Below are 288358 nucleotides of genomic sequence, written 5' to 3' on the forward strand. Positions count from 1 at the left end.
CTTTACAAAATCAACTCTCCTTTGATAATGTTGATAATGTTTTCTACAGGTTTCTAGCAACATTAGTGCCCTAGGCTTTAGGACTAGTTGAGGTGGTGAGGAAACAATTAAGAGAGCTTGGTGAGATTGCAGAGAAAGTGAATGAATGGCTGTGGATGAGAAGAGCAGTAAGGCACGTTGACCAGTGTCATCCCTGTATAGATGCTGTATGACTGAAGTGGATAGGAGAAAGAACTGAAACACCACTGTCTGCTGGGATAGGGAAGTCAATTAAGGGGGGTTATAGGGATCAATTAGAGAAATGGTTGTCATGGCTGCTTTAGAATATCAGCCAGGCTTTTAATAATAAGCAGGAAAGCAAAATAATCTTGCTTGGCAGAAAGAAGGGGGCAGTCTTGACTGTGAGATTAATATATTAGACAGTAAGCGTTGGGCATTTGCACGCCTGACGATTACACTGCCAGTCAAACAACAATGTATGACACATCAAGAGAGATATTCACCATGGAAGGATAAGAAACAAAACAAAACCAGCAAGCATGATTTCCAGCCACCAAAAATATGAATCCATTCCTCTGTAGGATAGAGCAGCTGAGTTCAGCTCAGTCTGTACCCAATTTTACAGCTGGCTGGGATTTGCTAAGAGGTCAAGTGTCGCCTTGATCTCTGTAACTCCCGAATCACTCAGGGACTTCTAGTGTTTTAATTTTAACAGTAAACAGCATATACGATGACTTCTTACTCTCCTTGTCAACACTTCCTACAGAGTGCTCAGTAATGGACAGCGAGTTAAACTGCTCTTCATTTTGCCAAAGATAGGTAGGTAATAGATTTTAAGTAGCAATATAACAAAATGCCTTTTCTCCCTTAGTTAACATTTAAACGATTAGGGTGATTAAACCACGAGCATCTGATTAATACTTTAAGCCTACCTATTTTCCTGTCAGAATGAAGGCCAATTCCATGGTGCATGGATTCTCTTGTGTTTTCTGAATCAGAGCTAGCCAGCTTATACCAGGCTTGTATAGGTCTGAAACCACACAGCAGATGAAGACAGTTACTCAACGGTAGTTGTGCTCATATCTTGTGCTTAAAAAGGAACTATGTATAAGGCATCATTAAAAAAGCTTCTAGACCACAAGATGTGGACAAATATATTTGTATCACTTAAATGTGCAAAACAATAGCATCACTAATTGAAACTAAATATACTTTCAATGTTATTTGTTTGTCAGAAAAAAAAATGCAATAAAAAAACTGGTTTAGTCAGTTCCCATAAAAACAAAGCAATCTAAAACCCTCAGTCAGACTCTGATTCAAAGCTATCATCCCTTATGAGGCAGGTTTTAAATGCATCTGGATACACAATGGAAAAAGTGGAACCCCCAATGCAGAAACATGTGGTTGCTGTACTTGATGAACAAGACAGCTTGTTCCCAATCCAACCCCACACAACATGCAAACAAGGTCTAGAATGCTCTTCGCAGCAGAGACCCCTGCAAGCCAGACCTTTTCCAGTCAGACAGTATTGAAATAAAGAGGTAGCTAATTATGTAACTGCTAACATGTAACTAAAGAATGACCCTAGGACAACCTACAGCACAGTATCTCAGAGAGACAGGGCATAGAGCTGCTAGTTCTGAGCATCAAGACAGACATGCACTATAGCTTTCCAAGCCTACTTTTAAACTGGCAGATTTGTGCTGCTACTTTAGAAGATGCCGTTCTGTTAAATTAAATGCAATTAAATGATTACCAGCATCACTGAAAGTAATTCAGTTGACGGAAAATAGTATTTAGACCATTTCTGGGAATACTTAACTAAAATTCCCATGATGCAACAGGTCTGCAGTGCGTCTACAATGATATAGTAGTTGCCTAGTAATACTACCACAATTGCCTAATCATTACAGTTTGATAAACCTGTAATTAAAGCACTGCTTCCAATCAGCTTTTCAGTCATTATTATATACCCAGGAGCTGAAAGTGTTACCCACATTTTTGCTTGATGTGGAAAGGCAACTCAGTCCTCATATTTTAAAAAGTTATCTTGAAGATAAAGCTGGACTAAATGAAAAATATCTAATTTCAATAGCTAATTCTGTAGCTATGGGTGTCTAACATCTGCTTGGCAAGTTCTTCCTGGTTTCCAATGGTAACGTGGTTAGAGGCTGCAGTGCATCACAGCATTATCAATGTGATAACTTAAATCTTGTATTTTTTCCCCAGATGTATAAATATTGTGACTATATATATATATATAAATGTGTACATTCAGATATAATTTATAAATCTAGTTACAAGATTTAACATTTAGCTAAAAATTTAACTGGCCAGCTAAATCTGGAGTTTGCATGTAAATGAGCTCCACCAGCTCTGTGCTTTCACGCGATTTGATTGGTTCTTGTAATGCTAATTGCGAAATATGCAAATTTCAACATTACAAGAGCCAATCAAATCGTGTGAAAGCACAAAGTGGGCAGAGCTCATTTGGATACAAACTCCAAATTTAGCTGGCGAGTTAAATATTCAGCTAAATGTTTTATCTTGTTAAGAGATTAATATTCAGTTAAATGGTAGCGGTGAGATGAGCTTAAATATAATTGGACATTCCAAATTGGGAGAAAAGACGGGGTAAAATTAATTGGCGACTACTACTTAAAAAAAAAAAAAAAAAAAAAAAAAAAGAAAAAACTACATTAAAGAATAAGTAGCGGGGTTTCCTAAAAATACAGCGTCATACGATTCCACGCGAAAAGAAAGATGACAGGTACGCCTTAAAACAGCGGGGACGTGTAACGCTGTATTTTTCGGAACCCTGCTACTTACTCTTAAAGTTACCAGCTTGCAATGCCAGATATGGTTAATTCGAGTAAATTATTAAAATAAAAATGATTTGCTTTTATACCACGTACCTTGGGTGCAATAGGAAAATAAATTACATTCTTAGTTGCCTGAGTTCTTTCATGCAGCCTTTTCTGAACTGTTTCCTCCTGATCTGTAATCTGCAGGTTTTAGCATACAGCCGGTCTGCCTTTCCTAAGCCTCCTTTAATTGTGTTTTCTTTTCTCTCCATACCTGCTGCCTGAATGCTCCGAGTTATTGTTGTCAGCTATGATGGAAGCTCCCATTGCTGCAATAATGTTCAATCTCCTTAGCACAGGTGCTGAATGATCAGAAAGTATTGCTGGTGGAGATGGAACATGGAGGCTTTTTATAGTGTTAAGAGAGAAAATAATTTATCAAGAAAGCAAGCTTTACTGTTACCACTCAGAACATTCCTCCAGGCAGCAACAACAACAACAACAAAAACAACAACAACAACAACAACAACAACAACAACAACAACAATAACAATAATAAAAGGCAATTGGTTAGTACAGCTATTCTGTGAAAGTCAGCCTCATTTGTTATTAAACTGACTGGGAGTCTCTTGAGACCGCATGGGAATTGTAGGTAGTTCTTTTTTTTTTAACGTTGTTACTATCACCTCACTAACAAATTGGGCACTATTTTAATAATCTAAACAGTGGTTGATTTAAATACCACCACCTTTTAGCTCTGCATTAAGCCTGCTGTTTTCTTTATTTTTTAAACGTGTTTTATCCCAAAGCTGAATTGTTGACCCACTTATTAACATGACTACAGTATATACAATAAACATGCAGTGAAATTAGGTTCTCAGAAAATATACATTTTAGGATGGCAGTATTAAGGTCCATCATTCCTTACCCAATTGCCATCATACTTAGTGGTACTCATTCACAGTATATTGTTAGCACTACAAACCCTGAGAGTGAATCTGGATGTGAAGTTGGGTCTCTGCTTTGAAACCTTGTAGTCTGTGCTGTGCTGTACCTTGTTAGATTTATTAAAAAAATAAAAAAATAAAACTTTAGCAATCTGAAATCTGAAAATTTGGTCTTGGTCTTGGAAACAAAGGGTGAAATAAATAACATGCAATCCTGAAAGAAAGAAAAAAGCATTTGTGATGTTTTTCTCTCTCTGCAGCAGTTTAAGGACACCAAAGATGCATGAAGATAAAGATTTTCTGATTCCTGTAACAGATGTGAAATTATATTACATAAATATCGCAATTAGTTTCACTCGCGCCCTGGTTAATTAGTTTGTGGAAATGTGCAACCCATTCTTCATTAGATCATTTTTCACACTCTGATTAGGAAGACGAAGCAAATTGTGACCCAGCGTGCTCAGGATCATTTCTCTCCGAAGGCTGAGCTGGGGCCACAGCTCTAGAAATGGGGGACACACCACTCTTTACCTCCAGCTCATCTTGTGCCAATGATTGAAATCAGTCCATAGTCACTCAACTGTAAACAGGGTTTTCTGTGCAGTGGAATGGGGCTTGGGTCTCTCAGATCTAGATTAGTCATGGGAACATTGACATCATGAAAGACTACACAGCGATATGTTCCTTTTGTACAACTATTATTATTATTATTATTATTACGACTTTGAACATGCATTAAAGCAGTGATTTGCACCAACTAGTAGCTGCTTTAATGGCGTGATAATCAAGGGTTATCCCCTTCAGGCCTTGGGGTGATGTAAGCACAGCGTAGGTAGGCCACTGACAAGCAAACTAATAAATAACTGTGCTGATAACAACTTACAGTAGAAAACTGGCATTTCACAAGCCTTTCCATGCCAGGTTAAACCATCTTGGTGAGCAGCATACTGAATGTTTCACACAAGTAAATTAATTATTGTCGGCGAGCAGGGTATCCGTTATTCCTTATATGATGATAAAAGATTCAAATATTACAATTCAGATAACAAAAGATTATTACTATAGGGGTTTTGGAAAGCTACAAAAGCAATCTGCCAGTAATTAGAAGCCCCTCCACCTCTTTACATCTTAGTTCTTCTGTTGCCATAGGAGAAAGTGGGGTTCCGAATCAGCTGTTTTGTCTGTTTTTGTGTGTTTGTGTGTTTATGTGTAAGTGTAAGAGCACTCAGTCTGAGGATGAGGATAGAGAGGACACACTGAGCACCCCAGAAACTGTTACCCACTGGCTGGGAATGCCGTTTCCTCACTCAATTAAATCTTAATTAGGGATGAAGAATTCTCTAATTAAATGGTGGGATTTAGACAGCCCGGAGAACATTGAAAATGAATTCAGTCCATTATGTATTATATTTGTAGCTTGCACCATGTCCAACCAGGATAAATGCTGGGCATTGATTAATCTCATCAAAGACAATCTAAAAACATTCCCTGAACAAGAGCACAATGCACACACAAAGACGTGTCTGAACGTAACACCCATTTCCTGACAACTGAAAAGATTGATTGGATTTTTTTTAACAAAATGATACATTTTCAGTCCTTGTTTTTCGATTTAAGGAATAATGTGTAATATAAAGGTCTGATCTTAGCCATGCATTGTGTTCATTTCTATGTCTATTTTCCATTTCAATGTATGTTATTTCTAGAACGCCTTTCATTTCATAGTATCTCAGAGCGCTTCACATGGCTGTAATGCTGTATTTCAATAGTCTTCGGCTACAGCTATGGTTAACGTTTTGCATCACCCAGAATTTTAGGATTGAAAAAAACGACATGAACATAATGTTGACATTTTATTGAACATCATGCAATCAAAGAAACTACAAAATGATACCGCAAAAGTCTACCAGGAAGCCATAATAGTACTACAGTATTTCACGTTAGATCTCAAAATGTCAATTTTTTCAATTTTTGTCAGTCTCGTTAAATATATGGAAAACTACAAAGCGGTATGCAATTCAATATGTTAACGTAACATTATTCAACAGGTTTCATTTGACTTTATGAAGCAAAATTAGTTAATTCTATAGGGCAATGCTAAACTTTCGGCCTTAGCTGTAAGTATTATTTGTACCAATAATTATAACATTACTACTACTACTACTACCAATAATAATAATAATAATAATAATAATAATAATAATAATAATAATAATAATAATAATAATAATACAGAAAGAAATATAGCAGCAGACAGCAGTATAATTTCATTGTTTTATTCTGGTTTTAAAGAGTTTAACTTCTTTACAGCACAATAACACTCTCTGATGAACAATTTAATGGGTCACACAATGTGCAGATGGTTGACTTGAATCTTTACAAGGCTATTTGTCTGTCACCTCTGCATGACCTGAACTAACATGCCTACCAGGTGGCAATGCCCAGCAAATCACATGACGTTGCTCAAGCATAACACTCACTTGGTTCTTGCGTGTGTAATTGACTTCTCTACATGAACCAATCCTAATGACAAAACTAAAGGGATGCAGGGAGTGACCTTGTAGAATGTGCAATATACAGTACATAAGCAAATAATAACTACAGCATAACAGGCTCCAAATGCTACTCACATTCACTCAAGTGATGTCTCCTATCTGAAAGTAACCACATCAAGAGGCATACATTTATTACCCCTTGTAAAAGTTTACCATGGTATTTTTGCACTTTTTCTCCAGGCTTATCCCATGGTTATACTGTGCAGTTCCCAGTTTACCAAGGTTTGCCATATTCATTAATATGCTGGACCACACCTCGCCGTGCGTTAAAATGCTTAACTATGCTTTAACTGTGCTTTATGACACTTTATTATGTTTTTACTATGATCATTTTTTTTTATAAGGGACTGTTTGGTGCCACGCATATCAAAATCACTGAACAATATAATAAAAAGTGTAGGTCATGGGCACACAGCTTTGTTTTAGGCAGTCAGGAACAAATTATATTGCAGTCCTCTATATTCTGACATTTAAAAAAATTGGATTGGATATTGTTTTTTTTCACAGAATAGATCGTTCATCACTGAAGCACACCTGAGACATTATAGGGTGAAGCTACTTTCTGAGGTACAGTCCAGAGTCACCAGCACATCTTCCTTGCGAACCAGCTTCTGAGTTTTTCAATGCTGTGGTTCTGCGTATGAAGGTATGCTCATTCCAGCCTGTTATTTCAGTCCTTTAATGTGTGTGGACATGGGTTTGAATCCTGAGCAGTGCAGACCTGTCCTAGGCTGGACATCCATTTTGATGATGACATAAATCTTACAAGATCATCCATTTTTAGACCTGTTGATGCCTGGTGCCACGGTCACCAGAATCAATCAACAATACAAAACAGTGTAGGTGAAGAACGTCGAGCTTTATCATTTACAGGCAGATCAGATGCATCATTGCTTATCTATTTACTCTGGGTTTGTCCCCGTATCGGAGATAGCAATTTTTGTAACTATAGCAGTACAACCCCCCCACATTTCCACAAAGTATTTAATAAAACAATCATTGTATTCATTGTTTTGAGTGACAGATAACCTCATACAATTTAGGGGAATTTTCAGCCCATCCAGTACTTAAAGATTAGATTTCAATGCTTTATTAATTTAGTTAAAGTGGAATATATCAGCAGAGCGTACATTGACACAGACTTCAATCTATTCTGATGAAACTGACTGGCATCTTTGTGTGCTCTTCATCAGTCATAATTTAAACCATTCTTAATTGCATTAAATGTAAATTAAGACATTCAATTTTAGCCATTATTTTTCATAAAACACGGTGAACTGAATTTGAGTGGGTCATGAGAGATTATGCAGAAGATAAATAGAGGAAATACTAATCATCTCATTATCGTTCAAGTTTTACCTTAACCCAACCTGTTCTGGTTTCTTCCACATGCTGGAGAGCCTCTCTCAGAAATACATATATTTTTAAATGCTTTTGTACAGGTTTTACGTGGGCTGCCAGGATTGCATGGGCATAAAAGTTATGAAGGTAGCGTCAAGCCTCTTGTATAGTGTTTCTGGTATCGTCAGGTCACTGGGCTTGTCAAGCAACAGCCACTGCTATAGTGTCACTTGTATAGTCAAGTCACTGGTATAGATGATTCACTGTCGAGACCAGCCACTGGTGTCGCCGAGTCGCTGGTACAGTTCAGCACAAACACTGTGCTCATGTTGTAGTTCTAATCTGAACACCCCTTCTGTTCTCTACTAGTCCTCTCTGAACCAGAGGCCAGCAATTACGTTAAATTTTATGGTGGTTTTGTGATGTGGGGGCTAAGCTGAGACCACCAGAGCGCATTTCATTTGAAACCTGACCCAGATTTTAACCCAACCCTCTTGAGGTAAAAGGCATGAGGCTACAGAGTGAGCCTGGTCCATCCCTCAGATCCTCAGCACTCTGCATTGTGACGTACTGACAGTAGTTAAACACATTTGGATTAGTGACCCAAAGTTGGAGATATTAATACTGGATATGTTTTATTTGATCTGTATATTTGTTACTTACCCTCCTTTTCTACCCACTTCGAAATGCCCAATTCGACTGCTGCCTCACACTGCACCCAACATCCCAGAGAGGCATTTGTTCTCACAGTCAGTGGTGGAGCAATAGCAGGTGCAGCTGGCTCGGGCCCACGCACTCAGAGGGCCCCAGAGGGGTTCTAAAGTTTGGATTTTTTTTACGATAATACCCTTTGTGCTTATATTTGCAGATGTTACACATTTGTGTCATTGTAGCTGCCAGTGTGCGGTGCCAGTAAATCAGATTGCATCCTCTCTCATTTCGTTATCACTATTGTCTTAATTATCCTAACTTTATTCCCCCCAGAGGCTGGTACGAGGCACGTCTTCCTGAACAGTTTTGGGGTATGTGGAAGGGTGGTGGGTAATTCACTGACACACGAGATAGAACAGTTGTACTTGGAACACCACCCAGGTGCCCAGTTTTATTTTTAGAACTTTTACGGTTTTACCCGCAGAGGGCACTGTTGTCCGTGGGCTGCCTATCAACAATGATAAAAACAGCAGCACGGAAATACCAAAGCTGGTAAGTGGAATAACTGTGGGTGCACTCGCAGGTGCTCAAAATAATATAGAAAACAGAAGGCGAAAAGGGGGAACAAGGGAAAATAAAACAGTAATAAAACCACAAATAAAAGGTTCTGCACTCAAACAATAGTTCGGGGTCTGCCCAAGGGTTCCCCGCTGTCACTCTCTGACTTGTTCGCTGTTCCCAGCTGGTCTCTCCGTCCTCAACCAGCACTTCCGCACACACACAGCACGTCTACAAAGGCAGACCTGAGGAAACAGCAGAGCGTTATTTTATAGGACCAACAATCCCCCAAGACTCGCCTCCCAGCCATTCAGAGAGGGGGAAAGTCCACACACCCACTTTCCCACCTCCCCGTGTCACTGTCATGACTCACAGACGGTTGTTGGACGACGGCCGCCCTCTTTCTGCAGCCCTGTGGACACGCCAGCAGAGTCAGCCCTGCTCTCTAGTTTCGGGGATTATAAATGTAGTGTTCATAACACGGAATGACACAGTTCAGAACAGCGGTTGCAGGTGCTATGAAAGCTTGAGCTGGTATCTCGGAGTTACCTCAATCTTGATCTGAACACCTGGCATTCAGCCCTAGGCCTCTCTTAAACAAAGACTGACAACTGTGTCAAACGAAGCCTGCAGAGTCACTTAGCGCCTCTGCACATTTTTGCATTGTGATGTACTGTCAGCCGATAGGTACATTTTGATCATTGTCGCACAGCTCTAGACATTACAGGTATACTATGGACCTTAGGAAAAAGTTACATGTTCTAACTTTAGCTAACTGTATATAGTGAAAGACAACCATTCCAATTTGTAACTATTTAATTTAAAGTTTAGATTTAACTTAATAAAGAAAGCTACCCTCCTTTTTAATAATAATTTTGGAGAACACAGTCTTACTGCAAGCATTAATAATATTAACCACAATTTTTCTAAACTGTGTAACAACGACCAAGGGGTTTTACTTCTCAGTAATTCAAAAGTAATAGAATAATACATTCCTAATTAAAACTAAAGTGTTTTATACTGTAGACCGGACATGGTTCCATAGATATAGTCAAATCTTACTTTTCTGTCCAGATTTCTTGAGCTCACCACTTCTCAGAGAAATGTATCAGTGCTCGACTGGACAAACCAAGCCACATTCTAGCCAATTCAGTGCAAGCGTTTTGTAATGGGACTTCGATAAATAAATACAGTGGAAAACACACATGTCAGAAACGCAGAGGAAATAAACCACTGCACATACACACAAAATGGAGACAGTTCTCGTGTTCACCAGGCAGTGTGACAGAGAGACGGACGGGTCACCGGGCAGTGTGACAGAGAGACATACTGGTGGACTGACGGACAGATCGGTGCATAAGGTTCCCCATTTTTTGAATACAAGAAAAATCAGGCAAAAAAAATGTTGTCTTTAGTAAATAAACACATGTTAGTTGCTATTCTGAGTTTAGCCTCAGTCGTCTTCTTTGTATCTTGTACCCTTGCTATTCACCACCCTGTGACTTCTCTTAATAGACTTCCTGGCTCTAACACTGGTGGTACAGGATGACAGTCATCTTCACATTCATCTTCAGTCCCATTAGTTTGTTCCCAGCAGTCTCTGGCGTAGGGGGATACGTCAATACAAGGTGATCTAGTTCCTCTTGACTAATGTTTAACCCTACCTGTACCACCTGTGAATATTATAGCCCTGACTATCAGTTAAAACAGAATGTTGAGACACCCAGCTGGATCGCAAATGAAATCTATGATACATTGCTTTATTCAAGCAACTAATAACTTCTCAGACACATCATCTTCATGAATGAAGTGTAATTTGAATTCCATCGCCATGTTCACTATGGTAACCTGGGATAGTGCAGGATGGTTCATACAAGCTTCTCTTACAGAGATGCTTAATTCTCTCTCTCTCTCTCTCTCTCTCTCTCTCTCTCTCTCTCTCTCTCTCTCTCTCTCTCTCTCTCAGAGTCTGATACCATTGACCCTGCACGATCACAAAAATAACCAAGTAGTCTGCGCCAAAGAGAAGTCGAGAGGTTGAAGATGCCATCTCATCTCATGTTGAAGATGCCAGATATACTGTACATTTACTGTATTTCTACATAAATAATCACATGTCACAAGTGAGGATTGCTTAGCAGAACGGTTTGGTATATTTCTGTAGGTTTGCTCAATGTTATGTAAACCAACGGACTTCGTAACAGAAAAAGATGAGGCTGGTGATGCAATCAGTGCGTAGTCACATCAGCTATGTTTATAACGATAAACATGCAGCCTATATAAAATCCATTTATTCAGATATTCCTATTTTTTAAAAATAATAATAATCTTTGTTAACATCCGTTGATGGTGTCATCCCACCATTGTCATTTTCCTAGATATCTCTCGATTTTGCAGGGGGAGCCCTACCTACGCTCTCTGTGTAGCTCAGTTGATAAAGCCTCATTGTCCTCATGCTGATGGTCTCTGAGCTCATTGCATCGATTCCTGCTGCCCGAATGGCTCTTTATTAAGTATCTGAAATGCAAGGTGCTACACATTTCATATGGTGGTGATAGCCTAGTATCACATATTTATCACAACGACTTAAAAAGAGGTGCAGTGCGTTTCATTGACACTATGATTGACAAAAAATACAAATACACATGCTGTTCATGCTGGTAAAGAGCACAGAACGACGCAAGTGAAAAAAGAGAAAACCAGATCTCTTTCTCGAGAGAAACACAGACTTGGTTTTGATATCAGTCAGACAATAACCAGGATTAAGAGCAATAAAGGACAAAATAAATCAACACTTGCATTAAACAAGAAGCATAATTCAACAAAACAAACTGCAGTGCAGTGCTGATCTGGAGGGGCGGACCGGTACACTCACCATAAACATGCCCCCCACTTACGCATGCTGCTGGGGAGCTGTGTTGGAGAGGCAGTATAGCCCACTCTCCTGCAGACTATTGCTTAATTCTCCTTCCATCACAGGAACTCTTTGTTTTCCTTCAAGAGCGATCAGATGCTTTTACCCCCTTGGATGTTCCTTTCCGGTACCTTTTGAACCCACTGGTCTTGCCCTCTACTTTCTTCTTAATGAGCTGACAGTTCTTTGGGTTTGTTTTAGATCCTTGTTATATTACCTGACACTGAGCCTTTATTGACTGCATACTGAAAGCCACTCATTTATTTCCCAGTCTGGAGCCATGATCTTTTTTGACTAATATGATGAATGATGTCAGGACACTCCAGCTTCTCTATCCAAGCCGGAGTGTTCAAGGGCAATTTATTAGGGTCAGCATGTTCTTCTTTTTGTTTGAAGGAACAGTAAACACTAAACAGTATAATTTAAGGTGATGTCCCGTATAGTTTCTTATAGTATCCATAAAATAAATAGTACTACTTTTGTACAAGGTGAATTTAAAGGTACAAAATTGTATCAAAAGGGAACAGGGTCTTTAATGGCATCACTGTTTTTGAAGCAGAAATAAACAGGCTCAGATTTGGCACAGTTGTTCCTAGCTGCACCTGTATTTCAAACCGGTTTGTGTTTAACCCATTAAGTGCCATTATCCTCCTTTGAGGACAGGCTACTTTGCAATTTTTGTGGGCATTTTTATTACATGTTCTCTTTAAATATATAATTCTGATAACTTGCTCTAATTATCTAACTGTTTCTAATGTAACTGTTAATTCTGCAAATACTGTTGAGCTTCATAGCAGGCGTGAAATTTCACTGGTCCGTTACACGCATGTCTAACTTGACTGTCCTCAAAAAAGGACGCAGCAGCTTTCAACCAAAACAAAGGATTTTTTTTTCTGTGAAGAAATAGTGATTTAGAATGTATCAAATGACATAAATGCAGGTCGTGTTGAGATTTTTTCAAAGTACTTTTTGGTACTTATGGGTGTGGCAAACTGCCCTGAGCGGTGATGTCAGACCAGGAAGAGAAACACACAGAGTGGTGAGTGAAACAGTGAATGCCCTGGCTCTCGCGTTTTATTGTATAACAGAAAATAAAAGGTTTAAAAAAAAAACACAAAACAAAATGGCATAGTGGCCAAAACATACAGACAAACACAGTGGACTAAACAAGCATTGTGTGAGTCCTCTCGCATAAGCAGTATTACCTTCTCTCCTGTTCTTCACTCTTGAACACACATCCCAGAGTGAGTGAAAAGTGAACCTATATATACAGTTGTGCCGGGATTCAATTACTAATTAATTATTCACTTGAATCCCAGCATGTGAACTAATTTGTGCATTCCCTGTGCTCACATATTAATAGACATTGTATCTGCACGTGAAGTGATTGTGCAATCCCCGTGCCTAAATACATATTACAACACCTGTGTTACATTACCCAATTTATATCCCGTGCACCAATACATATACACCAACATTAACACATTACACGCAACAAAAGCAAAACAGGCCTCCATAATGTATCCAATGTTTCTTTTTTGGTTGATTACATACTTTTACAACACCTTTAAAAAAATATGTTTTTAACATAATTAAGATGGCATGCTATAAATTGACTAGAAAAATGTTTACATGCACCAATAAGGTAACTAGCAGGAATAAAAAGTATATTTTACTTTAAAATAAACCATATATCTTTAGTTCATCTTTAAAAAAAAAAAAAAAAAAAAAAAAAAAAAAACCTTATAAGTAGAAGTATGTATTTTCTTGAACAAACAAAAAGAGTCTTACTTTCCAAGGCTGTAAAATTGTCAAGGAAAGGTGGAGAGATGTGTTGGGTAAGGATTATTCAACCACTTCAAACCTGCCATTGAACTGCCAGTCATTATGAGGGCACTTACTCTACTGAGTTACAGATACTGTTGTGCCTAGCAGAATAACAGCAGACAATTGTGTGACCTGAAGATAAATCTTGTGATACATTTTCAGCCAATTGTCTTTTGGATTAAATGGATTTTAGTATTGTACTAACCTACCTACCTATGATATCCAAATGAATACACATAATGGCGTCACACAAGACCAGGATAAAGATATTCTTGAAACCGAGACAGGATGTAGAATGCTTGACATGTAGGATCATTTTTTGTATTAAGTATCTTGAAAGATGTTGACAGATGATGTGAAATTCAACAAAAAACCTAAATTATTTACATTCGTCAACCAATGTCAGCCTCGTACAGTATGTGAAAAATTGCAGCATCTCAATTCTTCCCAGAGTGTTTATTCTGAATAAAGCATTCACAACCATCGTGATGGATGAGACCTCCACCCAAAGAGATTTTACTCTTTCAGCAGAAGACTGGACAGTCCTCAACAACACATGTTTCATCTGTCAACGCAGATGTTAACAGCAGTTGTAAAGATTTTCGACCAAACAACCACACACAGTTCTGAAATGCAAACCTGTCATCAAATGCCAATTCAATACAGTCATGATTAAAATGATAAAAACCATAACATTAAAAATACCTTGACACATCTATCTATCTATCTATCTATCTATCTATCTATCTATCTATCTATCTATCTATCTATCTATCTATCTATCTATCTATCTATATATCTATCTATCTATCTGATCTATTTAACAACAGCATTATCAAGCAAACCACAGAAAATAAATGACCTCATTTCCTGCCATTACACGACTGATCTGATTTTTTTTCTTTTTGTATTAGAGAAAGTCTTTAAAAATGGCCCTGTGCTTCTCAAGTCCACTTTTCTTTTTTCCTTTTGTTTTTTAACATGTACTGTAGTAATAATGAATGTGTTGATGTGTTGACCGGCTTTTAACTAAAGCAGAGGGTGGCTGTAATGAATACCTCTGATGTTTCGACAGATTTGCTTTGTACGCAAAACACACATTCCACTTCACTCCCTCCTTCTCCCTTTGTGGGTTCTAAGTGTTTTCAAGACGGACACAGAAAACGAAGCTCTCTATTGAAAGAGTGTGCTGGTAGCAGATAGACAGTTACACAGGCCCCCATCTGCCCTTGAGCTATTCTATTAGTGCATGGAAAGCACCTTGCAGCCCCTGACAAGCGCAGCAGATCGGCACTAAATCAAAAATCAGTGCCAGCCAGGGATCTAAGCCACCATGAAGGTCACAGCCATCAAATGCATGCCATCTCAATCCGAAGAAAAGGACACATGATACAACAAGGGATTTCACAACTGAGAGCAGGTTACAGATGTGTGATGTTATGGTAATCCTCAAATACTTACTGAAGAAAACCAGACAGGCCATTATTCTCTCACTGCCTCTCTATAAATATATTTAAACATCTGGTACAATGCTTTGTTTAGGTAGGTACTGGCAGGCTATCATGCATGCATATGGGACACCTGCATTGAGGTGCATTTTGAAGTTGCCTTAAACTGAAGGAAATCAACATGTGAATTGAGCGCTAAACCTTTGCTAAATTGATTCTCGTGAGTAATTATCTTGAGGCAGCATGACAATACAATAATAGCTTTTAACAAATGAAATAAATAAAGTACATCATCAATATTTATTTTATTAATAGTTTTAAAAATATATATTTTAAAGTTTATTTATAGTTTCTAATAGTATATCACCTTCTCCCACTGAAATCAATAATACTGAGCAGCTGTTCACTATTCCTGACACCAGGCAGAGTGAACACTGGATCAGTGTTGTTATTTAATTGGGAGAGTCAATGTAAATTAGGGCTATATATTACTAATTAATAGGATATAAATAGCATCTTTTAAATATTGAGAACTGAAATATCATTTTGTACAAAATAAAAATAAATATCTTGAATAAACCTACACACATGTTTATTCAAGATGCTTTTTTTTATTTTGTAAGATTTGTATTTTCACAATGATTTGGATAGTTAAGAAGCGGTATAAATTAAACAAGTGCTTAGTGCTCAATTCATGTGTTCATTGCTTTCAGTTTAAGGGCAACTTAAAAACCATGTCCCGTCCCAAAGTGTTCCGGAATTATGGGGCCAGGTGGCAACCCTAGCTGAGCGAGACCATTCGCTCAGCTTCACCAAACTCCGCCTCTCTTTGTTTATTTCCTGGTTCCTGGTTCTGGTCTGTCGTCCCCAACTCCAGCCTTCTTTGTGACAATAACATATAGGGAGCTATTCTATTCAATGAAAAAATGGGGGGTGTAAATATATCAGCACTGCTTAGTTCACTAAAATAGAACCTTTTCTGTAGCAATCTCTAACAGTGTACTGCTGTCATTTGAAAAAGTTAGTTGATTAATACATATTTATAACAACTGAAATGACAAACACACAAAAAAGAGTATTATAACCGACAAAACAAAGTTTTGACATGATATGAACAATAATATCAACAATGACATGACTACTACTACTACTACTACTACTACTACTAATAATAATAATAATAATAATAATAATAATAATAATAATAATAATAGTAATAATAATAATAATAATGAAAATGTCAGCAATTATGTTTTTTAAACAATAAAGTAGTCAATGAGTTATTATTACTCTGCTAAACATGTTATAGTCTTTAGAAGTGTTCTATTATAATTATTATAACATGCTTGATTAACTGAAAATAAACCAATTCCTACTGTTCATATGGGAAATGAAAAGGGATTTTTTTAAAACATACCAAAAAAAAAAAACCTTAATGCACTTTTGGGTATACATTTTTTAAGTGTCACATTATTTTTCAAGTAGCTATACAACATAGGTTATATTAATCAGCTGTAGATTGACGGTGACATTGTGTATCTACTTGTATAAAATAACAGAGATAATAACAGTATGTGAAGCATACACCACATATTACCTGCTGGGAAGGTGCAGAATCCTGTGATATACTGCCACCTAGTGCTAAGAGATGCACCTATTAGGTCTGGGGAAATTATTAGGAATCTGTTATATTTAATTTTTAATCGATTCATTTTCAAAACAATTCTTTGCTTTACAATATTGTATGTGATATTAAGGTGTGTGATTGTTTATTAAGGAGGTTTTGTAAGTATAGGCACAGTGCAAATAATTGTGGATGCAAATTACACAACAGTACAAATAATGATCCGCAATTATGCTAGTAAGGGTCTCAATGATTCAGCGGCCACAAGTGCAGAGCACAGAGAGCAGTGGTCGCTGTATAACATCTGTGGAGCACGAAAATACAAACCAGAAAAAAATGTCAGAGTAAGGGTAGGAAAGTCCTCTTGGCACATGGAAAAGAAAAGAAAAGAAAAGTTTTCTGAGAAGGAGCTGAGTCGTTTGAGTTATGGCAGTATCCTTAGGAAATTATATGTATTCACCTGCCCTTTCAGAAATTATCCTAGCACTCTGGAAAAGGTGGATTGGGCTATCCCTCCTGACATTCCAATTGTGGTCTGAAAGTAACCTGAGTAGTGCTGAGTAGTGCAGAGAACACAGCACTCACGTGTGCAGGGATAGCGGTCCCTGAGTTCAGCTATTAGGTCAAGGATGACCTGCAGAGTGAGATGTTAACGCTTAACACTGCATCCTATGGCATCCCAAACAAAGTTACCCTGGGACTGAATGGAACAGAGCAGGATCAGTTTCCTTATCAGATCAGAATATGATGTTCTCCCATCACCACAGAACCTAAACCTCTGGGTAGGAGAGGATCCCGCATGTTCTTTGTGTTCATCACCTGCAACATTAAGGCACATTCTGACAGGACGTAAGGTGGGTTTTAGCCAAGGACATACTCGGCACCATGACCAGGTGCTGCGATGTTTGGCCTTAGCAATGGAAGACAAGCGTAACCTGACCAATAAGTTGCATCCAGTTTCATCAGAGCATTACATACAAAAGACAATATTCCTCCACCGAGGAGAGCTACCACCAAGAAAAGGTGTTCAATCCAAGCCTCACCCAGAACAACTGGAAGCTGCTAGAAACTGGAAAATGCTGACAGATGTTGGTCCACGGCTTATTTTTCCACCTTCGACCAGATATTGTCTTGTGGTCTGGATCAGCACGCCTTGTTCACCTGGTAGAGTTAACAGTGCCATGGGAGGATGCTGTGGATGAGGAGTACGAGAGGAAGAAACTGCGGTATGCTCAACTAGCCACTGAAGAGGAACAGCGAGGATGGAGAGTCCGGGTTTACCCAGTGGAAGTGGGTTGTCAAGGATTTGTGGTACACTCTACAACCCGGTTTCTCAGAGATGTCGGATTCAGTGGCCAAGAGCTGAGTGCACAGTGAAGAACTTATCTGAAGCAGCAGAGAGGAGCAGAAACTCGTTGTGTTTAAGACAGAAAGCTTCTGGTTGGTGATCTGAAGCACAATAGAAAGAAAGAAACGCTGATGTACAGGTAAGCAAGCTGGGTTGAGCTGAGTGGGGGACGGAGGGGTGATACTGGGACACCAGAATCACCATCTAGCCCTCTTGAGGTGTTGTGGGCTAGTTGACAAAATATAGAGGATGGAAGGTGTCCACTTGAAGACCTAAGAGATGTACCCTACTTAGCTCAATCCAGACAGTTGTCATGCTGATGTCCTTTGGAGACCACACTGTGGTTGATCCCCGGAGCCAGCATCGCAGCAGTTTTGTGTGTTGATGTGCTGGGGAGGCAAAATAGGCTGATTCCTGGAGCCAGAATTACACTTCAGCCATCAACACCAGGTAGAAGGATATCTACATCATCAGAAGGAAGGAAACGCAAATGGATGGAGACGCAGATGGATCACATTAGTTTACTGTCAAGCTACTTCTTAGTTGATGCTTATCTTGGTGACAGCCAAGTTCAAATCAGCATGACGTTTTAACATATACTCTCATGTAATGGAAATCTTGTCTACAAAATGCTAGAAATTTAAATATGATAATGCAGAACCTAATTCTAGAAAAGTGTAGAAAATACTGAATTGTAGGTGAACATTCTTAGAGGGTGTAAAAGGATTAGGCATAGGAGAATTGCTGTGATTACCAATAAGTCAATATGGGAAAAAGTAAAGAGCTATTTGAGGATCGTAAGCAGAAAATTATTTATTGTCATAAAGCTGGAGAAGGCTACAAGGAGATTTACAAGCATTTGAGTATCCCATTTTCAAATATTGTTTCTATTATCAAGAAGTACAAGACTCGTGGTTCTGTCACAACGCTCCTTTGGACTGGAAGACCAAGTAGAAGAATTGTGAGGAAGGTTAATAACAATCCAAGACTGACTGCCACAGATATTCAAAGTGAATTGGCTGAAAGTGGGACTGGGGTTTCCATTTCAACCATAGGCCAGGAATTGCATGGTGAAGGTCTCAATGGTCGCAGGCCAAGATAAAAGCCACTCTTAGGAAAATTCCACAAAGACAGCCACTTAAAGTTTGAAAAACAGCATTTGAATGATGGACATGAGTTCTGGTCAAAGGTTTTGTGGAGTGATGAAACAAAAATCAAGCTATTTGGTCACGCTGATATTTGTTACTTTTGGAGAAAGTCTGGTGAGGCATACAAAGAAAAGAACACCATACATACTGTCAAGCATGCAAAACATTACATAGATAAGCCAGTGGTTATAACTTAATTAAATGCCACCTGAGATGGTAGTGGGTGGGAGTGCAGAAAGCAATGGAACACTGCTCCCTCTGTTGGTCAAAGAAGAAACTGCACAAAAGCAAGGTGACTTGTTTTATACACTGACAGGTCAAATGATTGTGTAGCTCCCAGTGTGTTGTTTGAATGTGGTTTGTGCACTGTTACTGGATAGTGTAACTGTACTGTTGTACTTTCCAGTGGTGCTTTTCTGCAGACATTGCTGCTGCAGGAACACATCCCAATAGAGGCACATTTAAAAGACATCAGTGTTATTACAGGAGTTCTAACTGTGATTGTGTTTCCTATTCTTCACCTGGAGCCCACTGTGATGGCCTATTTTGTTGTTACGTTTTCCTGTTTTGATGTAGCAAATGCATGTATTTGTATCCTGGCTCGTTCTGGTTTCTCATTCTGCTCCTGCGGTGCAGCTGTTTAAGAAATGCTTCTCTTCCTGCTGAGTGGGGTGGACAACAGGTGCATACGAGATTGAATCACCGTGTGCATCAAATTGAAGCCCGCTGATTAACCAATGGCTATGCATGACCTGGGATTTCATCATATGCTTAAGAAAAAAATCAAACGTAAGAAAACTGCACAATGGCACTGGCAGTTAGTTGAGGCCACTTAACTACAAAGCCACATCTTTACAGTAAAAGGCAAGTGCATCAACCCCTAACGATATCTGATTCGGACACTTACTGATTGCATGCAGTTGTTTTTTCTCATTTGCTTAGTTTTTTTGACCTGCATCACTAGTGACTTACAAATCATTAATAGGGTAGAATTGGAAATGGGCAGGTCACACAGACAGTGGACAGTGTAGAAAAAAAAATGCCTCTGGTCAGGAAGTATTTTAACACAACTTTCGATTTTTTTGACCCCTCCCATCTTGAAAGAGACCACATCAAAAGGGAACGCCCCTGACCAAAAACTATTGAGAATGGGAGCAGTTTCATAAAGCACTTCTACTGCTTAACAAGGCATTTGAGGCAATTTGAAACAGAACAGCTCCAACACAATGTGTAAAAGCTCCTACCTTATATTTCCTATTCAAGCAGACCTCCTATTCAGGAAAGAGAACACTCCAATAGCAGTGCTTTACATTTAGCAGGAGTCACATTGAAATCCTAAATAATGCTTTACATAAAATCCATTATCCTAGTAAAAATTAAAAAAACGATCAAAGGAAAGGAATAGCAGAGAAAATGGTTTCTAGCAAACAATCTCTCTCTGTCTATATAATCAAAAACTGCTAATTACCGACTCTGCAGGGATTAATGATGCCTTCAGACCATCTGGCTAAACTGTATACCAGAGCGGTCACTCAGACTGTAGCTGAAATGTACCAGTTTGCATATGAAGCCAGGGATCCCTTAGACAGCCAAATAAAGAGCGCTATGATACAGATGGTCTAAATCAGAGACTGACAGTTAAGAGGAGATCTAAGCCTTCATGACATTTTGATCTGGGATTAGTCTACTTAAACATTGTCAGTTTTTTTTTTTTGTTATTGATTTTTATATTTTGATTTGTTATTTACTTGTTTATTTATAAGAATTCACATGAAAATGTTATATCACAACATAATTGATTTTATATAGCAAAGTAATTATCACTATACTGCCACTGCAGTAAAATATGGTAAATTATTATTATTCCTGTAAATGAGACCTCACAGTACAGTGTGCAATACCTGCCAGTGTAAGGATATCATTTATTTATGAGACACCTTCACTATGTTATCCCTACCTTGGCCATTCAAGGAATGTCCCTTGATTTTATGAAATCCGGAAGCAAACAGTGTCCAATAAATGTGGTTTCTTCTAACAAGCTGGAAATACTTTTAGTCAAGAAAGATTAAAGCTTAACATTGGAGCATAGAGCCAAAAGAATTCACTCTGATAAAACAATACAAGTTTAATATGAAAAGTGAGCAAGGTTGAGCAAGAATGATATTGTATCTGATTATTAAAGTGTAGAGAGTTGAGAATGATATTGTATCTGATTATTACAGTGTAGAGAGTTGAGAATGATATTGTATCTCATTATTACAGTGTAGAGGGTTGAGAATGATATTGTATCTCATTATTACAGTGTAGAGGGTTGAGAATGATATTGTATCTCATTATTACAGTGTAGAGGGTTGAGAATGATATTGTATCTCATTATTAAAGTGTAGAGAGTTGAGAATGATATTGTATCTGATTATTAAAGTGTAGAGAGTTGAGAATGATATTGTATCTCATTATTACAGTGTAGAGGGTTGAGAATGATATTGTATCTCATTATTACAGTGTAGAGGGTTGAGAATGATATTGTATCTCATTATTACAGTGTAGAGGGTTGAGAATGATATTGTATCTCATTATAACAGTGTAGAGGGTTGAGAGTGATATTGTATCTCATTATTACAGTGTAGAGGGTTGAGAATGATATTGTATCTCATTATAACAGTGTAGAGGGTTGAGAATGATATTGTATCTCATTATTACAGTGTAGAGGGAATGATATTGTATCTCATTATTGCAGTGTAGAGGGAATGATATTGTATCTCATTATTACAGTGTAGAGGGTTGAGAATTATATTGTATCTCATTATTACAGTGTAGAGGGAATGATATTGTATCTCTTTATTACAGTGTAGAAGGGTTGGGGCAGTAACACAGGTGAGTCTTTGACATGCAATAGCAAACAGGTTTACTCAAATAAACATACAAACAAATAAATAAACAATGCTAAATGCTACGTATTATTATTATTATTATTATTATTATTATTATTATTATTATTATTACAAATATGCACTAATAAATACAAACTGCTGTAGTTATTACAATAGACCGCCTGAAAGCACATTGACTCGAAATAATAATAACACCACATGACATTTTAAAACGTACATTTTATTCTCTGCAGCACACATTAGATACCTTAGCTTAGATACCAATAGGCACCACATTACCTGTAGTGTAAACACTACCATAGTTAGTACAGTATAAATTATATAATGTGACCTATTTTGTCCTTGAAACGCTGCCGTACTCAATTCAGTCTTGGCATAGTCACGTGAGAGAGCTAGGAAGTGCAACACAGGTTGTGTTTACAAATTAGCATACAGCCGTAGCAAAACATGAGCAATAGGATTGGTGATGTAAACACGTTATTATTACAACGTTAAATACGTGTCTTGGAGCGCATACTGTGGGCTTGTGGCGATAAACTACATTGCAGAACGAAAGAAAGTTAGTACTAGTATGAATGTCTTATAGATTTCATATATAGACGATGTTACGATCGGTCAGCTGAGTTACCGCGTTTTTATTCTAATAATACGATACATGTATATTATGTGCATTAATTAAGCGCTATTCGTAATCACGCAAACCGTCTTTGTGTTGTCAAAGCAGTACAGTAACGGCACACTACATACGTGTAGCTGATTGGTCATCGCATTGAATTTGTACTGAATAGGTTTTGCTATTCTGTATTAGATTCAAAATGCACTCTGCTAATTGAACATCAGCTTAAATATTTGCCTAAATATTCTTTGGCCCTCCTGCTGCGCTATCGCTGCACGGAAAATGCTGTAATGTTGTTTTGTGTTCGTTCATTTGTTGTTGCGTTGCATTCTCACAAACTAGGGATGTTGCGATGGCTTCTTGGAGACCGAGAATCACAGGGGCCTGTAGAGGTGAGTGAAGTACAGACACTGACGGTGATGTAACAAACAAGCCATTCTCTGCGCTTCCTAACATCAGGATAAACAAAATGTGATGTTCTGCATGGGTGTGTGTGTTTAAAATCTATAATCCCTGTGAATATTCCCTTTAGGACTCAATGTCAAGGGGACCAAACATTGATGGGCCGACCAGTGTTTATAACATTATGAAAGATGGGTGAATACAGTATTTCATCTCTCTACCTACAACAGTTCATAGAGTACAGACCGTTGGGGCCATATAGGTTATCGGATAATCACAGGGTTTTACAATATCAGTTATAAGAGTTCCATTTTAAACCATTCCAATTCCTTCAAAAGATGAGAAATGCCTTTAAATGACCTGGAATTGCAATTGAAATTGGAGTAAAAAAAAGGAAAAGCAATTGACCCCAACCCTGCATGCAAGCAATGCTTTCGTTGGTGCATGCTGTATAAAATTGGAAATTTATCGGTTTATTTTTTAACAACTATGACAGACAGTGGCAGCATTTCAGTTAAACATTTGTAAATTGACCTACATGTTCACAGGATTATATTAAAAACTTCACCTAATGTAACAGTTTCAGGCTTACAAAAAAAGTATAATTTAACTTGTGTTTCTGATTGGTCCACAGAAAACCACAGTGTTGTTCATTGGAGAAGAACAACCGAAGAACGCTTACACGGAACTCCAGGTGCTCAAAGGGCACTTTGACATGGTTCGGTTTCTGGTGCGGATTGATGATGTCAGGTAAGCAGCAGCTTCTTGTCTGGTGAGCAATCTTGCTGTTCTTGATTGATAAGAAAATGTATAGAGCATCACCTGTTTTTGGTACTGTGTACGGACTTTTTTTAAAAATAAACACTTTGTGCTGTTCTGACAGTTATATGCCTAGCTGTACCTTTCATTTCTGAATGGTATACAGTATCTGTGCTGTTTTATTTAGCGGCACCAACAAAGGACCACAGTGTCCAATAAGTCAGGTTTTACGCCTCACCTCCCCCAGTAATCCTTTGTTATTGAGGGCTTTGCAGAAGGCTCTTCTTGTCTTTACAGTGTCTCAGAAGAAAGCAGATTGTGGACATGTTTTTTTATTGGTTTTGAAGACAGAAAATGTATCCTTTATCAGCCTCCACAACAGTTACTTTTATTTCTTTCCTGCAAATCTTTTTTTGAAGAAGCTCTGAGGGCTGGCGGTGTCAGAGGGCGCCAGGCACCAGTACCTTCCAGCACACACCTGTTTAAAGCTGGGCTGTGAAAAAGAACTGTCTAATGTTCTCTCATTGTTGACACATCCACATAAAACAAGAGTTCAGAAGACAATCATAGGAAACGCTCTGCTCCACTGCCCACCAAACTTTATCCCTAAATTCTGCAGGAAACAACACAGAGGTAGAGAGTTTACTACTGGGATGGAAGAATGTCACCTATGAAAGATCAGGTTGATAAAACCGAACATCCACTTCTGAGTGGCTATGTATTTAACAGAGCTTTAAATGAAAACAGTAAATCTACCACAGTCTCTGGTGGTTTCCTGGGGTAAACTTAAAAAAAAAATGAACTGATAAATGCTTGTGCCTTGTGTTCCCACAGGTTTGCTTCAGCTGGCGATGATGGGATCGTGTTGCTGTGGAATGTTCAGGTTGGTATTTCAGGGAAAGAAAGCGTTCCGGGTTACGGAATCCATATTGCTGTATAATGTATATGACAAGACAAACAGCACAGTATTGTATGGCAAAAAGCATACTCTCTTATTGTGTCACATGACTACAGAACATTGTGCTTACACTGTGCATGGCATGTATTTTACATGGTCGATGAGGCTTTCAGTCTGTGACACATTTAAAAAGCAATGTATTAATATTTGAATACAGTGGGAAATATTTAATATTTGCTTGTGTAAATAAATAATACAGGCTTTGAATAAAGTTCTTTTTGGAGATGAATCCCCAAGCAGAATTAAATATCTCCTGGTTTGGAAACTGTGTTGTAGGAGTTCAGACAATGTGCCAGTGAAACAGTTCATTTTAGTGGCCATCACCTGTATGGAACTTTAGTGAGAGAATCATAGAATCAGCTGTGTACCAATTGTAAAGACAGTTGGTGCTGTTCAATTGTTCTGAATAATAGCTGATCTAAACACCACAGCTGTTTAAATTATTAAAAGTAGGGGACTTTGTGATAAACAACATTTATGTGTGCGTGAGTCTTGCAGAAGCAGCATGATCTGGTTGTACTGCCACGTTTATATTCTCTTTCTCCAGGTGAAAGCTACAGAGTTGAGAAATGTGTTACTCGAGCTATTTATGGCCCATGATGTGTTCAAGGAAATGTTCTGCTGATACATAGCAGACCAATAGAGGGCACTGTTGTTGTTTGTTTCCACTGCAGACAGATTTTCCTCTCAGTGGACAGCAATATATCCAAAAGACTGTGATTTAAGTCAGTATTGTAGGGTATAAATTCTGGAGTAATGTTTATATGATGACGTATTGACCAAACAAAAAGGTGGTGAAATGGATCAGTCAGTGTGATTCGTGAATGATGAATAACAATCTTTGAATGCTTGAAAATACACTCTGCACACATTGCATGGGACTTTTGTTATCAAAATGTAACAGCTCCATGTTTTAATAGCGGACCATCATCATTCACTCAAGCTACAGTAGAGTCATCACTCACTAATATAATCTCCGTTTTTTATTACATAGAAAACCCAATCACGAAAAACAAGCAAGTCAAAACTACTGAGGAAACACACACCAAGGAATTATATACTGCGGTTAATATCACACCACGCTTTTATTGACATCACATTGAAATGTCCCAGCCCCAATACAATGGGAGTCAATGGAAACAAGCTCCTGATAATTTCACTTTGATTAATGTCACACTCCGCTTAATAGCAACGAAATGTAACAGTCATACAATTTATTTCCACTACACTTAGAGTAAATAGCTGGGTTCCGAAAAATACAGCGTTCCACATCTCCACGTGTTGCTACAACTGTTTAAATAATGTACCTGTAATTTTTCTTTTCATTATTAGCACCCTGACAGCTGTTTACACTGTTTCCATGATGTGGTGTGTAACAGAAAAGCCAGAGCACTTGTTATGTTCCTGCAGTGATTTAGTGGATGGATCTCAACGCCCAGTGCACTAGAGCGGCCATTGTGAAAAGAGCTTTGAAACAAACTTTAAAATTATAAGTGTAAAAAGTTGTCAGGATGTTAACAGTGAAAATAAATTACAACTATGTTATTTAAACACTTGTAGCAACACATGGGGGTGTGCAACACTGTATTTTCTTCACAATGTCCTGCATTTTGACACATTCACTATACATCGTACTCGACAGCCTTGTGGTCACATGATCACCCAAATTGACTTGTGTTTAGTTTCTTTTTGACCATTGCATAATAAAATGAAAAAGTCTCGGAAACTGAAAGATTTAAACATAGCCGTGAAGGCTGAAATAATAGCTTTATCTGAGAAAGAAGAAAGAAAAGTAAACTCTGGCTTAAAAATTTTCTTCGCACCTGACAACAAAGATTGTTAAAAGCTGGGATTGAACCTGGAACCTCCTGGTAACAAGCCCCTTTCTTTATTCACTGGGCCATCAAGCCTCATGAGTTTTTTTATTCTGCTTTTTAAATGAAAGAAAGAGGAAATAAGGTTCTGCAGAAATGTCATGGATATAAGTGTAAAATTCATCATGATTGTGGGACACTGCTACTTTATGTAATTCCTTTGGGCCAGGGTGTATGAAGTTGACAGTGACTATGTGGTTTCAGACAGGAGAGAGGCTTCATGAGCTGCGGGGTCACAGCCAGCAGATAACTGCCATCACCCGGTTTCAGAAGCACAGTGCTGAATCGAGCTGCCCCATGATCCTCTCTGCCTCCTCGGACAGGTCTGTCAGTGTATCCTTCGTAATGAAAGCTGACACCATGCGCTGTGATCTGCATGTGTCCATTGTGATCTCATAAAGTACTCGAGTCATTTTCTTTTGGGGAAGGAGTTGCAAAGGAAATGTCTTTGGAGGTAACAGAATTCGTCTCGTTGGTATTTTGATTTGATTTGAAAACTAAAACATCAGCTGCAAAACAAGAGAAAAGCATGGCTGCAGAAATATGTGCAACTCCACGTATTACTTTGTGTACAAAAAAATTTAATAAAAGACATGGATGTATTTTGCTGTGTTTCCTAATGCTACTGTTCAGTAAGCCCATTGTCAGTTTCACTTTGTCATTTCATTTGTTCATTTTCTACTTGCAGTTCTTTGACTTGCTGGTTTAGCTGTGGGATGCAGATAATGTTACACTTCTTTGACTTGCTGGTTTAGCTGTGGGATGCAGATAATGTTACACTTCTTTGACTTGCTGGTTTAGCTGTGGGATGCAGATACTGGGAATCGTGTCCAAACTGTGACAGACTTGCGCTCGTCTGTGAAGGTAAGTGTTCCTGACTAAGAAGTCTTATTATGAAAAGCCCATCAAGCTGTTTTTATCGGCAACAGGGAGACCTGGTTAGAAAGTTGTACTTCAGGTTTCCTGATATTATGAGTACTATATGATAAAATACTGAAGGACCTGGTCTCCTCCCGCTGTGTGTGTCCATGTGAAATAAAGACTGATGATAAACCTGCTGTTTTAATTCAAAGTGTACCTAATATTTCAACCCTAAAAAGCAGTAAAATAAATAAATACAATTTTGAAAATCAGAACTTCTGGAATCCTCAATATCCTTTAAAGCAGAGCCTTGTGAGGTGGGTAAAAAACTTCCTGAGGACATCAGAGTCATAGACCATTCTGTATGTCCTTGACCTTTCCTGAGGACATGATGTTGACAAATGGGGTTGTGTTGAGCTTGCTGATGGAATTAAAAGAACTAGCCATGCTGTCGCTTCATGAAAACTTGCTGTGTCTTAAGATCATGTCAAACACCTGCGTTGACCTGTCTGCGCACGCACCCACGCACCCACCCAGAAAAGCTTCTCTGTGTACAAAATGCCCCAGATGGTCATTTTGGTTCAAGTTCCCATATTCGTTGCAGTGTGTGTAATTTACTAGTTGGTGATATAGGATGCCTTTTATATAAACAAATGAGCTACTCATAAAGATTACAGGTTACCAGACACTGAACAGCCAGAAGCTCCAGTAATATTTCTGTTTCCCTTGTAGTGTCGTGTCAATGTTGTTGATAAATGCTACTTGGTTGAAACTTATTGTTTCTTGTTGAGACTTTACCATTCATGTGAAGAGAGACTTACAGTATTGAATAGTGTTGAAAGAAAAGTAACCCATTTAGTACATAGATGGAAAAAAACATGCTTAAGTATCCCATTGAACAATGCATCAATAATCATTAGGCACTATAGATGTGGATCATTTGACAGATCAAACGTTATAACAAGCAAACAGCAGTAACCAGTTTCTTAAAGTATTTATTGACCCTAAAATGTCTTGATGTTGATGAAGCTAAGATCAGCCCTACTGAAGCTTGAGATCTCAAGATGACTCAGAAGAGTTTTCTTCAAAGTCTTGTTTTGTTACAGTTGATCTTGTTTCCATTTGTAGTGCCTGCTCGTTCTGGAAAGGCTTGATTTGTGGCTGTCTGGAGGGAATGACCTGTGTGTCTGGAATAGGAACTTTGAGCTTCTTTGTAAAACGGAGGACTTTAATGATGCAGGTACAGTAGCAATATAAACTTTTCACGGGGGGTAGAGAAGAAAACCAGAGACTGAGATATAGGTGAGAAACAAAAATGTGTCAGAAACATGTGTTCTTTAGATATTTTCATAAATATGTAAACAGATCTCTAAATAAATACATAAAACAAGTTCCAGGCATTCTGGTTTATGGTGTGAAATTAAGCCATCAGTGCATGCACAGAAGCCCTACTTTAAGCAAGAAAACTGACTTTCTGGAAGGTTCTGATTTTTACTGACCATATTTTACAAATGTTACAAGAACTACAGTGTGCCTTACACAGGGTGCACGTAATGCAGCATATATAGAGCAGTATACATGTGTATCATAATAAGTCACAAGCTACATGAATACTAACAAAAGCTCATGTTACAGACAAGCCTTGGTTTACCTTTGAGAAAGAAATGCAGCTGAATTCAAAAGATTTTATATTGGGATTGTCTGACTTTCTAGCAAGTGTACGGTTTGCATTTGTATGATACATAGGTAATGTGGTATATGCAAGCACAGTTTAAAGGGTGATTGATCGTACTAAGTATTATTCCAGGCTTTAAAGAAGCCTGTTAAATGAATCTGCTTTGTCCAGCTTGCAATGCATGTGGTGTGGACACTGTACATGGGGTGTGCACACTAGACATGGGGTGTGCGCTGTTTTCCAAAATGTACGATAAGTGATAGTTTAGTCATTGAGTGTGCAAGGAGATATTTTACAAGCATGGGAGATGGTAAGCAATAGTTACAGGGTTCATTGAGTGTGCGAGGAGATCTTTTACAAGCACAGGAGATGGTAAGCGATAGTTACAGGGTTCATTGAGTGTGTGAGGGATCTACAAGCATGGGAGACAGTTGGCTCTGTACATTTTATGCATCCTCTAGGTATTGCTATTATGTGGTAGGTTCTGTGGACTTTCCTTTATTAAGGTCCTGACCTAACAAAGTTAGTTATGTGCTGCTTCCACTCTTGAGTCTGAAAGTGGCACAGCAATGTCTCTCATTGTGCATTGTCAACAGGTTCTTGCTCTGACTAGGAACCAGGTATATTATACATGGAACTTCTGTGCCTACAGATGAAAGCCTCTTAACTGAGAGACTTTGATTACTCAAGATGACATGTACATTCACTGATGGCTTCAGATATAAGCTGCAAGATAAACAGTAGAGACATTAATGGTTTGTAACTTGTTTTTTCAGAAAGCAGCAGCTATTGTGATGAAAGCATAACATTTTATAGCCATTAAACTGTCAACTCATATTCTATAGCTAAGGTCTGTTTATTACATTTCCCATTAACCAGGAATCACTGCCATGATAGAGCTGCCTAAGAACTGCATTGCGGCGGCGATGGACAAAGAACTAAGTAAGCTTGCTGTTCCAAGAATGCATGAACTAAACATACTGGTTCAATGGCAGCGTACCACATTGAGTCCACTTGATGTGTCTAACTAGTGGATTAAGCAGGTTTAGTCCACTTGATTGGACTAAAGTTAGTACACCTTCGAATCCTGATTGCAGCGTACCAAATCAGATTCGTGATGATCCTGTTCAAGTGGATTAACTTAGTACTATGAAGGATAAGATTAACTTAGTGCACTTGCGTATGCTAAGCACTTAAAATACACTTTTTAATCATGTACCGTTTGATATCATTTTCTACAGAGTCCGGGAGGGGACATGAGCGAAGGAATATATATCTCGTGCATACGTCTTACTGTCTGGTAGCCACGAGATACCCATGTTGTGTGCACAGGATATTATCAGTTGAACTGGTTTTCAGTTTAACGCAATACAGTTTCAGTTAATATAAGTATAAACAACTCTAATGGTCCATTATCACGCAATTAAACATTTCTGTGCCATGCAGCAGTGCCGGCAGCTTAAATGCAAGTACAGTATGATCTGCCAGTTTGAAATGTGCACAGAAATACATGACATTTAGTTCTGCCTCACTTTAGGATTGAGACTTAATTAAAAAAAAAAAAAAAAAAAAAAAAACTATATGAACATAATTTTGATCTTTTTATTTAACGTTAGATTTGAAATGTCACATTTTTCAGTTTGTCCATTTTTTATTAAGTATATAAAAAAACTACAAAGCGGCATGTCATTTAATATATTAACATAGCATTCGACTTTATAAAGCAAAACTTTAGTTCTATAGGCTGCTGCAAAACTTTTTCCCACAGCTGTAGGTTAGTCCCCATTATTGGTTTAACTTGTTCCGACCACATACTGGGATCATCTGTTTGGTACGCTGCAATCAGGATTAAGTCAGTACATATTTGCAGGATTTTCTAGTCTGCATTTTAGTCTACTTGATGTGGACTTAATCACTGGTACTCTGCAATTGACCCACTGAGCTCAATTCAGTAAAACATGTTTACTCTTTATTAAAGGTTTATGAAAAATCATCAACAATTTAAAGAACAACTTGGTACGGGCCTCAATACAACTACTAAACGTGTCTTCAGGTACACCAGCGTGCAACCATTAACCCGTCCCCCTGCTTCTAGTGGAAGAAAGAAATACCACATAGAACAAATCCGCAGGGGGCAGAGTTTTGCAGGAGAGTAGGTTACTCTGGGGTACTGGCTGCACTGAGAGAGGCCTGCACAGGGGTGCTTTTAATATCTCCATTTTAAAAAGTCACCAGGGAGTTAAAATGATGTACATGTTGATCCTAAACAATGCAAATAATCCTTTTTTTAAAGATATCTGATATTCCAGAGCAGTAGCAAGGTGCTCTTGAATAAAATAAATTTGAGTACTGTACATATCTTAAAGAAGCAGTAGAACACCCTGCAATGTTTTCAAGTAATGCACGACTTTACCTTTACTGTATCTCCAATACAAGCATCACGGGTCATAAGCGTTTTCCATCTGGAACAAGAGAATTTCTGCATTGAGCATCACAGTGTATCCAGATCAAGCTGGCTCGCATTGGAATTAATGACTTATGGGAACAGACCGTTCCCAAGTCATTTCTACATGGCTTATGACCTGTGAGGTGTGAATAAAAACAAGGCAGTCAGGATTATGTTGAAAAATATATCACTGCGATTTGGATAACACTGGATGCAGCAACGCATTTCTTGTAAACACAGCATGGTGTTCTGTAACCCCCAAAATGTCTTTGCTAGTACTAGAGTCCTTATTTTCTAATAAAAGTACATAACATGGATCTCCCACATGACCCAGCCAATGAGATTGCTCTGTTGCGTTATGTAGCCAATCAGTGATTTGAAGTAGCCGTCCACAGTAACTAAAAGGACAACAAAATTTTCTTGTGTGCAAATATGCTACTGGGGTACCATATAATGGGTGACTCAAGAAATCTCACAATTGTATGACGGTCATTCCTTGCATAGAAAAGGCTGTAAAATGAAACTTTAACACATGTATGGTTGTGTGGGATGTTTCAAACTTTTCTTTGTGTATTGGTTTGAAGTCATATACAGACTGACGGTGCCATCCTCTGAATTGGAAAGCTGGGAGATTCAGGAGGTCAAGAGACTTATAGACCACCAAGACAGCATCCGGGCTTTGATCAGTGTGAATGGTAAGGACATGCTGCAGCTATCGCAATACTAATGAAAGCAGCAGTGAAAATACTTAACTTTACTACAGAATAAATAAATACACAACTGCTTTACAAACTAAATGAACGCTTCGCTGACACTTAGGGAAATATTTCCTTTTGTCAAAACTGGATTATATTAATATACGCAACTAAACACATGGTAGAAAACCCACAGTATTTAACCCTTTGCTGCTCAGTGTTCAATATATTTGACATTGAGAAAATAGGTATGGGAGCATACCCGGGGCAGTAAAGGGTAAACTATGTAAGAGACCAGGGGCTCTTATTAAAGCTGTATTTATAGGTGGAATGGCACAATTGAAGCAAAAACAGTCTGTTAATATCTAAATATGGGGATTACAAAAGAACATGGTTTTACAAATCTGGTAATTTTTCCATACAGAATTGGCATTAAGTAATATTGTATTTGCCAATGCTGAGTATGAGCTTGATGATGTTGTACCTCTGTTACTTGTAGCTAGGCAGGCCTCATGTGAATCTCAGAGTGACATGGAGTCAGTAGTTTTAGGGGACAGATAGTTAAACTATTGCAATGTGAATGTTGTGAACAGACACCAGGAATTACTGTGTATTCTAGTTCAGTATAACATGATGTTCCCACACTGGGGTCAGGAATGCAACGATGTATTTTGTCTGATGATGGTGTATGTGTTTTCACTTGTGACAGACCAGGCCTTTGCAAGCGGTTCTCATGTGGGTGAGTTGATAGTCTGGGATTCCCTGGACTGGACCATTCAGTCATATGAACGTGTTTTCGGGGACACTGCACAGGCGGACATTCAGTCAGAAATCAAACTACTATCACCCAAGCAGAATGAAATGTCTGTACAACACCTGACTTCCGATGGGGAGGTAAGAATGGGTTTTAATTTGTGACGTAAGACCGTTTCGGTAGACTGAAAGATGTGTCTCGCTTTGAAGACGATCCAGTCTGTATGCATCGTTCTGAAGGGCACGTTCTTACTAAGAACATCTTTGCTTTTATTATGATCACAGTTCAACGTCATGGCATCAAATAACTAATCCTTAACAATAAAATACAAATACTAAAATTAGACTTTTAAAATCCTTTGATAGACCTTTTGATGAGTATGAAGACACTGATAGACGTTGAGATGTTGTTGATTTGGGATTCTGAATATTTTCCCCTACAGTACATTGTTGCTGCAATTGGAAGTGGTATATACGTCTACAGCCTGCTGACAAAGAATGTGATAGCGTACAGGAAAACCGCGCATGACTCGGATGTGTTACACACCTTGAAGCTACCCAATGGGTATGTGTATTTATTTAAAGGTTAGCCTTTTTACAGCTGTGGCTATCTGAGATCTTGAATTGTGTCCAAACTAAATATGTGTTCCCATCTCTATGAAATGCGTCAATTAAAATCATATCCATACCTTGATTAAAACATATACATGTTGTGTCATGAAAGATCAATAGCTGGTACTTATTTTAAAACTGTATTCTTGTTTTTTTTGTTTGTTTTGTTATGGTTGCGTGTTGAATTAAAATACAGTGGTTCTCAAAAGTATTCACCCCCCTTGGACTTTTCAACATTTTATTGTGTTACAACATGGAATCAAAATTGATTTAATTAGGAGTTTTGTCACTGATCAACACAAAAAAAAGTCCATATTGTCAAAGTGAAAAATAAAATCGACAGATTGTTCTAAATTTATTACAAATACAAAACAGAAAATAATTGATTGCAAAAGTATTCACCCCCATGAGTCAATATTTTGTAAAGGGACCTTTAGCAGCAATTACAGCCATGAGTCTATTTGGATAAGTCTCTACCAGCTTTGCACATCTGGACACTGCAATTTTTGTCCATTCTTCTTTGCAAAATTGCTCAAGCTCCGTCAAGTTGGATGGGGACCTTTGGTGAACAGCAGTTTTCAACTCTTTCCACATATTCTCAATTGGATTGAGGTCTGGGCTTTGACTGGGCCACTCCAGGACATTGACCTTTTTGTTTTTAAGCCACTCCAGTGTGGCTTTGGCTGTATGTTTGGGGTCATTGTCCTACTGAAAGGTGAATCTTCTCCCAAGTCTCTTGCAGACTTCAGCAGGTTTTCCTCCAGGATTTCTCTGTACTTTGCTGCATCCATTTTGCACTCTTTTCTTCACGAGCTTTCCAGGCCCTGATGCAGAAAAGCATCCCCATAGCATGATGCTGCCACCACCATGCTTCACGGTAGGGATGGTGTTCTTCGGATGATGTGCGGTGTTGGGCTTGGGCCAAACATAGCGCTTAGCGTTGAGGCCAAAAAGCTCTATTTTGGTCTCATCAGACCATAGAATCTTCTTCCACTTGGTCTCAGGGTCTCCCACATGTCTTCTGGCAAACTCTAGCCGAGATTTGCTGTGAGTTTTTTTTCAACAATGGCTTTCTTTTTGCCACTCTCCCATAAAGGCCAGTTTTGTGAAGCATCCGGGGTATTGTTGCCATATACACAGTGTCTCCTAGCTCAGCTGTGGAAGACTGTAACTCCTTTACAGTTGCCATTGGCCTCTTGGTGGCCTCCCTGACTAGTGCCCTTCTGAGGACGGCCTGTTCTAGACAGATTCACAGTTGTGCCATATTCTCTCCATTTCTTAATAATGGATTTTACTGTGCTCTGGGGGATATTCAGTGCCTTGGAAATGTTCTTAAATGCTACCCCTGATTGGTGCTTTTGAAGAACCTTATTCCGGATTTGCTTTGAATGTTCCTTCGTCTTCATGATGTAGTTTTTGTTAGGAAATGTACTAACCAACTGTGGGACCTCCCAGAGACATTTGTATTTAACCTTAATTGCACATAGGTGGACTCAATTCAGCTAATTATGTGACTTCTAAAGACAATTGGTTGCACCAGAGCTTATTTAGGTGTGTCATAGCAAAGGGGGTGAATACTTATGCAATCAATTATTTTCTGTTTTATGTTTGTAATTAATTTAGAACAATTTGTAGATTTTATTTTTCACTTTGACATTATGGACTTTTTTTGTGTTGATCAGTGGCAAACTCCTAATTAAATCCATTTTGATTTCATGTTGTAACACAATAAAATGTGGAAAAGTCCAAGGGGGGTGAACACTTTTCAGAGGCACTGTAAGTCTTTGCTAATCTTGCCCTTGAGTTAAATTGAGAAACATTGCAAACCGTGTTCTCCCCTTTGATCTGACAGGCAGCTGATTTCCTGTTCAGAAGATGGGAGTGTCCGTTTCTGGATGCTGCAGGACCTCCCTCCCCCTGCCGAGCATGCATCCTCAGGTTAGAGACTGTTTAATGGTCCCAAGAAAACCACCTTTTAACTTGACCTTCTTCCTGCTGGGGTGACAGTTAAGATACAGTTATAATATTGCGGTGTCAATGTGCCTCTTCATAAAGAGGAAATAGCAAGTAATACCAAATCTAGTGACGATGACACTGCTAATGGTACTTCATTTGCAGTTTCAGACTATGCTGTCTTCCTCCCCTCTATCCACTTTGTCTGCAGCAGCCCAGTGTGAAAGGCTTTCCATGTGAATTATGAATTGTATTGGTTGTCTCCGTTCAGGGGATTCCGTGCCTGTTTGCTTAAATCCACTTTTGTGCTCACAGTCTGTTATTAGGTTTCACATTTTAAGGATAATGCATATCCATGGACCCCTTATTTGAATCCCTGCATATGTATGTTCCTTTGGTTACAGAAACTAATTGTGTTGTGTTTTCTTAAGTAGCAAAAAAATGGACTTGACTTGAGAGTATTTTGTTACAGGAAACAGTAGTAAATGTAAAGTTCAAAGAGAAATACACTCTTTAAGTTGCCCCTCTGGTCATTGCCATGCAAGTTGCTCACATCAGTGTTACACTTGACACACATGTCTGTAAAACAAGCCAGGGAATGAAAACTTGCAAGCCGAGCAGTTTTGCTCCACTAGAGATAGTCTTTATTCACACAAGTCTTAGCACTGCAGTCAGCGAGGCAGCCAAAAAGAAAACATTTTACTCTGCAAATTACAGACATGGAACAAAAACAGAATGGTTCTAACATGTGCAGCTTCTCATGAGAAGTTTATTTTTTGAGTATTTGTAATTTTAACCAACAGAAAGCACTTGATGCTTTTGCCGCGTTTAGGGTGACACAAGTGTTGCTAATGATTAGGAATGAAAACATTGGATATAAAAGCCTTGGCTGTTCTCAGTCGAGAAAAGAAGGTGTCATTAAATGTGGTATTAAAGAAAATGATTTCACAGTGTACTGTTGAGAGAAATGAAAAGTGATTAATTTACCTGGTAAATAAGAATAGGAGGGTGCCTGTATGGAATTCTCAAGGGTAGCACTTGTGAAGAAGTTTTTTGTGATGGTAAGACATTTCTCTCCAGCACTGTGGGCTTGTCAGTTCACCAGATGCAGATTTACATTAAAGCGGCAGTTCCCTGAGCAGATTTTCTACTGAGAGACAGTCACTGTGAATTTGCATAGCTTGGATTCCATACTCGTTTCTAAAGCTTTAAACTCTCGTGGTACAAATGAATCAGATCCACCACATTACTGATGAGTAGTGTCTGATGAGAAGGCTGATTGATACCAGGCACAAATGAAATGCATCATCGTGTGTGTGTGTGTGTGTGTGTGTATGTGTATATATATATATATATATATATATATATATATATATATATATATATATATACACACACACACACACACCTTGTGTGCATAGATTTCAGTAGAAGTAGGATTATATTGCGTATATTTCAATTTTTGTTTTTATTGGTGAAATAGGGACATTTCTATATGCACATGTGTGATATGAAAAAAAAACCCACTAATTTATTAGCTTAACATGTCTGACAGAAATACAATTAATCTTGTATGTAAAGCTCCCTCCCGACCTATGAGGGCACTAAGCAACGAGGACAGAGTTCTTTGGACGGGCTGGCCTGACAGTTCTTTCCCCGGGTTGGGAGGTCGGGCAGTGTGGAAGAAGGTGAGACTCCGTTGCAAGAACGTATTGACCCGGAAGAGAAACAATATGGCAGCCGCAGATTGTAAAGGCAGCTGCGTTCGTTTACCAAGGGGTCATGCGTGACAGCATGTAAGGGGGACGGAGAATCGTAATCTGTTCCTTCGCTTTGGTTATGAAATATAACCCGGAAGGACCTGCGCAGTAATTGTGAGAGTATCGTGAGTGCTTGTTTGTCTTGTTTAACTGTTACTTGTGTGTTCATAGACGGCTAACACGTTCCGGAGCTGTCGCTAAGGGCCAGCATAAAAACCTGGAGCGTGCCACAAACATTACAGCACGCACCCAGGACTGGTGACTGCTTGTATATTGTGGGAGAGATAGCTGTGTTTATTGTTTGGGACTCCAAACCCATTATTATTTACCCCGAGCATTGCGCATTGTTGGGGATCATTGTTTTGGTCACCAGACCTGGATCACAAAATAAAGAAATCACTTTTCCATACCGGATTACAATCTCTGTCTGTTTTGTTCCTGCACTGCTTCATCTCTGCACCTGTATGCAATAAATCACTTTGCCACATAACTAAACTGTGTAACTATTATACCAGGCTGCGACCACTGTTGTGTTCTGTGTCTTTAAGTAAGTTAAAACTGGATTGTTGTGCATTTCTTTCAGCATTCTTTGGCATGTGGGGGTTTGGAAGAGCAAATAAACAGCCCAATCAGCAAGTGAAGAAGGGGGCGGACTGCTTGGTCCTCCGCTCTCTGGAACTGACCGGGGACCTCATCGGGCACTCTGGAGCTGTGCAGGTACCAGGGGCAGAGCTGACACTGGGGTCATGTGTCTAAAAGGAAGGCTTGTAGCTTGCTTTGTAGGTCAAGAAATAATCCAGTTCTCTGCTTTGGGTGTAAAATCCTTCTTCAGCAACAAGTAAAATCTAAAAAGCAGATGAACTATATATACACACAACAGTAACGTTAAAACATACTAATATAAACAGGTCATAAACACATTTCTGTCAACATGCATGCAGCAGGGAAATATTTGTTTTTTAAGTGTCCTCGTCTGTGATATTTGAGTCGTTGCTACAAATGGTTGATCCGTATGACAGTTTGTGCCATTTCTTCAGTGGATTGAGACAATGATTCTGTACTTCTCTTCAGCACATGGGCATTGAGTTTATACCCCTGCGAGATCTTCCTGCTCAATACAAAACTACAGGGCTTGTGTAGCAAGCACCTCATGCAATAGCGCCCTGCTGAAAAGCAGGTACTTGCTAGTGCAAACAAGCTAGACATTTGAGATGCTCAGTATCAAAAAGGCCTCTATCTGTGGAACATGTGGGACAGCAAGGTCTGGCATCCATTGATCCTGAAATATTCTTGGGGTGGTTTTTGAGGTAGTGAGGTGTGACAGCTTCACATGCTGCTGGTGAACACTAGTGGAAAGTTCTGTAATACTAATACCAGGCTTTCTTGTTGTTTTTTATATATTTTTTTTTTTAGATGTTTCTGCCTTTTAATGACAATGTCCTGGTGACTTGCTCTACTGACCATCTCGTCATGTTGTGGAAGGATGGAGACCGGGAGTCAAGGCTGAGAAGCTTGGACTTATTTAACAAACTTGAGCAAAATAAAGGATTATGACTGTGTGTGTTGGTGTACTTGTCTGGTCTCTTCCATGATAAGCGGAAGGCAAAGACTCAAATACACTTGCAGTGTGCAAGTTTTATGTGAAATACATTCTGTTTGGGATTATTTTAAATAATTACCACCAACGTGCTGTTTCATTCGCAAGTGCTCTTTTAAATTTAGAGAAAAGCATGCTAGCCCTTCAGGTTATGTATTGGGATTTTTACAGGAATACAGAAAACTGATGTTGGTGTTGCTGTCTGTATTTTTTCAGTAAAATCCACTGTTTTAAGAGTACACACGGTCAGGGCAGTCTAGCCGAGAGAGCTTATATTCAGTTAGGCTTGTGCAGTACAGTAGTCTATGTAAGAGTTTTCAACCACACTTCCCTAAATACAACTTACATGCAGTTAAAAAGGCTTTTCTGTGGAAAGCTCGACAGCACAACAGACAAATAATGTGTAGTGTTCTGATCCTCTGCTTTTTAGGTATTTTCATAACTTAATTTTGTTCTGTGAAGCACATAACATGCTTTAAATCGCGTGACTGACACAGTGCAGCGATGTTAGCATACAAGGTTCAGGGCAAGGGCAATAGGATAAAAATGCTTATAAAACTGTTTGGAGAATTTACCTTTTTTATTTTACTCTTCAGCAACACTTCGTAAGTGTCAAACAATGTCCTGGATAAGTTCTTCTGTGGCATGCCATGTGTTAAAGGTTATAGTGTGTGTATTTTTTTCATGGCTTGAACTTTCCAAACAAGAACTGTGTTGTATGTAATGCAGCAGGTAATAAACTGTATTTAATTCAAATTCAGATTTGATGATTAGATGTGTGTATTTAGAATATTATGCAGACAACCATAGCACAATAATTTTAGTTTTTAATTTTCATTCACAAATACACAAAGTTTCTGAAATAAACGTGACAACAAAATAACAAAAGTGACACTGTTATCAAACATACAGCATGGATATATGAGCAGTGAAATAAAATATTTCAAATATTTACACAAAGTGGAATGTTACAGATGTATCCAGACGTGAATGGGATTAATGTATACACATTCTTTTTACCTTTTTTATTAATTTTTTTTACAAACAATAAAACTTTTAAAAAATACACACAATTTAAAATTATTATGCAGTGTCATATTAGTGTCAGTCCATGACGAAGTAGATAGATGATTCTATTAAAAATAGAGCTTATATACATTTCTGCGTGGCCAGCTACATAGTCTTAACAGATATAAAACATAAAAAAAAAAAAAAAAAAAAAAAAAAAAAAAACAGCTGACACGTTTGTGCCTGTAGTGACACTGTAAAAAAAACAAAACAAAAAAAAACTCCTTCTTAGACGATCCTTATCGCTCCTGATATTATCATTTTAAATGTTAACATTTAGTGTGTGTGAAAGCCAATGTTGCTGGGGACTGAAGTCATCTTTACAGCACCTCTCTAAGCTCCAGAGTCACAGTGTGGGCTGGATCTTGTGCCAGAGCCAGTGGCAGTGGCAGCAAACAGCACATATTCTCATGGAGTCTTTAGTAGCACTCCCTCCTGACCTCTAAGAACTAGGCTGATGAACCAAGCTCCTACATTAACCCATTAAATGCCAAATTAATTTATTTGAAAAAAATCAGAACACAAGCTGTATTTATGTAATTTGACACATTACATTTAGACATAACTTTTGCTGTTAACAAAATTAGAGTAAGTTATCATAACAATATAGTTAAACAGAACATTAAAATAACATGTAGACGCCAGTTAAAAATGCTCCAAAAAATGACAATGTAGCCTTTCCTCAAATGAGAACAATGGCACTTAATTGGCGAAGATGGGAATCGCTTTTGGTCTCTGGTGTTAAACACCTTGAATCTGTGATAAATGCCTTCCCCTTTCATAAGTACAATGTTTTGAGCTGAACGAGGGAATTCAACATGTGTTTTACAGCTGGTTAAAAAACCTCTTTCATCCAAACTAAGCACAAACTACCTCAAGGACAAGACAGTGTTTAACTCTTGAAAGCTACTCTGACAATCTTTCTAGCATTCAACCTTTTAATTTTGCCTGAAAAATGATACTTAAAAATTACAACCTCCACAATTGGTAGAAATTATGATTAACTTAAAAGTGACAATGCACAAAGTAGCCCATTTCTTACTTTGGAATGTTCCCTCGCTGTACAGTTCTGATGGTAGTTTAAAGATTAATACAAATACATAACAATGTGCTTTTGTGATAGTTTAAAAAAAATAGTCTGGCTTTCCCTTGATTAAGCTGTAGTATTATAGCAGAAAAAAAAAAAACACATTACAGTGAAATGTTACCAAGCGTTGTAATTTCTGACTTGCAGAAATGAAAGCTGTGCTAGAATCTAAACATGATTCATGTTTTGTGCTTCAGAGTTTTACAATAAAGGATAAAATAACATGTGGCTGCTACTCTGTTTACTCTGATGAGAACACTACATTCAATCAGCAGTCATTAGAGGCATGCAAAATAAACTGTACCGGGTATAAGGACTCGTCCCCACTTGCACCTCACACACTTTAAAGTCAGCTTGAACAGGCAGGAGATTGGCTGGCTTTTAATATTTCTGATGCACATAAAATCAGCTAACCCTTTTTAGCAAAGGTTAAGTGCTTGTAATAAGGCAGTTTATGTAGATGACACTTTGCCTTTGGTTGAATAGTTAATTTTGCACTTTAGTTTAAGGATCCGTTATACATGGTCATCTGCAATCTATAAACATGTTATTAATTATAACACTAAATTACAGTGCACTTTTGAAATCATGTTTCTGGTACACGGTTTAAGAATATTGTATACATTATTACAAGATTCATACACAGAATATACCCACTTAGAACAGATCCCTGGATTAAAGCATTACCCCTTCATCATATACAGGAACATATCTTCTTACTTTACATTCTTAATAGCTGTAAAACACTATGTATGTACATTAAATCTTCATACTTTTACATTACACTGCATCATACTGGCTACCCATTTGTTCAGCCAAGAGGGTAGTTAACATAGCTCCATGGGCTGGAATAACTAGCTGTAGTAAATCATTTCAGTTAGAAACATGGTTTATCATTCTGTAACAGGATAGCACACTATCCATGATTTGAGCTCTCTGCTATTTCTTTAAGTGAGAATGTTTGGGTTAACTAGTAACTTGGGAGTCTACTTTAAGAAGCTACTGTATTTGAAGAATGCAATGTGATACTAAAAACCTTTCTATTTCATATGATTGTATTAACACCCATGTTAACAGGTTTTGCATTTCATGGCGAGTTTTCACTGGATAATGTCAGATTCAATATTGGAAAAGAAATACAAAAATAACATTTCAACTTAACTGTTCAATCGCAGCCTCTATCAAGTAGTGGAGCTGACTACCGTTTGCAGTACTGAGGAAATAAGTGTACGGCTGCTCTGCGCAAATCTAATTCGTTAGCATGCCCTGCTCGAATTATCCTCCATAGGTGTTTGCTTTTTAACAACGAATACATCAAATAAAACCTGTCCAATACATAACGAGTAAAGACAACGCACCAAACTGCAGAATAAATCAGAGTCGTGGAGTTCGTACACACTACATAAAACAACCATAAATAATGGCTTCCTTATACTGGTACAATCTGCCAAAAAAGGCACTTTACAATTTATCACAGGCTAGAGTCTAGGATAGTTCAACACCGTGCTTCTGCAACAGGGATCGAAATGCACTCTTCCATCTGAGGCACTGCTGCTCATTCTAGACCCTTAATGTTATTGCTTGATCGTAGCACTGGGCCAATCAAGTCTTAATTTTAACATCCTACGGGTGAAGTAACCTCAAAGCTTTAAAATCATAAAGGTAAAATAATCTGGTTATTCAGTGCTGTTTCAAGTTTCCTGTTGTTTTCGATGGCACCACTAGGGGGTGGCTGCTGGCCTAAATTCACCCTGAAAAAAAAACATCTTTAAAATGTATGCTAGCATGATTTATAAAAGAGCAGTCATAAGAGACCTTGAAAAATAGAGGAATAATACTGCAGGCAGTTCATTTCACCTGTAAAAGTGTAGGTTCCAGCAAGAAATAGCAGCACAGCAGCCACTGGAAAACAGCAGTCCTCAAATATTTATGTCAAGACGTGTGAGAAAGGCCAGCTTTATGAACATAGGAGTTTAGGAAATAATAAAGCGGTCACAGCCAAGCTTGCTATGAGATTGTTGTTTTGATTCTGAATTGATTCCATTTAGTTGACTTCAACACAATGCAATTTAAGACGTATTTGTTACACTTGTATTAACCCGCATTATTGTCATACACTCCCCTTGTAGCCTGAGGAGGTCGATCTTAAACCACGTGGATAAAAGAGACTGCAGGGGTCTGTGGGATCAGACTGCTGCAAAGGTTCCTACTGCGACACATGAGCAAAGATGGAGTCTGATCTTCATATAACTTCTCATCTGATGGAGGCACCCCGTGGCAAACGATCTTCAATGACAATAAAGTGGCACACAATGGCAGTGCTTCGATTCTGCACTGAAGATACTACTCAGAATGACACCACAGCAGGAACACTTTATCATTCCTGCATACCAGCGGTATTCAAATGGTTTGAACCAATGCACATGGATCCATGCAGTGCCACGGTGCCATACTAAATCGATTGTGTTGCAATTGCTGCCAATGCTGTGGTCTGGAAATGGATCTGCTACTATTTCTTCAGTGTAATACAGTGGTAAGCCAATAGCATTTTTGTCAAGCGATTTAGTAAGAAATAAAGCAGTAACAATGTATGCATTAAAAAACTCTTAAGCTGAGGGAACGCAAAGCCACTTTTTTGAGGAACAGTGGCTTGAAACCTGGTTCCAGGGGACCTGGTGATCTAATTTGTGGCAACTTTGCTGTATCAAACCCCAAGTCTCCCATGGTGTGACATGCATGGCCTGAAACGTAGTCTCCTGAAACCAAGTTCCAAGTCACAAAATGGCTTTGTGCTCCCTCAAGTTTAGGAATCATAAATACTTAACATTATTTTTCTTATCCCACCCCTAGTTTTAAACCAAATGTCTCAACAAACATAATGTGGATTGTATTTCTGGGGAAATTACTGATCTTCAGAAAACAGCAGTTTCCAACTGCCTTTGTTGTTATGTTGTCAGGCACATTGTAGCACAATTCTAATGTTGCAATTGTTGTTTTTTGCAGCACAACTCTATGGTACTGTAAATCATGTTGGCAAAATGCAGTAAAAATTATTTTTCCCGTGACAGTTTTTTTCTGATAAAATCACAGTGAGAAGGAGTGAGATCGAGGGGCTGCATTCAAGATCTTGTTGATGATGTCACAGATCTGGAGGGGGTCTGAGGCTCTTACACTTCATTTCATCCAATCTTTTCCAGTACTTGTGGTTTTCAGCCAAGTGTTGCATCAAGCCAGGCAGATTGGCAAAAGCTAGATGGGAAACAATAACAGTAAAAGACATGTGAAGGAAAAGTGGAAAGAGCTCCTGCCAAGTTAGCTGAACCCTTGAGAAAATCCCACCCCCTTTACAAACTGCTGTAACGAAGAAAAAAATGTTCCTTTACTGTAGTTGAATTCCACCAAAACACAGAAGCCACCCTGAACGGAAATCTCAGCTGGTACAGTATAAACCTCCTAACAGCACGCTTTTCCATCCTTGGCCTCTGCACTCCCATGGGGAAAGCAGTGACAGTCTGCTCAGGACAGTCCACCTCTTGCAGTTCAGGGACCACAGTGATAGTCTGGAGCCACATCAACCCTGGCCTGAGGGCTCTCGAGCTGGGTAGTGTCTGTTGCTTCGGTAGTGGTGGGTTCAAGAGGCAGTTGGCTTGATAGCGAGAGTGCAGCTCTCCTGTTGATCCTCATGATCAGTAAGTGGGTTGTAGAAGTGAGGGGACATTCAAATCAGGCATTTCAGATTGGATAGAAAAACAAGGTTTCTTTCTTAATAATCTGCTATACTTGAGTGAAACGAGGACAAATTTGAGAAAATGATTAAAAAATAATGTAAAAATCTATATTAAGCTACAGCATCACTCTGTAGTCTAGAGGGACTGACAGCATTACATAAAGGCCAAGGCCACATCTTTTTGAAGAACAAGAACAACTAATGTGTGTGAGTGCCAGTGTACACTTATACAGAGCTGAGTATGTGTGTGAGTGCCAGTGTACACTTATACAGAGCTGAGTATGTGTGAGCTGAGTATGTACCGGAGTACACTTATACAGAGCTGAGTATGTGTATGAGTGCCAGTGTACACTTATACAGAGCTGAGTATGTGTGTGAGTGCCAGTGTACACTTATACAGAGCTGAGTATGTGTGTGAGTGCCAGTGTACACTTATACAGAGCTGAGTATGTGTGTGAGTGGCAGTGTACACTTATACAGAGCTGAGTATGTGTGTGAGTACCGGAGTACACTTATACAGAGCTGAGTATGTGTGTGAGTGGCAGTGTACACTTATACAGAGCTGAGTATGTGTGTGAGTACCGGAGTACACTTATACAGAGCTGAGTATGTGTGTGAGTGCCAGTGTACACTTATACAGAGCTGAGTATGTGTGTGAGTACCAGTGTACACTTATACAGAGCTGAGTATGTGTGTGAGTGCCAGTGTACACTTATACAGAGCTGAGTATGTGTGTGAGTGCCAACGTACACTTATACAGAGCTGAGAATGTGTGTGAGTACCAGTGTACACTTATACTGAAATATCTCAATGTGAAAAAAAATGAATAAATGTTAAATGTCAGTGCGCTTACAAAATATAATGGTAATAAACAAAATCAGAGTCCGTGCTGAACTTTCTGCTGCTAGCTGGCAGATGATTCTGAAAACAGAGTCCACAGGAGCTGTGTACGTGTCTCCTCCTTTCATCAATGTGGTGGTTTGGAGGAGCAGGACTATAGTGGGAGCAGGTGGGCTCCATGTTACTGACCTGTAATACTGATTCAATTAAAGTAACAAATGAATCAACCCAATGAACCAAGAAATCTTACCATCCCAGGCATCAAACATGTCGGTGATGAAGTAATCAATAAATGATATCTGAGACTTTGGAATGCTGCAAGTATTTCGATCAAACACTGGCATGACCACAGGCAGCCCTTGTCTCTTCTCTTCATCAGTCTGAAAAACAGAGTGTGTATTTAAGACTTCCTGTCTGTCCTTTTTTTTCTTAATCATGGTATATTACAGCAATTTGCATTACTCATACTTAAAAAAACAAAAAAAAACAAACACGCATTAATTTTACAACAAAGATAGAATCAGTGATTAAAAACAGTTTGTGGTGTAACTGCCCTTTTGATTAATGCTTGTGACCAGATGAGCATTGCTGGGCTAAATGGCCTCCTCTCGTTTGTCATGCTTCTTATGTTCTTATGAATGATATCTAATCCAGCCAGTCTACAAACAGCAGCAGAGATGTGATGATATCTAATCCAGTCAGTCTACAGACAGGAGAGGAGATGTGATTATATCTAATCCAGTCAATACAAACAGGATCGGAGATGTGATGATATCTAATCCAGTCAATACAAACAGGATCGGAGATGTGATGATATCTAATCCAGTCAATACAAACAGGAGCAGAGATGTGATGATATCTAATCCAGTCAGTCTACAAACAGGAGCAGAGATTTGATGGTATCTAATCCATTCAGTCTACAAACAGGAGAGGAGATGTGATCATATCTAATCCAGTCAGTCAATACAAACAGGATCGGAGATTTGATGATATCTAATCCAGTCAGTCTACAAACAGGACAGGATATGTGATGATATCTAATCTAGTCAATACAAACAGGAGAGGAGATGTGATGATATCTAATCCAGTCAGTCTACAAACAGGAGCGGAGATTTGATGATATCTAATCCAGTCAGTCTACAAACAGGACAGGATATGCGATGATATCTAATCCAGTCAGTCTACAAACAGGACAGGATATGTGATGATATCTAATCTAGTCAATACAAACAGGAGAGGAGATGTGATGATATCTCAACCAGTCAAGCTACAAGCAGGACAGGAGATGTGATGATATCTAATCCACTCAGTCAATACAAACAGGACAGGAGATGTGATGATATCTAATCCACTCAGTCAATACAAACAGGACAGGAGATGTGATGATATCTAATCCACTCAGTCAATACAAACAGGACAGGAGATGTGATGAAATCTAATCCACTCAGTCAATACAAACAGGACAGGAGATGTGATGATATCTAATCCAGTCAGTCAATACAAACAGGACAGGAGATGTGATGATATCTAATCCAGTCAGTCAATACAAACAGGACAGGAGATGTGATGATATCTAATCCACTCAGTCAATACAAACAGGACAGGAGATGTGATGATATCTAATCCACTCAGTCAATACAAACAGGACAGGAGATGTGATGAGATCTAATCCAGTCAGTCTACAAGCAGGACAGGAGATGTGATGATATCTAATCCAGTCAGTCTACAAACAGGACAGGAGATGTGATGATATCTAATCCACTCAGTCAATACAAACAGGACAGGAGATGTGATGATATCTAATCCAGTCAATACAAACAGGGCAGGAGATGTGATGATATCTAATCCACTCAGTCAATACAAACAGGACAGGAGATGTGATGATATCTAATCCACTCAGTCAATACAAACAGGAGCGGAGGTTTTTTTCTTTCACCAGATTACCTGTGCAAAGTACTCCTCTGAGATGCGTCCAGCCCACTCTATGCAGAGTTCCAGGGGCCGGCAGGGGTTGGCCACGTCTGCACACTTGATCAGCATGCGCTTGATGAGCAGCCTGTTCTCCGGTGAGTTCTTTATACTCGCTGGGCACTCACAGTCACAGCCTTCACTCTGTGACAGAGAGACACAGTCACTACAGCAGTTCCAAGGCAGGCTCATATATATCAATGGTACATTGACGCACAATATTTAATTCCTTGTCAGCATTCTGTTGGCATTTAATTTCTATCTACCGCTATCTGTTACCACAGTGACCTGGTTTTCAAAGCTTGGTAAAATATCACTGAACATTTAACCCTTAGTATGCATTGAAAATAATCCAGCATTTGTTAACACAACACAAATCTTAGAACAACCCTGCAAAGTAGACACGTCAATAAAATGATTACATTGGAACTGGTTTCTTCTATAGCTGCCATTGGCTTGTTGATGCTGTTTACAAACTTGTTCACATGCTCAAAGTGCTTCGTCATCTCTGTTGCCAGGACCATGTCAATAATCGCCTGCCGCAGTGTTCGATACTGTGTTCTAAAGTGGAGAAATAGTATATTAGCATAGCCACAGAGTCCTGAGGCCAGGGAATACCAGTACAGCAGCACACATAGGTTTAGTGTGAGGATCTGTTGTAAGTACTCAGTAATGTGTGTATAATTGTGTTGACCAGGATGTTAGAAACAATATGTATCAGTATTATACATGTAGCTAAGGCACGCATGAGAAGCCTTATATTGAACACCCTTAAAAGTACAGATTTAAATTAGCCTGTGTATGCGTACAAGTGAGTGCCAGTGTTTGCTAACGAATAGCCAATAATACATTAGTTGTATTACTAAGATTGCCCAGAGTGAAGTGTCTGACCTCTCCATGTTGATGAAGACGTTGCACTGTCTGTCGCGCGTGGTGAGCTGGAAAGCCAGGGCTGCGTGGTGACTCTCCAGCACAGCCATGTCGTTGTACAGCACGGCAAGCTCGCTGCCTGCGTTGCACAGGAAGGAGTTGGTGCGGCCGGGGTGATCCACATCGTGCACTGTCGCTGCAATGAGAGCAGCTACCTCATCCAGCTGCTCCAGACTGCCCTGAAGCACACGCAAGAGAGGGGAGTGTGTGACATCACCGACATGTGCACAGAGTGGTGTCCAAATACAATGACTGACATGCCCAATGAGGAGCTTGGAAGTGGCAGGTGCTGTGAGAGGACCACTTCCCAAATCTCCAGAATGAAATGCAGTGTATCCATGTACCGTACAAGACATTTCCCTTTAAATATTTCTGTTTGACAGTGCAAAAGAGATTATGATGTCAAAAAAGCAGTTTGACCAGCACAGTGAAGAGTGAGGCTCCTATACTCATCTGTGGGGTATACAGAGATCAACGCCTTTTTTGTATTTGTTTTGAGCAAGTCTGATGTCCACCTTGTCACCACCCACCTTATTGGCACAATTCTTCAATGCACATATTGTAGCAACATATAACCCACAACAGCAGTGCCATTAAGACATCACCTGGATAACAAGTGCTCTGAGTTTATAGAGGAAAGCACAAGAGGCTAACCTCATGGATCATGACAGCCACAATGTGTCAAAAATGTTTTAGACATAATAAAAACTGAGATTTTTTATTTTATTTTGCAAAATGTAGCAGAGCTTAGCTTACCAAGCCTCTTTTAACATCTCACTACTGGGTTGATGTTTCACCTGTAAAGCAACTCGATTCTTCTTACCTTGACTCTCTCTTTCTGGAGAAAGTAGGATGTGGCGTGTAGGACGTCGGCTGCGTGCGTGGAGTTGTGGTAAGAGTTGGATGCGTGGTAATTAGCCTCGATAACCTGAAGCCAGGATTTCAGTGTAGCCTCTGTGCAGTTCAGAAACTCACACACACCAAACCGGGCAAAGATCTTCAATCCAAGGTAGGTGAGAGGTCTGGAAATGAGAGACAAACATGCATCCAGCAGTTGTACATTCTGTCAGTAGCAATAATGATGAGATCATAAAGAGCTCCTTGCTGTGACCCAGTTAAACTGAGGTCATGTGACTTGACAACATGCATACCCAGAAACACCTTGCTCTTAAAACTGCATTACTGAAATTAAATCCCTTTTATTGACATTAGATTCCAATCCCAATGTTAAACTGTATTTGCCTATGCAGCTAAATATGCAATGCATGTTGACAATGTAACTTATATTCTATACACACACCAGTAATAAGAGAGGAATTCTCAAAGTAATCATTTAAAATTATAATCTGAAATATGCAACAGTGACTAGTCAATCAGCTTTTGATTTTTTTCTCACCGCTTGTTTGTGGCAGCCTCCAGATCTAAAATGTTGAAATCCCACATCTCTTCATTGTTCAGCAGCTGTGCTATTTGAGGAGGGATGTCATTGGGGGTGGCGGGTATCACCAGGTGGCTTTGAATTTGGGTCATATCTAAAGAAAAGCAGAAAAATAACCATGTGAAAAAAAACATTATCACGGAGCATGTTTGAACTGGGCCCTGCTCTTTGCCTGACACAGTCATTTCTATAAAACTACACAGACGTGCTCAGAGCTGTTCTGTAGTGTGGGCAGTGTTACCAGTTTCAGCCTGACTCAATTATTGTGTTTGTACTTACTCTTGGAGAAGATATCATTCCCAGAAGGTTTCCGCAGTCCGTCCTGTAACACAATTTGTAAAGTTAGAAAAACACGAAAGACGATCATCGCTCCTCTGACATGTAAGTAACTTGCAAAGTGAACACTGGGTGCCAGGGTTTCTTAGTACGAACAGTAAAACAATATCTTTATTTCAACTCCCACCTGCTTCACGGCAAAGTATAGAGTTGAAAGATCACAATATCACATGATTGCTCAGGTATAAAAAAAAAACAACAACAATATGGGAACACCAGCCAGTTAGACTACACAATGGAGAGAAAATCTGAGTAGCAGGGCTCAGAACCACACAGAATTAATGCACACATCATTCAAAACAGGTAATGGATAGGTACAAAGTATGGCATCTATGTTATACTGTATGTACCATAAGGATTAGCATCTTGAACTAAACAGCCGCAGATTAAAATGTTTCCAACTCACAGTCATGAGACCTCCGACAAGGTCACTGGTGTGTGGGTCATCATCTTTGCTTCCGAGCTGGGGGGAGTACAGCTCTGTGGTTCGGAGGATTTCCAGCACTCTGTCCAGGGCCTCCGCTACTGTCACAGGGCTGTTCTCCTGGGCAGCATTGATAATGTTGATAACCTAAAGAAACATACAATATTAGCATATTTCTTTAAAACTACACACCCACGAGCTCAGGCTTCCTAGTCATGCAACTGCAGCGTTCATCAATGAATTCCCCTCCCTAGCTGCAGAAGCCTTTGCTGTTTGGTTCCACTCTTAGGACTTGTTTGTGCAGTGTGTGGTACAGCACTGTTCTTTACCTGTGAACCTTTCTTATGAAACAGGGCAGAGGCTAGGCGTGAACTGGTGCGACCCCATGCACCGTAAGTGAGAGTCTTTACCACAATAGAAGAGCCGGGCTCGTCTGCATTCATGGTTTTGGAGCTTTTAACCTCATCTCATCTCAACAGCTGGGGACACAATCCGTAACGGCAGTGTATCGCACAACACTGCCCGTTACACTTACAGACTTGAGAGAGCCAGTGAGATTATGGGAATTTGTTGAAATGAGCAACAACTACAAGGGTGTTTGCAATACAAAGCAGATCACTGCACTGTGCCTCGCAAATGCTTATGCTCATAATATCCAACTGGTAGCAGCGCCTACGTCTTTTTTGTCATATACTCAATCATATTCAAATGCAAGTGCTGACCTTCAGCCCCTTTATTATATAACACTCTGAAGGGGTAATAAGAGATGCTACTGCAGCACAGTGTGCATGACCCCAGTTACATGTTCTTCCAGTATTCAGGTTTGCTGAACTCTCTTACCTTTGTAATGGGAGCCTCTATCGTCATGGAATGGATTCTAGCCACTGACGAGTACCTGCGGTTCTGTAAACTTGGAGCTGGTACAAAAACACATGCATATTTATATTAATGACACTGCTGTACTTCAGAGAACTCTAAAAGCCCATCAAGAGTTCTTTGTTTTAATCTAAAGTACACTCTTCCTGCTTGATAACTGAGCACAGAAATCACACTTACAGTATGAGACCAATCAAGGAGGATATCTTTGCTATTATGTAATGGAAAATGCTTTTTTGTACATAAATGCAAACATTTTAAAGTAGGTTTGATGTCTTTTTTTGTGCTGGATCATATTTGGCTGTTTGTAACTAAGTGACCGTGAGAGTGAGATTTCTGATTCTGAAGTTCCAAGGGTGTACTGACCACTCACTGGCTGAGACACTCACTGAAGAGGATTAGATTGCTTATATAGAAATATGAAGAGGTTTATATCTCAACAGAACTACCATCCAATTTTCCACATTCAATCAACCATGTACTGTGAACAAAAATATAATTTCACTTTGTTTTTTTTTTCATTCATAACTTTCCCTGTTTTCACTATTAAGCACGTGTCTCAGACTCTATTTGCATTTCATCTGCTGCTAAATGTGAGCAAGCTGTTAAGCCCATACACAGTTGTATGAATACAGCCCTGAGCTCATAGGCTTCATCTAATACAGTGGTGTCAAATTCTGATGCTGGAGGGCACCACTGAACAAATCAATTGAACAAATCAGCACATGGTGAGAACAATGAGCTGCAATTGAAGAGCCAGCTTTGCCCACCTTTGATCTAAAAGATCATTAAAGAGGTAAAATATGAAAACTGTGTAAGGTACATGAAGATGTGTCATACATTTGTGCTCTGTCTCACTGAATCTTCCTCCTGGGTTACAAGACTAGTTGGGTTGACTTAGTGTAAGTGACTTGCTATCCACGTGAGGAACTGGAAAAACCACAAGCTGTTTTTCAATAGCTCTTACCGTCACTGCTTCGTGATGTTATTGACTTGACATCAATAGATTCTTTCCTCCTATTTTTGTGCCTGGAAGACAATGACTCTGGGAGTAAAAAAAGACAAGGCAGAGAGGTCACATACTTTGCTAAACTGCACAGAACCGAATAGAAAGGGTTGTTTCTTTGAATTCAAAACAAGTTCTCTAACCTGCTTAAACAATGTACTTTTGGGGTATTGGTAATCTAGTATCTTCAGATTACCATCTAGATTTTAGTAATAATTACCCATTCAACATAACGTGGGTTATCTATCACCTGGAATGTGAAGACTTGTAGCACTGGCTACAGCTAGACATGGGATGGGTTGTAGGTGTAAGGTTGTCTTCCCATCACACCTCACTTCTGTACCGAACAACTACTTTAACCTGCTCTTTATTCCCTGACCATTCCCAATGCAGTTATGTTTTTATAGTGCAGCCAAACTGTAGCTGAATAGCAGATTAACCAAACTGTACGGCAGCTACTGTATTTTTTTAATGTACAAAAGAACATAAAACATGAGAAAACAAGAGGAGGCCATTCGGTCCATCTAAACTTGTCCAGTTCCTAGTAGTTGATTGATTCTCAAAACTTTGTCAAGTTGGGTCTTAAAGGATCAAAGTGATTCTGCCTCATGACTAGGTATCCTATTCCATACCCTCACTACTCTGTGGTTTCAAAGAAGTCTAAGAGGTCTGTCCGGCAGTAGCCCCCTTTTTCATAGGCTGTCTCCTATGATGCCCTTGATATATAGATACTCCTCTAGTTCCCCTCTTATTATTGATTCATTCATTATGCATGTCTTGGGGGTCTGTGGTTTCCTGGTTCACTCCCTTTTACAATGAAGAAGATAAGCAGCAGTTATTTGTACCTGTCTGTGAATTTTCTCCACAATATTTTTCATCATAGTGTATCTTGTATACCTGACAGCAGAATAAAAAAGTTATTGTTAAAGATTACAATAATGCACATAATACCAGATTTTGCTGTAAAACCACTCGATGAGGACAGGTCATTTAACGTTACACAGGGACCTCCTTAAAAACACTGACCCTGGATAGCTCTATTAATGATGCAACATGACATAACATTTTCCAATATCTATTACTGATACACTGTCATATTACCCTGAGTATAAACATGCTGCAAAAGGAAATGCATCCTAAAGTGGGAGAAAGAAATGCATACAAAGTGACTGCAACAATCAATCCCAGTGACTCAAACCACCTTGAATGCAGACTTCCAGACTGCAAGAAGGGAGAGCAAGAATACTGGCTGCTTAATTTAGCCTCTGATCTGACACCCAGCCCTGTCCAAGATCCTCACTGTAGACTTGTACCACAGGTGGGTCAAACCAAATCGTTTTCAGGGACTTAATTGAAACTCTTATTTGTGAAACAGATTGCAATGCCCTGTGTTTTTGACCAGCTGTGTCTGACTATGCGGGGTGGCACTACCCAAGGACAACCAACAAACGTCAATCTTATCCAAAACCTGCCTTTCCTGTTACAGGGAATCAGAGAGACATGCAGCAACCTTGTTACTGTAGGAGTCATTCCGATTCCAAATCAGGATTCAGAAGGAATCCAAGCAGCTCCTATTGTTCCAGGATTGCTGCCCCTCTTTCTGGTTCACCGTGTCAGGGAAGGAAGGTGTTTGCCTGGGAGCTGCTTGGGGTCCAACAGTGGGGAGGCACCTGACTAATGCGTAAAAGAGAAGAACAAGCAACATCTCACCTGTTTATTATTTTCACTGCAAAGCCGCTTGATAGAAACAAAATGTCTGATCTTCCTGGGGACAAAAAAATAAAAAGATTGGTCAAACTGAACTCATTATAAAAGCACAAACTAAATATACAGTAATGCCCAATCCATAGTCAATTTATTTTCTATACAAATGCTTGCTATTGTTGTGTATGTAACCAGTTTTTAGTTTGTGAATCAGAACACACAGTAAACGTAAGACTACAATCATCGCTAAAGTAGACATATATATAACTATTATATTTCAGAGAGTGCTTGTAAATCAGGGCAAATAATACTACGATGTTCATCCCCCCACAAAACGAGTCATGTCAAAGAGACTCAAGGACTGTATTGTGCTTTAATTCCCATCCTTTTAAACCCAAGCAGTGATGCACGCAGGCGTACATGCACCAGACATTCTACCAAGATACAGCAATTAAATGCCATGACTGTTCTTGCATTGACTCAATGGTGGCTGAAAGAGGAATTAACAAGATAACTGAAGGTGATGGCAAAGTTAGAAAAGTGACCACTTACCCTCCCTGGCCCGTCACAGGTGTGATTTTCACGTGCTGCTGTATGCTGTCCCCTGATTTCCTCCTGGCGTAGTACATCCCCTGCCATTCCTGAAGCAAGACGAGTGATCAGCTTCAGGGGAAATTCAGCATCTCAGTTGGAGGTCATTTTTATTAAAGAAATCAAAGTTTATTGCTATTTGTACAGTGCTATGTGGAGCATGGGGCAGGAGCCAGGAACCACTCTCAGTGGAGGTATGACTCACAGCTGTCAGGCTGGGAGATGGAAATCATTAACCCCTAGAAAGGGAGCTCCCAGGAAAGGTGAAATTCTAGATCAGTGCTATTTTTATACCAGCTTTTGTACCCAAAGTACTTTTTTAGGCAGAAAAATGACACAGGATCAGAAGCATGTATTTCTATACAGATTTACCTAAAGGACAGAAAGGTTTGCCTAATTGGATTACCACATATCACAATCCCGTATAGATGGTTTGAAATTAACATGGCCTGATGCTTTCTCTAACTTTCACGTCTGAAGTATTGTTTTTTTATGTTTTTTTTTTTTGTTTTTTTTTTTAACTGTGCTTTGGAAAATGACAATAAACAAATACTACCCCCATAAAACAACTCAGAAAGTGTTACTGAACTGCAAAGTTGATTTAATTAGGCAAAAATAACAAAACAAATACAGTCCTTAACAAAACATTCTTTAAAACAGTTCATAACGTTTGGTGAATTGGGTCCGGTGTATTCAGGTCAATTACCGTAGGCTATTATATCAGGATTCCCATAGAAAATACAGTGTCCAAGATTAAGTTCAGTTTTACAGGCAGTACACATTCTTCTTCCACCCAGTTGCAGTTCAATAAGAGGAGAAAACAAGTGGCATCATCTATTTTACATGCCTTGTTAGATGTTTCTTTTATTTCCATAACTTTGGTGAGCAAACTGACCTATTTTATTTATATAAACCGTACTTAGATACAACACTCTGTAGATCAATTGAATAGACCACATTCTGTGGCAGATTTCAAAAGCTTTTTACTCTATTAGAAAAAAAAAAAAAAAAATCAAAAATAAATTTAAATTGACCCTAAAATAAGCCCCGAAAGGCAAGTGGGTGAGTTGCTTGTGGCTTGGTGACGTTATTGGGTCTTTGCAGGTTGTAGACACTGAAGCCTCCTGCACTCACCTTTCCTTTCTTAATACACATGTTGATGGCGTCTAGGAGGTCTGTCCTGTTTTTGTCACTTTTTGGTAATACCGTCAGCTCTTTTCCTATCAGCTCTCCTTTACAATATCCCATCATCCGTTCAAAGGCTGGATTCACATACTGTAACAAACAATTGTTGCAACCTCTATTTGATATTTTGAATACACATGCACTGCTTCGCTCTAAAAGGTGCTTTATTATGAATAGATAGAACAATAAAACTAATAAATAACAAAGTGAAAGTACGACTATCCATTTTCAGACAGTCAAGCTGACAACTGTGAACCAGTATTGAAGAGCGTTTTGATAATGGAAATAAAATAAAAATACTATCGGCTTCAATAAGAACCCATGCTGTCTGTCACCATACCTGTATGATGTTGTCTTCACTGGTTATTTCTACTGCTTCCTGGCAGTGCTCCAATGCTGTAAACATGGAATTACAGGCTCTGGAAGTAACAAACAAACCAAAAAACACCACAATCAAATCAAAATAATCATTTTTATAACCCCTATCACAAAGGAAACAAAGCTTCATATAAAACATGTTTCATACTTGAATGGAACCAGAAACTGGTAATCATACTATGGGAAATGAATAAGCCTTTTACTTCAAAGTGTCATTTTCATATACATTTTTTTCTGAAAAGAGAAAAGGACCCATTAATGTTACAACACTAGAAATAAACAACTTATAAATACCTGGTCCATGAATAAAATTTTCATTGTATTTCAAAGTCTTGAAAATTTTGTGTGCACTTTTCCTTATTTCATTTCAGAAATAATGGTGCAAATAACACTGGAGTAAATGGAGTTGGGACTTTTAAACCCTTATCAAAATGCTGACATTTCATGTTGAAATAGCTCTAAATTAAATATTGTTATAAAACAAATAACACATTATGGCAAAGTGCCCCGCCCCTGTGTGTATTTTGTGTTGTGTGTTAATGTTGGTGTATAGTCATTGGTACACGGGATATAAACGTGTCTGTGTAACACAAGTGTTTAAAATGTGTATTTGTATTTAGGCACTGCGGATTGCACAACACGTGTCACGTGCACATAAAATGTAATCAAATTATTATACACAGGGAATTGCTACACATGTGCAGTTGTACCGCGACTCCAATTGAATGATTGATTAGCAATCGAGGCTTGGTACAGCTGCATAAAAGCAGCATGTTTTCACTCGCTCAGGATTGTGTGTTCTGTGAGTGGAAGAAAGGGATTGGTGACAGAGGTAATAATAATAATAATAATAATAATAATAAATAATAATAATAATAATAATAATAATAATAGTTATAATATCAGCTCTCTGTTGTTTATTTCCTGGTTTATAGTCTGATGACTACAGTCGTCTTTGTGACACGTGGTGTCATCATGGGATTACCAGCGCCTCCAAGACGCAGACCAGAGCGGGAACCACAGTGTTTTTTTGGGGAAAAAAAACAAAAAAAAAAAAAAACAACAAAAATGGAAGGCTGGAGAGATAGCTGAACTGAGCTGGAGGAGCTCCTGATTGATCTGGAGGTTGGTGCCTTGCCTGCGGGATGTACGGGCACGTGGTGGCTGTCTGCCCCTACCAAGAGGGAGAGGAGGAACTGGCCAGGAGAGGAAGGTGAGGAGCCAGAGGATGAGGATCCCAGTTGCTCGAGGGCCACCATCGAGGGAGATCTGGGACTGGCTGACGGACTCTGACGGTGGCCTGGAAAGAGACCTCCCGAATGTGATCAAATTGCTGTGGGCCCGAGATGGGGAGCGTTGGGACACTTGGGAACAGCAACACCACCAAGTGTCCCTCCGAGACATCGCAGCCATGGTGTTCAACTACCTGGCTGCCGATATGGGAGGGGTCCCGCCTCTGGTCTCATCAGGAGAAGCCCTGAGGCTGTCTCCAGGATCAAAGGGAGAGGAGCCAACGCACCAGTCCCCTGTAAGTGAGGTAGTGCAGCACCAGTCTCCTGCAAGTGAGGGAGAGCCCCACCAGTCCATAGCAAGTGAGGGAGAGCCTCCGTCGCCAGGAGACTACATGCCGCTCCCACCTCCATTGCCAGGAGACTACATGCCGCTCCCACCTCCGTCGCCAGGAGACTACACGCCTCCATCACCTCCATCGCCAGGAGCAGAGCAGCAGGAGCTGCCTCTGCCTCTGCCACCTCCACCAGCAGAGGGTGAATGCCTGCTGGGTGCTTGTCCACCAGCAGAGGGTGAATGCCTGTTGGGACCCCTTCCACCAGAAGAGGGTGAATGCCTGTTGGGTCCCCGTCCACCAGTAGAGAGTGAATGTCTGCTGGGTCCCTTTCTACCAGCAGAGGATGAATGCCTGCTGATATCACTTCCCCCACCATCACGAAGAGAGGAGCAGGATCTACCTCTGCCTCCATCACCATCAGGGGGAAAGGAGCAGGAGCTGCCTCTCCCTTCACCATAAGGACCAGGACTAGATGCTGGCAGTCCTCAGCAGCCCGTGCATAGGCTGCTGAGGGAAGCACTGGGAAGAACCGCCCAGCCGCAGTGGCCGAGAAGTGGGCTAAAACCTGCACCACAGATTGTCCTGACTCCCCACACATCTTCGTCTAAGGATGCCTGCCTCACTTCGCCCAAGGATGCCTGCCTGGCATCGCCTGGGGATGCCAGCTGCTCCGCATCGCCTGGGGTTGCCAGCCGCTCCGCATCGCCTGGGGATGCCAGCTGCTCCGCATCACATGGGGTTGCCAGCCGCTCAGCATCGCCTGGGGTTGCTGGAACTGCTTTGCCAGGGGTCGCCGTCAGCTCTGCTTGGCCGCAGGGGTCAGTGTGGCCGGAGCCCCACCATAGGGAGCAGCCAGCTATGAAGGGGGGAGAGGTCAGGAGACCACCTTCTCCCGCAGCAGTTTCGCTGCCGGAGATCTTGGGGGAGTTCTGGAGACCACCAACCCCAGCAGCTTTTCCGCTGCTGGACTTTCCCCGGCTGAAGGAGTCAGTCTGGGAGCTGTCAGCACGTCTGCTGACAGCCGCACCATTGGCAACATTTCCTCTGCCAGTGGTACAGCAGGAGGAGAGATTCGCCCCACTGTCAGCACGTCTGCTGACAGCATGGCCAGTAGCAGCCTGGCTATTGGCAACATTGCCGTCCATCAACCCCTTAAAGTCCCTGTTCTTGGCCCAGGACTTTGAGCGAGACTTTGGGGATTTTAAGGGGGGAGGTGGCCATTGAAGCCATGTGCGCTTTGCACAAGGGGGGGGGTATATGTGGCAAAGTGCCCCACCCCTGTGTGTATTTTGTGTTGTATGTTGTGTGTTAATGTTGGTGTATACTCATTGGTACACGGGATATAAACGGGTCTGTGTAACACGAGTGTTTAAAATGTATATTTGTATTTAGGCACGAGGATTGCACAGCACTTCATGTGCAAGTAAAATGTAATAATATGTGAGCACGGGGAATTGAACTTTATTAATTCACGTGCAGTTGTACCGCGACTCCAATTGAATGATTGATTAGCAATCGAGTCTTGGTACAGCTGCATAAAAGCAGCATTTTCACTCACTCAGGGTTGTGTGTTCGGTGAGTGGAGAACTGGATTGGAGATGGAGGTTATAATAATAATAATAATAAATAATAATAATAATAATAATAATAATAATAATAATAATAGTTAAAATATCAGCTCACCGTGTTTGTCTGCGTAGTCCGTTTTGTTTGTCTCTTTAATTTGGTGAAAGGGCCGTGTCCTGTATTTTTGTTTGTCACAGCCTTTTTATTTACTGTTCTGTTCATTCATTAAATGCTGAGCGCAAGCAAGAGCTCAGCGTCCCCAAAACTCCACCTCTCTGTTGTTTATTTCCTGGTTTCTGGTCTGACGTCACCCACTACAGCCGTCTTTGTGACACACACGTATAGGCATTAGAGAGATCTCATATGTGACAGAGTGCTACCATTGCTTACCATTGTGATGTCATAGTCATTATTATACATCCAGTTCCTTCACCAGTGGGTGGGTGCTTTAAGTAAGTGAAATTAGTGAAATCTGTCTTGCAGCGCTCTAAGCTGCTCAGGGCAGCGGAACTGAACATGTCGTTAAGATGTCTACCATATTAGTGAGAATGTACTGACATAACGAAAAACAGCCCTAACTACAGAAATGTGTCAGGTTAAATGATGGCAGTAAGTCTATAAGACGAACATCCATGGTTTTTTGCAGTTGCTGGAAAAAAAAAAAAACTAATTTCTGTTGCCAAACATAAAATAAATATTTATCACAAGAACTGCAGTAATATACTCTGGTAGGTCCAGTTCCATTTTAGTCCATTGACATCACTGACTCACTCTCCATAATCTAATGGTCTTGTTAGTATGTGTGTGTGTGTGTGTGTGTGTGTGAATTTAGCAATGCTAACAAAAAACACTTTACAGTACAAAGCCTTTCATAATCATACAGCAGCCCCTCACTAAACCGGACAAGTTTGTCCGATCCGACATAAGGAGGTGTCAGCTTTAAAAATAATACAATAAAATCGCACACACATACATTTACATTTCTAATGTAATGTATTTTAAATTTAAATCATTGCTCTGAAATAATATTAATGTGTTTTGGGTAGGCTACACATTACATTATGTAAAAATACAAATCTGTACAGTAGGCCTATACAGTATACAGTACAGTAGTAAAATCAAATGAATACCTAGAGCACTTTTTTTTACTTTAGCCTACTCGTAACACAAAGTAAATCATGCTGCTGCATTGTACGCATTGGTTTAAACTGTGAATAAAAGATTATTTTAAATTGAAACTAAATGATTCTAGGTTTTTTTAAAAATTTTATTTTAATTATTATTATTTTTAAATTGGCCTACTTAGTAGCCTAGACAATTAACACACAATAGATCATGGTGCTATACAGACGCTCAGAATGAGCTGGAGGGGTTAGTGGCACACGTGTGCAATCTATTGCTCCCGACACGCTGGGAAAACCAGATGTCATAGAAATTTGTTTTCAAGTCTTGCAAGTACACAATGAATTCAGTGAAAATTAGGTACTTGGATGTTCGCCTCAAAAATACATTGAGCCCAACTGGCAATGCACGAGAAAAAGCAGACTGGGAAATGCCAGCAACAATTATGACTGTTTAAAACGTGCTTTCAAAAGTTCTTAACAAATTGATCCAATTGTAAGTGTTGCAACTGTCGGCAACTTTAGTACATCTCATTATAACATCTGAGAACCCTCATTTGCACTATCTCCATCCCCTTTTTGCAAATTTATGCAGGAACACCCATAACTACATATTCATGTAAGGTTGAACCGCAAAGAAAAACTGCTGCCGCAAAGCATTCCCTAAAAAGTTGCCAACAGCATTGCGCATGTTTAGTACATTTCACCCTAGACTTCCGACTCGGTTGCAAGTGGTTTGCGAATATTGCGACAGACACAACACTTTAGTACATCTACCCCTTAGTTTTCTTTTATACAAAATATACGTTTACGTGCACAAATCAATAAGCATTAGCAAAGGGTATGTTGGCTTAACTATGGTAATACTATTTTTCTGTTCTGCTGGGTATGTCTTTCAGTCGGATAAAAAACTACTATTAAATACTACTATAAAATGCCACGAGGAACTTGCTGAAAACATCATGTTGCATCTCGATCTGTACACCTGGTTTTAACTGCAATTAAATAATCAATTGAAAGAAAACACACGTCTAAGTAAATTGTGCCTACCGTAGCTTGAACAGAGAGCACACCTCCCCGTGCTCTAACTGAATCAGCTCATTGTAACAAGCTGTGGTACTACTGTTCTCAAAGAATCTCTGCGGGGAAAAAAAAAGAAACATGAATAGGATTGGAAAAAGCTGTAACTCCTTCCATAACTGGGCCGAATCCTTCTATAACTGGGAATTGGGAGATGCAGGCTCAGAAGACCAAATCCTTCTATAACGGAACTGGGAGATGCAGGCTCAGAAGACCAAATCCTTCTATAACTGGGAACTGGGAGATACAGGCCTGAATCTGTTTGACTGCTCAATGGAAATTCACACATCAACATCATCCCCTTAAGAGCAATCAAGGCCACCCTGGTCAGGTGCAACCTCCAGGCTGCTGAGAACTCTGTCTGCTTGTTTAAATAAACATACCGGGTGTATATATATATATATATATATATATATATATATATATATATATTAGATAGATATATATATATATATATATAATATATACTCCACTTCTGACACTTATGGTATAAGTGGTATATAAACAAAGTCCTTGCTCATTGCTTGCAGTCTGTACTGTACACTCAGACTGGTCCAGCAGTTTAATGGCTCTGTTTACATAGTTGTGTTGGCCCATGGCAATGTTTTGTACTACTGTTTGTATTGTTTGTGAACCCACTTCCTCTTGTCCTTATTTCTGTTGGATATGGATATTTCTGTTTCTAGACTATCTTCTCACAGGCACCTCCTTGCTATACATTCAGCAATTCCCTTTGTGAGCACCCTTCACTGAGCAGTATCTTCACTCAGGTTCTTGCTAACGACAACTACAACAATCTGTGTGACTCTGGAAGACCCCGGAAGTCAATTTACTGTACCTGGAAAAAGAGCTTCTAAAGAGCACTTCAGAATTCTTTATATCTGGCCTATTTTCATCCACAAACTAGCTGAATTTTAGTCTTATAGTTCGGGCTGGAGTCAAAGACCTAAACGTCAAGACTGTGAGTGGCACATAGTATATTTGATACATACATATATGTTTCTTTCCATAACTACCTACAGTATCACATGTGATGATAAGAAGGGTTAATGGCAGCAGCTTTAAGTGCATACCCTATTGAATCCAGCGTTGAGAAGGGGCAGGACTGAAGACTCTTCTTGACCAGGTTGTCTACATAGAAAAAGATATATATATATATATATATATAAAATAAATAATCTGATTCAAACCCCTCCAAAATACACTCAAATGAAATGCAATGAAAAATGTCACAGATATTCTGGGGAAAGTGTAAAACATTGTACTACTGCCAATGCAAGGTAGGAATATGCTGGGATGTGAAATCTCGGAATACTATATCAGAGAATGGTCAAAATAAACAACAAATAAAGCACTGCCACAGATCGTTATTCTTGTATGCTATCTACTGTAGACAACTTGCTTTTGAAAATAACACTCAAGGCGTTTGTATGGAAGTCAGGTTGGGAAGCATATCAGTGTTGCACTATGCCCCACCTATGGGCTTCAGTGCACAGTGCAACAATAAAATACTGCCCCATGCTTACTAGAATAGTTTGTAAGCATGGCAAATAATGTTACAAGCAGAAACAACACACATAATGGATTTTATACAGGTGAAGAATTAAATATTAGGAAAATGTTGTAGGCGATATAAAAAAACTCCTTGAAGGACTTACATTTGTGGCGCCACAGCTAGTATTACAGTGTGTTCAGAAGGTTTGGTAGCACGGATTGACCTAAGGAATAGTAACAATAATATAATAATTACAGTATGCAGTTGTGGTGAAGGTCCACTATATAACAAGACATTAAAACAGCATTTAAAGTATATTCATTGGTTTGCCAGTAATATTATATTACTTAACAAAACAGTCAAAGAAAGGTTTCCCCGTGGTTATACCACAGTTTTCAATGGCTTGACATGTTGTTTTTTAATATGCTTTCCAATGCTTACCTATAGTTTACCATGCTTTCACTATGCTGTATTACACTTTGCTATGCATTTATAATTGTAATCTTTTGTAAGGACAGTAAGAATATTAACAAGTACCGGTACAGTATATCTTTCATGCATATTGCATACTGGAGCAGTTCAGGTATCAGGCACATCAGTTTTTCCTTGCAAATTGAGCACCTCCCTTTTGGTAGCCACTGAACTCAGTGCTTGACACTGGCTGAGAACCTGAATGCTGCCTGAGAGACTTTGAGTTATTTCCACCCAGTCTTGCATACCCTTCCCCTGTTGATATTAAATACATTGCATCATCCAGTAACTACTAAATAAATCGTTCACAGCCACTCACCGCAAAAAAATACTTACTGACTACAAAACCAAGATGCAAAGTCTAAGAGCAGCCCTTAGACAGGTGACAACACAAGAGCCCCTTTCATCCTTTCATAAGTGCCATTACAGAAGCTCATTACTGTTTCAAGTACTGTTTAGACAGACCATTAGCACATTAGTACTAAAAATGTTTCCTCCTAAAACTTGATTTTTTTTTATTTGTGAATATGTTTAAAGAAAATCATAAAATGGCTTGGCATCTCAAACCATTAAATTGAATGAAGAGTAAAGGGCTGGCAGGAAACCGCTAACCACAGTAGAATGAGGCACTCATGTTTCATACGCTGATGTCATTATTATTTGCAGGAGATTCATTACAATGATTTACAGGGCTGCTGTACTGTAAGCTTTAAATGCTCACAGAGCTATAATTTGTGCATCTGTGCACTATTTTCTTAATATGACCGGACACCCTGTCATGTGTTACTGTCTGTGTGAATTGTACTACATACTGTATAACAGAGTATAGCTTTAAATACATTTAACTTATTCGGTAACACTTTATATTAAGGTGCTGCTTATTAACGTTTTATAAATATATAACAGATACTTAATTGTGTTATAAAGTAGTTTATAACCATTCAATAGCCATAGACAGAATACATATACATTTCCCAAAGTAGAATGGTGGCTAAAATCCGTCCCCTTTATAAAACAAAAAAAATTCTATCTATGGCTAGTGCATGGTTATAAACCATATAGATGCTTTATTAACATTTTATAACATAGTTATCTAAGCATCTATTATAAAACATTTATAAAACATTAATACCTTAATATAAAGTGTTACCACTTATTCTTGAACAAATTCGGGTATAATTTATCGATCTGAACAGAGACAAATTGAAGTCCTGTCTCCCTTTAAATCTATATCACCTTGCTGGTGTTTTCCCCAGGGGGGATTTCTTTACAAAAGAAGACTTTTAAAGCAGCCTTTACCTGCAGACAGCTTCTGCATCAAAATATCTGGGGTGCCTGGCATCAATGACTATTATCTCATGCTGCTTGTCTAAAAAACACTCCAGCGCTGACTCCGGGGTGTAGGCAATGCTGCACCTGTACCCTGCCCGCTCACACGCCCACCAGAAGCCATCGCTCTGGCTGTCCTCTTTGGCAAAGATAAGCAGCACCTGTGGGATTGAAGAACAAAAACAAAACAGTGGTCTTGAAAATTGCAATGCAACTCATCATATTAATGTATTTATTATCAGGCACTCACACCTGGCTAAATGATTTTGTTTTACCTAGTTAACTAAACCAGATGAGCACATCCCAAGACAGCCCATGTTACTGGTTTGTCTCTAAATAGCATGGTATAAATTCACCTGGCTTGAATACTACTGGCAACCACCACTGAATGGTAATCATGTCAATCAAATTATCATTAACTTAACATTCTATGATCAAATGATCATTAGCTTAACACTCTACACTGCTTACGAAAAGAGTAGCACTGTTTTAGCAATCTCGACCTGAAATTTGCCTTATTAAGTTGTGAAAATGTAATTTGGGAGTAAAATGAAAATATGAAACAGGTGTAATTAAAGAAAGTGTGATTATAGAATACATTTTTGACCATACTACTGTCATCATTTCAGTACAGTAATGTCCTGTACAGTTGGTCGCCAGAGTCTTTGAGTTTCTTTGCAAAGTGTTGGGAACAGTCTATCAGTTTAAACTACACAGTTAAGTTTTGTACAGTTAGTGTACACATTCATAAATATTTGTAAAAGTGGAAGCCCTAAACCTGGGATGCATTAATAAAATGTCAAAGTAATTCAAATGATTTTGATGTGTTGGGGTGTGGCTACCAGATGTAACAGGGAACATCCTAATCAGGCATGATGTGGTCTGACATTCCTGACTCATGAGGCTTATGCCTGACCTGTTGCTAGTCACTATGAGCAGGAAGAAAGATCTGATAGACCATGACATAATGTTTCACGAGGAACAGACTCAAAAAAAGAGGACTGCTAACGACTGGGACATATTCACAAAGTTAACTACAGTTGTTTTATATACACTCAAATACAAAATGTAAAAATGGATTAAACATAGCAACAACTTTTGTATAATATAATTAACTAATTAATTTACTTTCTGTATAAACATTCATTTTTAAAACAATAAAATGTTGTATTTACAAAAATAAATGAAAACATTTATATTAAAAAGCTTCAGATAGATAACTCTGGAGGTTCCTTTAAGATATATTAGACATATATATTTTTCACAAAAGAAAATAAAGGACACAAACTATTTTGAGTAATAGAATACACCGATATCTTCCTCAGACAGAAGAAACCAATAAAATAATGATATTGCAATAAACGTGAATGCTGGTGCATGATTATTTTAGCAACTGAAAGACGTCAGTGTCTAAAAAAAGAACTTTGTGCCAAATAATATATCTGTGACAGCCACTAGACTGAATTCATGAGAATACATTTATTTGCACAGCACTTTATAAATAAATGAAGTTAGCATTGTTGTTTAAATATACAGCACTTGACACAATATAAATTATAGTTTGCTGGTGATCCTAAATCATTTAAAAGATTCTCAGCATGTACCTTTCTGCCAGCACAGCACCACCTGGCTAACTTGTTGTCACGCCATATCTGGATTTTACTGCTAAATAATTTCAGCCAATCAGAGCACACGTTTCACCTTCTGTATCCTGCAGCACATCACAGGGAAACCCTATTCATGAATAACAGAGTTGGTGCATGTCTGTGTGTGGGTTATATCAACAGACCTCTGCTTTCAGCTTTGGTGTGTTTATTTCTACTCTGATAATACTCTGCCATACACAGATGTTTGCCGTCCTTTAATCCTACAATTGATCATATTTTAAAAATGCCATGTTAAATTACAGTGGGAAACACACAATGCAATAAATACAGGAAGCTTCTGATCAACTAATGGGATTTTCTTGTAGGACTGTCAATTGTGCCCAGTAAGATCAAATGAACAGGCAATGTGAGTTAGTGTGGGAAATCTAGTACAGTCGGAGTTGTGAGTTATAAGCTACACTAGTGATGGTTTTAGGAATGTCACTGAATAAAGTCAACTCTTAAACTAAAGTCTCATTATTTTCAAAGTTATTATTTGGGTTTGAGTGGTGTTGAGCATTTAAGTTAGATTTAAGATACTAATTACTGCTACTTTAAAATTGTTACCTAAGAAACCCCATTTATTATTATATTAATAAACTTTGTTTTTACACTATGTAAACTTTACCTTTAAGGTTCAGTTTAACATTACAAACCCGATTTACAATTTTTACATTTTATAGCAAATGTGTATTTTGATTTAAAGAAAATCATATCTGGTACCATAAAGACAGGTCTTTCTGCATGCTTTACTTTCAGGTAGTCTTGCACTTCTAAGATCCTTTCACCGGTGGGGGTGAAATTGTCCCCTTCCCTGCTAACATTTTCTGACTTGCCTACTAAAGTCGACGCCACAGCGTGTTGATAAATAATAAAATATATATATATATATATATATATATATATATATATATATATATATATATATATATACACATACATATATATATATACACACACACACACACATAATACTGACAGCGACTTAAAAAATAAAAAGCTTAGCCCATTGACACACCTTTTCCTTAAACATACGATATCTTTTGCAGTTTAATATCTACCCAGTTTAATTCACTGTTCCTGAATTACCAAAAAGAAAATGATATTTAAGATTATTTAATATTGACTTAATGTACGTTATCATTATTCATTAAATTCACTTGCAATTTGAACCTAAATACTTGTTTATAGTCTTTCTTTTTATCACCGATAATATAAATGTATTATAAAAAATAACAGACGGGTTTCTGTGCAGCTAATGGAAAATAATTCCATCTCGGATTTCTGCGATAGTTTATAAACTACTCGACCTAATGGTCTTGTAGTTTATAACGTCACATAAACCATAGATGGAATTATTTTCCTGTAACTCACTGAAGCCCATCTATTATTCTCTCTCTCATATTTTAATTATTATTATTATTATTAAAATACAACATGATTCATTCTAATATGCCGATGTGAGATCTACTTAGCGGCAGGTAAGATTTGTGGAATTATTTAATTAGCTATGACCCCTTTAAAGAAATACAGTAATGAAAGAGTTTAACTTTCAAGATGTAAAAAATACATTTCCATCTTCTGATTATTCTGATTAAGGCCTTAGTGCAGTTGAGTGAAGTTCAAAAATTATATAAAGCGACTCTTGAGCATTTAATAAGTCAAAAATAACCTTTGACTAATCCACAGTTTTCAGTTGAAACGTTAAGTTAATGAACTGGAAGATCAAAGAATGATGTAATAGAAATGTTTAAAATCCTGCAGGCCTAACTAGTACTTACCATTTATATCAGTGCCTGGAAAGAAACTGTTTCCTGGTCACTGACTGTTTTTTAAACAAGGCCCTGTCCACACTAAATAAGCAATCTCAAGAACAGTACTCAAAACCGTTCTAATTGATCCAGCTCAAAGAGTCCACACTAAAGTACCTTTTCATGTTGAGTAAGGCTTAATGCGTCCACACACTGTTAGACTAGTTCAGTTACAGTTCCTAGCAGCACAATGAACAATGGAAATTAGTACAATAGTATCCCACCATGCACTGTATTTTATTTTGAAATAATGAGTTATGCTTCATATTAATAGAGGTGCATTGCTAAAAAGAAATAAAACAAGTATTCTGGAAAAAGTAAATGTGAACACACACAAGTAGGGCTTGAAGTTTTCAGGTTTTACTTTTAATTAGGTGACACCCCTTTAAACAAACTGAGCCTATTCTGTCTTCATAATCAAACAAAGCTGTTAATTACAAAACCATCTTTGTTTTTACCTTTATATCTTGCCAGCACCTAATTCTGATCCCCTTAATTGTATTTCAAACAGAGCTGACAAATAACATGAATTGTTCATCCTTGATCCTACTTTTAACTTGCATTTCATGCATTACATGAATAGCCATATTGGAGGATACACAAAAAATGTGTTTTTCGGTATTACAGCATCCAGACTTTTGATAAACCACACTACCTGATGTGATCTAATTAGAATAGGACTTGAGACTACCCCCTGAGGTGGTCTCGAGACTGGTACTTGAGTATAGTATTAAACGCTGCGTAGTGTAGATGCAAACCGTATTTAACACTTTTAAGCCGGTTTAAAGGCATAGTGTGGACAGGGCCTAAAGGAGTTAGGAATTTGTATGTTCCAATGCAGAATAATCTGTCTCAATTGAACTGGGAAGACTCCCTGCACTAAACACACCCACACCTGGTACATTCTGCAGTTGAAAGGACTCTGCTTAAACCTTGAACATACTATGCCTATAACCTAATCAATACATTCACTACCAGCAAGTCAGAAATGCTTATTTTATCTGTGTAAATGTCTATTGAAGAAATGTTAATGTAAGTTAACATCAATTAACCAGTGATTCCACAAGACAGCTGTTGCTCTCAGCACATCAGTCCAGGAACTCGTTATCTGTGAACATTGTGGGACAGGAGACAGAGGAAAGCTGTCTGAATGCAGTTGGCCCAAAACCAATATCAACATGCGTGTTCACTGGTAACTCAACTCCCTAGAATCTCACAAAAGCAGCAGACATAGTTATCCAGGCAGGCATGGCAGAACTTCAAAAAGGAGTAAGCTATGGGAAATTACGGAGATAGGAACTGAGACATAAAACTAAAAATAAGGGTTGGAATTAAAAAATTCAGTAAAAGGACTTTTGCAGAAATCCCACAGAACCATCATATAAAATAAGTCTGTGAAATGTAGATAGGGTTTTAGTGCACCCGAGTCTCGATGGTGTGCATCTCATTACTGGGAGCCTGGGTTTGTTTGAACCCAGATTAGGTCACTGAGTGAAGTGAATGTGGTGGTCTCAGCTCAGACCCCATGGATATCAGTGCATGTCACGACAGCAGCAGACAATGTGGCTGTCTTTGAGGTCCAGGATGTTAAAGAGTGAGCAGTGGGTTCAGAACAATATAGCGCTGCACGTCACCACGTGTTACTACAACTGTTTAAATAACACACCTGTAATGCTTCTTTTCATTGTTAACATCCTGACAAAGTTTTACACTTTCAATTCTGTTTCAAAGCTCTTTCAAAATGTCCGCTCTAGTGCACTGACAGTGTAAGGATTATTGCACACATTGTCAAACAGGTAACACAGCATTAACGATCCATGAGCACTTGCTGTTATGTTTTTTTTTTTTTTTTTGCAGTGATTTAGTGGACAGATCTCAAACCCCAGTGACTAAGTCTAAATGTAACTGTTTATTCTGCAAATACAGCCCTTCAAATGCTTTAACGACACCCCGATACAAAATAAGAAACTTAAGCCTAAAAATGATAAACATCTCAGTGTTTTCCTACCCATGTGCTGAGCATGAAATTTCACTGGTCTGATTATGAGCACGTCTAGCTTGACTGTCCTAAAAACAGGATGCTGCAGTTTGTAGCCAAAATGAAGGATTAACATTTCTTTTTGTGAAGAAATACTGATTTAGAATGTATCAAATAACATAAATACAGTTTGTGTTTAGATTTTTTTTTAATTTGGTATTTAATGGGTTATGGGAACAATGACTAACTGCTGCTGTTCACCACTTATGGAATGTAGGCAGGTGTGTACGTGAAGCTAAAGCTTGACTGCTCTATACATATTACACATAGATTCTAACAACCAACACATTGACATGATGCTGCCTTACTAAGGAACTTGAATCGGTTCTTATTTAACCATACAGCAACTCAGAGCCTTTGTTTGAAACTGACCACATGCTAACTAGCATGCTGAACGTGGTGGATGTTCGTGCGTCACTCTTCAGTTTGCATTGTTTTAGTATAGCAGGATAACATGGCTGCTTCCTTTGCTTTGCATCCGATCCAAGCCGCTCTGCTATGCTCTATGGCAAGCTAACACATTTTACATGACTCTCTAAAAGACACCTCATGGAGTTCAGAGTTGCTCTAACAAAGGTAGACTGTCAGTGAAGAAGCCAGAGTGAAATATGGGATGGTATTTATATGTCCTCGTGAAAGGTCAATACTCTTTCATCTTCAGCAGGTTGTGTAACCATGGTGTTACCATGTGAAATTCAACACACTCACCGCCCCCAGAGGTGCTCCACGTTTGCGGTGGTGTCCTAAGCAATCTCTGTCCTTGTTTGATCTCTGCTGTCTGCTCTATCACTCACTTGCACATCTAGTTGCCACGGATGGACACAGCCACAAAAAATCCAAACAGCAATGCCCTCTAGAAATCCATCACAGGTTTCAGCACCATGTCCCTGGGCAAGGGCACTGCTGACTTGCACATTTATTGTGGGGCTTCCTCGGGAAGTTCAGTAAATAATTTAGTCATGCATAGGGTACCATAACAATGTCAACAATTGATACCAACATGGTATTCAAGCAACCTCACTTCTAAACTAGTAACTTCATCAGTTATTCATTGATTTACACATGGCAGTGTCTGTGAGTTTGCAATGCTTATTGAATTTGTTAGAAAAAGTGTATTATGGGTATGCTTTGTGCTGAGAGAAGTATTTTCAGAATATCATGAATTTGTATAACCACCCGCTTGATGCACAATAAGATTTGAAGCATAATTCTTACAAAGTAACTTTTACACACTTCGACCTGTACTCACAGCTGGCCTGCCTTCAGACCACAAATCAGGAACATTTTTACCAATTTCATTCTGAGCCCTGCTCAAGTCCTGGCCAAGCTTGGAATATGTCCAGAAATGTGGAATACAGTCATTTCAAACCACTTTGCCATTGGCACCCCACCAAATACAAAGCCTGTTGAAACATTCATCTTTTACTGTACATGGCAGAGTACAGGTCTTGAGAAACTAAAATACAGTAAGTAACTTCACATGGACAAAAACCCATTGAGGTGCTCAGTTATGCACTACTCAAAAAACAAATACATCAACACACATAACGTATATTACATTCTTAGGATCTTGGGAGCTGTACAAATCGGTACCTGTGATTTCAACAGAATGATTTGTATAAATCAGTCAGGAAAGTCATACAATAGATTATTTATTAAAACTGACTGGACAACACTACTACATTATACATATTTTGCACTACATTCTTTGGCCTCGCCATTTGAGGTATCCCTACCCATAAATGAGCTCACAGATAAGTGGAGAGGCTGACTGTACGGAAGCCATGGGAAAGGGGCAGGACAGCTCCCCTCCCCTGTTAGACAAAGCCAACAAAGCAGGTGGAAGCTGGAGAGGAGGTGAACTCTGGTGCACAGAAGGGGCGTAGTGGATCGAGATTAATAAATCCCTTCCTTGCCAATTATTGGACCTATTGTTTATCGAAGAACAAAAAAGATACTAGCTATTCGACTGACAATTTCATCCTAAAATATGCTTTGATAGTTATGTGATTTGATCTGAGATTTCACCAAAACCATCATTAATTTTCTTAATTAAGAAGATCCAAGGTAAGAAAAGGAAAACAAAAGGTGTATTGCATCCTAATGTGTGGTTACATGGCTCTGAGATGAGATTTGGTTTTGCTGAGCAAAACCAATGAGCACAGTTACTGTATTAAGTGTTTTTAAATGCAAATCTTCATGAGTTAAGCAAAGATGAAGGTCTAACCATGAAAGTTCATGAGATTTTTTACACTGTGTTTCGAACAAAAGAAAAAAGCTAATTGAATAAACAAACTTTTGCATACATGACATTTGCCCCAAATTCCAATGACGGAAAAGTAAAGTGAAATGCCTTCATTTATGGGTTCTTACTATCCAGTTGCACATTGAACATGATATCAGTACCAAGGGAGTGTCCAAATGAGTCTCTATCACTGACAGCCTTACAGATAGCCATTCATATAGTATTAGCTGAACAAGAAAAGACATGATATACAAACACAATATAAGTAAGCTAGTTTACAGCTGTGGAAAAACCTTGTCCGGTCAGGCTTTGCACTTTCTTCAATACAGTATTGTATGTTTAAGATAACTGACACATGAACAATCCTTGTGAATGTATAACTGTTGATAAGGGGCTGTGTAAAATAGACATGTGATTCCCAGATGCTGTGTCAGAAGCTGCTCTACTTGCCGATGCTTTGAAATATGTTGATTCACATGAGAATAAGAAAAATTGGCAGTGAAACTGATGGGATGTAGTTTCTCATTTATTTAATATCTTTATAGATTTGTCACAGATCTTCACCAGCAAACTGGAAATGATTGTCCTTGTTTATTTTTGGTGTTGAGGGCCCCCTCCCACTTTGTACTTCTATTTGAATCACACTAAATGTATTCAGGATAGCTGGTGGGCTGTCTATGTCGTGGGACATGATATTGATGTCCTCCCTAGTGAAAACCGTTATAAAAGTATTCATTTGTTTTCACTTTATCAGCCTCAATGGTTCCCCTGTTGGTTTTCCTCATATATGACCCAATATCAGAGACAGGTGTCTGCACAAAGCCTGAATAGCTACACTTAGTGTATGGTTTTATCTAACCTGAATCCTGGGTTATGCATATTCATGTTTCAAGAAAAACAGAGACTGACAGAAGGAGAGAGAGGAGAGAGCCTTTCTGAAAAGGCTGTTGCGCATGTAAATACAACTTTACAGTTCAGTATCTTCTAGGATTTTAGTTGTTTGTGTTTGTTTATTTAGTAAAAATGCATGTTTCATTTTATCCACTGTGCTTTGCATGGATCAAATAGTTTACAAATAGAACACACTGTCCATTTGCCAGCTTGGTCATGGATGAGTATAAAGCACCAGCTACAGACTACAAGATGTGGATTATAAATGTTACAATACAAGTAAACCCCAATAATTATAAAGTGATTGAGTGCTGTCAGCCAAGCTTCTTCAGGACGGTAGAAGCCAGCACATCAACTGTGATTCAAATTAAAATTCAACTTGCCAAAGAAGCCGCTTTTTCATTTTCACTTTCCCGCTCCTCAAGCCCACAAGGGAAATGGCTTCCACATGATACCGCAATAGAAGCACAATAACAACTCAGCTGTTGGGAAGAGAACCTAGTGAAAACTTCACCCAAATATACAACTAGAAAAGAAAAAGATCTTCTGTAAATGATAAGGGACTTTCCAGGTCGTTGATATAACAACGTTACCCTTAATTAAAAATTAACAATGTTACCGTATTAACAAACAATGCATACTTATGCCTTGCAAGTGACTTTAAAAAGCATAAAAATAAGCATAATGTTTCCCTGTGAGGACAACCTTTTCCATGAATACATATCTTAAGTGAACTCAGTCCTTCTTAATATCATTTGTATGATGACTGCTGTGTATAGTGGAACTGTTTATCCATCTTTTGTAACAGACTGTGCCAGGGAATTCTCTCTATAATAAAAGAAGGAATGCGATACCCAATGCTTAATTAAATAAGGAGGCTTGAACCTGCACTGGCACGGCTGTCTGTTTAGAGAAAGCACTTCCTTATTTTTAGGGGTGCGTTCCTGCTGAGAGAACGCTAGTGTGCGATTACGATTTTAAACATGCATCTTGATAAAACTTTGCAGTAGATAGCGAATGCCTTATCACTTTTTGGTTTGCACCGATATCTTACTTGCAGGTGGCACAGCCGCTTTGATTAAGCAAGTTCAGCAGGGTTGAAACCGATCCAAAAAATGTCTTACTGAAGACCGTGAAGTTGCTTGGCTGGCTAACTCAATTGCCCCCGTTTTTTTTTTCTCAGTTTAGAATGTCCAATTGTGTACACACATGATGTCCAATAGAAGCTCAGCAACAGCAGCGGGGCATCCCGCCGATCCTACTACCGAGCCTCTTTACACCCAGAGAAAATGTCGTACTACCGCCCCCTACAGGACAGGCGAGGAGAAACTATTCTTGACGATTCTGCCATGCTAGTCCTCTGTATTACCAAAGCCAATGCGACGCTCCCTCTCTTAAAACTGTTCAGGGCAGTGTGACTGTTATGTTTGATGTAATTAATAGTTTGCCTCAGTTTTTGTGGTTTCACAGGCCCAGATTGGCGCCTTAGGCAAGGCAGTCCATTATTAGTGGTGATCGGGGTTTGTGAAACTAAACATTAGTGTCTGAAAGTTATGGAGGATCAATTAACAGCGCAAATAGCTTCAAATAGCACTTCCATGGTTCTTTTTTCTTGTCCTTTAACCTTTTTAAGATGTTTGCAATCATGCTGAGTGGTACTTAATGCAATTACTCAAATACTGCATTGTGTTTTCACTGTGTATAAGAACTGCTCTTCAATTCTACTTTCCTGTCATAGACTTTAGTGACTCAAGCTTCTGTACAGCAGATCTGTTTTTTTTTTTTTGTAAGTGACAGTAGGTTTTGTTGTTTCAGCTACAGGGTAACACTTTAGTTTAGAAATACAGTATAAGTGATTATAAATAAAGCTACAACTTTGTCACGAAGGTCACGGAAATCGTGAAAATCGTGAATCTGAAAAATGTCTGAAATCTTAGAAATGGGTGTTAAAACACTTGATTAGGTGCATTCTTTATTTCCTTTAAAAAATGCATTATGCCACGCACTGAATATACAAATCTGCGAGTATCTGTACATTGTTTGGTTGTGAACGGACGTAGCACTTACGTGTAGCTCTGTAGATCTGCGAATGAGATTGAAGCAAGCATGTAAATCGGCGACAGCTAAAATGCAAAAAAAATTGTGAGTGAGCTGTTTTCTATAAAGACAGAAGAACAAATGCATCGGAGAACAAAAGTTTACCAACTTACAGAGGCTTTCTTTACAACATGCTGCTTGTTTCAGAGTCGTGGAAAACTCTATTGAAGCCTAGTTCAGTATGGAGAATCCGCAATGTGGATGATTTAAATTGCAATTGAACAGACAAATTAATAATGATAATGAATTTGTCCAGAGACCTTATCATGGGTGCTGACAGAGACCTGCAATGTAGCAAAAACACGATGACATCAGGCAGTCTAGTGCCACGGATAGGAGGAAGTGGCTCGTAGGTGACATGAATGCAAACCACACAAAGTTTTTATGACGCTTGGATATGATGAGTTAATTGGTGGGCAGATTCTCCTTACAGAAATACAACCAAGTTTTTCCATTCATACAGTACTTATGTTGCAGATGAATGTGATACATCAAGCAGTGATGACTCGAGATTTATGCACAGGGCTGATATTTTGTTTTATCCCACATAGTTAAATAATTCATTTCAGGGAGGGGGTTAAAATCCCTAAAACCACCCCTAGCTATACCACTGCCTGAACTACAGTGTTACCAGCTACAATATGTATTGCTGGCAACATGAGGGGAAAGTTCACCATTAACCAGAAGTAGCAAGAAACATTTGTAATCCTAAAGCACTAAATAAGTTTGCAATGTCTGCTACTTTTTAATAGATCAGTTACACAAACAAACTGCTAAAAGCACACAGGGGCCAATTCATAAAGCTTTAAAAACATGTTTAATGTAATGGATGAAATAAGTTTCTGTAGGTTTTTAAAATGTTCTAAATTAGTGTTAAAGAAACTGACAACAGTAGAACAGTACCATGCATGTGTTTATCTTTATTTAATCTATTAAACAGACTTGTATTAAATAACATCTTAAGCTTTGGGCCCATTGCAACAACAGGGATGGAAATATGAGTCCACCGGTTTGAGAAAGCAGTACATGCAGTTCTGAGGGTTTCAATGGAACAAGACATTCACACCAAAAGTTCACAGGTTGAATAGTACATTTCATAACATTAACACAAAGGAAAAGGATCTCAGCAAATTCAAACCTCTGGCTTCAACAATGGTCTTGTTTCTAGTATCAGTATTGGAACCCCAGAACCACCTCACGATTCCATGTGAGTGAATCTTGAATCACATGTAACCCAGAGGCTTTCCTGTGTGTGATAAGCTTTAATCTCAATTACACCAGCTCCCATGGCATTAGTCTAGAGCACCTTTAAGACCAGGGATGTGGCACAGCTGCACCCTGAACTAGGATTTCTAAAGCCACAGTCCTCAATGCTACAATAGTGATGTTGCAGTGACTTTTCCTCTAAAATATACCCTTTTAAGCTGGTAACACACTGAAAATCAGATGATGGAAAAGGTTATCAATACCTGGCATTAGTGTAGATCACTCTGATGACTACAAATCTGTCATATACTGAGTTTCAGCATAGCATCACTGATTTTGGCTCTGATGACTACAAAACTGTGAGTGTTATTGTGGTTGGACAAACAAACCAACAGACAGCCTCTATATAGACCCTGTGACAGAGATTGAATGATTCTTGATGTTGCATCTCCCTCTCGATCTCCGAGGGCGCTGTGTAAAGGGAACAGAGTACCCTGGACTAAATGGCACGACAGTATATTCTCAGGGTTAGGTGGAAGTCGGCCATCTAGAAAGGGGGCAATTCTATGGTACATGAACTCAATGACCCGGACAGGAAACAGCGTGGCATCAACGGATTGGAGGAGCAGGGGTCATGGTGACATTACAAAAAGGGGATGTGGTGATGTGATCTGTTCCTTTGTGAATGGTTATATTAAATGACTAGAAGGAGAACCTGTGTTGTGAAACATGAATGTTTTGTTTATTTTTGTTTGTCATTAATAATACTGTTTAATTATCTGGACAGTGAACACAATCCAGATCTGTCGCCAAAGATCAGCACTAAATCCGGATCAACAACACTGCACTTTTGTTTGCACTAAAGAACTGTATTCACCACGAGCAGTAGAGCACGCACTGTGGACTGGTGTTTGTGTTTGTGTATGTGTTACGTGTGGGTGAACTAAAAACGGGACTGTTATAATTTGGGGGCCAACCCACGGATTACAAATAAGCAATACATGCCGCTGTATTGCTTCATTACTATTGTTATTATTTACTGTTGTTTTGCCATCAGGCCATTAAATTTAAAAACCATTAAATTGCACCTGGATTATAATTGTCTGTCTGTTTATTAATCACTGCTGCGTTACCTTCACCTGAAAACAGCAAACCAAAAAAAAATAGCAAGTACAACCATCCACTTGCTTCCTCAGCTCCCTCCTCTCCCTAATGGGAAGCTGAGGCCTCCTTTTATGACAGGTGGCTGGGTGCTGATTGATCATTAATTACTCTAATCAACTCCAGCCACCTGAACACAATAAACCCAGGCAGGTAGAGGAATTTAACCCCATCCCTGCCAATCTATATAGGGCAGAGCTCTGCTCTGCCACAGCAGCCATCTGTCTTAATAAATCATAACTCTTGAGCTCATTTAAGATTTGTTGTTGTTGTTGTTGTTCGTTGTTTCAGTGAGAGAGTTGCTACAAAATCTAATCTACTGTATAACTTTCAACCCCAAATTATAAAATCTGACTAAAAAGGAAAAAGATGTCCAATGTTGAAAACAACACTGGTCTGTCTACTACACTCATCAATTGCTATAAATAAACTATGAAACCATTGTAAAAGGTATCCTCTTTTAAAATACTGTACAGGTTGAATTGTAAATCTGTCCGCTCTTTATAAAAGCATTCTAATGTTACCTGACCCTGTGTGAAACAGTTGCTGAACTGAAGAAGTCCATGGCATTTCTCAGGCCAACAAAAACAATGTAAATCAAAATATTAAGGCTGAGCGAGTTGTAAATTGCCCCAAACTTGGCTAAACCGGCTAATAAATTGTCTCAAATAGCAGACAGGGCAAGATCTACAGTGTGGTTGGTTTTGTTGTGTTTGGATACCATCTCCACAGGACCTTTGGAGCCTCATATTTTGTACTTTCCTAAAATGAACACATTCCATAGATTGTACTCTGCTATAGCTTGTATAGGTCTTGCACTTGCAGGTCCCCACAAGCACAGACACATAATAAATACAAGCACATACTGTAGCCAATCCTCTTCAAAAGAGAAAAGCCAGAAGACAGACTGCAGACTGTAGTAGAATGGATTTCTTCTGAGAACTTCTAAGAATTTTTTTTTTTTTGTAACAGAGTAAAGAATTGAATTATTAATAAGGCAGAATTCTTTTTGTTTTCATAGCTAACACAGATTTCATGTTTTACGCGGAATTTGCCCATTGCTGTGTAATATATAGTTCCCTGTGAAAATTTCCGTATCTGTAAGAATGCATAAACTGCATAATTTCTTAAAATCATTTCAAAACAGACACCAGCTGTTCGAAGATAATAATTATTTCTGCTAAAGATCATTCTGTGCAGGAGACAACGTTTTTAAATAATAACTTTTACATAATAACTGCCCAGTTATTGCGAGAAACACACGCTCTTAACATCAGCAACAAAGCACGACCCCAGCGAGAGTCAAACTGAAAGCAATTACAACCCTACCACACATAGCTGATCTCTGAAAAAGAAATTCTCACCAAAGATTATACAAATACTGCATGGGTTAGTGCGAGATAAGGGTGGTAACATTTATTTGTATGTAAATCTGCTCAGCAGTAAAAAATGAAAACCCCATTCTACAGATGGAATTCAGAAGTTGTTGGATATTGGCGGGAACTGGAACACGCTGTTGTACACGTCGATCCTGAGCATCCCAAACATGCTCAATGGGTGACATGTCTGGTGAGTATGCAGGCCATGGAAGAATTTCCAGGAATTGTGTACAGATCCTTGCGACACGGGGCCGTGCATTATCAAGCTGAAACATGAGGTGATGGCCGTGGATGAATGGCACGACAATGGGCCTCAGGATCTCATCACAGTATCTCTGTGAATTCAAATTGCCATCAATAAAATGCAATTGTGTTCGTTGTCCGTAGCTTATGCCTGCCCATACCATAACCCCACCGCCACCATGGGGCACTCTGTTCACATCGTTGACATCAGCAAACCGCTCACCCACACAACGCCATACACTCTGTCTGCCATCTCGCCCAGTACAGTTGAAACTGGGATTCATTCGTGAAGAGCACACTTCTCCAGCGTGCCAATGGCCATCGAAGGTGAGCATCTGCCCACTGAAGTCAGTTACGACGCCGAACTGCAGTCAGGTCAAGACCCTGGTGAGGACGACGAGCACGCAGATGAGCTTCCCTGAGACGGTTTCTGGCAGTTTGTGCACAAATTCTTCGGTTGTGCAAACATACATTTTAATCAGCTGTCCGAGTGGCTGGTCTCAGACGATCCTGCAGGTGAAGAAGCCGGATGTGGAGGTCCTGGGCTAGCGTGGTTACACGTGGTCTGCGGCTGTGAGGCCGGTCGGACATACTGCCAAATTCTCTGAAATGACGTTGGAGGCGGCTTATGGTAGAGAAATGAACTTTCAATTCTCTGGCAACAGCTCTGTTGGACATTCCTGCAGTCAGCATGCCAATTGCACGCTCCCTCAAAACTTAAGACATCTGTGGCATTGTGTTGTGTGACAAAACTGCACATTTTAGAGTGGCCTTTTACTGTCCCCAGCACAAGGTGCACCTGTGTAATGATCATGCTGTTTAATCAGCTTCTTGATATGCCACTCCTGTCAGGTGGATGGATTATCTTAGCAAAGGAGAAATGCTCATTAAAATTTGAGAGAAATAAGCTTTTTGTGCATATGGAAAATTTCTGGGATCTTTTATTTCAGCTCATGAAATAAATTTTTACATGTTGCGTTTATATTTTTTGTTCAGTGTGTATATATATATATATATATATATATATATATATATATATATATATATATATATATATATATATATATATATATGATGGGAAACTTTCAAGTTAATCCTGTGTTTAAGTTTTAACATCATCTTGCCAGAATGTCACTTAACTTGAGGAATATTTAGTAGGGGCAGTTGATCTTGTGAGTCCATGTTATACAAACAAGACTACGAGATAATGGCTAGCAACCAAAATAAACAAAGATGATCTTCACAGAGTTAGGGAGGGGTTTCAATGTGATATGCGAAACAGCTGCTAGTCATCTCCATGCTTATTTTGCACATCCCCATTCCTGTACAATGCTTATACCAACTGATTTTACCAGGCTTTATCATTCTGGGGGATATCTGGCTCTTCACAAGCTTGCCTGTGTTTTCAGTATGCTGTATAATACGTTGCTATGATTTCACTACATTATACTGCAGTGAACATTTACAAAAACAAAAATTGCAAATTTGATATTCAAGGTAGCATTTCTAATTTCCATAACCCTGAAATAGATAAAAACATCCTGCTACAAAAGAAGGCGTGCCACATCTCATGTAGCACCTTCACTACCAAATGCACACAGAAGAGCTTTTGCTTACCTGAACAGGATCTTGTGTCAGTTTCATGGGTCCAAAACGTACTTCTGTTGCTAAAACCTGCAAACGAGAATAAAAACACATAAGAGCTCAGTGTCCATACCAAGATCAAGACTGGTCAGAATAAAAAGTGTAACATTGAATATATTGATCATTTCCCGTCACCCGAGACACCTCCACCAACATTGCTGGATGTACTACTGCAGACTCACCACTGCTCAAATCCATGTACTTACTACAGTTGGCTATAGTGCAACCCATTAAACACATTAAAAAGACATTCAATCCAGTGAAAGGGATGTGAAGTCAAGAGATTTGTGTTTTACAGGCTTCACTCCTTACACTGTAATATTTAGCCTTATTTCAATGATGAGTCAAGAAAGGTCCCATTATTCTGCACTTCTTGCCCCGTACACGTGAGGCAGCATGGCCAGCAGGCTGACGCACATTCTCTAATGTGAAGACTGATGCAATTGTCTTTACAGACATTCTGTAATGTGAAGACTGACGCAGAAGTCTTTACTGACATGCGTCACTGAACATCTGTTTAATTTCCTCAGCAGGGGATCCAAGAATGTCACAAAGAGGTCACAGCGCACCGCTACACCACCACTATGAATCCTGTCATCGGAGACTAGATTGCATTGCTGTTTCGCTGATAAAACCATAGCATGACGTGGATGGGTATGATATGAAAAGCATAAATACTGGGACTCCTTCATGTAATGTATTTAGAGGCTTGCTATTAATTAAAATCTTAGGTCAGCCTTTTGACCTTAAAAGGCATAAGTTAAAAAAATATTCTAATGCGGGTTAGCAGTTGTGCGTTCAGGTGAAAAATATAAAAGATATTGGATAGGGAAAGACAGGACCATGCTTTTCATTTTGAACACCTAAATAATGAACTTGTGGATGGTGCAAGAAAAAGAAATTAAATCTTAAGAGGAACTCCTTTGCAATACATCTAATGATAACTGTCATTTTGAATCCATCAGGGTGCTTTAAGTGACTGCTTTGTTTCAACAACTGGATTCAACTGTCCTGCAAAATATGAATTAATTCTGGGGTGCATTGGTAACATGCTTATAGACTTAAAATGGGCTATAGCACATTAATAATGCATGAAACTATTTGAGGAATGCTTTGATGTTGCAAAAGGCTGAAATTTGAAGGTTAATAAAAGCACAGATCAAACTCCCTTCAGAATCACAAGATGAAGGGGACAGCACAATCCTGCGCAGGCATAAAGCACTTTTTTTTTTTTTAACTGGGTTTCACCAAAACCGACCCTATATGTATACTGAGTTCCATGATAATTAGAATGTATTGTACTTTTTTAGAATACTTTGACAAAACTCACCAAACTGACACTGCATGATATATGGAAAAGACTTAAATATTGACAAGTATTGAATAATGAAAATATTACCCTTACATTAAGGCTAACGTGTGAAACATGCCTAATCATTCAGACAACCCCTGTGATTCTCAGGACACACTATTTCAGCAGCTTTTAGCAGCATTTCTTCAAAAACTCTCCATCAGAAAATGGTTTTGAAGAAACACCAGCAGCATCACTTATGCTACAAGCATTAGTAAACATCGATTGATGCTTTTGAATGACTGCTAATTCAGAGTATTTATCTTCACGTAACTTTCCCACATATTTATCATATTTAGTGCCATGGTTTGCTTTATTGTGTCATTTAATCTTGGCTTTTCCATTCATGTCCACAACGAAATACGAAACTACGAAAATACGAACTGGCTCTGTCCAAGCCGTGTGACACATCCTGCACTCTCAGCGGCAGCATTTTAACTGGATGAGCATGTGTTTTATCTTGACATTGGAAGCGATAGGTTGCTACGGTGTGATACCGCTCTGCTTGTGTGTCCACTGGCGCAGCTAGTGAATGCCATTCTGAATGCCCCACCACCCAAACAGATAATCTGCCCTTTAAGGGTTTCTTGGTTGTAGCAAACACATTATTCAAATTGCTTTCCAAAGAAATCGCTGCTAGCCAATGTATTAAAGAATCATTTTTTTGAGTAATGAGTATTTATCAAAGTGATTAAGATGTTATTTTGAGTACTCCAACTAACCTCCTGCTGCATATTAAACACAAAAGAATGGTTCTGCAAATCAATTGTCCATTACACTTGACACAGAACACAGTGCGACGGTGTATGTGCTTAATCATCAACAGACGCGCTCTGATAAAAGGTTATAGGGCTCTAGCGATGCTCTCTGATAAAAGGTGATAGGGCTCCAGTGATGCTCTCTGATAAAAGGATATAGGGCTCCAGTGATGCTCTCTGATAAAAGGATATAGGGCTCCAGTGATGCTCTCTGATAAAAGGTGATAGGGCTCCAGTGATGCTCTCTGATAAAAGGATATAGGGCTCCAGTGATGCTCTCTGATAAAAGGTTACAGTGTTCCAGTGATGCTCTCTGATAAAAGGATATAGTGTTCCAGTGATGCTCTCTGATAAAAGGTTATAGGGCTCCAGTGATGCTCTCTGATAAAAGGATATAGGGCTCCAGTGATGCTCTCTGATAAAAGGTTATAGGGCTCCAGTGATGCTCTCTGATAAAAGGTGATAGGGCTCCAGTGATGCTCTCTGATAAAAGGTTATAGGGCTCCAGTGATGCTCTCTGATAAAAGGTTATAGGGTTCCAGTGATGCTCTCTGATAAAAGGTTACAGTGTTCCAGTGATGCTCTCTGATAAAAGGTTATAGGGCTCCAGTGATGCTCTCTGATAAAAGGTTACAGTGTTCCAGTGATGCTCTCTGATAAAAGGTGATAGGGTTCCAGTGATGCTCTCTGATAAAAGGTTATAGGGTTCCAGTGATGCTCTCTGATAAAAGGATATAGGGTTCCAGTGATGCTCTCTGATAAAAGGTGATAGGGCTCCAGTGATGCTCTCTGATAAAAGGATATAGGGTTCCAGTGATGCTCTCTGATAAAAGGATATAGGGTTCCAGTGATGCTCTCTGATAAAAGGTTATAGGGCTCCAGTGATGCTCTCTGATAAAAGGATATAGTGTTCCAGTGATGCTCTCTGATAAAAGGATATAGGTTTCCAGTGATGCTCTCTGATAAAAGGATATAGGTTTCCAGTGATGCTCTCTGATAAAAGGATATAGGTTTCCAGTGATGCTCTCTGATAAAAGGATATAGGTTTCCAGTGATGCTCTCTGATAAAAGGATATAGTGTTCCAGTGAAGCTCTCTGATAAAAGGTTATAGGGCTCCAGTGATGCTCTCTGATAAAAGGATATAGTGTTCCAGTGATGCTCTCTGATAAAAGGTTATAGGGTTCCAGTGATGCTCTCTGATAAAAGGTTATAGGGTTCCAGTGATGCTCTCTGATAAAAGGTTATAGGGCTCCAGTGATGCTCTCTGATAAAAGGATATAGGGCTCCAGTGATGCTCTCTGATAAAAGGTTATAGGGCTCCAGTGATGCTCTCTGATAAAAGGTTATAGGGTTCCAGTGATGCTCTCTGATAAAAGGTTATAGGGCTCCAGTGATGCTCTCTGATAAAAGGATATAGTGTTCCAGTGAAGCTCTCTGATAAAAGGTTATAGGGCTCCAGTGATGCTCTCTGATAAAAGGATATAGTGTTCCAGTGATGCTCTCTGATAAAAGGTTATAGGGTTCCAGTGATGCTCTCTGATAAAAGGTTATAGGGCTCCAGTGATGCTCTCTGATAAAAGGATATAGTGTTCCAGTGATGCTCTCTGATAAAAGGTTATAGGGCTCCAGTGATGCTCTCTGATAAAAGGATATAGGGTTCCAGTGATGCTCTCTGATAAAAGGTTACAGTGTTCCAGTGATGCTCTCTGATAAAAGGTGATAGGGCTCCAGTGATGCTCTCTGATAAAAGGTTACAGTGTTCCAGTGATGCTCTCTGATAAAAGGTGATAGGGCTCCAGTGATGCTCTCTGATAAAAGGTTATAGGGCTCCAGTGATGCTCTCTGATAAAAGGTTATAGGGCTCCAGTGATGCTCTCTGATAAAAGGTTATTGGGCTCCAGTGATGCTCTCTGATAAAAGGTTATAGGGTTCCAGTGATGCCTTCTGATAAAAGGCATTAGGGCTTCCCATGATACTCTCTGATAAAAGGTTATAGGGCTCTAGTGATGCTCTCTGATAAAAGGTTATATGGTTCCAGTGATGCTCAATGATAAAAGGTTATTGGGCTCCAGTGATGCTCTCTGACAAAAGGTTATAGGGCTCCAGTGATGTTCAATGGTAAAAGGTTATTGGGTTCCAGCAATGCTCTCTGATAAAAGGTTATTGGGCTCCAGTGATGCTCTCTGATAAAAGGTTATAGGGTTCCAGTGATGCCTTCTGATAAAAGGCATTAGGGCTCCCATGATACTCTCTGATAAAAGGTTATAGGGCTCTAGTGATGCTCTCTGATAAAAGGTTATATGGTTCCAGTGATGCTCTCTGATAAAAGGTTCCAGTGTTCCAGTGATGCTCTCTGATAAAAGGTTATAGGGCTCCAGTGATGCTCTCTGACAAAAGGTTATAGGGCTCCAGTGATGCTCTCTGATAAAAGGTTATAGGGCTCCAGCAATGCTCTCTGATAAAAGGTTACAGTGCACATTTTTATTAAGTTACTCTTAATTTTTGTTGTTGTTGTTGTTTTTTTACCCTGAAACCTCTATAAACCGCTGTGTCATAATATTTGACACAGTAAAGGTTACAGTGTATGCAAACCAAGAGCATTGAATGTAGCCAATTCTCTCAAGTATGTCAATTGAATGGCTTCCAGGAATAAGATTTATTATTATTATTATTATTATTATTATTATTATTATTATTATTATTATTATTATTTCTTAGCAGACGCTCTTACCCAGGGTGACTTACAGTTGTATAAAAAATAAAATACATATCAAGAAATACAGTACAATTAAGAGCAAAATACAAAACACAATGACTTCAGTTCTAATAAGAGCACATACAAAGCACAGTACGATTTAATATCGGGGCAGTTCAAGAGCAGATAACAGTGTTGATAGTTACATCAGGGTTAGATATAAGTGCAAGTGAAATACAAAATACTACAGATTGGATTACGTGCAGGATTAAACACAATAAATTACAGAGCAGATAAGTGCAAGTTAAAGAGCATTAAAGGCAGAGTGCTGTATTGTCCAGAAGGGAAGAGTTGAGTTTTCCAGGTGTTGTCTGAAGAGGTGTGTCTTGAGGAGGCGTCGGAAGGTGGTCAGGGACTGGGCAGTCCTGACATCCATAGGAAGGTCGTTCCACCACTGCGAGGTGAGGGTGGAGAAGGAGCGGGCTCTGGAGGCAGGGGAACGTAGAGGAGGTACAGCCAGTCTTCTAGTGCAGGCAGAGCGAAGAGTTAGGGTGGGGGTATAGGGAGCGATGAGGGTCTGGAGGTAGCTGGGTGCAGTCTGGTCAAGGCATCGGTACAGAAAGTTTGTCATAAACTAGCAAATGTCTGTATGACTCAATATTCACATTTTACACTGCCTTCCGAGAATTGGGGCAGTACTGGATGTGACTATATACAGTATGATAAGATCATAGTGGATAGTTACAATGGGCCAGCCCTAACCCTATATGAAAACAAATACTGTTTAAATGTAAAATTACAAAAACTAAAATAAAAAGCCAGTGTGTAAAAATAGAACAATTCAAATAGTCTATTAAACAAAAGAAGTAACCAGCTGCGTGTCTCCTCGGCCGCTCCAATATGAATTGATGTTTACGGTTCACTCAGTGTTTGTGCATTCTGTTGTTTTTGTGTGTACTGAGCGATAGCTTTCAGATATCATAATCCTAATGCAGCTGACAAATTTCTCTATCAGTCACCTGTAGCTTCTGACCACACACAGGCAGATCAGATGTTGCTGGGACATTTGCCATTTCTTAAATACGTGGCTGTTGATTTTATGGCCACAGTTGCAGTCTGGGATGCAGGTGCTCAAAGTAATCCAGCATCCACTAGCATGCAGCTCCCAGCAATCTTTTGCTTTATTCATTTATTACACTTGTTTGAAATCTGCACAATGGAGTGGAAATATTTGCACTTTATATGGGGATTTCAAATTATTCAAGCTGAATGTATTCAAGCCAACAAATTTCTGAAAAACAAAACACATTCATATTGCTTAACTTATCTTTTAGATCATAAACCATTAATAGTGGAGCTTTTAAAGTAAAAGTCAAACTCCAAACTAACCATACTGACTGAGTGCGGTGTTCACTTGTACTTTTAAGTTCAGAACATAACCAGATTTTGCAAAGCTTTTTTAAAGTTTAGCTTAGGTTAGCCCGCCCCCTTTCTAGGTGGTCGACTTACGTCTAACCCTGGGAATGAATTGTTTGACCATCCAGTCCAGGGCACTGTTCCCTTTATACACCACCCCCACAAGTCGGGCGGGAGATTCATCACCAAGAAGCATTCTGTTTCTGTACACATGCCATTTGTCATAAGCCTTTTTTGTTGCTCATATTAGAATTCCAAAATGATCTGTTAGAATTCCAATAACAATCTATTAGAATTCCAAAATGATCTGTTAGAAATCCAACAATGATCTGCTAAAACTCCAATAAATATGTGAAACCCATTGTCATGGACCATCTATAATGCTATTGTAACATCCCACAGCAGGGTTTCACAGATGCAGACATCGCTCCCCAAGAGCTCCTGTATCCAGGTTACACAAGCAGAAATCTGTGACAATAGAATCCGTCAGTATAGAAACAAATGTCTTACGGACATTTCCATTTGTGAGGAAAGTACAAAAAGCACACGCTGTTCTTCTCAAAATAGACACTGCCTGCTGAACTGCAGGTTTCTTGTGTGACCTTTCACTGCACTGAGACAATGGTTACCAGAAATATGTTGTCATTGACGCACCTGAGGGGATCAAAGTGAGCTCTAATTGGTCCTCACAGCACTCAAGCTCAGGTAAGTCAGTGGGCTGGTATATCAAAAAAATTGTTCTGAAATATACAACAGCATCCAGTAGCATCGTCAGAACGATTTTTCATTAGTAATCACTCTACTAATAGAAAAAGAGGAATACGCGAGTCTGCATTCTGATCTCACAGCTGTGTGTTGGAAACAGTTTGATAATGAACTAAGGCTACTTCAGTAACAAGGGGAGTTATGACCTACCTCACAAAATTCAAATTCAAAGGGCATCACTGATATGTGTATTCAGTAAAAATACAAAGAGTCTCTTCCTGGTGCACTTCACTGTGGGTGAGGCAGCAGGTTGGCCACACTGTGATAGCAACTCTCAGTGTCCAAGGCTGTACACATCTGTTGCACAAGGATATGTCTCAAAAGAAGACCTCCACCCCACATTTCCAGAGGAATTAGAGGTAGTTCTCACTGAGAAGCGGTCACTTATCCCTCCAGAACCATTCCCGCACCTTGCAGACTTGTCACTACGGATTGGTGCTGACCTGGCTGTCTGAGGCAGTCCTACCTACATCCTATTGACAAACTCCATGGCACTCCGGATCGGTGCTGACCTGGCTGTCTGAGGCTGTCCTACATCCTACTGACAAGCTCCATGGTAGCCATTTCTGTTTTCTCTCCATACACCTCTTCAGAGGATAAAAGGTCTTTCATAGCCTTTCTTAGTACCAGTGAGTGTTTTAAAAGCCATGGGGTGCTGATTTTAGGCTAACCCTTATAAAAGTGTAACACAGTACAAGCACAGTTAAGTTTAATAAAGCACAGTGAAAGCATGGTAAATCATGCAGGTAAGCGTTGTAACGTACAGAGAGCAGTGGTGAAGTATATTGAAAAAACATGGGCAATCTATGATAAATGCATAGTATAACTATGGGAACTATAGAACTATAACTATAACTATTCAGTAAAGATATTACTTTCACATAAAAATCAGAAGACCAATAATAGCCCTACATCATTTGTAAAACATAACAGTTACTGTAGATTAGTTTAAGAGAGACCTAAAACTAGACAGCATCTCTTTTGCACAATTAAAAATGGTTTCTTATTGCAAAGTCAATAAAGCTAAATTCAGTGTTTACAGTTCTGTCACACAACACACTCTGTTAAATCTCAGCACTTACATCGTATGTACAACACAGTGATGAATTAGTACAAAACATCTAAATCCGACTTGACCTACGAAGGGTTTTTTAAACAATGATTTATACTTTTTCTGGGAGTTGTAACAGAACACTGCAGTGCATATTTGGCCATGTGCAATGCATACAGTTGTTTAGATTGCTTTCTGGGGGTAAAGGACAACAGTAGCTAGTAAAGCCCCATTAGTCTTAATTACAGCTGCTAGGTAGTTCTAATTGCATTGCTAATTCACACAAGATGGCAGGAGCATTCCCTGGCCTGGGTAACCAGAGCTGTGACTTCGGAGTGCCAACTGCATTGCCCTGTCTGAGGAAGCATTAAGGAGGCACCCAAGAAATCATAAATCATGACCCAGCAGTACAGAACACTCCCACTGTTTAAGAATTCTGCTTCTGATAATGATACAAAAGATTTAAATATGTTTAAAATTTGATCAAATATATGAACAAATAGCAAAGTGCATGTACAAGTGCTGATTTGCACAATATACTACAAGTGATCAAAGAAACAAACTTGACTGTTTCTTTTTCTTTATGAGAGATGACTCTCACTCTAAACAGATGATCTGTCGAGAATCCAAGAAAGTAGACTGCAAGGCAGCAATTTCCTGTAACACTGTACTTAACTCTTTACTGTATAATGTACTGTATTAGGACACTTTGTTTCCATAATAAACTGAAAGCCATTTCATAAATCTGATTAAAACTGAGCTAGTGCCCGCCTGAAAATCAACCATTCATGAACTCACCGCATTACAAATATAGCTATATACAGGGACTGTGTCAATCAGGAACTAAAAGCAGAGCGTTGACATCCCTTATAAAAAAGAGTAACAATGTGCATGGTCATTTTACTGATTCATTTTTTACACAACAGATTCACTATGCTTTATTCCACTTTGATAGGCTTTTCAATTGTTAGCACAGCACATAATAGCAGTATGCTATTATAACAATTATCTTCATCTTCTATCTTAGCTAGCATTGAATAGATCTTTCAAGCAAGCACAGAAATGCACAATCTTGTCATTTAGTAACAATGACATAACTCTCTTTCATCCTTAACAGCGTTTGACCACTAACAAGCAGGTCACCATGACATGCAGTACTAGTCAAAAGTCGGATTCCAAAATTAAAATAAATGTGATGTACAGTACCTACAAATGTAAAGACAGCCTATGGTAGAGTATGTATAAAACAAATGTTATAACGACTATATAAGCAAAAATCTGAAGTGTAACCTAATAGGCCCCGGGTATGGTATGGTGGGTATCCGTCAATTTGTCATGCACTTTTCATCACCAACAATTTATCACCAGCGACAATTCATCACAAACTTTTCATCATGAATTTATCATCACAAACTTCTCATCCCCAACAATTAATCAACAGCTACAATTCATCACGGACAATAACTCACTGCTTAAGGCCACAATATATCATAAAAACTGTGCTAAAAACAAACAGATCTATAATAAATCATAAATAACAGATACTGTACATATTCACTTACAAATTACATAAATAAAACACATAAAGTACTAACTTTTATTACTTTGTGACCACCCAACTAACAAACAAACAAGCAAAAAAACAAAACAAAAATAACAAGTTTGCTTTTCAAACCTTCATTTTAACACTAGAAGCGCCGAAATTTTAAATTACCTACAAGCGAAGCACCGGTCATTTTCACCTGTAGTGTTTTAAACAGCTGTGATATGATAATGTACCCTCCATGATGAAATGTCGCTGGTGATGAATTGTACTTGGTGATGAACTGCTGTTGATGAATTGTTGGTGATAAATTGCTGGTGATGAATTGTTGGTGATAAATTGTCATAGACCTGGTATGGTGTGGGTGAGTCTAGGTGTACCAGCTCAGTCAATGAACTTTAGTCCTGACCAGAATAATCCAAACAGTACTTTTTGTTTTAAGTGTCTCTATAGCCATCACCATGTTACCGCTGACAACATTACTGTAATAACGAGTTCACATTTACAAAACAACCTTAAATTTGGTAACAATTCTGGTACAAGCAAGGTCAGGAAATGTATTTCAAATTAGATGAGTCACGTAAAAAAAGCAACGAGTAAGCCACAGCAAATGGCCCTCAGTAGTTTTTATTTATTTAAAAAAATAAGTGGACCAAGAGAGCTCTTCGAATAAAACCAAAGCTTCTCAAAACAGCAAAGCGTGCCAAAAGTACAATTCAATATTCAGCACAGGCAAAAGTATATTTATGATATAAATAATAATAATAATAATAATAATAATAATAATAATAATAATAATAATAAAAACAAGTTTTTTATTTTATTTTTGAGTTATGACACATATTTGATTTATTTATATTAAAAACAACTATGTCGGAGGCAGAAACCTGCAGAAATGATCTATGTGGTACTGTGTAGTACGTGTTATATTAAATAAGCAGAATAAGGTGAACAACATGGTCTGTAATGCCTATAAAAGGCAGGAGACGTCAATGCCATCCTAGAAGGAGACACATGGCTTGTGTTCTTTGCAAGAATCATGACAGATCTGCTTTCTCTGAGTCTTAATTAGGAAGGAGTTCCACCAACGGCATTGCAGTCCCTGTCCTGTCAGCGAGATCACAGACAGCACACATGTACCCTTTACACAGCACCTCATTAAAATGAAATCGCTGCAGGGCCTCTTCTCTTCCACTGTCTTTGATGCCCTGTAAAAGGGACACAAGCAGGTCTTTGTTTGATATATTTTTGTCTGTTTATTTCCTCTTGGGGTGATAGCAGGGTTACAACCGAATTTATAAACACCAAATTCAGTATTGCTGTTACTGTCTTTCCAGATATCCCAAGGGGTGTACACCCATGTACTGTACTTCATCTTCATCTATATTTAGACGCCCCAGGACAGCGTGGAGAGAAAGCATTCATTAATAAAGCATTCAAATGACTACTGCCCTCACTTAGTTCAGGAATAATGAACCTTTAACCTGCAGCACAGCAGCATGCTGACCTACTTTACTATATAGTGTTGCAGATGAGCGTCCCATGAGTCCCTATTATGGTGCACTCTCATACTATTAAAGCAATAGAAAGCTATATTGTGAAGAAGTGAGATGACACATTTCAGACTGTACTCTCTTATGCTTCCCAATGATCAGCCTTCAGGAGTCTTTCCAGAAGCCATTTTTGCTGATTTGGCTAGTAAGAATAATAATAATAATAATAATAATAATAATAATAATAATATAATCATCTTTATTTTTATATAGCACCTTTCATAGTGGACCACCATCACAAAGCACTTTACAGAGGTAGGATGTGAACAGTACATTATATGCGGAGTCACTTACAATAGGATATTGAACCAGTGACCTTCTGGTTACAAGTCCTGGACTTTAACCACTGGACCACACTGCCACCTAAATGGCAAACATCGATCTGCGCAGCTGCTTATGAGATACTTATATCATCCACATTTACTTATTTAAAATGTCTTACATGTTTAATTATCATTAATTATTGTCAAGGCTATTTACTCCAAACTGTCACCAGTTCATTATTTTCTGAAGGAGCATTTACAATATAAAAGGTATAAAAACCTAAATGGTATAGATAAAGTTAACCCAAGACACTACATCAAATTCAGCACAGAGAGAAGAACACAGGTAGAAATGACAAGATAGAAATGAACAAAGGTAGAAATCACTTTACACAGAGAGTTTTAAATTAATGGACTTGCCTACCAGGTAATGTAGTAAGTTCTAAAACACTGGGAACATTAGATCCCCCTAGTAGGCAAGAACGCTGTGCTAATGAGGGAAAAGTCTTCTCATTTGCATGTTCTCCCTTAAGACTCCTTGCAAGTCCCAGTATTAGATGTCTGAGTTGTTTGTTTTTTCTGATTTGTTAACTTCATTAGATGTGATTTTCATTTCTCAAATACAATGTGCTAATGACAGTTTGGAGTAAATACCTTTGACAATGTAGTCACTAATATTGTACTGAACTGGTAAGAGAATAAGGAAAGTGGATCTATAAGTAAGAGCTATAAGTATATAAGAGACAACATGTCAAACAGCTCAGATAGCTGCAAACAAGGTATAGTATATCTCCAGCTAAGGATATAAACAGAACATTAAGTGTGATATACACTGTGTCTTGTTGCCACGGGAGAACAGAGAGCAAGTGATTAAATTGCAAATGGATAGGCTGAGCAACAAATGACACTGAACTCATCATCAAACAGTAGGATTGGAAAGTTCCAATTATTTTTGTATTATATTTCTAGTTCCAATTGAACTCACCCCGAACGCTGATCTACAGCTTTTTAAAATAGATTCAGGAGGATAACAGAAAAGGACGTAACTAGCACCCGTAGCAACAGCCCTAAAAAAAACCCAAAAAGTGTACCACCAGTGCATCACAGAACTCTTCACACTCAGTCACCTAGCAACCACTTAGGTACACAGCGATCCAGGCCTTTCATCTGAGCAGCCCTTGAAATCACTATAGATAGATTACTAACCTTATAACCAATGCACGCTGTCCAGCTGACGTTTCTGTTCTTTGAATGAATGAATGATTTTTTTTCAAGTCCTAGAAGACTGAAGATCCCTGTTTTATTGTAAAATTTCTGGGCCACAGTGCACTCTACTTGATCAAAAAGGTCTTGTTGATTCACCAATGTATTTACATTTCCTACAGACAGTTCTAGTATCTCTCCAGACACACATACAGTACTTCCACCCTGCTACTCTGATACACTCTGCTCCTGCCACTACAGTAGAACCGCACAGTAACAACAGGAATGGGCGATGTTTGTTCTCTGCATCGTTAACATTAAGAGTTATCTTAAGATTACAAGTTCGTTGACTGGTCAGCTGGTAAGTGTGGGCTCGTCAACATTGAGATTCTACTGTACCTGCAGCCACAGCAGGTTATGAATGTGATCTTCAAGTTTCACTGAGCTTGATGATCCAGAAATGTTAACTAATTTAAATATTGTTGTTAAATTTCAATCTTAAAGTTTTATCACATATACAGGGTTGGTTTTAAATTGACCACCACTGTTGTTTCATATGAAACATTGGCCATTCTTGCGGTTTTCGCAGAACCTTCCTTGCATTTGCCCATCATGACTGAAGCTGTCATGCAGAAGGATCAGTTCTGAGAAGCAGCCCATTTACACAACAGTATGTCCGCAAAATAAAAAACTGCTGCTCTAAGACCAGCGTCATCTCATCTGTCTGAAACACACTAAGAACAGCTCCTCTCAGAATGGCTTTAAGAATGAGAAACACATAGAACAGCTCTTCAGAATGGCTTTTAGAATGAGAAACACACAGAACAGCTCTTCATAATGGGTTTTAGAATGAAAAACACACAGAACAGCTATTTGCAATGGCTTTTAGAATGAGAAACACACAGCTCTTCAGAATGGCTTTTAGAATGGCTTTTAGAATGAGAAACACACACTCAGCTCCTCTTAAAATGGCTATTAGCATGAGAAACACAGAACAGATCCTCTAAAATGGCTTTTAGAATGAGAAACACATAGACTAAAGTAGATTACAGCATATCCTCTGAATCCTTGAAGTGTCTTGTCACTACAAGGAGTAGAAACAGGTGATATTCTCCGCCGTCCGCCAAAAAGTAAATCATAGATGTATCGCTTATCACCCACACAGATCACAAGCCCAGGAGACTTAGCAGCAGACCTGACCCTGAACTACGAGAGACGGGGACGATTGTTATGTGATTCATCTTTATAATGCCTCCAGTGGCACCCCTTCTACCAATCTCTGGTAACTGTTTACTCATTACTCAGCTGGTCAAATATTATTGTCCTTTAGAACTCTACAGTAAGGACCTGCATGGCTTATCCTCTGCTAGACACAAAGAACTATGTGAGGGTTAGGTGCAAGCACTCAGGCAAAAAGGCAGAAAATCAGGCAGCCGTTGAAATAGAAAGTCTACTAAGCATGTTTATTTAACAAAAATATCTTTAACCAAATAATAACAATATTATTAACCATATTAAAACCATGATTAAACTAGAGATAGTTTACAGTAGTGGTGCACAACTCGGTTCTGGGGGGCTGGTGTCCCTGCATGTTTTTTTGCAACTGCACTCTTAAGTACTTTATTGGACCTTATTAGAAGCTTAATTGGTCCAATTAACCAACTTAGGGTATGGTAAGAACAAAAACCAGGAGGGACACCGACCCTCCATGGCCTGAGTTGTGCACCACTGGTTTACAGTAAAAAGCTAACTACAATCAGTTCACTTTACCAGGCAGCAAGGGCAGTGCTTCAAGGTGTATGTTGAGCACAATTACTCAGAAAATGTTTTGTGCAACTACTATACATTTCTGCAAAACTGTATTGTGATTTTAAACCAAATACTCTCCAAAACAAGCAGTATCAGTCTTCTTTACTGTCTAAAAATAAAGCAATATTGATCTTCCAATGCAAATAATAACTACAAGGAAAAATGAAAACACTAAATAGCATGCTTATAAAAGAACCAGAGTACAACTGAATTCAATCACGTCCACATTCTTCAAATAAACAGGTACTGTTAACACAACAACAGAGAACAGTACCTGCTACAAGAGCTTCCATCTCTCCCAAGCCCATGAAGAACAAAACACACCACCACTAAATTCATACTTTTACGAAAGTGGTGTTGTTGAAATGCATTGACAACCTACACTTAGTTTTAATTGAAGACTTCATGATTGAGTTTTTTAACTTATGGATGAACAACATTTTTGTAGTTGAGTAAAAAAGTTTTTTTTTTCTTCTTCCCCATGAAATGAGTTCAATGTATTTGCTAGAGCAGGGCTGGTTACTTTCAAAGGCAATATGTTGGTGGGGAAACTTGCCACGGTGACATGAAGGACAATGACATGGCTAAACAAAACAAACATTCTTATTTAAACAAATGCTTTATCTGGTTATCACGGTGGCCCATTATAAAGTAATGGAATTGTGAAAAATATACAGTTGGCAGTCTTGATAAGATAAGAAACACAGAATCTGACATTTCGATTGAAGTGTGTTGATAAACTCAAGAAGGTGCCTCCCCAGACACAAGCCGTATAACCCCCAAGGGCATTTCCACTTCACAGTGTCTTCCACTCACCGGCTGGCTGCAAATGTGCATATCAATCAATAAATCAATCAATCTTTATTTTATATACCGTCTTTCATAGTGGACCACCATCAGAAAGCCTTTTACAAGATGCAGTAACAAGAAGATAATCCATAATACTATAAATACAGAGACTTGTAAACTTGGTTGCTTTTCTGCAAAGGAGACTCTGCCCCTAACCAATATGTCATCAGCAAGCGCATAAAAGCTCTGCGTGTCAAGCGCTGGGAGGCCGAAATGGGAGTTGACCACTTAGAACCTGGAGGAGGGGCTGCCCTTAGCCACGGATTCCCTGAGGTTTCCCCCTAAAAAATTAAATATATGTGAGTAGGGTTTTTTTTCCTTACCTGAGTGCTGAGCGGTTTGTATTTTTTTCGGGGTAGTGGTCAGGTTGGAGAGGCTGGGCTCTCTCCCCCAGCGCAGCCATGCTCTGGTGGACGTTCTGTGTCTCAGCTACTGATTTTCATTAAATTCAATATCTGGGGGATAGGTGGCAGGGCGCCACTGTGGAGCGCATTAATTATTTATTATTATTCATTCATGGTTTGGTGGCCTCGTCTTTTCGGGGGGAGGTGGCCACAGCCGCTACCTATCTGCAGCACACATGCACTGTTCATGTTTTACCAGCCGGCCTCACTCAGGTAGCCATCGGGCACCCATGGACGAGTCCTCTGCCCAAATTTATCTTTCACTCTGACCTTGAGTGCCCTCCACAGTCATCGGGGCCTGAGCCCACTCATGGTTCATAAATCATCTGCAATTGCAATCATCATCATTCATTCATCGCCATTCATTCATTGCAGATTCTGCGTGCTGAAATGCATAATAAATGCATTACAGTAAAAAAATGTATAACACATTAAATACAGTGGAAAGTGCATAATACATGCTAGTAGCATAACACATGAAATAGTACATTAAATACAGTGCAAAGTGCATAATACATGAAATAGTAGCAGCAACACTAATTGCAGATATCAGGCAAGAGAGAGCAAATGGGTCTTGAGAGTTGATTTAAAGCGAGCGGGAGCATCACGCACCAAAGCTGGGAGAGTGTTCCAAAGAGTCGGAGCCATGAAGCTAAATGAGCGTTCTCCAAGTGTGGTGCACTTTTGCTTGGAGATAACAAGCAGGCCAGAGTCGGAGGACCTCAGCTTGTGGGCAGGGACATAGCGGGTCAGCAGGTTGAGGAGGTACTCGGGACCGGTGTGATGAAGGGCATTCTAGGTAAGCAGGAGAGTTCTGAAAATAATCCTGAACTTTACAGGTAGCCAGTGCAGCTGGGCAAGACAGGGGGTGATGTGATCATGTTTCTTACATCTGGTAAGGATCCTGGCAGCGACATTGTGAACTAGCAGCAATCGGTTTGTGGTGCGTGCCAGAAGACCACCATACAGAGAGCTGCAGTAGTCGAGTCGAGAGGAGACAAATGCATGACAAAGTATCCCAGCATCTGGGAGGGAAAGGTAGGGATGGACTTTGGAGATGTTTCAAAGATGGTAGAAGGAAGATTTCACCACGGAGGAGATGTGGGCATCAAAGGAGAGGTTGCTGTCAAGAAGTACACCAAGGCTTCGTACTGTGGGGGAAGGCAGCAGCAGACAGTTTATGACGTTCAGGGCAGCTATATTGAGATTCTTAAGTTCAATTTTAGATCCTACTAGAAGGAGTTCGATGTCTTGAATGCAAGCCAAGAGCCGAACAATGGCAGAGGGGCCTCCAGGGTCGAGTTTTAAGTAGAAAGCTGGGTGTTGTCAGCATAGGAGTGAAACATGAGGTTGTGTTGGTGGATGAGGTGACCCAAGGGAAGCATGTAGATATTGAAGAGAAAGAGCCCAAAAACAGATCCTTGGGGGACACCCCAAGTGACTGGGTTTGCAACGCCACTGCGTCCAGCAAAGAAAACAGATTGGATGCGTCTGGATAGGTAAAAGGCCAACCACGAGAGACAGGTTCCAGAGATTCCAGCATACTTCTGAAGGCAGTCAAGAAGAATGGTGTCAAAAGCAGCTGTTAGGTCAAGGAGGACAGGCACAGAGGGAGCACCAGTATCAGTATTGAGCAGGAGATCATTCACAATCGGAGCAGAGCAGTTTCAGGACTATGATGCAGCCGGAAACCAGACTAGAAATTCAAGCAGATTGTTTTCTGTGAGAAGTTTCATCAGCTGCCTGGCTACAGCCCTTTCAAGAGTTTTTGAGAGAAAAGGGAGATTGGAGAGGGGACAGAAATCAGATAGAAAATGTTTCTTTGAATACCGGCGTAACTCGAGCAAGCTTAAGGGCAGCAGGAACCGAGGCAGAGTCCAGGGACAGGTTGAGTGCATAACGGAAGGAGCAAGATCAGAAGCACAGAGACGGACAAGGTTAGTTGGCCAGGGATCCAGGGGGTACATGACAGTAGTTGATTTCAACAGTAAGTCGGAAACATCAGCAATGGAGAGAGGAGAGAAGGAGGAGGGCAGGAGGGGCAACCGGAGGAGCATCAAGGTGGTCAAGTAGTAAACTGGGTTTGTGGGAGAGCATAGATGTTGACATATGAAAAATACCTGCTGTCAAACTGCAGTGACAATGCACAGAATCTAGCCAAATGTCTATAACGTGTTGTTAGACTGTATGTGAGAATGGGGATAGAATGGAGGAAACTGTAGCTATTGATTGGCAGGTCAATCAATCAATTAAATGTTTAATTTGGTTTCAGTGATGCAACTACATAGCCTAGTATGGGTAGTCCTTTAGAAGCTGGGGCTTAGGAAGGAGCTCTTATGGGTTGCCACAAAGAAGCCAAAAGAATCATTTGTTTTGTTCGAATGAGATGTAAAACCAAGGTCCTATTGTAAGTTACTCTGCAGCAGCAGTTGTGATGCACAGCTCACCCCCTACTCTCTGTAAGTTGCTTTGGATAAAAGTATCTGCTATATAGCTAAATAATAATAATAATAATAATAATAATAATAATAATAATAATAATAATAATAGTCAATTCCATCCCAGTGCTTTAACTGCAATGCCCTACAACACAGAAAGTCATTAAGACCCAGGAAGAAGCAGTTTCAATGTATTGTTTTATCTATATCATTGCATTTGAAATAAGTGTACCTTATCCAGGGTAGTGCCACTGGGCAGTGTGATAGCGCATAGGCTGTTAAACAGTCGAACTGTATCTCAAAAGGCCCTAGGCAAGTCCAACACAGACAATCAGCAGGAATTTACTAACTGCTCACAACTGCACATTCTCATGTGAAAACAGATCAACCTGTGACTGTTTACGTGGAGACTGGCTCCTTAATATTGACTTACACATTAACAAATATTAGTCAACCTGCATGCATTTCTTCTCATTTCTAGAGGGGAGGGCACTTGTTTATGGGAGGGGTAGCTGTCACATGCTGTACATTGGCACTGCCTATTTCAGAAAAAAATATTCTCAGCAAATTCTGCATCTAGTTGCTATGTAAACTTTAAGACACACGAATACACCTTAATGAAGTACCACATTTTACTAACAGGAAAATTAAGACATAAAAAGCACTACTTATTTTCTAGCCCATAGTTCTCACCTTGCTTGCCATGTACAATACTAAGAAATGTAGGCACTATAGAGCCGTCTCTTAATGGGAACCATTTCACTGCAAGCATGTTTGATGTCTTTAATTGGTTACTGATAGATTATAGGGCACCTACTGGCTTAATGTACTGCAATGGGAAAATACCATGCTTTATTACAATATCAGAGCAGAGAAGAACATATCTGGATTTCAAAAAGCAGGGATGGAAATAAGACTCCTGCTACACAGCAGTTTGATCAAGTCCTTGTTTTACTATGAGTTAAATAAGACACACCTGTTACCTATACACTGTGGCTGATAAAGCTTGTAGTAAAACATGGAGTGGGTAAACTGCTATGCAAAAGGAGTCTTATTTCCATCCCTGAGAAGTCAGAGCCAGCAGTATTGCCCTTGGATTTTCTCTACCAACAATTTAAGTGTAATTTATTATTATCTACACCAGGATTTACTGGAAGCAAGAATCAGGTCATGTGGTAAACAAAAATTATTTACACCTACAGATAAAATTGAAATAGTGCTGAAATACATACTTCAAAAAAAGCATGGAAAGGTAGCTACTACTGGTCCTTTAACTGATCATTTTGGAAAGCATACCCATGAATAATCAGCCGACAAAGATCAGTGGCTTCAGCAGATTCTGTAATTAAATTTGAAAGACGACACTGTGCTGTAATCGCATTATGGGTCTGATGTACGGATAGGCGTAGTGCAAACAATTGTGGCTGCAAAATCCAAATTGCCTCGCAGCCAGGCAATTCTTTTTCACTGCAGCCTATGTAAGCTTAAAGCCATGCAAATTACTCAACACACACAAATAATGAGCTGCAATCATGATAATGAGGATCGCAATGAGCGCCGCATGTGCATCAGGCTGTTTAGCAGCCGCACTTACAGTCCAGAGGTGAGGTGAGGTTAGGTGAGGTGAGTCAAGTACAAAGAGCAGTAAGCGCTGTATGAAGTTTGTGGAGTACGAAAACCAACCCAAATAAAAAAATGTCAGACGAAAGTCAGCAAAGTCCTCTTGGTGCACGGAAAAGAAAAGAAACGTTTTCTGAGGAGCTGAGCATCCTTACAGCTGAGGTCACTCAGCATGAAATTAAGTTATTTGAAAAAGCCTCAGCCAGCATCAGTTATGTAACCGAAGACGTCACATGATCCTCTATAGTGGAGAATGTACTACCAGGAGGACAGTCAACCAGGTGACGAAAAGGTGAAATTCAGCTATTAGGTCTAGGATGACATGCGGAGTGAGACTATAACGCCTTACCACTGCATCCACCAGCATCCCAAACAAAGTGACCCTGGGTTTGACTATGCGGGGTCTTCTCCATCTTGCCCTTCTCCTCTGAAGGTTTTCCTGTCTGTCCTCAACAAGAGCCAAGTGTCACAGCATCAGGAAGTGAACCACAGCTGCCATCCTGAGGCCAATGACAAGTCTCTGAAGGTGTGTGGTTTTATACAGCTCTTAATTACTCGCTTCTGCAATGGTTTGCACCTTGTAAGAGGAGTTGCGAAGTGTTTGGAGGGTCAGCAATTGCCCAAGTGCAAGGCAAAATCATTACATCTCATTACAGTGTTCGTGCCTGCTTAGTATTCCAGACTCCCGCCCAATTCCATGCTCTTTTCTTCATTTGAATACATTTCAATATAACTTAAACAGATTAAAGATGGCAAAGTGTACTAATCTGATAGCAGGTCCAGAACGGCAGGTGAAAACCATTCTTTACATACAGCGCATTTTTAGTGGCAGCTTAAAGTCTCACTTTACAGCTGCTCAACGCAGCTTATTCACGCAAAACGCAGATTTTGGCCACAGTATGGGTGTTTTGCAGCCGCAAATCACTTTGCACATATCCTTACATCAGTCCCTATGTGTGCCATTGAAATAATCTATGTTTTTTTTATGTAAGAAAATAACAAAAACTGCTTGATGTATGTTTACAAACACTGCAATCCACCTATACAGACTCAGATAAGCATTACAGTACTAACACATGTATTGATTTTACAGTAAATTTCATTAAGCAAAATTAAATACTTAAAGCCAACAGTCTAGCAGAAAACGCAGTTCATTTTCATTTTCTCAATGGTTCTCCTATTCTTTACATGTATTTCCTTTTTCAATAACAGAAAAACAAAAACAAAAGCCAGTAAGGAGAAATTGGGAATTGTTTTTCTATGAAGTAAAAAAGGAATAAGAAATGATGTTACATCTGTTAACTTATAGTGTGGATTAACACAGAGAGATGTGTTCAACACAGCCCTTAGTCATGTAGTACTCAGGCTTTATTTAACTTCAATTTCAGTATGCTATATGAAAAAGCATTCATGTGCATAGTTACCCATTTCAGAGAAAACACAGTATGCAGTCTTCATTTCTGTCTCTGGCCTAACAAAAGATTTCTAAATAAGCCTTTTTACACCTAACCTGTGGTGACATCATTCTTGAACAATTATTTATTTTTGTAACAGTGTAGCTTGATATGCTCTTGATCCTTCTAATAAACATACTCACAATTCATGCAATTGACACACACTCACACACCCTGCTAATAAGAGAGATTACTACAAGAGATTACAAGACACAGAAGAGTACAGGACGCTGACAACCTCCATATATTATACTCAAATAAGGAATGTATCCTTATCAGCAACTTCGTACAAACTTGCCTTTACGTTGAGAATAAAATTCGAATAGAACAAAAAGGCAAAGCACAGCAACATATAAAACAGAAACACACAATCAAAACATAAGCTTATCTTCTAACTCTCCAGTCACAGAGATGTATTTACAATTGCAGGTTTCTAAAGGAAGAATGTGTTTCCTCTGAGTTTGCAAAGCATTGCTTCTTTTTTATCTGTTGTTTTTTTTCCCATGATACTGTTGTCGTTTATTGAGCAAAAGCTAATTTCTGTAATGAGGTATAAAAATGGCCTAAGGGTTATGCACCAGTAATAAAACAGAGATTTTTCATTTAAATCTCTAACAATTGAAATCACCCTTGCTCACCCTTAGTGGTCATTTATACACTGGTGCCATTACTTGCTCCGACTTGCTCTGACAATTTGAAGTGCAAATCTTTAAGAACAGCCCCACCCCCAACCTCCCCCTTGCATTTCTGTACACCTGTAGTAAAATATGGTCCCCCCCCCCCCCCTCCCCCTTTCCGACATTAAAAACTGGTCACAGATATTTTTCACAAAGTACAGCAACAGAACATTCATAAAGTCCAAAATGTGGGTATGGCAACTGACTATAAAAACAACAGGTTGTAGCTTCAACTAGTAGGGCTGTAAGTTAAACTGCAGTGAACAATGTTAGCTCAGGGATGGAAATAGTGGCTTGATCCATTCCTGATTATAATGAGAGTTTAATAAGACTCACCTGGGCTTGTTACCTATACACTGTGCTAACCAAGCTCATATTAAAACCAGATATGGGTGGAACTGCTATGTAATATGAGTCTTACTTCCATCCCTGAGCTACAGTAACATTGTCCACTGTAGTTTAACTTTCAGCTAGACTTTAAAAGTTTCCTTTCCTAGGTCATTTCACATCAGTAGTGTCTTCAGGGTCAAATCACGTCAGTCACTAGGAGAAGCAGTCTACAGAAAAGAGGGTGTTGAAGGGGTGGAGACAATTCAACTCTCTGGGTGAAATGCCCAAGGATTGGAATATTGTCTGAAAATAAGAAAAGCATGCAAGCAAGGCGTTCTGTATTCTAGTATGGTATCAGATTTCACTGATATCACTGATTCAATGACTTAAAGTCAATAATGTAATCAGACATCCCCTCTAATAATGCACACTTTCAGACGTCATGATTGTCCTGTCAATCAATAACCCTGATAACATGGCACCAGCAACAGCTTCGTGTGTGTTTGGGTGTTTCACGTGACTAAATAAACAGCACTCAACATCTTTCTACTTTCATGCAACAACTTGCAAAGTCGCTGCAAAATTGCAATATATAGCCAATATTGCTATTTGCATATAGGATTAATCTGTTTTGTAAGGGGCAGACCTGTTTTTTTGGCCCCTCTTTATTTAAATGTGCTAGTCTGTGTTAGGATGTGCATGTACCTCAATGAATCCTATTTTCATATGAATCAGGCACTTTTCTAACAGAGTGTTGCATATTTCACGTTTAAGTTATGAGTAACTGAAAAAAAACCACCTTTCAGTTTTGTCACTATTACTTGACATGAAGGGCAGATACTTTTAAATTCTGTTTTAGGGGGGAAAGAGAAACCTGCATGTACCCTGACTGTTTTAAAGAGTAAAGCAGAAAGCAGGTCTACAGTGGTCCTACATGCTATTCTTGTTGTACACTGACACAAAAGCAGCTGATCATTTTGAAAGCTCCATTTAAACTCCTTCAAGCATTCAAAAGCCCAATCAATCAACTGAAACAGTAAAATGGGGAGGTCATTTGCCTGCAAAGTTCACTGAACAAATGTAATTAATGAACACCAATGGCAAAGCAAAACTGGAAACCTGTGCAAGCCAGGAGGATCAGGCTCCAGATCACAGAACTGCATCAAAGGTGCCTTTCGACTCAAAGGTGCATTCAATACTACCACTAATACTACTAACATTAAACACTACTATTTACAGCAGTAAGGTTCTGTAAAAAGAAGTACATTGCAGTAAACTGTAGTGTACTGCAGTTATGTACTGTAAGTACTGCTAGGTGGTTATGGTTTACTATGGTATTCTACAGTTTTTACAGTAGAACACTGTAATAAATCAAAGTAACCATAGTAGATACTATTGATACTATACTAGCTTTCCGCACTTACAGCACACAAGGCTGCAATTTATTGGAAAGTACTGCCATTTATTACTGTGATTCTCAGCATTTACTGTAGAGTAATAAAATACTGTGGAACTTGCATATGAAGCTTCAGTCCATTGAAGGTCTAGTGATATCAAAGCTCAACCTTCTAAGTCATCTCATTCAAAATGCTCCTACTTAGTAGTTAATACGAAGTATAATTCAATCTAATGCTATATTGTAACTCAAACCGTTAATAGCCCTTGATCGTGTGATAATCCAGCTGGCAAAATGCTATAGATCCCCCTGGCATTTTCATGATGTTATATTTTGTCAAAACTGTGTTATCAGGCAACACAAAGGTGCATTATGGTGTACCAGTTTTTAATTGATATTCTGCTAATGGAGTACTTTACTTTATGTGCTGTTAGCAGAATTTTGCTCATGGTAAAACATTGCTTTGCATTTATCTTTTTTGGGGGGGGACGAGTACCTTGACGCTGGTGTGGCTCGTCTGAGTCTCGGCCTCAATGCAACACTGTCCTCCGCTGTTGTCCCTCCGGTCTCGGCGAGAATTGGTACGTGTGTGTCGGCTCTGGTAGGCGAGGACAGAGGGGATGGTGTCAGCTGCGTCGGTCTTGATGAAGAGGCCGTGAAGGGTGGCCGCGGTGCCCTGGGAGATGGTGGTTGTCTGGTGCGGGGAGTTGGACTCGTCCGAGTCCCTGCAGTAGATAACCCCGCTTTGAGAGACATGGATACTGGGAGCGCAGCCCATACCTCACACCGCTCCGCAGCCCGGTGCTAAGAAATCCAAATGCTGCACACTGCTCTCTAGTTTTCTCGCTCTTCACAACCACGAGCCTCTCTCTTCGCTCTGCTTCTGCTCCTAATCAGTGCTCGTTGTAGTCCCACCACATTTAGTGAAATAAAACAAAACATCGAAATCTTCTTTCTACTATTTCACCTCCACTTTGTTTTTGACAAGTAGCAATTCTGTTCTACGATCCTTATGTTTTCCCATTCAGCGCCTGCTTTCCTTCTCACGCTGTATTTACATTCTACTGTCACCTCCGCTCACACACACACACACACACACACACACACACACACACACACACACACACTATTAAGTAGTAATAGTACAGTCAATCACTGCGGGATTGTAGATCGTGTATTAGTTGACCCGCGATGAAAATATTTTTTGAATCACGAAATGAATTATTGCTCTCATTTTCTTAGTATCTTCGTGCACAAACGGGTTCATTTTTGCATAATTGTCCTATGTGAAAACACATTACCCTGAGAAAACCGTCAGCTTCCAGCGCTTCATTCTTCAATTAACCCACACTGACCGGCTGGAATGCACGACTCGCCTGTGTGTGCAAGCAGCTCAGCGGAGATCTGTAGCGTAACAAGAACCTGCGACTGACTCCTATCCACACCTGCAATACGGTACCAGCTAATTCATTAGAGATTTCTTCGTCTGGGCATATATACCACTAGCCATTAATTATTTTTCATTTCTTCATATTATGGGATGGCTGTTCTGCTGCTTCTTATCGGTATGATCCCTCAACGTCAAACGAGTCTTGCCCCTCATTGCCCCTTCTCCACTAACATTGTAACAGTACCTTTCTATGGTTTCAGTGGTATCAGTACTGCCAGTGCCTATCCACACATAACAACACACAACCAAAAACAGTTATGCATATATTGTACTGTATTTAAACCCCTTCACGTTGTATAGAAGCAGCATTGGAAATATATTGAATAAATTAATTATTATTATTATTATTATTATTATTATTATTATTATTATTATTATTATTATTGATGCATTGGGACATTTCTCTTGCTCATCATTTTCTAGTTTCACATTCTGATCATCTTATGAGGCCATCTTAACATCTCACCATGTGTTTGTATAATCAGTCTAGTATGGCTTGACAAGAGACTTTTACACACATAATGTATTACATATCTAATAATTACAACCTTAAATCACCAAATAAAAGTCTAATAAAAATACTAACAATGGCTCTTAAAAAGGTAGCCTATTGTTACACCAAAGACAAATATCTGAGTAACTACAAATAATGTTCCCAATGGAAGGTACTGAAGGAAAGATGCTTTGAGCAATAATGAGCTGCAAGTTACTGAAGACATACCCTGGTGCTGTTATTACCGCCCTTGAGCATGCTCAATGCAGCACCTGACCTAAACAGTAGCCCTGCAACGTGACGCACTACTCGTATTATTCAATAGATATAATCTGTTTACTTAACCATTTTATTTACATTGTTTTCATGCACAGCTATGGCCAAAACTTTTGCATCACCCAATATAATTAACACGTTTTGCTTCACACAGGTCGAATGAAACCTGCTGAATAATGTTACGTTAAACATATTGAATTACATACCGCTTTGTAGTTTATTACATACTTAATGTAAAACTGATAAAACTGAAAAATGTGACATTTCAAAATCTAACATGACTACAGTACTAACATGTACTACTATTATGGCTTCCAGTAGACTTTTGCAATGTTATTTAGTAGTTTCTTTGATTACATGATGTTAAATAGAAGATCTAAATTATCTTAATATAGTTTTTTTTTTTTAATTATGTCTTAATCTTAAAATTCTAGGTAATGCTAAACTTTTGGCCATAGCGGTACACATTTCTGTAAAACATTTCTATGCCTGCAATATGTTTGCTGTTTTTACACAGAAGGGATGTGCACCTGTTTAGTTAGGTCACATTAGGTTTGAGGATTAGTGTGTACTGCTTTGGATAGCAGATCCCTTTGAAAGGGACATGTGCATTGAAACACACCACGTGCACTGAAACACACTCACACACTCAATCTTAATACAGCAATGCTACTTTGAAAAGTAATTATACAACTCTTGATATGCTTCTTTGGTAAACGTCAAACCAAACATGTGACATTCCAAAACAAGCAATACAACAACATGCTTACTAAATTCTAGCAGCATGTGTGCCTGTTTTGCATATCAGGTTATCACCTTAGGGTTAAGATCTGGAGAAGATAAGTTGTTCAACACATGATTTGTCAAAGTACATGTTGTTAAAGCTGCAGAGTCCCAAAAGAATGTTCTTGAAACATCTGACATGGTTAAGACTTTAAAATGCCGTGACAGGGTAGGGTCACGGTCAAGCTGTTACCAGCAGGAAGAGAGACTCAGACAAGAAAGCTGCAGTGAAGCGCTATCACGCATGTCTACAGTACTAGACAAAAACAAAACACATTAACAAAATAAACAGACACAAGGGCAAAAAAAAGGTCTACACAAAAACTCACACACAGCAACACACACAGAAACACACAACAGCACACAGCAACACACAACAACACACAGCAACATACACCAACACATAATAACACACAGCAACAGGTACCTTCACCAACATCAACACCAACCTCTCTAACACCCGCGATTCTCATACACCTGTGGCTGGAGACTCATTACCGAGTAATCACTCAATTATGTCCCAAGTCACTTTCCCACGTGTTTGCTCCACACACACACACACACACACACACACACACACACACACACACACACACACATACACACACCTTATACCGGTAGGGCTTCTGCCCTGTCAGAAATGCCCATAGAAGTCCAAAAACCCAGCTTCATTTTTAACATTATTGTGATCACGATCTTAGGGGAATGCCATAAAAAGAGGTGGTAAAACCAATGTGTCAGTGAAATGATTCATTATGTATGAGCCCTACCATGGTGACTAACACATTTAGCACACCGATATGAAGTTCTTGCCTCTGGGATGTGCAGTTTTGACACTATATTCCCCCAGGTAGGGGAGACTGATGTGCTGCAAGGGATGAGCCGTGATGGGCTAAAGTATCTCTTCTTGTTCCCACACTTTTGTTATATACTGTATGAAACTCTTCATACAGAACTAAGCATTAATTATTGTATTGGTTTCAATGCTGTTCATCAATACTTGGAATAAAATCTTTATTCTAATCCTTTAATAAATATGAAAAAAAAAAGAAAAGGATTACCAGTACAAAACTGAGCAGCAATTGATTTAATTAAAGTGTGTAATTGGCAGAAAGTGCGGGATATAAACAGGAAGCATGTAAAGGGTGGTGTCTTGGGTCATGGTTTGGCACAAGATGAGCTGAGAGAGGCCAGCATGTCCACCACAGCCTGTCTCTGTACACTACTCCTTTGTTTTAAATTAGTATAAGTAGTATAAATTGCATCCTGTTGTTCATTCCAGCATGTTTACTCTGTTTATCACTGGATTAACACTTTGTATTCCAAATTGCCACTAACAATAACAATAATAATAATAATAATAATAATAATAATAATAATAATAATAATAATAATATACAGGGAGAAGCTCGGCTATTGCCAAAGCGAAAGGGAGAAGCCCAGAGGGCGATGGAGTCTACAGGACACGTCCGCATCCAAAGTGCCCGACACCGCCTCCCGAAGGTCCAGTCCAGCCGTCGCCTCCCTAGGGTCCGCTCAAACCATCTCCTCCCGAGGATCCGCTCCAGCTGTCGCCTCCCGCGGGTCCGCCCAGAGATGACTGTCCTGCCCCATCCGTGGTTGCCTGCCCCGCCCCACCACCAGCAACTCCACTGCCAGTATTGCCATTTCAGGCCACATGTTCAGAGGAAGCAGCTTTTCTGCTGCCAGGATTGCCCCAGCTGGAGGAGCCAGTCAGTGCGCTGTCAGCATGGCCACTGACAGAATTGGCGCTGTCAGCATTACAGCTGTCAGCCTGGCTACTGAGAACATTGCCGCCCGGGGGCACCTGGATGCCTCCACTTGTACACAGGGCAAGGGACAAGACTTTCTGAACTTTAAAGGGACACATGTGTGCTTCGCAAATGAGGGAGGGTGTGTGGTAAGGACAGGGTTAATATCTCTGCCAGCAACCACAGGTGTGGCCACTTTCCAGTTAGTGCAGATTGGTGCTAATTGGGGAGTGGTCACCTGCATAAAAGCAGCCAGAAATCCTGTTTGGGAGAGGAGTTGGTGAGCTTGTGTGTGTGTGTGTGTGTGTGTGTGTGTGTGTGTGTGTGTGTGTGTGTGTGTGTGTGTGTGTGTGTGTCTGTCTGTCTGTCTGTCTGTCTGTCTGTCTGTCTGTGTGTTCAGGTATTACTATCAATGTGGGAATAAAATTTGAGAAAATGTCCCCACAAAGATAATAACTCCTGAAAAAAATGACGTTGTGGGGACGTCCCCACTTTGTAAGACACCTTTTTAAGAACTAAATATGCCTTTTAAAAAAAATAAAAAAAATAAATAAAAGTGCAGAAATATTTAGTTTGTTGTTGACTTTCACCGTGTGTGGAGTTTTGTCTGACTGGAGTTAGAAATAGTAAATAAAAATATAGTGCGAGTCAATGAGAAGTCCCCAGAAGTATAGGAATACAAACGTGTGTGTGTGCATGTGTGTATATGTGTGTGTGCGCGTGTGTGTGCGTGTGCGTGTCTGTGCGCTCGAGCGTGTGTGCTTGTGTGTGCGTGCACGTGTGTGTTGTCACGGTGTCTGTATCTTGTGTTTTTTTTTTTTTTTTTGTTAAGTTGTAAAGGCGAATGCCCAGCCTATGTTTTTGTACTTTGTTTAAATCTTTTTATTTTGGCCTGTGTGCCTGTTTATTTGTTAAAAGTGCACATTGGCGCTTTCACTGCAGTTTATAAGTCTCAGAGTCTCTTTCCTGCCGCTACCCTGCTACAATGATACTCTATTTATCAGTTTTTTGTTAATTATATGGAAAACTACAGAGCGGTTTGTAATTGAATACGTTAATGCAACATTATTCAGCAGGTTTCATTTGACTTTATGAAGCAGCATTAAGTTAACAGGGTGACGTAAAGCTTTTGGTAGAGCTGTACATGTTGTAGATCCTTTATTTTAGACTAATCTGACTGCTAACTGCGTGACTGTTCAGGTGTCGCAGAAAGATGTTTCCAATGCTATGAAATTGGTTTAACTGGGCTCAATTCCAGTGCAACAAAGTCACATTATCAGAGAAGAGAAGGTGACATTGGAAAATGTCTTATCAAGGGCATGCAAGAATGTTGTTATGACTCTGGAAATGTTCAGTACGGGGTCCAATCTGACTTTGACAGCTTGCTGCTTGTTTTATAAATACCTGTGCCAGTATGAGTCTTCATTTTGCTTAAAAAGATATATTATTTGATTTAATATGTATTTTATGTCCTTTGTTATCATTTTCCTTATTGTATATAATTTTCATTTTGATTATTTAATTAGAATATCATTTTAGAACCTAAGTAAAACTTTTTTCCATCGTTTTCGGGGTGTGGTCATGTCATTTATACAAAATATGTTTTTTCACAAATTCGAATTAAAAAAAAAAAAAAAAAAAAATATATATATATATATATATATATATATATATATATATATATATATATATATATATATATATATATATATTAAACACATGTTTAAAGCACCACCTTGGCCGCAACAGAGCTCTAAACATGCCTGCTCTCTAAGTACTGGTATTGCATCGGAGAGCAGCTATTACATGTCTGTCTGAAACTCCCCCTGCTCAAACTCCCAACAAAGAGTAGCAAAGAATGTTATGGCACTTCATTATTTTCCATTCTTACTAACTATTACAGAACAAACAGGTTCTGATGAGACTGCTCAAGGTTGGCTGTGGGGAAGCCCATAGGCATTGCACTGTGCACTGAAGCACAGAAGTGATTTATTGTGCCCTAAAGCCAGTGCAATACTAATATGCTTTGCCACAATCAGCCTTGCAAATGCATTTTATTCTGGAATAGTCCGCACAGCATAAAGAGATCTATGCAATAACAAAACAACAGAAGATAATCAAGCAGAACACAGTTTATAAGACTCTAAGAAAATAAACATCAGGACAATTTAGGTAACGTAAAGTAGGCCTATATACCTACTATCAACTAATTCTCACAATATAAGTATTAATAAATAATTGTAATTGATGTGGCGGAAGAACACACAGGGTGTGAGTAAGCTGCACTGAATCTATCTGGAAAAAGCATTCTAGATCATTGGTGACTTCACCTCTGGGAAATGATCAGGTCATCCATCAATCAATGAAACAAACCAGCCATCTCTTTAACACATTATACATCCCCTTTTTTCATGTGAACTACTTTCTCTTATGCTTTGCAAACTGTTATCTTTGAACGGAAAAGTTCACTCATTTCACCGACACAGTAGTAGTACATCGCTGTCATTGAAGTTCAGCATTTATGCAAATAAAGGGCTGCTTATCTCACCTCCCTATTCAATTTCCTTGTAATACAGCTTTCTAATTGCACTCTGTAAATGTGAGGGAATGACTGTAACTGCAATACAACTGGAATACAAGGCGTCATTTATAACCACTAAGAAATACACACACACACACACACACACACACACACACACACACACACACACACATATATTTCTCAGTGGTTATATATATATATCTTGACCTGGGAGCATACTCAAAACTACTGGATCAGTAACTGTGCATGTCACCAAGACCCTAGAGCAGCAACCAAATTACTGATACTTTCAAACATTAAACTGCCCTAAAGATTTTTTGCAAATAGTTCTGGAACTGTCTCTATAGCGGAACGCGTGTGCAAATGAGGGTCGAAGAGCATAAAAGCTTACTTATCATAGTAATTATTACTCGAGTTGTCTCCGAATTTCCTATCTGCCGGCCCGGTCTATTTCAGTTCAGATTGTATTGATTCAGAAAGGTGTTCTTTCAGCACCACGAAACTGACCTTGACAAAGTGATAATTAATATTGTCTTGGGATATTTGGACTGTGGGGAGGGATCTTGCATGTACTTAATGTAGAGTGTACTTCACAAAGTATAAGAACTACACAAACTACACACAATAATATACACGGACGAATGTCAGCCTGTCACTTACTACGAATTTAGCCTACTGTAAATTGAATTACTGTATTACAAAGTACAAGATCGTATTACGTTATGAGCCTGATAATATAGCTAATTGTACCATCTGAGATGCGCATTTAAAACGAGCAAGACACTGTAACCTTGCGCTTTATAACCAAGTGTCAGTGTTTATATTTCGTTGAACTAAACATCCAGAACAGTGTAGGACTTACAAAAAAAAAGGGGGGGTCTATTACTCTTTGAAATGTGGGCTCCAAATCTGCACAACACACAGCCACTGTTGGAGGATCTTTCCCAACCCTGAGTTCACAGAAGATTCATAAAGTTTCCTCTCACCTTACAAGGGGGTCCGTTTCTGAAACCCGTCTCACTCTTCTTTCTTTCATTCATTCTAATGTCACTTGTATAAAAGAAAAACGTTTTCAACGGACGTTATTTCCTCATTGTGTGTTTTTTATATTCCCTAAAAAAAAATAAAAAAAATAAACTTCACTCAGGAATACTTCTGAATCAACACTTCCAAATTCGCTGTGGTTCACTTCGACCACACTTTACAGCTCTGGAGATTTGTCTAAACTGGTCAGCAAGTCCGGCTTCCTTTTACTTTCAGAGCAACGCGCGCAAGTTAGATCTTCGTGCCAATGAATTTAGAACGCACGCACGCACGCGCACACACACACACACACACACACACACACACACACAGCATCAGCGAAGTAGAGTTTTGATCGGTCATTAAAAAAGCTGCAACACAAAGTATAGTTTTGGTACCTAGTTGATTTGTACATGACAAGACTCCACGCTATTCAACGCAAGGATAGAAAACGAAGTATGATACTGTATTCTATTCTCATTCTCTTCCATTGAACTTTTGATCAGTTCACAAAAAATACAAAATGTTTTATTCCACCGGTCTGAACTTCATCAGCAACTAGACTTATTGTCTTTATAGTTTGTTTACAGTCTATATATTTCAGATGCGGCACACATCCACAGCCGCTTTCCTTGAAGCCTTCTTACCACTCTATGAACTAAACTAGTAAACTCTGCTGTAAACAAATAATGTTTCTTGAATATGTAACTTGATTTAATGATTCAAAACAGACTTTGAACAAACAGTCATTTACTATATTCCCTCGTGAAATGTATCACCGTCTTAAAAATGGCTGTTTTCCACTCCTACGAGTATTTCTTGTTGAATGATAGATAGTAGCAGTGCATCTATAGACTAACAGATGGGCTGCGGTGAATTACAAGAATTAGAAGACCATTGAGGGGTTCTGTGGGATTACAAACCGCCAGAGCAAATTATTGTCTTGTACTTCTGCAGCCCATGCATTTTTTTTTTGTTGTTGTTGTTGTTGTTGTTGTTTACAGTACATGGATTAAAATGTAGGAAACACCAGTTTTTGTGTTTATTAACTGTAAATGAATTGTATTAATACGTTGATTTATTTGCCCTCTGAGCTGTGAATTTTAGTTTTCTACAATTGCTTTGATGCGTTTTTTGAAGCACTGTTCCAAAGTGCAAAACTCCTAAAATAAAAAGCCAAACAGGGATGTAAAATTCTGACCCTAAGACACATAATTACTTAATTATTTGAGTATCTGGCAACAATTAGTGCTCACTGTTGCAAATTACCTCATCCATGTGAGAATGCAAGGAGGCTTAATTGATAATCATTACATCACTACATAAAAACTGAGGACACAGCAGCAGTTTGTAACAAAATGGAACCACTGGATGAAGTTGCTGGACATGGACATGGACATCTCAAATGAAATTAGAGTAACACTGGTTTGACAATGCAAGAAGCTGGTCGTGTTGTCCAACCAAATTTGAAGAGGTCTGCTGTCGGTTCAATTTTCAGAACATTTAGGACTGAGAATTGGTAAGTGTACAATATTGGAATGGTATGTACAGTATTACAGAAATAATGTTTCCATAACTGCAGTGTTGGATTGAAATTGTTGTATTTCAGAACTGAAAGGAAAGATGCCAGTAGGGGTCGTGGCTGTATTCTTACTGCAAAGCAGGAGATGGCCACAGTGGACACTGTACTGCAAAAAAATGTTGTTCCCCTGAAGGACATCCAGCAAAATATCAATGCAGATGTTGAAATGTTTGAAGGGGTTGATGCCATATGTACAACCACTATTGGACGCTGTGGCAAAGTGCCCGCCTCCTATGTATATAGTATATGTGTGCTATTATTTATTGTTGTATGATTTATTGTATTATTGTTGCAGCGCTGACGAAAGCCGTCACCATTATGTATTATTGTTTTGTGGGTTTTTAGAACCTTGTGAAGATGGGTGACTGTCAGCTACAAAGCATTTAATCAGTTGACAGTCATGCATCATTATTAAAATCATGCAGACTCTGGCCGGGGGTATTAAGATAATGACTGGCTAGTTAACCCCTCGGTCAGTATGTAAAAGAGCTGCACGCAGGAGGAGAAGAGTGAGAGCAAGAGCAAAAATAAGGATCAGTGAAGGCAATTGCTCAGCCTGACCTTAGTTTATGCTCAACCTAACTTGAGTTTTTGATGTGATTTGTTTTGTGGTTGTTGTGTGGGTCAGGCTGTCACTATAGTCATTATCCATGCACTTATTCCATTTATATTGCACTTGTTAAACAAATGTGTGCATTGCAGGACATAAATTAAACAATAAACAGGAGGTCTAGTTTATTTAGACACTCCTGATCCCGTTTAAAGGTTTCCACAGCAACCCCGCTGCTATCTACAAGTCATTGTTGTCATTCAGTCTTTATTGGTTTCCATGTGATCCTCTCAGAGCCATAGCCAATATTAAAAAGTCCCAATTGCTGTACAGGTATATAACCCGAACTACTTCACAAATATTTTCGGTTTGCCTGATTTAGACTGCCAGACAAAGTCCTGAATCAGTTGAGAACCAATAGGCAAAACATTTTACAGAGTGACTGTACAGCTTTAACTTCATAGCTAAATCCCAGGTAACAACTCAATTCTGTGAATGACGGGAAATCGTGACATGCATAGCAACCTTTGTACTGTATGTTCAGTCAAATCTGTGTTTATCAAAGTCTTGTTTTTTCTTGTAAGGACATGCTTTCCCTTAACAATAAAATGAGATTAAAACATTGAAACAAAACTTACGCAGTTTAAAGGGCCTTCCTTTTCCAGAAGCTAACTTGTGTCACAAGACACCATCACATCAGTTAAATAACTTTGTAACCCAGCTGACTTGAAGCAGCTCCTAGCAAAGTTTAATGTCTGTATAATGGTGGGATCATTAGAGTTACAATACAGCCAAACACCACCACATGAATTCAGCCACCTGATTTGATTGTAATCATGCATTGCATGGGCAGAATCAAGCACATCTGATCATATCATTGCTGCTCAGGTAGGCTGCATTTTATTTGGTCATTGAAACGCCATTATGCAACAGCTTGCAGCTGGTCTTTTGTGTCTATGAGTCTGTTAGATTAGATTACAATTATTACTGTGCTGTTCTATTCCATGTATACAGCCATGAAGAAAGGATCTGTATGCTGTTATTGCCTGGGGATTTAGATGGCACACTGGAATTGCCATGTCTGTGTAAAAAACATGCAGTCCTAGTCAGAGTAAATGGATGTTTCTATGAATTACATTAACAATTCTCCGACAGTTAATGCTCCATGATGTACTGTACTGTAACTTGCGTTCCTGCCTAGCCTAGTATAAGGTCAGTATTGTCAAAGAACTAAAACTAAGCAGAAAAAAAAAAGAACTTGTACTGGTTAAATACCAAGCAAAACAAATCAAGCTGTGAATTTTGCTTTTGGTGATGGTTGTATATTTAAAAAAAAAAAAAAAAACCTTTCTTTTTATTGAAGGCAAATTATAAATGTACTTATATATATATAAATAACAACAGCAAAGAAATGCGATATAGTAGTGGTATAACCTCACTGGGCGTGTTTACGAGTCTGTGGAAGTGACGTTGAAAGCATGAAAAGTAGCATTTCCGCTTCCACAAGATTTGAAGCACATTTGCAGGCGGAGTTACATGTGGGTACCAGCACATGAAGTAAGATGGAATTATGTAATATAAAATATGCAATTTAAGCGTTATTACAGTTACTGATGTGTGTGTGTGTGTATAGAGAGAGAAAGAAAGACGTATTTAAAGGTACAGGAGTCAATATGTGTGTCACTCTTCATAGCGTACTCGTGCGGTAACAGTTATTTTGGATAAAAGGGCGAACGCGTTATCAGTGGTTCACGTACTAATCTTGGGAGTCCAAACTAGTTTTCTTGAGGTCTAATAATGATTCGGAGAGCGAAACCGCGCTGAGCGCAATGTGTCGTTTTTTGTAAATTGCATGAAATAAATTTTAAGCTAATGTTTTCATGAAAAAAATTGCATTCTTTTAAAATGACATCAAATAAATTACTAGTCACAGAACCGCGTATTCTGAATATTAATACTTTACTGTTTGTTCCAATTTGCAGGCGCGCGGTGGAAGCATAAAATGAGGTGGAGAACAGGTAAACAAATCACCCGAATATTAATCACGTATTGGCGGAGCTAGACTTGAAATCCCTGCTATATGAAGCTCCCCGGTGACGTCACGGCACAGGGGTAGCACATGGAGCTTCTCAATACTCTTGGTACGCAACGTAATTAACGGCACTGCAGTGCGCTTTCTGATATTGTAGAGACTCGCAATAAAGAACATGAAGTACACGTTGCAGGTTTATACAGCAGCGCAGTGTATAGGATTGAGAAGGTTTGGCTGTCGAACTTGCGCTGCATGAACTGGTTATAACGTCCTAAAAGAACCCCACAGCTCAGTAGCAACCGCGAGCTCCATGGAATCGCAGGGGGCTGTGTTGCTTCTGAATAGAAGTCTTCTCTGATGTTCATGTTAATTGCATTTCTTTTACTTAATGTGTAAACTCACAGAACTATTCTCTTTTGCAGATACAAATCCAGTGTCTGACTTCTTCACTTGCACACCAAATGATTTAATCCAAGCTCTGCTAATGAGACTGCCACTAACATTATTATTGAAGATAATCATTTGTTTAACACATAATAGCATGGGTAAGTAGAATGGCTTAAAATATATTGATATTCACTAATTAAGCTATCATTAATAAACTAATGTTTTTAATAAACACCTTGTATTATTTTCTTGGTTATTTTTAATATTGTGTATCCTGAAACTGCAAGTAGGACCTTGTCCATAAAGTAACCTACGATATTTAGATTTGGAGGATTGAGAAGGTTTGGCAGCTAAACCCGTGCTGTTTTAACTGGTTATAACCTCCTACATTGAAAGAGTTCAGTAGCAGTCGTAAGCTCCATGCGATTGCAGGGAGCAGTGCTGCTTCTGCATACATGTCCTTTCTTCACTACTGCTAGGAGTACAGTAAATATGTTGGTGTGTAGAGGATACTGAATAACTGGGGTACGATTTGTGATTTACTGGGCCATCCTCTTGCGGCAAATAAAAGCTATACAAAACGGACTCTGCCGAGACGAGCAGACATTCTATACAAGTTTGACTGTACTGGGTGATTCACACCATCTGCAATGTTTGAATTGAGATCCTCCATTGGCTTGATCCATAGTAACACAGTGGGTCGCTGTTGCATGACGTGTTAGTGATGTTGTAACTTTAGCATTATTTTACTTGCATTGAGGACTGCATCCAAATGCCAATATATTGCAGTTTTGTCAGTTGTCACTGGAAGACTGAGAGTGGGTGTTTTAGTATATTTTACAACTTAGATTTGATATTATAACACATACTTCTATTTCAGATTCTAATTAGGGCACTGGTTTTAATACAAATGAAAAATAAATGTAAGCAGCTTCTACACACAATGAAAATGATCTCAGGCACAGGCTGATACTGCACTGTTAGATACCAACAAGTAAGAGTGTCAAATTCAGAACACAATCAGTGCATGTCCACTTTCCTTTTACTGCTACTTATTGGAAGGCTTTTTTGAAAACATAAAAAAGGGAGACAAAAGCAACTTGCTTAAAAAATAATCTGCACCAGTCCATCGTGGGACCTTGCTTTCCTATTCTCCTTCACTTCGCACCCAGGATTTCACTTTGGTGTTTTCTTTCTTCTTGGTACCAGTAGTTTGGCATGTGTCTGCAAACCTCTCCCTGGCCTTCTCCCAGTTCTTCTGGTTCTTGGTTTTGAGTGTCAGAGCTTCTTCCACAGAAAGTGATGCATTGGTGCCCAGACCAGCCTGGGACTTACGCATTTTCAGCTGGACCTGTGCAATTCAAAGCAAATCTCGGTCAGCAATGCAGTGAATTTAAACACATTAGTAATACCAGCAGGGCACCACGTTACGTGTGCACAGTATTAGTGGCAGAGTAGCAGCAATCCTTGTGAATTCATACCCACCCCAAAATTAATATTACTGAAGTAAAACAAAGATTGTAAATTCTAATATTAACAAAGGATAAAGGCAGCACAAAAGGTGTAAGAACTGGGGAAAAAGATAACACACGTTTCATAACTATTACATTGTGGTACCAGTCCACATAACAATTCTGCAAACAAAATTTGAAATAGAAGAGATTAGAGATACTGCAGACGTATACTTCACTTTTTAAAATGTGTAGCTGTTAAAGAAATTATTGCAAGTGAATCGCTTACTATGAACAGTACAGAAAAAATAATAAAGGAGCCAGTTTGATTCTAATGTTTACTTTAACACGACAATGCCTCATTCGTTACAGGCACTTACTGTTCATGTTTAGATTTACTAATTCACTTCATTTGGTTGTTTCTAAAAACTATCAACACTTTTTACACCCACACACATATATATATATATATATATATATATATATATATATATATATATATATATATATATATATATATAATTCCCATATGCAGTACTTACTGGTTCCTTCCTTCCTAAACCATTCTTGCCCAATCCATCCCCTTTCTTCCATCCCATCTTCTCAAGCATTTTCCTTCCTTTGTTACTATTGTCGATTTCACTGAAAAGAAAAAAAAAAGTGGTATTTTTTTCTTCATGGGTCCAGTATGTACTAAATATGTATTTTACTGATTCACTACACAAATCAGTTCAAAAACAACATTTACTCAGATGAGGTTTCGTGAAGTTTTTATGCAAATGTAGGGAACAAAACAGAAGTTGCAAATGTTACACTTACACGTTAACTGAAGCTGGCACATCATCCCTTTGAAAAGTCCCTTCACTGCCGACCGTCTGTCTTCTTTTCTGTGCCCGGTCTTTGTACTTTGAGTTTTTCAGAGCTTTAGCACCTTCATAATCACTGTTCTAAACAGATTCAACAGGACAAAAAGCATTTCAGAAACCATTTCAAATCCCATAATGCATTTAAAGTCACGACTGGAAATTCAAAAACAGGAAACAGGGTTGTGCCCTTACTTTCAGTCCATACTTGACTTTAATGTGTTTAAGCTCTTTCTGTCGCAGTACCTCCTTCTCTTCTTTGTTTAGCACTGGTCCTGTAAAACAGTTGAAACATGTAGCTACAGAAAACAACTTGGGAAGCAGTTACAAAGAAAAAAAAGCCATGTGTGCAAGATTAATTAATGGTTGTTTTGCAGTGAAAATGGAATCTCCCTAAGAAATGCAATGCACAATCAACCCAGTCACTGAATAGGTGCATCATACATTCACATTTCAGACTGCAGTCTAATTTCACTTATACTCTGCAACTTTGTGACCAGCCTGTGTACACCTGGTTGGTGGATAATACACATTATTTCACAAGTATAGTTAAATAAAATAACAAAAACTCTTCATGTTTCTAATTGTAATTAAATAATAAAAAAGTAATAATGCTACCAGTATGCAATTTATGACGTAATCCAATTCTTCACTAAATCTAATTCTCACATTGAGAGGCGAATACATACTAGACCATTCTTCCTTCTTGTTAAGGCTCAGGTGTGCTAGAACCTGACCGGGCTCACACCCATCGCACGTGTCATTGCCAGTGTGGATGTGAAAAGATAAGACTGTTTCTCCCATCTTTATTTCATCCCCGTGTTCCAATATGCGCGGGTCACATTTAGTTTTGGGCTGAAACCAAGCAGATTTACAAACTGGCCGTTAGAGAATCTTAGTACAGTAGACAGGTATTTTTTCAATGTAAAAGGTGTTGCTCCTCCCAGTTAACAGTTTTTTGCCTAACAAAAAAAACTATGCCAATGTGGGCTTGCAATACTAATAGATTAAATTATAGCCAGTGGTAGGTGTTGCAAGTGTTCACATTTCATCCCCCGACCATAATTAAGACATACAGGTTTTTAAGAAACAAACAAACAAACGTGAACACCTAAACAGGGCAAGTTATGAAAACAGTATGTGCGCTGCATGCTCTCGCACATAAATAATCTATATGCCACCTGATATAAACTCTGCCTACCTTGGTGCAGTACCCTATTGCATATTTCCTTGTAAAGAATGATATTAAGCTTAATTGAGTGAAATTACAAAAAAGAATGCAGTTTACATATCTTTAAGCCTTTTTCCTCCACAAATCAAAACACAGTAAACCAGCATGGGAACTACCACAGTCTGTAATGACTGAATATTAAAACATATGTAAACAGGAGCATTTTTAGAAGACATGCTGGTTTCCACAGTGGCCATGTGCTGGTGCAAGGGTGGGAAAAACAACTTTATGAACAGCTCTCTGGTGGACTGCTTTGTGTAGACAGCAGAGTTCACCACAGTGGCAAAAACTGGAGCCTGTGATTTCACAGGCACAGAGATGAGAATAAGCCACCAACACTGAAGTTTGAGGTCTCATGATCCAGCTGCAATTCCATGAACATGAACACTTTGAAAACAGATTAGGAACCAAATATATTGTACAGTTTGGATCTGGATTGTTAGTTGTTTTGTCAGTCCCTTCAAAGTTAATTCTTTTTGTTTTTTGTCATGGGACTGAATATCGCGGATTGTTATTAACAGATCTTTTCATGTAAATTCTTACCTGTAAAATTCTGTTTCCATTGATGACTGTACCATTCTGGCTCCCCTGGTCTACCAGTACGTAGCTTTGTAACTCTGCGTCAAAGTATACTTCAGCATGGAACTAATTTGAAAAGAAGCAAATTACTTTAAGATAGTTGTTTTAATATAAAACATATGGAACTGTGTAAGACTTTCTTTTAACATCCAACGTTCAATTCCTATTTTCTGACAGGCCCATAAAATGCCAGTGAACTAGAAGTTCACTCAGAAAAAAGGACCGTTCAAAAGGTGGACAATTAGTATGTGAGTTAGTAAGAATCACTTTCACAAGCAGTGCTAAAAGATTCACAGGCACTGTTAAAAGATTCACAGGCACTGTTAAAAGATGCGTTGCTCGTTAGTTTAAACACATTACACAACTAGATGATTGCTTTCGTAAGCATTCCAGCACAATGTAATATGCTCTTGTTTACTACACTGTTCCCTGACCTCTTTCCTTAAAATGCTTACCTTACTAACACCAAGTTCAGGTATTCGTATTGCATGCTGCATGTCCTTCTCCCTGCAGATGAAATGTAGACAAACAAAATAGAATACTGTTTACATTTCTAAAACATCTTTCACTCTGGCACAGTGCAATTACCTACAAAAGGTCAGCTCAACACACATTTGTTAATAGATTAAAATGTGTAATTGAGCTGGTGCTGCAAGTGTCTTTAGGAATCGTGTTTCATAGTGTAGGTGCGTATTAACTGAAAGCCTGTTCTCAGCCAAGCAGCAGGAACAGAAACAAACATATCTGCTCCTGTGACTAAGCAGTGACAGTATTTTGAAAGTACAAGAATACATTAAATACACAAACCGTAGCAAATAAAGAATCTTAAGTGTAAAAATACATAAGAACAGCTACGAGCATGCAGTTACCTCCCAATGGTAGCAGGATTATCAGCAGTGATAATAAACAGTGTTCCTGTCTGCAACACTGGGGAGCGAACCACAGTCACCCTGACACATGGAGGCCATGCCGCTTCTGAGTCTGCAGCACAAAATGAACAAAACAAAAAAAAATTAATAAAAAAAAAAAAAAAACACAGGTGACTGCTGGTATATATGTTACAGTAAAAGTCAGAATCTGATAAATATTAAGTTTTACCAGTCACTGTCAACATTTACCAAGTAAGGTGGTAAATGTCTAGACTATGAAGAAATATAGGGGTTTTTGGACACTTACCAGTTAATCTTATGATTTACCGACACTTCTTGGTAAATGCCCGAAATTATGAAGAAATATATGGCTTTTTAGACCATTACCAAAGCTTATTGATAAAGGCACTTTGTTATTATTGAGATTTACCAGTAAATGTCCGAAGTAAGAAGTTATCATGTTTAGTTTGGACATTTACTGCTTTACCAGTAAATCTTAAGATTTGCCAATATTCAAATTTTACTGTAACACATGACAACAACCAACAACGAAATATATAGTTTAAGCTATGTATGCTGGGTAGCTCTTTGAGTATGCATTAGTTTTACCAAAGACAACCTATCCTTAGCCTAGGTTTTAGAAATTAAAATTAACTACAGTATTGGAAATTTATGTCACTGGCTGCATGTTCATCACAAATGTCATTCTAGGATACATCTGTTGTGAAAGACAGTAGGCACCTCTGGAAGCAAAACTTCCAATCCACCCTTCTGGGATATGCAGGTAGATGTAATATGACCTGGTTGCTTGGGATATGCAGGTAGATCTAATATGACCTGGTTGCTTGGGATATGCAGGTAGATCTAATATGACCTGGCTGCTTGGGATATGCAGGTAGATCTAATATGACCTGGTTGCTTGGGATATGCAGGTAGATGTAATATGACCTGATACAAAGCCAGAAGTGCATGGAGCAACGGTGCTGTGTTTGCACTGGTGACCCCTGACCCCATTCAAATATCTGTCCGGAGCCCACCTTCTTCTTCCTCCAGCTCACTGCTTTCACTGCCTGTCGTCTCAACAGCAGAACCATCCTCTTTTTCAGACTCTGTGATTTCTCCCTCTTCTGGCTCACTTTCGCTGTTCACATTGTGTGTCTGTATATTTTCCTTGGAGAATGCTGCCATTTCAGCATCGTCCTCCTCTACAGTACAGTGTCCAGTGGCCACAGACCTGACAGTCTCCGGTTTAGTTCCAGAATTCAACGTGGCTCTCTTTCGCTTCTGTTCACACTTCTTTTCATCAGTAGATTCTTCTCGAGAAGAACCAGGTGCCTTTTGATGGTCTGCTTTGTGGCCCTTTTAAAGAATATTATACAGTTTAGAATAATAAAAAAATAAACTTCCCCAGCTTGGTTTTAGAAGTTGAAAAATGCATCAATTTTATTTTATTTTTTTTTAAGAATTAAGAAAACTTATGTTCCTTCCAGTTCTAAGAATCCTTCACTATTGCTAGTGTCTCTTTTTTCAAGATGTACAATGTCTTAAATTCTCACATGCACATGAAAAAAACAACAGAGTAACCTACAGTATACAACACCAAAGCCAGCACTATACATGCTATCTTACAAACGGTTGCAAATCTGAAATGAAAGAACCATCTGTATTGCCAGTTTAGAGAACAAAAAAATAAAGTTACTCCCAGGTTTATAAAATGAGCACATTTAACTGCTACATAAGTTTTTTTTTTTTTTTTTTTTTATATCTTAGTTGCTGCTGGCTCTGTTGCAAACTGGACAAAAAACATACCGTAATCAGTTGCAAAACACATCCTCACATAATTTCTTAGAGACATGTATAGCCCTGCTGCTACCACACAGAAACAATGGCAACTATCTACCACACTACAAGAAAATGCCATACTATAGATACCATAAGTACCATTGTTTTTGAATGGAGGAAATCTGTTAACACAGCCATTCAGCTTTATTAAGTTCTTCCAATGTCTTATTACTAGATCCACTTGGGTTGTAACCACATCAGAAGATATGCAGTGCCAGTTCCCTTGCAAGACATACAGTGCTGTTGAATATGAGGTATCCAGATACCAGCTGAGATTTAATGGCAATTTTCAAGAGGTGCTAACCTTTAGGACTTCATTCAGCCATCTGCCATATTTGGGGTCTACCAATACTCCTATGTCTAGGTAATCAGTGCTGCAAGATTAGCACGTAGCAGAGCAAGAGAGAGAGAGAGAGCTCGGTCTCACCTTTTGAGGTACTCAGTGCTTGATTTGTGAGAGTTCACTCCCTGGTCCAATCTTTGCTTTGACTTGTGTTGATGGTAACAAGGAATTGAGAGCAGATTTCCATCCCAAACCTTGAATTACTTTGAGATAGCAATTTTTCTTTCAGTCCTGGTTTTGTTGGATTCCATATACATGGGACCCACAGGCGATATGCTCATCAGTTTTGTCAAGAAGCTCAATGTTTTCAGTTCACTGTATGTACATGTGTACATGTATGAAAGACTCTTGCGTGGTATTGGGAAAACTTTTCCAAACACTGACTATGTGTGCAGAATTTTAAATGAAAATCTAAATATAAGAGAACTCTAACACATGTCGACATGGGTAACCTAGGGAGGATTTGTTCATAAAAGTAAAGCATTGCTGTATTACCCTAGCCATCTCCCTGTTCCAATAGCGCTTTTCAATCCAACTTCCATTCACACGATAGGCAAACTCACCACTGCATACAAATTGCAAAAATGGGATTGAACTTCAACAAGGTCTTCTTATTGAAGCTGTATTTCAGAATTATTACATATTCTCTATTTAATAAAAAGAGCAATACAAAGCTTCCAGTGATTATTCAGTTCTTCCATTTACAATCTGTGGGGGTGTGTAATTTTAATGATGAGTACAAATGATTACCTGCTGACTCCTCTGGTTCTTATGGAAACAAGACAATACACAAGACTAAGCTAGCAGGTTAAATTAATATAGACTATATAATAATAATACATTTGGGAAAGTTTATGCAACCCATGCACCTTTACTTGAAGCTGTGCTCTCAAAAGATGATATCTCCCTATTAGCCATTGATTGAGTCACTTACTGCACTTGGGGGCAGGATGAACATCAGGTAATCAACTCCACACCATTCAAATTATCCTTATTTATCTTAGATCTCTTATCAAAAGGGTTTTAATAATAATACATTTTATACTATACAATATTCTGAAAATTTAGCACAAGATTCAGAACATGACATGTTGAGTGGATAGAGCACATGGTAATGAGATAATGTTAGCTCCTTATGCTAACAGTGGTGCTAAAACCAACAATCATTTTACTAAAAAAAAAAAAAAAAAAAAAAAAAAGATACATTGAAAAAATTAAATAAACAATGTCAAATGTTTTTCAGTTGTTCCATAATCCATGTAGTAAACATAAGCACCAACATGTCATGCAAAACATAAAAATAGACAGACAGACAGACAGATAGATAGAGACAGAGTTACATTTTATTAGGGCAATGCACACTCCGTGTTTGTATTTTTAATTCATCAGTTTTGTATTCACCCTAAGGAAATGTGTGTACTTTACAGATAAAGTCTTGTAGAAAGCTGTGAAATCATAAGATCCACATTCGTTTCTGTAACAGTTTTTTTTGCCTTTTAATTTTTAAATTTTTTTTATATAAATACACTGATCAGAATTAGACAGGCCGTAACAGTTTGTACACTACACAAAATAACAAACTTCCTGTTGTGATCTCGTTGGAAAGTTGAAATCTTATGAGATATGGAGACTGCTTGAAAATACATGCAAGTTTGAGGATTATATTCCAGCAATCTAAAAAAATCACTGCCATTTGAAAACCAAGGCACTAACAAATAATTAGACAAGAGACATGTCATAAAACACAGACTAGCTCACCATGAGAACTGCTTTAAAGCATTTGGGCTGACATCACTTTTTAGACACAATGTCGTACCCAATAGCCTGGAATCAGCAATCTCATACTTGTTGGTCCAGATAAGATGCGTACGTAGCTCCACTTTGTATGCACTAAATTCAAACGTAATGCGTAAAAATACACACAGCAATTTTGCTGCACAGCTTGACTGCCTCCCCTAAAACCTCCACTAACAACTACATCTCCCAGAATACAATGTCTTCAGTTACTAGGAAACTACACAAGAAAAATCAACCTAACAAAACATTATCCAATCTCTGGCTAGCCATTGTCTTTGCAGCCAATCACAGACATAGGTTGAAGCTACAAATCCAACTAGAACCATTAATGCATTTCCTTACTTTATTTATCTGTATGGCTTTATATTGAAGTTTTAACATGCAATGTTAAAATATAAGTAAATAATTAATTTGCAGACAGTAGCAGTTTTAGGCACATGCAGCCCATGCAATGGGGTCCCCTGTTGATGTGGCTCAGTTGACTATATATATATATATATATATATATATATATATATATATATATATATATATATATATATATATATATATATATAAAAATTATATTCACCTCAATTCATTCATTCTGGCGCAGACTTATTAGCCATTTTAGCACTCTTTTTATCTTTATGCCACAAGCAGGAAACACACAGCATGTCGGGGCTTAACACTGTGCTCAAGTTCATGTCAGTAAGTGCAGCGCAATCATGTAAAACACGATTTAAGAGAAAAATGCAAAGACATACTGGATAAGGGCCCCAGAATGGAGCTTTGCATGGGAGCACTGCGAGACAAACGCAGCCACTGTTTGCAGAGTGCATAAAGAACCTTGTAGGACACTGTTGTACAGTAGTTCAAAGTAACATTACAGTTAAAATGGAAGGCTCTTTTTTAATGCCTAACCTGTCACCATTATAGATTGTACAGTATTTATCAAGATTACTCATGACTCAAGATAATGTTGCATTTTACCCCCTGAAAATACATTTTACTCTGAGATTAAAGGGGTAAGTTACTCCCAGACCCAAAACCTCATGTGGAGTGCTGCTCATACTTCTAGATTACTACGTGTTTACAAACAACAGATCTTACGGTTTGTGCTAATGGCATACAGAAAACAGATGAAAACACTGTGCCATAAGGTTAAAAAGCCCAGAACTGAACTGACTGCAGAAATTATGACTAAAGTGTACTCCTAGCGATTCAAAAAGTTACACTCCGGAATAACACTGATCTTACTGACGTGTCCTTGGTTCACAAGTTTGAACCAACTTATTGATTCAGTTTGCCTACATTTCAACATCTGTCTTACCTCTCATTAGCATAAGCCCCTTACAGACTTTATTTTCACTTTGAATCAAGTGAAGCTGATGTACCTGCCACAACCCTGTAGATTCACTGTCCTGTACATTTTGTTTGTGTACACTCAGAGACCACAGTAAAGAGTTCACAAAATCCAAACTTAATTGGCAGCAGAGAAGTCTTTCTGCCACCAGCACTTGATGATGTTGCTAAATAAATGGCTCCAAAAGGATAGCTTCTCCGACACTACATGCAGGTCTGGGAAAGAACTACCTATATGTGTGTAATCATGACATTTTTTTTTTTTTTTAGAGTACAAGACACTGAAATTCATTAATAAAAGTTAGCAAAGAATTAGCTTTCATTAAAGATAGTATTGAGTAAAGTATGCTTTAGCTACTCAAAACATAAATTCAACTACCTGACACAATATTTAAGCACTTGGCACAATAGTAATGAACAGGTACCTTGTTCTCTAGTGTTGCTGTTTTTTCTGCCCCTTTTCTTCTCTTTTTTCCCTTCTTGTCCTGACTCGGGTCGTTGTTAGCTGGATAGGCCTGCACATCCACTCGAGAGTGAAACTGATACCGGCCGCTCTCACTGTCGTAGTAATAATACATTCCTGTGTTGGCATCGTAATACAGCTGACTTGACTGGAAGAAAATCATTGTACAACCATTCTTATTTATTTACAGCTTTCAAAAAATAAACAAGTGTATGAAGAAAAAAAAAGGTCACCTCTTCTAGGTATGAACCTGTTCTAGGGCACAACTGAAAGATGTTTAATCTTATACTAAAACTGGCTTTAAGTGGGGGACAGATTTTAAAGATACACCCCTCCAGTTGCCAATTTCCAAACCACATCCCTCCTGAAATTCTGCTTTTACAAGTGGTTGAAAATGCCACTTTTGCTGGATTAGTTTACATGGTAAATAATGATCAATGAGGTAGAAGCAATACAGAATTCTAGAGAACACACACAATATTAAACAGGTGCATACCTGAAAGAAATACATGCATTTCTGAATTGCTACATTCGCCTTTGATAAATCTACTGAACATAGTCTACTTATCAGAATTCAACATTAAAAACAAAACAATATGTTTTTTGTTATAAACGGAGGGTTTTTACCGAGTCATAGTAGAAGCCTGTGCTGTGATCATAATACATCCCTGAATTTTCATCAAAGACAAATCCAGTCTGTGACACTACTGCTTCAGCTGTGGCTCTCAAAAGATCTGCAATGGAGATGCCGTCTGATTCCTGCTTTAAAAAATAAGTACAATTATATGAAATGCTCAATCGTAAAACGATTCTAGCCTATTTGTTTCTTTTTAAATACTTCATCAATATATAACACTCTGATACTCCACAGGTATGCAGATCCATGCATGTACCAAAACCAGTTTACAAAAACTCTAGTTGAAAATACACATTTAAGTGTATAGTAATTGAAGACATACCATGTCCATTGTTTTTATTTTATTGCAAGTTTATTCATCATGTGACTTAACTCCATGTCTCTGCTGAAATTCAACATAGTGGCTGCACCAACGAAGAAAAAAAAGTAATGTTTCAGTAAGACAGAGCTAAAGGAAACCTGATTATCTATGATGATGGTGGGACAGTATTCTTAAAGTTTTTTATGTAATTTGCATGATCAAGTACGAGTCAATACCATTAAATATCATAATGCCAGTTGTAAACATGTAGAATAAGAAAGCAAACAAGACGGCAACAATGGCACAGCACTACATTCTATGCAGAAAAACTAAGACCTACTGTACTGCGCTCAAGGCGGAGCTGACCCGATGCAAGTAAGCTAAATTAATTGGGTATTTCATTATTGTTTCGTTTATTTCTTTCCAGGCTACCTGCCTTTAATAAAGCTATAATTAGCCATTTAAACCAGCCATTTCTTAATTGAATTCTATTTTCTGACGACGAAAAAATTAGATCAAAACTATTTTTCTAGCTAAACAATCCTTAAAGGAAATTGATCACTTTGTGTAAAGGATGTAGTCACTACATTACACATCGTTGGTATCATAAAGACATTCTGTCTGGAGACACGCCTCTTTTTAAATCATGCAAATAACACCCCAGAATTAGGAAAGAAACTATTGAGAGGATTAATTGTGCGTTTACATTAAAAGGGGCGCTATTTAAATAAGAATCGGGTAATACATAGCAGTGAACCTGTTTAAGAGCAATGAGTCATTCAATACGCCTTTATCAGCGTTTCATATTTTATCATCCTGGTTATTATTATAATGCCAATAAAAAGCTAAACTTAATGTGTGGAGTATTGTACATAGGATTACACTCACATGACATTGCTGGACTGTTACTAAACTGTGTCATATTTATTGTTATTGTAAATGCCAGCAATAAGCTAAACAGGTCTTTTCAAAACACCTTTATTTGTAGACTTATGATTCTCACAACTGTGCTGGACATTTGGTTTTCTGAATTGTTGTAATATAATTCTTAGGTTTTCCTGCATTTTTTAATGTCAGCAATTATTAAATTTACTCATTTTAACTAGTAACATTATATTTATAGTCAAATGCCATATTTAATTATTAATAAGCTGATAGAAAGTGGGAACAAATGGAAATGGCCATTTGTGAAAAACAGAATTTGGTATTCAAGAATGGAACAATTAGTAGCTCTAAAGATGGTTACAATTGAAGGCAGTGCTGATGCCTGTGTTTTATGCAGTAGTATAAAGCAATTTTACGCAGGCCACCAGTTAAGCATGCAGTCTATATCTATGATAACAACCGACAGGGCTGCATAGGATCAGTGGATGTTTCAAAATTAGAGGCAGAGCCACAATAAATGTCATGTTTAAATTTAAAGTAAATTGTAAAATTGTTGAGATACTTGTGTTGGAATATTGTTTCAAAGTTGTATAATGCAGCAAAAACATATTAAAAGGGTTAATGCATGGCCGAAGGTTTCTCGCTGATAATTTACCCTTTCTCAGTCAAAACAGCAAGTTTCTCAGTATCTAAAAAGCTTAGCGGGAACGCTGGTAGAGATAGAACAGAAGCTTCACAGCACTCAGGACAGCATTTATAAATCAGAAGCAGATCAAAACCTGTAAAATCTTACTACAATCACTCAGTAACAGGGGGACTTACGAAATATCATGCTCTAATGAGCTCAACAGGCAGGCTTTACTCCCCGCCTACCCCATGCTATTGAAAGCTACCTCTAGTAGACTGTACTTGCCTCCTGGTTTGCAGCTGTGCCCTCACTATTGCGTACGCTGGCTTCAAGGACTCCCTCTGTAGCAGAGTGCTGGAAACCATCTGCACTGCCTGGATTCTGTGCATCAGATTCAAAGTGTCCATGCGTCTGCGGACTGGGCTCTGTATCATCCGTATTTGTGCTTTGATAATAATTTTCATAGTAGTGGTAATAATCTGTTACATGGAAAAATACAGCACAAAAACATGGTTATTAGCAGTACTGTAGTAAACATGTATTTTTATTATAAAACATGTTATCTGCAATGACACTTACTTAAAGAAATATTTGTTTGCAAGCCATGCTTTCAGTTAGTTTTGAACTTCCTTGATCATTTCACATGGAGGGTGAAATCATCTCCATCCCTTTTAATGTCTTCATTAAACAAATGATTCCCCTACTGGCTGACATGCTTTTGACCCAGAAGACAATCCTGAGGTGAAATGACTCAGGAAATGCTGCATATTTCAAAACTGCATATTTGCGACCTATGTAGTTAATGGAAGTGTAAAACAACATTCAGGCAAATATTTTGTGAGGTACAATTATTTTAAATAGACTCTGGTTCCACACAAGTTGAAAGATTCTTTTGCGGGGCAGCAGATCTAAATACTGCAGTCCTTAAAATAGTGCCCTCCTGGAGAACTTACATGTATTTTAAAGAAAAATACACCAAATAGACAATGTGTTTTTAATTACTATGGTGCAAAAAGAATACTGATTTGATCTACAAGTAACCTTTGACACAGTATTAGATTAAACTTTAGTACTGGGATAAATGTTACCACACTACCATGCCATTAGGTTCAGTGTCGCTACAACGCTAGCTTTGCATGGACTTGGGGTACCTTTATATTATCAAGCTTCCAGCCAATGAACAGCTTTCATTGGAACAGCATTCTCATCGAGAATGGTGTTCAGAACAGGTTTGTGGCAGTGGAATGGCAGACAGAAGGCTCACCACTCTATTACACATTGAAACCTTGAAAAGTTTTGAACATGTTCTACTACAAAACACTGTTATCTTCCGCACTGCTGTGGTCATCATTATCACACACACAAAAGCCACCTGATTGAGCACATGAAGATAAATCTTCTGTTTGAACTTCTGCATCTGCTCTGTTTTTTTCTCTCTTCTTCCGGTCATGAATTTCCTTACCGAGTTTATCTACCTACATAAAGAAGAATTTGACAATAAACATTTTCACTTTTAATATTAAAAACAACAAATAAAAAATCCATTTACACAACCAACTTTATTATTTTAATTCTGCATTTAACTTAATTATGCAGGGGGCTCCCGAGTGGCACATCCGGTAAAGGCGCTCAGTGTGGAGTGCAAGATGCGCCTTATAACCTGGAGGTCACCAGTTCGACTCCAGGCTATTCTACTGCCGACAGTGGACGGGAGCTCCCAGGGGGCGGCGCACAGTTGGCCGAGCACCACACCAGAGACTCCTGTAGACTGGCTGGGTGCCTGCGTGCTTGTGTGTAAGCTGTCCAGAGCTGCGTTGTCCTCCGACTCTGTAGCTCTGGGTTAGCTGCATACTGGGCCATCAAAGTGAAAATAAGCAGTCAGCTGACGGCACATGCTTTTGGAAGACAGCATGTGTTTGTCTTTGCCACTCCCGAGTCAGCACAGGGGTGGTAGCTGTTAGCTGAGCTTAAAATACAATTGGGCATTTCAAAGTCGGAAAAAACGGGGTAAAAATCACTTGCTAACTACTAAACTGAATAGATTCTGGATGTATTAGTTACTTGTGCAACCTAAAAGTAATTATTTTGATTAGGAGAAACTTAGTAGGACTGTTCATTTACTTTTAAATACAGTAGTCTCCGCGTACAGAAACACCTCCTAAGAGAACACTTCACCTAAGTGAACACCCTTGTGGTGAAAGTGATTTTTCCCATGGTAAATGCTCCGGCTAAAGGAACAGGAACTTCACTTAAAAGAACACCTTCTTGGCACCGATAGCGAATTGTTCACAACAGATACAGTACTGTTTTGTAACCCGATAAATGGCCATCATCAAACTTAAAAATTAAAATGGTTTATTCAGTCTTTTCTCCGGCTAACTCCGGAGACTACTGTATACATCATCAATGAAAGTTCTTGAAATAACTTGTTAACTACCTGTTTTCTTAAGTCCTCATTGTAGCTCTCTGTGTTTTTACAGATCCGCTCTGTCTGATTCAGTTGCTTCTGCAACGTGTGGAGCTCACTTTTGCAAACCTTCAGCTCACCCTCCAGAGTCTCTACTTTTAACCGAAGTGCTGAAATCTCAGACTCTGTGTCTCCACTTGACTCCATGCTGCAGATTGGTGCTGTGAAAATGTAAAAGCACTTCACTAGTGTACATAATGATGGATTTAATTCCTACTGATATTAGGGTCAATCCTAACACCTGCAAAACCCTTTGGTATAAGGGACACATGCATTCCACAAACAAAATGGTGCTCTTATTTCTGCTACAAGGTGCAGAAGGGGGATTCTTACAACATATTTGTAGTCTTGCAAATCTAATTTATTTAGGGCCCCTTTAGCCACTTTTACTGTAAAGAGAGAAATTAAATGCATACTAAAAACAAACAAACAAAAAAAAACGTTTACTAAAAACCAAGTACATTTTAGGGCCATTGTATCGACGTGTGGTTAAGTGAATATCTCACCAACTCCAACCACAGATTTACTCGAAATACGCGTCTACTGACAGGTATATAGTATACCCGCTACCAGTATGCTATGCTGCACAGTTCTTGTAGTGTAGTGTGCGGTACAGCAAATATGAGGTTGAAAAAAGTTCGTCGTTATTATACATCAGATAACAAATTAAACTACATAGCCCTTTAAACCAACACACGTTACCTAATTATATTACGCTGTACAAATATTTTTAAACGCATAACGCAATCTAGTAGTAATGCAAAAATAAAAAACCTTCCTCCAAACCTCAGCTGTCTTTTACGACTTCCTCATCATAGGCTCTCCATCATCTGTGCGCGCTCGATTTGTAATCCCGGATTAACCTGAAATATGAAAAGAAACATCGCATAACTACCTTACATCATTCGCTTCCTTTGACAGGTGTGTTGTTTTATTATAATCAAAAATAATGTTTGCAAAGTGGAGATGTTTACAATTCGCGCAAACTGCAACGATGGCCGCCATATTGCTGTCTACTGTTGCTAATGCTACGTAAGAAGACGTCAGTTCCTTTGTTGGAAAAAAAACAAAAAAAAAAAAACACGTGTGTTGCGACACAGTTGACAAGTCCGTTTATAATAAACGGGATTGGGTTTGTTTTCTTATTGAGAGGCTTTCATTTTTAGAGAGTCGCAGTTTTTTTGTAATAGGTGACGTGACTTCAAGTTAAAAATGGTTGTAGGCGTGGTTTTGGTGATTGTGCTGTCAATGTGTTTGCACGTCATTAGAACAATATATGGAATTTGTATGAACACCCCCATCCCTTCTGAAATGGGTGGGCTTCTTTTGGGATTATTTAGGGACTGACGTTTTTTTTTCGTGAGACTCGTCAACACTGGTGCGCGATTTACACTGCTTTATTTGTATTTGACGTAGAAGTTGGTGTTGGTATTGTTATGACAGTTGGGTTGTTTAAACTTTAAATCAATACCGCAACAATGCATGTTTGTGGACAGACCAGACCATTGTGTAAACGAAAGTATACACAGATAAAACTACTACTACTACTACTACTACTAATAATAATAACAATTGCAATTAAGTTACAATGGAATTAGTAATTATTATTAAGAACATAAGAACATAAGAAAGTTTAAAAACGAGAGGATGCCATTCGGCCCATCTTGCTCGTTTGGTTGTTAGCAGCTTATTGATCCCAGAATCTCATCAAGCAGCTTCTTGAAGGACCCCAGGGTGTCAGCTTCAACAACATTCCTGGGGAGTTGGTTCCAGACCCTCACAATTCTCTGTGTAAAAAAGTGCCTCCTATTTTCTGTTCTGAATGCCCCTTTGTCTAATCTCCATTTGTGATCCCTGGTCCTTGTTTCTTTTTTCTGGTCGAAAAAGTCCCTTGGGTTGACATTGCCAATACCTTTTAGAATTTTAAATGCTTAAATTAGGTCGCCGCAAAGTCTTCTTTATTCAGATCTGAATAGACTCAATTCTTTTAGCCTGTCTGCATATGACATGCCTTTTAAACCTGGAATAATTCTGGTCGCTCTTCTTTGCACTCTTTCTAGGGCAGCAATATCCTTTTTGGAGTGAGGTGACCAGAACTGAACACAATAGTCAAGATTAGGTCTTACTAATGCATTGTACAGTTTTAACATTACTTCCCTTGATTTAAATTTTCACACTTTTCACAATATATCCGAGCATCTTGTTGGCCTTTTTTATAGCTTCCCCACATGTCTAGATGAAGACATTTCTGAGTCAACAAAAACTCCTCTGTCATTTTCATAGATTCCTTCTTCAATTTCTGTTCAATGTGAACATATTTTTTTATTCAATTTATCTTTTTCTATTCCATTTCAATTTTTATTTTTTTTAAGAACACCCCCTACCGTCAACACCCACTAAGATTCTCATGTTATTGCCTAGGAATCATTTTCCATTTACTTAATGATAGTTGACACAGTTGCAGAGGGTGTAGTGATTTCTGAACTTTTGGTGTGTCTTGCAGATCAGTTGAAATAACAATAATTGACATCGGATGTCCAGCTGAAACTAAAAGGTTTGTCATGTATTCTTGTATATCATTATCAGAGTGCATTGACATGCAGAATCTTCCACTGTGTAATGTGCATTTACAAGGAAGACACGTGCATTGTAAACATGACAAAGAAGATAAATTAAAGCAATTATCAAACATTTCCCCTGAATGACCTGCTAAGAAAGAAAGAAAGAAAGAAAGAATGAAAGAAAGAAAGAAAGAAAGTGTTCAGTCACCAGCAGATGGCATGCAAGGCTTTCTAGTCACCTCTAGAAAACAGCAATCAACAATTTAAAATCCTAAAAGAAAAACACATTGTAGTTACCATCCAAATGCCTGAGGGGAAAAGGCATTACTAACGCTGCAACTGTTTTTATAGGAATATTGGTAAGATACTCAGGCGCTCTTGTTGTTTCTGTCGTGTAACAACCTAAGACCTTTTATGTGATGGTGGCTGTCCATCACATCTCCAGAGAAGATGCCAAAACGAGCCAAGCATGAAAACCCTCTCTGAGGAGCACAGCCCCCCGCCCTGCTAACCCATACACTTCGTAATGGGGGCTGTTCTGTGTTAACAGGTTTTGAAAAACAAATATCTGAAATAGCTCTTTACTTTGAGTTCATCTGTATAATGGTCTGTAGGGTTTGCCTCTGTAAACACCTACAGGGTCATCAGTAGGAAATTAGAGAAGGGAAGAGTGAATGCTTTGACTTACATTTTAAACAACAAAGACCATTTGTGTACATTTTAGAGATTCATTGTTTGTTTTTCTTTTCTTATTGGACCAGGGGCTGTGACATAAGTGCGTTTGGTAATTTTAAACCTTCAACATTTAATATGTCATTTATTTATTCAACTTAAACATAAAAGCTGGGTAAAACTATATTATAGAAATGTATTGGAGCCCACTTAGCATTTTAGGAAAATAAAAAGAACTGAATTTACATCATGAATTTACATCATGAATTTTAATTTATTAAACACCTTTTTCAAGCTAAAGGTGAATTGAATTGGGCCCTTTGTGTAGGGGGCTACATTTGGACAAGTGTCCTTTCCTGTGATGAGGTAGCCTGTGCTGAAGGGCAGCTGAACAATGTCAAGCCTTGGTCATTTCAAGACTGCAGTCTCAATTGTACAGTGACGTATTTTAAAGCCCCATTCAAGGTATTGTGTTGCTTTAAAACCGCTAATTGCATTTGCAGTATCTTCCATAGGGGACATTGTCTGAATAATGTGAAGAATGAAAGAGTGAGCATTTTGGTGTCTTTTATGAAGTGTAGTGCTCAGTTACCTGTTTTGTGATTTGAGCACATTCAGTGAAAGACTTTAATTACAGTTGCATTGCTTTTGCAAGTGGTGGGGTATCTTGGTTGCTTAGCCTTGTGTACTCTTCTTTTAAAATACACATAATTGCTACTCAGTTCTGTATTCACCAGGCTTCTTGAGAGTGCGTTGAGAGAAAGAACGAGATGTATTTTGAAGATTAACTTCATATATCTGAATTTGATGACTGGCTTCGAAGGAGGAAATGAAGCCTGGATGATGTGCACAGGATTGGGTTACTTAGAACAAACCAGCATGGGGCTGAACATACACATACACCCTGTAAGTGAGTTTATCCATTTGTGAACAGAAAACCAGTCGCATTATAAGCACAGCAGGGTCTTATCCTCTCCCCTCTAGCCACTTGTGTGGCATGAACATCCTCAGCAATGGAAGAACATCCATCCATCCATCCATTATCATTAACTGCTTAATCCTTTACAGGGTCGCGGTGAGCCAGAGCCTAACCCGGCAGACTCAGGGTGCAAGGCGTGACTACACCATGGTCACAGAGCACCACACATACACACACACACACACACACACACACACACACACACACACACAGGGCAATTTAGAGTGACCAATCAACCTGAACAGCATGTCTTTGGACTGTGGGAGGAAACCGGAGTACCCGGAGAAAACCCATGCACATGGGGAGAACATGCAAACACCACACAGACAGACCCTGAAACTCCACACAGACAAACCTAGGACCCTGGTGCTGTGAGGCAGCAGCGCTAACCAACACACCACCGTGCCGCCCATGCAATGGAAGAACACATCCTCTTAAATGTATGACTGGATCTGGAGAACTACTCATCCAGTTGTGATGGAGCATGCACAGTAATGGCTGATTCTCAACACAAATGATCAGAATCCAGTTTTAAGAAAGCAAATTGTTCTTTTTTGCAAGATGAACATATTGCTTTGTTGATAGATAATTTCATTTCCACTGTTGTTTTTTCTTTAGAATAGTGTTGATGTTTAAATTTGTAATAATTACATGAACAAATAATGCATGATTCAACCAAACATGAGAAAATACTGCATTCTGACTGGTTGAAATTATTGTGACACAAGTTCAGTTTAGTAAACAGTGTACCTCTGGAACGACTTACTCAGCAAAACATAAGAATTATGGACCCAAACTCTGTAAATCAGTTGCAAAATGTTTACAGTATGTGGAATGTTGCAATACATTTTCAATATGGCTGATAATGTTTCTTCACAGTATGAGGTTAATGAGATAGACTTAGTATGAAGTGTGTAGCCCTGAGTACCTCATATTGAGCAGACGTGTTCTATAGCAGTGTGCACATTATTACAACACCCTATTGCTTTTGGAGTTTTTATTTGTTGTGCAGATGAAATCAAACCACTGGAACTGAAAATCATTTAACATTTTTAGAAGTTGTTTAAGATGCCTAACTAAAGCACAGTGGTCTAACATTTTTACACATGTGTACCTAGTGTTTCTATATCACTGATTACTGACCAGTGTAATACGGCAGGGAGGGGGTTAATAGCTTCTCTGTCTAAAAACATGTAACAATGCACATTCGGGTTTAATTGGTTTAGTTTACCATATTTGTGTTGATTGTTTTATTGTTAATTATCCCCTGCACCTGGCTATCATTGTAAATTAGAGCCAGGTGCAGGGTATTTAAAGACAGCAGCCAGTCTGTTCTGGGTTGCTGCTGTATGGAGGGCCAGGTTGATGGTGCTTTCAATCGTTATGAAAAAGGAAAGATACTGTGTGAAAGCCTTTTTTGTGTTTTGTTAGCTGGTGTATAGTTTAGGTTCATGTTCAGTTAGTGCTCTAGTAAGAGCTAGGTGTTTGTTATTGTTTATTTTCTGTAATTACAAGTGCGCTCAGCGCTGTTCCTTCCAATCCTGTGTGTTGGGTTGTGACTTTGAAGGGAAAAGAACCCGAGCGAGCCTGTGTGGTGAGTCTCCAGTTCACACTGGTAATTAAAATTCTCACACACAAGTTTTAATGCAGGTTGGTATATAACTGGTATACATGATGAATCTTGAGGTGTTCTAATAACTATGCACACTACTGTGACATTATCATTAAAGATTGTCAGAGAGCTTCTCGGAAGTCTACATGACAGCAGAGAGGAAGGCTAGTCAGTCACATCAGTCCAAGGCTAATGCAAACAACTCCAAAGCTGCAGTATTGATTGACATTTGACAAGTATATTGGGCAATATGTATAATAATCTGTGAATGAACCAGAGAAATAATTACTCGTTAATTGTTTTTTTAAATAAGATTTCAACATAAAATTCCTGAAACTGCTTTTTCTGTTAAGTGGATCGTCTTAAACAAGTCTAAAACAGCTCTGGCTCAACTCCAGTGTCAGCACTGAAACGATACACAGCTGTTTGAATCTCAATGAAGAGACCATCTCCAGAACTGCTGCTCCTAACTTACTTACAAAGAGGGGATCGTCAGTCTCTCCTTTAAACCAGCCAATTACAGCCATGCTCTGCACAAAGACAAATCAATACAGAGTTGTCACTATATAGTTATTAATAAAGATGATAATAATAAACTGATGGAAAGACATCTCAGCCCCTTAATATATAATGCTCTTTAAATGAAGAATGGCTGATATTGTTACATTCCTATAGTACCTGGGGAAATGACCTCTAACATAGTTCAACATTTGGGCAATGACAAAACATGACAGTGTCTGACAAGGTAAGTCAAAATGAATTTGGGCCATGCATAGTTGTTATAGGACATGACAATCATAGTTGTACTGTGCTATTCAGGCTTCAGTAATGTCAAGTTCAGTAATGGTGAGACAATGTGTTGCATCATCTGGTACTGGAGGTGCTTGTTCTCTGCAGCAGCAGCAGCTTAGTGCCGTCTTGCAACCTGTTTAATTCCAAGAGGTAGGGAAAATGTATTGACAGTCAAAGACAGCCTAGAGTGTAAATTGTAATAAAAACAAGCATATGTTGAGAATCAATTAAACAATTATCTTTTAGTCGTGCGTCATGAGTTGAAGTAGACTGCAGCACTGACTCGCAACAAATAAGGGTGCAGGCAATTGAGTCATTAATCAATGTAGTGTATTGGAAATGCATTGAAAAAAATTATCCACATAAAAAACCCAGTACAGCCATGGAAGTCGTATGCGGTGGACTTGAAAAGGTGACCCAATATTGGAGGAAGATTCTAGGTGGCTGTGTCAAAGCGGTTTGCAGTGCGCAGGTGTAGAGGTGATGCCGTGTTCAGTAATAGCAAACACAACAGTGTTCACGGTAAAAAAAACAACTGTTTATTTGTGCTGCAAATAATAGTAACTGGCCCTACACAATGATGTGTGTGGTGCAGGTAAAACCCACAGGGCTCAGTCCCGAAAAAAAAATAACACACTATGCACAGACACGCTCACAAATTCCAACAGTGAGTGCTCCTAGTGCAAGTGGTGAATTATAGAGTAACAGTGAAACAGTAGTGCAGTGTAGTCCAGGTTTGGTGCTGGCTGATTAGCAGCAGCTCCTGGATTTAGTCTTCTATGAATTACAAAGGTGACAATTAATAGACAGACAGATGCAACATGAAAAACACTCATGGTTACTTTTTGCTGATGCTCTCATTTTACAGGTCTTTTCACAACCGTAACAAAGGAACAGATTGCTTTGTCACATCCCCTGATGTACCCTCAGTCACGCCCCCTTCGGTAGCGAGTGCACTCAGCCTCCAGTCCATGAGTGACACATCATCTACCTCATTAAGGCTGACTTTTGGCATTGTGACTCTGCACCCTTTCTTGATGGCTGACTTCCAACTGACCCTGGAATGAACTGCCAGACCATCCAGTATGGGGCACACTGTTCCTGTTATACCATGCCCTCACAGGTTGGGAGGGAGATAGTTGACTAGGATTCATTCGTTCTGTGTCACAGTGGCAAACCTGCTTCAGGGTGGTGTTTTAAGGACCATCCTAACTTTTGAGTGAGGCTTTGAGAACAACCAGTGGAACATTTTAAGTCTGGTTAATGTTTCACTCCATCAGACTAAAATATCAAGTACTGCTGTGAGACATAAACTGAGGGACATACTGTAAGAGCTAATCTGAAAGAGATTAACTGTGTTCAGAAATCAAGTACCCTACATGGGAGGTTTGGTTGAATCCTTGTAAGTTTCTGCCTGTCAGACATAAACTAGGAAAAATAACAACCACCCTGGATACTCATTAAATGGGGACCTGTTTTCAATTGCATCATTGAAAGGGGGTCCTGAGCAATCTTTTAAGGCCCCTTTCACAAATATGCAACACATGACTGTCATTTTGTAATATCTATATTGATGGTTTAAATAAAAATGTACATTCATTGATAATGTTTTTTGTATGAGTGTGGAATTACCACACTACTAGTTAAGTTGTTAGGCACAAAACAAAGTTGTTAAACAAAATATGCATAAGTATATTTCTGTCAGGACAATCTTGCATTAAATAACCCCCTTTATTATAATACAAACTCTTATAGAGAATAGGCCTGTAGATTAACTAATGAATGTACCAGGCACTTGTACTAAGATTTCCTGCCTGAAAACCTTGCAAGCGTTATAAAGTGTACTTCACTTCATTCATTTGGAAACTATTTGAAAATAGCTCCGTCTCCCGTGCTGCACACTGAAGGCATATGCATGCAGTGATAATGAAGTTCTGCCTCGTTGCTGTCCACTTATGATGAGAAACAATGTGCTTAGATTTGAGGAAGGCTGAGTCACAGCACAGTAATTACATGATTTATGAAAAATAGAAAGTGGAAATTGCTGATAACTCTCCCACCTAATTCACATTAAAACCCAGCAATAAGAAATGACTGCTAAGACTAGCTGGACGCTCTGAGATAATAATTAAAGGCTTTAGGAAATTAAACACTTTCAATAAGCAATGCTAATAACATCCATTAACAGGTTTTAGAAAATCGGGATGTCATTTTGAAAGTCAACGTTTTTAAATTGACCTTTAAATTAATCATCTGCTTTATATATTATTATGTGACTATGTGCTTGCCTTGCTTTTTTTCTTCTATGAACACGGTGACAGATATCTATGTTAATCCTGCTGGCGTTTACCTCCAGTGGGGTTTGTTAACTCCCTTATTAAAATTACTGCATAGAATAAAAATACATTGAAACAAAGTCTGAAAAACTGCCCTATAATCTTTAGGTTTCGGTGTTTCCATCTGCAGCTGTTTGTATCACCTGCATGTATATTTTTATGTATATCTTCTTCTTCTATTGTGTTTGAGTGCGGGCGGATGAAAGCCGTCCAACATTATTATTTATTATTTGAGACCGGTGAAAAGCCGGTCTTATAATGTGTAGTCAGCGTGGATGGGGTTCAATAATTATTTGATTAATGGATAATTAAGGCTCCAGCTACACAATAGAAAAGGACCCACTCTGGGCTCGTTAAAAAGAGAGCTAAGAGAAGAATAGTGGAAAGAGACTGTGAGTAGGGGAGAAAGAACAACGATTGCTACCATCTGTGAGACCTTGCAGGCAGTTGTCCTGGTTTGAAACATATTGGTGTTTTGTGTTGTGTTTTACTTTGGCCCGCGTGCCGGTTTATTTTCTGTGTTTGAAAGTCTTTTGTTTGTGTTCTTTTCCTTTATTAATGATATACTGCGCAGCCACACAGTTTCATCCCTGTACCTCCTTTTGTACTGCTTCCCTGATTTGACATCACCCCTGCAGCCATCGCTGCCACAAGGACACTTCACACTTTTGAGTTTTAGATATATCTAGAGAACTGCTTCTCTCCCTGATTAAACTTGCCAGACACTCTTGAGCGGAAGATGTTCTCTGCTGCACGGAAAACTGCTCCTGTGACATTAACTTTAGTTACTTTAGATCACAAGGACATTTAGTTTGTTGATAAATACAAGTATCTGATTGGATAGGAATTTGGATTTTAAGGCTCACATTGAACATCTTGCAAAAAAAACCCCTGAAATTTATGTTGGGTTTGTTGTACAGACTGAAATCTTGTTTTTCTATGGAAACAAATAAGAGGCTTATTGCTTGTAAGTTTTTGCCGCAAATTGACTATGGTGATGCTGCATATAGGTTTTCATCACCATCAACTTTAGGTAACCTGGACTCGCTATATCATGCAGCATTGAGGTACAATACAAATACAAGATTTAATACTCATCATTGTATATTATACAATTTGGTAGGGTGGACTTCTTTGGCTTTACGCAGATTGAAGCACTGGTATATTCTGGTATATAAGGCTATTCTTATTTAAATTAATACCTTATAGCTTCCCATAGTAACCATAGCCTCAGATCTCATTCTTTTTTTGCATTTTAAAATCCCTAATGTGCATACTGAGGCTGGTAAAGGATCCTTTGCCTATTTTGATCCATTGTCCTGGAATGAGTTCCAGTCCAAACTAAAGCTGCATATCTCTATTGCAATTTAAGAGTAAACTACATACTCTCATGACTGAGAGTTGTACTTGTTTTAAATATGACTACTTTTGTGTATTTCGATTATTGTTTTAAATGTGATTTGCCTGTGTCTTATTGTATTTTATTGTCTATTTGTTCTTGTTGTCTGATTTGAATTGCTGCTACCTGCTTGGCTAAGTCTCACTCATAAAAGAGGTTTTAATCTCAATGTGACTACCTAGTTAAATAAAGGATAAATAAAATATTGAGAGAATCCGAATCTTGGGGCGTATACATGATCACACTTACACTGTCACGTGTGCACATGACATTAGATTCCATATATTGATCAACTTTTGTCCTGTGCATTCAGAGATATTTCATGTTAGTCACTGTATGCGCAAGGCATACACATTCATAAATGACCTTGAAGGATGTGCCCTTGTGTGAGTGCTGGAGGCAGGAGATCGTTTGCAAGTTGGGCTGGTGAGCTGGTAAGAATATCAAGAGTAGTCATTCTAAGTGGCAATGTGATGAAATGGTGTAGGTATTATCTTTCTGATGACAAAATGTGCTTGCTGAGAATAGCCTTGGGTAAACTAATGCTACATAATCTGACAGACACATTGAAGTATATTAATTAAATAGGACTGACAAGTTCATACTCCATCGCTCCCTTAACACACATCTTTGTAGATTATATCTCCAGTACAGACACTGTAAATAAATACAGGCACTCAACCATGTTGAATACATGCAAGGCAAGTAGAATACTAGTGAACCCTATTCCCAGTCTTGTGCTGGTGTACCTCAGGTACTTGGAGGTGAGTCAGGATTCTTAGAGCTCTGCTGGGGCTGCATGGGTGCTCCCGAGGTAATATAATCTGATGACTGAAACAGAAAAGGATACAAATAACATAAAAATAACACATGAGTTTGGAATAGTACATTTAGTTAGGATAACTGATATTTCACATGTCTCTCTAAGATACCTTGAATGATATCCCCTTGCAGTTGATGAGTTACAGACAGATGACAAACACTTTCATAAATGTTTTTAATCCAGCTGCATTTTATCCTAGCTGGGTCATTTTCCATTAAAAAAAAACAACTTGCAAATAAAGTGTATCACATTCTATTTGTGTCAGCTGATTTAGTTTTATACTTTATTTGGGGACATGCAAATATTTGAATATACAATAAAACACAACTGATGCAAAGTGCTTACTGCTTCACTTTCTAGTTTAAACTCACTCCAGCAAGTCACTATCACATTCTAGTTTAAACTCACTCCAGCAAGTCACTATCACATTCTCGTTTAAACTCACTCCTGCAAGTCACTATCTATTATAAACTCACTCCAGCAAGTCTGTCACATTCTAGTTTAAGCTCAATCCTGCAAGTCAGCATCACATTTTGTTTCTCTTCCAGTACTGACTTTGAGCTACGTACAGCGGAGCTTGTAGAGCACATGAATAATCTTCTGATGCTGTTGCTGCTGCTTTTAGTACCAGGAGAGTGCAGTATGTCTGCTTAGTTCCCAGTGAAAGGCTACAAAGAGTTAAAACTACTTTTAGATCATATAAGAAAAAAAAAAATACTGTCACTGTCTGGGCTCTGATAAAGAGGAGCACAGAATAAAACATTGTGAAGCAATGAAGGAATCATATGACTATGTAATTATGTGGTACAATAGAGCCTGGAAATAGCATTGAAAAGCATAACTAGAGGCTGTGCACAGCCCGTGCATATTAAAAGCTGAAACTTATACAGCACGTGTAATAGCCCTATGAGGATCATTATTGTATAAGTCAGTTTGCAGTCTAGTTGTTTCATGCAGATGATTGCTACGTTAGTCAATTGAGAAACAATACACATGTACTTACTTAGGAATGGCCAGGCAGCAAAACCTTCAGTATTACTGCTTGGGTTCCAATAGTCCTCTGAACAACAAATTAACTATATGTGACAATCAAATTGCCTTCATAGAAATGGTTTCATTTAATGATTATGCAATTCATTTTAATGCTAAACGTCAGATTCAAGTGTGATGACATATTTTCTTAGACTTACAGGAAAGAATGAGGATCAAAAAAATGGGAAGAATGTAGAAGTAAGCTTGAAGAGGTAAAAGGAGATATAGAAAGAAATAGGGCCAGTGATGCAAAGCATAATACTAAAACAATCTTCCAATATCATAACAGTACAAGAACTGTGAAAGAGCAGGTTCAGGTATTAAGGGGTAAATATTATCTATGAGGACTGCAACAGATCAGACGTATTAAACACATATTTTTTGTAATGTTTTTACCAGAGATATAGGAGCTAAAAATAACAATCGCCATCCCCAGATGAATTCAAGAATGCTTAAGGGAGCAAGGGTAGAAATATGTAGACCACTGGCTCCTGTCATGAATAGTTCTATAGAAACAGGTAAGGAGGTCTCTGAAGTCTGGAAGCTTGCAAATGTGTCATTATATAAAAAGTGATTAAAGACAGGCCAAGGTATTAATAAACCTATTTGTTTAACTCCTGTAACAAGCAAAATGATGGAAGCTTGAATGCTTTATACAGCAACAATATTATAGGGGACAGCATGGATTCAAAAGAGGGACTTGACAGGTGTTTTTTTTTTTTTTGTTTGCAAAGCTGCTGCCACCACAGTATCACAGCCTTATATCTCAGAAACCATTGGAGGCAATAACCTTTTATATATGTGGGTTATACAGCAGTGTGCACATTTATTAGAACACCTTAAGGGTTGTCATTTATATTCTTTATATACCTGCCTACTAGTGGTGCAACTTAATTTCTTATTCCATTATTGTATTTTCCTTCTCTTACTATTTTAAATGAATTGCATGTGTGGCCTATTAAAGTCATCAAATCAAAACTACAGAAGCAATGGGATGGTCTAATAAATGTACACACTACTGTATAAACTCTTCATGCTAAATGTGTGACTGACCATGAAATTGACCTCTGACCTTACTGAGGTCAAGTGAGGTTCTTGCTTGTACCCAATCCACCATCATTGTTCAAATCACTGAAGAGGAGAGCATGAAAATGAGCCACAGGGAAGAAAACGATTGCAGCTGTGTCTTGTACAGCAATGGCATCTCAGTCACTTCTAAGACGATGCCAAAAGAATTGTACAAAATCACAAGCCAACAGACGTATTATAGACCTTTTTCCATACTCTGTCTTTGGGAAAGGTCAAAGGGCTAACATCCACTAATAATGTTAATCATAAACTGTAAATCAGTGCTTTTCACCAATTTCAATGAGCATCATTTACAATGCCATAAGCTGTAATGGGCCTTTGATTTTATTTGCATGCTTATATTAAGGTTTGGATGAAATACATCGCTGTAATGAAGACAATAGCATTTGAAAGATAGATTGCAGTGGTTAGCACCAAGGTCATTAGACAAAAACAAGAATATTTTATACCTGTACAATCTGAGACACAGGGATCTTCTAACTCCCAGTAAATATGGCCTTATTTGGTGACAAATACTGCTCAGTAATGCGTGTTGGTGCTATATAATGTGTACCTTACACATATAAAGTGAAGGTAAATCATATTAAGCCAGGGTTAATAGAATGTTTTGTAAGCCATATCTACATGCAATACACAAACATGCAGATAAGCATGCTGTAAACATAGGATTGCATCAGCTCACTGACGTAGCCACAAAACAGAAGGTGAACTCCAGCATGCTTTATCTTCATTTGAATAAGGGAATACTTGTCTCTGTTTTTTTACGTATAGTGTACGCAATTTGACCCTGTGACATCATTACAATTAAGAGTTCATGAACTATAACCCACATTAAAAAATACTTTTTAGTCAGCAGTTTCTACACATTTGCAAATTATACATTTAACAGTACATTGAAAGATGGCCTATGTCCTTTAAGCTAAGTAAACATTTGTGTTTTCCACATAGAATACCATCTGCTGATGTGATACTTCCATATTAACAGCATGAAAGTGTTAATAAAAAGAATACAGAAATTAGTAATTAAAAAAACAAAAACAAAGTTCTATCCACTTACGGTAATTGTTAATCATTTAAATTTCTACCAATTATCAAATCTTTGGTTGTTTTTCTGTTCGGATGACATTTACAAAACTGCAGGCACACGGCTGGGATAATTACAAGAAGGGCTCCAGCCTGTTTGGTTTATGTATTAAATAGCATGCAGATTAATTAATATACTAATCAAATCTTACTAATAAAACTAGAGTGCTCCACAGGCCAAGCAGAATAAATTAGAAGCACATGGCACCTGCATTGCATTGGATAAAACGGCAGGAAGTATGAGTCTATAAACAACATTATAACACTGAAGCAAGGATCGAATTGACTCCTCGGCAGTGTGTGACACTATACTCATTTAACCACATCCTTTGCAGTAAGATCAGCAATCCAAACCAGCTGAGACCAGACTCTGGCATATTCAGAACCGAGGGGAGAAGCAGCTTTCTCGCAGAAAGGGGGGTGATCCATTGGAACAGGTTGCCAGACAGACTTGTTGAAGCAGAGACTATCGGATCCTTCGAGAAAAGACTGGATGCTGTCATGAACAATACTGTATAACCCTCCCTGTGACCACAATAAGACCTTTAGCTATCCGTCTGGAGGAAGGGAAGTCCGTCTAGCCACGGATTCCCAGAGGTTTCATTTCCTCTACTATCCTGGTTGGGGTTTTTTGTTTTTTCTCTTCTAATGGACCACGCTGGCACCAAAGCAAGCGAGCTTAGGTGGGCCGAATGGCCTTTTCTCATTCTTGAATTTCTTATCTTCTTATTGCTTAAACTAAAGAACCATTTCAACAAACTGCTGCCGTTCTGGGATCCACTGGTCACTCGGAACTAGACCAGAAAGTATGGGCTTTACTTTTCTTGTTTCATGTGATAGATTATTTATTAAAACAGATCAGACAACACTACTATACATATTTAACACTACATTCTTAGACCTTTGTCCTCGCCTTTTGAGGTACTCCTGCCCATAAATTAGCTGGCAGATAAGTGGAGGGCAGGGCAGCAGGATAGCTGCCCTCCCCCATTAGACAAAGCCGAAAAAAGCAGGAGGAGACGAACTCTGGTGCACAGTGGGGACAAAATGAATTGAGGTAATATATAAATCCTATCCTTGCCACTGGATGTATTGTTTATCAAGGGACAAATAAGAATCTAGCTATTCAGCTAACAGTTTAATCTGGTATTGGAAGAGCCTAGAGTAGGCTTGATGTTTACATGATTTGATCTATAAGGTTAATGTGAGTTCCCTACCAGAACCACCGCTAAAAAATGAACCCAATTTCACACATTTACCCCTTCAGCGATTCCCACCTGGTGGATACAAATTCCGAACAGTAACGTAAACAGTAAAAAATGTAAACAAAAAAAATCTGAACCCCTGTATTGCAATCATTTTTCTAACACTGAAAATGACAAGTAGGCTGTAGTGTCTAATTGCTTGGTATCATTATCAATAAATGATTGACAGTAATGGGGACTGGAGGGAATCTTTCTTTGTCTCACATAACAGAACTCAAGTTGTCTTATTTCTGGTCATCTTCATTAGCTGTGTTGTACATGTAGTCAAAAGCTAAATAATGAAAATACAGCACAATATCAACACTGTTGATATCACACATTAACTAACCAATGATACTGCAAGCTATTGTTTTCATTGTGTTTTGCTAACCTTCAAATATTGTTTTATCAAAGGCTATGTTGCTGAAAAATATCTCATCGTTAATTTGTCATTTTTAAAAAGCCCTATTCTTTTCTTACATTGTTTCTTTTGTCCCGTCTGTAGATTTTTTTTGTAATAAAAGTATACTGTTTAAGTTCAGATGGTCTTATTACAGTAATTATGCTGCTGCTATTCTTAGGGTGTGTGGGAGGGTGGAGCAAGTAAGCAGCATGATTATTTGAAATAATCAGCAGACATTGTTTTTAACATTTGCTGCCGGAGGACTTTTAGGTAATACATATTACAATGCTGTAAAAAGCATGGTAAAGCACTGATAGCCTTGTAGTGATACTGCATGCCTTTCACCACACGATGAAGACTCATGTAAAGGGATATTGAAGTGAAGGCGAGGAGAATGAGTCTTGCATCACCCTAGCTGTTTCTGTTCTGCATTGGTAGTGAATGGACAGCATTTAGGATACAGCTGCTTATAAAATATAAGCACTGTAGCCAAATATATTTAGTCGACAAGGAGTTTGATTGGGGTTAAATGGATAATAAATGCCCTACCCTGAGTAATTCGACTTTCCCAGAAGGTTGAGGGATGCCTTTGTGTGTTCTACACTCGTTGGTCAAAAAAAAACAAGAGAGAGAATGCAATCTACTCCAGTGTACAGCTACGGCCAGAAGCTTTTCATCACATACAATTTTAGGATTGAGGCATAAGTGCAATGGAGATCATAATAATAGTGCAGTATTTCATGCTAGATTTGAAAAGGTCACATTTTTCATTAAACTGCAACGGTGTATATATTTCAGTATGTTAATGTGGCAATATTTAGCAGGACTCATTCTTTATGAAGAAATATTTGTTAATGCATTAGGGTGATGCAAAATGTTTGGCCATAGCTGTATTCAGCAACAATAATGGGAAAGCAGAAGGATTGTGTATGCCAATGAAACTGTTTGCATTGAACAACCTCCGATTGCTCATTGAAAAGCATCAGCAGAATGCACAGCTCCACCCGCCAGCAGATCATGATGGCACTAACCCTCACAAGTGTGCAAAGTGTTTGGACAAGCAGCATATGTACAGAGGACCTCCAACACTGGAAAAGACACTCATTTCTCTGTAGCAATGCAGCGGGAGTGGCATTCTCCTTCCCTCTTAGTTAGGTCATCGTGTCATCTTGTGGCATGTCGGCTGAAAAAAAGCTAACAGCCTCCACACAATAAGTGTCTGTTTGATTCAGCTCAGTTCTTATTGTTTGCAGCTTTACGTAAGCCTTTAACTTCTAGTACATGTGGAAAATGAACTGCAAACAATCCTTGGTGTCTCTCCTTGGGATTATGGATTTAGCGAAATTGAGTCGTTTAACATTCTTAAACCATTTCCATCATTTAGAAAGCATGTCCCCCACGCTAGACATTTGCATGTAAATGTTTTAACCTCCTTGATCTTTTGTCTTCCAGGCATTGGCGCGCCCACCTATCACAAATGAGCATTAAGGTCTGTAAGAGGAAAGTGCAGTGTGCTGCGTACATACATCAACACCAGCGATGCCCTTCTGAAAAATAAGGTCAAGCTCATATTGCCTTTGAAAAGATTAATACAGCGTGTTGGAAATTTTCATTCTTATCTTTGTAGACATTACACAGTTATTAAGAATTATTATTGTTTTAGTCCAGTTTGCCACAAACGTATGAACAAGTGAGGGTTGTGAGAGATAACCCTATCATTGCTTTTTTCGTCCTGTACACAACACAGAGAGCCCCATTAGGACGGCAGCTACATCATTCATTGTGCATTTTTCAGCCCCTTTGTTGAAGGAAATTGAAAAGAGAAGAAAGATACTATCAGAAGAATTGAAGCTACTTTATAAGAGCGATGCACTCAAAGGGTTGTGATTTAATTCAAACATTCACACCTTCATGACATGACATAATGGTCAACAATAAGGACAGCAGATTTACAATCACATTTTCAGTCTTATCATCTACATGTATAGAAGCAATTACTGATAGATGAAAAGGGCTTTATAAATAGGTTGCGCTTGTAGGTTGGTATCTGCTTCATCGGTTTTATCCCCTTTCCTCACTCTCAAGTCAAAATTGAAATGTTGGCTGTTCTCTTGCTACACGTAGCGTGGCAGTAATAATGAAATGTTCCTAATTGCTTATGGAAGAGTTCTCATTGATTGAATTTCCTACAAAGCTTTTAGAACTGAATAGTGCATATTGTATTTGCTGTTTGTGTCCACCCCAATGCATTCACAATAACTGATTACTTGTATTTAAGAAAGAGATCACCATCAGTCCCAGGATTTGCTTAATCAAAAATAAAAAATTCAGTGTATTCTCATGTTCTCATTGTTAAGAACGCTAAAGCAGTTTGTGTTTTTAATGTTGAGGCTATTTTTCATGAGCAGTTTAGGATTTCACTTCACTCGAATAAAGAAGATATAATTACTTTAAATTCACATGGAAAATGCTAGTGATTACAAAGATGGATAAATTGCTCAAAACACTCATTAAAATGCATCCATTGTTTTAGTCGTCTAGCATTTTAATGGATAACACTTTTTAAAGAGTAATTAGCTTCATATTGCTTTTAAACTGAGCAGCTCCTGAGTAGTAGGCAGTGACTGCTGCTGTTCTAGATTGGGCTGACTAACACTTCAGATCTTTGCTGTTCTAGATTGGGCTGACTAACACTTCAGATCTTTGCTGTTCTAGATTGGGCTGGCTCTAACACTATACAGATCTTTGCTGTTCTAGATTGGGCTGGCTCTAACACTATACAGATCTTTGCTGTTCTTGATTGGGCTGGCTCTAAAACTATATTTGTTGCTGTTCTAAATTGGGCTTATACAGATCTTTGCTGTTCTAGATTGGATTGTCTCCAAAACTATATTGTTGCTGTTCTAGATTGGGCTGTCTCTAAAACTATATCGTTGCTGTTCTAGATTGGGCTTGCTCTAACACTACAGATCTTTGCTGTTCTTGATTGGGCTGGCTCTAACACTATACATATCGTTGCTGTTCTAGATTGGGCTGGCTCCAACACTGTACAGTTTCTTGCTGTTCTAGCCTGTATTACATAATAGGAACTGCTAAGAATAACTGAAAACATCACAGAAATGCAAGAGAACAGTAAAAAGGGGAATGTACTCTGTGAGTAACATAATATAAAATGTGTGCTTATATAAACAAGAGTTACAACATCTTCTATGTCATTTTACTAAAGGTATATATATATAAAGGGTTAGTACAACATTAATTTACTTGTCTAATAACCTGTGAATCTTATTCATTGGGGTCTTTTTTATTTTTTTTATCAATCAGCCACTTTTCCTATGTTGTTACGCTCAAATAATGCAATGCCTATATGCATGACAGTGCTGTGTGCAGTATGACGTTTGACAATTCCCAGAAGAACTTGATTTTGTTTGCTATGGAAAGTGTTATTCTTAGAAACGAAAACAGGATCAGGTGTGAAAGGTAATGCTTTCCTTCTGAAATTCCCCAAGCCATTGCGCATCAAAAGCTAGGACAGGCTTTACAAACATCTGTGTTAAAACCACAGTGTTCTCTTTTCCTCTAAATAGATATACTGTATATAGGAAATAAAACATAATACTATAAAAGCTGTTTCAAATACTATGTACAGCATAACTGTATTGTATGGAAGCAGCTACAGCTATGGCCTAAAGGTTTGCATCACCCTATAGAGTTAACTAATTCTGCTCCAGAAAGTCGAATGAAGCCTTTCTGAATAATGTTGCATTAACATATTGAATTACATTCCCCTTTATAGTTTTCCATATACCGGTACTTAATGAAAAACTGACACAAACTGAAAAATGTGACATTTCGAAATGTAATACTGTACTTCTAGTATGGCTTCTGGTAGACTTTTGAGATATCTTTTTGTACTGTCTTTGATTATATGATGTTAAATAAAAGATCCCAATCATGTTCATGTAGTTTTTAATTAAGTCTCAATCTTAAAATTTTAGGTGATGCTAAACTTGTGGCCACAGATGTGTCTTGTACAAAAAGAAACATTTATTGTATATCCCATTAGGCTCATAAAGTGGCTACATTTCTGGGAGCTTGTGTCTTCTTTTATTACGCTTACTGTTGTACCTGAAGCCAGCACTACAGATGCCAAATGCTCCAGTAATAGCCATTGTTCCCCCAGGGGGAAGGAACAGTGCATTTAAACTTTGAGTTCAGTTTAAGGTTTGGGGTGTAGATTTGAAGGCTGGGATTAGAGTCTTGTGTAGCTGCTTCTGGGGGTGTGGATGTTACTGGAGACTTCAGCACCATCAACCTGCAAATACATCTCGAGGGGCCAATCAATAATAATATATAATATCTTTATTTTTATATAGCACCTTTCAGTGGCAGAGATGGGATTTGAGCCAGCGACCTTCTGGTTATAAGCCCTGGACTTTAACCACTGGACCACACTGCCTCCCAATCAATAAATTGCCCTGCCCCTGTGTGTTTTTTGTATTATTATTATTTAAAATGTATTGTTTAGTGTGTAAAAACACAATGTTTTAGTTTTTATTTGATTACAGCATGGATGAGGTTAAAATTCCCCATCCATGCTAAACTCCTGCAGAATGTGACCGTCTCCAGATTGAATAATATCAGGAGACGGTCACATGTATAAAAACCTGCAGTTTTGGGTGAATGAGGTTGGGTTGTTCAGAGGCAGAATGTAAAGAGAAATACCATAACAATTAATACTCATGGTGGCTTTGAAACCAGCACGATACTTGTTTATTCACAGTATGTGTTTATTTTCTATCTGTTGTGGCCAACCTGCCGCTTTGTTTTATAAAAGTGTTTTGTTTTTGTTCAAACGTTTTATTTATTATTAAAACGTGCAGCATTGCATTCAACCCCAGTATTGTGTGTGTCTCTTCCTGGTCTGACATCAACACCAGCCAGCCGGGTCACAAGCGCCTTTTGTGATAAATCGCCTCAAAGTGCTTTACAGAAAAAAAAATAAAAAATCTACAAAACAATTTCGAGAAATAGTAAAAGATAAGATGATAAAATACCCCTTTATATTTTGTACATTCAAACAATAAAAAATAATTTAAATTCTTACTTTAAAAAGCAGTGACAAAAATAAGTGGTATAAAAAAGGATGATGCATTTTTTTGTACTGAACAGTTTCAAAAATATCAAAATGTATTGTATTGTGGCCCCCAATAAAATCCAGAGATCATCAGCATTCTACAGGAGTCACTGATTATTTGATGATACAACCCAGTAAATTTCAATAATTATTGTATTACCAGAGCCATATTTCCATATGGAAATATGACCTCAGGTAATGACATGTATACGTGCTTTTGTTTTGTTTTCTCTCAGGATGAATATAGAATTATGGTGTAAAGAATTGAAATGCTCGCTAGATTCACTGCTGGGTCAACTGTCTGAAGATACATTGAATCTTTCTTTGTTAAAGTAGCCCTTTTAGCCTTTAAAGCAATAGTAAAAGTACACAAAATACAGAGTCTGTCATCAGCTAAAATGCTGTAGCGTCCAATGAACTGTTTGGTTTTAAGAATTAATTTCAAAGCCAGGCTCTCAGACAGTGTTAACATTATAGTGCTCATTTACTGTAGTATTGAACAGGTTAAAGATGGGAGTTTTTCATAACCTTGGTACATTAAGGTTCAAATTAAATAATCTACATGCCCTGGGCGTTAAACACTTTAAGAAAGATCTTACAGACTAGCCAGGGAGCCTCAGCAACACAATGAAATACCGGCTCCAACTCCCGGTGTGGACTAGTTATGGGTTTATTACTTCATGTAATATGCTTTTGGTCAACCATAGCCACTGCTGTTATTAACAGCAACTGAAATAGTAAGATGTTGCAAAAAGCTCCTTCAATAAAAACAATACAAAATAAACCCTATATGACCCCTGTGCCACCATGTCTCGTTCTGGCTGGGGACAGACATGCTTGAGAGAGGATTTAACCGTATCTCAAGATGCAACTATTAAGTTAGCATGCCATTTCCTTTTCGTCTTTGACACCTCTCGGGAAATCGTTCTGATAGATACAGTGCCATTAGCCAGCTGTGGTATCAGAGCATCATACTCAACATCTCCCTCCTGAAAACTCTTTCACTAATGTACTGCCAGACACGTGTCTGTTTGATTCTGGCTTTGTTATCTGTAAAGGATCTATATCGTAACTGAGCACCATTGTCTGATAGATTAGTGTTAACTTTGGTTTCTATTGGCTTCTAGATGCAGTCGAGCAGGCTGTTATCTTCTGAATGAAAAAACAAGTCATTGAAAAAGAGACTATTGCCGTTATCTGGGTTCATTGAGAAGCATCCCTGTGCTGTGCTTCCCCTTAAGATTTGTTAACAATAGCTCAACTGTAAGCACAGGGCAAGATTGCATTGAATTACCTCCTTCTAATATAGCCTGTTGTTGTGGATTAGTTTTAGTTACACAGGTGCTTGTCCTAGGTGTTGACACAAATCAAAATATTTCATCATCAATGCATTTTAAACAGATATCAACTGTGGATTTAAACGAAAGGTTTGATTATTGCTGTTAACCTTAGAGACCATCTGTCTGCAGTGGCAGAATAAGCCACCAACAGCACACATCTGCACATTAAGGATGTATACAGCAGTATATGCAGTGCTTGTTTACTGCTCCTCTGTAAGGTTCTTCTGCATATTTTAAAAACATTTTTAATTTTAGTGGCCAATTATTTATTTATTTATTTATTCCCCCAATTTGAAATGTCCAGTTATGTCACCACAGCAAGTCCCCACACAGCACAGACATTCTGAGGGTGTGTGAACTTCCTTCGATCTCACAAGCCTACAGCCAGAATAGCTTTTACGCCAAGCAATCCAGAGATACCAATCCTGGAGAACAGAGATCAGCCCTGCTTTTTATCCACTGTGAATGTGCTTGGTGTCTGGCCAGTAGGGTTCGCTGTTGCTTGATGAGGAGAAGGAGTTCCTGCCGGTTTCCAATCCCCACCCCAGGGAGCATCAGAGCCAATGCAATGCCCCCTTCGGAGTCCACAGCAAAATTTTGCTTGTTTGCGCAGCCTGGACGCAAACTGGTGCCGTCCAAGCTGTGTGACTCACCCTGCGCTCCCCAGGACAGCACTTTAACTGTGTGAGCCACTCGGGGACCCTCTTCTGCATATTGTTTGATATTGCAAGCTCTCAATGTGTTGATCAAATGTACCCCCAAATAAATATACATGTATGTTGCATGTACAGTATGTAAATACATATAATGAAAGTAACCTCATGTGAACGCAGTTGAAACGGCCCTGTGATAGAAATACAGTGAACCTTGGTTGTAAATCTCCCTCCCGACCTGTGCAGGTACTAAGCGAGGACAGAGTTTTTTTGACGGGCTGGCCTGACGGTTCTTTCCCCAGGTCAGGAAGTCGGTCAGTCTGGAAAAAGACGAGACTCTGTTGCAAGAACGTATCAACCTGGAAGGGAAACAATGTAGCAGCCGTAGTTTGTAAAGGCAGCTGCATTTGTTACCAAGAGGTAATGCTTGACTGCATATAAGAGGGGCAGACAATCGTAATCACCTCCTTCGCTTGGTTTGTGAACTTGAACCTGAAGGACCATGAGAGTAACCAGTGCTGAAATAAACCCGTGTTTTAAGAATATTCGTGAGTGCTTTGTATGTTTGTGTCTGTTAGTAATTGTCTGTGTTTATAAACCACCAGACAAATCAACACTTTCACTTGTATCACTGTAAACTGTATTGTACCACAATCACTAATTCACACACTAAAATGACTTGTGTATGTGTTTTGTGTTTAATGTGGGGATACAATAACGGGACTATTATTTCAGGATTATAAATGTAAGTAATACACGCCACTGTATTACTTGCCAGCATTATTATTTACTGTTTGTTTTGCCGTCAGGCACTGGACATAAGGAATAAAATAAAAGAAACCTTTTGCACCTGGATTACAATTGTCTGTCTGTTCTTTGATCACCGGCACCTGCACACTGTGCCACAGGCCCCCTTTCAACAAAGAGCATACCTTACTATTTAGTGGGTCCACATGTTTGATGATGGTGTCCAAATACTTGCTAGGTAACACTAATTTACAACGTGCCCTGTTAAAAAACATGATGGATAGTCCAGCCATTGTTCATATCAGCAGTACACACAGGCAGAAACATGTTCATGTGACTTTGATGTGAAGTTTCATGCTGTTCTGTATTTACTTTGGGTAAAGGTGAACATATATTACCAGCGGTAAGATACTGAATTTAAACAAGGTGTCTCTTTATTCTCATGGCTTTCTCAGACCCTTGGGTTTAGTGAGAGATGGAAGATAAGAGCAAACAAGGAGATGAATATAAACTCTAGAGGGCAAGGACATCTGCAGTCAGACGCTCACAGTAGCAGTTCATATCTGTGGCTAATTGCTTGAGATATTTTGAAATGTAATTGGGGGGGACGACAACAAAGTACAAAGAAACCAAATACAAATGCTGAATTACAGAAAGGAACAACTTCAAACATGGAACTATTAAAAATATAAAGGTCTACTGGCTATTTGTAAAATACTACACATACTTGAATTTATATGGAAAAACACTTTATAAAGCAGAAATACAAAGAGGGTATTTTTTTGTTGAAAGCCATAAGTAAATATTAGTGGTACCGCTGTTAAAATCTACAATATAACCATTCTCTCTTTTCAACTATAAATGATGCTGTGTCATATAATGCACATGTCTCTTCTTAAGATATTTGAAGTATGTTTTATACAGCATGGATTTAACTCTGTTTCTCTGTTTTGTAAACCCTCCATTACCGCTACATCTGCTAAAATATCCTCAACCTTTTCAGATGCTAACTTCATATTTTCATACTTATGGAAACTTCTCAGTCAAAATCTAATGGTACATATCTTTTTGACCTATGGCCTAATGGCTACCATACCTTGACTTGTAGATTTCAGAGTGATACATCTTTCGTACTTAATACACATGTGATTCTCCAGTGATAAATCTGTCATACTTGATACACACATGTGATTCTAGATTGTTGAATTGATGTATAAGATGATTTGGATGGTATTTTGTATTAAATTAAACCTCTCTCTCTCTCTCTCTCTCTCTCTCTCTCTCTCTCTCTCTCTCTCTCTCTCTCTCTCTCTCTCTCTCTCTCTCTCTCTCTCTCGTGAAAATATACAGTTGTAGTCAAAAGTTTACATACCCCAATGGTATAATTTCTAAAAAATTATTGAAAACAAACAATTCTAAGAAAAGTCTTTTGTAGCAAAAGGTTTGCTTTTGCGGAGGAGGAAAAAGTTTAAAAATGTTTTTTTGCTTTCGGAACCTGACCCGCAGGACTCCCCAGGTGCTGCTAGATGCAGAAGTACAGGAAGTACGTAGCTATAATGGTAGATTAAACAAACAATGTTAGCTCAGCTGTCTTTCAGGTATGTGACTGACAGGGGCCCAAAAGAATGATTGTTCTGTTTAAATGTGTAACATTTACTAAAATAATAATAATAATAGAAATGCTTTTAAAAACATCAAATTCCCATAGGGCTTATTTTTTATTTTTAGATTCTATTGATTTTTTTAGTATTACTATGCCGGACAGCTGCTATAGTATTGTTATCTTTATAAAAAATATGCACAGATTAATCTATTCATAAATTAACCGATCAAAATTTTTTATCAATTGACAACATATTTTTGACACTGAATGTTATCAGATCTTCAAACAAAATCTAATATTAGATAAAAGGGACCCTGAGTGAAAAAATAACACAAAATTTTGATACTTATTTAATTTATTTGTTAAAGAAAGTTATGCAACACCTAATGCCCCAGTATGAAAAAGTAATCGCCCCGTAGACTCAATAACTTGTTACACCACCTTTAGCAGCAATAACTGCAACCAAACGCTTCCTGTAGTTATTGATCAGTCTCTCACAGCACTGTGGATGAATTTTGACCCACTCCTTCATGCAGAACTGCTTCAACTCAATGACATTTGTGGGTTTTCGAGCATAAACTGCTCATTTCAGGACCTGCCACAACATCTCAATGGGGTTTAGGTCTGGATTTTGACTAGGCCATTCCAAAACTTTAAATTTCTTGTTCTTTATCCATTCTGATATAGACTTGCTTGTGTGTTTAGGATCATTGTCTTGCTGCATGACCCAGCTGCATTTCAGCTTCAGCTGATGGACAGATGGCCTGACATTCTCCTGTAGAATTCTCTGATACAGAGCAGAATTCATGGTTCCATCACTGATGGCAAGTCCTGATGCAGCAGAGCATCCCCCAATCATGACACTACCACCACCATGCTTGACCGTTGGTATGAGGTTCTTACTGTTGAATGCAGTGTTTGGTTTTCGCCAGACATAACAGGGCCCATGTTGGCCAAAAAGTTCCACTTTTGACTCATTTGTCCATAGAACATTGTTCCAGAACTCTTGAGGATCATCCAGGTGCTTTTTGGCAAACTTGAGACGAGCATTCATGTTCTTCGTAGTGAGCAGTGGTTTCTACCTTGCTACTCTTCCATGAATCCCATTTTTGCCCAGTATGTTTCTGATGGTGGTGTCATGAAAACTGACCTTAGCCAAGGCGAGAGAGTCCTGCAGATTCTGAGGTGTTGTTCTAGGGTTCTTTGTTGTTGTTCTAGGGTTCTTTGTGACTTCCTGGACGATTTTATGCCTTGCTCTTGAAGAGAGACTCATTGGAAGATTCACTACAGTCCCAAACTTTCTCAATTAGAACAATATGGCTGTGACTGTTGTTTGGTGGAGTCAAGACCGAAATTCCATATATATATATATATATATATATATATATATATATATATATATATATATATATATATATATATATATATACATACACAAACACACACACACACACACATACACATATACTACCCCATTGTTTACCAGTTCTGAACAGTAGGGCTGAACAGATTAGATGCCACCCACTCATAATAAAACAGTTATTTTCATTTTTCTTATGAATTATTTTTGAATATTATGTGGATGTGCAAGATACAGTAAGTCATACAGATTTTTTATCTGTACAGTATATTCATTTTGCCATTGTGACACATGTTGGTAGATGCAAAATGACTATATTTAGCATTTGTGTAATATAAACTAGGTGCACAATAATAATAAATTGCATCCCTGTACAATGACTCTATTGAAGTGTTATGACATTACCCATGTAGGTGTAATGATGACCTATTTGTATCTCTGACATCAGAAAACAGAAGCTAAATGATCAATAATATGTTATCCCATGATATCTTCACTTATTTATTTTTTATGAATAGGGATTACGAGGGAGGACAGGCATGCAATGAATAGAAACCTCACTGCCTTACACTAACTTTAGTTAAAGAGTAAGAAGTGGGGTTACTAAAAATAGAACATTATACATCCCCATGTGTTGCTACAACTGATAAATAACTTAACTGTAATTTTACTTCTCATTGTTAACATTCTGACAACTTTAAAATCTCTTCCTGCAGTGATTTAGAGGACAGATCTGGATTGAGATCGCATGACTGTCTCAAGCGATATAGCAGTATGTCTTGTGCTCTTTGAACCAGTCACAATGAATGGTCAAGCCTACTTAGTTTGAACCTGATTCAAATTGTCAGCACTATCTGGAGTAAACTCATTGCTTGGCATTGCTTCTAACAGAATCTCCAGATATTTATTTCTGAGATGATAAGTTGAAAGTAAAGCGTCTGGCTGAGGAGCTGTGTGTAAATGATGCTAATGAGTTTTACTTTGTCAGTGAATACAATGACAGTGTGTATCAGTTTGAAATGGAACACAATGGACAAGGCCTCTTTTTTAAAGCTGCTCTGTGCTTTAACTCAGGGAGAGAGAATCTCTCTTTGTGATTCCTATGACCATCACACAGTCCTGCTGCGCAATAAGATATTGTGGCTGATCGATCTGGAGATTCCCTCTCCCTGGATTAAAGTACAGAGCAGCTTTTAAAACAAGAGGCTGGTTTCACAGACCTCGATTAACATTAGTCTTGGACTGCCTTATCTAAGGTAGTATTGGGTATTGGGTAGTATTGGGATTAGTGCTAATCAAGGACTCCTGTGTAATGAGAATTTAATTTTTTCCTCTGCACACAAACAATATACTTAAACGATTTTATGTCACAAGAAGAATTCACAATATGTGGATTAGCTTGCGATAACAAATGTCCTTGCAATGTTTCAGGCAAGAGGTTTTAAAGATAGACATTAGCCTCCACAAGCCCATCTTATAAGACACCAGACTTTATATAAAAACACATCATTATGATCTAGATTTAGATTCCTTCCAGGAATGCCCACAGTAGTTTTCATCACATGTGGGTGAATTGTTCTTCACATGTATAGTAAGTGTGACATGCGTATATATACAGAGGGGCCGGCACATCCATATTCCTGATATGCTTCCTCTCGGGAGTGAAGGAGCTGCTGCAAGTGACTTCATCAGCATTTGCTCTATAAGATATTACAGACAGAACCTTATTTCTGTGGAGTTGTTAGTTACTTTTGCACCTTCATGACTTCATGGTAGTGGTGTTGCCATGGTGATGATGTACATTCAGGTGCACAGTGAGCCTAGGGGCCTTTGCAAATGGTGTGTGGCACAGAGAAACATGGCTTTTGCAAATTTTGATTGTTAGTGGCCCTGGCAGAGAGTATGTCCCTAATTACAGCACTGCTGTTCCTCTTCACACAACCTCGGTTAGGAGAGATGGATGACACAGGTGAGGTGATTGGGTGACTCATGGAAACACTTTTAATAGGCCTCTTTGACAAGGTACTGTACCAAGACAGCTGTGAAATCATATTTGAATGATGAGGTATTATTTGGTGGATAAAAGTGCTAGAAAATTTAAATAAACAATTTCAGCCACTATTTTGGTTCATTTTAATTAATACTGTGTAAAATATAAGGTGCGCAGCATCTGAATGACTTTTTATCATCACTCTTCTAGAGACATTATTGCATTACTCATGCTCGTGAAAGCTGTAATTTTGTTACATTTTTGAATAGGACAACTTGAGATGTTTAATGACAAGCTATAAATCATAAGGCATTTTATCTTTTTAAATTTATGCAAAGAGCTGTATGATGTGAACTTAAAAGGACTCCTGTCAATGCATGTAACCTTAAGGTTACAAATTCTTATCGAAAACAGAGGCAAAAAGTGTGCTATTTAGGATCTGGATTTGATTTTACACTGGATTTGTGCTAAATATTTGTTAAAGTTAAACTGTTAAAATGTCAGTGCTGTATTTCATCCTCTCTGGGGTCATTTCTATTCATGCTGTGTGCTCATCTGCCATAAAACATAAAACTGGTTAGATAGCAGTCATAAACAGTAATTGACCTTTCACTTTAGATTGGAATAATTACAGGAGTCAAATTAGTTTACAATGTGTTCTTAAAGTGATGACAGTGGTAAGACCTGTAGCTTTTTTAATTTTATTTAGCGTGCCCAATTATTTTACCCCTGATTTTCTCCCCAATTTGGAATGTAAAGGTGTTTTTTCTCTTCACCGCAGCAACTCCCCAACACAGCTCAGGAGAACAAAAGGTTCAGTAGCCGTCCTCTAATCTCATGACCAAGCCAGCTCCCTTTATATCCAGGAACTCGAGAGTGGGTGTCAGCAAGCTGCTGGACTCTGAAGGTGTCTACTCTGAGCTCACTGGGCACGTGGCTGGCAGGGTTCGCTGTAGAGTGATGAGAAATAACAGTCCCTGCATCCGTTTAGTTAAGTTAACCACTTTGATTTGTGTAAACCCACGGGAACACGTGGAATCAAGGTAAACACACATTAGACAGTGGATTGAGTTTGACTTCAACAGTCCTACTTGAACATTTCTTACTTGTTATTATGTAGAGGCTGTGGGTGAGGATGTTTGCAAAGCAGGAAGCGAAGGGCTTGACAATTTGCTCTCCAGGATGAACTACACTTCATATCAAGAGAGGTTTTGATTATCAGCTATAGAGGGTGTACAGTGTGGGGGAAATGTTGTGCTGACTCTGCTGTGTGCTTAATGATTATACATATCTGAGTCTGCCATCCAGTTATGGTTGTTATAAACATTTATTTGTTATTAAGAGTATCGTAATATAGATACAGCTGTGACCAAAGGTTTTGTATCACCTAGAATTTTAAGACTGAGACATTAAAAAAAATACAACAGATTTCTCTGACTCTACAGTAGCTCACAGGGCTATGCTTATACAAACAGAATCCAACCACTTCACATGCATGTACCCCAACATTTGCTGGTGCAGTCTGTTTAATGCAAAAAGCTTGAGTGGCAAATTCGACAGTGGCCGCGCGCTTTGGGGTTTGATACAACAAAGTTACCTCAAATTAGGTCTCCTGGTCTCCTGGAACCAGGTTTCAAGTCAATGTTCCTGAAAAAGTGTCTCAGTGTTTGCTCAGCATTGTGAATGCTTGAAATGCAGAACTGTTGTAAAACTCAGCATTACGAGGATCCCAGTGTTACGATGCTATTTATGTATGTATAGAGCTACTCGAGACCTAGACCCACTCTAATCACCTCACCAAAGATTATCATTAATCATTTGTTATACTGTGTGTAATTATTTGGATGGCTAACAAGATCCGGAGCTGTCGCCAAAGGCCAGTACTAAACTTTGTTTAGTCACTAAAAAACTGTATTCACCACAATCTCTGGAGCACGCACTGTGGACTGGTGTTTGTGTATATGTTACATGTGGGTGAACTAAAAACTGGACTGTTATAAATTCGGTGCCAACCCGTGGATTACAAATAAGCAATACACGCCGCTGTATTGCTTCATTACTATTGTTATTATTTACTGTTGTTTTGCTATCAGGACATTGGATTTAAAAACCATTAAACAACATTGCACCTGGACTCTAATTGTCTGTCTGTTCATTATTCACCTGCACCTGCACACTGCTAACCACTTTGCCACATGCAACCACATGAAAGTGCTTCTCATTTGAATTTAGTCCATGTATAAAATAAGTGGTGATCTGAATTTAATGAACCACCGCTTTATAAAAGAAAGTCAATTTCTCATGTATTAAATGAAAAAGTACAATTACAAGCCTTGACAAACAAGGTTTGAGCTCTGTAATACCAAGACACTTCAAAAATCTGATGGAACAGGTGCAGGACTGCCTTGAGCTGTCATTCTTACTGAACCTCTCCACACTGAAGGGGCTCCGTAGCTGCAGGTTACTTTGAAGCATTGCTTTCCAACACAATTATTTACTGTTGCACTTCCATGTAGCTCTGACGCTTGGGTTTTGTTCAAAGCATTTTGAATGCTTTTAGGAAAGCAGCAGATTGAAAGCTCTACTGCATGCTATTGCAATCTATTTTGATGGAGGGTATGACAGGGACAGTGTAGTGCTATAGAACACCAGGCATGGACAGTATAATACAACAGATGCTAACCATAGTGTCTGTCATGCTTCTCATCTTTATAACACCTTTAACAGGATCTAGATGCCAGGAAAGGCTTGTACAACACTTGAGGTTATTAGATTGGTGAACTGGTTCTGAATCATTTCACCCTCACATTTTTAATGTAGGTGCCTAGCCTTTGCAACTTACATAAAAAGAGGTCTTCTTCATGTAGTTTATTCTTAACTGAAGGACACACATTGCACAGATGAACTTCAAAACATGTTTGTCATGCAATTCAGTTTTATTAAAAACAAGTTTGATACAAATAAATATTCAGTGGTAAACTAAACAAATAAACAAACAAATAATACATTTAATGGTATTTTTGGGATGTCTGATATCATACTATCAAAATACCAGAATTTTATAATTACTAAAAACTAAGTCACACCAGTAAAATTCAATATGATTAGTTTAAGTACATTTTTACAGGTTTAACCCCTTGTAGCACTGCATCCAGTATACTGGACAATCAATGAAGTTATCCAGGCGGTGGAGTGTTTTTTTAAAGTTTGGTTTCAAAACAGGTTTTATAGTAAAATATGCTGAATATCCTTTCATACTAGTCATCTTATTGTATGTTTCTGGTAGTTTATTGAAACTATTTATTTGGCATTTTATGTAGCATGGAAATAAAGAAAGGATGATATTGTATATTATATATGCACACAAACACAAGCATGTATTATTTTATTGAGCTTTAGCTGTCAATTATATGATATACATAGCGATAAATAAAAATACAGTTTTCAAAATAATAACACAAAATAACAAATACAAAACATTATTTAACCTTAAAAGATATGATATCCAAAATATGAAAATGATCTGAAAAAAAAAAACAACAAAAACTATTCTGCTTAAAGCGTCTTTTCAGTGGTCTATCGGACTGCAGCACGATGCGTAATCGAGAGAGATCTTACTGGTCTCATCAGTCATTAAAGGTAGGTGGTGGATTTGTGTCCATCACTGCAGCTGGGCAGGGCCAGTGTCTCAGTCAGTGGTGTAACAGAAGTCTTCAACGCTGTTCCCTTTTTGTTTTTCTAGCTCAGGACGTTCAAGCAGCCGGTATTCAAACACAACACGGTTCACAAATCTGCCACTGGACACCATCCTCACAACCGTGTTGTCACACCCGATCTTCACTTCAGCTAAAGACACAATATACACACTTTTAGGGCACCGGGCACCATGAGGGAAACATCATTCATTATTAAAGTATACATTGTTTGTTTTTTGTAACTCCCAACTTTTTCTAAATTCACAATTAAGCGGGAATTATTAATTCATTTCAGTTGAAGAGCTTATGAATGAAAACAGATGTAATGGCATTTATTTTAAAAATTATTTTAAACAAATAGCTACCCTTATAAAAGTGTACCATAGTATTGAATGTTTTTTTTCATATGGGTATGCTATGCATGTACAATAGTTTACAATGTTTTTTAATATGCTTGACCCTACCTCTTTCGGCTTTACAGTGCTTACCTATGCTTTACTTTATTACACTTTCCTATGCTTTTACTGTGGCAAACTTTTATAAAGGTATGGAAAATTAATCCTTAACAAAGAAGTAATAATCCCAAGATGTTTATAAGATATTGAACTCTAACTTGAGCACAGTCATTCACAGGTATCAACATCATCAATATAGTATCTAGAATTATAAGTTGGTGTGGTAAACATGCTAAATGTGAAGTAATATTAATCATGATGTGTTGATTCAGCCCATATACATAATATTCCATATTTGATTAGTTTCATCATTTCCTAGAAAAAGTGATTTACACTACCTAAACAATGCACAAACTTCTTGTTATGAAAACGTTACTGAAAGTGAATGCCAATCACATGCTTTAAACACACGTCCATCGTTCATGATTTAGGTAGTGTGGATAGGATATAAATGATACTCAGGATAAATGTTTAATCTCCTTCAATGTGAGTTACATTATTCAGTGAAATGAGAGGAACAGAACTCTCATCTGGTCCATTAAATTAATGCAGAGATCAAAACAGAAAACTCACCTGGTCCGTTAAATGAATAGCAGAGGTCAGAACAGAGAACTCACCTGGTCCGTTAAATGAATAGCAGAGGTCAGCCACAGGAAACATCTTGGAGGGGTCGACACCACTGCCTCCCAATAGCTCCACAAAATCCCCTGCTCTCCCACAGCCTGTGATTGGCTTCTAAAACAAGCCCAAACACAACGCCATCAACAAGACAATGGCTTTTAAAAGCCAGATAACTCAGCTCGGATTGGTCATTTGTGACATTCCTTTTTTTGAGACATCTCATGCTAAATTACCCTGCAACAAGCACAGGGAAAGTATTGGGACACAATTTATTTTTAAAGAAGTGCAATTGATGGCTTGCAGGGTTTATTCAGAATGGGTAAAAAAAATTATTTTTTTATACAACTGTATTTGAATCCTGCACACCCCTAATTTAATACTCATACTGATTGGATTTGTTATCCTGAACCAACCTACACAGCAACTCTCTCCAAGTGTTGTATGCATGTGAGGCATTGATTGAGCTCCAGAGATTTAGGTTCACCAGAACCCTAAACATCGGGGCTAGATATACATATTTCTGCATTTGTCTTTTTTATAAAGAATTTTAGTCACCAGAAAAAAATAGATTTAAACATGTGAGGGTATATAGTCTTGTAAAAGGATGCATCTGAAGTAAGTGCTGGAGGAAATGTAGACTTGTAAAAGGATGCCTCTGAAGTATGTGTTGCTTGGTCTGCCCTCACGGTGGTGGATTCTCACCTTTACTTGCAGGTCGTTGAAATGCCCCAGAGTCAGTTCAGTTATTTTGATCTCCACTGGGTAAATGATGGAAAAGCTGCAGTTTCTGTGCTGATGAGGGATCATCATAGTGAACCTTCCCTCTGGGGTCTGGGAGATGACATTGCATGCTATTGGAAGACAAGAGTGTGGAGAGGCAAACAAGTTGAGTCACGCATCACAGCAGGTGAAGATGATCACGAAGTAGGGAGTAGTTGTTTCTTGATGTGATCTAGATACAAAGAAATGCACAGAGTCCTTTTCACCAGATATTAGTTTGGTTTATTCAATATATGCAGGGAATCATTTTCCCAGTACAGAGCAAGCAGATTCAAAAATGCATACAGAAACAAACTCTTTAATACCCATTTGCACCCAGTGTCTTCTCTTCCCTGTTCCTTTGTAGGTCCAATCACCACAGGACAACACCCTGTGGGCTACACCTGCGGAGGGTCTCATGTGCAGAGACAATGACGTGTTGTGTGCTAAAGTGATCTAAAGGTTACTATTGCAGAAAGTAAGCTGGTTCTGGCTTGATTGTGTTTATGTTTTGTACTTGTTCTTTTGTTCTTTTGTGTTCTCACACTATACCTAAAATATGCTGTCTTGGGTGTATCGATTCCTCCAGCACTGGGTGATCGTGGTTAGGGTTAGGGTTAAACTATGCTGTCTTGGGTGTATCGATTCCTCCAGCACTGGGTGATCGTGGTTAGGGTTAGGGTTAAACTATGCTGTCTTGGGTGTATCGATTCCTCCAGCACTGGGTGATTGTGGTTTCTTGAGCTGCTAAACTGCCGCTGTTGTTTTATACACAGACTAGTGGGTTTGGCTGATATCTGTCATCAGCACTTATTTGGTGCAATCTGGCGCTTATCAGTTTCTTTTACCTTCTCTGCCACTTTTTCTGCAAAACTACAGAGTGGGCAAAGCTGTAAATACTTGCATCTTATATATCGTTAATTCTTCATTTTTCATGTTCTCCAACAGAGGGTATTACAAACTTACTATGCAGTGTAATTACTTGTAAAAGAACATTTTAGTACTTTGTGGTTATTGTTGTAAATGTTGTGATATAGCTGTGATCAGTCTCATCATCAGAAAACTATTGTAATCACCAATTAATTATTCCTCTTTTATATACCTGTACCTCAGGCATGTTGTGCCAGTTCTAATATTGCAAAGATAATGAAAAAAGAAAAACACAAAAACCTTGAGTAAATCACGATTATCAGACCATGTTAAAATGTCTTTAAATGGATCATGTCAATTGGGATTTGTGCTAAACTGACGTTTTAAAATGAAGACTAAATCAAATACATAGGATATTTTCCAGGCTGAATTGGGGATTTAGATCAATTTAACCTCATGCAAAATGTTATAATTTTTTAGGTGATCCGTATAGCCTAACCGTTGTGGAAATGTATGTTCATTTTACAATCATATAGCATTGTATATGATTTTTATTTTGTTAATTTCAAATGTTGTTCATGTTCATGTTGTACTATATTCTGAACAGGATAGATACAAAGTACTGTTCTTTTAGACACCATGCATGCCACATCAGGGGTAGACAATCTGTATTTGAATGAAATGAATGGGGTGATGCAGGGAGCTGACTTTAAAATGCAGTTCAATGCATGATTGTATTTCCTAATGATTGGTTCTTTTCTGCTGCACTTACGGAAGGGGTTGCTGATTTTCTTAATTGTGATGGTGAATCCACTTCCTGGTGTGTGAATCCTGAAGAAGAGCATGGCCACATTCTGAGAGGACCTGACTGCCCGCCTGAGGCTGCCTGCTTCACAGTAGTCTATGTATCGCTCATAGGTCGGTAGTGGGTGGTCCAAGGAACTGGGGAATTTTTCCCCTTTCATTATCCAGCCATCAAATGCCTACAAGCAGGAAACACAATTTAACACCAAGTTAACCAAACAAACAGGGTTGGGCTGCAGTGAAATGGCTTTTATTTAGAAGGAACTCCACCTTTGGAATTATATACTGAACTGCTTTTATAGGAAAGTATTGTATTGCACATTAAAGAATGTTTGCCATGACGATGTTTATTACTGGAGCTTATTAGTATTCTCTTTGCCAATAACAAGTTTAACAATTATCGAAAATGCATACTTTTATGAATGTTCACTAGTACTGTACTTTACTATTATATATATATTACAAATTCTTATTTCAGGCTTAAAAATAATAGTAATAAAACATCCCACTTGTACAAAAGAGCTAAGTTACAATTACGAGACCTAATAGCATCAAACTTGCACTTAAATGGGGGCTGAGTTGTTCCTAATTGTATTTGAGTTCAGTTGTTGCATAACCATTAATTTCGATGTGTGTAGAGTTCTGTTAACATCCTTTTTCATTTCCTCTATGCATTGCTCACGGGCTCAGTGCTCATGTATGGCAGGCGGGTGACTTACCTTTATAAAGTCACCTCCATTACAGTCTATATTCACAGAACTGTACTCAATGCTGATGATCTCTTGCGGTTCACCGATGAAAAACACTGCACAGTGAAGCTGTGGGTGATCTGCTGTGAATGTAAACTGTCCTTCCATGGTCAGCATGTCTATACATCCTGGGAGAAAAACAGTAAATGTTTAAGAGGTACATACAGAAGTAACTACTGGGGATGTGCAAAACCACTCCCAGTGAAATTTCTATATAGGACATAGTGCCACTTGGTGGCAAATTATTAATATTGCACTGGTGAAGAAAATGTCAATATTTCTCTTAATATAAAATTGTGTTCTGGTCAGTATTGACCAATGCCTCTTATTAATTTACATTTTGAGTTCAAAGGTTTATTGGAGTTTGCAGGGACATGATGAGTGCCCCGCTGTAACACTCCAGACTGTAACTTCAACACAACAGCCTCTTTTAATTGCTTCAAGATTTTTTTTTCTTCTTAACTAAAAGCAAGCATAAACTTTGCACTAGAACAGAGGAATCAGATGCACTGTTCTTTCCAGTGAGAATTACAGATCTTCCCAAGACTCTTACCAATATTTATAAGAGAAACTAGATGCTTAGGGAACATGCAGCAGCTCTAAGAAAATACATTACATATGTCTCCATTGTAAAAGGTGTATCCCATAAAGCAACTTAAGAGAAGTTCTTTTTCCTGAGTCAGCTAGGTGACTGGTATTATATATTTCACAATAACACAGTAAAGGGTCTCAACGTACATTTGGGAAAATGGTCTAGTTTTATGCACTGGTGAGACAGTAAAGTCTATTTTAATAAACTGAACAGTGGAGATCTAAAAAACACTCTCCTAAAATCTCTACAACTGTTTTTTTTTTTTTAGTTTATTTCACTGTATTTTCCTTGAGTTTGTTTCACTGTATTTGTTATTGTTCATTACATGCTATTAAGTGCATACAACATTCAGCTCTGGTAGAAAACACAAGCAGGATTAATACAGCGCTAAAGAGCGACAGAATTAAAATAGGCCCTTAGTGAGTGAAGCAATGTTAGAACCAAGGGAAGAGCTAGGGCTGAAATCACATCTGCCATGTTTTAACACTTTTAATGTAAGTAAAGCAGTCCAGGACTGGTGCTAATCAGGTCTATGAAACCAGCAATTTATATGAAGTGACCCAGCCTTGCAAACAAATTCTCTTAAAGAGAACCAGTTAACTCTCACTAAACTGGTAGAATATTGGAATGCATGTTCTAATGTGTTGGCCAGGTTACAATATTTGCACTATTCTGATTATTTTATTAATGATATTAGTTGTTAAAATTAAACAGAGATAGAATATTTAGGTTGCTATTTGATAAGTTTTATTTTATTCAGAATGCAGCATAAATGCAAGGAATTATTTTTTGTATTGCGTAGCAAATGCTACTGTAGCTTTATTAGAAGACCCGTAGGACGCTGCTACACTACTGCTAGCGTTACTGTTAGGTTGCGTCTGTACTGGGGGAGAGAGCGTTGCCGCGCAGTGCTTGGAGCACGTTTCTTTGAGCTCTGTATTCTAATCCTGCAACCAAAGGGAACAAACCTGTGCCCAAGGAAATAAAGAGTACTGAATGAAGAAATCTCGTCTTGGACATTGTTCCTCCGAAGAGTAAACTTAAACTTTACCGCCTTACACTAAAGTAGTACGTTTCACTTCATGCAAATCTGTCGTGGAGTTTACTCATTTTATCCATACTGTATATATAATCAGATTCCGATGTTGTTAATTGTTGTTAACATATGCAGGTATATATTGTTCTTCATTGTGCTAGCAGATACAACTTTATTTGCATTACAATTTCAAAAGGGTGATATTGACGTTATTCAGATATATAGAATACTGTATGCTGCAGATACTTTTGAAAATGTCTTATGACTAAATAATACAATTAATAATAATGATAATAATCCTTACACAGCAGTACTTTCTTTTCACGTACAGTAAGACAAAACAGCAATACTGTAATAAGAATTCCTATCATTAATAGCATTTGCAAGACATACAGAATATATATATATATATATATATATATATATATATATATATATATATATATATATATATATATATATATATATAATTTACAAGTTACTTACTGAGTGGCCGACGGTAAAGAAGTCCTTCAGATAATCCTCTCCTAATTTCCGAATTAAGAATAGAAAACATCCCATCTTGTGTAATATAATTGTCCTGAAAGAATGACGCTTAATGAAACGTTTTGCGGAATTGCACAATCTCAATGGATGTACAGCAATAGTCAAGCATGTTTAAGCATTGCATACCACAATACAATAAGAACCCAGAACATATCTATTAAAAACCCATAATACAGTAAACTGCCTTCTAATTAAAATTAAAAGTACTTTAATGTTACACGTAAAAAGAGTTAAATAATTGAACTTATAGTTCAAAAAAAAAAAAAAAAAAAAAAACATTAGAACACACGTGAAAACCAACCAATTGGTTGTGTAACACATTGCAAGAAAGGCATTATCGTGTATTCCTTCATTATACTTGTTTCTTTATGGGATCTCTTGGTTAAATAAAGATCAAATATAAAATAACACTTTTTAAGAGACACAACAATGCTGAAATGTGAGTGATGGCTTGGGTATGCACAGGTGATGGAAAGAGATATAACGCAAGCCATGCTTTGTTTTGTGGTTGATCTATGAATGATTGACTCGATGAATGGGAGGGTAAGGGGAATGGGTACAGGGATGGACGGATGCATGTTCAGCATTAGTATCACAATGCACTTTCTCACCTCGATGTACCTGCTTTGTCCCTTGAGAGCCGACAGGCAGATCAGGAAGAAGTAAATCTGCACTCTAAACGCTACGAACATTGCAACCTCTACTGTTCGCGACAAAGAGACGAGACTAGGGGCTTTCAATCAGCGCACTCCTTTTATAGAATTTGATGTCACCTCTAATATAACGCAGTTAGTAAAACTCGCTGTTGAGAATCACGTTACTATAGGCTACTCCCTCGTGCTGCCAAAGGTACGTGGTTATGACGAGGGTAGGGCACCCAATCCTAATGATCAAAGAGACGCGTTCGTCTCTAATGCCTCAGTGTTATTTGACTCCTTAGCATTTCCCCGAAGCTGTGCAGTGGGTGGGTTCACTTGCTAGGACATCTTACATTTCTCCCCAAAATTACAAAATAAAATCCGTGAGCAAGATAGATTTTTAAACTATAAAAGTTTTTACACAAAATAAAGTTATTTCGAATGTATTGCATTCCGTTAAACGTTGCATTAATATATACAGATGTTAAGCAACTACTTCAGTTTTATTAAAATTATTTATTTGCCACTCATTCATTCAATAATTCACTGATATGTTATTATTGATCAGCAAATGTCTTTCGATTGTATAGACAGTATATGTAAATAGTATAGATAAAACAGGGAATAACAATATAAATGGCATTGGATTTTAGTGTGTGAAAAAGATAAATCGATGATTTCACTTTTTAGGGTAATTGATGGGATAGGATTATTTTGAATATAAGATAGCCAGCGCTTAAAATTTCGTGTTGTGTGAGCTGTTTTGAGATTCATTTTTAAAATTTGATTTGTATTTCAGTGGGACTTCCCCTGTCTATAGGACAAGACTATCAACACGTACGCACAAGACACTTTATAGAGAAGCCACTTTCAGCACCACGCCTCGTGGATAGCAAAAGAGAGTCGGTAATGAAATGCAAGAAGATTAAACTGTACAGCACAATACAGCACGTGTTTTAAACAAACTGCTTCAAAATGAATGACATTCCTGTAGTCTTATCGCAGTAACGGGCAGTATGAATCCATTTTCAACAAGGCATGGTGGATGGAAATCAGAAGAGGCACCATACCTTCAGACTAGGGCTCGAACTTTGCGGTTTTTATTTTGCAAATCTACTTAGCAAACAAAATCGGCTCAAAATAAGTTTAAAGGGACGTCATGTGATCAAAAATAAAACCCGAAAACTTCGATCCCTACATAAAACATTTTCAAATTCACAAGAACTTTCACTTGTTTTGAAAAATGATTGGTTTAAATGTCACATTTATTTGGACTTTTCAAAGAAAAATATGAAAAGGTCGACAGTATTTTACAGTAGCCTACCTACACACAAGCTTTCATAAGTAATTGTTTTCTCTTCTCACCTAATAGAAAGTGAATACTATATAGTCTGTTTTTTATTTAAAAACATTTTCCAAGTTTATTATTATTATTATTATTATTATATTATTATTATTATTATTATTATTATTATTAGTAGTAGTAGTAGTAGTAGTACAACAACAACAACAACAACAACAACAACAACAACAACAAAACAAACAACATAAGCTACTGTACGTTGTGGGTTTCCTTGTCATTTAATACTTGACGGTAGGATAGCTGTGCTAAACAGTAACCTACGTGATTGCACTGTGGGGCTATGATAATAAAATAAAAATACTATAAACGTAATCCCACACATAAAACACGAGAGTCATTGTTTTTATTGACAGACAATCCAGGAGCACTAGTGTCCTTGATTGTAAAATTACTTTTTAAATATTCACTACATGAAGCTGTAAAACATTTAGACATAGGGAACAAACCAGACACTTGATGAGCAGAACTGCGCGTGATCAAATGTGCATATGTACCACATATATGGTTACCCACTTGCACGGGCACCCACCTGCAGGGGCACCCACCTGCTTTCCTACGATTGTTGCTTAATAATTGCTACAACACTCACGTACTGTAATGGATCATAATAATAATAATAATATTGCACACAAGGGGGTATGATAGTTAATCTTATTTAAGCATTTTTTTAAATATATATTTTTAAATTACTTAAATTAACTGAAAGGGATCAAAGAAAATACGCTTGTTTTGTTTTCTTGTTTTTGTTGTTGCTGTTATAAAATTTCAGTTTGAATTATGCATGTTTTTATTCTGTACACTTGGGTCATATCTGACCATATCAATATTGCAGACCCTGTGTTAACAATACAGACTGCACTCTTTGAAATTATGTGATTACAGCTGTGTTTTATGATTCTCTGAATAAAGTTGCACAGCAGGCATTGCCCAGTAAAAGGTAACTGTTTCCCTGCTACATTGTTTTAACATTTGATCAATGGTCCAGCTCTTTTTCACATCAGTTGATCTGTTTACACCCCATTCAATCACCCTGCATTCCTCTTGCTTTCTGTCCCTAGGACTGCTCCTGTTTGTACCTTTCACTGTAGCTATGTTATCAGCATTGCAACGAATGGGATTTTCTTTAGTCAGTTTTAAAAAGTGCTCATTATACTCCAATGACTGCACTGTAATGTAAATGCCATTATGACTTAGTAAAAGGGAGTGAGCGATTCCTTTTTACAGACCCTTGATCGTCTAAGTTTTGTGTAAATATTTTATGGAAATGTCTGTCATCAAGAAATACCAAGCAGATCCTCAGGCTACTCAACCTTGTGTAAATGTGCATCTTTATTACACACTCGATCGCTCTACATGGTCACTTCTTTTGTTCACCTCTATTAACATAATTAGACAAGACACCCATTCAAGTATCTTTGCTAAAGGCAAGGTATCGTTTTATCCGGTACATGCATACAACTCCCTGATAAAAGTTCTGATGTAACAGGATTGACTTGTACTTTGACAAACAACACTAAAAGAAAACTACTTTTAAGATGTGTTTGTGTGTCTATTTGCATATGTATATTTATATGTATATATGTGTGTATGTATACACATATATTCATGCATTTGTGTTTATATGTTGAACGCTAAGGTTTGTTTTCCATTATTCTTCTTTTTATCACATAATAATAATAATAATAATAATAATAATAATAATAATAATAATAATACGAACTGGAATACTCTGTAATAAGATTGCTAGTAGAGCTGGTGAGTTTTACGCAAGGGTTTTGGGTTTAATTATGACATATGCTATCCTTATGAGACGATATATTCTAACGCATACTATTCTGTATCGACAGGCACTTCTTGTGGTATAGTATAAGTATAATTAAGAATGAAACTTAGTTATGCAGCACCAAATGAGGTCTGTCTGGACATCAGGTTATCAGCTCTGGTCTTGGTTGATGTCTTGGAGAAGTAACTCAGAAAGCAGCTACACAAGCTTCCTTTAAAACTATTTTCAGAAATTACATAAGAATACAGGGACCTACTGAAGTCAGTAGTAGTTCTGAGAAAGGACAAATTACAGAGAGACATTTGGCAGAATTATACATATTGGGTACATTTAATAAAAATGCAGAAGACTAGTCAGGTCTCCACATTTCATAAGGACCAGCAAAATCCAAGAGTCCTGTTATGTGCCTGACCAGCCATTATTGCAAGCAAAGCTCTCATTCCAAGTGCTTGTGGGTGCCATTGTATGAGGAAAAGTGATCCAAGTTTTAGAAAGAAGATGCAAAGTGGTGGTGTTGACATACATAGAGAACACATTGCTGTCTAACCTTGCTGAAGTGTTCTGGGTGTGCTTGGCTTCTTTGAATGAACATATCTCCTTCAGAAAATACTGTTCTGGATGAGATGGTCATTCAGAGGTAAAAGTGATTGAGAGACTATATGCTGAGATCTTGACATCAGATGTGATAGAGCTTTGAACTGGCCCGAGGATTCAAGCACTGCCACACAACAGAAATCTTTCTGCTCTAATGGGTAATGTGGATGGATGGGAACTGAATTCACTTTATTACAAATATCTATTTATCTTCAAGATCAATGGGATCCTGGTGGTTTTTTTGAAGGAAATCGTTTCCAAATTTGGTTGCACTTGTAGGTATTGACAAAAAAAAAAAAACAGTTGCACCTACTGGCCATTTGTGATGTGCTATGTTGTGTTTTAATATAACTTAATGTTATTTGGTCTCTGTAAATAATGACCCGACACATTTCAAAAGGTTAATGGAGATGGTATTGCAAAGACACCCAAAAGCCAGCTCTTGATTCCCCTCATTGATGCTATCAGATTACATGGAAATAAAACAGAGCTTTTGAAGTGGCTCAGATCAATCAGTCAATGCATTTATTTATTCTGGACTTACAATGAACACATGTGTGATTAACATTTCATTGAGACTGCCTGAGAGCTGCAATGGTATTCATACTGTTACTTTAACATCAGTGTAGGATGTCTTAGGCTGGTTCTCTTCCCTGGGTCCTGCTGTTTTATATAGTGCATACTTGCTCTGCATTATACTGACAAAACTGTTGCTTTCTCTTGTTAGTCCTGGCTGGCTTTAGACTGCTGAACACAGCTAGCTGCTCCCTTTATTCCTGCACTGAAACTTCATGAAGACTATCACATGCCCTAAAAGTTTCATCAAAATGTGACCAATGAAGTAATAACAGTTCTACCAGTTTCTGGTGTTTTTCATTACATATGAATACACAAAGCACCAGGCTTTTTACATAGGCATAATACATACACACTGAAACTTTCTAAAACTGAATAGAAATGCAATGCTTTATAAATCCACAATGTTTTAATTTAGAAATAATACCTACTGTAATTCACAACAGTTGCATTCAAATGTGTACCACAACAAATTGCGTTGGTTTATTTTTTGTCTATTTCTGGCAGATTTCAGTTGGCCTTTTGAGTTACAGTTTTTAAGGGTGCAACGTGATTCCAAACTGTGAAGGTCTTTTTAAAGCTATAACAACAATGTCCACCTGAGGTTACTGAACAGTAGCTTTTGAGGGTACGACTTGAACAAACACTCAGCCATTCGTTATATCTCCCAAGTGGATGTATTGGAGAGATGACCGTGCCATACAAACAAAGTGAGTAAGGATGTTTGAAACCAAATGATACTGTAATAACAACTAGTAAAGTGGGTTCCTAACCATCGTTATTTCATCCTATCCAGTCAGTTAGACACACTTTTAATTCATAAGGGTTTGACCTCCTGAAATACTACCAGCCAGTTAACTAATACAGTCTGGATTTCTGGTTCTATATTCAAAGTTGATTGACAAAAATGGTAATATATTCTTAAAGATGCCAACCCAACCTGAGGTTGCTTCTGAACAGCATGCATTCACACATTCCCACATGCTGGCACCCCCTTCCTCACTATTGCGCACACCCACACTCCTGCACTGGCTTAAGAAATGCCAAGAAGCTAAGGGGCTTGCTTGTGTTGATTACTGGATTAGAGCCCTAATGCCATTGATCAATGAGATGTTTGAATGCTATTCAGGAGGGCAGGTTTGTTTACACTCTTGACCTCAGAAGTGGATGTTGTGAGCTGGAGGTTTACCTGGGGTTACACATGTGTCACTCATTTAGGCTGCTATACTATAAAGCAATGCACTTTGAGCCCTGCAATGCCCCAGCCACATTTCAAAGATTAATGGAGTTGGTGTGGTAGAGCTGGAAGACACCGGCCCATTGAAGTGCGAAGGCAGAGGACAAGCCAATGATTCTAAGGTGTAGACGTACCAAGAAATGACACAGAACAATTATGAACTGCTTCTTCATGCAACAGCTTTGCAAAGATTTAGAAAACTACAATAACAGGAGTTTTTTTTAAGGGAGGTATAGTTTATGAATAGCAGCTCTGTAAAAGACTCAGCAGCCTTTTCATTATATCAGGCTGGTGAGATATAGTTTTTCTGTTACCACAGGCTCATGATATCCCGTTTGTGATTTATGAGGTCTGACACAAACCAAGCATCAGTTTCATATTCTTTATGAAATGAGCCGCGGCGTTTGGTTATTCCTGTTTCGTGTCTAATGTTTACAATTCATATGTCATATCTGGCCCTGTTTTTCAAGAGACTGTAATGATAAGGCAAGACTTATTCAATCTACTAAGCTCCACAATAATGTAATAAAGGAACTTTCAGAAATGATGTGTTTTCCTATTTTTGATTTTACTCTGGAATGAGTAAAACTTTTTATTATTTGCCACTAAACTAGAAGCACTTTAAAGTAATGCAGCCTAGTAAGGGAACCATAGTTACTGAACACCTGTGAAGTTTTAATAAAGTGACACAATTTAGAGATATGCTGCACAATACATGGATATGATCTTCACAACACCATCAGCCTATTTTATAAGGGTAATAGTTGTTCAGGTAAAGCCTCATATAGAGTATGCTTCTGTTGTTTTGATTTGTTGCGCATATGAAATCCAACCACTGTAACTGAAAATCTGAGAAAAATGTAAAAAAGCAGACAAATGAGTGATTTTCTGATTTAGTCGATTACTTTAATAACCCACACATGCAATTCATTTAAAATAGTAAGAGAAAAGGAACAGAGACACACATTTTCACACCCAGAGTTTTTCGGGGCTATAAATGATGAATCGTGAGATCCTCTAATACGTTTGTACACTGCTATACAACAGGCTGATCAGTGAAGACTCCATGCTCCATGGTTTATGAGACATAGTGTTTCTATTGGACCCTGAACCATGTTGTTTTCAGAGCTGGGATGTTGTTTTGAAGCTCCAGACCAGCCCTTATTGGTGGGCACCCCTTGAAACCATTTCACTGTAACATGATTGTTCAGTCTGGATAATTATCTACCTGCTGTACAGGTTATTTTAATTTCTTCAGTATGTTTTTCAGGACACATTGCAGTCTATAGAGCCCCTGTGGTATTGCCAAAGTCCCACACGATTTACACAGAGTCTGTTTTTTTGCAGAGCCCTGTTTCAAATCGAATCATCTTGCCTTTCCAGGCAGCAGGGGACATGATTAATAATACTTTTAACCTTTTCGCTTCTCCCACTTCGAAATAATGAAGTTGCACTTCAGCAGAGACGGAGTGGGGGAACATGCTGAGGGAAATGTCACATTTTTCCAGCCACGGATCTTAATTTAAAATTAAATCTTGATTCATTTCCATGCCTGCAGCCCTGAGAGGCACTTGGGGTTGTATTTGACCTAATATAAAATACAAACATTACTAATGCACAGTATGCAAAGATTAGAACATTCATTGAAACATATAACTAAAAGTACACACACACACACACACACACACACACACACACACACACACACACACACACACACACACACACAGATTTGTATTGATGCAATAGCTACCTGCACACATTCAGACCCCTCCAATGCTATGGTTCTGCTTGTGCTTGTGTTTTTACCCCACTCCAGCCCACAACTTTTGGTTGTCTCATTGTTTTTTTTCTCCCAAGTCACATTCTGAAACCAAAATTTTTGCTTACAGTAATAGTTAGTTTATCAACATTTTAAGGCCAAAAGTAAATATATGTTATTTTGAGAAAATAAGACTTAATTTTTTTAGGCGCCTCAAACACCTCTGCTCTGGCCTATGAAGCAGGTTCCAGCAGATAGTTTTGTTTAGTAATGAATTGGGCTGGACTGAAATCCAGGACTCCCAAGGTGAAAGGCTTGTGAATGAACCCACAGCATTGCCTCGTACACAATCCTCTCGGGTTGAACTAGACATGTTCTGTAGCTTTCAGAAAATGCTAGTGATGACAGCTGTGTGTTTCTGCATCCAACACTGCAGACGTTACCAATATTTCAGGACTTTGCTACAGGTTTCCACTGTCGAGTTCTCTCAAGGAATTAAAGGCAAAATTCATTGAGATATGGCCCTATATCTGCTCATAACAATTGTAACAATCAAAGCTGGTTTGAGACATTTACACTTGGGGGAGGAGGGGGGTGCAGATTGAATTTCTGTCCTTGCTGTATCTATGGATGTGTATAGGGATTTTCTGTTTACTACCATAGTACCTTGAAATGTCAGTAGAGATTCAGCTTTAGGAGTTTTTTGAGAAGCTGCTCTGTGGCTGATACAGGATACTAGTTAGTAAGTTAGGGAAATCATAATCTAAGCAGAACCAGCAGTAGAGAATTATACAAGACATGTATAATATGAAAATTAAACAGCTAATGAAATCTTCTGAACTGCAGATGGTGTAAAAACATTCCCTTGAAGCTGAAGACAGTGCAGTAATAAACTATACTATAAAATTAATTTTATTAAATTTTAAGGAATAACTGGAAACCATGAAGAACAAATTCCATTATTATTATATATATATATATATATATATATATATATATATATATATATATATATATATATATATATATATATATATATATATATGTAAATGTTTACAGATAGCTGAAAGCATTTCCATACAGCTTTGTCATTCAGATGCTGGCGTGTTACTTTCCCTTTTTTCTCTGCTCGAAGAAGTCGTTGCAGGCGACGGTCAGAGCCGCCACCAGCACCACATACTCGTTGAAATCCACCTCGTTGTCTTGGTTGGAGTCCAGGTCCTTCATGATCTTATCCACCAGCTTCGGATCCTTTTGGGACTGAAACAAAAGAGAGAGGAAAATGGACTCGAGCACTGTACAGTACACAGGCCCTCGAATGCACATGCATTTGTGCGTGGCATGGCCTATTAGTTCCTATTTTGAAGCAGGTGATTTATTTATTTTGTACAATTAAATCAAATATTGAACAAAATACTTTTAGTGGTAGTCTAGACTCATACTACACCCTAACTGTAACTGAAACTATTGAACGTAACTACGTTATGTCTTGCTGATTTTATACTGTCGCAGTTGTCTTATCCCTTGCTTTAGAATAGGGCCCTGGAGCTCCCCAGGTTGCAGCAGCTCTGCAGTACAATAAAGACTGGCTCGTCTTGCAAACACTGCAGTTAAGGTTTCTGTATCCCCGGGAGGCACAGCTGAGCCTCCCGAGATGCATCTGCCGTCGCAATAGGAGGCTGTTATCAGTTCAAATCCTCAGATAAACAGAACACAACAGTGTGATCACCTCCTATAGTAAACCCCAGAGTAGCTATCGCTGTAATATCTATGCATGGGGATTTTATAGAAAAATATGTTTAGACCAGAACTTCAAAAGATAATCGATGCCAAGCATTAACAGTACAATATATATATATATATATATATATATCCATATATATATATATATATATATATATATATATATATATATATGCACGCCCTCCTTCAGCTGTGTAAAAAAAAAAACTAAACACAATGCAGTAAACTTGTTATTTTGAACAAGAATTGGAATCTTATAACCTATATATATAATATATATATATAAGATATATATATATATATATATATATATATATATAACAATATAATATATATATATATATCCTTGTGTTGTTATTTTTTATATGATATGATAAAGAATAATTTCTTGAAAGAAATAAAAAAAACCTTCACAGGTTAATTAGGCATTTTTGCAAAATGTAAATCCTGTGGCTGAAATGGTTAACTAAAGTTCACAGAGCTCAGCTTGGCTTCATTATTAAACTTAAAAAAAATATATATATACTTTTGCATCTAGCTAACATTTGCCAGAGACAGTCTGGTAAGATTAGCTGCTTCACAACGTGGAAAGCTGCTCGGCATGACTACACTGTGTCTAGATATAGTCCCGCAACACAGCAGCATTAACAGCGCATTCACGGCCAGTCACAGTGGCTTACCGACAGAAAGTCACTGAGCTCACTGCTGAGGAGCTGCTTGAGCTCCCCCTTGTTGAGCTTGAACTGGTCTCCCTCTTTGCCGGAGTAGTTGTGGAAGACAGCGATCAGGGTGTCCATGGCACTCTCAAGCTGGGTAGGCATGGTGATGAGTGAAATCAGAGGAGAGCTGAGGAAGCAAATACTAAATTAATACACAAGCCTTCTTCAATATACAAGACAGCGTTTAACAGTGAAGACTGAATCAACGCAACCTGAGGGACTAGACATGTGTGGCTATTTCAGATAGATGTCTGCTGTCATTCACGTCCCCTATAAAGCATAGCAAGGTGTAATAAAGCACATAGAGATCTGGTAAAGCATAGGGAAGCATTGCAAAGCATAAAGAGGTCTGGCAAAGTATAGGGAAGCATTGTAAAGCACAGAGAGGGATGGTAAAGCATAGGGACGCATTGTAAAGCACAGAGAGGGATGGTAATGCATAGGGACGCATTGTAAAGCACAGAGAGGGATGGTAAAGCATAGGCAAGCATAATATTAATATGGGAAAAGCATGAGTTAAAACTGCAAGCATACAGTGCAAAAACTAACATGTTAACTTTTCAAAGTGTTGTATTGAAAAATACCATCAGAAGCTGACCATTTCTTAGCACAGGAGACTGTTAATATAGGGTTTACTGTTTTCTGGTAGCCCTCTTGAAATAAACTTCAGTATTAAATACTGCCCGTTTATGATAATGGAACACACTGGCTAAAATAATTTGCAACAGACCAATCATAAGCACCAAGTAACAGAAGAAAAACATTGCTATACTGTACAAGGCTGAAGAAGATACTGACATGGCAAAAACAATATCTGAATGAACAGTGCTGGAGAAAATGAATGCAATAGACTTACCAAGGCTGGAGTTCAAGAAAGAGCTACAGATTGTGAACAGCTACGACACTACCTGTTTATAAAGGGGTTTCTGTTGTAAAAGTCCCACCCAATCTTAGTTACGTTAATTCCACAGGTGACTCGCCAATAGCAACCATGCAGTCGAATGAATACTGCTCTGTTCCAGGTAAACAGGATGCTTTAAATGCTGTCCCTTGACTCTCAGCCTCCAGTTTGTCATCCAGGTGTAAACAGCTGTCGAGTGTGTCTATCCTGTCCAGGAGCATACAGGATACTCAGATTTATAATTGCTAGAATATCTGATAGGCAATTAAATTAATTCATGTACAGTGTTTTAATATAATTAGATATAATAATATCGGACTGTCCACACATCCTCATTGTGTTAGCACAAGACCTTAGAGGCCTAATTAGCTTTTGTTTTCTCCATAGTAACCCAGCCTGCCACACTTTTTCCTGAATGGAAAAACAAGGTAACTGTTAAAGATCTTATAAGAAGCGAGTTTGACTCAGGAAGTCCTGGATTCATTTTGTCAGTTTGTGTTTCTTGCTTTTGCTACCCACTACAGTTACAACTTCAAAGCATTCATTAGTAAAAACAGTAGCAATAGACTATAGTCCTCATGTGAATGAAAGAGATCTCCAGCATTCGCTAGCTGCTCATACAGTAGGCTGCACAGCTTTTAAGGTAAAGTCACAAGGCTGTTTTATTTGGTTTGGAGGAAGCACTCTTTGCATGTAATCTTTGGGGGTAAAATGTTATTGCATAAATTAATTCTTGAGTCTCAGATGCACTGTTGTGTGTTTGATTTCATAGCCCTGGTACACAAGTGCCTCAATGTTAATCATACAGTGCAGCCTTAGTCTGGAATGGAGGCAGTGTGGTCTAGTGCTTAAACAAATGAGTTTGTAACTAGGAGGTACCTGGTTCAAATCCCAGCTCACTCATTGCCTCACTGTGTGACCCTGAGCAAGTCACTTGTGCTGTGTCTTTTGGGTGAGACGTTGTTGTAAGTGACTCTGTAGCTGATGCATAGTTCACACACCCTAGTCTATGTAAGTCGCCATGGATTAAGTCGTCTGCTAAATAAACAAATAATAAAAACTGAGTATGAAAGATTTCTAACTCTATGTTAATACATAGTCTACTGTAACCTTTACCTGGGTTATAATAAGAGCAGTGGGAGGGGAGTGTTCCACTTGTGTATTAAAATTCAAGACATATTATTGTGTGCTAATATATTCTCATCCATATATTATTCGATTTGTATTATAGTAGAAGGATACAGAGCTACAGATCACTTGAGAGCTAACACAGTTATTATTGTTTATTTCTCTATTATTGTCTATTCTATTCTTTTACATGACCTTGCTTGAAGTACAAGGACAGAGGTCAAATGACAGTTACCTTTAGACTGATGTTGGCTGTGAATCATAGCTGTCTGTGTTTTAGTCTTCTCTTCATTTCACACAAGATACTTGTCTGCCACCTAGTGGTATTATGTGGTACTGCACTAGGTAAAGGTATAAACACAATAGGTGCAAATATGTGTAACTGATCTCTGTTATCTACATATAAAAAGAGTAGCAGGTACTGTTTATAGAGGGACCTTTTTATAAGTTTACTGTGCTATACCATAATAAAATCATAGCAAAAGGGAATTCAAGAAAAGTAAAAGTATAGTTACATCACATGGTAAAGCAAAGTGAAAAGAACATAGATAACCTTGGTAAAGTGTGGTAAATGCATAGTATAAGTATGGGAAAATGAAAATGTGGTAAAAGGGTTTGTCAAAAAAAAAAATGGCAAGAATAGTGGAATCATTCTAATTGGCTAACAAGCTTTCCAACCTGTGGATCTATGTCACTGTACCAGCACAGCACAGACCTTGTAGAACCACTCTGCTTGATTCACTTGAGCAGCAATTCCCTTTGGAAGGGGTGGGATAAGCTGGGCCTATGGCACAATAACACTCTGATTGATTTCTTATTAACACCTCTATCTAGAAACTAAAGTGTTGCATTTACCTGCAAGGGATGTCTTTACCTTCTGCAGGACCTCTGCAAGCTTGTCTTGTTCCTGTAACCAGCAGCTAACACAGTGTGTCGGGGGTTTGTCCAACAGGCAATATCTTAATGGAAGTATCTGTCACAGCTGCTTCAGCTAGCACACCTCCCTCCCCAAACTGGATCTCTCTGTCACAGCTGCTTCAGCTAACACACCTCCCTCTCCAAACTGGATCTCTCTGTCACAGCTGCTTCAGCCAGCATGCCTCCCTCCCCAAACTGGATCTCTCTGTCACAGCTGCTTCAGCCAGCATGCCTCCCTCCCCAAACTGGATCTCTCTGTCACAGCTGCTTCAGCCAGCATGCCTCCCTCCCCAAACTGGATCTCTCTGTCACAGCTGCTTCAGCCAGCATGCCTTCCTCCCCAAACTGGATCTCTCTGTCACGGCTGCTTCAGTTAGCACACCTCCCTCTCCAAACTAGATCTCTCTGTCACAGCTGCTTCAGCTAACACACCTCCCTCCCCAAACTGGATCTCTCTGTCACAGCTGCTTCAGCTAGCACACCTCCCTCCCCAAACTGGATCTCTCTGTCACAGCTGCTTCAGCTAGCACACCTCCCTCCCCAAACTGGATCTCTCTGTCACAGCTGCTTCAGCTAACACACCTCCCTCCCCAAACTGGATCTCTCTGTCACAGCTGCTTCAGCCAGCATGCCTCCCTCCCCAAACTGGATCTCTCTGTCACAGCTGCTTCAGCTAGCACACCTCCCTCTCCAAACTGGATCTCTCTGTCACAGCTGCTTCAGCTAACACACCTCCCTCCCCAAACTGGATCTCTCTGTCACAGCTGCTTCAGCTAACACACCTCCCTCCCCAAACTGGATCTCTCTGTCACAGCTGCTTCAGCTAGCACACCTCCCTCCCCAAACTGGATCTCTCTGTCACAGCTGCTTCAGCCAGCACGCCTCCCTCCCCAAACTGGATCTCTCTGTCACAGCTGCTTCAGCTAGCACACCTCCCTCCCCAAACTGGATCTCTCTGTCACAGCTGCTTCAGCTAGCACACCTCCCTCCCCAAACTGGATCTCTCTGTCACAGCTGCTTCAGCTAACACACCTCCCTCCCCAAACTGGATCTCTCTGTCACAGCTGCTTCAGCTAGCACACCTCCCTCTCCAAACTGGATCTCTCTGTCACAGCTGCTTCAGCCAGCATGCCTCCCTCCCCAAACTGGATCTCTCTGTCACAGCTGCTTCAGCTAGCACACCTCCCTCTCCAAACTGGATCTCTCTGTCACAGCTGCTTCAGCCAGCACGCCTCCCTCCCCAAACTGGATCTCTCTGTCACAGCTGCTTCAGCTAGCACACCTCCCTCCCCAAACTGGATCTCTCTGTCACAGCTGCTTCAGCTAGCACACCTCCCTCTCCAAACTGGATCTCTCTGTCACAGCTGCTTCAGTTAGCATGCCTCCCTCCCCAAACTGGATCTCTCTGTCACGGCTGCTTCAGCTAGCATGCCTCCCTCCCTAAATCTTGTCCTTACCTGCCTGTAGTAAAAGCAGTGTTGAAAAGGACTCATTGGTTTTGGCCAGTGTAGCTGGAATTTTTTGATGGTCAGCGATTTAACCGCCAAGATCCTCTCTATAATGAGCGATCTTGTTAATATTAACAAACTAAATACCTTGCAGGGAGCGATGGGAACAGAAAGCTTAGGACGTTTTAATATGTTAAGTTAGATATTGGTTTGAAAGAATGAGTATTGGAAAATGCTTACGATAGTGTTTCGTATTAATCAACCCTATAATTGGCAAAAAGCAGATGTTGTCTTGAAACCTGCTTTAAATGGATTTTGTATGAACAGTGAAAAGGTTAGACTTAGTTCAGTCCCTATAACACTATGGCATTCTAATATATTAATGATAGCCTGTATTTAGATATAAATAACTGGACCTTCCATTAAAAGCTTGAAAGATTTATCAATGGAGTAAAATAACATTACAATTCCTAAGAGCAACTGTTATACTGAAGTAACTTAATCAGAAATACATCTTATAATGCTATTTAAAGTTAAACTGTTGAAAGAACAAGGTAAAAATGTATTATAACAGAAGCATGGTGTTGTCAATATTGCAAACATATTGTTAAGACACATTTACCATAATGTTCTTTTAATTTAATCGATTTAAGAATTAGTTCAGTTTCTCTAACTAAACAAAAAATATTTTAGACATTACAATATCAATTAAATTAAAGAATATAAATGTTTAGTTTATATAAATGTTTTACTGCAGTAATAAACAGAGGTATTTATTTACATAAAACTGTAGAGTTTAAAAGTGAAATAATTAAATGTTTGTCTCAGACACACAGTATAATTCTGGAAAGGCATTAGACTGTCAAAAGATAAAGCTTAGTTTTTGGCACCTCAAAGCAGGATTCAGTGTTGGCTCTTAAACACGGGATTTGCCAACCTTGAATGATAACCAACAGAAGGTGCTTTAAGAAAGACAGGCGTATGTATCTCATATTATAAGAATATAATGAGAGTTGAGTTATAAAAATTAGGATGTAAGTTTTTTGTATTATCTGAAAAGACACTGGTCCAGGCGTCTCTTGAAAAATGACCTCATGCGGTGTATTTGGAAAAGTGCTTACAGTCGAGTTTCATATTAATTAAAACACTGAGCTTGGCAAGTAAACAAGGTGTGTGGAAACCTGCTGGTGTAGGTAACTTTTAGAAACAGAGAGAGGTCAGGCTTCGTCCAAGCCAATAAATATTTAACATGTTTATTTTAGCCTGAGTTTAAATGAAAATAACTGGACTTGCCACTGTATGCTTAATGGTCTTATTCAAAGGCTTATGATAAACCCCTACACTCTTTGTCAAATACTTTGTTAACACACATTTGTATATGAAGTTAAACTGGCCCATTGACAACACACTGAAAAGGTAACTTAATATGCGGCTAAGAGGGACATATTTTTTTGACCCAGGTTAATATAAAAACATCTCTCATCTATACACATATACTTCTATTGCATTTGGTAGCAAGGACCCTGTGAACTCCAGTTTGCCTAATTTTAGGCAAAGGTTGGGTGGAAGATAGTGAACCATGAGCTCACATTCAACAGTTTTAAAAAAAAAGAGTTGACCGAGAACACATCATTAACTCAAAGATGAGAACTGTCAAAACTTTAACTAGGACTCCTGATGTATTCAATGGAGAGAAAATCCTATAAAAACCAAGGTAAAACCCCAGTCAAGTATCCTTCAACTAGCTAACTACCAGTTGGGTGATCCACGCTCTGAAGAGTTCTGAAAAACTGATTGCTGTTTGGTCGAAGTCAAGACTCTGCTTTTTGAAGACAGTTCTTATTTTTCATATATCCTACACTACACTTCCATGTACTGGAAGGTAAGCATATATTTGAATTTATATCTCGTTTATACTGGATGCATTGCTATAAGGTATAGGATTTATATTTTAGCTATTGAAAGTGATATATTGAATGTTCTAGAATGTAGCACTGGACAATTTACCTTTTTGCATTTTATAGTCTAAGAGCTTAAAACATGTTATGTATTGAAGTACTAATGGTATTAAACCTGTAAAGACACTGGATTGCCCAGATTGCTTACTTGGGATTTACGGTGGTCTGCGCAACCAACCTATCCAATCTTTAAAGCATTTAATAAACCGAAAGAGTACTGACACTGCTCTGATTCATAAAACTTCAAATTAAATTGTCTGTGTGATTTTCTTGAATATTAAAAAGTTGTCTGGATATATAGCATGCCCAGTGCACAAACAAAACCATTACAGGAGTTTAAAACATCTCTGTCCTCCTTAAACATCTCCCCTGAGTTTAAGAGTTTGCTCACAGCATAGATATATACAACTAAAAACAGTATGTGCAATTTCTGACAGTTTTGCTAAAGTCTAGCAAAAAATATAAAACAGGATATTAAACAGGCTACTGCAGATAGTCAAAAGAGGCTACTTTATGGTAGTAAACAGGTTTACAATAAATGAGCTTGTTCAGATAAACGACGTAGCAGAAAAAAGGGCTAACGAAGTCGTAGACAAATTATCTCGTGATATCGAAAAAAGAGCCTACAATAGATGCGCTCATTAAGCTGAACAAAGAGATAGCAGAATCAGCTACTAATCTCTTGGAAAGATTATCCCTGCGTAGTGGACAGGGTAGTCAAATAGGACATATTGCAATGAGTGATAGTAAGGACTCATTACATGAGGTGGCTTTCTAAGAGAGAGAGAGATAGAGAGAGAGAGAGAGAGAGAGAGAGAGAGAGAGAGAGAGAGAGAGAGAGAGAGAGAGAGAGAAACACAGGCTGGCAGAAGCCTGCAAAATGTTAGTCAAGAGAGAAATAAGGAGCTTCAGTATTCTACCTCTGAACCAGAGGAAGAGAAACTGATCACCAAAAAGTGGGAGAGACCCTTAAAAGAGCTGTTGACCTTTTTAACTGGGAGCAATGGATCCAAAGAAAGAAAGAAAAATAAGAGCAAAGCAGTAAGTCAGCTGAAGCAGCTGCAAGTAGGGAATGTTCAGTAAGTCCACCCAGAGGGGCGTCAACCAGCAAGGAGAGCGGGAGCTCACAGGCTCCACCAACTCACAAGTATAATGTGAGGCTTGTCCTAGAGAGACCAGAGAGCAGGCATGCATAGGGATCAGACCTAAGATAACACAAAACAGAAGATACAACAGGCCTCCAATTTTTAACCCATTAGCAGCAGCACCAGTCGAGATTATGACAGAAGATGTAGAACTTAAGCTTAAAACAGCTTAAGATACTAATACAGGAAGTGCAAGACATTGCCATGCCTATAAATAATTTAGGTTTTAATTTCATTTGCACAAAGAAGAAGTTTTGTTCTGAGGAGAAAAAAATGCTTACTGCCTAAAATAAAGTACTCCCGTCTCTGTTCAACTTAACCCAGGACAACTGGTTTTCAGTGACATCTCAGGGCTCGCTACCCTTATAAAGGGATCACTGGTAAACACGAAAGCACTGAAACTCAGGTGGAATAGATGGAATACTTTGCTAGCTGATCCAAAAAATAGTCTTTACCACTGTCACTGGGCTAGCCTCTAAATAAATTTTAAAAATCTTCCCCCGTCTGAAGAATGGTAGGAACGATACACAACAACAGGGCAACCGATATTTGTACCGGAATGGCTGATATTTTCCGACGGATACTGCCAGAAAAGGCAACCCAGAATATGGTATAGGAATCTCAGTTGAGAAAAATAATAATGGAATTTATGAAAAAACTCAACATCGCCCAGAAATATTAATAATAACAGACTCCGACTATTGAGCTTAAGCATTCACTATTCACTCTCTAACCTGGAAAGAGAATGGTTACTTGGACCATAGAGGCAAACCTATAGCACACGGCAACATATGAAAAAAGATTGAAAAATTGAGGGGGAGCAGAACCAGTGTTATTGCAGTTTACTGGTAATTCTATAATGGTTGCAAGGAAAGCCTGATGTTGTTTTATTTTATTTTATTACACAAATTGAAAAAAAAATTGAACTTTAAAATACAAATTAGTAATAATAAATATGAACAGTAATGTAAGTAAAAACTCTTTTGCTTTTGTAAAAGGAATGCAACAGAATTATTGTCTTGTCTTGTCAAGTAAAGCAAAACCATGCAAAGAAAAAATAATAGGGATTTAAGAGAGCAGTTTGGAAGGTACAAACTGCTTATTGAGAAAGTGTGTTGATATGCACCTTCCTCTTGAAATACAGCAGACAGTCTGTGTATTGCAAAACTATTTAAAAAAGGAAGAGAGAAAAGAAAAGGGGAGTATTTTTTTCTTTTAACACTTTCTTATATTCAATTTTAATGTGTTCTAGGCGTTTTGCCAAATGGAAGAGATCAGAGTTTAGTCTTTGTGTTTTAAATGTATATGTACTAACTTTTGCAAGTCTGTAACCAGGACTGGACAAGGGAGTGAAACTTGTTTGGAAACAATAGCTACACTGATGAGTCAGCCATTTTACTCCTTAGGGCCCCGTATACTGGAAGCAGCCAATGGGGTATGCTATTGTAAACATTGAAAAGTTACAAGTTTGAAGAAAAAATAACTTCAAGGACAGTTGAGTCTGTCTTGGTTTTAGTGATTCTATACTGTAAGTTGGTTAAGACCTATGAGTTTTTGTAACATCATTTTGAGAAATAAATATAATTTTTTAGCAAATTGGAAGTTTATTTTTCAAGTTTGTGAGATGTGTTAATTAAAACAGAGATAGCTGCTTGTAATAAGACTTTGCACTCATATTTCAATAGAGACCTTGTGAATGAATAGCTGTAAAAGGTGAAACAGGTCGCTGAATCGAGAAGCAAGAGCTTTTTTCTCTGTTACAAACTGCTGCAGGAGATATGCATTCCCAGATGATAGTGATAGTAATACAAATACATTTAAAAATGATAAAATAAAATAAAATGAAATAAATAAACGTGGACCCATAGCATGAGCATAACACTGCTCTGTTTCGTAAAAATAAAATTTTCTTGAATATTAAAAAGTTGTCTGGATATATAGCCCGCCCAGTGCTGGAACAAAACCATTACAGGAGTTTAAAACATCTCTGTCTGCCTTAAACGTCTCCCCTGGGTTTAAGAGTGTGCTCAGAGCATATATATATATATATATATATATATATATATATATATATATATATATATATATATATATATAAAGAGTATGCGACTTCTCACAACTGACACCTCACTGTTTTACTGTTTTGTTTCACTGTTACTCCTTTATAAAGCTGTGTTAGCCTCCAATTGATTTTTTTTTGTTAAATGAACCCGTTGTCTCTGTTGAATATCTATAAACTGCATTCCTATTTAAGCATAACTTGTGAGACACGTGATGTGCCAAAAGGGGATCATAAAGAACTGTTGGTGATATGTGGAAATACCTGGAAAGAATTTCAAAAGGGCGGAGGAAGTTGCAGCTGAACTCTTATTTGATGAGAATAATGTTTGCTAATAAGGTAGTTTGTTGCAGAACAGCTAGGCTTCAGCAGCCATAATAATAATCAGCATACACACTGCAATAACTTAGTGAGTAGATTTGCTGTGCTTTAACCAAATGGAATCACTAAATACAATAGAGCTATTTTGCTCATGCATCAGGTATATTTCTAAAACCAACATATCAGATTTCATCCCAGAAGCACCTGTACTTCAGCTTGTTTGGGACTACCTCCGAATGAACCACCAGGTTCAGTTCTGTATCAGTTTCTACATACTTTATTGTTTGCCTGTTCTACATGACTCTGGACTTTCTCTCAACAGTGTCACCAGCCCTTAACAGGTTCAGGCTACACCCTGAACACCCTGTGAAGCTGCAAAGCATCCTGAAAGCCGTTCGTCTCACTCTTTACAACCATATGGTCTTTGTCTTTCCAGCAGTGATTGCCCAGTGGTTCTGGAGGCCACTGCTGCCTTTGCAGGAAGAAGCCCCAGCTATCCTAGGGTTCACCTTGGGCATCCTGGGTTGCACCATCCTGTTTGATTTCCAGGACTACTTTTGGCACATGGTGCACCACAAATTCCGATGGCTCTACGTTACTTTCCATGCCACCCACCATGAGTACTATGAACCGTTCTGCTGGGTCACTCAATACATGTCCGTCTGCGAGCTGCTGAGCGTTGGCTTGTGGACCACTCTAGACCCCATCATTCTCCAATGCCATGCCCTCACTGGATACTCTTTCATGGTGTTTAATATCTGGATCTCGGTGGATGATCACAGTGGTTATGACTTCCCCTGGTCTCTGCACAACCTCATTCCCTTTGGACTCTGGGGAGACTCTGTCCAGCACGACACCCATCATCGGAGACCCTCCACCAACTTTGAACCTTTCTTCTCACATTGGGATTGGCTATGTGGCACCAACTCTGACCACAATCACTCACCAGCTATGGCAGTACAGAAGAGGGCACTTTACAAATATTAAAACAGGTTTCTAAAAGTAATTATTAGTTATAGGCAACTATATATCAGTGCTGTTATGTGTCATAATATTATTAGTATGTCATTTGAAATTAAATTTAGCGCTACTATTCCAAGGGTTTACAACAAACTTCAAAAAGTACCATTCTATGGTAATTAAGAAGGGGGTATATATTATATTTTTATATTTTATTCTAACTGTACCATTAATGAAATGCACATTGCATTAAAAAGGGTGTTTAGAACGAAATTCCAATTTGACTTACCTAATCATGGCCTGCCGGGTTCACACCAGATGTAACTGGAGCGTTCTGCTCGTCATCTCTACCACTACTACTGCTCTTAATTGTAGCTACTACCTGTATCTTGTATTTCATTTTATCCATAGTCACGTTTTTTGTAAGTGCTCTTACTTGAAACCATGCTCATCCATTCATTGTGCTCTTACTGGACTTCACTTGTATAAGCAAATATTTTTACTACAAGTTAACTGCTTTTAGTCGAACTCGCTCTTAAAGGTAATTATTTACTGTCTTTATTTTTTGCTCTTATTTGCATTGATCTTTTTTGCTACTGATTTTATAGTACTTTATAACTGCGCTTATCTGTAACATTGTACTCTGCAATGTGAGATTCTGTAATGTGATATTTTGTAATGTGATACTTTGTACTGGGATATTTTGTAACAATAGTAAGTCGCCCTGGATAAGGGCATCTGCTAAGAAATAAATAATACCAATAATCTCTTTCCTTGTTTTGTTGTTTTCTCTGAGGATGGTTAAATGCTTCTATTATGATCCCCTTATTGCACAAAATAAACCTGTTAATGTGCTGTTTCATAGTGTTTTAAGTAAGATCATTCAATATAATTTTAACACTGCTTGTATGGTGTTATTACTGTATGGTAACATGTAAATGATGAATACTTCATGTTTGTTTTCTTGTGGTTCAGTAAATCTGTTATGAGAATGTGTTTCATGTGATGTCTTTTTATGTTATTCTGCTGCTTCATGCCCATGATTAACCCACATGGGGGTTGCACTGTCGCTCCATGTTGTCTGTATTGCATTTATCCATATCAACTTTCCTATCATACTGAGAGCTCTGATCTTGCATTTACTGGCATACTTGTTTTTCATTTTCATTTTTAGTATTATCTGTGTCACAATATCTATTGTGCCAAAAGTTTGCTGGTTATTGCAAAATAACTTAAAAGTCCCAACTCCCAAATGAGATATTCCTTTTTACTTTGTTTCAAAACCAGCTATTGGCACAGAAAACTGCTATAGACACAATAAAAATATCATAATTAATACTGCATTAATAAGATGAATGGAGCTTATTTCAGGTATTTCAATGACAGTAGCTCCTATTGTTATGCAGAGGATTTTCTACATTAATGGGTGCTATTCACCACATTGTTTTGTTCTATTTATTTTTTTAAATGAAAAACAGTTTTTTCACCTTTCAAAGAAATAGTAGTTTAGTATATGATGGGGTTCCCATATTAAACAGTAGACAAGTATAACAGGATGAAGGCAGGGCACAAATCAGTGACGCTGCACACTGCAAGTGGGCATCTTAACCCCTATGCAAAAAGCACACAACTCTGCCTGTTACACGAGACACTGCTAGAAGAAACTGTTGGAAATTGAGTGGAGACAGAACTAGGAGACTCTTCTTTACACAAAGAATAGTGAGAGGATAGAAGGAGTTAGCTATCTGTGTTGATAATGCCACTTCTTAACACAGTGAAGAGCACAGATCCATCCACTTCAGCAGCTGGATCTGCACCTTCATACAATGCAGTTCAACTCACATAACAAAAGCCATCGTAAGAAAAGATAGCTAGTATAAGTTTGATTAAAAAAAAAAAAACTACAAGCCCCAGTACAGCTCATCCAACCCACAACTCCGAAATATTTCCCGCGGCTGTGCTTTTAAAATAGTATTGAACCCTGTGGCTGTGTCACACCCTGTGGCTTCTGTGGCTGTGTCACACATGCAGATTGATCCTGTACTGAACCCTGTGGCTGTGTCACACATGCAGATTGATCCTGTACTGAACCCTGTGGCTGTGTCACACATGCAGATTGATCCTGTATTGAACCCTGTGATCCTGTACTGCTGTGGCTGTGTCACACATGCAGATTGATCCTGTACTGAACCCTGTGGCTGTGTCACACATGCAGATTGATCCTGTACTGAACCCTGTGGCTGTGTCACACATGCAGATTGATCCTGTACTGAACCCTGTGGCTGTGTCACACATGCAGATTGATCCTGTACTGAACCCTGTGGCTGTGTCACACATGCAGATTGATCCTGTATTGAACCCTGTGGCTGTGTCACACATGCAGATTGATCCTGTACTGAACCCTGTGGCTGTGTCACACATGCAGATTGATCCTGTACTGAACCCTGTGGCTGTGTCACACATGCAGATTGATCCTGAACCCTGTGGCTGTGTCACACATGCAGATTGATCCTGTACTGAACCCTGTGGCTGTGTCACACATGCAGATTGATCCTGTACTGAACCCTGTGGCTGTGTCACACATGCAGATTGATCCTGTACTGAACCCTGTGGCTGTGTCACACATGCAGATTGATCCTGTACTGAACCCTGTGGCTGTGTCACACATGCAGATTGATCCTGTACTGAACCCTGTGGCTGTGTCACACATGCAGATTGATCCTGTACTGAACCCTGTGGCTGTGTCACACATGCAGATTGATCCTGTACTGAACCCTGTGGCTGTGTCACACATGCAGATTGATCCTGTACTGAACCCTGTGGCTGTGTCACACATGCAGATTGATCCTGTATTGAACCCTGTGGCTGTGTCACACATGCAGATTGATCCTGTACTGAACCCTGTGGCTGTGTCACACATGCAGATTGATCCTGTACTGAACCCTGTGGCTGTGTCACACATGCAGATTGATCCTGTATTGAACCCTGTGGCTGTGTCACACATGCAGATTGATCCTGTATTGAACCCTGTGGCTGTGTCACACATGCAGATTGATCCTGTACTGAACCCTGTGGCTGTGTCACACATGCAGATTGATCCTGTACTGAACCCTGTGGCTGTGTCACACATGCAGATTGATCCTGTACTGAACCCTGTGGCTGTGTCACACATGCAGATTGATCCTGTACTGAACCCTGTGGCTGTGTCACACATGCAGATTGATCCTGTACTGAACCCTGTGGCTGTGTCACACATGCAGATTGATCCTGTACTGAACCCTGTGGCTGTGTCACACATGCAGATTGATCCTGTGAACCCTGTGGCTGTGTCACACATGCAGATTGATCCCTGTGTGGCTGTGTCACACATGCAGATTGATCCTGTACTGAACCCTGTGGCTGTGTCACACATGCAGATTGATCCTGTACTGAACCCTGTGGCTGTGTCACACATGCAGATTGATCCTGTATTGAACCTGTGGCTGTGTCACACATGCAGATTGATCCTGTACTGAACCCTGTGGCTGTGTCACACATGCAGATTGATCCTGTATTGAACCCTGTGGCTGTGTCACACATGCAGATTGATCCTGTATTGAACCCTGTGGCTGTGTCACACATGCAGATTGATCCTGTATTGAACCCTGTGGCTGTGTCACACATGCAGATTGATCCTGTATTGAACCCTGTTGCTGTGGCTGTGTCACACATGCAGATTGATCCTGTACTGAACCCTGTGGCTGTGTCACACATGCAGATTGATCCTGTATTGAACCCTGTGGCTGTGTCACACATGCAGATTGATCCTGTACTGAACCCTGTGGCTGTGTCACACATGCAGATTGATCCTGTACTGAACCCTGTGGCTGTGTCACACATGCAGATTGATCCTGTACTGAACCCTGTGGCTGTGTCACACATGCAGATTGATCCTGTACTGAACCCTGTGGCTGTGTCACACATGCAGATTGATCCTGTACTGAACCCTGTGTCACACATGCAGATTGATCCTGTACTGAACCCTGTGGCTGTGTCACACATGCAGATTGATCCTGTACTGAACCCTGTGGCTGTGTCACACATGCAGATTGATCCTGTACTGAACCCTGTGGCTGTGTCACACATGCAGATTGATCCTGTACTGAACCCTGTGGCTGTGTCACACATGCAGATTGATCCTGTACTGAACCCCTGTGTCACACATGCTGTGGCTGTGTCACACATGCAGATTGATCCTGTACTGAACCCTGTGGCTGTGTCACACATGCAGATTGATCCTGTATTGAACCCTGTGGCTGTGTCACACATGCAGATTGATCCTGTATTGAACCCTGTGGCTGTGTCACACATGCAGATTGATCCTGTACTGAACCCTGTGGCTGTGTCACACATGCAGATTGATCCTGTACTGAACCCTGTGGCTGTGTCACACATGCAGATTGATCCTGTACTGAACCCTGTGGCTGTGTCACACATGCAGATTGATCCTGTATTGAACCCTGTGGCTGTGTCACACATGCAGATTGATCCTGTACTGAACCCTGTGGCTGTGTCACACATGCAGATTGATCCTGTATTGAACCCTGTGGCTGTGTCACACATGCAGATTGATCCTGTGAACCCTGTGGCTGTGTCACACATGCAGATTGATCCTGTATTGAACCCTGTGGTGTGTCACACATGCAGATTGATCCTGTACTGAACCCTGTGGCTGTGTCACACATGCAGATTGATCCTGTACTGAACCCTGTGGCTGTGTCACACATGCAGATTGATCCTGTACTGAACCCTGTGGCTGTGTCACACATGCAGATTGATCCTGTATTGAACCCTGTGGCTGTGTCACACATGCAGATTGATCCTGTACTGAACCCTGTGGCTGTGTCACACATGCAGATTGATCCTGTACTGAACCCTGTGGCTGTGTCACACATGCAGATTGATCCTGTACTGAACCCTGTGGCTGTGTCACACATGCAGATTGATCCTGTACTGAACCCTGTGGCTGTGTCACACATGCAGATTGATCCTGTATTGAACCCTGTGGCTGTGTCACACATGCAGATTGATCCTGTACTGAACCCTGTGGCTGTGTCACACATGCAGATTGATCCTGTACTGAACCCTGTGGCTGTGTCACACACATGATCCTGTACTGATTGTGTCCAGATTGATCCTGTACTGAACCCTGTGGCTGTGTCACACATGCAGATTGATCCTGTACTGAACCCTGTGGCTGTGTCACACATGCAGATTGATCCTGTACTGAACCCTGTGGCTGTGTCACACATGCAGATTGATCCTGTACTGAACCCTGTGGCTGTGTCACACATGCAGATTGATCCTGTACTGAACCCTGTGGCTGTGTCACACATGCAGATTGATCCTGTACTGAACCCTGTGGCTGTGTCACACATGCAGATTGATCCTGTACTGAACCCTGTGGCTGTGTCACACATGCAGATTGATCCTGTACTGAACCCTGTGGCTGTGTCACACATGCAGATTGATCCTGTACTGAACCCTGTGGCTGTGTCACACATGCAGATTGATCCTGTATTGAACCCTGTGGCTGTGTCACACATGCAGATTGATCCTGTACTGAACCCTGTGGCTGTGTCACACATGCAGATTGATCCTGTACTGAACCCTGTGGCTGTGTCACACATGCAGATTGATCCTGTACTGAACCCTGTGGCTGTGTCACACATGCAGATTGATCCTGTACTGAACCCTGTGGCTGTGTCACACATGCAGATTGATCCTGTACTGAACCCTGTGGCTGTGTCACACATGCAGATTGATCCTGTACTGAACCCTGTGGCTGTGTCACACATGCAGATTGATCCTGTACTGAACCCTGTGGCTGTGTCACACATGCAGATTGATCCTGTACTGAACCCTGTGGCTGTGTCACACATGCAGATTGATCCTGTACTGAACCCTGTGGCTGTGTCACACATGCAGATTGATCCTGTACTGAACCCTGTGGCTGTGTCACACATGCAGATTGATCCTGTACTGAACCTGTACTGAACCCTGTGGCTGTGTCACACATGCAGATTGATCCTGTACTGAACCCTGTGGCTGTGTCACACATGCAGATTGATCCTGTATGAACCCTGTACTGTGTCACACATGCAGATTGATCCTGTACTGAACCCTGGCTGTGTCACACATGCAGATTGATCCTGTACTGAACCCTGTGACTGTGTCACACATGCAGATTGATCCTGTACTGAACCCTGTGGCTGTGTCACACATGCAGATTGATCCTGTACTGAACCCTGTGGCTGTGTCACACATGCAGATTGATCCTGTATTGAACCCTGTGGCTGTGTCACACATGCAGATTGATCCTGTACTGAACCCTGTGGCTGTGTCACACATGCAGATTGATCCTGTACTGAACCCTGTGGCTGTGTCACACATGCAGATTGATCCTGTACTGAACCCTGTGGCTGTGTCACACATGCAGATTGATCCTGTACTGAACCCTGTGGCTGTGTCACACATGCAGATTGATCCTGTACTGAACCCTGTGGCTGTGTCACACATGCAGATTGATCCTGTATTGAACCCTGTGGCTGTGTCACACATGCAGATTGATCCTGTACTGAACCCTGTGGCTGTGTCACACATGCAGATTGATCCTGTATTGAACCCTGTGGCTGTGTCACACATGCAGATTGATCCTGTACTGAACCCTGTGGCTGTGTCACACATGCAGATTGATCCTGTACTGAACCCTGTGGCTGTGTCACACATGCAGATTGATCCTGTATTGTCACACATGCAGATTGATCCCTGTGGCTGTGTCACACATGCAGATTGATCCTGTACTGAACCCTGTGGCTGTGTCACACATGCAGATTGATCCTGTACTGAACCCTGTGGCTGTGTCACACATGCAGATTGATCCTGTACTGAACCCTGTGGCTGTGTCACACATGCAGATTGATCCTGTATTGAACCCTGTGGCTGTGTCACACATGCAGATTGATCCTGTACTGAACCCTGTGGCTGTGTCACACATGCAGATTGATCCTGTACTGAACCCTGTGGCTGTGTCACACATGCAGATTGATCCTGTACTGAACCCTGTGGCTGTGTCACACATGCAGATTGATCCTGTACTGAACCCTGTGGCTGTGTCACACATGCAGATTGATCCTGTACTGAACCCTGTGGCTGTATTGAGACACTGAAACAGTGTGACGTCTAACTAGGCATGACTTGGTAACGACACAGTGTGTACGTCACTAGTTATAACTGGGACACGACACCAGTTTGTACGACTACTAGACATGACTTGGAGTGTGTCACACATGCAGATTGATCCTGTACTGAACCCTGTGGCTGTGTCTGTGTCACATGCAGATTGATCCTGTATTGAACCCTGTGGCTGTGTCACACATGCAGATTGATCCTGTACTGAACCCTGTGGCTGTGTCACACATGCAGATTGATCCTGTACTGAACCCTGTGGCTGTGTCACACATGCAGATTGATCCTGTACTGAACCCTGTGGCTGTGTCACACATGCAGATTGATCCTGTACTGAACCCTGTGGCTGTGTCACACATGCAGATTGATCCTGTATTGAACCCTGTGGCTGTGTCACACATGCAGATTGATCCTGTACTGAACCCTGTGGCTGTGTCACACATGCTGATTGGTCCTGTGAACCCTGTGGCTGTGTCACACATGCAGATTGATCCTGTACTGAACCCTGTGGCTGTGTCACACATGCAGATTGATCCTGTACTGAACCCTGTGGCTGTGTCACACATGCAGATTGATCCTGTATTGAACCCTGTGGCTGTGTCACACATGCAGATTGATCCTGTACTGAACCCTGTGGCTGTGTCACACATGCAGATTGATCCTGTATTGAACCCTGTGGCTGTGTCACACATGCAGATTGATCCTGTACTGAACCCTGTGGCTGTGTCACACATGCAGATTGATCCTGTACTGAACCCTGTGGCTGTGTCACACATGCAGATTGATCCTGTACTGAACCCTGTGGCTGTGTCACACATGCAGATTGATCCTGTACTGAACCCTGTGGCTGTGTCACACATGCAGATTGATCCTGTATTGAACCCTGTGGCTGTGTCACACATGCAGATTGATCCTGTACTGAACCCTGTGGCTGTGTCACACATGCAGATTGATCCTGTACTGAACCCTGTGGCTGTGTCACACATGCAGATTGATCCTGTGAACCCTGTGGCTGTGTCACACACCCTGTACTGAACCCTGTGGCTGTGTCACACATGCAGATTGATCCTGTACTGAACCCTGTGGCTGTGTCACACATGCAGATTGATCCTGTATTGAACCCTGTGGCTGTGTCACACATGCAGATTGATCCTGTACTGAACCCTGTGGCTGTGTCACACATGCAGATTGATCCTGTACTGAACCCTGTGGCTGTGTCACACATGCAGATTGATCCTGTATTGAACCCTGTGGCTGTGTCACACATGCAGATTGATCCTGTATTGAACCCTGTGGCTGTGTCACACATGCAGATTGATCCTGTACTGAACCCTGTGGCTGTGTCACACATGCAGATTGATCCTGTATTGAACCCTGTGGCTGTGTCACACATGCAGATTGATCCTGTACTGAACCCTGTGGCTGTGTCACACATGCAGATTGATCCTGTACTGAACCCTGTGGCTGTGTCACACATGCAGATTGATCCTGTACTGAACCCTGTGGCTGTGTCACACATGCAGATTGATCCTGTACTGAACCCTGTGGCTGTGTCACACATGCAGATTGATCCTGTATTGAACCCTGTGGCTGTGTCACACATGCAGATTGATCCTGTACTGAACCCTGTGGCTGTGTCACACATGCAGATTGATCCTGTACTGAACCCTGTGGCTGTGTCACACATGCAGATTGATCCTGTACTGAACCCTGTGGCTGTGTCACACATGCAGATTGATCCTGTATTGAACCCTGTGGCTGTGTCACACATGCAGATTGATCCTGTGGCTGTGACACCCTGTTGCTGTGGCTGTGTCACACATGCAGATTGATCCTGTACTGAACCCTGTGGCTGTGTCACACATGCAGATTGATCCTGTATTGAACCCTGTGGCTGTGTCACACATGCAGATTGATCCTGTATTGAACCCTGTGGCTGTGTCACACATGCAGATTGATCCTGTACTGAACCCTGTGGCTGTGTCACACATGCAGATTGATCCTGTACTGAACCCTGTGGCTGTGTCACACACATGCAGATTGATCCTGTACTGACTGAACCCTGTGGCTGTGTCACACATGCAGATTGATCCTGTACTGAACCCTGTGGCTGTGTCACACATGCAGATTGATCCTGTACTGAACCCTGTGGCTGTGTCACACATGCAGATTGATCCTGTATCCTGAACCCTGTGGCTGTGTCACACATGCAGATTGATCCTGTACTGAACCCTGTGGCTGTGTCACACATGCAGATTGATCCTGTGGCTGTGAATGCAGATTGATCCTGTACTGAACCTGTGGCTGTGTCACACATGCAGATTGATCCTGTGAACCCTGTGGCTGTGACATGCAGATTGATCCTGTACTGAACCCTGTGGCTGTGTCACACATGCAGATTGATCCTGTACATGAACCCTGTGGCTGTGTCACACATGCAGATTGATCCTGTACTGAACCCTGTGGCTGTGTCACACATGCAGATTGATCCTGTATTGAACCCTGTGGCTGTGTCACACATGCAGATTGATCCTGTACTGAACCCTGTGGCTGTGTCACACATGCAGATTGATCCTGTGAACCCTGTGGCTGTGTCACACATGCAGATTGATCCTGTACTGAACCCTGTGGCTGTGTCACACATGCTGATTGGTCCTGTGTTGAACCCTGTGGCTGTGTCACACATGCAGATTGATCCTGTATTGAACCCTGTTGCTGTGGCTGTGTCACACATGCAGATTGATCCTGTACTGAACCCTGTGGCTGTGTCACACATGCAGATTGATCCTGTACTGAACCCTGTGGCTGTGTCACACATGCAGATTGATCCTGTACTGAACCCTGTGGCTGTGTCACACATGCAGATTGATCCTGTATTGAACCCTGTGGCTGTGTCACACATGCAGATTGATCCTGTATTGAACCCTGTGGCTGTGTCACACATGCAGATTGATCCTGTATTGAACCCTGTGGCTGTGTAACACATTGATCCAGATTGATCCTGTATTGAACCCTGTGGCTGTGTCACACATGCAGATTGATCCTGTACTGAACCCTGTGGCTGTGTCACACATGCAGATTGATCCTGTACTGAACCCTGTGGCTGTGTCACACATGCAGATTGATCCTGTACTGAACCCTGTGGCTGTGTCACACATGCAGATTGATCCTGTATTGAACCCTGTGGCTGTGTCACACATGCAGATTGATCCTGTACTGAACCCTGTGGCTGTGTCACACATGCAGATTGATCCTGTACTGAAACCCAGATTGTGGAACCCTGTGTCACACATGCAGATTGATCCTGTACTGAACCCTGTGGCTGTGTCACACATGCAGATTGATCCTGTATTGAACCCTGTGGCTGTGTCACACATGCAGATTGATCCTGTACTGAACCCTGTGGCTGTGTCACACATGCAGATTGATCCTGTACTGAACCCTGTGGCTGTGTCACACATGCAGATTGATCCTGTACTGAACCCTGTGGCTGTGTCACACATGCAGATTGATCCTGTACTGAACCCTGTGGCTGTGTCACACATGCAGATTGATCCTGTATTGAACCCTGTGGCTGTGTCACACATGCAGATTGATCCTGTACTGAACCCTGTGGCTGTGTCACACATGCAGATTGATCCTGTACTGAACCCTGTGGCTGTGTCACACATGCAGATTGATCCTGTATTGAACCCTGTGGCTGTGTCACACATGCAGATTGATCCTGTATTGAACCCTGTGGCTGTGTCACACATGCAGATTGATGAACCCCTGTACTGAACCCTGTGGCTGTGTCACACATTGCAGACCCTGTGGCTGTGTCACACATGATCCTGTATTGAACCCTGTGGCTGTGTCACACATGCAGATTGATCCTGTATTGAACCCTGTGGCTGTGTCACACATGCAGATTGATTGAACCCTGTGGCTGTGTCCTGTACTGAACCCTGTGGCTGTGTCACACATGCAGATTGATCCTGTACTGAACCCTGTGGCTGTGTCACACATGCAGATTGATCCTGTACTGAACCCTGTGGCTGTGTCACACATGCAGATTGATCCTGTATTGAACCCTGTGGCTGTGTCACACATGCAGATTGATCCTGTACTGAACCCTGTGGCTGTGTCACACATGCAGATTGATCCTGTACTGAACCCTGTGGCTGTGTCACACATGCAGATTGATCCTGTACTGAACCCTGTGGCTGTGTCACACATGCAGATTGATCCTGTATTGAACCCTGTGGCTGTGTCACACATGCAGATTGATCCTGTACTGAACCCTGTGGCTGTGTCACACATGCAGATTGATCCTGTACTGAACCCTGTGGCTGTGTCACACATGCAGATTGATTGATCCTGTCACACATGCAGATTGATCCTGTTGAACCCTGTGGCTGTGTCACACATGCAGATTGATCCTGTACTGAACCCTGTGGCTGTGTCACACATGCAGATTGATCCTGTATTGAACCCTGTGGCTGTGTCACACATGCAGATTGATCCTGTACTGAACCCTGTGGCTGTGTCACACATGCAGATTGATCCTGTACTGAACCCTGTGGCTGTGTCACACATGCAGATTGATCCTGTATTGAACCCTGTGGCTGTGTCACACATGCAGATTGATCCTGTACTGAACCCTGTGGCTGTGTCACACATGCAGATTGATCCTGTATTGAACCCTGTGGCTGTGTCACACATGCAGATTGATCCTGTACTGAACCCTGTGGCTGTGTCACACATGCAGATTGATCCTGTATTGAACCCTGTGGCTGTGTCACACATGCAGATTGATCCTGTACTGAACCCTGTGGCTGTGTCACACATGCAGATTGATCCTGTACCCTGTGGCTGTGAACCCTGTACTGAACCCTGTGGCTGTGTCACACATGCAGATTGATCCTGTACTGAACCCTGTGGCTGTGTCACACATGCAGATTGATCCTGTACTGAACCCTGTGGCTGTGTCACACATGCAGATTGATCCTGTACTGAACCCTGTGGCTGTGTCACACATGCAGATTGATCCTGTACTGAACCCTGTGGCTGTGTCACACATGCAGATTGATCCTGTACTGAACCCTGTGGCTGTGTCACACATGCAGATTGATCCTGTACTGAACCCTGTGGCTGTGTCACACATGCAGATTGATCCTGTATTGAACCCTGTGGCTGTGTCACACATGCAGATTGATCCTGTGAACCCTGTGGCTGTGAATGCCCTGTTGCTGTGGCTGTGTCACACATGCAGATTGATCCTGTACTGAACCCTGTGGCTGTGTCACACATGCAGATTGATCCTGTACTGAACCCTGTGGCTGGCTGTGTCACACATGCAGATTGATCCTGTATTGAACCCTGTGGCTGTGTCACACATGCAGATTGATCCTGTACTGAACCCTGTGGCTGTGTCACACATGCAGATTGATCCTGTACTGTGAACCCTGTGGCTGTGTCACACATGCAGATTGATCCTGTACTGAACCCTGTGGCTGTGTCACACATGCAGATTGATCCTGTACTGAACCCTGTGGCTGTGTCACACATGCAGATTGATCCTGTACTGAACCCTGTGGCTGTGTCACACATGCAGATTGATCCTGTATTGAACCCTGTGGCTGTGTCACACATGCAGATTGATCCTGTATTGAACCCTGTGGCTGTGTCACACATGCAGATTGATCCTGTACTGAACCCTGTGGCTGTGTCACACATGCAGATTGATCCTGTACTGAACCCTGTGGCTGTGTCACACATGCAGATTGATCCTGTATTGAACCCTGTGGCTGTGTCACACATGCAGATTGATCCTGTACTGAACCCTGTGGCTGTGTCACACATGCAGATTGATCCTGTACTGAACCCTGTGGCTGTGTCACACATGCAGATTGATCCTGTATTGAACCCTGTGGCTGTGTCACACATGCAGATTGATCCTGTATTGAACCCTGTGGCTGTGTCACACATGCAGATTGATCCTGTACTGAACCCTGTGGCTGTGTCACACATGCAGATTGATCCTGTACTGAACCCTGTGGCTGTGTCACACATGCAGATTGATCCTGTACTGAACCCTGTGGCTGTGTCACACATGCAGATTGATCCTGTACTGAACCCTGTGGCTGTGTCACACATGCAGATTGATCCTGTACTGAACCCTGTGGCTGTGTCACACATGCAGATTGATCCTGTACTGAACCCTGTGGCTGTGTCACACATGCAGATTGATCCTGTACTGAACCCTGTGGCTGTGTCACACATGCAGATTGATCCTGTACCCTGTGGCTGTGTCACACATGCAGATTGATCCTGTACTGAACCCTGTGGCTGTGTCACACATGCAGATTGATCCTGTACTGAACCCTGTGGCTGTGTCACACATGCAGATTGATCCTGTACTGAACCCTGTGGCTGTGTCACACATGCAGATTGATCCTGTACTGAACCCTGTGAACCCTGTGGCTGTGTCACACATGCAGATTGATCCTGTACTGAACCCTGTGGCTGTGTCACACATGCAGATTGATCCTGTACTGAACCCTGTGGCTGTGTCACACATGCAGATTGATCCTGTATTGAACCCTGTGGCTGTGTCACACATGCAGATTGATCCTGTACTGAACCCTGTGGCTGTGTCACACATGCAGATTGATCCTGTACTGAACCCTGTGGCTGTGTCACACATGCAGATTGATCCTGTACTGAACCCTGTGGCTGTGTCACACATGCAGATTGATCCTGTACTGAACCCTGTGGCTGTGTCACACATGCAGATTGATCCTGTATTGAACCCTGTGGCTGTGTCACACATGCAGATTGATCCTGTACTGAACCCTGTGGCTGTGTCACACATGCAGATTGATCCTGTACTGAACCCTGTGGCTGTGTCACACATGCAGATTGATCCTGTACTGAACCCTGTGGCTGTGTCACACATGCAGATTGATCCTGTACTGAACCCTGTGGCTGTGTCACACATGCAGATTGATCCTGTACTGAACCCTGTGGCTGTGTCACACATGCAGATTGATCCTGTACTGAACCCTGTGGCTGTGTCACACATGCAGATTGATCCTGTACTGAACCCTGTGGCTGTGTCACACATGCAGATTGATCCTGTACTGAACCCTGTGGCTGTGTCACACATGCAGATTGATCCTGTACTGAACCCTGTGGCTGTGTCACACATGCAGATTGATCCTGTACTGAACCCTGTGGCTGTGTCACACATGCAGATTGATCCTGTACTGAACCCTGTGGCTGTGTCACACATGCAGATTGATCCTGTACTGAACCCTGTGGCTGTGTCACACATGCAGATTGATCCTGTACTGAACCCTGTGGCTGTGTCACACATGCAGATTGATCCTGTATTGAACCCTGTGGCTGTGTCACACATGCAGATTGATCCTGTATTGAACCCTGTGGCTGTGTCACACATGCAGATTGATCCTGTACTGAACCCTGTGGCTGTGTCACACATGCAGATTGATCCTGTACTGAACCCTGTGGCTGTGTCACACATGCAGATTGATCCTGTACTGAACCCTGTGGCTGTGTCACACATGCAGATTGATCCTGTACTGAACCCTGTGGCTGTGTCACACATGCAGATTGATCCTGTACTGAACCCTGTGGCTGTGTCACACATGCAGATTGATCCTGTACTGAACCCTGTGGCTGTGTCACACATGCAGATTGATCCTGTACTGAACCCTGTGGCTGTGTCACACATGCAGATTGATCCTGTATTGAACCCTGTGGCTGTGTCACACATGCAGATTGATCCTGTATTGAACCCTGTGGCTGTGTCACACATGCAGATTGATCCTGTACTGAACCCTGTGGCTGTGTCACACATGCAGATTGATCCTGTATTGAACCCTGTGGCTGTGTCACACATGCAGATTGATCCTGTACTGAACCCTGTGGCTGTGTCACACATGCAGATTGATCCTGTACTGAACCCTGTGGCTGTGTCACACATGCAGATTGATCCTGTACTGAACCCTGTGGCTGTGTCACACATGCAGATTGATCCTGTACTGAACCCTGTGGCTGTGTCACACATGCAGATTGATCCTGTACTGAACCCTGTGGCTGTGTCACACATGCAGATTGATCCTGTACTGAACCCTGTGGCTGTGTCACACATGCAGATTGATCCTGTACTGAACCCTGTGGCTGTGTCACACATGCAGATTGATCCTGTATTGAACCCTGTGGCTGTGTCACACATGCAGATTGATCCTGTATTGAACCCTGTGGCTGTGTCACACATGCAGATTGATCCTGTATTGAACCCTGTGGCTGTGTCACACATGCTGATTGGTCCTGTATTGAACCCTGTGGCTGTGTCACACATGCAGATCAATGCAATATGGATCTCAGCTCTGCAATATGACCCAGCTGTTTGTTTTATGTTTTTGAGCAAGAACAATCTGTAGCTTATGTTTTAGTAAAAATATTGACAAAATAAAGCAAAGTTAATATTGTGTTTAATCATGAAACTGCTGAGTGTAGCTTACTGTAGGTGCTAACATTTATTCAGCTTTTCACTCAGTAAACTAAACATTAGAACAGTCTTTAATTTATTTTGTGGGACAAGCAGCACTTAAAAATCAACTTAATTTGATTAATAATTGTACAGATCTATACACTACCACCACATGCAAAATAAAACATTACTGTCTGCTGACAGGAGAATGCTAAAGTTAAAAAGTAGAACTAAAAAATAACTCTGTTGCACCTTTGCATATTATTTTGTTAATTGCCACTATGGCCACAAGGGGGCATCTGAGTTCAAATGCGTCTCTAGCCAAGTTTGCAACAAGCTGATTTCAATACAGAGGCCAGTGAGTATGCGCTGGGCTGCCCTCCAGAGGTCAAAACAAGCCTTGGGGCAGGTTCAGGGCCCCCCTCTGATCTGGAAAGGTGGTCTTTGAAAGTCCCAGCTACAGGACATTTTATTTTACAAGCCATCAGCTGTTATTTTATTTTTTTTATTGCATTAATACAAAAGTATCGCAAAGCACTGTACAGTACATAGCAGAACAAAAGAACAAAGCGCAATACATTTTTATAGCATGTCACACATACAACTGCCACAATCAGACCTTTTAAATACTAGATTTAGATAACAGTACACACATAATAATAAGAATACAAAAGCAGCAATTTTAAAGTTACATTAAAACCCACAAAGAAAGACATTTTATAAAAGTGCATTTTTAGTCTTGTCTTAAAACTGTAACAGTCCCAGCTTCCCTGAAAAGCAATGGCAGAGTATTCCATAATTTAGGTGCTCTACAAGAAAAAGCCCTACCTCCTGCGTTGCTTTTGTTGACCCTAGGAATAACCAGCAGCCTTGCATCCTGTGATCTCAGATTGCAGTTTGGAAGTATCTCTTGCAACTATGGAACTTCTGGAACTATCAGAAGGTCAGTATCTCTTGCAAATAACTAGGTGCTAATCCATTCAGGGCCTTTTAGGTTAACAGCGAAATCTTATAATCAATTATATGCTGCACAGGGAGCCAGTGTTAAGAGGCCAAGACAAGGGTAATATGTTCACTTTTTACCACACGCTTTGGGATACCAGTAAAAAGTGCATTACAATAATGAATTCCAGATGAAGAAAAAGGCATGCATTAGTCTCTCTCCATTAGATACGGAAATAATTGGTCTAATGAAATTATGACATTTTTTCTACCCAAGTATCACCTATTTGGATTGGAAAAAAAGAACAGGAATCATTTTTACAAAAAACTGTGCATCAGCCCTTATTGCATTAATAGCATGCTACTGGATTCAGGAGTATGTGTGACCACCTCCTTAACCGGGTCATGTAAAAAGACAACTCAGTTAGCGGGTATAGTCGGTCTACACCAACCAAAATCTACTTTTTATTAAGCTAGTTGTGAAAGTTATGATTGAGTTTGCAATGCCAGGCTAGAAAACTTTTAGCAAAATGCTCTGCTCTAGTATTAAAATCATAAAATGCACTCAAAGAGTATCTTTAGCCAATTAACCCAATAAGTGGCATTGTCCTTGTTTGAGAACAGGCTACTTTGCCGTTTTCTAGAACATTTCCAACTGGCATCTACCTGTCATTTCATTTTTTTCTGAAACTGTATTGCTATGATAATTTTAACTTTGTTAACCTCAAAAGTTAAGTCTAAATGCAATGTATCAAATTACATACATTTCAAAGAAAATTGTATTTGGTATTTAATTTCATAACTTGTGTCCTTCACAGAAACGAGAGTTTTTAAGCATCATTCACACTTTGCTTACTATTTTCTTAGGTATGTACATTTGGAATGAGGTACCCAAATTCAAATATACCCAGACTCCCTCTGGGAAGAGTACAAACTCTGTTCTGAAGAATCAGTGACAGAGCAATTGGTTTTGTTCCAGAAAAGAAAACAATAAATCAAACGAGGCCATGATTCTGACACAGAGGAGGTGGTGCCTAAATGGGTCTTTAGAAACCACACTGTTTAACCAGCTTCAGTTTGCCAGTTAGATTACTTGCTACTTGTCTGGGATAACTGTGCATCCCCATATAAATGAACTGAGCAGTATTTGAAACAAACTCTCTACAAAAGATGGCATCAAGCAGACCTTTGGCATGTTACAACCAGGCTATTGAGATGCCCAACGTCACTCTCTGCACTCTAGAAGAGCCTTTACTGCAGCCGTTTTGGGACTACCTGCACACCAATTACCACGACACCTTGAGATCTCCTCTCTGCCCCATCATCCTCTCCGTGTCCACCTACTTTATCCTGGTTGCTCTCTATACAGTTCTGGATGTCTTAGCTCAGAGGTGGCATTGCATTAACAAGTACAGAATCCACCCAGAGAAGCCAGTAACCTGGAAGATGATCTGGAGAACACTGGGTCTCACCACCTACAACCACTTGGTCTTCATCTTCCCTGCCTCGGTGTGTCAGTGGTACTGGAGGCCACCAACACCTCTGCCTAAAGAAGCACCGAGCATGTCCCAATTTATGTTTGGCATCCTGGCGTGCACCATCTTGTTTGATTCCCAGTACTACCTGTGGCATATTCTGCATCACAAAATAAAGTGGCTGTACAGCACCTTCCATGCCATCCACCACGAGTTCAGTGAGCCCTTTAGCCTCGCCACGCAGTACCTCTCTGCCTGGGAGCTGATCTCCGTGGGCTTCTGGGCCACGGCCAATCCAATCCTCCTTCACTGTCATTGCCTGACCGCATGGGTGTTCATGATGTTCACTGTCTGGATCTCCACGGAGGATCACTGCGGCTATGACTTCCCTTGGTCCCTGCATAACCTCATCCCATTCGGTCTGTGGGGAGGCGCTCTCAAACACGATTTGCACCATCAGAAGCCTACCACTAACTTTGCACCTTTCTTTTCACACTGGGACTGGCTTGGTGGGACCAGTTTAGATGCTTTTACAGCTAGATCAAAAAAATGAGAATGAATCCCTTTCGTCCATTAGATTTTAAACTTGCTAATTATTATGTAATTTTTGAACATGGTTTTTTATTTAACATGGTGTTGTATTTAGCATGCATTACTTCTCCCATGCTTGCAGTGGGCATTTAAACTGGCATGTTTCAAATATGCCATTAAGCACTGTTTTAGTATTAGCTGATTGATCTTATGTTTGCTGTTCAATTACTAATGCCGTAATTTCATATAAACTCAATAATTCAGTGTCACAGAGTATTTCTAGAATAGATTTACACATACATTTATTCAAAACATCTAATATAAGAGAGATATGTTATTTTCTTATTATAGCTAAAAAAAAAATTAAAAGCTGTCTTGTATGTTCTAACGTTATTTTTTTTGTAATAAAACACTTTCTTTATAGAGCAGGGCAATGATCTTGGTCTATTACATTCCAGATTATAATTTCATGCAATTTGGTCCGAAGGCTGTACTATTGCAATATACACAGGAATGATGATATTTGGGAGAATCAGCAATTTTGTTCAGAAAACATGGTGCAAATTTAAGAACTGAAAGCAATAGCTTAAATAAGTCAAACACATATGGTTCATTATGGAATCGGATATAATACTGTAGAAGCATTTTAAATAGGCGTTATATATTAATCAATAGCAACCAAAATGATGCACATCATGTTCCAAAAACAAAGGAAGCTTTTGTCAGCTCGATTTCAGTAGTTGTACAGTTTTTGATAGCTGTCCAATTTTTATGTTCATAATCAGATGGATTGTTATTAATTCTGAAACACTGTGGCGGTTGAAATATTTCCAAGTACAAAGTAACTTCAATTTATGTTAACATATGCAGAGTTGGTGCCAAAGTTAATTAATCATTAATCTCTGAACATTTTTTTTTTATTTTAATATTGCCAGACAAATAACAAAAGACAGAAGAGGATTGCAGAGTTATTGATCCTAGTGAAGGCTACGATTCTGTCTCAGAGGTCACAGAAATCGTGAAAAACGTTTATTTGAAAAAAGTCAGTGAAATCTTAAAAATTGATGCAAAAAGACTTTTGTTTAGGGGCTTTCTTTATTTCCTTTAAAAAATGCAGTATGCCATGCACTGAAAAATACAAATCAAACAGGTGCCCCATGGAGCTCACTTCCTCTTCTGCTCCTCACTGCAGTAAGGTATAAGGTACTAACCTGCCCAGTTGTTGTAATTAGGTCTGTATGAAAGAGCTCTCCCTCAAGTTTTCTGGACTTCCCCTGCAATATTTATATTGCTGTAAGTTGGCTTGCCACTTCCCTGGAATCAGAAACTCTGCTTCTGTGCACTGAGCTATAAACGTTGTACAACTACACTTCGTTAAATCTTTTCTCTTTTTCACCAGCCTGTTATGTTGGCAGAACGAGAGCTCTGTGTCAGCCTGACCAGCTCTTCGTCTGTAATGGTGTAAGGACCCTTGGTCAGGCCCTCTCAAAGCAGCGGCTGTCTCACTGGATTGTGGACACTGTTTCAACTGCATATACGGGTGGGCGCACTCTTCCAGAGGAGTGACTATATCATGGGCCTCATTGACTGACATATGTACTGAGGCTTCCTGGGCTACACCGCATACTTTCACCAGGTTCTACTGACTTGATGTGATAGATCCCTCTATGCCTTCGATAGGCACAAGGGTCCTTAACGCTCCCACCGTTAACTGTGATTTTGAGGTCATGAGAAGTCCTTAGTCGGCTGTCTCCGCTCACGCTCCCTTGCGACGGCTTTGGTATACTTTTCTCAAATGTATTGTTGGTGCTCGTCTTCGAATTGAAAGGGAATGTTGGGTTACGGATGTAACACTGGTTCCCTGAAAGAGAAGACAACCACCGATGGAAAAGAGGAAGTGAGCAAAGTGGAGTGATTGTTTGATCCCTCGGGAGGCGGGACCGAGGACATCACTCCCCGGAGGGGCCTATCAGCAGCTCTGACATAAAATACTCAGTGAATACCTGACCAGTGGCAGGCATATCCCAAAAGTATTGTTGGTGGTCATCTTCTCTTTCAGGGAACCAGGGTTATATCCTTACCCTAACGTTCAGTACTTCTGCTGCAGATGAATGCGATACGTCAAGCTCAGACAGCAAACTGTGCAGCTTCATTATTTGCTGTGCGGGACATTTACATTTAAGTAGATGTGCTGAGTTTATACCTCTATACAAGTGGATTAATAAAATGGTAGAGTAACATAGGGATTTCCATTACACGAGAGTAGATGTTAAACTTCATGCTGATTTGAACTCGGCTCTCGCCAAGATAAGCACCAACTAAGACGTAGCTTTACAGTAAACTAATGTGATCCATATGTGTCTCCAACCATTTGCATTTCCTTCCATATAGTGATGTAGATATCCTTCTGTCTGGTGTTAATGGCTGAAGTGTAATGCTGGCTCCAGGGATCAGCTTATTTGCCTCCCTGGCTCATCAGCACACACAACGGCTGCGATGCTGACTCCGGGAATCAACCACAGTGCGGCCTGCCCAGCATGACAACCTTCTGGATTGAGCTAAGTAGGGTACATCTCTGGGGTCTTCAAGTGGGCACCTTCCATCCTCAGTGTTTCGTCGACTAGCCCATGACACCTCAAGAGGGCTCGACGGTGATTCTGGCATCCCAGCATCACCCCCCTCCGTCCACCACTCAACTCAGCCCAGCTTACTTACCTGTACATCAGCGTTGCTTTCTTTCTATTGTGCTTGAGATGCCCAGCCAGAATCTTTCCGTCTCAACCACAGCCAGTTGCTGCTCCTCTCTGCTGCTTCAGATAAGTTCTTCACTGTACGACGCAACTCTTGGCCACTGAATCCGACGTCTCTGAGAAACCGAGTTGTAGAGTGTACCACAAATCCTTGACAACCCACTTCCACTTGGTAAACCCGGACTCTCCATCCTCGCTGTTCCGCTTCAGTGGCTAGTTGAGCATACCGCAGTTTCTTCCTCTCGTACGCCTCATCCACAGCATCCTCCCATGGCACTGTTAACTCTACCAGGTGAACAAGGCGTGCTGATCCAGACCACAAGACAATATCTGGTCGAAGGTTAGTGGTGGCAATCTCAGGTGGAAAAATAAGCCGTTGACCAACATCTGCTGGCATTTTCCAGTCTCTAGCAGCTTCCAGTTGTCCTGAGCGAGGACTGGTTTTAACACCTTTTCTTGGTGGTTGCTCTCCTGGGCGGAGGAATGTTGTCTTTTGTGTGTAATGTTTTGATGGAACAGGTGGCAACTTATTGGTCAGGTTACGCTTGTCTTCCATTGCTAAGGCCAAACATCGCAGCACCTGGTCATGGCGCCAAGTAAACCGACCTTGGCTAAGACCCACCTTACATCCTGTCAAAATGTGCCTTAATGTTGCAGGTGATGAACACAAAGGACATGAGGGATCCTCACCCACCCAGAGGTTTAGGTTCTGTGGTGATGGGAGAACATCATATGTTGACCTGATGAGGAAACTGATCCTGCTCTGTTCCATTGACCATAGATCTCGCCAGCCAATCTTGCGCTGTTCCACACTCTCCCATCTCATCCATTCTCCCTGCTTGGCCTGGAAAATGGCCTTTATACACCTCATCCTCTCCTCCTGCTTTTGCACCTCGTTGACTACCAGCTTCCTCCTTTGAGCTGGGGCTGCCTTGTGCCATGTAGGAGGAGCTGAACTGAGACCAAGACCCCCTCTTCCATGTTGAACTTGCCCCATAATATCACTGATTCGAAGGGCAGCCTTTGCATCTTCCACAGCTTTCTTTGCCGCCCACTCTCTTCCAGTTTTCAACACAGGTGCTGCCTCCCTTATGCATTTGTCGTGTGACTCTACTAATGTAATTTCCAGTCTGACCTTGGCACACTTAAATTCCACAGTTAGAGCGGAGACTGGTAGCTGCAGTATTCCTTTACCATAAAGTCCCATTCTGCTGAGGCAGCGTGGAACTCCCAACCATTTCCTGATGTATGAACTGATTAAAGCTTCCCGCTTCTCTACTGTTGTCAAAGAAACCTCGTACACAGTCAGTGGCCACAGCAACCTCGTCAGTAGACCACACTGAAAGCACCAGAGTTTTAGTTTGCCTGGTAGAGTGCAGCTGTCTATGCTCTTCAACCCTTCCACTGCTTGTTGTCTAACTTCTCACACACAAACTGTGTCTTTTAGATCCCCATCGTACCATCTCCCAAGACTCATCACTGGCTTCTCAGATTTAGTGGGCTTGAATTGCATTCGTGCCCATTCAATGTTATTGGTTAATTTGCCCAATAATCGATTAGTGCAGGCTACTGTTGTAGTCATGTTTGTCATGTCATCCATGTATGCTCGAATTGATGGTAGTTGCATTCCAGAAGCCAAGCGCTCTACTCCTACTACCCATTTTGATGCCCTAATGATTACTTCCATTGCCATGGTAAAAGCCAGTGGAGAAATGGTGCATCCTGCCATTATTCCAACCTCTAGGCATTGCCATGTAGTGCTGAATTCTGAAGTTGAAAAACTAAATTGCAAATCTCCAAAGTAGGCGTTCACTAAATTTGTTATTGTCATCTGTACACAGAAAAAATCAAATGCTGCCCAAGGAAGTTCATGTGGCACTGAACCATGTGCATTAGCCAAATCCAAGAATGTCACATGGAGCTCCTTCCTCTCTTTTTTAGCTGATTGAATTTGTCACCAGATCACATTGATGTGTTCTAAGCATCCTGGGAAACCTGGAATGCCCGCTTTTTGTATTGAAGTGTCAATGAAGCAGTTCTTTCATAGGTAAGTTGACAATCTCTGAGCAATAATGCTGAAGAAAATCTTGCCTTCTACATTTAACAGGGAAATAGGACGAAACTGATTGATGCTTGTAGAATCTTTTTCTTTAGGTATAAAGACTCCACCTGCTCGGTGCCATGCTCTTGGTACAACCTGTTTTTCCCATGCCACTTTCATCAATTTCCACAGAATTCGTAGAACTCCTGAAGCACTCTTGTACACTCTGTACGGAACTCCATTAGGCCCTGGAGTTGATGAAGGCCTTGCTTTTTTCACAGCTTGCTCTACTTCTTTCCACTTAGGTGCACAGTCCTCCATTTGGTATTCTGGTGGATTGATAGGTGGGATGTCTGAAGGAATTGACATAGGCTCCTGCCTTTTTGAATCTGTATGTGTTTCCTCCAAATATCTCTCCAGCTCAAACTTAGATGCTTTTAGTGTGCCATTCTTCTCACTGGTGAATAACTTCTTTACAAATTTGAATGGGTCTTTATAAAAGTTAGCTCTCGCACGCTCCTTCTTTTTGTAGCGTTTCCGTAGGTGCTCAGCTCTGCACAATGCTGCAAGCTTATCTTTTATGACCCTTTGTAACAGACTGAGTCCCTCCTTCTGACTTTGTTCTGCTCTTCTCCATTGCTTCCTCAGCTGTCTCCTTTCTCTAACTAAGCGTTCAATCTCCTGCTGCCGTCTAGACTTTCCAGGAATAGTTTGTACTTTTCCTTCCTTTTTTCAACTCCAAACCTCTCACTTCCATATGCGTAGATGATGTCCCCAAATTTATCCAGCTTCTTTTCAACTGTTCCACTTAACCTTTCCAATGCAAAGCAGAGATCTGTATTTACTGTGTCCCACACAGTTTTTTCACAAGCTCTTGGCCATTTAACTCCAGGCTTGTGCCCGTTGAGGTTCTTTTCTCTCTAATGCTGGTTTGTCTGATCGGGTTCACAAGGCTCATTAGGTTCATCACTAACTGTGTCCATGCAAGTCCTCCTCACGTCTATGACAGTGGTGCTGATATCCTGCGAACTGTGGTTTGCTTCCTGTCGCTGGATTTCATTCGTTCGATTTGACTGACTTCATAAGAAGTACTGATCAATGCGAGGCCCTTGTTCCTTCTCCCTCAAGCATTTAATTCTCCCTTGATGAATCTTCAAACCCCTGACGATTGTCGCCTTGCTCCAGCGGCAGACACAAACTTGGAGTTCCATGTCTTTGCTAACTGCAGATCTTGAACTAGTCTTTTGTGAAGTACTCTCCATACTCATATCCGTTTCCGCTCCTAAGTCGTTAACCGTGTTGTCCAACGTTGAGTCATCTTCCGCCCCCGCTCTCGCAGACTCTAGGGGTATTTTTCTCTTTAATTCATTTAAGTAGATGTGCTGAGTTTGTACCTCTATACAAGTGGATTAATAAAATGGTAGAGTAACATAGGGAAGACTCCCCCATGAGGTAAAATGCTTACCCATATTAAGCTGTGTTCTTAACACTTAATAGCACCAAATCTCCTATAAACACAATCCTCGCATCCTACTGCTCTTTTTCAACTCATATCTAGACCGGAAGCAACGCACATGTGAAAGCTTGAGCAGCATAATCATGTTTGTATAACTTTTCGGCTTGAAAATCAGTTGTAGGTGTACATGAACAGTTCAAGCTTGTTCTGGACAATGTGCGTGGTGATAGTAAAGTCCAAGAGTTAAAGCACAGGGTGATAACAGGGGATTTTTAGTAGGCGCAAACATTTGATTGGCATTCTTGAGGCAAGTTGACTCCCCCCCCGCCCCCCCACATACATTGGGGAAGACGCTCCTGAGGGCAACCAACAGATAACACAGAGTGGAGATTGTCAAACATTATTCAAAGATGTGGGTACATGACATGCCCTGTCACACTATGCCCATGATTTGGAGGCTGCTTACTCCCAGAATAACCATTGAAGTTACATAATTAATTTCTCAGTTGTTTAATTCCAGTTTTGAAACACTGACATACCATTCTACACAATGTATATGTTTATGCAACAAGGCCCTACAGGGTGTCCATATACATCAAATATGCGGACCTCTCAGGACCTTATTGCATCTATTCGAACTATACAGACACCCTGCTGGGCCTTATTGCATTTATAATCCAGGTCAAACAGCAGAATTAATTTTTAGGGCAATTTTTTTGTTGTTTTTAATTAAATATCCTTATGCCAGGACCACAAAAGTAGTCCCAATTATAACTTTGAACTACACATTAAATTAAGCTGAGTACATCGATTTAATTGAAACATGCTGAAGTAAGCACGTTAAGTATTTATTTTTGAATTGTTGAACTGTACATTGCTATTGAAAAGATCCACCAGGTGGCGGTGTTGAGACGGCAATGAATTCCTTTTTTTTTTCTGGGCGTTCAAACACTGTTTTTTTCAGCAGAACGGAAGTAAAAAAATCAAATTTAAATAATGATGTCTCGGATTCCAGTAATTTGTCAAGGTTTGTGCAGGAGAGGGATGATGCTGTGCAGACGTGTCTTTTCTGTGCTTACAGACTGTTAAAAAGACACTATTTGAAGTGACAAGGTCGGGGTGAGTGAGTATATTGACAGATTCCCCAGTTTTGTTTTCATTGATTCCAGCTCATAGACGAATGCAGCTTGAAATGTTATATTGTTATCCATGGGCATTTCTTACATTTCCATAGAAACCCCCAAGTATTTTATAAATATGTTCACAAGATGTGCATTCTCCACAGCTGAGACTATTAATTTTTTCAGTCCTGAAAGACAGCGATTTTTTTTTGGTTGCTATCTTCCAGTTCATTTAATTGTTCTTCATCCAAATGGGCATGTCTACTTTCTTCTTTTGGGGATTGATTTTTTGCTGGTAACTGGTCACTCAGTTTTATAGTTATGGTACATCTGTAACTGTAAACAAGATGGTACCAGCTCTTTAAATTATGTGAGGCAGGGCAGTGATGTTGAATATGTGACAAGGCTCAAACTGTCCCTATCCATCCAATATACTGACAGCTGGAACCTTGCTCAACCAATCACATTGCTTGATTCACATTCCATTGCCAACCCTGGATTATAAATATGTATTTACCACACAGTGTGTTAGATTGTGTGTCCAGTTCAAATGTTGCCTCACCATAGCAACCCACTTACCAAGCAGCAGCACAGTGGTCTGCCTCCAATCCTGCTGCCAAGCCAAGCCTAGGCACTGTACCAAGCTACTGGAGATGAGCCCTGCTTGGGAAGTCTCCTTCTGGACTTGAGATGAGATGAACTATCCCCAGTTGTTCAGTGCCAAGATCCGCAACTTGGACAAGTGGGATTCAGAACTTGTGTGACTTGCTTTGCACTTCAATCAGCAAAGTTTTTACTAGGTGAGCCCCTTATAAACATTCACCCTGTTAAAAACATAGCCAAGTGCAGCACAACATAGTCAAAGGAAGGTAAAGCATGGGTAAGCATTGCAAAGCCCAGAGAGGCATGAGGCATGAAACTATGGTAAATGCTTAAGAAAACAGAGGGAAAACTGCAAAATGTCTGTTCAGATTGACTTGGTAATAAGGGGACCTTAATAATGCGGGGTCAGTTTTAATGATTTGAAGAGCAGAAATTTTAAATTGCACAGCCTTTTAATCCCACTGCTGTCTTCCTTGAGGGGTGATTCATTAAGTGGTAAAATACATTTTTAAAAAAGCCACCTTCAGTGGAAATGTACCGTAACACTGCTCTTTAGATCATTAAAATGTTATATTCATTTTGCAACATGCTTATTTAGAAGGGATGAAACACAGTATAGACACTACTCGGTACATTATAGCCAAACATAACGTATGTGTAGAATATATTTACACATATATGAAAAATATATATAAGATATATTGCAGATGACATTTTGCTAGGAATTTCTTTTTCATGGGGGTTTTCTGTTTGCTTTTGTTCTTGTTGCTTTTGGAGCAAAGGGTTTTGAAGAGGACAAAGTCCCTTTAAGTTCTTGAATAAAATCATCTTTTGGAAAAAGGAAACAAAAGTCTCCCTTGGATATTTAGCAGCTTTGGACGACTTGTCTCTGAGGTTACATTCAGTCACATGAAGTTAAGGGAGTTCAGCGCTTGCCTCTGTGGTTATACAAGGTTGAGGTTGAGTCTCATAGGCACAGATCCTCTTCAGGCACGATTTTTAAATGTAATGCCGTGCCAAAACTTTGAATTATAAAATAGCTTCATAGATAGGAAACGTAACGTGGTAGAATTACACAGGGGAGATGAAAAATCACTGCAGGGGAGATGAAAAATCATGAATGATATTTTCATCACGAATTTGACATCTGAGACAAGATGAAGAAACATTTGCTTGAAATGTACTGTGTATAGTTCTGCTACTATAATAAATATAATTGTCACGGCTATTCATTTTAAGATTTTCATTAACACTAATCTGTTGATAGTGTGTCCACACATTCTGTTTCCTGGCATGTTCAGTACTGTTTATTAGGTATTTATTTATCAAGTATTTAAATGAAAGGTGACATACACAGTTATAAACACTTTATAATGACATAATTTTGGCTACATAGAATGACACATATATGGAAATATATGAGAACAAAAAATATATGAATATGTAACTCTTTATTATACAATATATATTGGCAGAGTAGTTTCCAGAACATTTTGAATAAAATGAGAAAGTGAAATGTGCTGCAGTGTATTCAGGATGAAAACACAAGAGACAGGCCTGCACAGCAGTTCACTGAAGCACTCAAACAGAGAGGCTTCAACACCCAGTCAAGCACCAGGGTTTCAGGGAGTGTTTAGGCAGACTGATTCCATTCAGCTGTCAAACTGTTTCCTCTCAACAACCTCTCAACCCCATTAGTAACCTGAACTGAACCACAGTTATTTTCTCAGTTCCTTAGTTAAAGAACACAATAGGGAACTGTTTCCTGTATATCTGTCATGAAACTGAGAAATTCCCATTTGCATAAAACAAGCCTTATTGAATAAGCAATTTATTACTGCCACATGTTAGAAAGTCCTTGAAAAACAGTATAGATGAAAAATATATATATATATATATATATATATATATATATATATATATATATATATATATATATATATATATTCTATGGGTGTTTAAAAATTTAAGTTAATATTTTGCAATTATAAAACGATTTAAAATACATTTTAAAAATATGCCCTTTACAATTTTTTTTTATTTATTTTTTTTTAGCATATGGCAAATCTATTTTACCTTTGGCTAGTTTTTTATTTTGCTAAAACTAGTATATGTCTACATTTTATCATTAGTTTCAATGTGTCTAAAAGGGGTTTTGAATTAGGGGTCTTGTTTACTATATGAAAAAGTCCATAATGTTAAAATGGCATACTGAATTAGTAACTGGGTTGTATGTAAGCATTGTGTAACATGTGTAAGTGAAAGAAACCACAAAGATCTCTTTTTTTTTTAAAATCACATGACTGTTTTGTGTCTTGGCTATTTCACAAGATGAAACCAAGGTATTACTCACTGATACCTGAGCCTGGCATATCAGCCCAGAAAGTTATACAGAAAACAACACACCGGTACAACATTATTTCCAAAGGGGCAAAATAAAACTGTAAAAGGGGTCAAAAAAGGGTAACCAACAACATTTTGATGCATTTCTTTTATGTATATTCCACTGTCAGAAAAAAGAAACACTAAGCAACCTTACATTGCCTATTACAGTGTCAAAATACAAAATCAGAAATGATAAAATTGGACACATAAACCAATCCTTCATTGAACTTAACCCTTTAATCCTGGATACCCCTATGGTTTTAATGGGTGTTACACCGTCTCAATTTATATGGCATGGGTTGCATTTCCGGTATAAATTCCCCTGTATAATATGACAAGTTGCTGCACCCTAGTAGTTAACATGTGATTCAGAAATAACATTAACTTGGCTGAGATGATTGTAAGGGGGGGGTTTATTATACAGCACACTGAAGTATCGCTGTAGTTACGTAACTCTGCTCATAGAGTTCCAATAGAACTGCACAGCTAAGCAATGCCTTAAGTTAACTGCAACTCAGACAGTTCTGAATTATACATGTTTAGAGTTTCAAATGATTTAATAGCAATAATGACAACTTGGGTCTGTACATTATCTGTGACAACCTTTCTTGCTATTAATCGAATGATATAATTTATGAGACTGTTTTCACCAGCCCTGATTAGCACTAGGCTTGGACTGTTTAGTGTTCCCTTAGGACAGGTAGTCAGACGTTTCCTGATAACAGAGAATCCTGTGAATGCCGCCTCCATTCTGTATCATTATGCTCCAGTAGCTGTTTCAGATTTTCATACCATTTGTTATGAAGGCTGCTTATGAAGAAACTTGTCTTAAGGAAAACAAAATGCATATTTCATATCAAACATAACAATATTCTTGAAGTTGCAGTGTCCCACGATCCTGCTGAGTTTTACATTCTTTTAATAGTTAGCCAGGTAGCCCCTCCCCACCATTTGCTACATCCATACATCACTCTTTTACTTTTATGAAATCTTTATTTACTTTTACCTGCAAGCTGCTGTGTGATTCGTTAGTTTGGTGTGCCTTTGTTTTTATTGGGTAATAAAAGCTTATCTACTGTATGTATGTATCCTGATTGACTGCAATAATGCCACTTGGTATATTGTGACGTATGAAAGTGCATTTCAACACATTGTAATTGACCATTCATTCATTATGTGGTCGTGTACAATCATAAAACATGATTGCAGTATTGTATGTTTCACTAGTTTTTTGTAAATGGATTTGATTCGCATTATGCGACCAAAAATATACCGTTGTGTTTTCTATGATAGGGCTTTGTATTACAACAACCATCATTCCAAATATATACTTTTTTATTACTTTCATTTACAATGTGTACAGGTCAAACTGGGGTGAACAAGTTCCTTTACCACTCAAAACTATTCTTTCCTCGTTGTGGTTACACAGTAGCAGTAAAAGGGAACACCTCTGTGAATCTATTACAAACAGCCAATTCCTCCTTATCTGAAAGTAACCCACTACAGTGCTACTGTGTGCATCTGCAGCTTTGTGATCTGAGCCTTCTGCCTGAGGTGCGTGATTAAACTGGAACCCTGCTGCAGGATTGCTCTTGTGTTCTTGCAGGTTGCCTGACAAAGTCTGTCTTCATTTTGCAGATATTCAAAGAACCTCTTTCTGTGTACATGTATATTGTGCCCTATATGTCACAGTTGACAAGCAATCATAAAAATGTCAGATTTAACACTCCCCCTCCCCAAACTATAAACTGGTTCAGCAGGTATTGATTGAACAGTACGACCCCACCCACCACAGCTTACCTAAGTTCTCATTTATTAACACATTTGGTATTTCCACTATTCACTGGAGGCAGAGTGTTGCAAGGGGAACAGGTTAATGGTTAACTCTGGTGTACCAGCTGTACTGTATAAGAGCTCTACTTCAACCGCAGGGTTACTTAAAGAAATGATATACAAAGTTATTCTAAAGAATACATTCATTGAGATAACTGGGATATCCAAGCCATGTAACAGGTAGCTCAATAATGGTGATGAAACTGAATATGCATTGTTCAAAGTGTGGAATAATACACTACCCCCAAAAACATGAAGACAGCTCAAGTTAAAGCAGGTTGTTGCTCAAAGGACTGTGCAGCGTGTCCCATGGTGTGCTGTTTTCTGCAAGAATCGGCAAGCATGTGGGAATTTGTTGATTGCTAGCCTTAGGGATTGGTTTAATCAGGTGGCTCACCACAACTTTAACTCAATGAAACTTCAAATAGAAATGTTAGGGTTACAGCCATTCCTGAATTTTAGCCTAAATCCGTTACTGTAAAAAAAAATAGAAAAAATTGTAAATTCCCAAACGTTTGTGTTGCAGTATTAATATTGTACTTGTACGTTGAATTGATTGTTAAAACATTTTAAATTAAAGCAATAATTAGAAATGAATATAAGCTTGATAGGTTCATTGTTATTGCAAACCCACTCATTGCGCTATGGTCAGTAAATGATGTACCCAACATTAAATTAATGAATTTAAAATAATGACCTCATATATAAATAAAAAGAACTATGGAGAAATTGACCCCCATCAGGAAAGTTCCATCTTGTTAACGCCGCTGCTGTAGCAATACTAAATAAAAACATTACCAATATATAGAACTTTCACCCAAGATTGAATATTTAAGTTTTACCATTGCATAGTAATCCTCTTTTCTCCAGTGAAAAGTACACACTTACATTGTTTTTTTGCATGGAGTGGTTTTCTTACAGAATGATATTTACATGGATATATTCATTTTTGTACATCTAGCATTTGTATTATATGCAACCAAATGCACAGAAAGTCAAGATTGCTAGGGATGACGTTATTGAAAAACTGCTATTAGTTTGCCCAACAGATCTTGCAGGTGGTTTTAAAAGCAGGGATTGTTTCACAAGTCAGCGTGTTCACAGTGACATGGAGGGGGAGAAGAGGTGCTTTTGTTTTATCATTTCTCTTTTATGTGCACTTAACTAGTTTCTTCAGTTTGGGAAAATATTTTAAAAGTATTCCTTTTACCTTTAGAATTGCTTTAGAGTTTCAGAATTTACCTTTAGAGTTTCAGCGTTGGTATCATACATTGAAATCTACAGATATCCCCCCTTTCTCTCCCGTTTCAAAATACTGGTTGCAGAGCTTTCATGACAGGCAATCTGAGAGCCTGCAATCTTTCAGAAAAACGTGTTTCTTTGGTCTAGCTGCTTACATTGACAGAGCCTTTCTAAAAGTGTAGGGGGGGGGCGTAGCCCTTTATTTAGAACAAACACCTCAAAGGGCAAAGTATACGCAGAGTACAACTGCATCTAATCATTGCGTGCTATACAAAGCACCTTTAATTTTCCCCGCTGTGCAGATGTTTCTTTTGTCAGAAGCCCCTGGCTTGCGTGTATAACCAGTTCTTCTTTCAGCATGTTTGAAAAACACACCAGTTCTTAAAGTAAAGAGCACTGACAAGTATATATAAGGTTGTATAATCTGTTTAATATACATAAGTTAAAACTCAGTACAGCTGCCTAAAAAAGTTAAATATATGAAATGCTTAATGAAACTTTTTTTTTTTTTTTTTTTTTTTTTAAATTACCAATACAACAATACACAATTAAAATGAGGAAGTAAAAGCATAGAAATTATCACAGCCAGTGCATATGAGGACATTTGAGTTTGGTTTATGCTTTAACCCTTTCATACTCAGCAACCTCAAAATGGGGACGGATTTAAAATAAATAAAAGCTCTTTATATGGGGGACATAAGGGAGACGCATATGCATGATAACCTCACATAACGATTCTACCCCCACCCTACATAAAACAAACAAAACTACTCCCCCCCCCTCGCCAATTCAAGATTTCATGCATGAAAGGTTTAATAACCTCTTACTATACAAGTCAACATATTAATAATTCACAGTTTTTAAAAGGTCACATTTACTGCATAATGGCACTTTAACCTAGCTAAAACAGCATTATTGAACAAAAGTCAGAGTTTCATAATCCTGTTATCCTGTGAGGAATTTGGCGCTTTCTAAAATGCACAATCCTGTGTATAAGCAGAAATCCGTCTTCTCAACAGTTAGAAGTCCTAGTTGCACTTGAACTTGAACTGTAAGTATTGGTCCTCTTGGAATATTTCATTGAGCTGAAGGAGACTCGCATCCTTTCCACGGTCCGGTTGCTCCTACAGAGAAAGGTATTTTTCACATGGTCTCTGAAATCTTGTGAAACAAAGTAATAGATAAACGGGTCAATGCAGCTGTTCAAGCTAGCAAGACAGAGCGCAGTGATGTAGAATGCATAGGCCTTATCGATACTATTACTTCGGAGAATAGAGTAGTGCACAACCAGCATGATGTTGCTGGGGGTGAAACACACCAAATACATGACCAGAACTGTGATGATCAGAATTATCGCCTTCCTGCGCTTCTTGCCAATGTTCTCGTCGGTCATTGATGCGGTCAGGGTCTTGATCATTAAAACATAAGCCGTTACAGTCAGCACAGCTGGGAAGAGAAAAGCACCGACAGCCATGGAAACAAAGTAACCAAACATGTTGTAACTCAAATCCCCTTCGGGCAGGACATCGTGGCAGGTGGTTATTTTGGGGTATGTAATATTGAGGGTTTGGTTTGAAATGTAGAGAGGAATGGTACTCAGTGCAATGAGAATCCAGATGGCAACGCAGACGCCCACTGCAATCTGCGTGTTCTTTCTCTGGTGGGACATTGGGTTGACAATGACCCAGTACCTCTGTACACTGAGCGAGGTCATGAACAGAATGGAACAGTACATGTTTCCATAGAAGAAGCCCAACATCACTTTGCAGAGACCTTCTCCATAAATCCAGTTGTTCCCATTGACGTGGTAGGCGATCTTCAAAGGGATCCAAATGACAAACAAGAGATCTGCAAGGGCCAGGTTTGCCATGTAAATAGAAGCCGGGTGTCTCTTTTTGGTCCTGAAGAGGAAGACCCAAAGAGCTATCCCATTGGCAGGCAAGCTGATAGCAAACACAGCAATGTAGATTATTGGGAAGAAGACTGTGGTCAAGCTGCTGGTAAGAGTATACTGGGCAAAGTCATCCACCTTATAGCTTCCTTGGTTTTCTTCATCTGGCCTGCCAATGAATCCTCTGCCACTTTTATTGGCCCCTGCAACACAGAAACAGATGGGTTACTTTCTATGCAAATACTGAGCTTTTAGCTTTAAAACCTAGCTCCCAGCTAAGTACTGTAAATACTGTTGATATTATAATGCCACTTAATTTTTTTTTTGTAAATGTACCCCTTTAAATGTGTTCCCTTCACATGAAAGCGTCCCAACTTCTAAATCTGAAAGTCCCCCCTCCCCCCTCAACCCCTGCAGCGCTATTGAACTCTGGCTTACTTCTGGTGGAACCAAGCATGTGAGGGGCCCTGAGAGACATCTTTCTTTGTATCTCTGCTGCGCGAGGTCTGGTGTAGTTTGAATCCTTAATTATGTACTTTGGTTTTGCCATAAACATGAATTAGAATGGCTCAAATTTTGACTGAATTACCTTTTACTTTTTATCTTTAATTTCATGAAGCAAAAAAAGGTTATTAAACCACTAACTGATTGCTTGTTTTGACTGTTAAATAAAAGCAAAATCCTACACAGTATTTTTTACTGTTTTGTGAGACGGGGAGGGAACAAGTAGATTTTTCAAACATAAAAGATGCCACACCAAAAAAAAGTTATAGATGAAGTAATGTATTTGTTATGTTAAAGCTAATGTTGCTTGTAGTGATTTCTGATGCATTATACCTGCAACAACTTATTGTTAAGATAACACTTATTAGGACAAATGCAGATATATTCAAATGAAACTTGTATTTAACACTTTAGTACATTTTCTGAGAAATATCTAAATAAAGACCAACTGCACTCACAAAATAAGTTACTTCATATTTTTATTTTACTTATAATAATGAAAATTACACATAACATTTCTATAAATTACTATTACAAAAACACACAACTACTATTTGACTAAAAGTTACTATATATTACAGTGGAATTGGAGATTTTTATATATATATAACAACGTTGTATTACAAAGGATTATTAAAACAGGAAAAACTATTTGAATGTTGATAATCTGTTGCATTCGGACATTCTTGTTATTTCCATGTGTAGTTTTTTTTTTTTTTCCCCCCAAATCTAATTTTTCCTCTATTCAAGAATTAATTTGTGGTATTGTTTATCATAGCTATGGTGGAGTTTCTAGTTTTTCTCCCGGTGCTCCTGTACAGCTCGCTATATTGGGACCTCACTTTCTTGCTCTAGTCTGAGACATGTGGAGTATGACTAACTAAATCTAAATCTAACTTTCGGCTGTTACAAATTGCCTGATTTCGTGTAAGTGTTGTTGTTACCGTGTCAACATACCTTTGCTATTTAACAGAGTTTCACTGAAAGTTTCAGCAGCACTGCAGCTTGCCTCAGGCACAGCTGTTACTCCTACACAGTGTCACTGACAGACTCCACTCTCTCGCCCACCGGCAATCCCCCAAAACATCGGAGATTCCGCCCCAAAAAATTAGATAATCCATTGTGTAGTTAGTTTTAGCTTTTAGGGAGGTTCTTTTGAAAATGTCTTTTTTAGTCTTGCACCACATTTTCCACCCTTTTTGAAGGTCTTAGACGGTTCGCACACACAGCGGGTTAATTTTTTTGGTTATTTTGGTTTTTTTCCCCCACGCCTTGTGTTTGAGCGCGTTATAACATTTCAGAAAATGTCGCCAAACGTATAGATTTTTCTGTATTATACTCCTCTAATAGGCACACCTTTTCTGTTACTGTAACCTGAGAACATCGGTGGTTTAAGACAGTGTCGGTCATGTTTGTTTTTTCGGCTGTTCCCAAGGTAACAGGAAATTCCTCTGTCGGGACACTGCACTCTGATTGGCTATCATATTATTGTTAATAAAACAAGGAATAATCTTCTCCCTACACCGAAACCCTAATCTCAAGGTCCATAACCAATACTGCAGTCATTACACATCTAACGTAGTTCATGTCTGACAGCGAATACGCGTTTTAGTTCCTTAAAAAAAAAAAGAGAAGAGAGGAGAGAGAGAAGTGACCAGAGGTGCTAACTTCCTCAGTTGTCCTGACAGTATCACTTCGTTGCACCTTTGCACTGCATTTTTTCGTAAATGTTTTTCGAGTGTCCTAAAGTTCCCAGAATGCGTTGCAAATTGATTACGAGCGGTCTAGAAAGCCTATTTTATACAACCGTTTTAATATAGATCGAGAATGTTTACAGTGTGTTGCAATCTTGTACACCGTGCCTAATAAATATTATATGTGTGATTGCGTGTTGGTAAACAAATAGCCTGAACCTTACACAATGAGCACTTGTCTCTTTTGTATGTTTAAATTCAATTACATATTGTTTCATCCTGATTATTTGCTGGTTTAACTGTAATCTAATGTGTCAAAATAGAATGTGATCAATATAAAAATACTATAATACATCTAATTGTACGGTTGTTGTTACATATCAATTTGAGACCAAAAAACTGAAGTAAAACACGGAACCTTTGCAGAAGTTATGGGATATAGGATCCTATTAAATTGCTTTTGTTAACTATGCACCGGAAAATGACCTCTTTACAAGTATGTAAAACCACGTAGCACACGTGAAACCCAAAACAACCATGATTCACCTGTACCTTCATCTGGGTTCAGTGCATTCCCACAAATACCTGTACTGTAATCAGACCAATTCTTCAAGGACTGCGTAATCGGAACTCCGATGACTACACCCTGTGTCGCATTGAATATCATTCTATAAAACACAACCGTTTACTGTTTCTGCCAACGGACGTCACGCGTCTATACATTTGACGATGAGGGATGTCTCAATAAAATATAAATACTCCAATATTAACTCCCTCACAGAAATATGCTTTAAGTACAGTGTGCCGCCAAATGTTCGTTTTTAATTGTGAATTTCATTGATATTTAAAAAAATAAACACAAACTGTACAAGCATGTATTTGAGTTAAAAAAAAAAAAAAAAAAAAAACAAAGCCACTCAAATGACGGACTTAATTTGGTAAAATACAGAAAAAAAAAATTCTAAAACGTTTTTTTTTTTTTTTTTTTTTTTTTTTTTTTTTTTACATTTGCATATCTGCACGCACCGAACGAAAATTTTCTTTCTTTTTTTTAGTTGTGTACACGTAGTTGTGTCACACATACAAGAGTGTGTGTATATATATATATATATATATATATATATATATATATATAACAATAAAAACAGAACCGTGTATTGGAATCACAGAAGTGCATAATGCCCAGTCTTTGATTCCATATGTATTTTAGATAAACTTAGCTCATGAAGACAACTTCTTGTTATGGATTTTTTTTTTTTAAAGAAGAAACCGAAGATCACCCAACATCAACACCTGCGCACCTAATCGTCATGTCATGTTTGAATTATTCTTACCGTTTTCAGATGCCATCGCAGGCACAGCAACTATGCACGCCACTAGGCATACAAATTCAGCAAAAGCTCTCATTGCCGGTGTTTGTCTTGGCGTTTCTGTAAAACAGCTGTAACTGGTTTCAATGAAATACTATGCTCGCTTCTTCTCATCCCGACTTACTGAGCGTCCTTTTAAAGAGTGTAAAGCGCAGCCGCACCCATTACATCGAGACATTCTCCAGTCACCTGAATTACGTCACCTGCACGTGACCACGACCGGCGGTCCAATCCGTGAAACATTCTCCGGCCCTGAGCGAAGAACCAAAAAGGTGAGGAAGCGTTTTCATTGGGTGATAGATAGGCGATAGGGTTAGAAAGAGTTGTAAGAATTTTTGCATTCTTTGTTTACATTATGTATCTATTCAGTTTACACATTCATTGTTTTAGGAGGTTTAATATGTGTTTTTACTTTGTTATTGTTTCTGTACACTTGAGTATTACGAGGTAGGTATGACCTTACCGGCAAATGTGTTGTGTTCTGTGTTTTCCCGTTCTCTCGTATTCCCATTTCAGAGAATCCCGCCTCAGTATTTGGTTACTTAAACCTGTCCTTTGTGCATCTTTGGTCCTGTCCACAGTCTTGCAAAACAGGATAAATGTGGGTAAAATATAATCTAAAATATATTGTGTACCCTTACACTAGTCAAAGTGGCAGTCATTATAATACTGTAGTCCTAATATTAATAACCACACTGTTCTGTTTAAGGTCTTACTGCCACAATATACACAAATATACTTTGACATGTTATTATTATTATTATTATTATTTATTATTATTATTATTATTATTATTATTATTATTATTATTACAGAATGAATGGCGAATGAAACTATTCTGCAATGCCAGTTCAGAATGACTTGGTTCTGGGTAGGAACAGGGCGTGAGATGGCACCCTTCTGTAACACAGGTTCTGACCTCACCTCACAACCAGATCGGTCTTGATATTTAATTTACGACATACAATAGCGAAATAAAAAAATGTTGTTTTAAAACATGTCTAAAACCAACAGGCCATTGTGTTCTTTCATCCCAGCTGACACTGTTGCGCGTGATGCCAGACAAACCTAGTATATTATATTATATTATATTATATTATATTATATTATTTATTTCTTAGCAGACACCCTTATCTTGGGTGACTTACAATTGTTACAAAATATTGCAGTACAAAGTATCACACTACAAAATATCACATTACATATCACATAAGAGCAGTTGTAAAGTACAATAAAATCAGTAACAAAAGATCAAAATTCAAGTAAGAGCAAAAAATAGAGATTAGAGTAAATAATTACATGCAAGTGGATTGTTAGTGGAAGACTGAATGATAGAGCAGAAGTAGCAGCGTTTTGGCAGAGGTGAGTGTAGAAGAGAAGGAAGCGAGGAGCGAGCGATAGAGATCCAAGGCAGCAGTGCGCAGTTTGGAATGAGCCGAGCTGAGCATGGAGGAGAGCTAGGGCTGGGTGGGGAGAGGCGGGCAGGTCGAGGGGTGAGGGGGCAAAGGGAGTCGAGGCAGGAAGTGAGGGATGAGAAAAGGGTGGAGGTAACCGATTCAACAGAGAGTTGGGAGAAGGAGTCGATAGAGGGGAGTTGCGAGAGAGCGGCAGAGAGGGAGAGGGAACAGAGGTTTCGATGGAAGGTGACAGAGGGGGGTGGAGCAGGAAGGGACTGGAGCGACAGAGAGAAGGAGATAAAGTGATCAGAGATATCTAGAGGAATGACTGAGAAGGCGGGGGGGAAGCTGTCCCTGGTGAAGATGAGGTCCAGGTGACCAGGGGGGTGAGGAGAGGCAGAAGGCGAAGGCGTTAAGAAGGGCAAGAAATCCAGCAGAGTGGTTAGGGTTGGAGAGGTGGGTGTTGAAGTCACAACAGGTCAGATTATCAAGAAAGTGAGTAAGTGGTCCAGCAGGACAATAGAGAACAAGGAAAAGGAGGCAACAAGGGGAGGTGATTTCAACAGTGTGAAACTCAAAGGTGCTAACAGAGGGTGGAGGGGGCACAGAAACGAGCAGGTAGGGAGAAAGCAGAAATCCTGTTCCCCCACCCTGTACAAAGGGGCGAGGAGAGTCGGAGAGGACATAGAGAGAGGAGAGGGCGGCCGGAGTGGACAGGAAGTAGAAATGGCTATGGGAGAGGGTGGTGCCGAGAGGGAGGTGAAAACAGATAGATACAGGAGGAGTGAGAGCATTAATTACTAAAAGGAAAAGAAAGAAATCTATACAAACCTGGTCTGGAGTTGGAGCCTTCAGTTTGAAGCTGTGTGCTTGATAGCATTTTTGAAATGAACTGCTATAGAGGGTTAAAAAGATCCTCAGTTCTATTTATCCTCCCATACCATTCAGTCCTAGTTCTGGAGCTCTGCAGTAACATCATGATGAATTTGCATTACAGTCAGAGCAACAGCAGGACTGGCTCCCTCCCCCATAGACTGTTGTCTGGAGTCGACTGGACTAGGCAAGACTGAACTCACAACCTCCTCCTACTATTGTGTGGGCTGATAACCAAAATACAGCCCTGGACTTGTTTGCTAGGTATCTGTGATGCCCAAGGCAATACATTAAGACAGAGATGTAGTACCAAGACAGGACCCTCGTACAAGTTTAAGTAGTAAATATACACAGTACTGTAGCAGTTTTCCCATGCTTTTATTGTGGTTATGCTTTTGTTAAAATGCCATTCAAAATTCTGCACCCCACCCAGGACAAAAATGTCAATGTGTGTGCCTTATATATATTGGATATATAATATGTATGTATTGTAACCCGGAATTGTCTGTTTTACAGTACACATTTAAAAGTGGTTTGTCAGCTTTGTCATCGCTTTGTTGACACCTGATACTCCTATCAGAAACAAGGGGAAGGGTGAGATGGAAGGGCTGTGCTGTTTGTTTTGAAAACAGGCCGTTCATATATAGCCCGAAATTTACCTTTGTAATAGTCACAAGCCAGATCCATTTGCTGTAGAGTTAGATTACTTACGTTTCAACATTGAGCGTTATTCTCAAGAGAGAGAAAAGCACTGTGACCTAGTAGAACGTGGAGCAGCAGTGAAAGTACACACTGCTAGGGTTCTCTGGCTTACTTCAACCTGTTTAGTAACTTATTACATATAGTATAAGGAGGTCAAAGTAATGGGTAAATCTGTTTCTTGTTTTAAAACATGCGCAGCCCATTCCATTTCTAATACTAATGTAGGTTGGAGTAATAATATAGCAATCTATTAACTTACCCAAAATGTAAATTACAACATAGTAAAATGATACACTTCTGATGTGCGACTCGCCATTCATGAAGCATGCCGATAGTGCCGAACTGGGGACATGGTGGTTTGCAATTGCTGTATTAAAATGTAATATTATATTATTATGTTTGAGCACCTTACCCCAATCCATATGGATTCTAGGCAATAACAGTAACTCTTTGGTAAAGAATGCACAGAGCTGGTTGAGTGAGAGCAGACCTCAGCTCTTGAGCTCTGATTATCATAGAGATCTGACACGAGAGAGGTAGCTCACCCTAGCCCTTAATACACCACTGTCATCTTTACCTGTTCAAAGCCTCTGTCCCTTGCTATCTGTCATCTTGCAGTAGTTCATCAGTGCATCAGTCCCATGCTTTATAACCCTGCTCTCTGGGTTCAGTACTGGGCTGGACTTCAGTCTTACTTTTTTCCATATAATCAGGTGCAGGCTGGTGAGTACTGGGATTCATTTTCATGCATATAGGTGATCCCAAGCAGTAACCGATACTGAAAGCTTGTAGCATGATTCTAGTCTTTGTTTATTGTAACTACTAATAGTGTAAAGTGACTGGAGATAGCCGACTGAATTGCCCTTTTAACTTATTAAAAAAATAATAATGCAAAAATGACTGCACATATTACACATTATGTGCACGAATAGTTTATTCTTATAAAGCAACATTTTGTACCAATTATTAACTGTAATTTTTTTTGTACCTTTAAGTCATTATATTTAGAACTGTCAGATCAGTCAGATGATGTCACTCGATCGCACAGTGTGGGAGTGGCACCAGCTCCTTACGCAGAGCATCTACAATCACCTACTTCCATAGCTATCCCTTTTCATTCCTCACTTTTTGAGTGCAGCACTTGCACTGCTATGATAGGTAGCCCATTGTGTCTATACACATCTATGTACACAGTGGTAAGTGTTGCACAGCACTAACAATGCTGCAGCAAGGTGAGTGTAAACGGGGCTTGGGACAGTGTTGCTAGGGATCTCGGTTCATTCCCTCCTGTTAATTTTGTTTCTAAACACTAAATCATGAGAATTGGATTATTATCCTCCCTAAATTCAGGAATGCTCAGAATAACCAAAAATTCTCATTTCCCATGTTTATATCTTTCGGAATCTGTCAAGTCATGTTCCCAAGCAGATAAACTTAAGAAAAAAGAAAAGTAAACAAATAATCCAACATACTCATCAACATCCACACACAAACTGTGCATGTAGATAGATATCATGTGAAAACATGCCAAGAAAGGCTGAAAGCTAGCAATCTTGTGGATTTACAGTGAATTGGAAAATAAAGTATTTAACTTTCCCTACTGGTTTGTGCTGCTTAGATTTGTGCTCGGTTTACTTTTTCTCCCACCACTTCTTTACACAATGTGTTGCTAGATAATCATTAATCACATATATGTAAATGATTGTAATGATTAACCCAATGACTCAATATGAAGGGTTTCTGCAATGACTGTGCTATGTTGTTCCAGTCTTGGCAGTCACTGTTCCATAAACCATTTAATTTTCTTGTTGTGAAATGGACCCAATATAAACCCAATCAGTCACTGGTAGAAATGTGATAACATCAAATGTTCTTTTTTGGATGTCTTGCTTATTAAAACAAATGCTGTATGTTGGACACAGTACAATTTTAATGCAGTAGGCCACTCCTGCATAAGATTAGGTGTATTCTGCCTTGCTGTGTCCAAAGTACTAGGCATTTCTTTAAGGGTTGTGTGAATAAATGTATAAATAATGCTAAATGAAATCTTATACATTCATTATAGGATTGTACACAACAAAGTTTAAAGGGTTTAATGATATATTTACTGTACATGTAAGATTAGTATAGGGTTTCTAGACTTACTATTGAGTCATTGAAATAAAAAAAAAAGATACAATACCTGACACAAAAAACCCAACACACCCTTCATTCTGACCCGTGACTTAGGATGGCCAGCATATTTGGGCCATGTGACTTTTTGGTTTCCAAATGATAAAGATTAACCCTTTCAGATACTGGCTTCATTCTCGGTACACCGCTGTATTTTGTGATTCCCAAGGTCAAGTTTGAGTTATAACAAAACCTTATGTGACTGTTTGTTGGCAAAGCTGCCCCTGCCAGTGTCAAAGTCGTATACCTTTGAGATACTGACTTCATGTGCTTAATGTGTTACTATGACATTGACCGTTGACCGAATGTGGCTGCCATATTGAAGTCACGTGGCTTGTGTAGTTCCAACAGCACAGAGACAGTACACTTTCAGTTATGGTCTTACAGTTTGGTATGCAGCTGTATTCATTTATTTTCATTGCCACATTCCTTCTAATTTAACACACCCCTCTTAGATTGTGCTACCGGGGATGCTTTGTTTTTGTTCACAAAAACTCCCATTTCTAGTTTTCATCTTATATTAAATAATCGAGTAATAACTATGAGATACAGCTTCAATCTTAACATTCCCAAGTTAAAATGTTGACATGTTTTTTTTTAGTGACACTTAAGAGTAGATAGGAGCACACTGGAGTATAAGTGAGCTTCTACATGTTTTTAAAAATAATGAGGTTTCTGAATACAGGCATTAGTGCGCTAAAATGGGCAACAAATACCACAGCAAGAACAGCAAGCAAGCAGATTTTCTTTTTGTCACTGGTGAAGTTGCATACAAATTCCTTTAGTTAACTCTTTTAAAAATGTTATTGTGACTGAAGCAAGTGAGTCTCCAGGAACGTAAATGAAATGAAGCTTTCACAATTATACTCAAATAAAGGTGGCTTTAGTGACACCTGGTGGCAACATCAAAGCACTACATAGTATAGTAAAACCTCTGTTATCAAACGCACAACTAGAACTATATTTAGAGGATGTAAAGAAACTAGATTGTTAACAAGAATTTGGTTAACAACATATCTAATCCTAACGATCACAACATATTTTATTAACTAATTGATTCATACTTATTTTACTGTAGAGCAGGTCTAACTGCAGTTTAAAAAGGCACATCTCTTTGTATTTGTGATCAAGGTAAAAGTTAAAGTGTAACTTTTTACTGCAGAATGGGAAGTTGACACTTGCTGCTCAGTTTCAAAGTTGTTACGGCCAAATGGTTTTATTCAATGCTGTTGCTTTAGCTTTGAGCTGTTTTTCTTTGACTCATCATTTCTGTTTCATTTATCAGAGATTTCAGTTCTTCTCAAACACCTAAATGTACAGTTTGTAAATTCTCCAGTTCTAAATGAAGCTTGAACAAATGTCTGAGTATTTAAAGACAGACACTTGCCTGTTATACCTGAAAATGCAGAGCATTCATAGTTCCACCTGTATTGTTGAACTACAGCTCTGGTTCTCTTTAAAAAGGTTTAATCCTATTTTGACAAATGCTGTTTTCAGGGAACACTCATGGAGTTTCTATGTGTGTCAATTTACATGTGAAAAAGCCAGGCGCATGCACATTTGGGAGAATTACTCAGGTACAGGTTGTGGACAAAAAAATGGAAACACCTGGGTAAATGAGGAGCACCAAGTATATTGAAAGCAAGGGCTTCCACACAGGTGTGGCTCATGCCTTAAGCAAATAGCATCCCAGCATGCTTAGGGTCATGTATAAAAATGCTTGACAGGCCTAGTTGCCTCTAATTATGGCTAGAATGGCTGCAAGAGGAGACCTCAGTGACTTTGAAAGAGAGGTGATTGTTGGGATGCGTTTGGCAGGAGCTTCAGTTGGCAAGGCAGTTCAACTTGCTGATGTTTCACGAGCAACGGTGTCTAAAGACATCATCAGCAAAGGGCAACGGTGGGTGGAAGCGCATACTGCAGGATCGTGTTATATGTGCATTATTTCGAAGTGCAAGCTTGGCAAAACAGGCGAGCAACTGCAGATCAATTGACTGCAAATTTCAACGTGGGGCGCGAGCAGCCAGTTTCATCAAAAAAGGTCTGCCGAGAACTCCACAGAGCGGGATACCATAGTGGCCCAATGCCCCATCATTGTTGTTTCCATTTTTGTATATTACCTGTAAATCAGACGGGAAAACACACGGGAAAATCCACGCCCATTTTCGCCTGGAAACCCGTATTTCACCTGTAAATGTTAATGAGCGTGTTTATGCTCAAGTATAAATATTGCAAAGGAGCCGGTCAGTTATAACTGCGGAATCCAAGACGGTAGAAAGTTGTGGCTGAAGGGCGATGACAGTACGAGCCTCCTGAGATCGCTGCTGTCCAATTGAAACTGGCGGCTGAGGTAACCTTCAGTTGCCAAGTCCGTTTATAATAAGCGGAATTGGGCTTGTTTTTGAGAGTTGCTGGTTGTAATTTGCATAAACACCCGCTCTAGCACGGGTTCGCTTGTTTTGGGCATGTTGGGAAAGGCAGTGTCGCTTTTTTTTTTCTCGTGAGACTAACCTTCCCTTTCTGATTCACAGGCAGCCACTTACTCCTGAACACTCAATTTTGTTGTTGACAAGAGTTTGTACAGAATACAACAGGCAGTGGCAATTTTGGGAACGAATTAATGCACTTCAGTCTGTTTCATTAGTGTCTGTCACCTCCCTTTCAAGTGCCCACTACCGGTATTTGCCCAAGCGTGGTGTTGAATGCTTCCTCAGCAGCTAAGCAGTCTGGACAGGTAGGGCTTCTAAGCCAGAGCAGTATACGCAGCATCACCTGATCCCATATTACCTGAATGAAAGTGATATATATATATATATATATATATATATATATATATATATATATATATATATATATATATATATATAGTGATCTACAATAAGTGTTGGTCAGTTTCATTTTATACCTCCGAGTCTATTTTTAATTCATGAGTCGTAAGATACATTAGTTGCAATAGCATTCACTACAAACGACATTTGAAAATCTATTTGGACTAGAGCAGTAAAACACATTATTAACCAGCCAGGCACGAGGATTTTGCTTTATTACAGCAGCTTAGATTCACTCATGTACCAGTTCTCTACGATAGAAACCGCATTTTCACAAAATTTCACAAGCTTCAAAAACAGCACAAGTACTTTACGCATAGCTGATTTACATTTCAACCACACCTTTTCCATTCATTTGCACGATGTCGGGTGAAAAGCCTGGTTTACGCCAGTAAAATAAACTGAGCGAATGGAAACCCCCCAAAAAGCATTTTTCAGGAGATATTTTTCTCGTGTAAATGTCTCTAGTTAAACAAAAAACTCGCATGGAAACCCCATGACTGTCATTTTCCAGATGCTGGATTGTGGCTCCCCTCTCGATACAGAGGCGTCAGATACCAATGTACTGGCACGCTGCTGGTCAAAACAAATAATAATACTGTAAATGAGTCCCATTGATAACACAGAGTTCAAACCAATCTCACTCCTTTAAATAACTTTCAACTTACAATACTGTAAAGCAAACGCACTGATAACAGAGTTCAAATCAATCTCGCTCCTTTAAATAACTTTCAAATTACAATACTGCAAAGGAATCACATTGATAACACAGAGTTCAAACCAACTCACCATCCTTTTCTTTGTAAATTTAACAATCTTGGTTTGCTAACAAAAACGCACGTGTATCATACTTTATAGTTTAAAATTACAGTTATAATAAAAAGGCGATTTTAATTGACACTAGCACAATAAGTGACGTTGAGATTTCCAATAGTTTTGCATCCATGTAGTTTACACCAGCACCACCTGCTGACTCAAAAAGCTACAACACTAGAAGCATGTGACCTACTGGCTGAAACCAGTTACACGCCAAGCACTACAAAAAAATAGATTTTTTTCTCTGACTTTGCTGTGGCCTCCCATACACTTTAATGCATGTATTTGAATATGTTTATTTTTTTTTATGGATTTATTTTTATGCTTTTTGAAACCGATTCAGGGAATCTGGATGCATTATTATACAACATGGGCAATGCATGCAGTAGTTCAATACCGGCACAACAGATTGAAGTACCTGTTGTTTAACAGTAGATGGGGCTGAAGGACCAGGGCTGCCTGCAGGTCGTGTCCTCTTGGCGGAGGCTGACGAGGGCTTTTCTTTCTGCTTTGCTTTGGTAAAATATGTAGGATGCTTTGGTTCCAGTGAAATTTACTGTAATGGGTACAGACAGAATCTTCTGCTTTCCATGGTTGAAACGCTCTATTTGAACAGATGTGTGTGCAATTAGAATTACAGTACAAAGCAACAGAAAGGCTTTGCAGGTAATCATTGTGCGCTCTAGCCTTATTTTTGCAAAGCTAATCTGTACAGAAGCAACTGGAGGAAAACCATAAAAGGCCGCAGCACTCCCCGAGGTGAATAGAATCTCCTGCTGTTATTCAGTATAGTGCAAGTATTAGTTTAAGCTTAAGGCTTGAAGTACGTTTTCTATTGACAGGGTTCTCATTTGGCAGCAGTACTACTAAGTACTGCTGGTTGTTTTAAATAAAATGTTTTCTAAACTCAAATCAGCTGCGTGACTGACTGCTTTCCTCTTGAGCGAGTGCCTCTAGGAAAGAGAACAAAGACTTGCACACAGCACTTTGCTCTAGATCTCTTAGCACATATCTTTGGGAAAGAGGAAGGAAACTGAACATGAATGTAAGCAAATAACCATGAGAAAAGACATGCTGTTATTTACTGGTCTCCCCAGAGCTGAGATTTCTAGCTAACCTTGTAATGCCCAATACTGCCATCAACTTAGCATATTGTGTGTACAATCCAGCCTCAAAAAACACCCTTTTTATATGCAATGCACAATATGGCAGTAGCTTCTACACTTATAAAAAAACGTGGACATTACAGAGTTAACACCCAATTCCAACTCTAGTTCCATGCCAAGGTTTGATAAGCCAGGACTTTCATATCAGTATAAAATACTTTACAGTATGCTCTAAAAACATGAAATCCTTCACACTGCACATATCATACCAAGTAAAACTATTACTTCCTGAAACATTTTTATTATTTCAGATTTTTAAATATTGTAGAACTATTTTTGGAAACAAGGAAGCCTATGTTAATTTGAAGTAAAACACACAGAGTAGCTAAAAATCGTTCATGGAAGTGAACTAGACCAAGGCCGTGCGTGATGTCAAACATACCATTCTGTGACCTACTGTACTGTGTAATTATAAGATGTGTCACTTTACACGTTGACAGTATGATTTCTTTTCCCTGAACCCATTACATATTGTGTAACCCTGCTTCATATTTGAACCGGTATATATGAGATGTCTGTTTAATATATTAGTTGAGCCCTGTAGCTACCAGGTGGCATAGTTGGTTACCATAACAACTCCATACTTCCTGTTTCGCTGTGGATGTCCGAAAAACATGAATTCCACAAACAGGTAAGATTATTTTCCGTAAATTGCAAAAAGAAAATAGCATTTTTATTTGATGTAGAATTTTAGTTTTACTTCTCTAGAATTCAAAATAGTAAATGTTAAACATTTATCATAATAACTGATTAAGTTAGAAAGCTCACTTTATCTTTTTCAGTTTTGAACCGCTATGCGCCCCAGGGTTTCTGAAACTGTATGTAACTTCAATATATTGTCATTTATATCTACTGGACTATCTCTTGGAAGGCAGATTTAATTATACAGAGCCCGGCCATATTAAAATGAGTACCCATGCAATGGCTGTCTTTTTGTTATAGAAATTAAACTGCTTCTGATGTACTGAATATTTGTAAAGGTTTTTTATTTCATGCCGATGTCTTTATTACACCTCCTGAAAATCACAACCTCTCAGGTGAAGACAGTGGTGAGGAGGGTGGTGCTTCCATTAATAACTAAGTCGCTATCAGCTTCTTGCCATAGCAGTTGCCAGTGTTACACATCATGAAGTTGCCAAACGTGGAATAGAAGGCACTAGCACAGTTGGACCAGAAGCTATTAGGCTACCTTGTAATGACACAAGCGACATGGATTGCATCAGTGTACACAATGACAACCTGCCTCAAAAGAAGACATTTTGTGTTTGTGTGAAAAGGGATAGATTACAATCTAAAGCAGCACCTGAGTAGCAGGGAGGGACACCCAAACCTCTTTGAGTGAAGGTCTCTCCCCTGTGGAACTGTTTGAACTTTTCTTTAACGATGAAGTCATTAAGACGATTGTGGAGGTGTTAAACCTTCATGCATGGCAAAAACGAAGAGGAGCCAACTTCACTGTCACAAAATCAGATGCAGGTTGTTCTGGTCGTACTGTTTATTTCTCAAAAATGAGGAGCCAACTTCAGTGTCACAAAAGCAGAGATGCAGGATTTTCTGGTTCTGTCCCACTGCCAAGGCGAAGGGTGCTCTGGGAAATGAAAATTATGTCATAAATCAAGCTGTAGATACCAAAAAGAAAAACTGTGCCCTGTGGTGCATAACGTTTCAAAATTAACTTGGCAACCAGAAGGTAATTAAAAAAATATGAATATGCCTACCCCTAACCTGTCAAACAAAACTTGCAAACAAAATGTTAGAAAAAGTCCTGCAGTAATGGGTTAACTTTACTGGCCATTGGATCAGTATTGACTCATCACTGGTTGGAGGCTCATTTCAGCCTCCCTGTTTTGTTGCTCTTGTCTTTGCATTGTATATTCTGAACTGTTCACTTTGCCACTGTCGTGTCCCCCCCCCCCCCCCCCCCCCCCCATTTCCAGTCCATCACAAACCTCTGATGGCAGCCCATTCTTTTTGTTGGCAGTGATTAAAGCAGTGAATAACTCTTGCGGCGTTAGCAGTTTCCCCTGCTGATTGCTATAAAACATATCCATACCATGCCAAAGAGAAAAACTCTTTGTAATCGAGTGGCTCTTGAGATTTTCCTTATAAACGTCTGACAGCAGATTAACAGCTAAACTGGCAGAATATAGTGAGGTTCCTTCCTGTAGCCTACCCAGAGAAGTGAGCGACTATAGGCAGTGCTGATGACAGACAGACCTGTAGTACTCTGCAGTAAGGAGAGCTGCAGTACTTTTGACTTGTTTTTCCCCTGGTGTTGTGTCTTCCTGAGTAGATGACTGCAACTCCCTCCCTGTCCACTGGGCCTCCCAGCACAATCATTCCAAGGTTACATTAAAAACCCATTGAAAACTCATCAACCCATGTATTGACATGAACCAGACTCACTGGAACAGTTCCACCATTCCTCCCTTTAGTCAGTTTCTTGCCATTTTCTTTGGCTTCTTATTATTTATTTGGCTTCAATTGGAACGTATCATCACTGACACTGTTGAAACACGTGGAACCCCTATCTTGCTGCGCAGTAGATTAGCCTCCTCGGTTTAGGAGAGGTGCACTTCATGGACCGAAGACCTCAGTGCAGTTGACAAATGATGTACCAGACATTCCACATTGTTACTGGAAAAATCACGCTTAGGAATACCACCAGGGAGCTATTTATTAAAAGGTAAATATTCATAGGAATGATACTGTCAGCTCTTCCACAGAAGTGTAACAACAAATAGGTGATAGGAAGACTCCCCTGAGGTTTTCTGAGATTAAGCAAGTGGCTGACAGGCAGCCAGCTTTAAAGAGGGTAGAACAGGATGTGCAGAACGGTTACAGGCCAGATATTTTCACAATGGCCAGGACCACAGTTTTGTACTATTTAGTTAGAGCATATCAGATTGCTTTTGTTTACTTATAAATCCTCTTGTGCTAGTCTGATTCGTGAAAAACACTTGCTGTGACTAAAGAACTATAAATCTCAGATTAGGAGCAGATCAAAGTCCTTGTTTCTTATAAGAAATGTCAGATTAAAAGGGCTTTGAAGTTCTGATTAAGTATCAGTTGTATTTGTCATTTCCATTAGTCCTTCTTTTTGTCCATTCACTTCAAATCCACAGAATGTGCAGAGTGCACCAAACACTGCTTTACACCCTGTTATCAAACACCCTTCGATTTTCTGTTACTCATTTCAAAACCACAGAATGTGCAGAGTGCACCAAACACTGCTTTACACCCTGTTATCAAACACCCTTCGATTTTCTGTTACTCATTTCAAAACCACAGAATGTGCAGAGTGCACCAAACACTGCTTTACACCCTGTTATCAAACACCCTTCGATTTTCTGTTACTCATTTCAAAACCACAGAATGTGCAGAGTGCACCAAACACTGCTTTACACCCTGTTATCAAACACCCTTCGATTTTCTGTTACTCATTTCAAATCCACAGAATGTGCAGAGTGCACCAAACACTGCTTTACACCCTGTTATCAAACACCCTTCGATTTTCTGTTACTCATTTCAAAACCACAGAATGTGCAGAGTGCACCAAACACTGCTTTACACCCTGTTATCAAACACCCTTCGATTTTCTGTTACTCATTTCAAAACCACAGAATGTGCAGGGTGCACCAAACACTGCTTTACACCCTGTTATCAAACACCCTTCGATTTTCTTTTACTCTTTTCTTCCAATGCATGTGCAGAGTGCACCAAACACTGCTTTACACCCCAAACACCCTTTTAGCCTATTTTATGCACTGAGAAGATGATAATTCAGAATTGAGAATGTGAAGGGTTTCTATGTTTACACTACAGCTTGCAGTTTAGAATATGCCTCACTACATTAACCTATGATGGAACAGAATTCTGTCATGCAAGACTTCTATATCAATTATACAAACAGCTGCAAACCTATATACGTGGAAGACAAATATATCCATGTAGACCATCTGTCTTGGGATCATTACCAGTCTATACCGTTTAACATGTATTGGGACACTGGATGGAAAGTAGTGTACATTCTCCCTTTCAGATGGTGCTTTGAGTGGTATTTACGAGCAGGGTTTACTGGATTCCAAAGTTACCTTCATTTTGCAGTAACTATACATTCTCCCATCATCATAACACGAATAATAGTTTCCTGTTACTCCAAACAAGTTCAATTCCAGTTTGGACCCCCTTTTGTCTGTTCCGGGACTCAAGCACATTTCAGGCTCCTAGAACGAACACCCGGTAGTAGTGTCCACATCGGTACAAACAACATTGGAAGTGACACCAAAATCCCTGCAAAACTCAGAGAGCTAGGAAGGAAATTAAAAGAGAACACCCTGTGGTATTTTCTGGTATACTACCGGCACCTTGCAAAGGACCATATGGACAGCTGGAAATAATTAATCAAAACGAATGGCTGTTGCACACGGGAAGGCTTCACCTATCTTGATCATTGGACACATTCTACAACGAGGACTATCTGTATGACAGGATGGACTGCACTTAAATAACAAGGGAAAGTCTACTGGAGAAAAGATCCTCGAGCAGGTTCAGAACATTTAAACTAGAAAGGAAGGGGGAGAAATCAACAAAAATCAGAAGGGAGACCACATCAAAACAAGAACAACAACTCAGGTAAGACAACCATTAAATGTATTTATCTAAATGCTAGAAGTATCAGAAACTCATTTAGAACTTGAAGCTACTGCACTAACAGTAACTATGATGTGATAGGTGTTGAAACCTGAGAGTGATGGGGACGAATATAATATTTGTGGGTATACACTGTATAGGAAAGACAGGCAGGACAGAAGAGGAGGAGGGGTAGCGCTATACATAAGAAACAGTCTTGAAGCCCAGGTGTTAAACCTGGACAAAGAAAATAAAGCCGAATCAATATGGGTCAGAATAACAGACAAAAATTCAAAAGGCATAATAATAGGAGCATGCTATAGACCGCCAGATTCAGACGGTGAGCAAAATAATCTGTTATACAATGACATGCGTGTAGCAAAGGAGAAGCCATACTAATGGGGGATTTCAACTTCCCCCATATAAAATGGGAAAACCCGGTGGGTAGCACGAAGGATGAAATTGAAATGGTGGAAATGACAAATGACTGCTTCCTAACTCAATTTGTCAAGGCACCTACTAGAGGGGAGGCATGCCTTGATTTAGGAAGACAGAATAACTAAAACAGAGGTCAGAGAACCACTGCAAACTTTACCACAACATGGTTCATTTGAAGTGACAGTGTTTTTTTTTTAAAACCCCAAAAGTAAAGACTAAAGCTAATTTTACAATTTTAGAAAAGCAAACTATGAAGGTATGAAACAGAGACTAACAGAAGTAGATTGGAGTAAAATAGAGAAAACACCCACAGAAGAAGGATGGTTGTTCTTCAAAAATGTAGTACTAGAGGTGCAAAACAATTACATCCCTAAAGTAGACAAATCTAAATGTAAAACTAAATTGCCAAAATGGTTTAATTATTCAGCGAAAAAAAGGCACTTTACAGAGCATTAAAAAAGGACCAAAAAGAAAGTATGCAGAAAGAGTACACAGAACTGCAAACGCAAGTCAAAAAGGAAGTTAGAAAGGCCAAGAGAGAAATAGAAATGAACATTGCTAAGGGAGCTAAAACCAATTCCAAAATGTTTTTCCAATATTACAACAGCAAGAGAACATTCAAAGAGGAGATTAAATGTTTAAGAGATACAAATGGCAAAATCGTAGAGGAAGAAAAAAAATAGCAAATATATTAAATGATTACTTTTCACAAGTTTTTACAAAGGAAGATACTGACAACATGCCCCACATGTCATCCAGTTCCTATCCAGTTTTAAATAACTTTAGCATAACTGAGGCAGAAGTGTTAAAGGGACTAGGAGCTCTTAAAATAAACAAATCCCCTGGGCCGGATGAGATCCTCCCAGTAGTACTCAAAGAAATGAAAGAAGTAATTTACAAACCGCTAACCAAGATCATGCAGCAGTCTCTTGACACAGGGGTGGTACTGACAGACTGGAAAATTGCAAACGTAATACCGATCCACAAAAAGGGAAACAAAACTGAACCAGGTAACTACAGACCAGTAAGCCTGACTTCTATTATATGCAAACTTATGGAAACTATAATAAGATCCAAAATGGAAAATTACCTATATGGTAACAGGGTCCTGGGAGACAGTCAACATGGTTTTAGGAAAGGGAGATCATGTCTAACTAACTTGCTTGATTTTTTTGAAGATGCAACATCGATAATGGATAATTGCAAAGCATGTGACATTGTTTATTTAGATTTCCAGAAAGCTTTTGACAAAGTCCCGCACAAAAGATTAATTCTCAAACTGAACGCAGTTTGGATTCAAGGAAACACATGTACATGGATTAGGGAGTGGTTAACATGTAGAAAACAGAAAGTACTGATTAGAGGAAAAACCTCAGAATGGAGTGTGGTAACCAGTGTGTACCACAGGGATCAGTATTAGTTCCTGTGCTATTCCTAATCTACATTAATGATTTAGATTCTGGTATAGTAAGCAAACTTGTTAAATTTGCAGATGACACAAAAGTAGGAGGAGTGGCAAACACTGTTGTAGCAGCAAAGGTCATTCAAAATGATCTAGACAAGATTCAGAACTGGGCAGACACATGGCAAATGACATTTAATAGAGAAAAGTGTAAGGTACTGCATGCAGGAAATAAAAATGTACATTATAAATATCATATGGGAGATAATGAAATTGGAGAAGGAATCTATGAAAAAGACCTAGGAGTTTTTGTTGACTCAGAATTTCTTCATCTAGACAATGTGGGGAAGCTATAAAAAAGGCTAACAAGATGCTCGGATACATTGTGAAAAGTGTTGAATTTAAATCAAGGGAAGTAATGTTAAAACTGTACAATGCACTAGTAAGACCTCATCTTGAATATTGTGTGCAGTTCTGGTCACCTCGCTATAAAAAAGATATTGCTGCTCTAGAAAGAGTGCAAAGAAGAGCAACCAGAATTGAACAAAGAAGACTACGTGGCGACATAATTCAAGCATTCAGAATTCTAAAAGGTATTGACAGTGTCGACTTTTTCAGCCTGAAAAAAGAAACAAGGACCAGGGGTCACAAATGGAGATTTGACAAAGGTGCATTCAGAACAGAAAATAGGAGGCACTTTTTTACACAGAGAATTGTGAGGGTCTGGAATCAACTCCCCAGTAATGTTGTTGAAGCTGACACCCTGGGATCCTTCAAGAAGCTGCTTGATGAGATTCTGGGATCAATAAGCTACTAACAACCAAACGAACAGTTTCAGGAATATCAGACTATATTTTAGAGTTTGAAAAAAAAAAAAACGTTTTTTTTTTTTTTTTTTTTTTTTTCTTTTTTGTTTCCTGATCTGCAGTGGAGATGTATAGGGTTAATGATTCACAGCACCCTCGATCTGGTAAATAATGAAGAGCAGGAAGTTGGAGGTCAGATCAGATTTATTCCACACGTCCTTGAGCAGCAGAAACAAAGATAGGAAGCAGCCTTGTTGTTCAGGGTGGGAGTTTAACAAGACATGATTCCCCTTGGACGTTCTCTCTTTACTGTGTGTTACTCCAGGGTTCTAATAGTTACATTTCTACTTGCATGTTCCTGTTTCAATTCCCTTTTTTAAATCTGGCGATTCTAGACTGCAGTTTAAGAACTCAACAACATTCTAGAACATTTTCACGAATGTCACATTCTTAAAAATAAAATAGTCTTCAATCCGATTGCCTCCACAAGGTTTTCAAACACATGTCTCTTATGACTTATTATCTGTGTTGTCTCGCACCGTGGACAATAGGCGAAGGCCTGGTTTTAAACGAATGTGAAACACTACAATAGTTTAAATAATGACAAATGAAAAACACTGTCGTTTTACAATAATATGCACTTTAATTATATACATATATACTGAAGATAATGTAATACAATTTACTTAACATACAAAGTGGTTTTATACATACTGCAGATTACAATAAAAAATACAACACATGAAACACAAACTGTACAACTATAAATCAATAAAATATTCTCGGTACTAATCTGGAGAGTAGTAGACAAACCATTATGAAATACACACATTTGTTTTTTGTTGACACGAAGGACCTAGCTCGTATATTTTAACTGTTTTTTTTTGGGGGGGGGGCAGTTTACCTCAAAGAATAAAAACATTAAAATAAATGTCTCACTCGTTTGTTGCTAAACATCTGCAAAAAAAAAAAAACCTTGGAGAACTGCCTACATTTCCTTGAGAGAAAAACTTACAAATTCACACCATCGCCACAGAATACAAAACTTCCATATTACTTGATTACAGGTTTGAAGAATGCCACTTAAACATGTTGTAATAACAGAGTAATGAAATATGCTCTCTACAGTGGATCTCTTACACGCGCTGATTACTCAGTGAATGAACCCCACTCAAGCATTAATATATATATATATATATATATATTATATATATATATATATATATATATAATTATGAGGCGAATATCTCTAGGAGGGGAATGCTTTATGTTTACAGCTACTAAAGCAGTTTATCATGCTAGTAAGAATAGTGTTAACATCAGACCAACCGATATGTATGGTACAGAGTGGTGACAGAGATACATGCAAACTGAAATGCCACGGCAAAACTCCTTTCACACTGGCATGCTCTGCCTGGGTCGGAACCTACCCGGGTCAGAACCCGATGTCTTGCGAGTCGGCTGTGTGATTGCACACTGCTTTTTGAAGGAGACGGGTCGACCCGAGTGACAGAAGCAACGTTCACATGAACACCTTTTCATCTGGTCAGGATTTCAAGATGGCGTGCTTGTAACGGACGCCTCCTTCCCAGCTTCTCTGGATTGAATCGTCGGCCCAAATTTTTCCTCATCCCTGCTGCAATCTGGTTCATGGTGTGTCTCAATCACATAAATACGGTGAAACAGAATAAACCGAAGCGGCTTGCAGGTTTCCTGTGCAGGCAATGGCTGTTTGTTACTTCATCCGCTTACGAATGCCCAGCATGCACTTTGTCTCGCGCGACCTGGGTCAAAGCGTGTCAACTCAAAAGGTGGGTCGCTGCCAACCCGGGTCAAGTTAGGGTTGACCCTGGTACGTGGTTCCACACTATACAGGATTGTGACCCTGGTAGAAAGAACATGGGTCGGGACCCAGGTAGGCATGCCAGTGTGAAAGGGGCTCTAAACAATACATAAAAGGGTTGCCAGACCCATAAAGCAGGATGACTGCATTACATGTACAAAAAGCTTAATATGAAGAAAATATTTTAGATGTTTTTTTTTTGTTTGTTTTTGTTTTAGGTGTGTATGAACTACCTTTTAAGAAACAAATTACCTAACTTTTATTGAAATTAAAGTCATTGAAATTGTAATTGTTTTTAAGCTTGTGGAATCGTCTGATTTTGATCTTGTCTGCTTGGTCCCTGACTCAATGTGACGGAGCACAAAGAGGCCTGATACTTGCTTCACTGCCTCCCTCAGTTTCAGAAAGATTAGTGAGAAGCTCAGAGACAAGCTTAAGACACAACTCAAACAAAACAGATCATTCAGACGGGAAGGGACAGTAAACATGGAAAGCAGGGAAAGTTTTTTGGTTTTGTTTTAAGTCTTAGTTAGTGCTTTAACACCCCCTCAAACCACCTTCAGACTTTTTTCAGCGAATACAGTATCTCTCAATTGAAGATATCATTTTTATTATTCAGATCTTGTTATGGGAAATATGTTTACCTGATCTAACTGTCCGACTGTTAAAACTGTATATTAATACATAGGAACAGACAGAGTGTGCCTCACTAGTAATAGACTTCTCCTGAAAGTGAAGTTAAAACCCCCTGTCTTCAATATTTTCACACTTCCCTAAATGTCTTTGCATTTGTATTCATATTAATATTCACCTTTCAAAGTAAGCTACAGGGGGTGATGTCTTTCTTTATAACAAACAGATTTACTGTAATTCTGGTAACACATCCGTGAGGCGGTAACACTGCAACATCAGAATTCAAGCCATCAGCTTTTTATACTGGCTGCTAAGGTTGGTCGAGAAGGTTTCCATTTTGCTGCTGCTTTCATACTTTGTGCTGCTAGCCGTCTCTGTCTTGTTTTTACAGCAGAGAAGGTTGCGAAGCTGCCTCTGGCACTGCGAGGAACCAAAGTAGTAAATCAGGGGGTCCAAACTGCAGCTCAAGCTGCCGAGACACATGGCGAGGAGATAGGCAAAATAGGACGACTCACTGTACCCATGAGCAAACTGCAGGTAGTGCGTGAGCAAAATGATGTTGGTTGGCACAAAGCAAACAATGAAGACGGTGAAGACAGTGACTGTCATGAAGATCGCTCGGGTCTTCTTGCACTTGTTGGCCACGTTGGCCGAGTCGAGGCACTGGATGATGCGGATGTAGCACACGGTTGTAATTATCATAGGAATGAAAAAGAAAATGAAGCAGAAAATAGGAAAGAAGTAAAGATAGTAGCCTTTAAACTCTGAGATATCCAAGACGTCATGGCAGGTGGTGATGCCTAGCTCCGGTATCTCTGCTGTCTGCTTGGACAGAACAATAGGCATGACCCCGCCGATGGCGAGACACCACATGGATATGCACACTATAGCTGCCGTTTCCCGGCTACGCCATGTCAGAGATTGCATGGGGTAAACCACAGCCAAGAAGCGGTCAATGCTTATGCACATCATAAGCAGAACTGAGCAGTACATGTTGCAGTAGAATGCGGCGGTGACGATTTGGCACATGACTGGTCCGAATCCCCAGTTGTTGCCGCAAAAGTGGTAGGAGATCTTAAACGGGAGGAGGAGCACAAACAGCAAGTCGGCGATGGCCAGGTTTAACATGTAAATCACAGCTGGCTTACTCAGTTTCATTTTGCAGATGAACATAAGGATAGCAAGGCCATTCAGAAGCAGGCTGGAGGTGAAGACCATGGTGTAAACTGATGGAATAAAAACAGTCATCCAAGAGCCAGTGAGGAAATGCTTGGTCCGATCGGAGATGAAGGTGCGATTCCGGTGAACTCGATTTCTGTGAACGGGGACATGCACAGGTTCATCCCCAGACCCGCTTCCCTCAGAACCACTTCGAGACTCCACATCAAAGTACTCGATGGGTTCATCTGTTCCTGTCATGCTGAATAGGGGAAAGCCTCGTATAATGCTCTCTGAAAAAAAATAAATAGAAATTCAACTGATTAAATCTCAAACCAAAGTTCTCTACATTAGTTTATAACATGATACGGAAATACACACAAAAGCTAATTATATCACAAGGCACAAAGTTTACAAGCTTACATCAGCACAGCTGCTCTGTTATAAAATTGTCCGTCCTATGGGATTCAAGTTTATTTGCAGTAATGTTATAACAAATTCAATAACTTTCTTTTAAACCCATTCGTAATGTATTTGTACCTTTTGTTTTGCCAGCACTGCCAACAAGAAAGGGATTCATTTAAGCAACACAATGAATTCCTAAATTACTACAGTTATAAAAAACAGGTCAATGACTTTCTATTTGGATTTGGGTTGCTCAAACTGTTCACATTGTACAACCTATCACCTGTTCCTCGAGGATCTGCTGTCCAGAATTTAAAGAAACCTCACCAATGATGTCACCATATCTTCTTACCATCAGTGGTCAATTGCAACAGAACCACTACCCAGTTAAACCATTCCCCCTCTGTAGAACCTCAGCAATCAACTGCAGCCAGCTTCTAATGACCCTAGTTCCTGCACCAGTGTAACCACAGGAAGCTGCCAGCTCCCTAACCACAGACCCCAGGAATGTGTTTTAAACATTTTTACAAAAGGATCAGGTCAGCGCTATTGAGCAGGATTGTAACTTCCTTAAATACAATTATTGGCAGGTGCCTTTATCCAAGGCGACTTACAGGTGTTACAGTGCAAAAACAATATTTAAATCCAGTGTAGTTTACAACAAGTACAAATACTACAAGAATACAATATGAGATAAGAAGCGACAAGTTACTGTGACCACAATATGTAAGAAATAGTATAATAGAGGATTATTATAAGATAGTAATATTTTGATTCATTTGATTATTACATTCACAATGTGTGCAATTTGCTGTTTATTGTTAATTTTTATTGTTACTTCATGATAAGCCTTGTGTTAAGCAAAAGTTTTTGCAATGTGAAATACTAAACATTTACGGCATCAATGTGAAGCATTACCTAGCATACCAACTTGTACATAAACTAAAATGTATGCTCTGATTATATATATATATATATATATATATATATATATATATATATATATATATATATATATATATATATATGGTTCACAAAATGAGCATATGTTCTCAAACACCCGTCTGATTGAAATCAGTCGCTTAAATTGGACAAGATCAAACAAAAATCACCCCATTGGAATGGGCGAGTAGGTGCCTACTAGCCTATAACGGGTAAAGTAGGTCCAGGCGATAAAATGCATTGTTAAAATAATAGCAAAAATTACTTTAATAGTAACACAGTTAGGTTTAGGGATAGAGATTACATTAGGGTTAGTAGGCTAGTAGGCACCTACTGGCCCGTTCCTATGGGGTGATTTTTGCTTGATCTCGTCCCATTGAATCGACTGATCTCAATCAAATCGCCTGTCTCACACTGGGATTAAGAAAGAAAGAATTTGGCGCACATAAGCATTCTGGCTATTTTGTGAGTGTCAGATGCAATGTATCAACAGTGCTTTGGTTACTTTTTCGTTTAGACAACCGAATATATATATATATATATATATATATATATATATATATATATATATATATATATATATATATATATATATATATATATATATATATATATATATATATATTCTCGTTGATTTGGCTAAAGTAACCTAAGCACTGTTTATTTATGATACAATTCAGAGCGGCTAAAAACAATATTCTCTTAAAAAGTAACAAAATAAGTTTCCACTCACCGTTCCTCTGCATAGCTGTTGTTACAGCGGAGAAAGCAAGAGTAATACAGATTACAGCTTTCAAACCCATGGCTGGACACTCAACAGAGGCGCCGCGCAATTACTTTCTGAAATTGGTTAAAAAAAAAAAAAAAAAAAAAAGCCTGTTTTGTTCAACAAGCGTCTTTTGGGTTAGGCGTGAAAAAAATACCGCTTTCTGTACACGAAGTTCCGAACGGGGTGTGCAAGGCGAAAAAAAAAAAAAAAACTCTTACATACAAAATGTGTTAAAAAGTTGCTACTGCGACCACAGTACTGTAAGTCCACAAGACTAGATGAACTGTCTAGCGACCTGCTTTGTCTGTCTCCGCCTACGCATTGCTGTGACGAAACAACATGCCAAGTATCTACCAAATGCACGCCAAATCGGATAAATTATCACCTATTGTTATCGGGCGCTCTATATAAATGTTTACTTTGCTACGTGCAGTTTGCAACTTTCAAAGCTAAAGAACTTCTATCGAAAATAGAATACCACAGTGAGACACAAAAAGAGATTAGCTTTAAATCGCATCTAAAGAGCTGTGGTCACAGCGCGGTGTACATTATAGAAACGATGTCATGGGCAGATCCAGGATGTTTTTACTGGCTCAAAGGCGGCGGTTTGTTTTTTTTCTTCTACCAGTAGCTGTACAAACCCATGATTAATATTACGTACCCCTTTCTTTAAACTTAATGCTATGGACACATTTCTTTGTCTTCGTCCCTGATTTTAAACTGCTGGCAGTATAGCAGGTCTGTAGCACACATCTCTGGCACAGCTGTCAGTCAGAACCATGAAGTCGATGACCATGACGTATATCAACAGTATGTACAGAATACGATTTATCAATGAAAAATCATTTAAGACGCGATTCTCCATATTTATGTGCAGTGTGACATGCATATGTATGACCCGATAAGCGATTCTTCAGATGTTGGAAGGGAATGCAAGGGGATGTAGTGAAGGCGGTCCACACACACACATACATATATATGTGTGTGTGTGTGTGTGTGTGTGTGTGTGGTGTGTGTGTGTGTGTGTGTGTGTGTGTGTGTGTGTGTGTGTGTGTGTGTGTGTGTGTGTGTGTGTGTGTGTGTGTGTGTGTGTGTGTGTGTAGGAACGCTTCCATATGGCATCCCTATTATACAGCTATCCATCACTTAACCCTGTTTGAATGGCATGTGGAATTCGTTCATAGTCGACATACTCCCCCTCATTTTTGGATATATGGCTGAGGTACAGGATCGATCCAAAGGCAAGGTCTTGTAAAACTGAACTGTCAACCTATAACCTTTTCCTTTCCAACATTTACATTTCATATGGATATTTATTTGTCCATTTCATTTTAAAATTTAAAGTTAGCAGTTCAGTTTTATTTAAGGGATAGTGGTTTTGCTGTGGAGTGTTAGAAGTAATAATTGAACTCCGGAGTTATTTAATTGAACGAGAGAGCTCCATTAATACTGCTGAACACACCAGAGCAATGCAATCATTACTGTTATACTACAACTTTTCACAACTACAAAGTTATTTTACTTCTTGTTTTCCTTTGTGTCTGTTATAAACACTGTAGTCCATTAAAAATGTACTTTGTTTACTAAGAGCAGGGCTGAAGCATCCATGTGAAATGTTTAATCAGTAAGCAGCAGCCTGGGAACACATGTCATCTTCTCACATCACTGAGTAATAACAGAAACCCTCCACAGAAAACAATGGCACAGCTGTGCCATAATATTACCAAATATGGAGTGCATTAACCCCTTAAGATACACAAGGAATTGAGCAGTTGTTCCAAACAGGGGATTCTTAAAATACATTTGAGAGTGACTCAACTATCACGAAGAGAAAACTGACAACTTGGATGACCAGATCCAACCTGTCAGTACATTTTAAACTCTGTTTTGTGCGCCTCATTGCAAAAATAAAACAGTTATCATTTTTATTTGTGGGATACACAGTCTCTGTACCTTACAGAGTTAAGCCATGCTACATTGTTAATATCAATCAAAAACACACTGAAGCAGTATGGTGTTTCTTAAGATTTATTTTTGCTTACACAAAACAATGTGTGGAAATGCAAACAGACATTCCTATTGAAGCAGTGAGAGACAGTGGGAAGTTAAAGTATTCAAAATAAGCAGAACAGTTTCCAGAAAGAAGACATTTAAAAGACACAGAGAAAGTATTTCAATAAAACAGATGAGTCAGTGTAGGTAAACCGTTTTCTGGTTTAATACTCAATGGCTACACATTCACTGTCCTATATTTGACCACGAGGCAGTAGTGCATTTAAAAAATAAATCAATTCATTGGAATTCATTTTACATTGGAATTGAAAGGAATGTCTTAGCTCATATAACTCTCTCTCTCTCTCTCTCTCTCTCTATAGCTTTTAATTATAATTTGTAAATATATTTCATATACATACAATCAGACGGTGTCAGAGAATAAACAAAATGTATTATATTTATGAGAGAAAAAAATCAAAAAATATATTTAATATTCTTAAAAATTACTTAATAGAATAACTGGAATATTTCTCCAACTTTCACAATTCTTTTTCTTTTAATCTCTAGACAGATAATCTATTAAACCCATACTGTGGATTGATTAAACATAAATTTAGAATAAATATGTACCCATACCATTTAACCCATAGATGTCTAGTTATTTATTTTGCTAAACTTTTTCTACACTTTTTTTCAGAAGGCACGTTCATGAATCTTTTTCTTTTGAATTCCAGTTCTTCATAATACAAAATTACATGTTACAATAAAACATTTAATAATCATAGCTGGCAAATGCAGGCAGTCCCATATTGGCTGATGTTTGCGGAGTGCTTCATTTGCCATAAAACTTCTTGTTTAGCAGGAATATCAGCAGATTGACGTTCACTTTAGCTTTGTCAAATATCTTCATCACAGCTACGCCCTCATACTGCAGCTGAAGCAGATCCTACAAAAAACAAAAGCATAAAAGACCTCATCTAAAAAACGACTCCTCTTTACGTATCCCTATTCACCAAATCGTTGTGACGCTCCAATATTATTTGATTATACCCCGTTTGGGTGGTTTACAATAAAGCTGAAGGGAACATTTTCTAGACTGTAAAATAATAAAAATAAGAATGAATACATTTCAAAGTTTAAAACTGTAGCTATTACATGGCCATTATATGTGTCTGAGCCTTGCCCATCTATAATAAACCTGGCTATTCACCCATAAAGAAAATCCCCCACAATGGAGAAGCCCACAGCTGCTGTACATGCAAATCTTGGAGAACAGCAATAACCTCAACTATTTGTTTATACAGACACAGGTCATCAAAAACAGGTGCAGGGTATCAGAGAGTCCGCAAGAAAAAAAAAATCTTTCATTAAAACCAAGAGGTAAAAAGTTATTGGTAGGAAGAACCCAATCCCTGTAAGCACTTTGCTAATGATTTCCTCCGCTCTGTTTACTTGGGTACTGTTATCTCAAACAACATTGGTTGCCAAAGGAAGAAGACTTCGCCAGTAAAGATACACACTAAAGTGACATACTTTTATAACTTTGTAGGGAGAAGGCAAGCTTTTTGCTCCAACCTGCACTCATATGTATAGATTTTCACAGCTGAACACACAAACAGGAAGGTATTCAATATATACTTCTTTAATATAGCAGAACCTGCATGTGGCTTTTATAAGGGTATGTTCTGGTAAAACTGTAAATAACGTGGTGCCATGCTTGTCAAAGTGAACACCACACCAGGACTTTATGGGTGTGCTCGATCGAATAGCTGTCAAAGCTCAATGATGAATGTTATCATTTTGAAACATGAGCGCATCTTAAGTCGTCACTTGAAACCAGTTAATAAGAGATGACTGATATAAACTACATAAATGGGCTCCAACAACCTGTTTTGCTTTACTAAGTACGGAATAATACAGTACATTACTGCTGAGTCATTGAAGTGGATTAGTGATAAAAGGTAGTGATTTGTATTCTGTATTTATTGAACCCGTCAGATGGAGGGCTCCGTTTCAGTTCTTTCTAAAGAGCCAGTACATACAGTACACCTGCCACAGTTTCCTCTTTGCCACCAAGTTGCCTATGGCAACTCTAAAGGAGTTACAGTCTTCCACGACTGAGCTGGGAGACACTGTGCATACAGCAACAATAGCCCGGGTGCTTCACAAAACTGGCCTTTATGGGAGCGTGGCAAAAAGAAAGCCATTGTTGGGGAAAAAAAAAAAAAAACTAATATCAAATCTCAGCTAGAGTTTGCCAGAAGGCATGTGGGAGACTCTGAAACCAAGTGGAAGAAGATTCTATGGTCTGATGAGACCAAAATAGAGCTTTTTGGCCTCAACGCTAAGCGCCATATTTGGCACAAGCCTAACACCGCACATCATCCTGAGAACACCATACCTACTGTGAAACATGGTGGTGGCAGCATCATGCTATGGGGATGCCTCTGCATCAGGGCCTGGAAAGCTTGTGAAGACACAGGGCAAAATGGATGCAGCAAAGTACAGAGAAATCCTGGAGGAAAACCTGCTGAACTCTGCAAGAGACCTGGGACTTGGGAGAAGAATCATCTTCCAACAGGACAATGACCCCAAACATACAACCAAAGCCACAATGGAGTAGCTTAAAAACAAAAGGAGTGGCCCAGTCAAATCCAATTGAGAATATGTGGAAAGAGTTGAAAATTGCTGTTCACCAAAGGTTCCCATCCAACTTGACAGAGCTTGAGCAATTTTGCAAAGAATGGGCAAAAATTGTAGTGCCCAGATGTGCGAAGTTGGTAGAGACTTATCCAAATAGACTCATGGCTGTAATTGCTGTCACAGGTGCCTCTACCAAATATTGACTCAAGGGGGTGAACACTTATACAATCAATTATTTTCTGTTTTATATTTGTAATTAATTTAGAACAATTTGTAGATTTTATTTTTCACTTTGACATTATGGACTTTTTTTTGTGTTGATCAGTGGCAAAAACTCCTAATTAAATCCATTTTGATTCCATGTTGTAACACAATAAAATGTGGAAAAGACCAAGGGGTGTGAATACTTTTGAGAGCCACTGTATGATAAATGTATGACAAGGTTACAGGGAGGAGATTTTAAGGTGAACGGTACACTTAATAAATACATCTGAAAAATGCAAGTTTTCACAAGTCTTCTTCACACAACTTAACCTTCTAATGTAATCATTTTAAACCAAATGACGTGTTGTGTTTTTATTATTACTGATGTTATTAGCAGTAGTAGTATTAGTGGTATTCTTAATCTTAATGAACCAAGCTGTGCTAATCCAATACCCTGGAAGTTAATAAAACAAAACCATCCCCCACCTGTACATGTGTTACTGAGGAAGCGTGTACATCCTGCTATACTTTACCTGAAAATGAAGCTGGACTTTTTCCATTTCCACCCCCATGAACTTGGCTTTGACTTCAAAGTCCCCGACTTCCTCACTGGGTGAAATGTCAAACATAACATTCTTAAACCTACCACACAAGGGTGAGACAAAACAAACCATCACCACTTGTATCAATTCACACTTAGAGGAGCTTACACATTAAACCAACTTCCAGCTCTGAAATACGCTTTGTGCATATCTTTGTTTGTACATTAAACCTGAAAAAAAGTGTGCTACAGCTTCCCAGAGATTTCTAGTCATATGTATTTCCTACATGATTAGCCTCAATAACACTGTGGGTTCACACAGGCCTCAACTAACACTGGTTAATTAAACACTGCAAGTCTACTTTTTTCATTCTTCAAAAAGATGGCAAAATCCAGATAATGCAATCGTTTTCCCATGAATGTATTTTCAAAGAGCAGAGTAAGTGAAATAATAATAATAATAATAATAATAATAATAATTAATATCTGGGGTTCTCTTTATTGCCAACTATGCACTTAATACTTGGTACTGTATGTTGCTCTTTTAGTTGCACTAGAGCAGGGAAGAGAAACCTCTTATTTTGTGTATATACATTTATTGAATAATAGGAATTAGCACTGGATTTATTTTAAATTAAAAGGCAGCATATTGCAGAGTGCATGTCATTACATCACGTTCAGATCATTCCCATGTGTATTCTGTTTATGCCATTCACATGCACAATTCTAGAAAGCTGGTTCTGATGTGAATTTAAATGCAGTTTATTGCACATCCACGGACAGGACTGCAGGTGTGGTTAAGTGCATGTTGCATGCGTCATTGTTTAATGAACACTTGATTAAACTGGGTTAGCCTCCAAGAACAGGAAACTCAATAGGACAATCTCATTAGGTTTGCTCAGCCAAGTTTATTTTCAACAAATACCACCAGTTGTGTATAAAAAGGTCTCTGGATCCGTCCTTTTTTTCCTGTTTGTACTGAACAATATGCGTTACGATCTACCTAATTTGCCTAAATATTCGCTGGAATAAAAAAGTCAGAAGGGTTTCTGGCTCCCATCCTCACTGAAGGAAGAAGGAACAAAACAGGGAATCGCTCCTGTGATCTGGGCTCACAATTGAGCTCTCTCAGCCAGGGATGGAAGATGCAGTGTTTACAACTGCTGCACTCGCTCCTTAGGGCTGTTTAATCAAGCTCATAATATACTACGTGTGCATACACATCCACCAGGGATGGAAAGCCAGGATAGAGTAAATCTGTAAGTCGAATGACATTGTTGTGTTTGAGCTATAAAGTGAATAAAGAGTCGATTATATATATATATATATATATATATATATATATATATATATATATATATATATATATATATATATATATATATATATATATATATATTCTTGACTACTGACTACTGTGCATCTTGATACCCTTAAGTCTGAAAATGTAAACAAAAACAACCCGTCCTGTAGAGAAGCTACCACTTTTTCTTATCAAAATACAGAAAAAATAAATATCTTTACCCTCAAATTTAGCATTAACATCATCATGAATAGCTGTATCTATATATTCAAACCCTGAATCCAATAGCATGCGTGAATGTTTGAGTGCAACAGCTTTCAACAGCTCAGCGCTTGTATAAGCCCCGGCTTTCCTCCATACTCACTGGCTGGTCTGCAGACCCTCAATCTCCAGAATGACCCCCTTCTCATAGAGTCTGGCGGCAGTGTACCTCAAAGATGAATGCTTGAATGATTTCCTGTTGCTTTTCTCATCTCCTTTCTTATCAACCTTTATTGACCTCCTGGCATTCCTGCAATAAAAAAAAAAAAAGATCAGAGTTTAACATCTAGTCATAAAACGTTTATATTTCAAGTTTAAGGCCTTTTGTTTTACATCAAGACATCATTATATGTTTTTTTACTATGTTGTCTTGCCTTTGATCAAGTGCTACTCTACTTGATCTAAAAGTAGACCTTGTTGCTTGTCTTTAAAATTCCAGATCTCCCCTGTGAGTTCTGCTCAGTGCCTTGGTGTCTGATCTTATCAGATCTCAGAAGCTAAGCAAGGATGAGCCTGGTAAAGGTGTGTTGGAGGCTCAGTAGGGGTCAGTGTCCCATCCAAGCCAGATCTCCACCTTTGCCCCGGACGACCCAGGAGGTCCTGCTGCTCTGATGACATGTTAAACCCAGATCTTGTCGACTCCGCGCACATTAAACAACCCATTGACTGCTTTCACAGAGCAGCATTCAAAACAATAACGCAGAAGAGCAACTGCATGAGAATAAAGGAATACAACACTGTCTTACTTTCTATTAAGGTTGTCCAGGCAGGTTTTGATGTAGGTGTCGTAATAATTAACCTGGTCTTCGTAGAAAGCCGTCTTTGAGTTCAGTGCATTCAGCGTCTGTTGAAGCTTCACTAGTTCCGCCTTTCTACGTTGACGATACCTTCTCTGGTTTCGAATGTCCTGCAAGTCAAAATCAAATAATACACATAAAAAAAATAAAATAAATAAAATTATGATCTATAATAAAAAAAAAGGGTTTACCAGAAGCCATAATAGTAGTATAGTATTTCATGTTACAAAGTAATTCAATATATAAACATAACATTATTGACCAGGCTTCATTGGGCTTTATGGCCATAGCTGTAAACCCTTCTAAATAAAGCGCCGATATAAACAGACACACTGAAGAGGTACCTTTGAAATGTCATTGATGATGACTTGATACTTGTCCACTGCAGAGACCAGGCCAGCCTGCTCCAGGGTCCGGAGGTTTCTCAGGATTTTCCTCTTTTTCTGCTCTAATGGAAGCTGCCCGTCTTCAAGGAGGGACTGACTGTGCTTCATTTTATCAGGGGTTTTAGCATTCTGCACAATGAGCTTCTCAGCTAGCTTCAAGTGTTCAGATTCCTGGAGAAAAAGGAGGGTTAGAACTGAACCATTACTATGAAATCTAAAATATGTACAATAACAGTAGAGTGGCCATATCACATTATGCCTAGTTGTTAGATTTATTTATTGTCATAAAAGTTGCTAATATAAAAACAACCTACAGAACTGAGCAGTACCAAATCAACAAGATGTTCCTGGTCGTGTTGAAAAGGTCCAAATCTACCAAGGACCTGTAATTGGGTCTTTATATCTTGGTTGGATCACACATGCCACATGCATTAATTGCAACAGAAGGATTTATTTGATTGGTCAGAAAAACACAGCAAACAAAACAGACCCCTGCCCCGCCCCCCCGTTTCACAAAGTCATTTCTTGTAAGCCATGGATAGAGGGGTTTTTAGGGCACTGTATTTCTGTCTAGCTCTCTGATTCACGGGACCCTTTCTATACTGTACTGTAAGTTACCTGAAGTGAAGAGGCTGGAGTCTCCAGGATCTCTATCAGGTTTTCTCCTGCCTGAGTTCGAATCACATCCACAATCAGCTTCTTGGTCCTTTAAAAAGCAAAAAAAAAAAAAACAGGTTTTAATGGTGTTAATAACATTCCACTAACATTCTGCCTTTACCTAACGTAGAGATATACCTTTGATAAAAACACGTCTGAGAATCTGTATTTATAGAACAATCCAGGACAATGAGATCACTGCAGCCCACTGTGCAAATGCCAACCCACACAGCATGACAAGATTACATTCAGTGGTGCTTTTCACTTTCCTCTTCTCCTAGTTTTTTTCTTTCCTTTTTTTTTGCTCTGCGGTCAGCCAATTCCACAAGTAATGACATGTTTTAATTTTGTTTTTAAAATAAAAACCTGGGGTCATCCAATATGTTACTGCTCCAAACAATGAAGTCATATTCGGGGATGATTAATTGTGTATATGGTCATAGGGCAGGTATGAACAGTTAGGGCTCTCTCTCACTTCTTGGACTGCAATGTTGTATATTTTCATATTGCCCCCCCCCCCCTTGAATTTGAGGATTTAGAATGTTTAATAAGATGATATAAGTCTACAGGGTGATGCAAAACTTTTGGCCATAGCTGTAATGCGGTGGAAAACAGAGGATCAATAAAGTTGTTACAGTGGTTCAGAGTTAAGAGATGGACTTCAATATAACCTTCTTAGTCGCTCTTTTCTCAAACCATTAAGCGGCAGAAGGTCCGATTTTATTCTTGCTCATTTCTTTATGGTTCTGCATTCACTGTGCTCTACCTCTGTGTCAGTCTGTGCTCGTAACAGACCTGGGCTGAGAGTCTCCACAGAGCTGCGCTGACCACCAGTCCTTCTCGCTTCAGTTGTGTCGTTACTCCTTCTCTGGCACTGCCTTGGGGTTCTGGAATGCCTTTCCGGGTTCCACTGTGTCATTATCAAGCCTTATTTAATAATTTATTAAACATAAAGATCTGTACCTTTTAATATATTTCTCTATTGTATGTATGTGCATGTTTTTATTGATATTGCTTGAATGTATAATTGTATGGTTTATTTTTGAGTATGGTCTACTCAGGTCTCTCTTTGTATTAGTGCTGCCCTACTGAGATGTACCTAAATAAAATATGCACATCTAGGAATAGCCTTCAATGGTTTGAAGTATGTGGTTGTGATCCTGCAGGGGCCCCAGAGATACAATGACACATCGAGTTCCACCACATTAACACATGATCTCACTTTCCTCCCTCTAATTAAAACATGCTGCAGTAACAGAGGCTAGAGCAGTTATCAGACGCTGAAGCTAGGGCTTAATCACCCACGGCCCATACTTTTCCTGTTTCTTTAGCTTACACAGCCCGGGTCAAGACCCTCGAATTGTCGACCTTTTGAGTTATGCTATTTTTACTTAGCTGTCACTCGGTGCAAAAAAAAAAAAAAAAAAAAAAAAGAACCTTTCAGGACCTCAAGCTGTGACTAAATTAGATGACAGGTCATGGAAATATGGTTTATTCAAAAGACCCAAGCTGGAAAAACATTATAAAATAAAACCTTCCTTTCCATTTATTTAATTTTATTATATCAAATATATGCCAGTATCTGAAAAGATAAAGGCCAATGTAGAAATTACTTATTTGGTATACTGTAGCATCTTATTAAAAGTGAACTTACAAATGATGAAATTGTCTTACTCTATGACCACTGAAGAGGAGGTAGTCAAACACTTTCTGCCAAGTCCCTTCAATAAACATTTCTGTTCTATTTTTCCTTAATAGAAAGTGCTACCGCACACACTGTTCAATAGCTGGACTTCAGTTTGAAGACACATAGCATCAAACATATACATTTGGATGTGTTTCAGAAGGCTCTTGCTGTCAGTCTCACTATCTTTCAGTTCATTAACGTGGATTTACACTTTTGAGTTCTGTGACTACAAACACATTGACAAGGAAGCCCCACGGTGGTGATATTAACCGATCTGTGAGGCATTTACTCAGGGTCACTGGGGTGTAGTGAGGTATTCTAGATCCTCACGGCACAAAGATGTGACATGGGTAAACATACCCACAATACTGTAACGTGTTGTGTGTAGGGTGTCTCATTGTATAAGAAATCCCATCTCGTGCATTGAGGCACAAGTGAAACTGCTAAATGGAAATGATGTACTGGAATTTTGGCAGATTCAGAAACAGCCCAGAGTTGTTTTGTATGTTTTATTAGATTACCCTTCCCTTATGAAAACACTGAGAAAAGCCACTACCTCTTCAATACAACTAAACAGTCCAAAACTTACATTGTGAGAACTAAGTGACTTTAAGAACAAACAGTCTTTGAAAACATTTTACGAGTATGGAAATGAAGTCCTGTCTTCTAGAAGATACACTAAAGTAAATATTAAATAATCATACGACCAACAGGATTACTGAAAATAACCTTATTAGGAATACAGCGATCATGTCTGTGAATAATAAAGCATCTTTTAAACTCTCGACCAACTTGTTAACGACCCCCTGCAGTGTTTACAAGAAACATATTACTTTACATTACTGTATCATGTGTTGTCCATACCCCAGCAATTTTTTCAACTTATTTCCAATTATGATCTTTTCTTTAAATTCACACATCATTTGAAATGAGTGCCGTATTGTGGGAACAGAAGAGCATTGTTACAGGGTGAGCGTGATTTGGATGGTGAAAAATATAACGGTGCGATTCTGATAACACAGTACACAGTCTAGGTATGGTAATGCGTTTCTTGCCAGCTCTGCAGTGTGTGTCTGTAACACTTTAATCTCTACTTTGAATCAGTACTGTCAGACTATCAACATGTATTGCAAAATAAACAATACAAAAAAAACAAACAACAAAAGATCAAAGCAAAAAACAAACACACACACCAAGTGAAGGACAAAAAGTCCTCAATAAATGCGTGAGTGGGGGTGGGGGGGGTTGAGACTAATGACGCATCCAAACTGGTTTACAGGAATCACATGCTCTCCCATTCTCCACATTTCCCATGAGGAATCCAGATTTTTCCTGGTTCATATCTGATTGTTAAAACAGTGCAGATTCCACCAGAAAGTCTAGACAGGCCATCTTGACCAGCTGTTCCTTATAAACCTACACAGCTGCGATGTCGAGGGGATTCGCTTCAAGAAACAAAATCTGCAGCTAAAGGAGACTTTGCACACTCCCTAGACTCCTAACACACAGCATGCACTAACCTATCCCATCACAGGTAAACAGACATGTGGAGTCAAACTCAGGAGGTCAAGTTTCCCGCCTCCTACCTATTCACATTTCATACAGTATCCTCGTCTCCTCCTACCTATTCACATTTCATACAGTATCCTCGCCTCCTCCTACCTATTCACATTTCATACAGTATCCCCGCCTCCTCCTACCTATTCACATTTCATACAGTATCCCCGCCTCCTCCTATCTATTCCTATTTCATACAGTATCCTCGTCTCCTCCTACCTATTCACATTTCATACAGTATCCTCGTCTCCTCCTACCTATTCACATTTCATACAGTATCCTCGTCTCCTCCTACCTATTCACATTTCATACAGTATCCTCGTCTCCTCCTACCTATTCACATTTCAAACAGTATCCTCGTCTCCTCCTACCTATTCACATTTCATACAGTATCCTTGTCTCCTCCTACTGTAAGCTTGCTAAAGTACATTACTGCTAAAGCAGAAGCCAGGACAATATCGCTGGTCTTTTTAAAATAAATACAAATCAATTAAATTTAAAATTGGACCACAGCAAGTTAAACTGATTATTTCTTTGCTTTTGGGAAGCTGAAATCTTGTGAGATGTCATAGCCAACTGGGTTTTGAGGAGGTGGGTTTAAAATAAAGATGCTCAAGAGAATTTGGGTCTTGAAAACAATCCGGCTGTGTCACTTTAATGAGGTTTTCCTGGTGTGTACATTTATTTATTTATTTATTTAACTGTCACAGGTTTATTGAACCAGTCTTTTTTTTCTTTTAGGTTATATTAACAAACTGATTCTGTGTGTTTCTAAAGCGCTTTGAAGAAACTTTTAACTGAAATAATGTCAAAAGTTCAATTTTTTCAGTGGAATTTCTGAGAAACCAGGCAGAAATGACCAATTCTGAAGAAACTCACAAACATGTGGCTAGACCCATGGCCTCCAAACAGGTTTGCTTTTTGTTTCATTTCTACTCCAACACCCATCATCATACAGTAGTACAGCATACGATGTTCCCACAGCAGAGCAATGCTCCTCAATGTGGTTTATTATTACTCTGTTAATGACTCACTGCAGTGAAGTGTAGAACACAGTATAGATGAGAGATCGTATTCAACCCGTTTCAACCTTTCACTGTGTGACTAACCCACTCCACTCACACGACTTCAAAATTGGACCAACAATGGAAAAGCAGCGCTGGACAGGCTTACTTTCAAACCCACCACGAGCCAACTGCTCATACAGAATGCCAGGGGTCAATGGAAACGAATGGAGGGGGGGGGAGCAATACTGATGCAAACACAAACAGGGTCAAATAAGTGGATTTCAATCAGTCAGGCAGTATTCCATTTAATCTGATACAGTACCCTTCACATGACAAATATCCCCTCTCTATCACTAGCCCTCCATGTCGCACTCTTCAGTTTCATAGCAGACAGGGTTTGGGCTCAGGCTGGTTTTAATACAGTCTGGCTGTCTGCTGAAAAGCCTTAGCCTCTCTATCACAGATTGGTTTACTGTGGGACAGGGACTTGTCAATTCTCCTTTAAAACTGAACAGGCTGATCCACTCGTCATTCTTTTTTCTTACAACACATTTAGAACTAGAACTCTGTGGAACAGTGAGAAAATTCTAAAAAGGTTTAACTAAACAGCATTTGTCAGTTAATCTTCTGTTTTGTTGGTGTTGGCAAATCTTTACAGCTGCTTGTAAACTTTGACAATCAATAACCTCGCCGTACCCTTCAGCACGATTAGTTTCAGGAGGGCAGTTCTTGGCAGTGAAGCAATCCCTGCGATGGTTCTGTGCTCTTTTACATACCAATCATTGTGACACACAGGCATTCGTTTCTCCAGGGTTACATTATGACGCTTGCCCATTTCCATTCAACACTGCAGCTTTTGGATATTGTCAAGTAAACAAAACTTTTTTGATAAAGCCTTTAAATCAGCTTTTAGGATATCTGTACCCTGTAGGCAGCACAGAACAGGATCTTGCTACCTAACTGGCACAGATAGAATTGACCTGTTTACCGACATGTAAAATGCGTGCTACTGTATGTGCAAAGAGACGTTTTGCATCAATTGTCACCTGTTATCAGTATAGAGCTCGTTCACAGAGACTCACATGTCAATTTCACATCACAACAAAGCCTGTGTGCACACGGATCCCAAATAAAGAAAAAGAAAGAAAGCAACCGACTTAAAACGCAAGGTAAGGGGATGCATGCATTTTGCAACTTACTAGTGGTGTACATGGAGAACAGCGTTGGAATATATCGCTCTTTTCTGAACACAGGTTCTATAAAAAAATCAGCAACCTTACTGTAACCCTTACAACCCTATGTCTACAACTTGTGTAGATTGCAGGAACTACCAGGTTTGCAGTATTTTATACTGTAATGTATGTAAAAAATTCCCAGTACTTTCCCTGTAGACAATTGAATTGTTATACATCTTTACTTTACCATGTGTGCAATACACACACACACACATGGTCAAATGACATTTAGTTGTCTGAAGTACCATGACAATAGTGTGCATTTGCTTTTGCAGTTGTCTTTACCGAAAAGGATTAAACAGGCTGTCAACAATAGATGCAGTGCATCCGTTTTATACTTCATACTCTTATCTTTAGTTTAGAATACAGCACTTAGGACAGGAGACAACTTACGAGCAATAGAGAATGGAAGGTAACATAGGATATAAAAGGAATAAAGTTTAAAACAGCCTATATAAACTTCATATAGGCTACAACAGTTTCATGAATATCAATTTTAATTTCATTAAATTACTGCTCATATTAACTCACACGCATATGTCTAGAGCTGACCTGCGTTAAGCACCCCAAACCGAGAGCAACCGCAGACCGAGTTTGAGAGAGGGCAGCAAAACTAGATTAAAAGGAGTATGTTTGGAACTCCGCATTAGCACAGAGTCCAAGCAAAAACAGTTATATATTTGAGAATAGAATCTAGCATCACGCAAGCTCTAGGGCACAGGAAGCCCAATAGCTGCAGTGCAGAAGTCAGAACAATTACAGGTCAGCACGGGCTCCATGCGTTTTATTTGTTATAAACGTATTCCTCCTGGAGCAAAAGCTTATAAAACCTGCCTCACTGTAGATCTAGAACATGTGAATCTGGCCTTTAGAAACAATGGCCCCTATCCCAAGTTAAAAAAGAAAACCACGCTACTTTGTGTAGGATTTGTGGCCTGCGTGCACTTGCAAGACTGAAAGCACTGATTAATGGCAGGTAATTCCATACCATTGCAGACACTCCTCAGTGATAAGAGCCATTGCCTCCTTCCCTAAAGGCCCCTTGACACCCCTGGAAACGGTTGCCTCTGCTGTTTCTACAAAAGCTCTTCTGTAAGAAATAGCAGCTGTTTTGAGCTGTGGGGATGCCTGTTTCAGGGCTTCCTTCTCACTAATTACCCAACTGCTCCCTCTCTCCGGCCATCTGGAAACTTCCTGAACATTTCACCCCCACCAGCAAATGTATTGCCTCTGTGTTTTTCTATTGTCAACCGTGCTCGCTACTTAGAAGTCCAAAATATGACTACACAGTCTAAACCAGACTGCCAAAATATGACTACACAGTCTAAACCAGACTGCCAAATCTAAACCAGACTGACAAAATATGACTACACAATCTAAACCAGACTGACAAAATATGACTACACATTCTAAACCAGACTGCCAAAATATGACTACACATTCTAAACCAGACTGCCAAAATATGACTAGACAATCTAAACCAGACTGCCAAAATATGAGTACACATTCTAAACCGGACTGCCAAAATATGACTAGACAACCTAAACCAGACTGCCAAAATATGACTAGACAATCTAAACCAGACTGCCAAAATATGACTACACAGTCTAAACCAGACTGCCAAAATATGACTACACATTCTAAACCGGACTGCCAAAATATGACTACACAGTCTAAACCAGACTGCCAAAATATGACTACACATTCTAAACCAGACTGCCAAAATATGACTAGACAATCTAAACCAGACTGCCAAAATATGACTACACAGTCTAAACCAGACTGCCAAAATATGACTACACAGTCTAAACCAGACTGCCAAAATATGACTACACATTCTAAACCAGACTGCCAAAATATGACTAGACAATCTAAACCAGACTGCCAAAATATGACTAGACAATCTACCAACCAAAATATGACTACACATTCTAAACCAGACTGCCAAAATATGACTAGACAACCTAAACCAGACTGCCAAAATATGACTAGACAATCTAAACCAGACTGCCAAAATATGACTACACAGTCTAAACCAGACTGCCAAAATATGACTACACATTCTAAACCGGACTGCCAAAATATGACTACAAAGTCTAAACCAGACTGTCAAAATATGACTATAGAGTCTAAACCAGACTGCCAAAATATGACTACTACTCATGAATATAATGCAAGAACTTTCAGAGGAAAGCATTTCTATGTATTTCCTTCTCTAAGACACACCAGTCATAATGAACACACGTTTTGCTGATGTGGATGAGATATGGCTCAGGGTGCTGCTATTTCCTGTTTAGTTTAAAAAATAAATGACATTTCCTTGTTGCGGTAGCCGCAAATGCTGGTGGCTTGCAGATAGTAGATTTATTTTACACATTATGTCCTAAGCAGAACTACAAAAAATGCCATCTTCAGCACATATTCTATGAAATACTGCGGAAAACATAAATTATGAAACATGATGACTTCTGTATAATACGATTATGTAAAATGCACCCGGATTTTACTAGCCTGGACTGACAGGGTCTGGTTGTATCTTAAAACAGATTAGAGCTCTGAATGTTTTTATTCACTAAAGCATGAAATGAAGCATTCTGTTTAAGCTGTGAAAAGTAGATCCATAAAGTGGCGTTTTTTCCAAGCTCTATACTTAGAGACAAACTAACTGCAAACCGCTGTGGAGCCACTAGAAGGTGGAGTAATGCCAGAAGATGGTGACCAGTAATTAGGCTTCCAGGCCATAGGCCATACTGTTACCGGAAAGTTGCTGGCAACTCTTTCCCCATTAATACTACACCATGTTCTTTTCATTAACAAAAAGAAAAAGGTGCCTCAAAAGAGAAAAATCTTAAAATCATAACCATTTTTAAAATGTTTTATGAATCATTGAAACGGTTGGTTTGATAGGGTGAGAGTAGTGCTCAGTTATACAGTATTACAGCATTCCTGCTAATTCAGGCTTTTATTAAAACATTGTAGAAATTTATATAATTATATATATATATATATATATATATATATATATATATATATATATATATATAGACACACACACACACACACACACACACACAGTACTGTGCAAAAGTTTTAGGCAGGTGTGAAAAAATGCTGTAAAGAATGCTTTCAAAAAGAGACATGTTGATAGATTATATTTATCAATTAACAAAATTCAGAGTGAGTGAACAGAAGAAAAATATACATCAAATCAATATTTGGTGTGACCACCCTTTGCCTTCAAAATAGCATAATTTCTTCTAGGTACACTTGCACACAGTTTTTGAAGGAACTCGGCAGGTAGGTTGGCCCAAACATCTTGGAGAACTAACCACAGTTCTTCTGTGAATTTAGGCAGCCTCAGTTGCTTCTCTCTCTTCATGTAATCCCAGGCAGACTCGATGATGTTGAGATCAGGGCTCTGTGGGGGCCATACCATCACTGCCAGGACTCCTTGTTCTTCTTTACGCTGAAGATAGTTCTTAATGACTTTCGCTGTATATTTGGGGTCGTTGTCATGCTGCAGAATAAATCTGGGTTCAATCAGATGTCTCCCTGATGGTACTGCATGATGGATAAGTTTCTGCCTGTACTTCTCAGCATTGAGGAGACCATTCATTCTGACCAAATGATTGTGTTTCAACCTACATATTGAACTGATGATCATTAGCACCTGTTTGGTATAATTGTTTAATCATACACCTGACTATAAAAAATCCCTTACTTTGTGCAAGTGTACCTAAAAGAACTGATGCTGTTTTGAAGGCAAAGGGTGGTCACACAATATATTGATTTGATGTACATTTTTCTTCTGTTCACTCACTTTGCATTTAGTTAATTGATAAATATAATCTATTAACATGTCTATTTTTGAAAGCATTCTTACTTTACAGCATTTTTTCACACCTGTCTAAAACTTTTGCACAGTACTGTATATATATATATATATATATATATATATATACACACACACACACACACACACACACACACACACACACACACATATACACACATATATAGCAGCACTCAAGTGGAGCCAAGAGAGTTGAAAAGGGTCCTGCATGGGGTTTTTGGAAGGAGCTCAAGAAAAAATATATAAATAAAAAAGGACAAATGTATAGAGAAAATGTTGGAGCAACAGAACTACTGACCACACCTTTTACATAAGAAAGGTTACAAAATGAGAGGAGGCCATTCGGCCCATCTTGCTCTTTTGGTTGTTAGTAACTTAATGATCCCAGAATCTCATCAAGCAGTCTCCTTTGGAAGTGTATGGAGTGGATGTTTACATGGTGAGAACTACTTCATGACCATTTCACTCTAATTGCGTGTCTTTATTTAGTCTGCATGATGCCTGGTTTGGTGTCACGCAATGATGTCTGCTTTCCCACATGTTTTTTTTTTTTTTTTTAACCAGGTTATCATGAGCTACCAATGCTCCTTATCTAGTTTGTTTAGCCATTTCTCCATTGACACATCTACACAGTATTACACTCTTGGCACCGCATTCATTGTAGAGTCATAAACAATTGTTGCCACAGTAACATTTATTGAAAACTGTGGAAAATGAACACTTACAAGTAGCTGGCAAACTCCACGTATGGCCAGAAACATTGCTGGCGTTCTTTTAGATGGCTGTGCCATAGAGGAAAGTTAAAACAAACACACTCGATTGTTTTGTTTTTGGGGACTGGCGAGAATTGATGCAGTGACCTGTAACTTACTTTATCATTAGGCTCTTCATGTCTTTGTCATCACCTTCCTGTAACTCGAACTTGCTGGTGAGGGTGAGAGAGATTTCCGTTTTGGCGAGCTGACTTAGTGTATTCTCTTTGTTGGGGTCGTTGGGGTCCACAGCGCCTTCCCCTGTCAAAATACAGTAAAGCGATTGTTCTGGTTTCCTAGCTTGAGAAGGACGGCACAACGACACAGCCAGGAAGCGCAAACTGGGAAAAACATGTCTAGACAAAACTGCACCCGATATGACTGCCAACAGGACAAGTCTCTTTCTAAATAAGACCAGCAAGAGGCTTGCATGCTTTAGTAGACTTAAACAAATAACTTCAGATCCACAATGCTAATGTAAACAAAGTGGCAATAATTAAAAAGAAAAAACAAACATGCTGAACAGCTGTATCTCCTGACCGGTATATACAGTTCACAGGCATTTCATAACAGGACATTAAAATGTTCTCAAAGTTCTCTAACTGATAAACAACTGATAAACAATCTAAATTAGTAATGATTTCACTGTGGAAAGGTAAATGTCCATCAAGTATAATTTTCACTTGTATTTATATAGACTGCTAATGTATCTAACTGTACAAAACTGCCTTCTATTCAGACCTTGAAAAACATTGCTGGTGTAAAATGTATGGACTCCCAGCAGAATACAACGTACCCAGCAGAGCTTCAACAGCAGGAACGCCTCCTAGTCCTTCCAGTAGTTCATGTAGGATGTCATTGTCATCAGGACAGAGAGCATCTTTGTGCTCCAGAACCAGCTGAAAAACACAGGAATACAGACCAATCCAAACTTCAGTTTGTCCTCAACACATTCAGACGCCAGGCTGTTCAGTGCGATGTCATCTAGGAGTATGAACCTTCAATTTAATGTTCCACAAATAACCCACAATATCCACCTCAAAAGATCTCTGAATAAAACACAGTCATAAAAGGGTAACACTTCCTTCTATGGTTCCCACAGCGGACCCTGACCTAGACCACCGGTTCTCAAATGGTGTGTGTGTGTGTGTGTGAAGTGAGCGTTCTAACAATACAGCAACTATAGCAATAATAAAACAAATTAAAAATAACATTTTACAAATAAGTCTAAATATTACAAACTTGCAAATGTTTTTTTTTTATTATTTTTTTTATATTTGTAGTTTACCTAAGATAGTCTGGAGACCGCGCTTAACAATGCAGAGATGCAATGACGGGTGATTGTGTTTAAGAATCAGTGACAGTTCTGTTCCAGATGCATTGCACTCTTTATCAGTACATAATGAATCAGTTTGAGGTGAAGAAAGGCAGAGCGAGTGTGGCGGGGCATCATCACCTTGAAAGATACAGCGATTGTGCCAGGGCTTCATCATCTTGAAAGATACAGCGAGTGTGCCAGGGCTTCATCATCTAGAAAGATACAGTGATTGTGCCAGGGATTCATCGTCTAGAAATACAGAGCGATTGTGCCGGGGCTTCATCGTATAGAAAGATACAGCGATTGTGCCAGGGCTTCATCATCTAGAAAGATACAGCGATTGTGCCAGGGCTTCATCATCTAGAAATACAGAGCGAGTGTGCCGGGGCTTCATCGTATAGAAAGACAGAGCGAGTGTGCCGGGACTTCATCGTATAGAAATACAGAGCGAGTGTGCCGGGACTTCATCGTATAGAAATACAGAGCGATTGTGCCGGGACTTCATCGTATAGAAATACAGAGCGATTGTGCCGGGACTTCATCTTATAGAAATACAGAGCAATTGTGCCAGGACTTCATCGTATAGAAATACAGAGAGAGTATGCCGGGACTTCATCGTATAGAAATACAGAGCGATTGTGCCAGGACTTCATCGTATAGAAATACAGAGAGAGTATGCCGGGACTTCATCGTATAGAAATACAGAGCGATTGTGCCGGGACTTCATCGTATAGAAATACAGAGCGAGTGTGCCGGGGCTTCATCGTATAGAAATACAGAGCGATTGTGCCGGGACTTCATCGTATAGAAATACAGAGCAATTGTGCCAGGACTTCATCGTATAGAAATACAGAGAGAGTATGCCGGGACTTCATCGTATAGAAATACAGAGCAATTGTGCCAGGACTTCATCGTATAGAAATACAGAGAGAGTATGCCGGGACTTCATCGTATAGAAATACAGAGCGATTGTGCCGGGACTTCATCGTATAGAAATCCAGAGCAATTGTGCCGGGACTTCATCGTATAGAAATACTGAGCAATTGTGCCAGGACTTCATCGTATAGAAATACAGAGAGAGTATGCCGGGTCTTCATCGTATAGAAATACAGAGCGTTTGCGCCGGGGCTTCATCGTATAGAAATAGAGCTATTGTGCCGGGGCTTCATCGTATAGAAATACAGAGAGAGTATGCCAGGACTTCATCGTATAGAAATACAGAGCGAGTGTGCCAGGGCTTCATTATCTAGAAATACAGAGCGAGTGTGCAGGGGCTTCATAGTCTAGGAAGACAGAGCGACTGTGCTGGGGCTTCATTGTCTAGAAAATTGTGTACCTAGTGTGAAGCCAGTATCTCAAAGGGTTTCTTTATCACCCGTAAACCAGCTGTGTCAGCCATCTTAGGGAACAGATGAAAGTGAGGGACATTGTGAGATTTTCCCTGAAGATAGTTCACAACACTGACAATATGAAGCTGTCATACTAAATGGTTAATGAGATATTTACCCTTCAAGTAGTGATTAGAACAATAACGTATAAGCTTTCATTAAGCTTCCCTTATTAACGGAATAATTTAATATCAGACTGTCCAATTCACTCCACTCCACAGCGTGTTATACAGTACATTATACACATATTTGCTTCCTATGTTGTCTTTGTTTTTTTTGTTTTTTAAACTGCTTGGTAAACTTCATCAAAAGGTGTGAGACCTTTGGAAAGCACTGGCATCTGAATTGGCAGTTAGGGACTGTATGAACTGAGTGGCAGTTAGGGACTGTATGAACTGAGCAGCAGTTAGGTGCTTTATGTTGCCTGAGGAACATTAGTGGTAGGCTACTGTTTTATGGTTCCATTTATATATTAATACGCTAATTGGAAAACACCTAACTGTCACTGAGTTCATACAGTACCTGACTGGCGCTCCGTTCATACAGTACCTGACTGGCGCTCAGTTCTTTATCCTGCCTTCAGTTAATTCAAATTGCTGTCTAGAGAAGCTCAAAGTTAACACATTCTTACAGAATGGGTGTTGATGATCTCCTCGATCGAGATGTAAATGACAGGCTTGCTTAGTGTCACCATATCAGAGTATTCATCAATGTTGAACTTCTCCTCTGGTTCAGGCACGTCACATGCGGCCTGGAAAAAATTCCTGAGGAAAAAGAATAAACAAAACAAAACTTGGGTCAAAATTTATTTCTCTGAAATCTGATCGTACTGTACTTTACCTTCACTGGCACGTGGTGTTTCCAAGCATTCAAACTGAAACATCATTACTTTGTTTTGTAGAAGTTTTTCCATTTCCCCAGAAAGAATAATTATTTTATAGAATAACAGTACCCTAGACTAACATGCAGGACATGACTCGCTCCACAATGTCATTCCACTAGCATTTACATTCCAGTTCTTTTAGCACAGTTTCTACTAGGGATACCGTCTGCAGTGCTAGAATAAACCCTACACCCTTTACAACTGTGTCAGCTAAGAGAAGAAGAGCGCCCAGGAGTATCACAGGACTGTGCTGTAGCTGCTCATTTAAGGGAGGTATATAGGGCCAGTACGCTGGAAGGGTTAATACACCACATCCAAAATTAGAGCTGGCAGTATCACTAGATAATAGATGAATTCGACCCACATTCCTACAAAGTAAGTTGACATACTGTATGCACGGACAGACCGGCCCAACAAAATACTCGAGATTCCCATAAGTGCTTCTCTACAGCACTCCAGGCTCAACATTAGTACTGTATTACAGGCTAACATATACCCAGGTGTCCACTTATTACAGTTGAGATAGTAAAGGTGGCTGTATTATTATTTCACATGCATATGTTCATGCATCTCCATATTTTTCTAAACCGCTATTACCACATCACCACTGGGAGTCTATCTATTTTATTTAAATAATCTTTAAGACATTTTTAATTGAAGGCGTGTCAACGTGGCCCAGATTATGCAGTAAAAACGTGCTGCCATAGTGCTCCCCCCCCCCCCAGAGTCAAACTTTAATTCGCTTGCCGACACTGCTATTAAAAAAGGTAACAGGATTTCCCCAATTTACTGTAACATTTCCATCTATATCAATACCTTATCTGAAGTTTGCACAGACATGTTTAAAACACAAAGGCTGCTGTTGTAAACCAGGTAATTTTCTACACCTAGAACCATCTCTAGGAGGACTTGTTTATACGTGACAGAACAGCTACACAATGACAGAGGCAAATTCCTCTCGCTGATAGATGACGTTGTAAATGACGTAGAGCCTCTGTCCCCTGTTTCATAACTCTTTTTACCCCTTCAACAGACTCTGTATTTTGACACTGAAGATCAACAGTGGAAACTTGTTCTGGTTTTCGTTAGTTCCAGCCAGTATGAAGATAGCAGAGTGTCTCAATGTGATACAGAACAGACACAGGGGCTCTGGAGACCCTCTCTGACCTGGTTCCAGCGTGAAAGGGTTCACAGATTCTACACGTCCTTCCTGTGTGGAACTTTAACGCTCCTTACACCATTCTGCAAATGTATTCCTGGAAGAAAACTTTACACCCTTCCTGACTTCCCAGAAATGGTAGATCAGATATGGTGGGGAAAGACTGCAGAACAGATTAAATGTAAAAGTTATATTTATGATGGCTAGAGCTAAACCACTACATTCTTGGAAAAGCATTTAGCAATGAGATCAAGCCTCAGAGAAACTTGACACACATGGTAACAAAGATGCCTTTGAATTTCTTAAATGTATTAAACACATGTTTTTACTAGTAAGTTGTTGTTTTTTGTTTTTTTCATTGAAAAAAATATCCCAGTAAATACTTGGAAGGTGGTTAAGTTGGACTGGTCTTCACAGTTTATGCTCTATGTTGCCAATTATGTAAATCTTATTTAGAGTTGTTTAAAAGTTAAAGAAAAACAAATATGCCATCTAGCATAGCTTTCAAACATAATAAAACATCTACTGAATATGCCTTTGATCTGAACAGTAAGTGTGTGATAGGGGTTTGTTGGACTGCTAATATGCTAAAGTTGATTTAAACACGATACACATTCCAAACTCTTTGAAATGTAATCCACATATCCTACCTGAATTTGTGATGGGTCTGAGAGATGTAGCTGTTCATGGAGGTCATGTGTGCGTTCTCTCCTTCAAACAGCTTGTTCGAGGCAGCGTGCTGCAGGACCTTCGCCACGGAGCCCAGGTTCCTCCGCTGCTCCGAATGCAGCTGCCCGCCGGCGGTCATGTCAATAATGTCAAATCCATCGGGAGCAACGATGGCTGGGTTCATGTATCGGTAATACAGCAGGTTACCCACAATCTGTGAAGACACAAAATCAATTTAGCATGCAAAGCATGTACTGGATTTGTACAGGGATTTTATCAGAAGAGTGTGGAAAAGCATTATTATTTATTCCCAATGAATTCAGGCATGTTCTCTTACCTTATGTCTCGATCAGATCTGCATAAACGGAACCAGATCATAACAAAACCATTAAACTGCACTTCTGAACACATGAACTGCGTACATGTAAACACACTGGTATATTTGGGCTGACCAGACATGTATCTGTCATGCACCAAAGCTGTGGAATGTACTTCCAAGAGCACTCAGGAAAGCGGGGTCCTACTGCTCTTCAGAAAGCACCTCATCTGTTTCTTAAGGGGTTTCCTGATCTGTAGGTTTTAATCCTATTTTTATTTTTTTTGTGTGAATTGCTTGGAGATGCCGTGGCATGAATGGCACTATATTGTACATTTACATGGTGATGAGGTGACAAACGATGATGCGTACCATAACATTTAAATGGGTACATAACAAAATGAGCCACCACATGCCAGTACAGAACCATTTTTTTTCTCTCTCTCGTCAGAGGCAGTATTTCTAAAGATTATTAATAATGAGTGTTCAGGCTCTTAAACATGTATTATATGACTAGGACGACAAGTAAAGGAACCCCACCCCCTACAGCCTGCTAGTGCTCCATCTTCTTTCCTGCACAGGACTCTCCTTTCCTCTGCTTTTTTTTTCTATTTTCAGAGGGTGTTTCACAATACCAGCCTATTGCCTTATTAGGTGTCCTCTAATGTTGTAGAAACGGTCTCTGCAGCATGTAATTATGGAAACTTTTGTTGACAAGGACGCTAGACTAGAAAATTGCGAAGAACATGTTTTTAAAATCACTATCCACTCCTAAACATAGATGGAATTTTCCACAAAAGAAACTAATCTTAATAAAGCAAGACAATTTAATGCAGAGTGAAAGCCAGCACATGTATTTAAGTAATAATATTAAAACACAAAACTTTAAATTCACTATAGAGCAACCCTATTAAAAGTCTACTAATACTTTCTTTCCTGAAATTAGTTGGGCAGTAAAAAACTTGGATTTGAGAGCCCTAGACACCACTCCTTTAATATGCACCTCAATGCAGTCATCAAGAAATGTAGACAAGCCATGACTAGAAAGCAGTAAATATCAGTAAGCTGAAACAAACCCAACAAGCAGTTCTTGGCGATAACCTTGCTGCCATGCTAGATTTCTGGAACCGCATCGTCCGGTGAATAGATGACAACTAAAAATCAAGAAGCCACAACTACCTTTAAAAGCTCCTCTTCTGTAGCATCAGGGAATTTCTCATGCAGGGAGTTCTTCAGGACTTTGGCAATGTACCTCATGCCATAACTGCATGCAAAAAACATGATCAAATGAAAACACAAGTATGCTTAACACATGTGTGAAACAAGAGGTGGCTTTACAAAGTGAAACAGGAATGGAAAACAATGGAAAAATCTAACAGCAGTGGTACGTGAATACAGCATGAATGAAAGCAGCACTGCTGCAATGTAACACAATGCAAGAGGTGTGTGTCATACAGCAAAGCTTATGTAATGGTGCCCGCTGCTGGGGCATGAAAATACTGCAGGTGGTTTTCTGAGCTGTAGGGATTGTGTGATACAATATTAGCAAAAAACACATTAAATAAAAAGTGTGTACATGTAACAGCCCTGCTTTTTTCAGTTACAAGCAGGGCTGGGGTGAATTCCTGTTTTAAATTCCAATTCATTTTAGAAACAAATTCCAATTCTTTAGATTCATAACTGTTATGATCGTTCAACTGCTTTAATTTGAAGCTAATTTAATTAAATAACAGTGACTTCAACTGAAGTAATTTGATGCTGCTGTGAGAAGCTCATTTTAACAGAATACTGCCAATTGCAATTTGAATCAACGTGTTGGAACGTAAACTGAATTGGGACTGGATTTTAAATAACGCTGGCTTTTTGTCGGAATACTGTTCAGGGAGAAGACTACAGAGCACCCAGAAAGATTTACAGATTACTATCCAGGGAGGAGATGACGGCACTCCCAGACAGACGTACAGAATATTATCCAGGGAGAAGATGACCGCGCACCCAGACAGACTTACGGTAAATTATCCAGGGAGGAGATGATGGAGTTCAGCACTTTATCAGTGGCTGCTCTCAGGCTTCGAGTCGAAGTCTCCAGTTTCGTTCGTACCTCCTCGTGAGTCAAGGCCTGCTCTGTCGTCACATCATACGGCAGTTTACTGAAAACAGAAAAATAAATAAATAAAAAACACCAATAAATAAAAAACCTGTAATTGCACTGAACTGAACACTGACTTCTGAAAGCAATATAAACTCCTGATCATCCAGTTCCTGACCTTGCCTCTCCGGTTGCCATTTCCAGCTGATTCACCCAAGCTTTGTACACTTCCACAGGGTTTGTGTTGATGCCCAGGGTTTTATCTTCAATGATTTCCTTTACCACGGGGGCCAGCAGCTGCCTCAGTGCATTCTGTCCCCGAGCGCCACGGTTAAAGCTGACCACCATCTTAATGACAGTGGGGTTTCCAGTAACAATATCCTGGATCTGATCCACTTTGGACCTGCAGTGTGGAAAACAGAACACATCAAACAACAACAAAAGCAGTAGAACAGTAAGATTGTAGCTGGAAATATTTTTACAGCCCTGCTCCCCCTCCCCCCCTCCCCAGGCTGTAATAAAAATATTTTCCAGCTACAATCTTACTATGCTACTGCTTTTTAATTACATGCAGCACAGGTGGTGTTTTACTTTTTATATTTCCAGTGACTATTCCCATTTAAGGCTATATGTTGGTGTTGTAAACCTTCATATTACACATACTGATGAAACAAAGCTTCTAAGCATGTAACCCAAAACAAGGCTAACCATCAGCGATGTGTGTGTGTTTTCCTGTCCCATATAAGGTATTTACATTAGGTGTACCTGCTGGTTTTAATGAATGCAGGAGCAGTGCCAATACAGGGGTGTCTCCAGTAAACTTGGGATTGGAACACTTAGTCACCTCTAGTACAAGTAAACCAGACTGGCTGTGATACAGCTTTAGAACGGTGGAGCAAAAAACACCCAAGCAACTTAAAAGACAAGGTTATCAGCCACACTAGCTGATAAAAGGTACATTGCAAAAGTGAAGCGAGATCATTTTTGCTCTGTTGAAGCATTTTACAGGAGGGACAGTGGTGCTGTTCTGTTAACACAATCCCTCCAATGCACTGAAATATTTCATGCAACATGCAAGTCTCTCTTCTTTTTGGCCATATGGTTCCAGCCAGGCAGTTCAGCAACGTACTTGATTTCCTCTTCCAGGGATGTTTTGAAGAGCTTCAGCAGCAGGTATTCCTCTCTTTGGTTTGAGGCGTAATTGTACAGTGTAAAAATCACCGTGTCCATGAACTTCGTGGACTTGTTCTGGGGCATCTGGAAAATCAGTTTGGCCAAGTACGTAGGGTTCGTCTACAAAACAAACAAGCAAACAAGTGAGATTAACCAATCAGCACAGGTACAGTACACACAGCACACAGTGTGCCAGAAAGCACAGACACCCTCTGTCAAACTAAAGCATCTGTGGTACAGTAGATCAATTCTATTACACAAACGAGCGCACAGTCGTTTAACAGCTCTAAATGGAAGCACGTTTCACATTCTGTCCGTGTATATCTGATAGAGGATTTCACACTGGACTAATACTAAACTGCAATGCCCTCACTGATTTAAAACCTTGGCAACCTGATTCTGTAAAGAACAGGGACAGACAGCGAAGCTGATACTAACCAGTGGGCGTGTTTCTTTTCTACTCATGCACCGGTTACTACCCGCAATAAAAGTGTTTCCGAGAGCAGGAGAATTGTTCTGAGAGGGATCTGCACAACATGCGATTAACAATACTGTTGCTAATCTAAACCTGCTGGGACCACAGCCTGCTGCTAAGATTAGTGATCTGTTCAGAGTACAGATCACATTGCTGTATATGTAATCAAAAACAGTTTACCTTTGGGGGGATACAAATGTCAGAGAGTGCCGTAAATGTTCTAAATATTTAAAATCACAGAATTATAATATTGCTGTTGAGTTTCTACAGCTGCTTTAAGCGTGGTTCAGACTGTAGGTCAGTTCCCACTTGTGGGGTTTGGATTAGCGAGAGTCTAATATAAAAGCATTAATACTTTAAAACAGGAGAAGTCAGGATCCATGGTTCCTGCTCTGGCGCAGGCAGGTTTTAGACGTATTGTATTCATGATTAAACATGCGTCTGCCCTCTGTGCACATATTTAACCACACAGAGGAAATGAGTCACAGTTTGATCTCAATGCTGGCAAACCTGATTGAATCCTAGGCATTCATTCTGATTTACATCTATAAAACATATATTTTAAAAAATAAAATCCCTGAAACTGCTGCATAGGGGTCGTGTTATACAGCAATCAGAGACGTCTTAGTCTGTGTGTGCTTCTGCTTCTGTGATTATCCTGTACCTGTAGCAGGTAGAAGAAATGCTGATAGGCCTCCAGCTTCTTTCTTTTCTCCAGGCTTAGTCCTTTTATCCCCTGCTTGTCACCCATAACCATCTCCTCCACCTGGTCTTTGCTCTTTTTGTTCAGCTTCTTGCTGTGTGACACCACATCCTATTAAAGTAGGAACAGAGAGATTTCTGCTATGTGCAAAGTAGAGACTTCTATGGAACAGTTTAACAAGGCACAGCTTTTTAACTTTGTAAAATTGCATTTAAAAAAAAAAGAAACTGTACATGTTTAAACTGGTACTATACAAAACTATGCATCACCACTGAAAAGGAAGGCAACTTCAGTGCTATAGTGTAATCCCCTGGTGAGGACACATCCTGCATTCTTACCTGCAAACTGAGTGCAAAGCACTACAGTGTAAAAAAACAAACAAACAAACAAAATACAGGCTTTCATTTACTGTATATAAAACCTACCATCAAACACAAATTGTTTAGCAGCACTTTCTGAAGCATGGTCTTTAGACTTGCTTCGGCGAGTAACAAAAGTACAGTACTTTACTGAAAAATGTGGAACACATTAGCTTTAAAATAGGCAGGTTAGTTAAATGTGGCGGCGCAGTGGCTGACCTGCAGAGTGATCCTGTTCTTCACCAGCAGTCCAATCTTAATGTCCATCAGGTTGAGGTCCTTCTCCAGCTGCTGACTGGACCGGATCTTGGTCACCACCTCCTCTCTCAGCCTCGTCACCTCCAGCTCCTCCTGGAAGTCCAGGTTGCTCTGGTCCAGCAGGTGCACAAACTTACGCACAACATTCAGGGGTGGGCTCTCAGCACCAGCTATAATGGGATAAGAATTACCCTACATGCACTGGCCAAATTAATTACCGAACTGCCTTCATAGCACACGGTAGCATGTTGCTTGTCACAATATGCTGGAAATATCTGCAGGCTCGATCTGTTATCAGCCACATGAGAGAAGAGCTGTGCTTTCTGGTTTTCATGAAACGTAGCCATTCCAGAATTACCCAGTAGGCGGTCTGGATGGACACACAGGACAATGCAGCCACTGTTGTGTCCTTGTGACACAGAGATCCACCTGCTTCCCCCTGACTGTTGTTGAATAGTTGCACACAACTCACACTTCGCTTATACAGCAGGATTAGAAACTAATGCTCGCCCGTTCACCTGAGGCGAGTTAAAACTGATGAGGACTAGTTGATGCCCTTGTCTCAGTAGTCAAGTTCACAAGCTTGCGTTTAAAAAAATGCAAGAAAAATCTATTTTCTAACAGGGTGTAGCAATGGCGAACAAACATTCATAATGCTTACAAAGCAGTCATTCAGAACTGAAACCTGCCTTCATCTCCCCTTGTCATTTTGAGATATGCGAATGCGTCAGCGTTTCATTGAATTTTGTCCGTGTGATTACATACGCTATTAATTTATTGATAATTTATCTAAATTGACTTTTTAGACATCAAAACAGTATAAAAACGGCCATTTTCTCACATTATGTTTCATTGTTCAATTATATATTTCTTTTTTGAAAAAGCCCAATTGCTTGAACACAAAACACTCTTTAATCAGTGTGAAATAGTAAAGTATTTAAAACTGTATAGATCTAAATGATAATTGCTTAACTATGTATTATTACTAAGATATTCGTATTACTAGATTTAGCGTAAAATATAGAACAACAATTTCATACGGTCCGTTTCAAAGAAAAGTAATGTGGGGAAATGGCTATTCACTTGAGCTTTTTGCATTTTGATGTTTTGAAACTGTTTTGATGTCTAAAAAGTAGATTTAGTTTATAATACCAAAAGTTCAAATTTAAACCACAGCAACAAATAAATTAATAGTGTATTGCATCTTTGAAGTAAATGGAAAGTAATTTTACAAAAATGTGGAGATTTATCCCAGATTGCGACCCTCCACCACAAAAGAAATGACACTTGATGAATTGCACACTAGTGAATTTTCTCATTTTACTTCCTGTACATTCTCTAGCATTTTACTCATTTAATCACAGAAAACCCCATCTCTCTTGACCATACAAGCAGGCAGTTTTACAAGTATGTTGTTAACACACAAACACACTTTAAGCATCCCCAATATGAACAGTAAGAACTCAGCCAGCACTGACTCAGCGTTCTGTAGTCGTCTCTTGCTTTATTTGCTCTCAGGAAGGCCTGGATTTTAACAATTTCATTTACCTGTGAGGAGCAAAAATCACAATTAATTTTATAGCCATATAAAGTCATAATCTAGATGTGAATCACTGAATTGGGAGTAAAAATAAAATAACAAAACATGCAAAATAGCCTATTGCCTTTTTTTAAATATTTAACTTCTGCAGGAGGTTGTTGGATTACGGCATGGGTATATTAAATATTAACACTCAATTGCATGCACCCCACTCCTGCCCCCCCCTCAAAGTTACCTGGTCGACCCTCCAAAAATGGAATAGACTTTGAAGAAGTAACTTACAGATTACAGAATAAGGCCCTAAATGTGTGCATATTTCAAAAAGCATGATGGTAAAATAAAAATAAAATCATTATGATGTAGTTGTGATGGGGAAAGCTGAGCTTTAGGACAGCTGAGTAATGTTGACTTACATGCTCTTTAAAATACTGCTTCCTTTTAGAATATCTTGTTCTTGCAATCCACATTTTCACCAATGCCTGAATCTGAAACAAACAATGCAACAATTTAAAGATTGTAAAAGTTTTATTTGAGCAAAATAATAAAAAGGTAAAAAAAAAAAAAAAAAAAAAGGTTGCTTTTCAGAAGCTGCCTGGATGAGCTGCTTTACAGAGAAGTCTAAACTGGTGGAGTGTCATCACTGTCATTAGCAATGCAATTAGGGACATTAGGATATTCAAGGTTTTAGACACAGGAACAGGCAGGCTTCAATACGATTAAGAAACTGTACAGTGTTTTCCTCTGCCTAGATCATGCATTTACCACTCTTACTCAGGCTGTAACATGGTCTGACAGTATTTTTATTATACACTTCGTTTCCTTCAACTTGGTTACCTTGACAATGGTTGGTTCATTATCTTGGAGTACTTTTATTCTCTTCGTGTAAGTCTTCCTTTGTTTACATCCTTTCCAGGAAGCCTGGAAAAAAAATAAAAATTATATATATTAATCACAGCAACTGAACACACAATCCTTGTCAGATTAATTTCCCTGGTTATCCCACTGGATACATGAATGACATATGGACTGTGCGACTGTACCTGCAGTTTGACCACAGTGGGCTCCTGTTTGTGGAGGTACTCCAGTCTCTCCCTGTGCCTCTTCCTCACCAGATACCCCCTGGCCCGGGCCTGCAGCTCAACGACCAGGCCCTCGTGTTCCAGCCACAGCTGCTCCCGGCTGTATTCTGCAGTAATTCCTCCAGCAATACTCTAGCATAGAGGAAACGATTAACACAATGTACAGTTGTTCTGCTTTGCTATGACAGGGTAATGCAAGTTAAAAAACACTCATGGTTATGCAGCACTGGACACACAACAGGACAATAATCACATCAATATGTGTAGAAGGTGTGTTTGTGAAGGTTTTGTGCGGTGAATCTTCATTTTATCATAGAAAAAGCCCGCAATCCACACAGCAAAAGTCATTTTACTTTTATCTGTATATAACTAACATTAAAGTACTTAGATTAATGTTATATTTCTTGAATGCCCAACAGAATCTATGTATACAAAGCCACACTAAAATCAACTGGATCCACTTCAAGATGTCCCACACCTGTATTTCTTCCTTTGTTAGCTGAGTGTTATTTTGTATAAATCCTTCGGGTTCATCCCAAGTTCCCTCGGAGCTTTGCAAATTGTAGTAATAATCGTACTTGTCCTTAACTCTGTGCTTCACCCACGCGCTTCCATTGGAGCCTGCGTGAGGCGCAACAAAGACAAACAAGAAAATAAAGAAATTAAAAAATGCAATCATAATGCTACAAATTAGGGATAACATTTGAACAGAGTTCACATGAAAAATCCCAGCAGGTCTTGCTGCCAGGGGCTTCAGTATGTGGCGGGGTGTGCTTTTGCACAAGGCTCTGCAGACTTGATATACAGTTGTACCTTCTCCAGTTTTCTCACGCTGTTTTTCACACAGGTTTTTCAGGTATGCATCTGAGCACTCTGCCAGCACAGCCCTCAGTCCTACATCAGGACACTGCAGAGCAGTGAGCGTCTGCTGGGCATCTCCACCTTCAACATGCCTGTTCACTTCCGCGACGGCAACCGCCACTAGAAACCAAGCAGTAGAGAGTCACAACCAAACAACAACTTCTCAAATCAAAACGAGTCAACGGAGAACCAATTCTCATTTACAATGACGACCTGGCAAGAGGCTCACAACACCACAGCACACACAAAAAACAATCAAACTCGTTGACAGGTGCAACAAAATACATTCACCTACAGCATGTTACCAATGGTAAATCATAGATTTAGTTTTATACACACACAAACTCACACTCACACTTTACAGCACTGTAAAGTGTTTTTTGCAGTTATAACGTATGAAAAGCACAAGCTTTATCCATCTAAAAGGTTTTACAGATTCATAACAGTGGTCTCAATATTTTATTAAAAAAAATCGAATGCTGCCTCTTTACATTTCAAGGCCTCTTCCTCATTCCTGTTGGCGCCATGAATCCCACCCTGTATCTCGTCAAGCCACAGCACTGCTGAATCATCCCCAGACTCCTACAACAGGAAAGAAAGAAATGCAGCAATAGATTTAGTGCACAAAGGTATCACGTATGAACTGCAGCTTGATAACATGCTTTAGCTGATTATCCCTCCCTGCAATATTCAAGCA

At 39.2% G+C, this 288358-nt stretch overlaps 10 protein-coding genes, 1 long non-coding RNA gene and 1 other non-coding gene across 15 annotated transcripts in view; 5 read left to right on the plus strand and 7 right to left on the minus strand.

Annotated features, from left to right (window-relative positions):
• The first annotated feature begins 22429 nt into the window (after window positions 1-22429).
• wdr41 (WD repeat domain 41) lies at window positions 22430-38979 on the plus strand. Of its 2 annotated transcripts, XM_041236782.1 has the most exons (14): window positions 22430-22615; window positions 23015-23064; window positions 23709-23824; window positions 24668-24716; window positions 26870-26998; window positions 27467-27529; window positions 28655-28766; window positions 30081-30143; window positions 32232-32342; window positions 33052-33236; window positions 33539-33660; window positions 35560-35645; window positions 38004-38137; window positions 38834-38979. In XM_041236782.1, exons 2-14 carry the CDS (start codon window positions 23017-23019, stop codon window positions 38972-38974), a joined length of 1359 nt encoding a protein of 452 aa, XP_041092716.1. In that variant the 5' UTR covers window positions 22430-22615; window positions 23015-23016; the 3' UTR covers window positions 38975-38979. The 2 variants fall into 2 exon arrangements, with proteins under 2 accessions (XP_041092716.1, XP_041092708.1); XM_041236774.1 differs by lacking the exon at window positions 22430-22615 and having other exon boundaries at window positions 22625-23064.
• Window positions 38980-40680: 1701 nt separating this feature from the next.
• Window positions 40681-106134, minus strand: LOC121305242 (high affinity cAMP-specific and IBMX-insensitive 3',5'-cyclic phosphodiesterase 8B-like). Its single transcript, XM_041236794.1, has 22 exons — window positions 105638-106134; window positions 81539-81595; window positions 65175-65365; window positions 63568-63627; window positions 62983-63040; window positions 61880-61968; window positions 56538-56616; window positions 56147-56287; window positions 54974-55062; window positions 54428-54482; window positions 53563-53614; window positions 52679-52756; window positions 51676-51752; window positions 50818-50982; window positions 50355-50397; window positions 50034-50169; window positions 49461-49659; window positions 48599-48816; window positions 48130-48268; window positions 47684-47851; window positions 45990-46119; window positions 40681-44421 (listed from the first exon to the last, which is right to left on the minus strand). The coding sequence occupies exons 1-22, from the start codon at window positions 105917-105919 to the stop codon at window positions 44312-44314; spliced, it is 2616 nt and encodes an 871-aa protein (XP_041092728.1). The 5' UTR covers window positions 105920-106134; the 3' UTR covers window positions 40681-44311.
• An 11000-nt stretch (window positions 106135-117134) lies between these two features.
• On the plus strand, window positions 117135-118197 carry LOC121328664. The gene is made up of 3 exons (XR_005951711.1): window positions 117135-117169; window positions 117595-117630; window positions 118067-118197. It is a non-coding gene; the product is annotated as an uncharacterized LOC121328664 (long non-coding RNA).
• Window positions 118198-118357: 160 nt separating this feature from the next.
• Window positions 118358-118491, plus strand: LOC121307361. The gene has a single exon (XR_005948318.1). It is a non-coding gene; the product is annotated as a small nucleolar RNA SNORA47 (small nucleolar RNA).
• A 427-nt stretch (window positions 118492-118918) lies between these two features.
• LOC121305248 (angiogenic factor with G patch and FHA domains 1-like) lies at window positions 118919-135039 on the minus strand. Its single transcript, XM_041236807.1, has 16 exons — window positions 134706-135039; window positions 134518-134594; window positions 133702-133892; window positions 132637-132739; window positions 131550-131743; window positions 129441-129572; window positions 128776-128961; window positions 124062-124383; window positions 123025-123136; window positions 122611-122662; window positions 122120-122221; window positions 121035-121200; window positions 120541-120620; window positions 120302-120429; window positions 120025-120124; window positions 118919-119382 (listed from the first exon to the last, which is right to left on the minus strand). Exons 3-16 carry the CDS (start codon window positions 133876-133878, stop codon window positions 119179-119181), a joined length of 2058 nt encoding a protein of 685 aa, XP_041092741.1. The 5' UTR covers window positions 133879-133892; window positions 134518-134594; window positions 134706-135039; the 3' UTR covers window positions 118919-119178.
• Window positions 135040-166107: 31068 nt separating this feature from the next.
• Window positions 166108-173454, minus strand: LOC121328668 (corticotropin-releasing factor-binding protein-like). Its single transcript, XM_041273589.1, has 7 exons — window positions 173325-173454; window positions 172654-172747; window positions 170510-170667; window positions 169759-169969; window positions 168060-168208; window positions 167354-167471; window positions 166108-166432 (listed from the first exon to the last, which is right to left on the minus strand). Exons 1-7 carry the CDS (start codon window positions 173403-173405, stop codon window positions 166275-166277), a joined length of 969 nt encoding a protein of 322 aa, XP_041129523.1. The 5' UTR covers window positions 173406-173454; the 3' UTR covers window positions 166108-166274.
• Window positions 173455-181755: 8301 nt separating this feature from the next.
• LOC121328673 (protein S100-Z-like) lies at window positions 181756-184088 on the minus strand. The gene is made up of 3 exons (XM_041273602.1): window positions 183985-184088; window positions 183090-183255; window positions 181756-181926 (listed from the first exon to the last, which is right to left on the minus strand). The coding sequence occupies exons 2-3, from the start codon at window positions 183228-183230 to the stop codon at window positions 181774-181776; spliced, it is 294 nt and encodes a 97-aa protein (XP_041129536.1). The 5' UTR covers window positions 183231-183255; window positions 183985-184088; the 3' UTR covers window positions 181756-181773.
• Window positions 184089-192056: 7968 nt separating this feature from the next.
• On the plus strand, window positions 192057-194493 carry LOC121327316 (cholesterol 25-hydroxylase-like protein 2). The gene is made up of 2 exons (XM_041271274.1): window positions 192057-192061; window positions 193255-194493. The coding sequence occupies exons 1-2, from the start codon at window positions 192057-192059 to the stop codon at window positions 193991-193993; spliced, it is 744 nt and encodes a 247-aa protein (XP_041127208.1). The 3' UTR covers window positions 193994-194493.
• Window positions 194494-211729: 17236 nt separating this feature from the next.
• Window positions 211730-212954, plus strand: LOC121328677 (cholesterol 25-hydroxylase-like protein 2). The gene has a single exon (XM_041273617.1). It carries the CDS (start codon window positions 211806-211808, stop codon window positions 212661-212663), a length of 858 nt encoding a protein of 285 aa, XP_041129551.1. The 5' UTR covers window positions 211730-211805; the 3' UTR covers window positions 212664-212954.
• Window positions 212955-226482: 13528 nt separating this feature from the next.
• On the minus strand, window positions 226483-231679 carry LOC121305268 (proteinase-activated receptor 2-like). Its single transcript, XM_041236841.1, has 2 exons — window positions 231496-231679; window positions 226483-228166 (listed from the first exon to the last, which is right to left on the minus strand). The coding sequence occupies exons 1-2, from the start codon at window positions 231566-231568 to the stop codon at window positions 227085-227087; spliced, it is 1155 nt and encodes a 384-aa protein (XP_041092775.1). The 5' UTR covers window positions 231569-231679; the 3' UTR covers window positions 226483-227084.
• Window positions 231680-249692: 18013 nt separating this feature from the next.
• On the minus strand, window positions 249693-254822 carry LOC121305256 (proteinase-activated receptor 1-like). Of its 2 annotated transcripts, none has more exons than XM_041236819.1 (2): window positions 254478-254822; window positions 249693-252690 (listed from the first exon to the last, which is right to left on the minus strand). In XM_041236819.1, the coding sequence occupies exons 1-2, from the start codon at window positions 254545-254547 to the stop codon at window positions 251522-251524; spliced, it is 1239 nt and encodes a 412-aa protein (XP_041092753.1). In that variant the 5' UTR covers window positions 254548-254822; the 3' UTR covers window positions 249693-251521. The 2 variants fall into 2 exon arrangements, with proteins under 2 accessions (XP_041092753.1, XP_041092762.1); XM_041236828.1 differs by lacking the exon at window positions 254478-254822 and adding an exon at window positions 252938-252992.
• Window positions 254823-256525: 1703 nt separating this feature from the next.
• LOC121305274 (ras GTPase-activating-like protein IQGAP1) overlaps window positions 256526-288358 on the minus strand; it is a 91310-nt gene continuing 59477 nt past the window's right edge. For both annotated transcript variants that reach the window (XM_041236848.1, XM_041236857.1), the window contains exons 16-38: window positions 288153-288243; window positions 287614-287781; window positions 287279-287421; window positions 286762-286932; window positions 286556-286639; window positions 286135-286206; window positions 285660-285729; window positions 284143-284351; window positions 283526-283675; window positions 282343-282506; window positions 281392-281616; window positions 281134-281274; window positions 280304-280388; window positions 278790-279022; window positions 276729-276861; window positions 274188-274290; window positions 273511-273652; window positions 263262-263349; window positions 262602-262814; window positions 262207-262367; window positions 261564-261710; window positions 259889-259997; window positions 256526-257454 (exon numbers count right to left, since the gene is read on the minus strand). In XM_041236848.1, coding sequence (XP_041092782.1) covers window positions 257341-257454; window positions 259889-259997; window positions 261564-261710; window positions 262207-262367; window positions 262602-262814; window positions 263262-263349; window positions 273511-273652; window positions 274188-274290; window positions 276729-276861; window positions 278790-279022; window positions 280304-280388; window positions 281134-281274; window positions 281392-281616; window positions 282343-282506; window positions 283526-283675; window positions 284143-284351; window positions 285660-285729; window positions 286135-286206; window positions 286556-286639; window positions 286762-286932; window positions 287279-287421; window positions 287614-287781; window positions 288153-288243 — 3216 coding nt within the window. In that variant the 3' untranslated portion in view covers window positions 256526-257340. The remainder of the gene's footprint in view (window positions 257455-259888; window positions 259998-261563; window positions 261711-262206; window positions 262368-262601; window positions 262815-263261; window positions 263350-273510; window positions 273653-274187; window positions 274291-276728; window positions 276862-278789; window positions 279023-280303; window positions 280389-281133; window positions 281275-281391; window positions 281617-282342; window positions 282507-283525; window positions 283676-284142; window positions 284352-285659; window positions 285730-286134; window positions 286207-286555; window positions 286640-286761; window positions 286933-287278; window positions 287422-287613; window positions 287782-288152; window positions 288244-288358) is intronic.

The sequence above is a fragment of the Polyodon spathula genome, chromosome 2 (genome assembly GCF_017654505.1).
Source record: "Polyodon spathula isolate WHYD16114869_AA chromosome 2, ASM1765450v1, whole genome shotgun sequence".
Lineage (NCBI taxonomy): Eukaryota > Metazoa > Chordata > Actinopteri > Acipenseriformes > Polyodontidae > Polyodon > Polyodon spathula.

Coding starts and splice junctions, on each gene's coding strand:
- wdr41 (XM_041236774.1), top strand. CDS start 22,963: ATGTTGTTTTGTGTTCGTTCATTTGTTGTTGCGTTGCATTCTCACAAA. Junction 24,717..26,869: donor TGTTGCTGTGGAATGTTCAG/GTTGGTATTTCA, acceptor ATGTGGTTTCAG/ACAGGAGAGAGGCTTCATGA. Junction 28,767..30,080: donor GGAGGACTTTAATGATGCAG/GTACAGTAGCAA, acceptor CCCATTAACCAG/GAATCACTGCCATGATAGAG.
- LOC121305242 (XM_041236794.1), bottom strand. CDS start 105,919: ATGGGCTGCGCTCCCAGTATCCATGTCTCTCAAAGCGGGGTTATCTAC. Junction 63,041..63,567: donor CTAGCTGTGGCGCCACAAAT/GTAAGTCCTTCA, acceptor TTTTCTATGTAG/ACAACCTGGTCAAGAAGAGT. Junction 54,483..54,973: donor CCTGTGACGGGCCAGGGAGG/GTAAGTGGTCAC, acceptor TTTTGTCCCCAG/GAAGATCAGACATTTTGTTT.
- LOC121305248 (XM_041236807.1), bottom strand. CDS start 133,878: ATGGAGTCAAGTGGAGACACAGAGTCTGAGATTTCAGCACTTCGGTTA. Junction 122,222..122,610: donor CTGAACTTGGTGTTAGTAAG/GTAAGCATTTTA, acceptor TTTTCAAATTAG/TTCCATGCTGAAGTATACTT. Junction 119,383..120,024: donor GTTTAGGAAGGAAGGAACCA/GTAAGTACTGCA, acceptor TGAATTGCACAG/GTCCAGCTGAAAATGCGTAA.
- LOC121328668 (XM_041273589.1), bottom strand. CDS start 173,405: ATGTTCGTAGCGTTTAGAGTGCAGATTTACTTCTTCCTGATCTGCCTG. Junction 172,748..173,324: donor GACAAAGCAGGTACATCGAG/GTGAGAAAGTGC, acceptor TCATTCTTTCAG/GACAATTATATTACACAAGA. Junction 167,472..168,059: donor TCAACGACCTGCAAGTAAAG/GTGAGAATCCAC, acceptor GGCTTGTTTTAG/AAGCCAATCACAGGCTGTGG.
- LOC121328673 (XM_041273602.1), bottom strand. CDS start 183,230: ATGCCTACCCAGCTTGAGAGTGCCATGGACACCCTGATCGCTGTCTTC. Junction 181,927..183,089: donor AGCTCAGTGACTTTCTGTCG/GTAAGCCACTGT, acceptor CTTTTGTTTCAG/TCCCAAAAGGATCCGAAGCT.
- LOC121328677 (XM_041273617.1), top strand. CDS start 211,806: ATGGCATCAAGCAGACCTTTGGCATGTTACAACCAGGCTATTGAGATG.
- LOC121305268 (XM_041236841.1), bottom strand. CDS start 231,568: ATGAGAGCTTTTGCTGAATTTGTATGCCTAGTGGCGTGCATAGTTGCT. Junction 228,167..231,495: donor TGCGATGGCATCTGAAAACG/GTAAGAATAATT, acceptor TCTGTGTTGCAG/GGGCCAATAAAAGTGGCAGA.
- LOC121305256 (XM_041236819.1), bottom strand. CDS start 254,547: ATGGGTTTGAAAGCTGTAATCTGTATTACTCTTGCTTTCTCCGCTGTA. Junction 252,691..254,477: donor AACAGCTATGCAGAGGAACG/GTGAGTGGAAAC, acceptor ATTTTTTTTCAG/AGAGCATTATACGAGGCTTT.